At 39.9% G+C, this 223782-nt stretch overlaps 1 protein-coding gene, 1 non-coding gene and 3 pseudogenes across 7 annotated transcripts; 3 read left to right on the top strand and 2 right to left on the bottom strand.

Annotated features, from left to right (window-relative positions):
- Positions 1 to 4260: 4260 nt before the first annotated feature.
- SCML2 (Scm polycomb group protein like 2) lies at positions 4261 to 217143 on the top strand. Of its 6 annotated transcripts, XM_012522124.4 has the most exons (16): positions 4261 to 4354; positions 51342 to 51442; positions 74532 to 74579; positions 76578 to 76646; positions 86040 to 86110; positions 86944 to 87178; positions 92264 to 92352; positions 118939 to 119182; positions 159885 to 160099; positions 168078 to 168201; positions 171037 to 171240; positions 171951 to 172133; positions 208979 to 209092; positions 209713 to 209967; positions 213634 to 213785; positions 215150 to 217143. In XM_012522124.4, exons 3-16 carry the CDS (start codon positions 74558 to 74560, stop codon positions 215276 to 215278), a joined length of 2106 nt encoding a protein of 701 aa, XP_012377578.2. In that variant the 5' UTR covers positions 4261 to 4354; positions 51342 to 51442; positions 74532 to 74557; the 3' UTR covers positions 215279 to 217143. The 6 variants fall into 6 exon arrangements, with proteins under 6 accessions (XP_012377578.2, XP_058148371.1, XP_071069322.1 ...); XM_058292388.2 differs by lacking the exon at positions 51342 to 51442 and having other exon boundaries at positions 4267 to 4354; XM_023586505.2 differs by lacking the exons at positions 4261 to 4354; positions 51342 to 51442 and adding an exon at positions 52089 to 52195.
- Positions 62785 to 62887, bottom strand: LOC111762283 (U6 spliceosomal RNA). Its single transcript, XR_002795438.1, has one exon. It is a non-coding gene; the product is annotated as a U6 spliceosomal RNA (small nuclear RNA).
- Positions 149616 to 150250, top strand: LOC101428072 (leucine-rich repeat-containing protein 51-like; annotated as a pseudogene).
- LOC101428515 (large ribosomal subunit protein uL30m pseudogene) lies at positions 166714 to 167197 on the top strand (annotated as a pseudogene).
- On the bottom strand, positions 205887 to 206656 carry LOC111762277 (mitochondrial inner membrane protease ATP23 homolog pseudogene; annotated as a pseudogene).
- Positions 217144 to 223782: the final 6639 nt, after the last annotated feature.

Here is a 223782-nt window from a genome sequence, read left to right as displayed (position 1 = left end):
GTCCATGGGGGGCGGACAGGAATGTCTGCCTGCCCCGGACAGCCCCCCTCCCCCCCTCCTCCCACTGTCTCAGGGGGCCTGACATTGAAAACACATAAAAGCCGCTTCTTTCTCCCATTCCAGAGGAAGATCCTTGTCTTCTTTTTCACTTCTTCCTCTGCAAGCTTATTTTATCTCTCCCCATCCGGAAGGTTTCCTATCCTTCTGACCTTGAAGGTGCTATTTTAATGAGATCCAGAGTAAGCAAAAGATTGGGGTTGACAATGTCTGTTTCCCCCTCTTCCTCCAAGCAGCCTGACAAACAGTGGCTTCATTGTTGTCCTACACTGCCATCTACTGTCCGAAAGCAGCAGGCACCACGAGGTACTTGACGGTGTATTTCATAAGAGCAGCTCTGTTCTGGAAGGGAGCCAAGATGGCCTGTTTCCTTGCTTGGTTTGGTCTGGTAATGCTAATAAACTTCTGCAGTTCCATATAACTGAAACTTTTTAAAAAGGCGTTAATGTTCTTTAGGAGAATTATAATGAGGACTTAAAGATTTCCTTTAGCATTCTCACGGTTCCAAGTTTTGATTTTTATTTTATGTCTTCATTATTAATGGTGCCACAAGTAATGCTTATTCTCTCAGGCTTTCGCCCCATCAATATTTGGGGAGCAATCGATCGGGGGAAAAACTCTGGGACTGGACCCTTCCAGGGACTCACAGGTTTTGAGGCGGGAGCAGTGCAAAATCCAGGCCAGGGCAAGAAGGAGCTGCTGGAATGCCAAGCTTCCTCTTGGGAGATGGAAAGCACAGAGGGTCTTCTTGGTGCCACATGGGGAAAGTGGCAAAAGAGAGAGGGGGACACCTCCTGGTGTCCAAAAATTAATCAGCTCTAGGGGACACAGTTACAGGTGGCACCCAGCATCTGGACACCACAAAGCCCCTGTCACCACACCAGCTGAGGCTGTGAGCCAGGCGTTCTCAAGTTACAAAACCTGACTGTGCTTTGTGCTGGAAACAGTGAATGCATCTCTCCTTCTGCTTGGTGCGATCCACTGTCACCAGGGCACAAATTCAGGACTGCTTTTGCCCCACTTTCTCTTTTTTTTTTAAGATTTTACTTTATTTATCCCCTGCCCCTTATTGTTTGCACTTGCTGTCTGCCCTCTGTGTCTATTTGTTGTGTGCTCTGTGTCTTTTCATCTTCCCTTTAGGAGGCACCGGGAACCAAACCTGGGACCTCCTACGTGGGAGAGAGTCAATCAATTGCTTGGGCCATCTCGTTCCCCACTCTGTTGTGTCTCATTGTCTTCCCTCTTTGTGTCTCCTTGTTGCGTCACCTTGTTGTGTCAGCTTGCCGCACCTGCCCATCGCACCAGCTTACTATCTTGCTCATCTCTCTGGGAGGCACTGGAAACTGAACCCAGGACCTCCCATGTGATAGGCAGGAGCTCAATTGCTTGAGCCACATCCACTTCCCTGCCCCACTTTTTCTCACCCTCCTCTTTCATCCGTAGGTCTTAGACCTGGTTCTAAGGGAGTAAGGCAGCAAGGCTGTGCAATTTGGTGGTTACTTCTCACGTAGCTAAGACTCTGTCACTGTTTGACACTCTGTTCCTATAGGATGAGTTCATTCCCAGGAGGCTCCTCAGGTCATGCCTGAGTCAGGGCCCTTGCAGTTGCAAGTGTCAGAAACCCACCCACCTCAAATGGCTTAAGGAATAAATGGAAATATATTGGCCTGTGTTACTGGGAAATCGAGGGGTGGACTTCAGGCATGGAGGGACCCAGGGTGCCACCATATTGTCAGGGTTTTCTATTTCCAACTCTCAGCTCTGCTTCCTGCTGTTTGGCCTCATTCTCTCCCAGGATATAAGGGCTTCCTCCATGTGGTGGGAACTTGACCGCCAAAAACCTTCCGGCTCATAGCATTACAGCTTGAGATCCAAGGGGAATGAGGGAGGTTCTCACTCCCAGCGACCATACGAAGGATTCAGAGACATGCACTCTCATTGGCCTTGCTTGGGTCCTATGCCCATCCCTTGGATAAATCAGTGGCCAAGTAGATGGGGTGCTATGATGGGAGTGGGAGGGCAGAGTCAGGTTGTGATAGCCTCCTCCAGGATGGCTCCCAGGATCCTTGCCTCTTGGTATCTCTGCCTTTGAGTTATGTCCTCCCACACTGCATCAGGTTGGTCTGTGTGACCAACAGAACAAGGCATACTTGATGGTGCTGTGACTTCTGACACTAGGTCATAAAAGGCACTGCAGCTGCTTCTTGGCTCTTTTTCTTGGATTGCAGGCTCTGGGGGAAGCCAGCTGCCGTGTCTTGAGGAGAGGTCCATGTGGTGAGGAGTGAAGGCCTTGCCTCAGCAAAGAACTGAGGGCTCCTGTGTAACAGAGCTTGGAGGCAGGTTCCCCAGCCCCAGGTCCAGCCTTCAGAGGACTGCAGTCCCTGCCGACGTCTGGACCGCCACCTCAAGAGGCACCCTGAGCCAGAACATCCAGCTACGCCATGTCCAGATTCCTGATCCATAGAAACTGTGAGGTAATAAATGTTTGTGGCTTTAAGCTACTATGTTTTGAGGTAATTTGTTATGCAGCAAGAGATGACTAGTGGATGTGCCAACCTTTGTAGTCAGGGAGACCAAATGATATTACTGGAAGCCCCACCTGAGGCAGAAACATACAGGAATGGACAAGTGGCAGTTTCCCAAAGGAAAGCTAGGGTGGCAGTACCAGAAAAAGGGAGCTCTTGCTGATCCTCGAAAGGATACTGGGTAGGGCAAAATAATGCCCGTCTACTGCAGTCCCTCGCACAAGTAGGATTTCAGCTGACGGCCAGTCCCTGCCCACCATCCTGCGCCGATGGACCTGAAGCTCAGCAGTAGACTGGGCCCAGGCTCCAGTCACTATTACTACCCAACAATTTGTTATCAAATGTACTAATTTAGCCCCTGTCCTAATTTTCCCTTTTACCAAGAGATTGGGCTTTGGTGTCAGCCGTGACCTTGAGCAAGTTACTTGACCTCTCTAAGACTTAAGTTTCCTCATCTGTAAAATGGGATAGCAGTTGTACTTACTTCTTGGTGGGGGGGGGGGGCAGAGGGGGAGTAAGGATTAAATGAACATATATGCTTAGCCTAGTACATCCCACCTGAAGAATCTAATAAATGTTGACTACTTGTATTATTTATATTTGCAGTAGGCTAAATTATGCCACTCCCCCAAATACATCCAGTCCTAATCCCTGGAACCTGTGGATGCTACCTTCCACGGCAAAGACTTTGCCAGTGTGATGGAGGGTCCTGAGATGGGAAGATGAGCCTGGATTATCTGGATGGGCCCCAGATGCTCTCACACATATCCTTATAGGAGGGAGGCAGAGGGAGACTACACATACACACACAGAAGGGGAGAAGGCGATATGACCCTGGAGGCAGAGATTGGAACAATGAGGCCAGAAGCCCAGGAGTGCAGAGGCAGCCACCAGAAGCTGGAAGAGGCCAGGATTGGATTCTTCATGAGAACCTCCAGAGGGAATGGGGTCCTGCTGACACCTTGATTTCAGCCCAGGGAAACAGATTTCAGGTTTCTGGCCTCCGGAACTATAAGAGAATAAATCTGAGTTGTTTTCAGCCACTAAGTTTGTGGTAATTTATTATAGCAGCCACAGGAAACTAAGACAATGTTATTCTCTAAAAGCCACCTTCGGGAAGCAGATTAGGCCCAAAGGAGAGGGCGTCCACCTACTACATGGGAGGTTCAAGTTTCAAACCCAGGGCCTCCTGACCTGTGTGGTGAGCTGGCCCACATGCAGTGCCGTGCCACGCAGGGGTGTCCCCCACGTAGAGGAGGCCCACGCGCAAGGAGCATGCCCTGTTAGGAGAGCCGCCCAGTGCAAAAAAAGTACGACCCATCCAGGAACGGCACCACACACACAGAGAGCTGACACAGCAAGATGACGCAACAAAAAGAAACACAGATTCCTGGTGCCGCTGACAAGAATGCAAACGGACACAGAAGAACACACAGTGAATGGACACAGAGAGCAGACAACTGGGGTTGGGGAGAAGGGGAGAGAAATAAATAAATAAATAAAATCTTAAAAAAAATTAAAATAAAATAAAAGCCACCTGCAGCTGTCCAGGCCCTGGAAGTCAGTATAAAAGAAGACGTGAGCGAGAACCAGCAAGATGGCGGCGGAGTAAGGAGCTCCATGAGTCAGCTCCTGCTACAGAGCAGTTAGTAAACACCCAGAGCTCTCTGGAGCTAGCTGAAGCACCTGTTTGGGGGCTCCAGGAGGCCAGAAGAGCAGCCTGCAACATCCTTGAAGGAGTGGAAGGAGGAGACTGCCCGTCTACGAGACTTGTAAGTAGAGCGCTCCACGCCCCGGAGGCCAGGGCCCATCCCCCACTGCAGGCACAAGCTGCCTCGGGAGCTTTCCGCGGCTGGAATTGAAAGCTCCACTTCCTAAAGATGAGGGAGGAAGAGGCAGTTGGGCACCAACTTCAGCTACTGAGGAGTAAATTCAGTGGGCTAAAGTATAATCCTGAGAACAGCTAAAGTTTGAGCCTGTCCAGGTCAGAAAGAGGCCGGGAGCTGCCATCTTAACTCTGTGCCTGGCACGAGGGGAAGCAGGGCGGACTGAGGATCCCAGTGCTGGTGGGGACCGGCTTCTTTCTTCCCATCCAGGTCAGACTGCAGCTCTAGCCTAGGCCCCAGTGCCACCTCCAGCAGGAGGAAGCTGCAGGGACCTGCACCAGCCTCTCTGAGAAGTTACTGGCTAAGCTGCGGAGACCGGTGATTATCCTACTCTAGTGGCATGAGCTGCCCCAAGAGCTATTCTGTGGCTGGAATTGGAAGCTCTATTTCCCAAAAATAGGGGAGGAGGGGATGGTTGGTTGCCGATTTTGGCTACTGATTGGTAGACTTTTTGGCTGGCTAAGATATAACCCTGGGAACAGCTGGGGTGGGAACCAGCCCAAGTCAGAAAGAGGCCATCACTGTGACTCCGCCCCCAGCCTGAGGGGAAGCTGGGCTGACCAAAAGTCACGGTGACAGGAGGAACCGGTTTCTTTCACCCAGATCAACCTGCAGCCCTAGCCTAGGCTTCAGGCCCACCTCTGGCAGGGAGGAGCTGGCAGGCCCTGCACAAGCCTATACAGGTAACTGCAGGTAACTTTGGCTGGAATAGACTGAAAATCAGAAGTCTACCAGGGCAACAGCGGTCATCTTGGACCCACACAGCATAGACTGGTGCCCACATTGCAGCTCCATCCCCACCCCAGGCAGGGGAGAATGGGATGTGAAGCTTCATCAGTCTCTCTGGGCCACTACAGTCTAGGCCTACACAACTTGGATTATTCCACACAGCTGTGACTCTCTCCCTACCCCTCACAAAAGAGAAAGTTGGAAGAAGCTTCATGGGTCCCTGGCACAATGAGGGCAGTTTGAGCCTCCACAGCTTACAGCACCAAATACATGCTTGGCACCTACTGCACAAGACAGCAAGGGAGAAAGGACAGGAAGCCCTAAACTAAAGAGAAAAACTGCACCCAGAATAAATACTCTAGTAATCCAGATGCGAAGACTCCAACAAAAAATTACAAACCACACCAAGAAACAGGAAGCTATGGCCCAGTTAAAGTAACAAGATAAGCCTCCAGATGACAGAAAGGAGTTGAGACAACTAATTATAGATGTTCAAACAAATCTCCTTAATAAATTCAATGAGATGGCTAAAGAGATTAAGGATATAAAGACGACATTGGATGAGCACAAAGAATAATTTGAAAGCATACATAGAAAAACAGCAGATCCTATGGGAATGAAAGGTGCAATAAATGAAATTTAAAAAAACATTGGAATCATATAATAGCAGAAGAAAGGATTGGTGAGCTTGAAGAATTGGCCTCTGAAAGTGAACATACAGGGAAACGGACTTTGGCCCAGTGGTTAGGGCGTCCGTCTACCATATGGGAGGTCCGCGGTTCAAGCCCCGGGCCTCCTTGACCCGTGTGGAGCTGACCATGCGCAGTGCTGATGCGCGCAAGGAGTGCCGTGCCACGCAGGGGTGTCCCCCGCGTGGGGGAGCCCCATGTGCAAGGAGTGCGCCCATGAGGAAAGCCGCCCAGCGTGAAAAGAAAGAGCAGCCTGCCCAGGAATGGCGCCGCCCACACTTCCCGTGCCGCTGACGACAACAGAAGCGGACAAAGAAACAAGACGCAGCAAATAGACACCAAGAACAGACAACCAGGGGGGGGGGGAATTAAATAAATAAATAAATCTTTAAAAAAAGAAAAAAAAAAAAAGAAAGTGAACATACAGAAGAACAGATGAAGAATGGAAAAAATTGAAGAAGGTCTCAGGGAACTAAAAGACATGCAAACATATATGTGTCATGGGTTCCCAAGAACGAGAAGAGAAGGGAAAAGGGGCAGAAGGAATATTTGAAGAGATAATGGTAGAAAATTTCCCAACTCTATTGAAGGACATAGATATCCATGTCCAAGAAGCACAATGTACTCCCATCTGAAAAAATCCAAATAGACCAACTCCAAGACATATACTGATCAGAATGTCAAATGCCAAAGACAAAGAGAATTCTGAGAGCAGCAAGAAAAAAGCAAAGCATAACATATAAGGGATATCCAATAAGATTAAGGGCTGACTTCTCACCAGAAACCATGGAGGCAAGAAGACACTGGTCTGATATATTTAAGATGCTACAAGAGAAAAACTTCCAGCCAAAAATCTTATATCCAGCAAGACTGTCTTTCAAAAACGAGGGTGAAATTAGAATATTCACAGATAAACAGAAACTGAGAGAATTTCTAAGCAAGAGACCAGATTTTCAGGAAATACTAAAGGGTGTGCTAGAGCCTGAAAGAAAAGACAGGAGAGAGAGGCCTGGAAGAGAGTCTAGAAATGAAGATTATATCAATAGAAGTAACTAAAGGTGTCAAAAGAGTGGTGAAAATAAAATATGACACATACAATTCAAATAGGAATAAACCGATGATGTAAAGCACTTCTATTCAGAAAACTGCAACTCAGTGTTAAAACAAATTTTAAAAGCCCGAAATAACTGGAAGAACATTCCATGCTCATGGATTGAAAGACTAAATATCATCAAGATGTCAATTCTACTCAAATTGATATACAGATTTAATGTAATCCCAATAAAAAATTCCACCAGATTAAAGAAAAAATAGAAAACACAATCATTAAATTTATTTGGAAAGGTAAGGAGTCCTGAATAGCCAGAAACATCAAAAGAGGAAAGTGAACCCTTATCTCCAGACTTTAAATTATAATACCTACCTATACTGGTAAAAACAGCATGGTACTAGCCTGAAAACAGACACAATAGACCAATGGAACCAAATTTATGGTTCAGAAACAGACCCTCACAGGTATGGTCAAGTGATTTTTGACTAGCCTGTCAAAGTCACACAGCTCGGGCAGAACAATCCAGTCAACAAAAGGTGCTGGAAGAATTGGACATCCATAGCTGAAAGAAGGAAAGAGGATCCCTACCTCACACCTTATCCAAAAATTAACTCAAAATGGATAAAAAAAAACTAAAAAGCAAGAACCATAAAACTTCTAGAAGAAATTGTAGGAAAATATCTTCAGGACCTGGTGGTAGATGGTGGGTTCTTAAAGGAGACAGGAGAAGGACTGAATAGACTACTGATGTTTAATGTTTGTAGAAGTTTTAATTAGCTATACTCTAAAGGTATGGAAATGTATAGAGTACATGGTAACACACGGTGAGTAACAGCTTGTGTAAAAATGGGGATGTGACTGAAAATGGTAATCTAGTTACATAAATGCCAATTGACAGAATACTAGAGAATAATCTAGGAAGTGGATAGCACAGTAAACCAAGAGGTGGATGAGAATTGTGGTTGATGGTACAGATGCAAGAGTGTCCTTTGTTAGCTAGAACAAATGTGTATCACTACTGCAGGGTGTTGGGAATGTGGAGAAGCATGGGAAAAATACAGCTGGAATGACCTATGGACTGTAGTTAGTAGTAATAATATATTCTTGCATCTATGCAAAGATGTACTGTGTGTTGATACTGAGGCAGTATGGAAAATGTGAGCCAAATGTACACTATGGACATGGTAATAATCAGATGATATTCTTTTATCTGTAACAAATTACAGACCACATTGTGGTGTGTGGATGGAGGGGTGTTGTTTGGGAATTCTGCATAAGTGCATGATTGTTTTATAAGTTTACAGCTTCTGCCATAAAAAAATATATTTAAAAAAAATAGGATGGGTTGGGGGAAAAACACACCACATGTAAGATAAGGACTATGATTAGTAGTAAGATTTTGACAATATTTTCTCATAATTTGTAACAAACATCTCCCGACAATGCAAGGTGTTGGTGGAGGGTTGATGTATGGGACCCCTGTATGATGTTATGCATGTTTGCTTTGTAAGTTCACAACTTTTACTATACACTTAATTGTTTATGTATGTTCATATATAAATGATATAAAGATAATAATAGGATTGCTTAGGGGAAAAATATACTTTAGTAGTAATATTTTGACAATGCTCTTTAATTATTAGTTAAAAAGGTTTAAAAACAATGCAAGTTATTGGTGGTAGGGTGAGATGTTATGTGTTTGTTTGATGTTATATATGTTTGTTTTGTAAGTTCACAACTATTATACACTTATTGTTTATGTATGAGTGATATATTGCAATAAATTAAAAAAAGAGAAGATGTAGAAATGGGAGCGATTTAGCAATGAGACTTCCTCATGGTTCCTAACCTTTCCTACCGAACACATAGAGATAGCCTATATTTCATGGATTAAATGTAGATAATCATTTTACCTTGCAAGCTAAAGAGATAAGAACTTGGCAGAAAATTAGACTTGAACGTTCTAAAGAGGGAAGAAGAAATAGAAAAATTAAGCTTCCTTACTACTAATGGCATAAACTTCAGTGACACCTCATCTAAACAAAACACACACACACACACACCTTTAAATTGTATTAACACACTTGTTCTGGATCTCTTTTCTAACAATCCTCCTTAGAATGCTTCTTTATCACCTTGTTATCACCTTCAAATTTTGCTACACTGAGTAAATTGCTAGTGAAATATGTCGATGGAGCAAAGATTCATCAAAGCCGTCTATTCAAATCCCTCCCTCAGTCTGCCAGCTTCTATTTCAGGAATGTAATTAAAATTGACTGTAGCAGCTTGAATTCTCACTGGATACAGTGTCTGCTGGCAAATGTCTTTTGCGGATCCCATTTAAATTCTATATTAATTATAAGTTTCATCTAATTACAACTCCTACTTTGGGGTCCTTCTTTACCCTTTATGACTTGATATTCCAATGGAGCTGCAAGTGACTGGTCTGTGTGTACATTGTGCTTGCATTTTTCTGAGTACTTTGAGGCAGTTCCTCGAGTAGAAAATTAGAATTTGTGCCTGAAAAATTCCTATTGCCTGGGGGACTATTCCCAGCAAATGTTGCCCCCACTGATGGGAGTTCTTCAGCCTTAATGTCTTGGTTCTCATCAGGCCACCTTCAAAACCACCCTATCCTGGGTGCTAGGGCAAGCATGTTAGACATGCAGAGCACAAACCCCTGGGTGTTAGACAGACAAAACCCCAGATGGTACAGCCACAAAGACAACAGCTCCTGCTGCTAACTGAGATTGAATTGTGTGTGGGTAGCAGAAATAGAAATAGGTTCTACCTCTCCTCTTGTGGCTTCCCACTAACGACATAATGATGGAGCGAATGCCAAAACTTCCAGAGCTTAAAAATCCTGATTTCACAGTAACTGAGCTCCTGTAAGATTGTCAGGGCTGTGTGACACAATGACAGAGGAGGTAGTTACAAGAGGCACAAACCTAGCAGAAGCAGCAGGAGACAAAAGGAATGCAGCCCATATGCCCAAGATACAGACACCATAGGTGCTGGGTGGGCAGGTCAAGGCTCTGGTGCACAAGGGGATCTGACTGTGAAATTTTCTTAACGATCGAATTATTATATATACCAGGATTTTCAGTGTTTGGGTCTTCAGGGTCTTGACATTCTTATATCAGGGATGCTGAGGCTTTATTGCAACTTTTTAATCTGTGGCCAAATGCATGCTATTTATCTTCTGTGGCTGCCTCCAGTTTTTGGTTTTGTGTTCAGTTCGTTCTAAATGGAAAATAAAATGCCATTTAAAGATAACTGCTCAAGGTCCAAATTGCTCTTAAAGATAATTGCCTGAGGTCAGAGAGTTGGTGGGTAGCAGGGCAAGTTAGCCCTTGAAGCCAGCCAGATCCATCCACTCTGCCACCCTGCCTGCTTAAGAGGCGAAGCACAGATTTGTTCACATAAGCCATTAATCACCAGAATATTCGGAGGCAATACAAGAAGGAAGGTTGTCGGTTACAGTGATCTAAAAGCATTTTCTTAAAGGATCACTGTAGCTGCTGCCAAATCTAATAATCACAATGAAACTTCCTTAATGACTATACCCAGTAACATTGACTTTGTGGTTGAGTTGATGTGTACTTTTTTATTCTCTATAATGAAAAGATCTGTTTAACAAATTAGTTGTATAAACAAGATTATTGGGGAGAGAGGCTCTTTTCAATCCCTCTAGAAGCAATCATTTACATTCAACACAAACACTTGATGTGCAAAATATAAGCACTAAATTAGTATACTGATGGCGAAAATTTTTATCTGTTGGTTAAAGTTGGATTCCATTATTAGTCTAAAGAGACTATATATTCTTGAACACATAAAAACTTCATTTGCTTTAGATCAAAATATTCACACTCTCCTTTACACAAATATGTTTTTCTTACCTCATTAATGCAATTAGCAAGTTTGACTATTTCTAAAGTAATGAAAATCTATTCTAACCCTTTCATTTTTTGAATGAGTAAACGTGAGGCCCAAAAAGCTTAAATGAGGGAAATATACATCATCATGTGAAACTCAGGTTACTGTCATAGACCTGAGCAGTTTCATGAGTACAAAGACAGTTCAAAGTCATTGGCATTTTCCTGTTGCTGCTGCTGCTACAGTAAGCTTCCACTTCTGCCATCTATTCCTCCTATACCAGTTTAATCGGTATGGTCAATTGGTAAATGGTGTGCATTTCAGCCTTCTGTGTCTCCTGTACCACAGGGGCTAGGAAGTGAAATACTACATTCCCCATCTTTATTTCTGAATATAAATTAGGTTCTGCCACTCATAAGCTTTGGATGATAGAAGTGAGGTGGAAGCCATCTTCCTGCTGCTTTAGTATTGTTACTGGTAAGCACAATCCTGAAGATGTGGGGGTTTTATGTTCCCAAAGCCCAAGGTATAGTCAGCCTCTTGGGTATCAAGAAGCTGTTGTAACCATGGAGATTAGATTTTAGCTCTGCATCCAGTTTTTAAGTAGTAGCCCCCTGCTCTTCACTTTCTCTTCACTGCACTATGCTCTCTGGTCTCCCAGGCCAAAGGGGCTGCCAGGGTCTCCTGTCTACCCCCATCAGCTACTCTGGGCTATTCTAGGACAGCTGGAGGATCCAGGACTCCACACTCACCTTAATGCCTGCACTCCCTGCAAATGAAAGCTAGTGGGGGTCTCTAGGAGACTTAGTTTTTCTCTTGCTCTGACTTCTTCCTTGCAAAAAAAATTTTTATAAATCATTTCTGGAGAAAAAAAATCTTTCTCATAATACAAAGTTGGATACATAGTAGAGTAAAAAATTATGGAGGGAAGCAGATGTGGCTCAAGCGATTGGGCTCCCATCTACCATATGGGAGGTCCAGGGTTCGACAATTGGGGCCTCCTGGTAAAGGCAAGCTGACCTGCACGGCATGCTGGCCCGAGCAGAAGTGCTGGCCTGCTCAGGAGTGCTGGCCCATGTGGAGAGCTGGTGCAGCAAAATGATGCAACAAAAAGAGACACAGAGGAGAGACAATAAGAGACACAGCAGACCAGGGAGCTGAGGTGGTGCAAGCAATTGAACCATAAGGTCTCAGGATCAGTTCCTGGTGCCACCTAAAGAGAAGACAAGCAGACATACAGAAGAACACACAGCGAATGGGCACAGAAAGGAGACAGCGAGTACAAAAACATGAGGGGGTGAGGGGAGAAATAAATAAATAAATAAATAAATAAATAAATAAATAAATAAATAAATAAATAAATCTCTTAAAAAAATATTACGGAGGCCCCTGAAAGCAAAACCTTTGCACTTAATCTTGTAAGAAGAGAAGCAAGGAAATGTTTTTAGCATGAAGACAGAGGTGTGTTTGAAAGATAAGTCTAACAAGAATTAGAAGAGAAGGATGTGGAATCAGGTAAGTCATTTAGGAAGCTATATTGGTAGTGCATTCATTCACTCATTCAACAGATGTTTTTCAAATCATCATGACTCCCCAGGCCTTGCACCAGATGCTGCGGATACAACAGAAGCCTATGAGAAGCTTATAGGAATTAAGTGAGAAATTGCAATCCAGTGTAGTAAGTGCTAAACATGGGGTACTAAGAAGACACACAAGGACAACTAGAGAAAGTAACATTTAAGTTGACAATAGAAGGATGGGTAGGAGTCAGCCTGGTGGTCAGAAGGGCCATCCATATTCAAAGTGAAGATGAATATTCAAAGACTCAGAGGTGAGAAAGAGAGAGAGAGAAAGCGCCTCTTTGAGGAATTCAAAGAAGTTCTGTTTGTCTACAGCAGAGAGTTAGAGGATATAGAAGAGGTCAGAGAGAAGGAAGCCTTGAAGGGCTTTCCAAGCCTGTTAGAGTTCAGAGTTTCTCTTCAGAGCAACAGGAAGCAAACCACTGAAGCAGAGCAGTGGCGTGATTACATTTTCTTTCTGAAAGATCATTCTTGCTACCATATGGAAAATGGATTGGAAGGGAGGGAATTGAAGGCTGAGCGAACAGCTGGGAAAGGAGGGCAGTAGTAGATGGCAATGGAAGAGACCCAAAACACATTTCAAAGAAGCATCTTCAAGACTGCCTTTTATACCACCTTCTAAGAAATCATTTTTTTTACATCGTATAAATGGAAATGTGGGCTTTGACACACCTCTCTCACTTCTTCACATTGGAGTGATCTAACCACTGGACACTTATTAACAGGTACCACCACACACTCAATGGCAGTTGCTAAAATTAATGCCCTTATTAAAAACTTAATTAAGTTAATCAATTCCAATAGGGTAGTTTTGCAAACAAAATGCAAGCTTTTTTGTGATGGCAAATGTATACCTCATTTCTCCGACTGAAATCTTACTTTCTAAAGGACAGAGACTATGGTGTGAGATGACTCTGGAAAAGGACTTTTGTCTTTATCTGAAGAGCAACAGGAAGCCATGGAGGGATTCTAGGTAGGGAATTGACACAGATATGCATTTTGGGGCATATTTTTCAAAACTTCTTTGTTATGAAAAATCTCAACATACTCAAAAGCATAGAGAATAAGTAAAATGAACTGCCATATCATCACCCCAAAAACAACTATTAACAATTATCATACTTGATTCATTTATCCCTTTTTCTTCTCTTTTTAAAATGAAATATCTTAAGCAAATCCCAAGTGTTATGACATTTAACCCCTAAAATCTCCAGTGTATATAGCTAATGAATATGGCCACCTTTTTTCATATAATCAACAAACCATTATCACATTGAGTGAAATTAACATAATTCCTTAACATCATCTAATACCCACCCTGTATTCAAATTCCCCAATGGTCTCAAAAAATATTTTTTTTATTGTCAGTTTATTTGAATCAGGATCTAAACAAGGTCCACACATTGTGTTTGTTAGGTCTCTCAAATCTCTTGTAATCACTTTGTAACAGCCTTCCTTCCCTCTTTTTGTTTCATGTCATTGACCTGTGGAAGAAAACATCGTCAGCTGTTTTGTGGAATATTCCACCTTCTATATTAGTCTGCTTGCTTCTTCATGGTAGTGTTTAACTTGATCCTCTAACTCCTGTATTTCCTCTAAAGGCTTGATTGGATTTGGTTCAACATTTTGGAGAATAGAGTATTACATAGGCAATTCTCTGCACTTCCTATTACTTCACATCAAGAGGCAGAGGGGAGGCTGAGAAGGTATTCAGATGCTTAATGCATGTAGAAGTTTTAATTAATTTGACTGTAAAAGTGTGGAAATGGATAAAGTTGATGGTAACACATTATAGTGAGTAGAACTAATGCAGCTGGTTTATAAGTGGATTGTGGCTGAAAAGAGTAGTCTAGGGATGTAAATGTCAATTGAAAGAAAGCTGGAGAATAATCTAAGGACTGAATAACACAGTGACCCCAGAGGTGGATGACAATTGTGGTTAATAGTACAAATGCAAGAATGTCCTTCTGTGACCTAGAACAAATATATATCACTACTGCAGGGTGGTGGGAATGTGGAGAAGCATGGGAAAAATACAATTAACGTAACCTATGGACTATAGTTAACAGCAATACTGTAATATTCTTGCATCAATGCCAAAGATATACTGTGATAATAATAAGGGGGTATGGAAAAAATATGCCAAATGTATGCTATGGACCATGGTTAGTGGTAACAGTCTGATATTATCTCATAATCTGCAACAAATGTTCCACAACAATGTAGTGTGTTGGTGAAGGGGTGTTGTATGGGAATTCCACACCTGGGCATGATTGTTTTGTAAGTTCACAACCTCTCTAATATAATTTTTTAAAAAGAGGCAGAGAAGGTCTGCTAGCCCCCTTTCATAGTGAGTGATGGACTCAGGTGATGACAGCCAGATGCAGCCATTGTAAAGATTCCTGTCCTTAACAAACAGTAAGTGATGCTTTGGCACCCTGATTTTATCCCAGCATGGTTTTTCTTTCCTCTATGATGATTATTGTCTGTATCACCTATTTCATTGGGAGTGTCAAAATGGTGATTTTCTAATTCTATCATTCCTCTCATGCTTATTAGCTACAAGTCTTCTGAAAAGAACCTTTTACATCAACTAAGACTATTTGGTAATCCTAAAATAAGATTAGGCTTAACAAATTCATAATTCTCTCCCCTTAATTACCACTTTTCAGAGTAAGGTGTTGATGACCTAGTTATTTCCAATGGCAACTGGTAAGTTTGTTTTTTTGCATTCTCTTTCATATTATCAATCTGAACTTGCAGATTTTGTATACTCAATGTGTTTAAATCTATTGTCATTTAAAAATATATATTTTACTTTTTTATTCCCCCCCTTCCCCACTGCATGCACTCACTGTCTGCTCTGTGTCCATACTGATATGGGAGAGAGGCACTCAATCGCTTGCGCCACCTCAGCTCCCTGGTTTGTTGTGTCTCTCACTGTCTTTTCCTCTGTGGCTCTTTTTTGTTGTGTTAGTTTGCCGTGTGGGCCAGCTCTTCATACGGGCCAACTTGCCTTCACCAGGAGACCTGAGGAACCAAACCTGGAACCTCCCATATGGTAGACGGGAGCCCAACCACTTGAGCCACATCTGCTTCCCCTGACATTATTTTTTAATGCCTCAATTATCCCACCTGAATCCAATGGGAGCCCTTCAAAGTGGTTCCTGTTTCCTTCTGAAAGAAAAAGGGTCAGCTTTTAAATTTCATGCCCCAGACCTGGAATCAGTCATTCAAGGAGCTCTGATCCTTTTTATTCATTCTTTCCATTTCTTTTTAATGGAGAATGGCATATGAAGGCCACTCTCAGTGCGAGGAGCAGATTTGTTTCTTGTTTTTTTTAAGGAAATACCAGGGATTGAACCTGGGACCTTGTACATGCAAAGCAGGTGCTCGACCACTGTGTTACACCCATTCTGCAGATGCTTTTGAATAGATCCCTTAGACTACAGAGAGAACAGAATGTAAGAGGCCAGAGTGGATACAGGTAGTCCAGTTAGGAAGCTCTAACAGTAGCCAAATAAGATGGTGGCATGGATAAAGGAGGCGGTGATGGAGATAGGGGCAAGTGGATGGACTTAAAAGATATTAGGGAGGTGCAACTGACAAGGCTTGGTGAAGGAGTGCATATGATGGGTGACAGAGAAATGCCAAGGCTAACTCAGGGCCTTCTGGTAGATTGATAGTCACAAAGGAAAAAGAGTGTTTGAAGAGGACCAGGGAGACCAGTGTGTGGGAAGATCATAAATTCAGTTTGGAGTCTGTGGGCAAGCTGCCGACGCCTTGTTAGACGTAGGAAAACCTCTCTAACTATAAGGCCTTTGGGGTTCCACCCAAAAGATGGCGCTGAGGCATGTCCCTCAGAAATCTGCCTTCCCCACAGCAACTAGAGCGCATGAACCAATCAGCCTCACTAAATTAGCATAGCCAGTAAGCTGCTTGCACTTTGCCTCACGGTCTATAAAAGCTACTACACTTCCTCAATAAATCAGACCCGCGCCACCAGCCTGCGTCTCCAGAGCGGTTACTGTGTGTTGTCTTGCTCTGTTCGTCCTTACCTCTTCAGGAGCGGGGCCGCTGGACGGCACCGCAACAGGAGTCTGATGACTTTGAAGTACCTTTGAGTCACCCAGAAGATGTCCAGTAGAGAAATGAATATACATGCTTGGCACACAGAGGAGAGACCTGGGATAAAGATAAAAATGTGTATACAAGTTATCTATGTACACATGGCTGTTTCTGGGTTTGTCTGTTTAAGACACTGGTTCTTCAGATAGTCTAGATATTCTTTGGCTGTAATATTCTACTAGTCTGCTGCTTGTCTTTAAACTTGTAGTATATGTTTGGCAACAAATTCCCTATTCTTTTTCATGGGCCTGGTTGTCTACTTCTTCATCAGTACCACGCTGCTTTACTTACATAGCTGTTCAGTACATTTTGATATCTGAGAAAGTATTATCTCTGATTGGGATTATTAATTTATATTTCTCCTGCCATTCAACATTCCTCTTTGGTAAGAAATCTATAAGGTCCACTCCCTATTTGTTTGCATTTGTCATTCAAAATCTCAACATACATATTACGGTTCCCGGGTTTACTGATAATTTTCCTTTACATTTTAGGTTGAAAAAGGATTTTAATCTAACATCAGTCTTTCTTAATTCACACCATGCTGGTGAAATCCTGAAATATTTTCCTTAGTTAGCCAATCCTCCCCATGGGTTCTAGATTCTGGTGAATTTCCAAGAGTATTTATTTCTTTTTGATCTTGCATCTGGATGTGGGGGTCTTTCCATATTAATTTTGACTAATTTCTATCTACCCATTAAGTACCTCAACTAGACTAGGGAACTAAGTGATCTCAGACTTCTTGTATTTAATTGAATGTTATCAGATGTTAGCTTACTCTTATCTAACAGACAGGCAAACTCCTTTCCACTCTTAGAATTTAAGCAACAAAAGAGCAATGTGGAGAGTCTTTGACTTGTAAGCAACTTTTAGATTGCTTTTAGAAACAGGTTTTTCAATGTCCCAGAGCATTAAGAGTGTTAACTGTGTGAGCTAAAGCCTTATTTGTTGTGAGAAAAGGAGGGGTAGGTTGATCTCTATGACTTGCCTAATGTATTTTACAAGTGGAAAAATTAAATATGACATAAATCTGATCAAACTATGACTAGCTAAGTTTTCATCATTCATTGAAATGCTTATCCAACTATTACCAGGCTAAAGGTTTTTTAAAAGGTGGATATTTTACATGAAAATGTGGAACAGAAATTAGTTATAAAAATAACCTTTGTCAGAAAAGGTTTTTGGTTTTTTTTCCCTGTCAGAAAGGTCTTTTGGTATTTACTAAAACATATGAATCTACTCCCCAGCTCCCTCAATATTTCAAGTCTGGAGTCTCTAACACACTTACGAATTTTGAAACTTCTTAGACTTCAGTACTTTTACAAAAGGAGCTTTTTTTTTCAAAAGAGCACTCATTTACATAGTAATGACACTAGTCGAATTGCAAGTTCATTGAAAAGTCTCAGCAACCCCAAACTGACCTTGCCGGTCTTTTTACATAACTGCAAGATGCTTTTGTACATGTTTTTTCTCTCAGGACTTCATACGGCTTCAGTGACTTCTACCATCTCTCCTCAATCCTCTCCTACAAACTCCATCTCATCCATCAAGGTCCAGTTCAAATGCCACCTCCTCTAGAAGCCTAACTTTATTCTCCCAGGCAGAATTAGTCACTTTTCTCATAGTAGGCTGCCCTCACCTCTGTATATATCTGTTTACTTGCTTATCTTTCTTTCAAAATTCTGAGTTCCCCAAAAGCTTGTCTTTGTTTCCTCAGCACTGAAAAACATCCTACAGTAGTTGTGCTCATAAATTGAATGAACAAAGAAATATTAAACTTTGAGCTTTTCTTATCTTCCTCCTTTTAGTATTTCAGTCTTTATTCCTTTCCTTAATATGCTCTCATAAGTTTTTCAATAATAATAATATATTGTTTTTCATAGTACTTTTTTTTTTCTTTCATAGTACTTTGTACTTTCTTTAGTAGTTTCATTCATCTCTTTCTTTTGAGTCCTTCAACTATCCTTTGATGGGCAGGCCCTGTGGCAGGTTGGGTTATGTACCCCAGGAAAAAACAAACATGTTCTTAATCTTAATCCCATTCCTGTAGGACCTTTGTAATGAACCCATTGTAAGAACCATTTGTACACAGGATCTTTTGAAGATGTTATTTTTAGTTAAGGTTTGGCCAACTGAATCAGGATGGGTTGTAATCCTATTACTGGAGGCCTTAAAAAGAGAAAGCCACTGGGAAGAGCTGGAAGCCGGAAGTCAGCAGGAACCTGGAAGAGAAAGGAGAGGACATTGCCATGTGATTGGGAAAGCCAAGGGATCCCCAGGACTGCTAATCCTGCAGCATGCTATGGACCTGGGGAGGAAGCAAGCTTACAGCCTCCGAAACTATGAGAGAGTGAATTCCCATTGTTTAAGTCAACCCACGGTGTGGTATTTGTCTTAGCAGCCAGAAAACTAAGGCAATGCCCCATCCCACCCCCTATTTTTATCAGTGGGGAAACAGAGATCGAGACATATGAAGTGCCATAAGACTGTACATTTAGTAAGAGAATCAGAAATGGATCCTGGGCTTTCTGACAACTAGTGTAGTGCTTTTTTATCCCATGATATGACACTTTTTCCGTAATATCATCTACTCCCCAGAAGATTAGTTGAGCTAAAATATAAAAACAAACTCAAAGCAAACATCACCTTAATGCAAAACTTTGAATGCTTTCCTTTGAATAAGGTAAAAAGACAAAAATAACCATTCCCAACACATCAAATTGAACATTCTCGAATGTCTTAAATATTGCATAATTAAAAGTTTTTCAAATAGTTTAAAAAGCATAGCCTATTCTTAAACTTCTGATTTGGTATTTTCTCTAATTTCTCCTCTAAATAATAGTATTTGTTTTAATCTGGAGAAAAACCACATCTTGATTTTTTTTTACGGTATTCTAAAATATAGAAAAATTACACTGGCATGCTTCATACATTTTTGGATGAACTATGTCCCTTGTAAAATCCACATAAAAAGTTTTCTAAGTTACATGAAGAAAGAAATCAGTACCAAAATGTGTTCTTTTTTATTAGTCAATTCCTGATCTAGTGCAGGCAGATGCATGAATGTTCCCAAATTGTCCCACCTAACTGGCATTTCCAGAGTTTCTTTCCTTGTTTCTCTTTCATTCTTGAACTACAAGTTCTCCTTGGATGATCCCAGCCCCATCTAGGGCTTACCTTATAGGTGCCAGTTTACACTTCCAACATTTTTACTTCAGCTATGAACAAAGCTCTTTGCTAGAAATTCTGTCAGGCTACTTGATACCTCTCACTTTATGTCTTAGCCAAGCTTAACATGAACTCATTATGTCTTTCACTTACTGGTGTCCTCTCCCCTATCCCGCTCCCCACCCCCTCCACAAACCCTGCAGGACCTTCCTCTCTATCCCCAAGGCCCCCCCACCTTGTCCAGGTCTTTATCTTTAACCGGGGTTGTCACAAGAATGTCTTATCTGATCTTTTGGTCAGGTGCCTTTCCCTGCTCTAGTCCAGCCTTCACTCTGTTGTTAAGAGTTATCCACCTCTGTGACCGCTTCTATCCTTATCAGCAGCACCCGGAATCTATTCCGTTTCCTTTTGTTGTGTCACACGTCACACGGAGAGCAGACAACGGGGGTGGGGTGGGGGGGCTAAATTAAAAAAAAAAGAATTATCCACCTAAAAACAAATCTGACCGCTGAATTTGCTTGAAAATCTCCCCTGGGGAAGAGACAAATCTCATTCCAAATACTTTATGTAGCTACTCTGCTCTCAAGGAGGTGGAGCTTAACACCTTTCCCACTTCGAGTATGGGCTGCACTTAGTAGAGTATGGAAAGGGGGCAGGAATGAGAGAAACCTGGCAAACACTAGCTCAGCCGGGTGATTAAGTTTAGCATCACCAGTGGTAATTCATGTTGACAGCATGTACCTTTGATATGATGTGATGAGAAGGGCACTTTGCCTTCGCCTCAGTGGCCTTCCTTCCCAAAAACACATAGCCCCAGTCTAATCATGAGAAAAACATCAGAAAACCCCCCAAATGAGCAGTATTCTACAAAATAACCAGTACTCCTCAAAATGCTAGGGACATTCTTAAAAGTTTATCTCAGTGTACACTGGGCACACGTTTCTCCATGGTATATACACAGAAGTAGAACTTCTTGGCCATAGGCTACATTTATCTTCAACTTTATTAGACAATGCCAAACTGCTTCCCAAAGTGGTTGTACCAATTTATACTCCCACCAGCTGTAAATGAGAGTTCCTATGCTCTACATTATTACCAACACCTCCTATTGCCAGTGTTTTTTAAAATCACATTTAAAAATTGATGTATTATTGGCATGCTTTAAAACTTGCAAATTAAAATATTTGCCAATCTGTAGGGTTTATAGTAGTATACCACTTTGGCTTTAATTTGCATTTCCCTGATTACTGATGAATTTGAACATAGTTTCATATATTCATATTTAAAAACAAAAACAGAAGGTGACATATATGTAAATACGCCATTTACAATATCAACACAAAGTATGTAAGTACTTTTCCCCTTTTCCTGGAAATGCACAGACCTTAGGATTCTTTAACTCTATTTACCCAACTCCCTATTTATATGTAGTGTGATTATATACTTCATTTTGTCCAGCAAAGTCCTGGTTTAGGAATGTTGTCACTCCCTTTCACTCTCAAAACTGTCCCGAGTTGCATATATATAATAATATGATCACCCTTTCATTCTCAAAACTGTCCCGAATTGTACATGTATAATAATATGATCACCCTACTTATATGTCATTGTTTTGCATATTTTTTATTCTCTTTCTTCCTCTCTAAATGGACTCGTTTCGATTTACCCACCTATTTACCATTTTGTTAGTTTTCAGTCCTTCTTGCATCTTTGGTCTTGCATCTGGGATGGTTTTCCTTCTGTGTGAAATATTCCCTTTAGTATTTATTGTAGTGCAAGTCTTCAAGGGATTCATTCTCTCAGGTTTTGTCTGTCCAAGAGTGTATTTCACCTTCAATCTTAAAGAATATTTTTAGTAAGTATAGAACCTTAGGTTGGTAGTTTTATTTTACTTCAGTACTTTGAAAGTATCTGGCCGCCAGGGTCGTCTTTGCTGGTTGAAAAGTCACCTATCAGTCTCGCCATTACTCCTTTGAAAATTGTATTTTTTTGTCTCCTTCTCTGATTTCCTCTTTGTCTTTGATTTACTGGTGATGTGACTGGTTTGACTTTCATTTTATTCATTCTGCTTTGGAGTCATTGAGTATTTAAAAAAACTCTATTGAGGTGAAACTCACATAACATAAAATTAACCATTTTAAAGTGAGCAATTCAGTGGCATTTACTTTATTCACAATGTTTGTTCATCATCCCAAAATAAAGTCCCATATTGATATAGTCATTAAGCAGTTACTCCCCATTCCTCCCTCCCTGCAGCAAAAAATGCCCTGCTTACTATCTCCCTGATTTCTTGTTTTTCTCTTAAAACTTCACCTGATTCTTACAGTCTTAACAGCTTTTTGATGCATTTATGAAGTTTGTTTAAACTTTTTATCATAGTAACATATATACAACTTGTAGCAGTTTGACACCGTTTATGAATTCCAAAATAGATATTGGATTATGTTTGTAAACTGGTCTGTACCTGGGTGTGATTAGATTATGATTAGGGCTTTAACTGGGCCACATCAGTAGGACATTGAGCACCCACCCCCTTGGTGGGTGGGGACTCACAGATAAAAACTACATGGCAGAGCAGAGGAGTTGGAGTTACTTTTGTTTTGTTAAAGATTTATTTTATTTATTTCTCTCCCCTCCCCACCCCCTTGTCTGCCCTCTGTGTCTACTCCCTGTGTGTTCTTCTGCATCCGCGTGCATTATCAGGTGGTGCTGGGAAACTGGGTCTCTTTTTCTGTTGTTGTGTCATCTTGCTGCATCAGTTTTCTTTGTATACAGTGCCACCCCTGGGCGGGCTGTGCTTTTTTCAAGCGGAGTGGCTCTCCTTGCTGGGCGCACTCTTTGCGCATGGGGCGCCCCTGTATGGCACAGCACTCCTTGTGTGGGGCAGCACTGCGAATGAGCCAGCTTACCACATGGGTCAGGAGGCCCTGGGGATCAAACCCTGGACCTTCCATATGGTAGGCAGGTGCTCTATCAGTTGAGCCACGTCCACTTCCCTAGTTGGAGTTTTGATGTTAGAGAGTTTTGAGGCTGGAGTTTTGAGCTGGAGCCCAGGAAGTAAGCACACAGAGGAGCAGAGCAGCTGAGCCCAGAGAGACTTGAGCCCCAGGGAGAGAGACAGAGCATGTCGCCTGATAGTCTACAGCTGGCCTTGTGGAAAGAGGAAAAGCCTAGAGAGCCTCATGGTCTACAGCTGACCTTGTGGAGAAAACAGAGGTGCTGAGTCCAGAGAGAAATGAGTTCCAGGAAGAAAGGAACCCAGGAAGCCTGAACCCTGGCAGATGTCAGCAGCCATCTTGCTCCAACATTGGCAACAGACTTTGGTGAGGGAAGTAACTTATGTTTTATGGCCTGGTAACTGTAAGCTTCTACCCCAAATAAATACCCTTTATAAATACCAACAAATTTTTGGTATTTTGCATCAGCACCCTGTTGGCTAATACACAACTCAAAACGCTTTTATGAAGTTTTAAAGGCAATGTGTTACCAATTCTCCTGTTTCCATCAGGAGAATTTTCCAAATACTATGGCCTACTGTATCAGAAACTAGAAATCCCCTTATTTTCCAAATTTATTCATGAAAGGTAAAAAATTATCTGCTTAGTGATATCATCAATATGGTGACAAAAGACATCCCCTGGAAAAAAACCTCTTTTCAAAATCAGCTAATAAAAGGACAAACCCCACTTGCTTAGAACTCTGGAGGACAAGAAAGCCTGGAGAAGGACTCCACAAATGCTGAATCAAAGAAAAAGAAAAAGAACCTCTAATGTCAAGTAGGAAATTTACCTCCGGAAACCATCAGTCTGAACCCCTCGCCCTCACTTGGTCCCACACGGTGTGGGTCCCTCCAACTGCAGATGCAGACTCTGGAGGCACTCACAGCCGCAAGTTTGAATCCCATGCATACCCAGGAACAAGGACAAAGTCCACAGAGACCCAGGTCAGAACACAAGCCACTGACTTGTGCTGCATACTGCATACAAAAGGGTCCCCAAGGGGAAAAAGAAGAGAGGCCACAGCAGAACTGTTGGCAAGAGGTGTACACACCCAATCCAGTTTCTGTTGGCTGGACCACCTACTCAAAATTGACTTTTCTAGATTGACCCATCTGACTCCCTGGAGCAGGATACCATAATGGGGAAGAAATCAGAGGCAGAAAAGCCTCACAGGAAAAAAAGGGTGGTGGTGGTGGTGGTATTAAACTGAACTGCTGTAAGACTGGGCAGGTCCCAGAACTGAAAAGTGTTAGGAAAAAAGGGTACTTAAACAAATCATAGGAGCTGGTGAGAAAATTCTGCACAAAAACAAACAAGAGATCAAGTTTCCTGGAGAAGGAACATAGGAAAGGAAGCTTTCTCCTGGAGGGAAACAATTGCACAAAAAGTACAATCTTAAAATCTTAGATGAAGAAAAGCTGAGAACATCTGAACAGTTGAACACAGGCTACTCTAAAAGTCCAGAATAAGTGAAACCAAGCATCAAAGAAGAGCCTTAAAACAAAGTCAGGGAAACGGACTTTGGCCCAGTGGTTAGGGCGTCCTTCCACCACATAGGAGGCCCGGGGCTTGAGCCACGGGCCTCCTTGACCCGTGTGGAGCTGGCCCATGTGCAGTGCTGATGCACGCAAGGAGTGCCGTGCCACACAGGGGTGTCCCCCGCGTAGGGGAGCCCCATGCGCAAGGAGTGCACCCGTAAGGAGAGCCACCCAGCATGAAGGAGGGAGCAGCCTGCCGAGGAATGGCGCCACCCACACTTCCCATGCCGCTGACGACAAAAGAAGCGGACAAAGAAACAAGACGCAGCAAAAAGACACAGAAAACAGACAACCGGGGGAGGGGAGGGGAATTAAATAAATAAAAATAAATCTTTAAAAAAAAAAAAAAAAAAAGTCAATCAACAATAAACCCTAGAAAAAAGAGAAAAACTGACCACCAAAGTTAACTCATCAAGATAACCAGATGCCCAAACATCAGTAAAAAATTAAAAGCTATACTAAGAAACAGTTAGATATGGCTCAGTCAAGGGAACAAATGAAAACTTCAGAGGAGGCACAGAATTTGGAACAACTAATCAAAGATGTTCAAAAAATCTCTTAATTCAAGGAGGTGAACAAAAATATGAATATACAGCTAAAGGATATTAAGAAAACACTGTGGAGTGGAGGTGGCTCAAACCATTGGGCACCTCCCTCCCTCATGAGAGGTCCTGGGTTCAGTTCCCAGTGCCTCCTAAAAAGAAGATGAGCACACAACGAAAGACACAGCAGAGAATGAGCACAAACAACAAAGGGAGGGTGGAGAATAAAATAAAAATAAAATAAATCTTTAAAAAAAACATATTGTGTGGGCATAAAGAAGAATTTGAAAATATAGAATGAAACAGAAATTATGGGAATTAAGGGCATAATAAAAGAGATTAAAAATACACCAGAGGCATACAACAGCAGATCTGAACAGGCAGAACAAAGCATCAGTGAACTAGAAGACAGGACAATCAAAATCATTCAAGTCAGAAGAACAGAGAAAGGAATAGAAAAAAAATTGAGCAGTGCCTTAGGGATTTGAGTGACAGCATGAAGCACACACAAACATATGCATCAAGGCTGTCTAGGAAAGAGAGAAGGGAAAAGGGACAGAAAGAATATTTGAGGAAATAATTGCAGAAAATGTCCCAACTCTTATGAAAGGCATAAATATACATGTCAAAGAAGTACAACATACTCCAAAGAGAATAAATCCTAATGCACCCACAGCGAGATACATACTAGTCAGAATGCCAAATACTAAAGATAGAGAATTCTGAAAGCAGCAAGAGAAAAGCAATTTGTCACAAACAAGGGATCCTCAATAAGACTGAATGCTGATTTCTCATCAGAAACCACGGAGGCGAGAAAGGCAGTGGTATGATATATTTAAGTTCTGAAAGGGAAAAACTGAAAGGGAAGTTCTGAGAGGAAAAAATGAGGGAGAGTTTTAAATATTCACAGATAAACAGAAACTGAGAGTTCATCCACAAGTGACCTGCCTTACAAGAATTACTAAAGGGAGTTCAGCAGGTTGAAAGGAAAAGACAGGAGGGAGTGACTTGGAATATGTGAAGAAATGAATCTTTAGTAAGGGTTAACTTAGAGGGCAAATGTAAAACCCAGTAGTATCGTATCTTTAATATACAACTCTACTCTCTAAATCCTATAAGAGTCAGAATACAATTGAACATGAAAAAGACATATTACCTGATAATGGACATGCAAAATATACAGTGGTAAAGTGGGACAAAAACAACATAAATAGGGGACACAGAGGGATATGGAAGTAGAGAATATATATGCTATTGAAGCTATGTTGGTATCTTTTCACATTAGTAGATTATAGATGTAGGTTGTATAATATAAACCCCAGGGTAACCACAAAGGAAGTATTTTAAAAATATACAGAAACAGAAATGAGAAAGAGATTAGTAACATACATCACAAAAGATCAACTACATAGAGAAGGAGGTTGCAATAAAGGAAAAACTAAAAAAAAGAAGAGATTACATAAAAACCAAAGGACAAAATAGCTGAAATAAGTACTACCTTTACAGTAATAACACTGAATGTTAATTGATTAAACTCCCCAATCAAAATATATAGAAAGGGAAGCAGATGTGACTCGACCAGTTGGGTGCCTACCTATCTCATGGGAGGTCCCGGGTTCGGGTTCTGTTGCCTCCTAGAAGAAGACAAGCAGACACTACCCCTATAGCAATGAACTAGACACTGCCCCTGCTGCAATGAGCAGATGTCACAAGTCAGCAGATGCTGTAGCCTGCAGGCAGCAGATGTGGTTCTGGCTGCTGGGTACTTGCCTCTCATGTGGGAGGTGCCGGGTTTGGTTCTTGGTGCCTCCTGGAGGAGGCGAGCAAACAATGAGCAGACAGACAAGAGAACCATCTGGGGGAGGGGGATACGTAAATAAAGACATACAGAGGCAGAATGGATAAAAAAGCATGAGCCACCTACATACCGTTTACAAGAGACTCACCTTGGAACCAAAGACACAAATAGGTTGAAAGTGAAAGGATAGAAAAAGATATTCTATGAAAATAGTAACCAGAAAAGAGCTGGAATAGCTATATAATATTGGACAAAACAGACTTTAAGTCAAAAGCTGTTATAAAGGCAAAGAAGGGCACTATATATTAATAAAAGGGGCAATCCACCAAAAAGAAATAACAATCATGCATATTTATGCATGTATCTATGGTGCCCCAAAATACATTTGGCAAACACTGGCAAAACTGAAGGGAGAAACAGATACTTCTACAATAATAGTTAGAGACTTCAATATACCACTCTCATCAAGAGATAGAACATCTAAACAGAAGATCAGTAAGGAAACAGAGCACTTGAATAATATGATAAATGAACTATACTTAACAGAGAACATTGTACCTCCAAAGAGCAGCATATACATTTTTCTCAAGTGCATATGGATCATTCTCCAGGATAGACCACATGTTGGGTTACAAAACAAGTCTCAAGACATTTAAAAAGATTGAAATTATACAAGGCATCCTCTCTGACCGTAATAGAATGAAATGGAAATCAATAACAGGCAGAGAACTGGAAAATCCACAAATACATGGAAGTTGACACACTTTAAAAATCAGTAGAGGGAGTGGGTGTAGCTCAGTGGTTTGAGTGCCTGCTTCCCATGGTCTAGGTCCTGGGTTCAATCCCTGGTACCTTCCTAAAAACAAAACAAAACAAAAAAGTTAAAAAGATAATCAGAGGAGTAGATGTGTCTCAAGCGGATGGGCACTTGCCTCCCACATGGGATGTCCTGGGTTCAGTTCCCAGTGCCTCCTGAAAAAACAAAAACACACAACAAGCAAAACAAATTTTAAAAAATCCAACAAAAAACCAACTCAGGGGAGCTGATGTGGCTCAGTAGTTGAGCACTGGCTTCCCACATACAAGGTCCCAGGTTCAATCTCCAGTCCCCAGTACTTAAAAAAAAAAAGAGCAGGTCAAAAGGTCAAAGAAAAAATTGCAAGGTAAATCAGTAAATATCTGAGACGAATGAAAACACAACCTTATCAAAACTTAAGGGATGCAGTGAAGGTAGTGCTGAGAGGGAAATTTTTTTAAAAATTCTTTATTTTTAAAAAAAATTTTTAAATTAATAGAACACAAGTGTTACATTAAAAAACATAAAAAACCAAAAAACATAAGAGGTTCCCATATAACCCACTCCCCACATCATTTTTGTAAATTGTATTTTTTTGAAGATATATACATCACAAAAAAAATGTTACACTAAAAAAATAAGAGGTTCCTGTATACCCCCCACCCCCCACCCCCACTCCTCCCACACCAACAACCTCCCTCATCACTGCGGCACCCTCATCGCACTCAGTGAACACATTTTGGGGCACTGCTGCTCTACACAGATAAAAGTTTACCCTGCAGTTTGCACTCTCCCCCAGTACATTCAGTGGGTTATGGCAGGATATATAAGGTCCAGCATCTGACCCTGCAGTATCATTAAGGAAACTGAAAATCCTCAAAATGCCCCCACATCACATCTCTTCTACCCTCTCCCTACCCTGAGAGGGAAATTTATAATCCTAAATGCTTACATTAAAAAAGAAGAAAGACCTAAAAGCAAATACCTAACTAAAACCTGAAGGAAACAGAAAAAGAACAGCAAACCAATCCCAAGACAAGCAGAAAGAAAGAAACAACAAAGATTAGAGCAGAAATAAATGAAGTTGAGAATTAAAAAATAGAACTAACAAGACCAAAAGCTGATTCTTTGAAAAGATCAATAAAATTTACAAACCCTTAGCTAGATTGACAAAGAAAAAAGAGAAGACACGAATACATAAAATCAGAAATGAGAGGGAGAACATTATACTGACCCCACAGAAATAAAAAGGATCATAGGAGGATACTACAAACAACTGTATGCCAACAAATTAGACAACCTAGATGAAATGGACAAATTCCTAAAAATACATAAATAACCTACACTGACTACAAGAAATAGATGATCTTAACAGACCTATTACAAGTAAAGAGATTGAATCAGTCACCAAAAATCTCCCAACAAAAAAAAATCCCAGGACTGACTGGATGGCTTCACAGGTGAACTCTACTAATCATTCCAAGAGGAATGAATACCAATCTTATTCAAACACTTCCAGAAAAATGAAAAGAGAGAATACTACCTAACTCATTTTATGAAGCCAATATCACCCTAATATCAAAACCTAGATAAAGATACCATAAGAAAAATACAGACCAATATCTCTTATGAATATAGATGCAAAAATCCTCAACAAAATACTAGCAAATCAAATCCAATAGTACATTAAAGGTATTATACATCATGATTAAGTGGGTTTTATCCAAGGAATGCAAGGGTGGTTCAACATAAGAAAATTAATAATGTAATACACAACATTAACAAAACAAAGAGAAAAAAAACGTGATCATCTCAGTTTACACAGAAAAGGCACTTGACAAAATCCAGGAAATTTTCTTAATAAAACACTTAGGAAAACAGGAATAGAAGGAAAGTTCCTCAACATGATAAAGGATATTTATGAAAAACCCAGATGCGAAGCAGACGTGGCCCAATGGATAGGGCGTCCATCTACCACATAGGAGGTCCACGGTTCAAACCCCAGGCCTCCTTGACCCGTGTGCAGCTGGCCCATGCGCAGTGCTGATGCGCACAAGGAGTGCCGTGCCACATGGGAGTGTCCCCTGCGTAGGGGAGCCCCATGCGCAAGGAGTGTGCCCCGTAAGGAAAGCCACCCAGCATGAAAGAAAGTGCAGCCTGCCCAGGAATGGTGCCGCACACACGGAGAGTTGACACAAGATGATGCAGCAAAAAGAAACACAGATTCCCAGTGCCGCTGATAAGGAGAGAAGCGGTCACAGAAGAACACACAGTGAATGGACACAGAGAGCAGACAACTGGGGGGGTGGGGGGAAGGGGAGAGAAATAAATAAAAAATAAATCTTAAAAAAAAAAAAAGAAAAACCCACAGCTAATATGTGCAATGGCAAAAGCCTGGAAACTCCCCCTCTAAGAACCGGAAAAAGACAAGGATGCCCACTGTCACAACTGTTATTCAACATTGTACTGGAAGTTCTAGCCAGAGCAGTTAGGCAAGGAAAAGAAATAAAAGGCATCAAAATTGGAAAGGAAGAAGGAAAACTCTCACTATTTGCAGATGACATGATCCTATATATAGAAAGTTCTGAAAAATCTGCAACAAAGCTACCAGAGCAATCAACAACTTCAGTAAAGTGACAGGGTAAAAGATCAATACTCAAAAATCAGTAGTGTTTCTATACACTAATAATGAGCAATCTGTGGAGGAAATCAAGAAAAAAATTCCATTTACAATAGCAACTAAAAGAATCAAATATCTTGAATAAATTTAACCAAGAATGTAAAGGACTTATACATAGAAAATGACAAAACACTGATAAAAGAAATCACAGAAGACCTAAACAAATGGACCTAAACAAAGACATTGTTTTCATGGATTGAAAGACTAGAGATGTCAATTCTACCCAAAATGATTTCCAGATTGATTCAATGCAATCCCAATCAAAATTCCAACAGCCTTCTTTACAGAAATAGAAAAGCCAATTATCAAATTTATTTGGAAGGGTAAGGGGCCCAAATAGCCCAAAATATCTTGAAGAAGAATGAAGTTAGGGTACTCACACTTGACTTTAAAGCGCATTACAAAGCTACAGTGGTCAAAATCAGCATATTATTGGTACAAAGATAGACATATTGACTATGGAATCAAATTGAGAGTTCAGAAATAGACCCTCACATCTAAGGCCAATTGATTTTTGACAATGCTGCAAAGTCCACTCAATTGGGAAAGAATAATCTCCTCAACAAATGGTGCTAGGAGAATTGGATAGCCATATGAAGAATGACTCCTATCTCATACCATATACAAAAAGTTACTCAAAATTTGCCAAAGACCTTAATATAATAACAAGGACCACAAAATTCCTAGAAGAAAATATAGGGAAGCTTCTTCAGGATATTGTGTTAGGCAATGGTTTCTTAGTCTTTATACCCAAGGCACAAGAAATGAAAGAAAAAAATGGATAAAAAATTAAAATCTTTTGTGCTTCGAAGGACTTTGTCACAAAAGTGAAAAGACAACCTACTCAATGGTAGAAAATATTTGGAAACCACATATCCTATAAGGGTTTAACATCCAGAATATATAAAGAAATCCTATACCTCAACAATAAAAAGACAAACAATCCAATTGGGAAATGGACAAAAGACTTGAATTGACATTTCTCCAAAGAAGATATACAAATGGCTAAAAAACACATGAAAAGAAGTTCAACATCACTAGCTATTAGGGAAATGCAAATGAATACCACAATGAGATGTCATTTCACACTCACTAGAATGGCTACTATTAAAAAACAAACAGGGAAACGGACTTGGCCCAGTGGTTAGGGCGTCCGTCTACCACATGGGAGGTCCGCGGTTCAAACCCTGGGCCTCCTTGACCCGTGTGGAGCTGGCCCATGCGCAGTGCTGATGCACGCAAGAAGTGCCGTACCACACAGGGGTGTCCCCCGCATAGGGGAGCCCCACGTGCAAGGAGTGCGCCTGTAAGGAGAGCCGCCCATAGCGAAAGAAAGTGCAGCCTGCCCAGGAATGGCGCCGCCCACACTTCCCGTGCTGCTGATGACAACAGAAGCGGACAAAGAAACAAGACGCAGCAAATAGACACAGAGAACAGACAACCGGGGGAGGGAAGGGGAATTAAATAAATAAATAAACAAACAGAAAAATACAAATGTTGGAGAGGATGTAGAGAAATAGGAACACTCATTCATTGTTGGTGGCAATGTAAAATGGTGCAGCCGCTGCAGAAGACAGTTTGGCAGTTCCTCAGGAAGCTAAATCTAAAATTACCATATGACCTGGCAATCCCACTACTAGGTATATACCCAGAGGAATTGAAAGTAGGGACTAGAACAGATATTTGCACACTGATGTTCATAGGGGCATTGCTCACAATTGCCAAAAGATGAAAGCAGCCCAAGTGTCCATCAACTGATGAATGGATAAGCAAAATGTGGTATATACATACAATAGAATATTATTCAGCCATAAAAAGGAATCAAGTCCTGATGTATGCGACAGCATGGATGAACTTTGAGAACATTATGTTAAGTGAAATAAACCAGACACAAGAGGACATGTATTTTATGATCTCACTGATGTGAACTAATTATAATAAGCAAAGCCATAGAGTTAGAATCTAGAATAAAGGTTACCAGGGGATAGACTGGGGTTAAAGAATGGGCATTTAATGCTTAATTTTTGCTGAATTTCTATTTAGGTTGATTGTAAGGGGTTGGAAATGGATGGTGGTGATGGTAGCACATTTATTGCGAGTGTAATTAACAGCACTGAATTATATATGTGAATATGGTTAAAAGGGGAAACTTTAGGTAGTATGTTATTAGAATAAACATTAAAAGGTAAAGTATAGGACTGTATAACACAGTGAACCCTATTGTAGACAATGGACTATAGTTAATAGTACAAGAATGTTATTTCATGAATTATAACAGATGTAAGAAATTAATCCAAGGTGTTACTAATAGGGTCGTAAATGGGGGAAAAAACCACCTAATGTAAACTATGGATGATAGTTAATAGTACTATTTTAATAAATTTTCATCAATTGTAACAAAGGTAACTAATGTTTAAAAAATTAGTACAATTAGTACAATTACAGATAAGTGCTATCATTAATTGTAACAAATGTTCCACACCAGTGCAAGGTGCTGGTGGTGGGGAGGTGTTGGGAATCCTGTATATCAGACATGATTGTTCTGTAAACCCACAACTTCTCTAATAAACAAATAAAAAATAGAATGTAGGTTACCAGGAGCTAGGAGAAGAGAATGTAAAGTTAATGCTTAATTGGTACAGAATTTCTATTTAGGTTGATTGTAAAGGTTTGGAAATGGATGGTGGTGATAGTACCACAATACTCAGTATAATTAACAGCGCTGAATTATATATGCGACTGTGGTTAAAAGGGAAACTTCTTGGTTGTATATATGTTAGTAGAATAAAAAGTTAAAGATAAAATATAGGACTGTATAATAGTGAACCCTATTATAAACGATGGATCATGGTTAATAGTACAAGTATAAAAATACTCTTTAATGAATTATAACAATTTTATCACACTAATGCAAAAAGTGTTACTAACAGGGTGGTATATGGCGGGGGTGGGGTGGGGAATACACCTAATGTAAACTATGAACTATCGTTAATAGTATACTTTTAATATTCTTTCATCAATTGTAATAAAGGTACCACACTAATGCAAAGTGTCAACAATGGGGTGTTATATGGAAACACTATATATTTTTTATTTTAATAGATTTTATTTATTTATTTAAAAATACACAGATCATACAAAATATTACATTAAAAATATAAGAGGGGACACTATTTTTTACATGATTTTTCTGTAAACCTACAACCTCTCTAATGAAAAAATTTTTTTTCTTTTTTTTCTTTTTTTTTTTTTAAAGATTTATTTATTTAATTTCCCCCCCTCCCTGGTTGTCTGTTCTTAGTGTCTATTTGCTGCGTCTTGTTTCTTTGTCGGCTTCTGTTGTCGTCAGCGGCACGGCAAGGGAAGTGTGGGCTGCACTTTCTTTTCACGCTGGGCGGCTTCCTCACGGGCGCACTCCTTGTGCGGGGGACACCCCTGCGTGGCAGGGCACTCCTAGCGCGCATCAGCACTGCGCATGGCCAGCTCCACACGGGTCAAGGAGGCCCGGGGTTCGAACCGCGGACCTCCCATATGGTAGACGGACGCCCTAACCACTGGGCCAAAGTCCGTTTCCCTTTTTTCTTAATTTAGAAACATTTTTTTAAAACTTTAAAAATTGTGATTTAACATACATGCAGTAAAGTGCACAAATCTGAAGCACACAGCTTAATGAAGTTTTATCGATGTCTATACCCGTGTAACTATCACCCAGATCAAGGAATAGGACATTTCCAGCACCTCAGAAGGCCCATTCATGCTCCCAGTCAGTATTCTATCCCCCAAGGGTAACTACTATTCTAGCTGCTAAGAGTGTAGATTAGTTTTCCTGAAAGAAAATTTAAAAGAAAGAAAAAATCCAAAATATCTCTGATGACCTCCTAGTTCCTAAATGTAGTGGACTTTTCTTGGGCTCTGAATGGTGGCCAGCACTGCTTCCTTGTAATTCTAAGGCTATCCTACTTCTTGTCTAGCTTCCTTTTTCCCCCATTATCTGACCACAAATGGCCCAGTTACCAATCAATTGACGTTTAGCTCCAAGCCTACCCCCATTCCCCCTCCTGCTTTGTAATCTTGGAGCTAGACTCTGCGAACCACATTTCTCCTTTGCCTGCAGGCTCTACGCTAGGCTCTGCCAACAAGGGGCGCTGGCGAACTTTTTGGTTCCTGTTTGCCGCTTTGTTTCTTCTTCCCACTGCTGCGATTGGCTCGGCGTGCAACTGGTCCCCGCAGCCTCCTGGGCGGGGGCGGCTGAGCTCACGGTTCTGCTGAGCAGTCCCGAGTGAGTTCCTTCCACCCTGGGGCGGTGGGTGGCATATTCCAGCAGCGGCCGCGCCATCTCCTGAGAGGTCAGTCTCAGCCTTGTGAGGGGCCTCCTTGAATTTTCTAAGTTCCTTCCTTGTTCCCTGTCCCTCAGCCGTGTAAGCGTCAACAGCTCTCGAATGAGTAGCTACTTCTGTTACACCTTAGACTTCTCTTTCATCCCGTTTCGGTAGTTAACCGCTCTTTGCCCAGTTAACACTTCTTTGTATTAAAATTTTCCTGGTCAAATTACTGCGGTGGTTCCTGTTTCCTATCTGGATCCTGATTCAGATTTTGATCCTCCCCCTCTTTCTCTACATTTCTCCCTTATAAATTTCACCCCAACCCATGACTCTAAAACTTGTATCTCCACCCCCACCTTTCACTAAGATTCCAGTTCTGCTTTATCAGTTGCGACCTGGCTCTGATTTTCTTCTACCACCACTTTCTCCTGCCTTCCTTACTACTGTTAAATATACAGTGCCATCCCCTTAGTTTGCAGGCCACAAACCTAAGAAATCTTTGAAGCCTGAAGGCCAGGAAGCGGGAACTCTCAGCTATGGAATCCTATCTTTTAATTCTATCTCCTCAGTGCCTCCTTCTCCTTTCCCTTGTGACTGCCTTTTAAGTCAGGTACTCATTACAGGTATTCAGCTGTACTACTCTATACCAGGAGAAGTAAAGTTCAAATCATGTCATTCTCCTCCTCAAAAACCTATAGTGGCTCCCCATTTTCTATGGAATAACATCCAAGCATCTTTGTGTGACATTCACTGCCCTCCAGGGAACAGAATCAACCTGCTTTTATTAAACCATTCTGCCCTTTGACCTTTGCTCCAGCCAAAATGAATGACTTCCTCTTTCCTTTTTGTCTCTCAAGTTTCTTCACCTTTGTGCTTTTGCATACACACAAAAAAGTCCTTTGAAGCTCCCCCCATAAAATTTTCCCCCAAGCACTGTCTCATCTAGAAATTCCCTTTCTTCCTTTAACTCTTTAGGCACTTGACCTACATCTGTCATCTTCCAGTATTCAGTGGGACAGAATCAGTTATACCTGTTTGGCAGGGAGAAAGGACCTGGAACTAGTACCCCTTAGCTATAAGACAAAAGTCTGGGGGAGCTGGAAAGACAGTGCAGCTGGACAATGAGGGAGTTTGAGGTCTAAGAGCAAATGACCATTGGGTCACAGACAGAAACAGAGACTAGGGGATCCAGGATGAAGTAGCTGCATCGCCAATAAACTGCAATAATCCCAGGAAGGTGATGTTTGAAAGTGCATATATGTGGCATAGAGAGCAGCATCAAAAAGTACGAGCAAGGCTCCATCTACTATCAGCAGTTCTGGGAAAATTCACCAGTTCACTGAGTGATATTATATATATGTATATATAATAAAAGACTTTGTATAAAATATAATTATACATTATAAATTATGTTATATATTATCATTATAAATATTATAATGTGAAAGTTACTAGAACTAAAAATGAGAGGCAGAAGCCAAGGTGGAATCTAATGATATTCCTTATATCCAGGTTTCTGACTTCATTGCTGCACCTGAGTTCCTGTTCTAGAAATTTCCTACTGTGAAAAATGAGGGAATGGGGGCATGGCTGTTGGGAACGAAGAAGGAACTGTGGAGTCAAAGAACATAGTTCTGGTGGCCCCAAAGACCTGCACAGGCAATGATATGAGATGAGAAGGCAGGACCAGGGGAACATGAGAGAGATGCCAACCTGGAGCAATGTACACTGGTTCAAGGGAACAAGGGGATGGAAACCTACTATGGCAAAGTTGGAAGAAAAAGGGAGTTGTGGGGGGTCCTCTGGATAGCTATATGTATGAGAGAAAAAAATATATATATATATATAACTTTGGGTAGTGCACCAAAGTTGGTTTTTAGGTCAGGGAGTGGCTGAAATTAGAAACTTACTAAATATATAAAATAGGAGATGATTATATGCATAACACAGTAATTATTTACCTTACAGAAAGATTTGTTATAGGTTGTTTTTAAAACAAAGCAAAACAAGAAAGATCAAGATTCAGTGAGACATTTGAAATTTGATTCTATTCCATTGGCAAAAAAAAAAAAGGATTTTTGTATATTTATGAAAATGTTTTTCAGCAATACAGCCACAATTTTAGGTGTGTGGTTTATTAACCTTGGTTCATGACTTCTCTCATCATTGGTCCATTCATGACCCTTTCAAGCTACTATCTGTCAGTCTATCTATCCCTCCAACTATCTAATTAGATTTAAAAATAAATAAGCATCAGTGAACCCACAACTGACCATGAAAAATAGGACGTTTACAATAACGTACATCCAGTTATGTGGTTTTCAGCCATTTCATCATTCTGTCCTTCTTGACCTGAGGTAACCAGCATCCTGAATCCTGTGTTAAACATTCTCTTGCTTTCCTTTATCTCATCAATATTCAGACCTAAAAGTCCATTTTTTATTTTAGCTGTTCTAACTTTTTAAAAGGGTAACAAGGCCCCACCCCGATCAAGATGGCAGAGAAAGATGCTTCAGGGCTCCATCCCTCACAGAGAAGCTTTGAAAAACCAGCAAGGACTGGCAAAAACATCTTTCTCAAAGCTGCAAAAAAATAGTGAAAGGACTGCAGTAATAGGGTGAGTGCAAAATCAAGAAAAAGCCTACTTTAAAATGGTAGGGGCTGGGAAAGGGATTGAAAGGTGACTCTTAGGGGGTAGGGTTTTTTTTTTTTTGAGAAATGACAATGTTCTAAAGCTGATTGTGATGATGAATGCACAACTCGGTGATTATACCAAAAGCCATTGACTGTACCCTTTGGATGGAATGTATGATATGTGAATACATCTCAAAAAGCTGCTTTTTAAAAAAAGCAACTACTACCAATTTTTTTAAAAAGGTAGAATCTTTTAGGACCTGGACTGGCCCCTTCCTACACCAACTCGGCACAGAGCCAGCTCGTGCTCCAGTGCAGATCCCTGGTCCCAGTTCCCGAGGAAGCAGGGTAACCCTTGTGAACATACTAGGAGCATGTATGTCTGGCCCACTCTGTCTGGTGGTAGCCTGAGAGACTCACTGTCCTAGAACTTGTACCTAGTGTAGAAGGCGGTTCACAGAGCTCTACTGCAGAACGCTGTGAAATAAGCAAATTCTTAGAGACCAAAAGAATAATAGTTACCAGGGGGAGGGGAGGGGGAATGGGGAATAATTGCTAAATGAGTATGCGCTTTGGTTTGGGATGATCAAAATAGTCTGGAAATAGATAGTGGTGAGTTACACAGTATTATCAACATACTTTATGTTGAAGAATTGTCCACTTAAAAGGTTAAAATTGTTTTTGTTATATGTATTTTAACACAACAAAAAATTTAAAAAATTTAAAGGGTATTAAGCTATATGGAGTATTTGCAGATTTACTTTTCTCACTTAATGTATCGCTAATATTCGTCCCTCTCGGGGTGTGTTGCTATCGTTAATTCACTTTGACCAGGTGTAATATCCCATTATAGGAATATACCATATTAACTAATCCACTCTCCTGATGATGGGTATTTGGGTTGCTTTCAGGTTTTTGCTATTGTAAGCAATGCTACTATGAGCATAAGAGTGACTCTGTTTTATTTGCTGCTCATCATCAGTTAGGTTGAGTTAAGCAAGTATGTATTTTGGGATAGAAGTTATAGAGCACAAGGCAATTTAGAAAATCTCATTCTTATCCTCAAAGAATAGATCATTTTCTTCAGAAAGCCAAGACATAAAAAATAGATAAGACATAACAAAACAAACAAAATATAGAATTCTAATTATGTAACATAGAAATTGGCAAAATAGTCCATCAAAACCTAACATCGATATTTGTTATAGCACACAGAACACAGAATAAGGAGATCTTTAGCTGAGTTTCTAAGCTGTATAGCTTCTTAGATTTACATTTAATGTTATTTCATTTTACCTCAGTTTAAAAATCTAATACCAAATTTTAATACTAGAGGTGGTTTTGAGGTCACTGGTTCTTAACCTTGGCTGCCCAACAGGGAGTTTTAAAAAATATATCAATGCCCCATTCCAGATTGATAATCACCTGTAGTGTTCATTAAACATACAGATTTCTAGGCATCAGTTCTGAAGAGTCAAATTTAGTGGATCTACAGTACCCTAGGTGAGTCTTACTGTCAAGCCAGTCCAGGAGGCACTCATTAGACTAGCGCTTCTCAAACTTGAATATGCACATAAATCGCCCATCCTGTTAAAATGAAGATTGTGATTCAGTAGGTTTGGTGTCGGACATGGCATTCTGCCTTTCTAGCAAGCTCCCAGATGATGCCAAAGCTGCTGGTCCACACTTTGAATAGCAAGGATTTAGAATAATTCCGCCCAGTAGAACTTTCTTTGAGATGGAAATGTTCTGCACTGTCCGATATGGCAGCACTAGCCTCATGTAGGTATTCAGGAGTTGAAATGAGGCTGATGTGACTGAGGGACTGGATTTTTTATTTTATTTTAATTAATTTTAAATTTAAGTTCAAATAGCTACATGTGGCCAGTGGCTTCTATATTAGAGCATCCTTTAGGATAACTTGCTCAAAGTATTCTAAAATCATTCCAATTGAGTAAATTATAATGGTTTCTCAAACCTTCAATTTTGAAATCAGCATTCTCATCTAGTAAAAACTGTGAATGTACATTATTCATGGAAGGCCTCAATAGAGTCATGTAGTCTTTCTAGGAAATTTTTATTTATCGCAACTTCTGCAATTTGGCTCCTAAAGTTTGTTTCTCATTTATGAAGTTTTCCAAAGTCTTCAACATTTAAGAAAGGGAAATAGGATAATTCACATTTACTACAATATTTATTATTGAATAAAAAACACCCTAAAATAACCCTGAATGTTCAATTCAGAAATAGTAAAAACCTGTTTGGAACTGTTGGCAACTCTCTTTACCAAGGATTTAAAATACTTAAGGCTGTTCACACCAAAAAGCATTTGCAGTCATTTCCTTAGAGCTGGCCCATCATGCACTGCCAAAACATTTTATGAAAATTTGGAGCTTGCTTGTTATTTGTGGAAACTGTGCTAGCAAATGGGTAGCCGACAAGGACCTGATTGTTCATGACACTAAACCTTTAATGTGTTGTGTCGTGCTTTGGAAGTTTATAGACTTAGGGCTTGGTATATATATTTTCCTTTCCTAGCTGACACAATATAATAAAAAAAAAGGCTTGCACACTGTGAATTTACACAAAGCCGCCCACAAAACCACAACTTTCCATCTTCTTTTCTCCGATACCTTGGTTGATGGTCCTCACCACTGGAGGAAAGAGAAGCCATGTAGAATACTATGCTATTCAAAGTCTGCTGGGTCCTGGTCCTTAGATGGTGTGGTTGACTGACTCCCTCTCGCTAGATGCCTAGAGGCAAGCTGGAAATGTGTGAGGGAGAGTTTGTTGGAAATTTCCAGAAACCAGGAGCTAAACAACTCCTTTAAGAAAGGGAGGAAAATGCCCTCTAAGTAAATTCCATGTTGGCTTGTCCTATATTTAAAGTTTATAGGATTCTGCACGAAGGACTATTTTTCATTCATTTACATTAACGTGTAAAAGTCCATTTGCTCAACAAGGGAAAGCCTATAATCAATGTGTTAGCTTCATTGATAGCTCTTAACATCAAAATTGCTGGTTTATTTTTCTGCAGGCTGTATGTATCTAGCACAGGACCTGATGTGTAGTAGGCTCAGTAAATATTTCCTTGTGTCATACAAATGGGTTACAATGGTGGATGGTGGCTTTAGACAGGTATTCTTGGCCAGCCCTAAGAGGTGCTTATGGCTGGTGAGGTTGTTTTCCATTCACTTAACGTTCAGTGCACTTTCATTCATCACACTCCCAGAAAGGAGCCGAGTCAAATGAAACTAGGTTCCCCTGACTCCTCACGCTTTCTCTCTTACTTTTGTGATAGATGCTAAGTGTTCACGAACATGTACATTGGACGTATAGGTACTGCTATAAAACCTGTACAGAATTTTAAAATTTGGACTATAACTTTCTGAATTTTAGCCTTTGAAGGCCAAAGTGCCCTATGTCTTACCTTTAATTTTTCCCATCCACTTTCCTAGTCAGCCAATGTTGCTGTTGTTGTACTCTTTTTTCATCTTTCCTAAGTCTTGACAAGAGAGTTTGTGGATGCTAAAGCAGCCTTAACTTACCCTGTTATTTCAAAGATGTAGTTTCCAATGTTTTAAGATGGTAACCTTTTGCTTTTGAGTCTCCCTAATGTGTTTCTGTCACTGAAGCAGTGTTGACTCCATATTTACACCTTTTCAATTCCTCAGTTTAAAAACCATGTTTGTGCCCTTCATTCACTTCCTCTTTTGAGCATATATGGCCTTACATTAATTTGGAGGTTTGGAGGCTTTTCTTACCTTGTTTTGCCTAGATCCTTTTAGTTAATGTCAGTCTTAAATACCCCCGTGTGGTAACCCTTAATGAACTAACAGCAGGGGTTCTCAAACTTTAACCGGCATCAGAATCATCTAGAGGACCTGTCAAAACACAGATGGCTAGATCCCACCCTAGAGTTCTTGACTCAGTAGGTGTGAAGTGGTGCCCGGGAATTTGCATTTCTGACAAGTTCCCAGGTGATGACAATGCAGCTGGCCTGGGGATCACCCTTTGAGACCCACTGAACTAATGGCTCTAGGTGTTGAATAGGAACAGCCGTTAACAGAAAATGAGAGGGATGCGAACTTGGCTCAACAGGGATAGAGCGTCCTCCCGGGGTCAAACCCCGGGCCTCCTTGACCAGTGGGGAGGTGGCCCATGCGCAGCGCTGAAGGAGTGCCGTGCCACACAGGGGTGTCCCCCGCATAGGGGAGCCCCACGTGCAAGGAGTGTGCCCCATAAGGAGAGCTACCCAGAATGAAAGTGCAGCCTGCCCAGGAATGGCACCGCACACACGGAGAGCTGACACAAGATGATGCAACAAAAAGAGACACAGATTCCTGGTGCCGCTGACAAGAATGCAAGCAGACACAGAAGAACACACAGTGAATGGACACAGAGAGTAGACAACTGGTGGGGGGGAGAGAATAAATAAAAATAAATCTTTTTTAAAAAAACAACATAAACTGAGAGCTACCAGGCATTATGTGCCTCCTGAGAGAAGAACACACTACCTCCCACCTAGGAAGCAGTCCTGGAAAAAAAAAAAGTAGAACGTGGACCTTACCGGGCCTCTAAACTAATAATTTACAGGAACTTTGAGGGACACAGTGACATATTAAATCACAGGGATGCCCTTCGTAAAATCCAGACAATGGGAAACCAGGGTTCTTCAACAAATGAACTGCAAGTAAAAGAGAGAGCAATGGAGGAAGAACCTATAGATTAAAAGAAACTTCAAAGACATATTGACCAATTGCAAAGTTTAGGCCTTATCTGGATCTAATTTTTTTAAAAAGCTGTAAACATTACATAGTTTGGAGGATAACTGGGAATTTGAACAGGAATGTACATTTGACGATATTAGGAAATTATTTTAAATTATTTAGGTGGTATGATGGTTTGTTATTTTAGTACATAGGATAATGGCCTCCCAAAGATGTCCATGTTCTAATCCTCCAAACCTGAGAATACGTTACCTTACATGACAAAAGAGACTTTGCAGATGTGATTAAGTTAATGGTCTTGTATGGGTGGGTATCCCAGATTATCCAGATGGGCCCAATGTAATCACAAAGGACCTTATGAAGGAAAGAGTGGGTCAGGAGAGTCAGGGTGAGAGAAGAAGATGTAATGGCACAGGGGTCACGGAGAGATTTGAAGATGCTGTCCTGCTGGCTTTGAAGATGGAGGAAGGGGCCACAAGCCAAGGAATAGAGGCAGCTTCTAGAAGCTGGAAAAGGCAAGGAAATAGATTCTCCCCTAGAACCTCCAAAAGGAAAGCAGCCCTGTGGACTCATTTTAGACTTCTGGCCGTCAGAACTGTAAGCAAATAAACCCGTGTTGTTTTAAGCCACCAAGTGTGTGGTAAGTTGTTACAGCAGCAATAGGAAATGAAAATACTTATATTAGAAAAAGGGTGAATATTATGAAATATTTACAAAGTAAAGATAATATTGCAAATTTGTTTCAAAATAATAAGGGAGGGAAACGGACTTGGCCCAGTGGCTAGGGCGTCCGTCTACCACATGGGAGGTCTGCGGTTCAAACCCCGGGCCTCCTTGACCCGTGTGGAGCTGGCCCATGCGCAGTGCTGATGCGCGCAAGGAGTGCCGCGCCACGCAGGGGTGTCCCCGGTGTAGGGGAGCCCCATGCGCAAGGAGTGTGCCCCATAAGGAGAGCCGCCCAGCGCGAAAGAAAGTGCAGCCTGTCCAGGAATGGCGCCGCCCACACTCCCTTGCCGCTGATGACAACAGAAGCGGACAAAGAAACAAGATGCAGCAAATAGACACAGAGAACAGACAACCGGGGGAGGGGAGGAATTAAATAAATAAATCTTTAAAAAAATAATAATAATGAGAGGAGAGAATAGAAAGGGGCGTAGATGAACCAGGATTGGCCATGGTTATTGGGACTGAGTGATAGACACATAGGTGTTCATTATATACTATTCTACTTAGGTATATTTCAAAAACATATAAATACATACACACATCTAAGAAAAAAAATTACTAGTTAAGTCTAAATGCTATGACCTAAAAACACTTCCAAAGGTTGGTGAAATCCAAGCTGGGCTCACCTAGGGGTGGTAACATGGCCAGAGTGGAAATTTCATGACTGAAGCCAGAGGAGCTACTTGTCAAGCTGGGGCTGGGACAGGAGAGGACCTAAGGATCCAACTCAGGAAAGACAAGGGCATGACACAAAACCAATGGTATGAGGCCCCAGCGAAGTGGAAGATATAAGCCAACAAAGACATAGGCACAAAAGGACAGTGTAATGAACCAGTCAAGGAGCAAAGAAAATTTTATGTGCTGCAGGGCAAAAGGTGATATTTGCCATCTTTTAGGTTCTGAGTCACCTTAGTCTTCAGGGATAGGGAGGTGACCATTTCTAGCCACCATTTCACTTATTTTAGTCACATACCATTGCCTCTTATTTCCCTATTGCCTATTTTAGTTTGACTCTCCCTTTCCAATCAATTTCTCTTAGTTGTTTACTTGATGTTTTGTTTGTTTGTTGGCAAGGCAATCCACATCTATGCAGTAGATGGGACACAAATGACCTCTAAATATGGTTGTCTTCCTAACTACCACATTGGTTTACAAATCTGTATTCAAACAGAGGACCCAAAAGGGAAGAACGGTCAATAATACAGCTACATGGGACTCCCCTCTATAGAAGTATGAAGTGAAACCTGTCCTTGATTATGAATAAAGCAAAGCTTTCATGATCAGGATGACTAAACTTTAATATAATTGGAGGCCAAACTACAGCTTTAATTGAAAAGAATTCATTGTCAGACAGAGAAGGAGAAAATAATTGGAAAACAAATTAGAGTAGCTTTAATCAAAAAGAACAGACTGTGAAATTCATATGGAATGGTCTGCAACACTTAAGAATGAAGTTTACCAACAGGAATGAGTCACAGAGACATGTTAAGTGAAAGAAGCCAGACACAAAAGGAGATATACTGTATGAGTCCATTTATAAGATGTCCAAGAACAGACAAAACTAACCTGTAGTGACAGAAGGCAGAAAAGTGGTTACCTCCGTGGGGACGTGGAGGGTCTTGGCTGAGAGGAGTCATGAGGAAAGTTTCTGGGGTGCTAAAAATGTCTATACCTTGAAAGAGATGAGTACACAGTAAAAATTAACTGAACTGTACGTTTATGATGTGTGCCTTTTACTGTAGGTAGGTTAAACCCCAATTGGAGAAAAAAGATGAGGCCATGCTTGTTGAGGAGCCCGGTGGAGCTGTTGACCCAGCCGGCCACAGCCCCACTCTGGCCCTTATTCCTTTCCCCGGGACTTGAGACCCTGACTCTTCTGACTGCCTCCAGTCTCTACCTACTCCAGCCTGGGCTCTCCAGGGTGACTGCTGGGGGACCAGTGGCCTCCAGTCCTTGCTCGCCCCAATCTCAGGCTGCTCTTGCAGAGGTCAGGCTGCCATTAGCAGAGCTCTAGGAGCTGCAACAGCAGCTAGTGGGGTTACCGGGACCTGCAACTCTTTCACCAATTTCTCTTCTTTATTCAATAACCTTCAATGGCTCTGTATCATCTCCAGAAAAAAGTTCAAGTGCCTTAACGTGGCAGGCAAAAGTCCTCTCTAAATTCACCCCTTCGTATTTTTTTTCCAGCATGGTGATCCTTCCCTGGTTCAAAGACCATGCAGTGACTTTTCATTACTTTGTGCAAGTGCTGTTCCCTATGAGTGCCATGTCTGTTTGGCAAACTCTGCATTCTTCCCTTCTTGATGTTCAGCCCCCTTAAGAAGCATTAATAACTGTGGAATGTTTACCATCAACCAGACAGCACTGTAGGTGCTTTTCATGTTATCTTCTTTAACCTTCTTCACTCTAAGACTCTATCACCAAGTTAATTTTATCAACTCCCAGTATGATAGTGACTTGTTTACCTTTGATAGGCAGTGAACCCCTTAGGTGCCTTATACGCAGTGCCCAGGGTTTATATGTTCTCATAGCGCTCACAAAAATATCTGAGACCCTCCACCCCACACTCTCAACTGACTGGCCTGACATATGGAAAGAAAACCGTTTCAATAAGGGCCCCAGCAGAAACAGAGGGTATACTAGTATGTTATTTTGAAGAGATTATAATGGATTATTACTGTTTTTTAATGGATTATTTGCAGAGCCGCCGGTAGGTTTAAGGAAACTAAGGAGAGATCATGAAGGCGCCCAGGGACCAGTTACAGCTGGAAGCTGTCCGCCCTCGCCCCCGCCCTCTCAGCCATCCTGAAGCCCCAGTGAGCTGGGGCTGGGAGAGAGGAGCCTCTGCCAAGAGCTGTCAAGAGAGGACTCTGCCACTGCCAGAACTGAGGTCCTAGGCAAGAAGGGAGTGGGGAAGAAAGCCCCCTCCCTCTCTCTCTCTCTCCTCGCTTCCCCTCCTGCTGGTGTCTGCTACAGGCCAAGCCAGAAGCGGGCAAAAGAGCCGGGATGATGCAGGCACAGGGCAGGGACGGTGGTTCAAATGGTGATGAGGCAGCACAAAAACTGTAAAGGCGAAATTAACATTTTAACGAAATGTCCAAAGGGCATTATGTCAGCCAGTCAACTGCAACTCCACTCCTCTAGTTATGCAATATTATTTTACATGGCTTCATTGAAAAATGTTTGCCATGATGGAGGGTGTGGTAAGAGATCCTAGATCCTAGGTCTTAAAACAATTTATCTTATCATGTCTATCCTATCTAATTGATTTATCTATCTAATTTATTCCTCCTCTTTGGACTGGATGTAAACTCCGTGAGTATTCAAATTGTTATCCCTACCTCTGGCAGAGTGATCCACAATAGGCATACAATAAATGTTTGGGATTTAAATGAAGGACTGGGTGAACTTAATAACAGTCAAGTATAGTATATAATATTCACTGAAGTTATGACAGTTACCACAGCACTTGAAATACTGGGCTTGGCTAAAGTCAGCTTAGATCTCATACATTTTGTTGGTGAAAGACAAATACATTTTTTTTGTTTTTAATTTTTTTTTTATATAAAGTGTAGAGATCCACTAAAGTAAGACCAAATGGTCTTCTGATAGTTAGATTCGAATACATCTCATCGGTGAAGTAAGTGTGGCAGATTGTATTATCCCCCATTATAAAGGGCAGTTTGTCAGAAACAAGGATCTGAGGTTGTCTGTAAATCCAGTTACTATTTTAATTCATCCATCAGTTATTTAGCACCTACTAGATGGACTTTTTATAACTAAGTGAAAAATAGAGGGAGGCTTCACTTATCATCCTAAAACAAAATAAGCATGCATGTAAATGGAAACCTAGGTTAAACTTGCTCATCCAGGAAAGAAGATATTAATCTTTTCATTTTGAATGACTAATATTAAACTCTAAAGAAAGGTTTTAAAAAAGTAGTAATCAGACACCCTAGGATTTTGCATTGGAATAGAATAGGATGGGTAGTGTATCTTCTTTAAGGTTGTCACAGGGTTTTGGCCAAATCAGAATAGGAGCAAATCTGAGGCTTGTAAACTAAACCGTAAAAACATGGATCTTACCAGCCTTAGGTCTTGTTCTTTCAGTCCAAAGGATATCTTTATTTTCATGTTTTCTGTGCATAATTAATTGAACATCATAATAGGTATTCATTTATTCAATCATCCAACAAATATTTACCAAATTTTTCCTATATGTAAGACACTGGAAACAGTGATGTTCTGACCTATTCTCACATTATTAAAAAGCAGTCTCGGGAAGTGGACTTGGCCCAGTGGTTAGGGCATCTGCCTACCACATGGGAGGTCCGCAGTTCAAACCCCGGGCCTCCTTGACCCGTGTGGAGCTGGCCCATGCGCAGTGCTGATGCACGCAAGGAGTGCCCTGCCATGTAGGGCTTTCCCCACGTAGGGGAGCCCCACGCGCAAGGAGAGCTGCCCAGTGCAAAAGAAAGTGCAGCCTGCCCAAGAATGGAGGCACACACATGGAGAAATGACACAAGATGACACAGCAAAAAGAAACACAGATTCCCGTGCCACTGACAACAACAGAAGCGGACAAAGAAGACGCAGCAAAATAGACAGAATAGACAACTGGGGTGGGGGGGGGAAGGGGAGAGAAATAAATAAAATAAATAAATCTTTAAAAAAAAAAAGATGATACAACAAAAAGAAACACAGATTCTGTGCCGCTGATAACAACAGAAGTAGACAAAGAACACACAGCAAATAGATACAGAGAACAGACAACTGGGGCTGGGGGGGGGGGAGGGCGGGGGGGAAGGGGAGAGAAATAAATAAATCAATCTTAAAAAAAATAAAAAGCAGTCTCAAATTTATTTTGGCAAAGGGGGGAAAGCAAGGTGTTAGTAAGTACAAGAGTTATGAATGTTAATATGCATAGTATGTGATAAAAGTGTATGATTGATCACAAGTGTTTTAGTTTCCTAGGCTGCTCAAAGCAAATACCATGAAATAGGTTGGCTTAAACAATGGGGATTTGTTAGCTTCCAGTTTGAGACCAAGAAAATGTCCAAGTCAAGGCATCATCAAGGCCATGCTTTTTCCCTAAGACTGGCTGCCAGTGATCCTTGGCGCCTCTGCCACATGGTAAAGCGCATGGTGGCATCTGCTAGTCTCTCCCTTCTCTTTCAGGTTTTGCTGCTTTCAGCTTCTTGCTCCTCTCTCTCTCTTCGTATTCCTCCCATTTATAAAGGTAAAAAGATTAAGACCCATCTTGAATGAGGTGAGTCACACTTTAACTAAAGTATTCTCACCAAAAGGTTCTACTTACAGTGGGTTTATATATATCCACAGGAATTGATTAGATTTAAGAACATGTTTTTCTGGGGTATATACAGCTTCAAACCACCACTACAAGGATGAAAAGAATAGTTAGGAAAGGTTCAAAAGAGGTTCGAAAGCTAACTCTGCCATTTATTTGCTATGTAATATTCAATTTCCTCATCTGTAAAAGGGGTATAAGAATACCTGCCTCAGGATCTTAGAGACCGCCAAAGTAGATACAACCCCAGGTAGTGGTACTCCTGAAGGCTATGGAGACACCCAGGTCCCACAGTCATGACAGATAGCTCTGGAGTTTAGTGCCTTGCCCAGTGGGCCCTACTTTGGAATTTGTGCTCCTGAGTGTGATGGAGTCGAACTCAGATATGACCTTTCTACACATGCCTCTTCTGTCACTTTTACTGAACCTGTGGTTGGTGCTGGGGTTGGTGTATACGCAGGAGACTTGAATCTCTGAACTGTTCATGTGCCTGCTTGCAACACCTACTCTCCGGTTCATTGGACTTACCCAGGTCAGCTAACAGGGAGGTTAGGATGGTCAACCACCACACCAGGGAACCAAGAGTCTACAACTGCAAGCAGGAGAATCCCATCCATTAGCTATGTGGGATCTAAGCCCCCTCTCACTTTAGAGGTAGAGTGGACATTGCTATCCCAGGGTCCTCAGGATGGAAGAATAAAATATGGATTAGAGTGGACTTATTGGTATTCTACTACAGAATTATTGTGACTCTAGCAATGGAAGAAACTGAATCATTGATGTGGAGACAGTGGCCATGGGAGTTGTTGAGGGCAGGGAGAGAGAAGAGGTATGATATAGGGATATTTTCGAGACTTGGAGTTGTTCTAAATGATATTGCAGGGACAGATGCAGAACATTATGTATCCTGCCATAACCCACTGAATGGACTGGGAGATAGTGTAAACTACAATGTAAACTATAATCCATCCTGTATAGCAGTGCTCCAAAATGTATTTATCAAATGCAATGAATGTGCCACACTGATGAAAGAGGTTGTTGATGTGGGAAGAGTGGGGGGGGAGTGGGGAGTGGGGGTATATGGGAAACTCTTATATATATATATACTTTTTTATTTCTCTCCCCTTCCCCCCCCCCAGGTGTCTGCTCTCTGTGTCCATTCGCTGTGTGTTCTTATGTGACTGCTTCTATCCTTAACAGCAGCACCAGGAATCTGTGTTTTCTTTTTTTTGTTGCGGCTTCTTGCTGTGTCAGCTCTCCATGTGTGCAGCGCCATTCCTGGGCAGGCTGCACTTTCTTTTACACTGGGCAGCTCTCCTTATGGGGCGCACTCCTTGCATGTGGGGCTCCCCTACACGGGGGACACGCCTGCGTGGCAGGGCACTCCTTGCGTGCATCAGCACCGGGCATGGGCCAGCTCCACTTCCAAGTCCGCTTCCCTTACATTTTTAATGTAACATTTTGTGTGATCTATGTATCTTTAAAAAAAAATTAAAAAAAAGGAATACTTGCCTCACAGAATTGTTGTAAAAATTGGAAATTATATATCTCTCAAGAGACTAGCATGATTCTCACACATGGTAGCTGCCCAATAAATGGTAGCCATTGGAAAGTGGACTTGGCCTAATGGATAGGGCATCCGCCTACCACATGGGAGGTTCACAGTTCAAACCCCGGGCCTCCTTGACCCGTGTGGAGCTGGCCCATGCTCAGTGCTGATGCGTGCAAGGAGTGCCCTGCCACGCAGGGGTGTTCCCCGCGTAGGGGAGCCCCATGCGCAAGGAGCGTGCCCCCTAAGGAGAGCCGCCCAGCGCGAAAGAAAGTGCAGCCTGCCCAGGAATGGTGCCGCACACACAGAGAGCTGACACAACAAGATGATGCAGCAAAAAGAAACACAGATTCCCGGTGCTGCTGATAAGGAAAGAAGCGGTCACAGAAGAACACACAGCAAATGGACACAGAGAGCAGACAACTGGAGGGGTGGGGTGGGAAGGGGAGAGAAATAAAAAAAACAAACCTTTAAATGGTAGCCATTATAATCAATAATTCCTTTAACATAAATAGTCATACTTTTATAAATGCTTTGGTGAACATAGTTACTATTATAAATAGTATAATTTATAATATTAATATAAAATACTATTCTTATACAAATAATGTAGATTATGTTTTCAGAGTAAGGGCTTCAGTAATTTCATGTTAAAAACAGAAATATGGGAATTAGATGAGGCATGGGGGCCAAAGGCAATTTAGCAATATAAAAGTATTCCTATAATTTAATAAAGAGTATATACACGTAAAAAGGAGTGAAAATAACCCAGATCTTTCATATATGGAATGTAGAGATGAATTTCAAATATTTCCATTGCATTAGGATTAGAAAGACAGTGACCACTAATTAAGAATTTAAGTCTCCCGAGCCCCACTATTGCCCATACTGAGGGTTTGCTTAGATTCAGGCTCTGCTTAATTTCTTCCTGTTGAAGATATCTGTTGGGGATTGAATCATGTCCCCCACAAAAGGCCTTTTCAGGTCCCAACCTCTGGTCCTGTGGGTGTGAACCCATTTGTTTGTCAGTGGGACTTGTGTGGATGCTATTAGTGAAGGTGTGCCCAAACCAAATGAGGGTGGGCCTTAATCCGATATGGGCGACGTCCTTATAAAGCAAAGGAAATTGGACAGAGAGAGAAGCCAGGGGGAGTAGCCAGAAGCTGGAAGCCAACGGAATTCAGGAGAGAAAGTAGAAGTCGGCATGGGATGGAAAAGCCCAGGAACCACAAAGACTACCAGCGAGCCAGCCAGAAGATACCAAAGGTGGGAGGAAGCAAAAGACAAGTCAATTCCTGTAGTTAAGCCAACCCATTGTGTGGTAATTTGTTTTAGCAGCCAGGAAACTGAAATGGTTATCTACTTTTTTAAAGTGTTTGAACCTTCATCTTACACCATTTCAACATTCCCTAGGTGGTATATATTATACAAATGACATGGTCAAATCTCTTTCTATTATTTGTCTTATCCTTTGCCTAGTTTTCCTATTTTTGCCTTAAAGTCTACTCAAGTTTTGTATTAACATTTATTCATGTTTTAAATGATTCAAGAATAATCAGTGCAATTTGATTTTGCATTGCTCACCAATGTGCAGATACAACACAGTAACTTTAATTATGCTTTTGTTTACTACTGCAAAAGTTGCGTATGAAAATAACTGATTTCATCCTGTATTGTAGAAAACGCTATGTTCCGCGGGCTTTTCTTTCTGTCTTTCTTTTTTTTTACGTTTTAGCCTCTGGTTTCTGAATTATGATTTAAAAAGCACATCATGCCCTATATATAAGTTAAGGCGATCTCGGATCCAAAATCAACACCCAGCTTTAAAAATTTTTTTTTATTATTTTTTTTTAAGAGAGAAGGCCGGCCAATGGTTTACTTTTGGTTACCATAAGCCCACTGCATTATTTTCAAACAGAAGTTTTAAATCCGCTCATACCCAACCTCACAGCAAGGGATGGGATGTTTTTGTCCCGTTTTCGGTTTGCTACATTTTGTACTGAAAGCTACGTGGGCTGTTTTTCCAGCCCCTCCCCCTCGGTGCGACCTTCACCTGCGCCACCGGCTCCGCCTCGGACCAGAAGGGACCCCGAAACCGACTCTCGAGGACGCTCGCCAGCACCCTCAAGTAAGTGAGCAAATGACGGCCTGCCACCCCACCGGGGTTAATCTGCAGCTCCCGTTAGCTCCAGGCTGGGTTTAAAGGAACAGCTAAATGCAGAGAGCGGGGCTGGGAGGGGAATGCGTGGCAGAAACTGGGAGGGGGGAAGCACTGTTTCAAGGCAGACGCTGCAGCACGCGAAGGAGTGGCTTTGCCCGAGCTGCTTGTAGCAGCTGCTTTCCCCCTGCTCCTCGAACTTGCCTGAGTTCTAGGGCAGTGTCTGCTCTTCGGATGCGTGGCCAGAATGGGCGGGGGCCGGAAAGCGAAGGCGCTGGCCAAGAGGAGCGAGTCCCTGGGATGCACACTTGACGCGGACCCCAGTGTCCCTCTCGCGCAGTCTCGGGTGCAAGGGCTGCAACTAGCTTTTCGGGAGGGCGTGGAACGAGGGGAAAACTGCCAAGGGCTTTCCCGGGCTCGCGCTCTCCTACTGTCTGCGCCCCGTGGCGCCCGAGGGCGGCGGCAGCAGCGGCGCGGCGGCCGGCGGCGCGGGCGAAGGCTTCCGGCTCGCGGCGCGGCACGCGGCGGCGGTCAGAAGGTGTGCTCGCGGCGACCGCAAGGCACGCGGGCCGCCCGGGCGGGGGCGGGGCGGCAGCGGCGGTTGCGGGGCATGCGCGGCTCCGCGCGCGGCTTCTCAAACATGGCGGCGGCGGTGTGAAGCCCGGTGCCGGTTCGCGGGACGAGTGTGACAGGATTTCGCTTCTCCGGCCGACGAGACTCGAGGTGCGTGGCGACTCCGGGCTCCGTGAGGCGCGGGGAGGCGGCGTGGTGGCGTCCGGGCCCTGACCGGTGACCGTGGGCGGAGGGCGGGGAGCCCTTAGCGGCGCGTCCCGCGCGAGGAACGCCCCCTCAACCGCCCCGCGGGGTTCTCGCTGCAGCTCGGCCCCGCGCCCTTCTCGGTCACCGCCCCCCCCAGGCCGCGGCTGCCTGTCCCCACGTAGCGCTGTCCGCGGGCGCCCCTCCTGCTCAGCCCGGGCCCCTGCCGCGGGGCGCGGGCCCCTGCCGCCCGCGGCGTCCTGGAACCCGGCGGTTCTCCGCGAGCGGCGCCCTTCCCCTCAGCGCGGACAGCGCCCCGCCGCGCGGCCGCCCCACCCCCGGGGCCGCGGAGGGGAGCGGGTCGGGGCCCCCGGCGCGGCGCGGGTGGGCGGCCCGGGCCCGCGAGCTTCGCGCCCGGGGTGGGGAGCGGGAGTGACTTTGCGTGGTCCGGGCTGGGCCCCTTCCGGGGACTTCTGAGGTAAACTTTTCGGAGTTTGTGAGGGAAACGGCCGCCCGGAAGGATGCGCCCGTGACGGGGCGCGGATCCCAGTGCCAGGTGCGCGCCGAGGCCTCGCGGCGGGGTCGCCCGGGGCTGAGGGGCCGGGGACTCGCCCCGCGGGGGGGAAGTGGGAGGGGAGGGCGCGCCCCGAGGGGCTGCCGAGGGGCCCCGAGGAGCCGCGAGGCGGCGGTGGCGGCGGCGGCGGCGGCGCTGTTCTCTCGCGGGCGGCCGGGCGGCGGGCGGCCGAGGAGCATCGTTGCCCTGTGGAGGGAGAGCTCCGGAATGGCTCCTTTACCTTTCTCGCTGCCCCCCACCCGCCCCTCTGCCCGGCTCGCGGTTGCTCGTAGGCGAGGGCGAAGAGCCAGTGGGAGATCGTGGAGGCGGATCTGGCCGACTTTGCACTTCGCAGGTTAAACAGCGCTTCGGGGAGTGAGCGGCACAGCGTGCTTGTTGGTTTCTGGCGCTTTTTTCCAGTGTTTGGGCAGTCCAGGTTTCTATTTGCTAGTTGCCATTTAGGTCTGTTGAAACTTTTTAAAAGGTTGCAGAGTATCTTATCGTGTTACGCCGGGTGGGTACTCTGCGCAATGTGCCTCTCTTTGGAAGAGTTACCAAATTCTGACTTCGCCGTGGAGTGGCTTTTGGACGTGTCTAGAAAGTGAATGGGTTGGTTAGTAGGCGGTAAGCCGAGGCAGGGAAAGGAAGTAACTTGCTTCTGAGCGCAGGATTTGCAAAAATTATTGGGGATTGCAGATGTTGCTGCAAATGCTCGCAGAGCTATTCATGTTTCTGTTTTGGGGAGGAGCCTTATTATAAAAAGATAAATGCTATTTATGGAGTGCAACTTCCTGTGACAAGGTACTATAACAACAATAATTCATTGACAAATTTATTTTTCAATAACAGTGTTTGGGAATGTTCGTCAGTAATGACAATTTTGCCTTCCTTGCCATTCTTTTTCGTAATTACTCATTAAATGGGATGTTTCCAAGGAGAATGTTCTTTCAGGCTGTTGTGGTTTTGTTTACCTATTGGGAAGAATGTGAAAATAAGCTTTTGGAAAGGAGTCCAGTTGGGGTTTTGAGGAAGGAGTGAATTTATGAGCATTCACCTTGATGCCTTGTGTTTGTTTGTCATAGTTTTGCTTTGAAAACAATCTGATAGAATTTTAAATGACAACACATAGTCAAACACTATTTAAAATGGCTTTTAAATTTTTGAATAAACTTCATATATATCATGCAACCTTATAAGCTCCTTAAGTATGGTATATCTGTTTTCCCCAGAGAACTCGATTCGCTTTGGAAGTTATGTTTTGGGAAAAAAGATTAATGCTATTAACTGTATCTGTGAAGATGCTTTAAAGTGGATGATGCCATAATAAGTACAAAGAACATTGGAGTCATTCTTAAAGAGGTGGTATCGTTTTTGTTTTGTTTTCTCATGAGTCAGTTGGTCAGTCTTTTAGATTTATTGTTCAAAATCCAGTTAAGTGAACATTTATTCAGAGCCTACTTAGTGCTGGGCATAGTGCTAGTTTCTGAGTATTTAAGGCTTCCCACCAGTAGTTTATTCTTGAAAGTTTCAAGGTTATAACCGAGAAAATCAGTAGGAATGTGGAACAAGTATTCCTATTATTTAAAAGACAAACTCAGGGAGTCAGTATTTTTGTCATTTTCTAAACAAAATTCTGGGTGTAACTGAATTATTTCTGACTTGTGATGTTAACTTTGTACCTTTTTTGTAATGATTGTAGACAGTTATACATTTTTATGAGGTATTATTTTCTGGGTCAAACATAACATTGGTTAGTCTAGAGGAGAAATATGAGTTACTGGTACAAATTGAAATCAGTATGTGCTCTGGAGAGTGGCTTTTTCTTTTAGTGTTAAGCCACTTCACTTCCTATGACCCAGGTATTTTAGGCTGGAACTGGATTTTTAACTGGTATTTTAGGACACTTCTTTCCAAAATATATCAGAAATCTCTCCAATTATAAAAATAACAGATATGGGTTATGATGCTATAAGCCAGATGTGACTCTCATTTTCTTTTGGGTTTGTTCCTTTTTAGCTGCTTGCCTGTTCCTCCCAGATGCTTCCTATCACCCCTCTTCCTGCCCCTGTTCCCTTTGCTGTTGGTGTCTGTTTCCGCATCAGAGAAATGGTCAGGGTAATCCTGTGCTGCCTCACTGAGAAGTAATTGATGATGGTAAAGTGCTTTGAAAAGACTGAGTAAATACCAAGTCTTTTGAATGAGATGACGTATCCCCTTGTTCCATTTAAGTAATATCCAACTCCCGATGTTTGCACTCTTGGGGGAGAGGGGAGAGAGAGGGAGAGAAATATTTCTCTTCAGTATTTTACCGCCCCTGTCTTTGGGTTAATAGAAATTACTATTGTAGCAGTAGTTATTAGTCACCTTTAGTCCTTTTTTTTGCTTTATGCTACCCTGTCTGCCACTTTTTTTTTTTCCGTTCCTTGCTTCCATTCTCATTCCAGTTGTGAATAGAAATTTGACGTCATCTCTATTAGTTCCCCTCCCTTGGGAGTATCAATGCCTCCTCATTGTCATATTTCTGGTTTTTAGGATATACACAATCTGAACAGAGTGAACTCTGTCAGCCAGCCATGTTAGAGTCATGAGGCTATGGTGTGAAGACTGGTTTGTCATTGCCAGGAGATGTTCTGTGGTTTGGAGTGAGCAAAGTACCCCTAAGAATTTTAGAAATGTTATCATTATCTGAGAACAGCTACTTCATAATGCCTTAGAATTTGAGGTGACAGTTTTTGGTGATTTTGAAAGAGAGTTTACCCTTCCCTAGTTTGGGGACTTAATCTGTAGGATCCTTTTGTCTTGATGAAATAGATGAAAAGTCACTCTCATTTATATTAGATTAAAATTGGCATGTGTATTTTGGTGGTAAGTTCTCTAAGCACTAGCTAGCTTGGGCTTTGGCTATTCTAAAGCATAGAAATGCCTTTACTATAGTGATAACATCTCACTTAAAAAAAGATATCAGAGGTGTTGGTTCTTAAAGTGAGATAACTTGAGAAAATTTCAGAAACCATCTAAATTTTGAAAATTCATATGTTCTTTGGTTTTCATGAGTAAGGTGTTTTTGCTTATTTTTGTCTTTATGTTGTCTAATATCAGTAAAAACTTGGTCACTTTAGAAATAATAACACTGGTGATTTTTATGTTGTGATTTCTACTAAACATATGTCCCTAAGCCTTTCTCTTACTTTGATTTTGGAGGGCATGCGATTTAAAGGTTTTAAAATAAGAGATGGAGATAAAAGTGAAGGAGTTGAGGCTCCTGTAACAGTTTATGGGATGGTGCCATTCAACTTTATTTCATGGTTATCTGACCTAGGCTAGGTAAATTTCTTATTTAACCAATGAGTTTTGTTTTTTTTTTCTTTCCAAGAATAAACTTCTTGGGTCTTCCTATGAGGAAAGAGAGAGCTGGGAAACATTTGAAGATAGAGAGCATTCTACTGCCTATTACTTGTGACCTGTGTTTATGGCTGTGGTTCTACCCCTTCCTAAGTTTATAGGAGCAAATTGTTGTAAGAGCGGAAAGACAGTGCCCACCTCTTGTGGTTACGTGACATTGTAAACTTTGGAAAGGACAGATATATTGCGATTATAGAGCATGCCTTGAGGATGCTTTCTTTTCCCAGGGAAAAGCTGGTGGGATTCTCTCTGCTTGTATTCAGAATACACATTTGATTTTTTTTTTTTTTTTACCTGTTTCCCATAAGGATTAGCTGTGTTGAATGCTAGATATAAAACAGCTCTGTTTGTTTGGTATGTGCCTTGTAGCCTTGATATAGTTCTTAAAGTGTGTGTATTGACGAAGTTCTTGTTTCTTTCTTTGATATTTGGTCACTTTTCCCACCTTTCATCAGTTTTAGCTGGTTTAAGGTTTTGATTATATATTTAGTTTTTAATTAAGCAGTGAATCAAATGTTTCTTCCCTTTAGTTCTCTTGCCTCTCTAAATACAATTGGGAACATGTGCCCAACTGTTATATCTTTTTTTTTTTTTTAAGATTTTTAAAAGTGCTATTTGGAATATTTTTCAATATACTTTAAAGTAATTTGAAAAGTAATCAATATCACCTAATTTTTTATTAACTTGGTATAGTTTCATAAATCTGAATGAAGCGCATTATCTTTGGTGGTCATTAAAATAATTAAAATATACTCATTAATGAAATACATTTATATATGCTTGGATTTAGATTACTTTAGAGAGACTGATTTGAGATTTTCTATGTTGAGAAGTTGAGAGGTTGTAGAAATATTTAAATAGGTAGTTTTCTGACACCTGCCTCATGTTTGAAGTATTGTCTGGGGATGTTTAGTTTTCAGGTCACTTCAGATTGTGGTTTATTGCATGCTTTTTTGGTAGTCTCTTGTCTAGGGATTGTTGTTGTCATCGTTTCCATTATTTTTTGTAGTGCTGGTGTTAAAAACCATAAATCTAGACTGCTGTGATAATAGGAACAGGCTGAAACCTGACCCAGTTCTTTTGTCAAAATGTCGCGCCATGAGCTGCCTATAGTAAACTGACATGCCCTGCCATTAACTCTGGTCCTCTGCAAATGTCGGTGGGCAGCAGGTCTTTGGGCAATTTGCCTGTGGTTCTTTTTTAAAGCTTTAGGAATTTATAACTATAAACTGGGATTTTGGCGACCCTTGTCCTTCATTTATCTGTTTGCTGATATAACACACTTAAGTGAATACCGAGCTTTCACATAAATATTTAAGAATTCCAAGTGATTAATTATTTTAACTTGTGGGTTATCAATTAAAAATTCTTGAGAATGGCTGTTTTTCTTCAGTCTTTTGATTAATTTCTAATTTGTTGGGGGTAGATAGTTATTGCCAAACCGTAATTAAATCACTCCTCCAGAAATCTTCATTTCTTCCAGAGGGCTTGATGTGTTAAATCCTTACTACCAAAAAAATTTCTTTCTTAATATTGATCAGTCAAAATTCAGATATGAAATTTTATTTTTAAAAGTAATTACAGCATTAGAGTAGACTAAAAAGAATAATAAACCTCTTTACCTGTGCTATTTCATTAATAGTCTTTGGTGAATTTATGTGTAAATATGACTTCTACCACTTATAACATCATTTACTTTATTTTTTTCTCTCCCCTTCCTCCCCCCTCCCCAGTTGTCTGCTCTCTGTGTCCATTCGCTGTGTGTTCTTCTGTGACCGCTTCTATCCTTATCAGTAGCACTGGGGAATCTATGTTTCTTTTTGTTGTGTTAGCTCTCCATGTGTGCGGCACCATTCCTGGGCAGGCTGCACTTTTCGCGCTGGGCGGCTCTCCTTACGGGGCGCGCTCCTTGTGCATGGGGCTCCTCTACATGGGGGACACCCCTACATGGCAGGGCACTCCTTGCGCGCATCAGCACTGAGCATGGGCCAGCTCCACACGGGTCAAGGAGGCCCAGGGTTTGAACCAGGGACCTACCATGTGATAGGCGGACGCCCTGTCCATTGGGCCAAGTCTGCTTCCCACATCATTTACTTTAAAACTACCAGCAAACATTGGTGAACCACACCGCCTTGAAACTTCTTATATTGTTGATGTACTTAAAGGGATAAAGATGAATTATTTTTGCAATTAGATTCTTTTGTAAGTAGGGACTGTCTTTTCTCTTTTTTTTCTTTTTTTAGGTGAATATTGGTTTAAAGCTCATGTTTTAGTCCCAATTGTTAAGTAATTGGAATTTATAAACTGAATTCTGGTGTAGCATATATTCCTAGTTGTTCTTCCCCCTGAAAAAAAAATTACCTATAGCAGTAACCCCACATATACTGGGGCCCGTCTTCTGAGCCCTCAGATATCCTAGAAAGAAATCGAACAAGGTAAAAAAATAAAGGTCTAACAGCCCTTGGGAAGGAGGGAGATGGGTCCCTGGAGCTGTCCCAAGATCTCACACAATTTTCTCCTTGTCCCATCTAGACTTGTATGTATTAAGCAGCAGATTAGAATTGTAGGAAAGAACAGAGAAGAATGACAATGATAGACAAAAGAAAATCTCACCAAATTTTTTTTTAAAACACAATATTCTGGATCTATATGGTTTAGATACAAGTAGCCTATAGCTCAGTAGATTTTTTTTTTAAAGATTATTTTTTATTTATTTCTCTCCCCCCTCCCCCCAGTTGTCTGCTCTCTATGTCCATTCACTGTGTGTTCTTCTGTGTCACTTGCATTCTTGTCAACAGCATCGGGAATCTGTGTCTCTTTTTGTTGCATCGTCTTGCTGCGTCAGCTATCTGTGTGTGTGGCGCCACTCCTGGACAGGCTGCACTTTTGCGCCGAGCAGCTCTCCTTACAGGGTATACTCCTTGCGCATGGGGCTCCCCTACGCAGGGGACACCCGTGCATGGCATGGCACTCCCAATGCGCATCAGCACTGCGCGTGAGCCAGCGCATCACATGGGTCAGGAGGCCCTGGGTTTGAACCCTGGACCTCACCTCCCATGTGGTAGGCAGACACTCTAGCTGTTGAGCCAAATCCACTTCCCCAGTAGATTTTTATTTACTCATTCAGCAGGCATTTCGGAGGGCCCTAGTATGTGATAGTTGCTGGGTTAGTTATTCTGGAGGATACAAAGATGAAGCAGATATGATACTGCTCCTAGCAGCTTATTGTCTAACAAGGGAGATAAGATATGTACACACACACAACAGTGGCAATTTTAGCATGTTTAAGTGCTCATGAACCTAGGTTCAAATCTAGCTAGATAATCTTCAGAAGTCCTTTGAAACTCAATATACTTACCTTTCAAATAGACATTAATAGACAGTAATAGTAACTTTATTTTTTTTGCAGAAATTCTTCTTCCTTCCTTCCTTCCTTCCTCCTTCTCTCTCTCTCTCCCTCCCTCCCTTCCTTCCTTTCTTTATGTTATATTAATAGTAGCGTTAGATAAGAAAAATGTATATAAAGGCCTTTGTAGGGTACCAGGCACTTAGCAAGAGCTCAGTAAGTGACAGCTCTTATTAGTAGTAGTATTACCACTGCAAATGCCACCATCATTAGGCCCCTGGGATCATCACTTTATTTTTTTTCTACTACCCTAATGGATCCATCTGGTTCAGGGTACATGGTGCATTATAGGATACTCTCCTTACTTTTCCCTTGCATAGCATGTGTAGTGTATTGGAGCTTTGTTTTTTGGCATCTGACAAACCTAGGTTTGAATCATTTTTCTTTCACTACCAACTTTCTGGTCTTGAGGAATCAACAGACCTTAGTAACTGATATAATATCGGGCAGAGGAGGAGGGGAGTCAAAGATGACTTCTAATCAGAAAGATTGGGAATTAAAATAGGAAGCAGAGGAAGAAGCTCATTTTGGAAGGCAAAGGAGTTGGTTTTTAAAATATTTGAGCTGGTTGTGATGCTCCTGATAATTGGCTAGACTAGAAATTTTGGAGAGAGGCTGAGGCTAGCTCTGTCCATTTAGCAGTCATCTGCATAGAGCTGTTGCATCAACCATAGAATAGAAAAAGATTCTAGACTCTAGAACAGGGGTTCTTAACTATTTTTGTTCCATGGACCCCTTTGCCAGTCAGGTGAAATGCTTACTATGTAATTTATTTATTATATACATTCAAAAGTAAAGGAAATGTTAGATTTCCTTTAGAAATCAGTTAGAGGGCAGAGAAAATAAAGATAATTAGATTTTTTTCAATTCAAGCTCACAGACCCCTGAAATCTTTCCATGTCCTTGGGGTTCCGTGGACCTCTGGTTAAGAACCCCTGCTGTAGAATCTCAAGGAAGAAACAGAGACTAGAGAAGATTAATGGCTAGGACAGAAGAAAGAAGTAACACAGAACAATAATGGAGGTAGGATGACCAAGGAATAATGTATGGGTGAGTCCAAGATAGAAGAAGAGTGCCTGGAAGGAGGAGACACCTGTAGTTAAGGTGCTCCTGAAGTGTCAAGGAAAATGAGGACTGAAACTCTGAAATGGGGTTTGATGACTGGGAGGTAATTGGGTCCTTGGAAAACAGATATAGGAGAAGAGGGGAAGTAGAGGCCAGATTGCAGAAAGTAAGGTATCCTGGCAACTCTTTTTTTCCATATATGGATGTGATGTATTGATATTTTGGTGTATTGATGTTTAATACCATAACCCTGATCATCAGGGAAACATTAATCAGTCTGATAAATATACAACATATGGAGAACCTTTCTTTCTTTCTTTCTTTCTTTCTTTCTTTCTTTCTTTCTTTCTTTCTTTCTTTCTTCCTTTCTTTCTTCCTTCCTTCCTTCCTTCCTTCCTTCCTTCCTTCCTTCCTTCCTTCCTTCCTTCCTTCCTTCCTTCCTTCCTTCCTTCCTTCCTTCCTTCCTCCCTCCCTCCCTCCCTCCCTCCCTCCCTCCCTCCCTCCCTCCCTCCCTCCCTCCCTCCCTCCCTCCCTCCCTCCCTCTCCCCCGGTTGTCTGTTTTCTGTGTCTTTTTGCTTCGTCTTGTTTCTTTGTCCTCTTCTGTTGTCGTCAGCGGCACGGGAAGTGTGGGCGGCGCCATTCCTCGGCAGGCTGCTCCCTCCTTTGCGCTGGGCGGCTCTCCTTATGGGTGTACTCCTTGCGCGTGGGGCTCCCCTACGCGGGGGACACCCCTGTGTGGCACTGCACTCCCTGCGCGCATCAGCACTGCGCATGGGCCAGCTCCACACGGGTCAAGGAGGCCCGGGGCTTGAACCGCGGACCTCCCATGTGGTAGACAGACGCCCTAACCACTGGGCCAAAGTCCGTTTCCCCCTTTTTTATACTGATAAAAATTCAGATGTCTCAAGGTCAAATCCATTTATAAGCACTTTACTCTTTCAAAAAAATTGGATTTTAATATCTCCAGTGGTAAGTTCAGTGAACAAGTCTAGTAAATGAATGCTTATATTTGGACATTATTCCCTCCTGTAGTACTTCTACCTGGGAAATAATGGCAGCAAACCATACTCAGTGTGGGAATAAATTTATTTCAGCTTTACATCTGTTGATTCTTAAGCTCTCTTAGGTTGAGATTCTATGACTCCATCTATTTTATTAATACAATGTCTGACCAATGGCCTAAAATTGAAATGGGCCCTGAGAGATTTCTTGCTATTAGACTTGTTTAGTTCCTGTCCTTGTCAAAATATTTACCCTTACTTCGTGGTCTCTAATTAGAGCAGAGGTTCTTAACCTTTTTTTCTTCCATGTACCCCTTTGCTGGTCAGATGAAAACCATGGATCAGAATGTAGTGGCAGATAGTTTTATGGTACTCAACATTGGAGGTCAGAGAAAATAAAGATAATAAGTTGAAATTTTCAATTCAAGCTCATGGACCCTCTGAAATCTTTCTGCAGACCCCGTAGACCCCTGGTTAAGAATCCCTAAATTATGGGAAGTGGACTTGGCCCAGTGGTTAGGGCGTCCGTCTACCACATGGGAGGTCCACGGTTCAAACCCCGGGCCTCCTTGACCCGTGTGGAGCTGGCCCATGCGCAGTGCTGATGCGTGCAAGGAGTGCTGTGCCACGCAGGGGTGTCCCCCGCGTAGGGGAGCCCCGTGCACAAGGAGTGTGCCCATAAGGAGAGCTGCCCAGTGTGAAACAAAGTTCAGCCTGCCCAGGAATGGCACCGCACACATGGAGAGCTGACACAACAAGATGACGCAAAAAAAAGAAACACAGATTCCCGTGCCGCTGACAACAACAGAAGCGGACAAAAACAAGAACATGCAGCAAATGGACACAGAGAACAGACAACTGGGGGGGGGAGGGGAGAGAAATAAATAAAATAAATCTTAAAAAAAATCCCTGAATTAGACTCATGGTGTAGCTTCCCTTAGCTTAAAAAAAAAAAAAAAAAGAAAAGCCCCCAAAATGGAAGGGCTATGTATTCTTTGAATTATAGGCCTATTAGTTTGCTAAATAGTCCTTTAAAACTTTTTTTCTCAACAAATTTTAAGATTTTCTTCAGAATCAGTTAAGAGCAATAGGAATTTTAGGCTTAAGAATTCCACCAGCAGTCACTGTTTTCATTGTTTAATGGTTTTTTTGCGTGTCATCCTTGCACGGGGGCCTTGCTAATCTTCTTTTTTATTGTTCCAATTTTAGCATATGTGCTGCCAAACGAGCACTGTTTAATGTTTTAATGGTATTGAGAAAATGATTTAAAACAGTGAAAGACTTTTCAAAGCTTTTCTTGATCTGTAATCAGCTCTTTATTGTATAACAAAATATAAGCTGCAAAACAAATTGTTTTGTAAAGGGTCCCAGACTTTCAATGCTTGTCCATAGTCTGCTAGATACATCTGCTAGATTTAGTGTAACTGTGGTCTTGGGTAAAAGAAATCCCAATGTTAGATACTGTAAAATAGTGGTAACCTATTTTTCTTATTTTTATTTGGTTATTTTTTTTCATGCAGTGGAATTGTTCCATATATGTATCTTGTGAAATAAATTCTACTCTTCATGCTGGCAAAAGCAAAGCTTTTAATTTTTTTTTCATGTTAAAATTTTCTCTCCCATGTCAGATGGAGAATTATTTTGGGGGTCGTATTTGAGTCTTTCTTAAAGTGCTGAAGCAGGTTCAAAGTATTTTGAGAGGAAAGTTAAGCTTTTTTGCAATCTCCCTAGCAGACTACCATGTGGAAATCAAGTGCCTTTTTATTTCTATAAAAAATGTTAGACTCCTGAATTTTTCCAGAAAGATATCTCTGTGCTGTCTATATATCTGGTATGTAAAGTGTATAGATGTATTCTTAACCCTATAGTATATGTTTATTTGAGGCACTCTTGAGAGGATTCAACTCTGAATTAGCTGATGCTATCCAGCAGTTACCAACAGGTCATGGTAGTCATCTATTCCTTTAACTTCTATAATCTCTACCCTTGTATTGTAACTGAAAGATATAAGTGAGCTATATGGTAAGATATTTTAAGAGAGCAGTAGAACCTTTTCTTTATTTTTTTCAAATTACAGCCAAAGATAGTTTCCATTAAATTAGCCGGTATTCCTTTACATTCGAACAGTACAAATTCTTTCAAGGGTTCAGTCCTAGGAAAATGTTTGTCTTTCTCACTGAACTTGTATATACTTTTTATCTTCTGAGACTTATATAACCCAAGTGATTTCCTATTTGCCTTAGCTTCTAGGAAGCTCAGAGAAAAATTAATCATTCAAGTTGAGTACTAAATTTTTCTCAACTATCTAGTGCATTATTATTTGCTCTTTGTAATTAAAAAAAAATTAAAAACAACTGCCCACCCTCTTTATATTTTCATATTGGAACTGTTGATCCTTTTTTTTTAAAAATAACAAGATAAAAATTATATAGAAAATGATGAAAAGTTTTGGTGATTAAACACTTGGGTAAATATAAATCCTAGTAAGTGGATTTTCATCTACCTTGTTATTTATCACCTTTTAGATTACAAAATAAGCAATAACTTTTGTCTTGTTTTGAGTATTAATCTTGAGAATAGTGCAGTTTCCCCTTAAGGCATGAACTTTTTTTAAAATTTTTTTTATTGACTTTGTAATAATATTACATTAAAGATATATATATATATATGAGGTCCCATTCAACCCCACCCCCACCCCACCTCTCCCCCCCACCAGCAACACTCATTCCCATCATCATGACACATCCATTGCATTTGGTAAGTACATCTCTGGGCACCTCTGCACCTCATGGTCAATGGTCCACATCATGGCCCATACTCTCCCCCATTCCATCCAGTGGGCCCTGTGAGGATTCACAATGTCCGGTGATTGCCCCTGAAGCACCATCCAGGGCAGCTCCATGTCCCAAAGACGCCTCCACCTCTCATCTCTTCCTGCCTTTCCCCATACCCATCGGCCACCATGTCCACTTTTCCCAATCCAATGCCACCTTTTCTATGTGGACATTGGATTGGTTGTGTCCATTGCACCTCTATGTCAAGAGGAGGCTCAGATTCCACATGGATGCTGGATGCAATCCTCCCACTTTCAGTTGTAATCACTCTAGGCTCCATGGTGTGGTGGTTGTCCTTCAACTCCATCTTAGCTGAGTGTGGTGAGTCCAATGAATCAGATTGTAGGTGCTGGAGTCTGTTGAGGCTCAGGACCTGGCTATCACATTGTCAGTCCAAGGCATGAACTTTTAAATGGATTTTATTTATTGTTCAATTTTCATTTTAGCTAAAAACGTTGGTTTTATGAATTTATAATATGGGCAGAACTTTGAGGATTATTGGTATATAAAATTTGGAAAATATACATTCAAAAGTGGTTCAAATGCATTATATATAGGTTTACATATATGCTTTTTAAAAATTGGAAGGATATATACCAGATGGTTAACAGTATGTATTGCTTGATGATGAGGTTATAGATGATTTTTTTTGGTCTTCTTTTTACTTACCTGTGTTCTCTCTCTCTCTCTCTCTCTCTCTCTCTCTCTCTCTCTCTCATGGTGAATGTGTAAAAAAGGGGGAAAAATCTGCCAATTTTTAGGAGTTCACCAAGGCCATTTTAGTTCACAAAAGGCCAAAAGTAATTTTCAATACTTGTAAACCCTAATTGAAATAATATGTTTATGAATAATTAAGTATCTTACCCAGCATGGGGTGCCATCATTTCTTTTGGCCTTAGCAACTATATGTAAATTTTCTGATAATGCTGATTATTAGATGGCATCTGCTTTCTGTGGTAATGATGTCTGATCAGTTCAGTAAATATTTTACTCCTTAATTCAAGAATGATGTAAACTTAGAGTTTCTTTTTTTTTTTTTTAAAGATTTATTTTATTTCTCTCCCCCGCCCCCCCCCCATTGTCTGCTCTGTGTCCATTCTCTGTGTGGCTGTGTGTTCTGCGTCTGCTTGTGTTATCCAGTGGCACTGGGAAACTGCATCTCTTTTTTGTTGCGTCATCTTGCCGCGTCAGCTCTCCGTGTGTGCGGCGCAACTCCTGGGCGGGTTGTGCTTTTTTCACACTGGGCGGCTCTCTTGCAGGGCGCACTCCTTGTGTGAGGGGCATCCCTATGGAGGGGGGGCGCCCCTGCATTGCATGGCACTCCTTGTGCGCAGCAGCACTGTGCATGGGACAGCTTACCATATGGGTTAGGAGGTCCTGGGGATTGAACTCTGGACCCTCCATATGGTAGATGGACCCTCTATCAGTTGAGCCACGTCCGCTTCTTGAGTTTCTGTCTTTTTAAATGATGCTTTTTTTGGGTCTATACCTTAGAAGAAAATAACCAACTAATGTTCACTAACTTAAATGGGAACATTGTTCCATTTAAAGGCATAATTAATATTAAATGTCAATGCTGAAATTCCTTCATCTCAAGGACATATGGGATGGAATAGGGAAGAGTCTTTGAGCTCCCACTTCGAGATACTATACTAGGTACTCTACCTACACTATCTCAGTTTAATTTTCATGACTATATCATACAGTGTAGGTGGTATTAGCCTTAATTTACACATAGGAAAACCAAGAATCTGGGAGATGAGGTATAAAATGTAACAATTTAAGCATTTGAACTATTTCTACATAATTGAGATGGCATGACTAATAATCATCTCAATATAAATTGTTTAAGTCTATATAATTTGTTAAACTTTTTTTTTAACGTGAAAGACTGATATTTCATAAATTTCATAAATTCTTAATACAACTAAAATTTAGGGGGTCATTTTTTAAAAACTTAGAAAACATTTCTCTCCTCACAAGGAAAATAACTTTTGATTATTTAATACATATCATTGTAAAGAATTCAAATAATACATAAAAATATAAGGAAAATTAGATCACCTAAAATCCCACCACCCTGTGATGCAAAAATAAGGGGTCGCCAAGATAATTTTGCATTACTTTATGCAAATTTAGACACATGGGATTATGTCACCCAGGGTATATTTATAAAATACACCCCTCCCAGATGAGCACATACCATCATCTTTATCCTCCCAGATAAGCCTTATTAGCAGCCTACCATGTGTCCTATATTTTTCTCCATGTTTTTATAATCTTTTCTTATTATCTAATACAGACCTATATATACACCTATAGTAAGTTTTTAGTCACTATATAGTCACTCTCAGTGGTTCGAGTACTTTTTTTTTTCATACAAGGAATATGTGCTAGCTGTGTGAGAGTTACAGGGAAGAGTAACTAATATGTGGCCCATATTCTCAAACATTTTACAGTCTAGAAAGAGAGGTGGACATGTAAACAACTTGTTTTATATAAGACTTGCTTTGATAGTTGCTAAGTGTAGGGTGGAAATACAGCTGAGATCCCTGCAGGGGAGCTCCCAGAGGGCAGAGGCCTTGCCTTGTTGTTTCTTATGGGCATAAAACCCTAACAAGTGGTAATGTCTGTAAAAAAAGTCATGAGTTCAAATGAAACAAAAACGATTATTCTGTTGACTGATTTAAATGGATTAGCTCTTGTAGTTTGAGAATCTGGTAGAGAAGCAGTTTGTATATTTGAACATTTCTTTAGAATGGAATTTTCCATTCTCCCACCAGGGGATTTAATTGTCTTTTTTATTTAAGTGCTGGGCATTTTTGTATCAAGGAGAAGGCTGTAATATTTTGCTGTACAGTTTTGTCTGTACAGCCATAACAGTATGAAGTTTTAGATTGCTTGAAAGTAAGCTTAGGGAAGTAGACTGGGCCCAGTGGATAGGGTGTCCGCCTACCTCATGGGAGGTGCACGGTTCAAACCCCAGGCCTCCTTGACCCGTGTGGAGCTGACCCATGCACAGTGCTGATGTGCGCAAGGAGTGCGGTGCCACTTGGGTGTCCCCCGCATAGGGGAGCCCCACACTCAAGGAGCACTTTTACTGCTTTCCATTAAATGTTTAAATATGGTATCTAACACCTATTGTGCACAAATATTTGGGGAAAATTATAATAAAAACACAAAATTATTTCTCTCCTTTCCCCCCCCAACCCCCACGTTGTCTGTTCTCTGTGTCCATTTCCTGCATGTTCTTCTTTGTCCGCTTCTGTTGTTGTCAGCGGCATGGGAATCTGTTACTTTTTGCTGCGTCATCTTGTTGTGTCAGCTCTCCGTTTGTGCGGCACCATTCCTGGGCAGGCTGCACTTTCTTTCGCCCTGGGTGGCTCTCCTTATGGGGTGCACTTCTTGTGCGTGGGGCTCCCCTATGCGGGGGACACCCCTGCGTGGCAGGGCACTCCTTGCGCACATCAGCACTGCGCATGGGCCAGCTCCACACGGGTCAAGGAGGCCCGGGGTTTAAACCACGGACCTCCCATGTGGTAGACGGACACCCTAACCACTGGGCCAAGTCCACTTCCCCTAAGTCTTTATTTGGTATGACTTTGAGTCTTAGAAGAGGATATGTCTACTAGGTGGTACAGGATGACTATGATATTAAAAAGGAAAAGTTTTCAAACTCTAAAAGAGTTGATCTTACCTGATGTGGCTAATCTCAAACTAAAGGGATCTAAAATTCTTTCCTGTCTTTATTTGGGGATAACTAGAGTGTTTATTTTATTCCTTGGTCTGTGGTTCTATCTCTGAAATAAGTGATCTGGATTCCAAAGCATTGATTTTAAAGTTAAGAATACTTGTTTTGTGTTTAAGTCTAAGAAAGTTCTGTTCCTATAAAAAGAACTTGTTTTAAAGATGATTATAAAATCTAATTTTATTCATTTGAAAATGCTAGTGTTTAAAATTTAAATGCTCCAGATATTGCATTTAATTGGTTACTTAAATAAGCTGCTTATTTTTATGACCTGTTGACAGCGTTTTTACTCTTAATACTTGGTATAGTATAAGTATATGTTTATAAGAAACTGCCAGTTTTCCTAAGTAGTTGTACCAACTTTTATTCCTACCACCAGTGTATGAGCATTCCAGTTCTACCGTCTCACCTATCTCCTCACTAACACTTGGTATTGGTATTGTCAGTGTTTTTATTTTTAGTTATTTATGGAGTGGTATCTTATTGTAGTTTTAATTTGTACTTCCCTGATGGCTAATAATGTTGAATATCTGTTCACATGCTTTTTGTCCATTTGGGTATCTTTTTTGGCAAAGTGCCTGCCAATTATGCTTTTATTGTTTCTGGTTTTTTTGTTTGTTTGTTTGTTTTGAGTTGCAAGAGTTTTTTATATATTCTGGATATAGGACCGTTATCAGAAGATAGGTGTTTTGCAAATATTTTCTCCTATTCTCTGGTTTGTCTTTTTATTTTCTTAACAGTGTCATTTGAAGAGCAGTTGTTTTCAACTTTGTTGTTCAATTTATCCTTTTTTTCCTTTTATGCCTCTTGCTTTTTGTGTCATATCTAAGAAACCATTGCCTAACTCCAGGTCACTATGATTTTTTTCTATATTCTCATCTAGAAATTTTATGGTTTTAGGTTTTTTATTTAGATCTATGATCCATCTCAGTAATTTTTGTATAGGTGTCATCTTTCATGTTCTTTCAAATAGTTACGTTCTGGTACCATTTGTTGAAAAAAACTAACCTTTTTTGCATTACCTTGGTACCTCTGTTGTAAATCTGTTGACACACAAGAGGTCTTTCCTGACCCACTATTTTGGTCTATTGATCTATATGGCTATCCAATACTACTGTGTCTTGATTAAATAGTGCCTTTGGATGAACAGAAATTTTAATTAGAATGAATTCCATCTTATCAATATTTTCTTTTATACTTAGTGCTTTTTATGCTCATCTAAGAAATCTTTTACTACCCAAGATCTTGAAGATATTCTCTAGTGTTTTCCTCTATATATTTATAATTTTAGTTTTATATTTAGGTTCATGATCCATCTTGAATTATTTTAATGGTGTGAGGTAGGGCTGAAGGTTTTTGTTGTTTTTTTTTTTTTTGTTTTGAAAAATATTTTTAAATATTTAAAGTATTTAAAAAATATAGTTCTAGGATCATGTTTTTTGCAGTTTTATTTTTTAATAAATAAATCTTATTAATACCTATTAATAAAGCATATCCATCTAAAGTGTACAATCAGAGAGGTATTTGGTGTAATCACGTATTTGTGCATTCATCACTTCAGTCATTCTTAGGGCACTTTCATTATTTCAATAATAATAAATTAAAAAACTCACCTCTCAATCCCTCTATGCTTCCCCCTGCCATACATAGCTGCTATTCTTTTTTTAAAGATTTATTTATTTATTTATTTCTCTCCCCTTCTCCCCCCACCCTGGTTGTCTGTTCTCTGTGTCTGTTTGCTGTGTCTTCTTTGTCCGCTTCTGTTGTTGTCAGTGGCAAGGAAATCTGTGTTTCTTTTCGCTGCGTCATCTTGTTGTGTCATTTCTCCGTGTGGGCGGCGCCATTCTTAGGCAGGCTGCACTTTCTTTGGCCCTGGGCCGCTCTCCTTACGGGGTGCACTCCTTGTGCATGGGGCTCCCCTATGCAGGGGACACCCCTGCGTGGCATGGCACTCCTTGCGTACATCAGCACTGCGCATGGGCCAGCTCCACACGGGTCAAGGAGGCCCGGGGTTTGAACTGCAGACCTCCCATGTGGTAGACGGATGCCCTAACCACTGGGCCAAGTCCCCTGCCTCTTTTTCTTCTCTCTAGGGTATTTGTATTTTGTAGAAATAGTCTTATATATACAATATCACTCATATTCATGTTTTACATGAGGCTTTACTATCTTATACAGTAGGACAATTTTCTTTTTAAGATCTATTTTATTTATTTCTCCCTACCCGCCCTTGTTGTTTGCACTTGCTGTGTCTCTTTGTCTTCTTTGATTCTTTTTTTTAGGAGCCACCGGGAGCCGAATCCGGGACCTCCAATGTGAGATGGAGGTGCCTAATGGCTTGAGCCACCTCCAGTCTCTGCTTTGTTGTGTGTCTCATTGTTTTTCCTCCCTGTATCTCTTGTTGTGTCATCTTGTCCTGTCAGCTCGCCCTGCCTGTCACAATCAGCTTGCTGTCTTCTATAGGAGGCACTGGGAACCTCTGCTCCCCGCTTTGTTGTGTCTCTCATTATGTTCCTTCGTCTTGTGTCTCTTGTGCCATCTTGCTGCACCTGCCCGTCATGCCAGCCTGCTGTCTTCTTTAGGAGGCACCGGAATCCAAATCAGTGACCTCCCGTGTAGTAGTAGGTGGGAGCCTAGCCCCTGAGCCACATCTGCTTCCAGAGGAACATATTTTTGAAAAGACTTTTCCCACTAAATTGCCTTCGTGTCTTAGTTGAAAGTCAATTAACCATATATTTGTGGGTCTGTTTGTAGACTCTTTTTTTTTTTTTTTTTTTGCTGTTAACAGACTTGTGTAGACTATTTTTCCTCTGATCTAATTTGTCTATCCTTGTGTTAGTATCAGGAGTCTTGATTACTGCAGCTTTATACTAAATCTTGACATCAGATTATGTAAATTCTTCGGCTATGTTGTTTTTTTCCCCCAGGTATCAGGGCCAAGGATTAAACCCGGGGACCTTGTAGGTGGGAGGCCAGTGCTCAACCACTGAACTACATTGGCACCCTGAGTTGGTTTTTTTCATTTGTTTGCTTGTTGTTTGTTTTTGTCCCGAACCTGGGATCTCCCATGTGGGAAGCAGGCACAAAACTGCATGAGCCATGTCTGCTCCCTTTTATCCTTTTTCAAGATTGTTTTAGCTATTCTGACTCCTTTGCATTTCCATGTAATGTTTAGAATTTCTAAATTTTATATGCATTTCTAACTCCTTTGCATTTCCATATAAAGTTTAGAATTAGGATAGCACTTTCTACAAAAAAAGCTTACTAGGATTTTGATTGGCAGTGTATTGAATCTATAGATCAGTTTGGGGATAATTGGCATTTTAAGAATTCTGACTTTTCAACTAATGTATGTGGTACATAGATTTATTAGTTTTTCTTCAAATATTTAGTTTTAATCATCTCTATAGATGTTTCTACACCTTCCAGTATTAATAAAATCACTTAGCTAATGGGAACAGTTGATTACAGCTGAGGTTAAGGATTCATAGTTTGGAGATAGAGATTTGAGAAGATGTGGGAACTTGGGTATATCTTCTATATGTGACCCATCCTCGGTTGATTGGACTCTGAATCCTTTCTTATAGTAATGGGACTTACTTTAGTAAAACTCACAACTTTTTTCTCTCCAATTAGAGTTGATAATTCACTTCACTTCCTACCTGGAGAGCAGCACATTACTGTCTGCCTGTATTTAGCACCCTCTGGCCATAGTCCTTTATTAATAGCCTAGCAGAGGTATCAAATGACCAGTGGACTTGTTTGTTCCCATCTGAGTTTCAGAGGAGGGTTCTGGGAAGAGGTGGCTGTGCTTCGTGAGTGGTCTGTGTATAGATGAAGGGCTCTGAGAGACTAGAGAGCAGGGGTTCTTAACCAGGGGTCCACAGACCCCCAAGTGGTCTGTGGAAAGATTTCAGGGGGTCTGTGACCTTGAATTGAAAATTAAAAGAAAAAACCCCACAAAACATTATTCTTGTGGGGATATGTTGGTGTGGGTGTGATATATTTATTGAACAGTACACAGTATAGGGGTTGGTGGTTTTCACCTGACTAGCACAGGGGTCTGTGGAGCAAAAAAAGTTAAGAACCCCTACTGTTGAGGGATATGAGGGCCCAGAGGAACCTGAGTAGCTCTAGTATTTCATAATCAAGTAGAAGAGAAGGCAGGAGCCTCTTTAGCCTCTACTCATTTTGTGTTCTCAGCCTGAAATTCCTCTCCCTTTCTCACTGTGCATTGAAATTCTTCTCATCCTTAAAGGACCTGTTCAAGTGCCTGCTTCCTTTGAGAAGCCTTCTTTTATATTCTCAGAGTTAATTTGTGCTTTCTACCTTCCCACAGAGCACCACCTTTACCTAAAAGAGTGGAGGTGTTGCTTGAGTGTAAGTCTATTTAGTCAGAGATTCAGAAGTCTTTCTGGGTAGCTTTATAAACATATTCTCCATAGGCTTCCTTTAAATAAATTACCCTCGATTATACATTATCATGTTTGTATTACAGGCACACAAAGTAACGGGGGGTTAGATATTCTTTTTCTGACTAGACTGAGGTCTTGAAGGGTAAAGCTTGCCTATATATATATATTTTTTTTTAAAGATTTATTTATTTATTTAATTCCCTCCCCCCCTCCCCTGGTTGTCTGTTCTTGGTGTCTATTTGCTGCGTCTTGTTTCTTTGTCCGCTTCCGTTGTCGTCAGGGGCACGGGAAGTGTGGGCGGCGCCATTCCTGGGCAGGCTGCTCTTTCTTTTCACGCTGGGCGGCTTTCCTCATGGGCGCACTCCTTGCGCGTGGGGCTCCCCCACGCGGGGGACACCCCTGCATGCAGGGCACTCCTTGCGCGCATCAGCACTGCGCATGGCCAGCTCCACACGGGTCAAGAAGGCCCGGGGTTTGAACCGCGGACCTCCCATGTGGTAGACGGACGCCCTAACCACTGGGCCAAAGTCCGTTTCCCTGCCTATATATTTTTTATCTTTATTGTAGCGTTCATGGCAGATTGAGGACATGTAAGAAAAGTTTGAAGTAACGAATAATGGCTCAAAATACACAGGCTGTCTAACAGATCTTGTTAGAAGACTTGGCTTTTACAGGCGTTATGAGTTTCACCCACACAGTACATGATGTAGAAGTGGGCTTCTGGGACAGGCCTGTTTGAATCCCACCTCAGCTACTTACTATCTGCTCTTGTATATTTTATTCATTTAATTTTCTTATTGATAGATAATTCACATACTATAAAATTTACCCTTTTAAAGTATACAATTCAGTAATTTTTAGTATGTTCACAAGGTTGTGCATCCATAACCACTATCTAACTCATCACCCCAAAAAGAAACCCTGTACCTGTACCCATTAGCAGTCACTACCCATTCCCCTTTCTCCCAGACCCTGGCAATCACTATTCTTTCTGTCTCTATGAGTTTGCCTATACTGGATGTTTCCTATAAATGGAATCAGATGATAAGTGGTACTTTGCGATAAGTTTCTTTCACTTTATGTAATATTTTCAAGGCTCGTGCCATATTGTAGCATGTATCATTACTGCATTCCTTTTTATTGCCAAAAAATATTCCATTGTTTGAGCATACCACCTTTTGTGTATCCCTTGATCAGTTGATGGACATTTGAGTTATTTCCACTTTTTGGCTATTATAAATATTGCTGCTATGAACATTCATGTACATTTTTGTGTAACGTATGTTTTCCTTTCTGTTGGACATATATATACCCAGTAATACAACTGCTGAGTCATATGGTAACTTTGTGTTAAACTTTTTGAGGAACTACCAAACTTCTTTTATAGATATATCTTTGATTCTTGTCATTTTTTAAAAAGATTTATTTTATTTATTTATTCCCTCCCCCCTTGTTGTTTGCCCTTGCTGTGTCTGTTCATTGTATCTTCCTTTTAGGAGGCACTGGGAACTTAAACTGGGACCTCCCATGTGGGAGGGAGGTACCTAATTGCTTGAGCCACCACCATTCCCTGCTGTTCTGTTTCTCATTATGTTTTCCTCCTTGTGTATCTCATTGCATCAGCTCGCTGTGCCAGCCTGTCACATCAGCTCACTGTCTTGCTCACGTTCTTTAGGAAGCACCAGGAACCAAACCTGGGGCTTCTTGTGTGGTAGGCGGGAGCTCAATCGTTTAAGCCATGTCCGCTTTCAGATTCTTAACATTTTTAATCAAAGGAAAGAGATTAAAACCATCTGTTCATATAACTGATTGCCAAAATAACCCTATAGAAATGTGCTAAAAAGAGGCATTAATTGTTTAGTTTTTTTTTTCCTTCCAGGAAAGGATACCAGAAAGGGATACACCATGGGGCGAACAGTGAATGAAGGTAAGATGTATTTGTCTTAAAGGTGAGAACATTATTATTGAACTGGCAAGAGTGTCTCCTTGTAAACTGAAATTTTGAAATAAAGCCTTTTGAAAAAGAAAGCTATAGGAGATGTTAGGTGCTTGGAATTGAAATTTTAGTACTGAAATAGATATTAAAGATAATCTTGTCTTTTCTTCATAGTTTCATAAATAAGAAAATTGAAACTCAGGTCATACAACAATCTGTGATAAAGCCAAGAGTAGACACTAAATCTTCTAACTCTGATATGAGTACTTAAAAAATGGTTTATCCTGTTTTGCTCTAGTGAGAAGTCTTCTCACTGTCCCATATATATGCCACATTCAGTGGCACTTTGTTTTGTGTTGTATTTTTTTTCCTCCTCATAATACATTATTATTATTTTTTTAAAGAAATTTATTCTCCCCCCCACCCCCCATCATCTTCTCTCTGTGTCCATTTGATGTGTGCTCTTCTATGTCTGCTTGTATTCCCATCAGGCAGCACTGGGGATCTGTGTCTTTTTTTGTTGCATTATCTTGCTGCGTCAGCTCTGTGTGTGTGTGGCACCACTCCTGAGTGGGCTCAAGGGCAACTCTCCTTGAGCAGGGGCCACTCCTTGTACGAGAGGCACCTTTCCGCAGGGGCACCCCTGTGTGGGTTGGCACTCCTTGCGTGCAGCAGCACTGCATGTGGGCCAGCTCACCATACGAGCCAGGAGACCCCAGGTATTGAACCCTTGGACCTCCTGTATGGTAGGCAGATACTCTATCTGTTGAGCCACATCTGCTTCCCCATAATACATTCTTCACACCTCTGCCTTTGTAAGTCTTGTTCCTCTTTCAGGACCCAGTTCAAGTCCCGTGTCTCCCATGACTTTTTCTCTGGCTAAATGCTGAAAGCTGTCCTCTGCTGTTCTCTAATGTGTCAAGGTATTAGTTTAGTATAGTCTCTGTAACTAGAGTCTAAGCTTCTGTAGAGCAGGAGCCACATCTTTACCGTTTTACTTTTCCTATTAGAAATACGTACTGTAATATCTACAGATGAAATATATTTTAGATTTGGTGAGGTCACAAGGTCCAGCACTGTTTCAATGCCTTAACTTGTCACAGGGAACAGTCTCTGTGTAGACTTTTGAAACACATTCATTTCATTGTTTTCTAGCATCCATAGATGGACGCTTAGTTTTGAACTAAGAGAAAGTATCTCCTTTGTTTCTCAGTTGTGTTAATTTAAACATTATAAGGATCTGCTAATTTTTGTTTGTTTATTCATTCATCCAACAAACACTTGAGGGTGTTCTGCATGCCAAGTCCTATTTTAAACACTGAGGATACACCAGTGGACGAAACAGGCAAAATAAAATAAATAAATCCCCACCTTTTTGGAACTTACATTTGAGTGGAAGGAGATATGCAAAAAATAAAATAACTAAGCAGATTAAAAAGTATGTAGTATATTAGAAAGTGATAAGTTTTATGCAGAAAATGAGGATGTTCATTATAAAATTGAAACTGATTCCTATTAGAAAATAGTTTTAGTGTATACTTTTTCATCTTTTGAAGTCCTCTTTCATGGGAAGTGGATGTGGCTCAAGCGATTGGGCTTCTGCCTACCACATGGGAGGCTCAAGGTTCTGTTCTCAGTGCCTCCTAAAGAAGGCAAGCTGGAGCAGTGGGCAAGCACAGCAAGCTGACGAACAAGCTGAAGCAACAAAAGATACACAAAGAGGAAAGTCAGTGAGAGACACAACAAACCAGGGAGCTGAGGTGGCTCAGGTGGTTGAGTGACTCTCTTTCACATGGGAGGTCACGGGTTCGGTTCTTCCCAGTGTCTCCTAAAGTGCAGACACAGAGCACATAGCAAGTGGACACAGAGAGCAGACAGCGACTACAAACAACGAGGAGGGGAGCATGAATAAGTAAAATCTTTAAAAACAAACAAACAATTAAAAAAACTATTGCTGTGACCTTCCTGTATTGCTAATTTTTTTTTTAGATTCAATGGATGTCAAGAAGGAGAATCAAGAGAAAACTCCTAACTCAAGCACATCTTCTGTGCAAAATGGTAGGTGTTAAAGTAGTTTAATAGAGCATAATTTTATTCCTTACTCACTGTTAATATGACCTCATTGCTTTTGGTACAGTATATGTACAGCAAAATCCTGTACATATACTATTAATCTAATACAAAATCTAAGTAAAAGGAAAAGTCAAAAATTGTATTTTATTTTGAAAACTTTACTTTGTTTTTGCTTAGAGATAAATTGGCATGGGATTAAATAAAAAGATAATTTTGTATATTTCAGTGCTACATGTAGTTGTTGGCTTGCAGTGCAGAAGAAAATAATCATATTTCAGAGGACCAGTATAAAGAATTTGTTAGCTCAAATTATAGCCCATTCAGACAAAAGGGAGAGTGTTTTTCAAAAATTAAAAAAACATTGTGTTGAGATGGATTAAGTATTTTCCAATGTCATTGAAAGTTTTTTTATGAATCTTAACTGGTTTATGGAATAGTCTTAATTCTTTGGAGTATAAATGTGAAAGTTTTAGTTTCTCAGTCTTTGTTTTCAGCTTATACTTCTTTCTTCCTGGGGTGTCTGCCCCTGAATGACATCCTGGTCAGATTTTTTTCCCATTCAAGTTTTGTTCTTTTTTTTTTCCCCCTAAATTTATGCAAGAACACATGTTATTAGAGCTTCAGTTTGAACCTTGGGTCTCCTGATTGTTAGGTTAATGCTAAGAGGTCTCTGGGACCTCAAGGTCAATTTAATTTTAGAGCTGTGGATCCCAGTTTTCTCTTAACAAAACTATCCAGTAGGCGGCGGACTTGGCCCAGTGGTTAGGGCGTCCGTCTACCACATGGGAGGTCCGCGGTTCAAATCCCAGGCCTCCTTGACCCATGTGGAGCTGGTCCATGTACAGTGCTGATGCGCGCAAGGGATGCCGTGCCATGCAAGGGTATCCCCCACATAGGGGAGCCCCACCCGCAAGGAGTGCTTCCCGTAAGGAGAGCTGCCCAGCACGAAACAAAGTGCAGCCTGCCCAGGAATGGTGCCGCACACATATAGAGCTGACACAACAAGATGACGCAACAAAAAGAAACACAGATTCCCTTGCCGTTGACAACAACAGAAGCAGACAAAGAAGACGCAGTGAATGGACACAGAGAACAGACAACCAGGGTGGGAGGGGAAGGGGAGAGAAATAAATAAATAAATCTTTAAAAAAAGCCCAACTATCCAGTATTCATAAATTCAGACACAACTATGACATTTAGTTTTACAATAAAATAGGCCATTTATTGAGTGATTTATAAGCATGCTACTTTATTTAATTCTCAAAATATCTAGTACCATATGTATTACTTTCCCCATTCTTTAGATGAATGAACTGAGACTGAAAAAGTGGAATGACTTGCTCAGGATCACATAGTTAGTAAGAAGCAGAGCCAGACTGGAAGTAAAAGTTCTGACTCCATATGCTAATGTGGCTCAGTGGTTGAGTGTTGGCATCTCAAAAAGAAAGAAGTTCTGACTTCAAAGCCCATATTTTTAACACTCTGCTGCAAACCTTTCAGCACTGTGTAGTGCTGGCTTCATATCATCCTGTATTTTTAAATTTTATTTATTTAATTAACTAAATTTTAAAAAGATTTATTTATTTATCTAGCCCCCCCCACTTGCTTGTTGTCTGCTCTCTGTGTCCATCCACTGTGCGTTCTTCTGTGTCTGCTTGTCTCCCTTTGTTGGGACATCTTGCTGCACCAGCTCTCCATGGGCGTGGGCTATCAGCGCTCCACGAGGCATGGGCTGTCAGCTCTCTCTGGACGTGGGCCAGCCTGCCTTTACAAGGAGGCCCTGGGATGTGAACCCAGGGCCTCCTATATGGTAGATGGGAGCCCAATCAGTTGAGCCACATCTGCTTCCCTATATATATATTTTTTTTTGATAGAAGGTACCAGAGATTGAACCCAGGACCTTGTACCTGGGAAGCAGGTGCTCAACCACTGAGCTACATCTGTTCCCCAATGAGACTTGTTTTTTTTTTGTTTTGTTTTGTTTTTTAGGAGGTACCAGGTTAGCAAGCACTCAAACCACTGACCTACATCTGTTCCTTTTTTTTTTTTTTTAAGGACTTTATTTTCATTATTTTTATTTTTTATTTTTAGGAGGTACTGGGGATTAAACCCGGGACCTTGCACGTGGGAAGCACATGCTCAACCACTGAGCTACACCTGGTCCCTAAATTATGTATTTTTAAAATGGAATAATCTCTGAAATTTATTAAGTTAAAAGCAAATTGCAGAACATTATATATGCTGTATATATATATAAAATATGTATTCGTGCACACATAAATGCATACACAGATATGTAACAGTGATATGCTAAAGGTGACTCCCATTGGCTTGGGAGAGCCAATTGTGCACATTTCTTCCCAACTCTATGGTTGGTGACATCACCATGGTACTTTGCAAACAGCCATGGTGATAGTATCTCTACCACAGAAATCTGCAAGCACTACAAGTCAAGCTTTTTGTTTGTTTGTATTTCCCAGAAAGCTAATTATTAAACATTTATCAGCACTCCAGAGTATGTATATATGTATATGTGCATGTATATAATATCATTTAAAGCATACATAAGAGGCAGGTAATGCAGATTCCCCCAGGAAGGGGGAACAGTTAAACCCAGTGTTTCTATAATAAGAAAATTAAAGAAGAGTATAGAAAAATCTCATGATTACTGAGAATTAAACTTCATATGCTTTAATAATATCTTGAGTACTGTCAAGTCTTTCCCTCAGTGTCTGTCAGTCTGGCTGATATAGTAAATTGAAGTGGTCAAGACAGGCAAAGTATACAGCATGAAACAATTATTTTATTCTATTTTTTTCATTTTTTAAAATTTATTGAAGTGTATCACTCATACATAAACAATAAGTGTACAATAGTAGTTGTGAACTTATAAAAAAATATATATCATACAACTCTCACACCTCACCCTGCCACCAACAGTACCTTGCATTGTTGTTAAACCTTTTTAACTAATGTATAAAGAGCATTGTCAAAATATTACTACTAACCAAAGTATTTTCCCCCAGTGCCCCCTATTATTATTATTATCTTTATATCATTTATATATGAACATATATAAACAATAAGTATAAAGTAAATATTATGAACTTACAAAGCAAACATGCATGACATCATACAGGGGTTCCATACATCAACCTTCCACCAATATCTTGCATTGTCGTGAGATGTTTGTTACAAATTACTAAAGAATATTGTCAAAATCTTACTACTAATTATAGTCCTTATATTTAGTGTATTCCCCCAACCCACCCTTATTATTATTTTTTAAAGATTTATTTTATTTATTTTTCTACCCTTCCCCCCTGTTGTCTGATCTCTGTGTCCATGTGCTGTGTATTCTTCTGCGTCTGCTTGGATTAGCCAGTGGCACTGGGAAACTGTGTCTCTTTTTTGTTGCGTCATCTTGTTGCATCAGCTCTTCATGTATGTGGTGCCACTCCTGGGCGGGCTGCGCTTTTATCACATGGGGCAGCTTTCCTTGCGGGGCGCATTCCTTGCGTGTGGGGCACCCTTACGCGGAGGCACTCCTGCATGGTACAGCATTCCTTGTGTGCAGCAGCACTGCGTGTTGGCCAGCTTACCACACGGATCAGGAGGCCCTGGGGAGTGAACCCTGGACCCTCCATATGGTAGATGGACGCTCTATCAGTTGAGCCATGTCCACTTCCCTATTATTTCTTAAATATATTTTTATGACAAAAGTTGTAAACTTATAAAACAATCACGTACATATGTCAAATTCCCAAACAATACCCCTCTACCAATATACCACACTATGGTGGAACATTTGTTGCAACTAATATGATATCATCTGACTGTAGCCATGTCCATAGTGTGCACTTAGCACGCATTTTCCTTACTGCCCCATTATCAACACAGTACATCTTTGGCATAGATGCAAGAATATTATATTATTACTGCTAACCATAGTCCATAGGTCACTCCAGTTTTATTTTTCCCATGCTTCTTCACATTCTTACCACCCTGCAGTAGTGATGTACATTTGTTCTAGCTAACAAAGGACACTCTTGCATCTGTACCATCAACCACAATTCTCATCCACCTCTTGGTTTACTGTGCTATTCTCTTTCTAGAATATTCTCTGGCATTCTGTTAATTGGCATTTACATACCTAGACTACCATTTTCAGCCACATCTCCATTTATAAACTAGCTGTTACTATGTGTTACCATCCACTCTATACATTTTCACACTTTTACAGTAAAGCTAGTTAAAACTTCAACATGCATTAAACATCAGTAGTCCATCTGAGTCCTCTTATCCCCTTTAATGATCCACCACCTACCACCAGGGCATGAAGATATTTTCCTACAGTTTCTTCTAGAAGCTTTATGGTTATTACTTTTATTTTTAGGTTTTTGATCCATTTTGAATTAATTTTTGGATAAAGTGTGACATAGGGTTCCTCTTTCTTTCTTTTGGCTATGAATATACAGTTTTTTCAGCACCATTTGTTGAATGGACTGTTCTGCCCGAGCTGTGTGGGTTTAACAGGCTAGTCAAAAATCACTTGATTTTGTGAGGGTCTGTTTCTGAACTGTCAGTTTAGTTCCATTGGTCTATGTGTCTGTCTCTATGCCAGTACCATGCTGTTTTTACCACTATAGCTAGGTAATATAATTTAAAGTCTAGAAAGGAGAGTTCACTTTTCCTTTTTAAGATGTTTCTGGCTATTCAGGACCACTTACCCTTCCAAATAAATTTGATAATCATGTTTTCAATTTTAAAAAATGCTGGTGGACTTTTTACTGGGTTTGCATTGAATCTGTATATCAATTTGAGTAGAATTGACATCGTAATGATATTAAGTCTTCCAATCCATGAGTATGGAATGTTCTTCCAATAATTTAGGCCTTTTTGAATTTCTTTTAACAATGAGTTACAATTTTCTGAATGCAAGTGCTTTACATCGTTGGTTAAGTTTATTCCTGACTATTTGAATTTATCTGTTATATTTTATTTTCACCACTCTTTTGACACTTTTATTTATATAATCTTCATTTCTAGAATCTCTTCTAGGCCTCTCTCTCCTTACTTTTCTTTTCAGGCTCCTCTAGCACACCCTTCAGAATTTCCTGAAAATCTGGTCTCTCGATTAGAAATTCTCTCAGTTTCTGTTTATCTGTGAATATTCTAATCTCATCCTCATTTTTGAAAGACAGTTTTGTTGGATATAAGATTCTTGACTGGAAGCTTTTCTCTTGTATCTTAAATATATCACACCACTGTCTTCTTGCATTCATGGTTTCTGGTGAAAAATCACTTAATCTTATTGGGTATTCCTTATATGTTATGCATTGCTTTTCTCTTGCTATTCTCAGAATTCTGTCTTTGCATTTGACATTCTGATTAGCATGTGTCTTGGAGATGGTCTATTCAGATTTTTTCATATGGGAGTACGTTGTGCTTCTTGAACATGGATATTTATGTCCTTCAAGAGGGTTGGGACATTTTCTACCATTTTTTCTTCAGATAGTCCTTCTGCCTCATTTCCCTTCTCTTCTCCTTCTGGGACACCCATGACACGTATGTTTGCATGTTTTTTGCTGTCATTTAGTTCCCTGAAACCTTGCTGAATTTTTTCCGTTTTTTTCTTCATCTTTTCTTTTGTATGTTCACTTTCAGAGGCCATTTCTTTGAGCTCACCAATTCTTTCTTCTGCCTCTTCAAATCTGCTATTATATGATTCCAATGTTTTTTAATTCCATTTATTGTACCGTTCATTCTCATAAGATCTGCTATTTTTCTACATATGCTTTCAAACTCTTTTGTGCTCATCCAATGTCTTCTTAATATCCTTAATCTCTTTAGCCATCTCATTGAATTTATTAAGGAGATTTGTTTGGATATCTATGATTAGTTTTCTCAATTCCTATATGTCATATGGAGGCTTACCTTGTTACTTTAACTGGGCTGTATCTTCCTGTTTCTTGGTATGGATTGTAATTTTTGGTTGGTGTCTTGACACCTGGCTTACTAGAGTATTTATTCGTGGTGTAGTTTTTCTCTTTAGTTTCGGGCTTCCTGCCATTTTCCCCTTGCTGGTTGTGTAGTAGGAACCAAGGATACAGTTGGTGCTATAAGCTGTGGAGGCTCAAGCTGCCCTCTTTACTCTAGGAACCCATGAAGCTTCTCCCAGCTTTTTCCTTTGTTAGGGCTAGGGACAGAATCACAGCTGTGTGGAATAATCCAAGTTGTACAGGCCTAGACTCTAGTTGCCCAGAGAGACTGATGAGGCTTCATGTCCCTTTCTCCCCTGTTTGGCAGGGATGGAGCTGCAGATGTGGGCAGCAGTCTGTCCAGTGTGGATCCAAGATGACCACGGTTGCCCCGATAGACTTCCGATTATTCAGTCTGTGCTAGCCAAATGTACCTGTAGTTACCTGGATAGGCTGGTGCAGGTCCTGCCAGCCTCCTCCCTGCCAGAAGTGGGGCTGGGGCTGCTGGCTGATCTGGGTGAAAGACACTGGTTCCTATTGTCACTGTGATTTTCGGTTAGCCTGGCTTCCCTTCAGGCTAAGGGCAGAGTCAAAATGGCAGCCACCTGCCTCTTTCCTACCTGGACAACTTCAAACTTTAGCTGTTCTTAGGGTTATACTTTAGCCAGCTGAGTGTACTAATCAGGAGCTGAAATTGGGGGCCAACCATCTCCTCCTCCCCTATTTTGGGGAAATGGAGCTTCAAATTCCAGCCACAGAATATCATCTGGGGTGGCCTGCGCTGCCAAAGTAGGATAATCATCGGCCTCCACAGCTTGCTGGTAATTTCCCGGAGAGGCTGGCACAGGTCCCTGCAGCTTCGTCCCTCCTGGAGGTGGCTCTGGGGCCTAGTCTAGAGCTGCAATCTGATCTGGATGGAAAGAAGCTGGTCCCCACCAGCGCTGTGATATTCAGTCCGCCCCACTTCTCGTGCCAGGCGCAGTTAAGATGGTGGCCACCGCCCTCTTTCTGGCTTTGACAGGTTCAAACTTTAGCTGTTCTCAGGATTATACTTGAGCCCGCCGAATTTACTCATCAGTAGCTGAAGTTGGTGCCCAACCTTCTCTTCCTTCCCCATTTTTGGGAAGTGGAGCTTTCAATTCCAGCTGCGAAAGGCAGCTTGTGCCTCCAGTAGGGGATGGGCACTGGCCTCCGGGGCATGGAGCGCTCTGCTTATGAGTCTTCTCTGCAGATGGGCAGTCTCCTTCCATTCCTTCAAGGATGTTGCAGGCTGCTCTTCTGGTCTCCTGGAGCTCCCAAACAGGTGCTTCAGCTAGCTTCAGAGAGCTCTGGGTATGTACTAACTGCCTTGTAGCAGGAACTGACTCTAGGAGCTCCTTACTCTGCCGCCATCTTGCTGGTTCTCCTCAAACATTTATTTTTAGAAATTGGTGATCTTATTCCTGGGAAACATCTGAAATGATTCAGAGTTGGATAAGGAGGTCTTTAGAGTGAAAAAATCCATTTTTAAAAATTTTGCACTTTACATCGTTCCAGTATATATATATAGCCACTGGTATCTTTGGGCTGGAAACCTTTTTAAAAGAGAATGTGAAGGAGATGCCTATTTCTGTTAAGGAGATTCCAACCCCCTCTCCCACCTTCTAATTTTATTTTTTATTTATTTTATTTATTTATTTATCCCCCTTCCCCTCCCCCCGCTGTTATTTGCTCCCTGTGTCCATTCACCTTCTAATTTTATTTTATTTATTTATTTTTTTTAATAAAGATTTATTTATTTTATTTAATTTCCCCCCCTCCCCTGGTTGTCTGTTCTTGGTGTCTGTTTGCTGCGTCTTGTTTCTTTGTCCGCTTCTGTTGTCGTCAGCGGCACCCGCTTCTGTTGTCGTCAGCGGCACGGGAAGTGTGGGCGGCGCCATTCCTGGGCAGGCTGCTCTTTCTTTTCACGCTGGGCGGCTTTCCTCACGGGCGCACTCCTTGCGCGTGGGGCTCCCCCACACGGGGGACACCCTTGCGTGGCACGGCACTCCTTGCGCGCATCAGCACTGCGCATGGCCAGCTCCACACGGGTCAAGGAGGCCCGGGGTTTGAACCGCGGACCTCCCATATGGTAGACGGACGCCCTAACCACTGGGCCAAAGTCCGTTTCCCATCACCTTCTAATTTTATAGATTCTAAATATAGTCAAGCTTGGGTGATTGAACTTTTCCAAACTAAGGAACCTCACTTTAATCCCATTCTGGGGAAAAAGGAAGTTAATCAGAAAGCTCTCATAACACATCATTGAACTTTAAACTAATACATTGTTTCATTATTAATAATACCTTGAATAGTATGAACAATATATAATGTTGACATAAATTAAAATAAATATTGTTATTTTGAAAATACACTTGAAAAAAGCATGTCATCAGTAAGCATGAGACTCAGCTTTTGTGTTTCAGGATGCCTGGCTTTACCTTTGACAAACGTCTTTCTGGAATGTGACTTTTAGAGAATTAGCAATTACTTCCTTAGAACCGTTAACCATTTTAAAATTAATCTTTGGTAGATTCCCACATTCTGTAGAATTAGTTGTGAGGTCTTGAAAGGCATCAGTGGTATTATATTTTATATTGTACTATGCTACTGAAATACTACAGACACTAACAATTATTAGTGTCTTTTTCTGGAAGGTAGAACTTATATACATTAACTGTTTTTCTTTGTCTTGTTCTTTTTAAAGAACAGGTTTGGGTGGGAGTCTCAGCTCTCAACCCTGCCTTTTACCACTATATGACCCTCTTGAGAATTTACCATTGGTCTTCATTTTAAGCATCATGTATTTTTAAAAATGGGTAGAGAGAGAAAGGACAGCAAGAGAGAAAACATAGATCATTCAAATATTTTGGATCAGTGACTTCATCGATGACTTCTTTACTACTTTATTCTGCCACCATCTTTTTGACACCCTGGATGGAGATCTAGTACTAGATCGAGAAACTAGCCTGGTTTTCAATTTTTTTCTTTCTGTAAGACATTGCAGAGGTAAAATTCTCTTAGACCACACACCTAAACACCTTTAATTCTCCATGAAAAAAAAAAAGAAACACCTTTGCATTAATGGGATGAAATGATGAAAACACATTTCTTGAGTGGATTTGTATCAGAGACAGATGAGTAGAATTTGCTATAACTCTAGTTGGTCCTAGAGTCCACATTTTTAGAATCACTGTGCTGCCATCCTCATTACATTGAGAGGATCTGCATTGTAATTGATATCAGAGCCACTATTACTAGGAAGTTGTCTTATTTTGAGTATTTTTTAAGAGGTATGGAAATAAACTCCTTTTATTCCTGAAAGTTAGTGTATTTATTGTGTATGTTAAAAACTATTTTGTATATGTGTTTTTTCCAGATGATTTCCAGTGGGACAGTTACTTGAAAGAGACTGGATCTTTAAGTGCGCCTTCAGAGTATTTCAGACAGGTATGCCAAAATTTTCTGTATATTGTGTATATTAATATGAACTGTTTACTTGTTGAAGGGTGTTTGTGTGATTAAGTTTGGATGGTGTGACTAGATGGTGGGATTGTGGTAGTGCTACTTAGGAGCCAGATGATCTTTTTGCATTCATTTATTAAGAATTATATATATGCCAAGTATACTAAGAGTACTACGTCCTTTTAACTACCCATGGAGGGAAAGACAGACATGTAAATAAGTAATTATGAGAACTGTGATAATTCTATATTGGGAAGGCTCACAGAAGAGGTGCTGACTGCGATGGTTGGAATAAGGGAAGGATATTCTAGGCAGAGAGAACGTCTGGAGCAAAGGCACATGGGTGTGAAAGAGTCTGAGTGTTGAGGGTTTGGTATGGGGTGGCTGGAACACAGAGTAGTAGGTAGAAGTGATAGTTTGAGGATGAGGTTAAAGGTGTGGGGCTTGTAAACCTTGCCAAGGAATTGGCTTTATCCTTAGGCAGTGATGAACTGCTGACTGGCTTATTTCAAGGGGATTGGGCTAATCAGACATTCTTATTTTTAAAAGCTACTCAGTGTACATTTTAGAGGCTGTATTTGGGTTGCTTGGAAGTAAGGATAGGAGATAGATTAGCAATGGAGGTGTGTTTTTATGCTGCATGTCAAGCCAAGAAGAGAATTTGAAGATCTTTTCCTTGACCCTTATAACCCCTACCTTACTCACCATCTGCTGTGACTGTTACTTAGAACATTGCTCCGGTATCCTGGTAACATATTTGACCATTTGCTTTTCCTATAGTTTGATACATTTTAACAATTTTATTTTTATATCTATAGTCTAAGGTTCCACCAGCTAATGACTTCAAAGTTGGTATGAAATTGGAAGCCCATGACCCTCGCAATATTACATCAGTGTGTATTGCTACGGTTGTTGGGATTACTGGTGCCAGGTTACGATTAAGACTGGACGGTAGCGACAATAGAAATGATTTTTGGAGGCTTGTCGACTCCCCAGACATACAGCCTGTTGGGACATGTGAAAAGGAAGGGGACTTACTTCAACCACCCCTGGGTAAGGATTAACAGTTTTTAAAAGAACATGTTCTTACTATTGTAATACTCAGTAGAAATAATTTTAAGTGGTCTTTTAAAAATCTTCTCTCAGGCATTCTTGCAAATAGATGATAGAGTGGTTACTGTGGAGAATGTATGATGAAAGGGAAACCCAGTTGCATATACTTGTACATTTAGCATATCTGTACTGAAGGTTCCCCACTCCAGGACAAGACTCATGCTAAGTCTTCAAACTTGAAATATCAAAAGCCATTCTACTAGATTAATAGTCAGATTTAGAAACCCTTATGGGAAAGAATTTTATAGCATTTGAATCCAGTCGCATCTTCTCTCAATGTTGTCCACTGAACCACTCAGCATTTTTGGCATGGTGGCGAGCACGGGAAAGGGTTATGACTGCATATCATGGAAAGAAACCATAATGAGACAGTTTGGAGTCAGCACCTTTAGGTCTTTGAAAGGGAGGAGGAGGATGAACTTTCAGCAAAGGTTTTTAAAAGTAGGTACAAAGAATGAAGCTCTCAATTTTGGCCAAGTTTGTAAAAGGTAAAAAGTGTGTCATTCTAATTTGGGGCAAATTTTTTCTTTTTAATACTTAGATATACCATGACATTCTGTAGAAATGATTTCATTTATTTTAGCACTATTTTGCATTCTGAGAGAATGGTTGGTATTGGTGGTTTTTTATTTGGTTCCTGTTTACAGTGCTGAAAATGAAAATTCTTCATTGTTAAACTCAATGAGAAAATAGATTTTTTCTTTTCCTTTTAGTGAAAAATCCACTGAAAACCAAAATTTTAAGATATTTGTAATAACTACTCTTTTAGCAATGTCTTTTATAACCTTATTTTAGAAACATATATACAACTCAGAATTTCCCATTTTAACCATAGTATTAGTCTGCCAAAGGGCTGTCCATGCAAAGTACCAGAAAAACGTGTTGGCTTTTATAAAGGGGATTTATTTGGGGGTATAAGCTTACAGTCTCAATGCCATGAAAAAGTCCAGCTCAGGGCACCATAAGAGATGCTTTCTCACCAGAGTCAGCTGTCACATGTTGAAGCAAGATGGCAGGTGATCTCTGTCTAGTCTCTCCTTCCCCCCTGGGCTTCCTCTGTCAGGCCCAGCTAACTCTGCTTTCTTCCTGATTTCAACTGTAAGCTGGCATAGGGCTTATCTCTTAGGGCTCCCTATATCAGTCTCAGCTGTTCTGCTCTCTTTCCAAATTCAGCTATAAGCTATCAGGCAAATGGCTCCTCTCTCTCTGGGGCCTCAGCTATTTGAGCCTTCTCCTTTTTGTCACATGGCAGGATCAAAAATGACAGAGCTCTCTCTTCCCCGTGTCTGTGTATATCAGGCCCTGCAAGGAGGCAGGGACTCAACCTGAGTTAAGTTGTAGTCCAATCAAAAGCCCAAAGCAATCTTATCAAATAATCTAATCAAAGGTCCCTCAGCTGAATTTAATGCAGTCAAAGGGTATCACACCCAGAGGAATAAATTAGTTTACAAACATAATCTTTCTCTTTTGGGGATTCATAGAATAATCTCAAACTGCCACAATCTCTTTTTTTTTCCTTTCATTCTTAAGCTTTAGATTGCATAAATATTACATAAAAAATATGGGGGCTCCCATATACCCCACCCTCTCCCCCTCCCACACATTCCCCCATTAACAGTGTCATTCATTAGCGTGGTACATTTATTACAGTTGATGAACACATATTGAAGCATTGCTTCGAAGCATGGTCTGTAGTTTACATTATGGTTTACACTGCACTGCACAATTTTATAGGTTTTGACAAAACGATTTCAGTGTCCCAAAAATGCCCCATGTTACACCTATTCTTCCCTCTTCCCTCAGAACCTCCGGTAACCACTGTCTTTATATCAGTTTTACAAGTTTTTCTATTACTAGAATAATAGTAAGTCTACTTTTGTCCATAGTTGCATTCCCACCTTATGTTTGTTCGTTCTTCAGTCTTGAGTACTTAGCGATGGTGCCGCCCACTCTACTTCTAATTGAGGGGGATTAGATCCCATGGGGCAGATGGATGGAACTGTTTTGCTTGCAGTTGTAGATGCTCTTGTTTTTTGGGGGATGGGTACAACCACTTTCAATTGTACAATTCAGCAGTGATATCTTTTTATACTGCTTTTGCTCTGTTAATTATACCTAATTTGATTTAAAATATTTAAAAAATAGGCTGTTGTGTATTCCAAGAAGATAGCTTTAGGGGTAAGGGGTTATGTGTGTCTTCTGCTTTTTTACCTTCTTTTCTTTCTTCATATCATTTGTTTTTTGTTGTTTGTTTTTATAATATTTATTAAATCATATGGAATTCTGTAAGAGATATAAGTGTAAACTTGGAGCTTGCTTCCCGATTTTATATCTCTATTTGGAATCTGATATTTTTGCATTTTGTTTAAAGGAAAAGCAGCTGTTGTGATTGTCAGCATTTCAGGTACATAGCCATATTTGTGGTCATTCTTTTTTCAAAATACTTTTATTTATTAAAAATATGAAATAGCAATTTATGCTGATTAGTATGTATAGCAGTTTGATATTGTTTATGAATTCCAAAAATAGATATTGGATTATGTTTGTAAACTGGTCTGTCCCTCCAGTCATATTAGAGTATATGAGATTCAGAGGTTTTGATTTTACTTGATTAAATAACGATTAAGGCTTTGATCGGGCCATGTCAGTAGGATGTTGAGTGGGTAAGTGAGGACTCACAGAGAAAACTACATGGCAGAGAAGAGAGTTGGAGTTTTGGCTGGAGCCTGGGAAGTAAACACAGGAGAAGAACACAGAGAAATAGAGATGGTTCCTTAGATATGGCAGAAGCCCCTGGGAGAAAGACAGAGCCTGTCACCTGACAGTCGATATCTGGCCTTGTGGAGAGTGGCAAAGCCTAGAGAACCTCATAGTCTACAGCTGACCTTGGGAGAAAACAGAGGAGCTGAGCCCAGAGAGAAATGAACCTGGGAAGAGGAACCCAGGAAGCCTGAACCCTGGCAGACGTTGGCAGGCATCTTGCTCTAACACGTGACAGTAGACTTTGGTGAGGGAAGTAACTTATGCTTTATGGCCTGGTAACTGTATGCTTCTACCCCAAATAAATACCCTTTATGAGAACCAACCGATTTCTGGTATTTCACATCAGCGCCCCATTGGCTGACTAATACAGTATCTATTTTGGCAGTGCATATAACAAAATACACAGTTGTTGTCAATTTGCTCATTAGGTGCTTTTGAATAATTTTATTTTTAGTATTCCTTTTTAAAATGGTTCCTTAAACTTCAAAGGTTATTATTTAGAAGACTTTTAAAAGGTCTAAAATATAAACAAAAGTACACAAATCATAAATGTATATAGCGTATACATGAACGTGCCTGTATAACCACTATCAAATCAGGAAATAGAACATTATTAGCACCCCACAGGACCCCTTTCTTCTGACCCCCTATCATAATTTTTCCTCCTTCCCAAAGGGGGAAGTGCATTTAGACTTCCTGACATCATAGATTAGTTTTGTCTCTTTGAACTTTTTGTATGCATTTTAATCTGTTTTTGGCCTTTTAATCCATGTTTGACTTCAGGCAATTCTAGAATTAAGAAAAATGTTCCATTAAGAGAAATCATGCTACATAATTACATAGGATAAGATGAGGGGTTAAGAAAAAGGCATTAAGACCAGAGAATAATTCTTATACAATATTCTAACCACAGTGTGGAAAAATCCATGCTGTGAACGAATATTAATTAGGCACCAATAAGGATAATTTATTATAAGGGACTATGTAACATTACCACTCCATCCCTCCTCCCCCTGATTTTTTCCTAGCAACAATTATTTCCCTATTCAGATTAGGAGGGTTTTGGTACATGTTTAATATGCGATGACTTTGCTTTAACTATTTTTCATGTTTTGTCCTGTTGATGAACCCGTTGCCAATGATTCACATGCCTCTCCCCCTCAGTGTGTCCCTCTGGGTCATGTCAAGTTCTCTCCAATTCTGGTATCAGGGCAGACAGGTGTTGCATGAAACAAATTGCCCCCAGAAAACAACACAACTACCAGATCCCTGCCCCCTGTTGCATGTTCCAGATGCTATGATACCATCACTTGTGATATCTCTAGAAAAGACACCTGTTGGGTCTATTTTGAACAGGATTTGGTAAAAATTCTGAAAGAACATCATGTTTAATATGTGTAAAGATTGATGAAATAAGAACTGTCTTGTTTCCTAACATTTTATGAAATTTCGAACATATAGAAAAGATGAAAAAGGTGAATTTTACAGTGAATACCCACAGCCCCACCACCTAGATCATATAGTAAAATGATATATTTTAAATATATATACTAAAATGATATATTTAACTATATTTGCTTTGTCACTTACCTACCCATCTGTCATCTGTCTACCCCTCCATTGATCTTCCATCTTATATTTTGATGTGTTTCAGAGTAATTTATTGACATCAGTACACTTCCCTTAAGTATTTCAGCATGTGTATCATTAACTAGAGTTCAGTGTTCATTTCTAGTTTTTTTTCTTTTGAGGTAAAATTGACATAAAGTGAAAAGCACCATCGTAAGTATATATTCACTGAGTTTTGACAGAAAACTGTCTTTTTCTACAAGGAAGGAAGCCAGAAGCTCTGAGGTAAAAGAGGACCTAAAAGTCTTTGCAGCCTTTGACCTGCTTGCATGATTGTTGATGGTGGAATGGAACCTCTTCTGTACTTTGGCCTAGATCACTCCAAGTATTATGACCCATTCCCAACATATATGTACTTGTTGGCGAGCCCTACCCAGTGGCTTCTGTAAAATGAGAGTTTCTACACCCACTGTGGCTTTATTGCCAAATAGCACAGCTGGGGTAGTAGCACTGAGAGAAGGAGTTCTTATAGATAATAAATATTATCTACTTATTAAATATCTAAGAACTCTGTTTTTAGATAATAAGTCATCTGGAGAAGAATGGTGAATGAAACCTATTTTTTTATACCAAATTTGCTGTCCTATCAATGGGAGGTTTTTTTCATGATATCTGACTTATTTTATAAAACAGGGTACCAGATGAATGTGTCATCTTGGCCAATGTTCCTCTTACGAACACTAAATGGATCTGAAATGGCACCTGCAACGTTGTTTAAGAAGGTAAGAAAGATGTTATAAAAAGCTTTCATCATCTGGGCTATGGTTTTATTGTTTTAGTGGGAATGCTTACATGCTTTTGTCTTCTCTGACATGGAAAGGCAAAATATGCTTTTAAAATTATTGGATTGGCAAGTCTTTTTTTTTAAACAATTATAATCACCTACTAGTCAAAATGAATTGGTACCCTCTTTCTTGACTTTAAATATTAAAGTGCTGTTCTACTGAAAGCAAATGTTTCCTGCTATTTTTGTATAACTTTGTAAGTGAAGCTTCCTCTCACTTTGTAATAATCCCTTTGTATGTGATGTGGGAGAAAATGATGATGGGCCCAAAAGCCATTTGAAAATTATTTGGAATGATTTGATATCAGTAGTAAAAGAATGTTAAAAACAGTCATCCGAAAGAATTAAGGAAATCCTTGCTATGTAAATAAGGAAAAAATTTTCAAAAAATAATGTATTGAGAAATAGTTTGAGAAAATGTTGACGAGAGTACATTATATTGAGAAAAATGAATAAAAGCCAAGTTTTAGTTAAATTATGGGTTAGAGTGTTTTTCTCACCTTCTCTTCCCGATTGTTTTATTTTGTTCATTTAAAAAACAATTTATTGAAGTATATCATTCATAAATGAACTTATTTAAACAAGTGTACAATAAAAGTTTTGAACTTATAAAACAAACATGCATAACATCATCCAGGGTTCCCATACAGCACCCCACCACAAACACCTTGCATTGTTGTGAAAACATTTGTAACAAATTATGAAAGAACGTCATCAAACTATCTGCTAGCTATAGTCTATTCCTTACATTTGATGTATTTCCCCCAACCCACCCTATTATTACTTTTTTGTTCATAAACCATGCAGTTTATCTAAAGTGTACAATTAGTGACATTTGGTATAATCACCAGGTTGTGCATTCATCACTTCAGTCAATATTAGAGCATTTTCATTACTCAAAAAAAAAAAAAGCAACAAAAAACAAACCACTATCATACCCATATGTTAATGCTACCAATTACAGATTTTTTGATGTATTTTCACCATTTCTATTCATTTCCAAAGATTTACAAACAACTTTTTACTAATTCTGCACAGATTAAACCTCAGGTTTCCATACTCTAACCACATTCTTTTCTCTGGTGACTTAATATATTCTAGCTATTAACTCCATGAGTTTGCTCATTATATTTAGTTCATAGTAGTGAGGCCATACAATATTTGTCCTTTTGTGCCTGGCTTGTTTCACTCAACAATGTCCTCCAGGTTCATCCACATTGTCATATGCTTCATGACTTTATTTCTTCCTACAGCTGCATAATATTCCATTGTGTGTGTATACCACTGTTTATTCATCAGTTGATGGACACCTGAGTTGTTTCCATCTTTCGGCAATTGTGAATAATGCCACTATGAACATTGGTGTACAGATGTCTTCATGTCATTGCTCTCAGTTCTTCTGGATATATATCTAATAGCGGTATTGCCAGGTCCCATGGTAGATATATATCTCACTTCCTTAGGAACTGCCAGACTTCCACAGTGGCTGTACTATTATACGTTCCCACTAGCAGTGAAAACATGTTCCTATCTCTCCACATCCTCTCCAACACTTGTTTTCTGTTTTGTTAATAGTGGTCATTCTAGTATGTGTGAAATGGTATCTCATTGTAGCTTTGATTTGCATTTCCCTAATAGCCAGTGATGCTGAGCATGTTTTCATGTGTTTTTTCATTTTTATTTCTTCTTTAGAAAAATGCAACAGATTTTTGCACGTTTTAAAATCAAGTTATTTGGTTTTTCATTTGTAGGATCTCTTTATGTATCCTGGATATTAGGCCCTTGTCGGATATGTGATTTCCAGATATTTTCTCCCATTGAATAGGCTGACTTTTTGCCCTCTTCATAAAGTCGTTTGAGGTGCAGAAGTGTTTAATTTTGAGGAGGACCCATTTATCTATTTTTTTCTTTTGTTGCTCATGCTTTGAGTGTAAGGTTTAAGAGACCCCTGCCTACTACAAGGTCTTATAGATGGTTCCCTATATTATATTTTCTAGCAGTTTTATGTCCTGGCTTTTATGTTTAGTTCTTTGATTCATTTGGGGTTGATTCTCGTATAGGGAGTGAGATAGGGGCCCTCTTTCATTCTTTTGGTTATGGATATGCAACCCTCCCAGCACCATTTGTTGGAGAGACTGTTCTGTCACAGAGAAGTAGACTTCGTAGTCTTATCGAAAATCAGTTGACCAAGTGGTAAGGGTCTATTTCTGAACTCTCAATTCTTTTCCATTAATCAGTGTGTCTGTCTTTATGCCAGTATCATGCTGTTTTGACCACTTCAAGGTCAGGAAGTGAGTCCTCCAACTTTGCTCTTCTTTTTAAGGATATTTTTGGCTAATTGGGATCCCTTTCCCTTTGAAATAAATTTGGTAATTGACTTTTCTATTTCTATAAAGTAGGATGTTGGAATTTTGATTGGTATTACATTGAATCTATAAATCAGTTTGGGTAGAATCAACATCTTCATGATATTTTGTCTTTTAATCCATGATCACAGAATGTCCTTCCATTTGTTTAAGTCTCTTTGATTTCTTCTTTTTTTTTTTAAAGATTTGTTTTATTTATTTCTCTCCCCTTCTCCCCCTCCCACCCCCATTGTCTGCTCTCTTATGTCCATTCGCTGTGTATGCTTTGGTGTCCGCTTGCATTCTCAGCGGCACTAGGAATCTGTGTCTCTTTTGGTTGTGTCATCTTGCTGCGTCAGCTCTCCATTTGTGCAGCGCCATTCCTGGGCTGGCTGCGCTTTTTTTGCAAGGGGCGGCTCTCCTTGTGGGGTGCACTCCTTGCGTGTGGGGCTCCCCTATGCAGGGGACACCCCTGCGTGGCACAGCACTCCTTACACGCAGCAGCAGCACTGTGCGGGGACCAGCTCACCGCATGGGCCAGGAGGCCCTGCCTTTGAACCCTGGACCTCCTACATGGTAGATGGATGCTCTTATCGAGCCACGTCCGCTTCCCTCTTTGATTTCTTTTAGCAGCGTTTTGCAGTTTTCTCAATACAGATTCTTTGAATTCCTGGGTATTTTAATTCCTATATATTTGAGTGTTTTTTATTGCTATTGAAAATAGAATTTTTTCCCTGATTTCCTCCTCAGCTTCCTCATTACTAGTGTATAGAAACACTAGTTGCATATTGATCTTGTATCCTGCTACTTTGCTGAACTCATTTATTAGCTCAGGTAGCTTTGTTGTAGATATTTGGGGATTTTCTAAATGCAGGATCATATCCACAGACAGTGAGTTTTGCTTCTTTTTCTATTTGGATGCCTTTAATTTATTGATTTTTTTCTTGTGTAATTGCTCCAGCTAGAATGTCTAGCACAATGTTGAATAATAGTGGTGATGGTGGGCATCCTTGTCTTGTTGCTGATTTTAGAGGGAAAGGTTTCAGTCTCTCCCCATTGAATACAATGTCGGCTGTGGGATTTTCATATATGCCCTATATTAAGTTGAGGAACTTTCCTTCTATACCTATCTTTTGAAGCATTTTTATCAAGAAAGGATGCTGGGTTTTGTCAAAGGCCTTTTCTGCATCAATTGAGATAATCATGTGTCTTTTTCCCCTTTGACTTTTTTAATGTGGTTTATTACATTAATTGATTTTCTTATGTTGAACCACCCTCATATACCAGGAATAAAACCTACTTGATCGTGATGTCTAATTGTTTTTATATGCTGTTTAATTCGATTTGCAAGTTGTTTGTTGAGAATTTTTGCTTTTATGTTCATTAGAGAGATTGGTCTGTAATTTCCTTGTTGTATCTTTTTTTTTTTTTTTAAGATTTTTTTAAAAATTAATTTTTAAATTTATCCCTCTCTCCCCCAGATGGTTCTCTCATCTTTCTGTTCATTGTTTGCTCACTTTCTCTGGTGGCACTGGAAACTGAACCTGGGACCTCCCACGTGGGAGATGAGGCCCAACGGCTGAGCCACATCTGCTCTCCTTTGTTGTATCTTTATCTAGCTTTGGTAGAAGGTTGTAATGGCTTCATAAAATGTGTTGGGGGAGTGGATGTGGCTCAAGTGGTTGAGTGCCTGCTTCCCACATGGGAAGTCCCAGGTTTGGTTCCTAGTGTCACCTAAAAAACAACAACAAACAACAAGCAAAGCAAACAAAAACCAACTCACGGGAATCAGTGTGGCACAGTAGTTGAGTGTTGGTTTCCCTCATATGAGGTACTGCAATCACCGGCTCCTGGTACCTCAAAAAAAAATGTGTTGGGTAATTTTCCCTTCTTTTCAATTTTTTGGAAGAGTTTAAACAGGATTGGTATTCTTCTCAAAATGTTTGGTAGAATTCACCTGTGAAATCTTCTTTCTGATTGTTTTTTAATTACTAAAATTTGATCACAACTATTCATATTGGGAATGGTAAAAATTGCTTGTACTTAAAAAAAAAAAACTGGAGAAAATGAAAGACCTAAGAATGTGAAACATCAATTAATATGACTCCTGCATTGAAAAGGAAATAAATTCTCTTAAGTAAGTGCAGTTTTGAATAGCATGAATGCTGAAAATGGACTTGCCGTACTGCAGAGGATCATAGGCAAGTACAAGTCCTTTAGCCAATGTGTAAAACCCGTGTGAAATAAGCTGTTTAGCAGTAGTCATTATTAAACACTTATTGGCTTGGGCTGTGGCTTTAGAAAAGCCATTGGATCTATTTTACTTTTCATATTGTTTTGTCACCTAGTCACGTGCCACATGTCATACACATTCACTCCTTCATGCCATTCTTCTTTCCACATTTAAATTTTGTCTGTATTCTTCCAGACCTTTTTTCTGTGCATTACGAACATATATGGACTTTTGTTTTTTTAACCATAAATGGGAATGTATTATATATATTGTTCTGTGATTTACTTTCTCCCCTGAAATGTATTTTGGAAACCTTTTCTTCTCGTCTCGTCTCGTCTCATCTTGTCTCGTCTCGTCTCGTCTCTTCCCTTTTCTTTTTCATTTTCATTTTCATTTCATTTTTTTTAAAGATTTATTTAAATCCCCCCGCCCCAGTTGTCTAGTCTCTGTGTCCATTTGCTGCGTGTTCTTTCTTTTTGTCCGCTTCTGTTGTCAGCGACACAGGAATCTGTGTTTCTTTTTGTTGCGTCATCTTGTGTCAGCTCTCTCTGTGTGCGGCGCCATTCTTGGGCAGGCCGCACTTTCTTTCACGCTGGGTGGCTCTCCTTATGGGGCGCACTCCTTGCGTGGGGGGGCTCCCCTGCGTGGCAGGACACTCCTTGTGCGCGTCAGAACTGCGCATGGGCCAGCTCCACACGCACGGGTCAAGGAGGCCGGGGTTTGAACTGTGGACCTCCCATATGGTTGGCAGGCGCCCTATCCACTGGGCCAAGTCTGCTTCCCTCATTTCATTTTATATATATTTCAGATTGTATTGTGCTTTTATATTGTATGGATTACCAGAATTTGATTTAACCTCTCCCTAAGGATGCGTGTTTAGGTTGTCACCACATTCTTATACACATCAGTTCTACAGTGAACATTCTTATATGGAGCTTAGTGTATAATTGTGAAGTTTTCTGTTGACTACATTCGTAGAGTAGAATTGCTGGGTCAAAGGGATTCCTTCCTCAAAAAGTTAAATTCCTTCCTCAAAAAGTTGTTCCCAGCTATACAACCCCATTAGTGTATAGACATGTTCATAACCTCACATTTTCACTAGCATTGAATATTTATCAATTTTAAAATCTTGTATGTCTTTTTTGAGATAGGGGTATGGTATCTTGGATAACCTGTGAAATTGAACTTTCTAAATGTGTTTAATGGCTTTTCTCCCCTGTGAATTGCTTGATTACATCCTTTGCCTCTTTTGCTACTTGATTTATTCTCTTCTTCATAAATTGTGGGTGCTCATTTCAGCCAAAATAGAAAGTTGGCCAAGAGCCATCTTTTTTTAAAAATTCAGGCATCATTTATCTTTTTCTTTTTTTCTTCATTAGAGTAGTTGTGTGTTTGCAGAACAATCATGTATAAAATACAGGAATCCCATATACTTCCCTATTATTAACACATTGCATTGGTATGGAACATTTGTTACAGTTGATAAAAGCATGTTTTCGTAATCATATTATTAACTATAGTCCATGGTTTAACTTAGGGTTCCCTATTGGTATAGTAGTTCCATGGATTTTTTCAATTTTATTGTGTTACCATATATGTGGCCTACCATTTTCTCTTTTAACCACATTCAGATATTTCAGTGCTGTTAATTACATACAATATGTGCTACCATTACCACCATTCACTGCTAAAACATTTCCATCATTACAAAGAGGAACCCTGTATATTTTAGGCCTTAATTTCCCTTTCTCTATCCCAACCCCATCCCCTGGGAACGTATATTTAGATTCTGACTCTGAATTTGCTTATTCTAATTATTTAATATCAATGAGATCATAAAATATTTGTCCTTTTATGTCTGGCTTATTTTACTCAAGATGGTGTCTTCATGGTTCATCCATGTTGTCACATATATCAGAACGTCATTTCTTTTTACAGCTGACTAATATTCCATTGTATGTATACCACATTTTGCTTATCTATTCAATGGTTGATGGATTCTTAGGTTGCATCCATCTTTTAGCAATTGTGATTAATGCTGCTATTGAGTTCCTGGCTTCTGTTCTTTTGGGTATATACCTCGCAGTGGGATTACCAGGTCTAATGGTAATCCTAGACTTAACTTTCTGAGGAACCACCCAAATGTTCTCCACAGTGGCTGTAATTTGTAATTGGGTTGTTTGTCTTTTTGATGATGAGTTGAAGGATTTCTTTAGATATTCTGGATATTTAATCTTTAAAAGGAAATTTCCAAATACTTTTCCCCATTGTGTAGGTTGTCATTTTACTTTCATGATAAAGTCCTTTGAAGTGCAAAAAATTTTTATTTCAGTGAGGTCCTATTTATTTTTTTCTTTTGTTGTTTGTGCTTTGGTTGTAAAATCTAAGAAACTATTGCCTAACACAAGGTTCTGAAGACACTTCCCTATGTTTTCTTCTAGTAGTTTGGGAATTCTGGCTCTTATGTCTTTTATCCATTTTGAGTTGGTTTTTCTATAACGTGTGAGGGAGGGGTCCTTTTTTTTTTTTTTGCAAATGGAGATCCAGTTTTCCCAGCACCATTTGTTGAAGAGACTATTCTTTCCCAGTTGAGTGATCTTTGCCCCCTTGTCAAAAATCAGTTGGCAAAAAGAAGATAATAAAAACAAAACAAAAAAACCAAAAATCAATTGGCTAAAATTGTGAAGGTTGATTTCTGACCTTTCAGTGTAATTCCATTGGACAATATGTCTGTCCTTGTGCCGGTACCATTCTGTTTTGATTGCCGTGGCTTTATAATAAGTTTGAAGATCGGGAAGTGTGAGTTTCCCAATGTTATTCTTCTTTTTCAAGATGGCTTTCACTCTTCAGGGTCCCTTACCCTTCCAGATAAAATTGATTATTTGCTTTTCCATTTCTTTTTCTTTTTAATTTTAAAGAAGCTTTAGATTACATTAATGTTACATAAAAAATATTGGGAGTCCCATATTCCCCCCCATCCCCCTACACACTTTCCCACATTAACAACATCTTTCATTAGTGTGGTACATTTGTTACAATTGATGAACACATATTGAAGCATTACTACTAACCATGGACTGTAGTTTACATTATAGTTTATACTTTGCCCCACACAATTTTATAGGTTTTGACAAAATGTATAATGGCTTGTATCAGTCATTGCAGTGTCATGCAGGACAATTCCAATTGCTTTTCCATTTCTGCAAAGGTTGTCGGAATTTTTATTTGGATTGCATTGAATCTATACATCGCTTTGGGTAGGATTGCCATCTTAGCAATATATACTCTTCTGATGCACGAACATGGAATGTCCTTTCATTTATTTAGGTCTTTGATTTCTTTAACAATGTTTTGTGGTTTTCTGCATATGAAAATCCTTTCCATCCTTGCTAGATTTATTCCTAGGTATTTGTTCTTAGTTGCTATTGTAAATGAAATTTTTGTTGTGATTTTATTTCCTTTTGTTTGTTCATTGCTTGTGTATAGAAACAATACTGATTTTGGGGTGTTGATCTTGTGCCCCACCACTTTGCTGCATTCATATATTAGCTCTAGGAACTTTGTCATGGATTTTTCAGGATTTTCTGTGTATAGGATCATGTCACATGCAAATAGGGAAAGTTTTGCTTCTTCCTTTCCAATTTGGATGCCTTTTCTTTCTTTCTTTCTTTCTGCTTAATTGCTCTGTCAAGAACTCCCTATACAGTGTTGAATAATAGTGGTGACAGTGGGTGTCTTGTCTTTTTCTGATCTTAGAGGGAAAGCTTTCAGTCTTTCACCATTAAGTATGATGTTAGCTGTGGGTTTTTTATATATGCCCTTTATCATGTTGAGGAAGTTTCATTGTGTTTATAGTATTCTAAATGTTTTTTATCAAGAAGGGGTGCTGGATTTTGTAAAATGCCTTTTTTGGGGACATAAGTTGAGATGATCATATGGTTATTTTCTATCATTGTGTTAGTATGGTATATTACATTAATTGATTTTCTTATGTTGAACCATCATTTTGCATACCAGGGATAAATCCCACGTGATCATGTTGTATAATTCTTTCAGTGTGCTGTTATATTCAGTTTGCTAGTATTTTGTTGAGGATTTTTGCATCTATATTCGTAAGAGATATTGGTCTGTAATTTTGTTTTCTTGTGATGCCTTTATCCAGCTTTGGTATGATGGTGATCTTCAAATTTTTGAAGAATTTGAAAAGAATTAGAATTAAGTCGTCTTGGAATGTTGGTAAAAATTTCCCTGTGAAGCCATCTGGTCCTGGGATTTTCTTTGTTGGAAGCTTTTTGATGACTCGTTGTATCTCTTTACTAATAATTGATTTGTTGAAATCAATTTCTTCTTGAGTCAGTATAGGTAGTTTGTGTGTTTCTAAGAATTTGTCCATTTCATCTAAGTTATCTAATATATTGGCATATAGTTAGTTATTCATAGTATCCTCTTGTAGTCCTTTTTAAAATTTTTATTTTTTAATTGCCTTTTTTAAAAAAAAGATACATAGATCACAAAAAATGTTACATTAAAACATATCAGAGGTTCCCATATACCCACACCCCACATCCCCTACTCCTTCCACATCAACAACCTCTTTCATCATTGTGGCACATTAATTGCTTTTGGTGAATACATTTTGGACCACTGCTGCACTGCATGGATTATAGTTTACATTATAGTTTATACTTTCCCCCAGTCCATTCGGTGGGTTATGGCAGGGTGTATATTGTCCAGTATCTGACCCCGCAGTATAATTTAGGACAACTCCAAGTCCAAAAATGCCTCCACATCACATCTCTTCTTCCCTCTCCCTGCCCTCAGCAGCTACTGTGGCCACTGTCTCCATATCAGTGATACAATTTCTTCCATTGCTAGAATCACAATAGTTCTGTAGTAGAATACCAGTAAGTCCACTCTAATCCATATTTTATTCCTCCATCCTGTGAACCCTGGGATTGTGATGTCCACTCTAAATCGAGAGGAAGCTTAGATCCCACATGGCTGATGGATGTGATTCTCCTGCTTGGGAGTTGTAGGCACTCTCGGTTCCCTTGTGTGGTGGTTGACCATCTTCACCTCCCTGTTAGCTGACCTAGGTAAAGTTCAACAAACTGGAGAATAGGAGTTGCAACTCTGCTGAGACTGAGGGCCCAGCTGGCACATGGTCAGTCCAGAGATTCAAGTCTGTGATACTACTATTCATAATATCCTCTTATAGTCCTTTTTATTTCAGCAGGGTCAGTAGTAATGCCTTTCTTATCATTTCAGTTTTGTTATTTGTGTCTTCTCTTTTTTTTCTTTGTTTATCTAGCTAAATGTTTTTGCCAGTGTTATTGATATATTCAAAGAACCAACTTGGTTTTGTTGATTCAGTTGTTTTTTTGTTTTCTATTTCATTTATCTCTGCTCTTTATTTCCTTCCTTCTGTTTGCTTTGGGTTTAGTTTGCTCGTCTTTTTCTAGTTCTTCCAGTTTTGAGGTTAGGTCTCTGATTTGAAGTATTTCTAACGTTTTTAATGTAAGGATTTACAGCTATAAAATTCCCTCTCAGCACTGTCTTCACTGCACCCCGTAAGTTTTGGTATGTTGTATTTTCATTTTCTTTTGCCTGAACAGATTTTCCTAATTTCCCTTATGATTTCTTTTTATTCCATTGGCTGTTTAAGTGTACGCTGTTTAATTTCCACATTTGTGAATTTTCCATTTCTCCCATTGTTACTGGCTTCATTCTGTTTTGGTCAGAGAGGATACATTGTTTGATTTCAATATTTTTTTATTTATTGCATCTTGTCTTGTGACACAACATATGGTCTATCCTGGTGAATGATCCCTGTGCTCTTGAAAAGATTGTTGTTAGGAAAAATGTTTTATATATGTCTGTTAGGTTTAGTTAGAGTTTCATTCAAGTCTTGTTTTTCCTTATTGATTTTTTGACTAGATGTTTTATATCCATTATTAAATGTGGCGTGTTAAAGTCTCTTACTATTAATGTAGAACCATCAGTTTATCTCTTCAAGTTTGTCAGTATTTGTGTTACGTATTTTGGGACTCTGCTTTTAGGTATGTACATGTTTATAATTGTTACATCTTCTTGTTGAATTGATCCCTTTATCAGATTATAATGACCTTCTTTGTCCCTCATAACTAATTTTTTTTTTTACTTGAAGCCTATTTTATCTATTAGTACAACTACCCCATCTCTCTTTTGGCTGCTATTTGCATGGTAGGTTTTGTTTTTTTTTTTTTTTTTTTTTTTACCATTTTGCTGAATATTTGTTGGTTCTTTGTGTGCTAACACTGTTGTAGGCTCTTTGTTTTAAAAGCAGTTTCATTGAGATAAATTCACATACCGTGCAGTTTATCCAAAGTATATGGTCAGTGACTTTTAGTATAATCACAGGTTGTGCATTCATCACCACAAATAATTATAGAACAATTTCCTTACTCCAAAAGGAAAGACTCCACACCCCTTAGCAGTCACCTCTCAGTTCCTCTATCTTTCCCCAACCCTGCATAACCACTAATTTAATTACATCTCTATAAATCGATCTATATTTACATTTTATATAAATGGAATCATACCATATGTAGTATTTTATGGTTGATTTCTTTCACTTAGCATAATGGGTTTTTTTTGGCCTGATATTAACCTCTTATTAACATATATGTTCAGTTTCAAAGAAAAATGGTTTATATATGCAGTATTACTCATATTCATATTTCACATGAGGTTTTTCTATGCTGTACAGTCCCATGACACATTTTTTAGCTTTCCTTCCAGTAATATACATGACCTTAGACTTTTCCCTTTTTATCACTGTTATACCCATGTAATAGTACTGCTAGTTACAAACATTATGGTGTGCTTTCACCTTTTCTTTTCATTTCAAAAGATTAACAAACAACATTTTTACAAATTCTGCACAGGTTAACTCTCAGCTTTCCATTCTCTAATCTCATTCTATTTTCCATTGACCTATATTCTAGTTATTAACTCCATGAGTTTACACAATATATTTGGTTCATAGTAGTGCAGTCATACAGTATTTGACCTTTTGTGTCTGGCTTGCTTCATTCAACATAATGTCCTCCAGGTTTATCCATATTGTTGTATGCTTTATGACTTCATTTCTTCTTCCAGCTGCATAATATTCCATTGAATGTATATATCACAATTTGTTTATCTCTTCATTGGTTGATGGACACCTGGGTTTTTCCATCGTTTGGCAATTGTGAATAATGCCACTATGAACATCCATGTGCAGATGTCTGTTCATGTTACTGCTCTGCTCTCAGTTCTTCTGGGTATATACATAGTAATGGTATTACTGAGCCATGTGGCAAGTCTATGTTTACTTTCTTTAGGAACTGCCAAAGAGTCCTCCACATGCACAGTATTTTTTTCTCCAGCTTTTCCCTTTCTAACTACTTGTGTCTTTGAATTTAAGATGAGGCTCTTGAGACTCATGCTTTTTTATCTATTATGCTAATCTCTGCCTTTTGACTGGAGAGTTTAATCCATTTACATTAAAGTCACCACTGATAATGCAAGATTTTCTTTTACCATTTCACTTTTAACCTTTGTAAATCTTTTTTATATATATATATATATTTTTTTAAAGATTTATTTATTTATTTAATTCCCCCCCCCTCCCCTGGTTGTCTGTTCTTGGTGTCTATTTGCTGCGTCTTGTTTCTTTGTCCGCTTCTGTTGTCGTCAGGGAAGTGTGGGCGGCGCCATTCCTGGGCAGGCTGCTCTTTCTTTTTCACGCTGGGCGGCTTTCCTCACGGGCGCACTCCTTGCGCGTGGGGCTCCCCCACGCGGGGGACACCCTTGCGTGGCACGGCACTCCTTGCGCGCATCAGCGCTGCGCATGGCCAGCTCCACACGGGTCAAGGAGGCCTGGGGTTTGAACCGCGGACCTCCCATATGGTAGACGGACGCCCTAACCACTGGGCCAAAGTCTGTTTCCCCCTTTGTAAATCTTAACCTTTTTTGTTTCTCAGTTCTTCCATTAATAACTATTTGTTTGTTTATTTGATTTTTTGGGTTGTACTATATTGAATGCCTTTTCTTTTCTATTGATATATTTTTCATATATTTTCCTTGTGGTTACCATGGGATTAAAATTTAACATCCTAAATATATAACAGTCATATTTGGTTTGATAACAACTTGACATCCATAGCATACACATACACTTACATACCGAACAATACAATACAATTATGCTGGCATTTATCATTTCCCTACATGGGTACCTTTCCTGGAAGTCTTTATTTCTTTATGTCGCTTTGAACCCTTGTCTAGTGTCCTTTCCTTGCAGTCTGAAAAACTCCATTAAACATTGCTTGTAGGGCAGGTCTAGTGGTGATGAAATCCCTCAGCTTTTATTTATCTAGGAATGTCTTAATCTCTCCCTCATTTCAGATATAAAATTCTTGGTTGGCAGTTTTCTTTCAGAACTTTTAAGTATTTAATCACACTGCCTTCTTACCTCCATGGTTTCTGATGAGAAATTGGCAGTCATTCTAATTGGGACTTCCTTGTACATGTTGCTTTTCTCTTGCAGCTTTCAGAACTCTCTCCTTGTCCTTTGATAGTGTGATTAATATATGCCACCGTGTGTTTTTCTTCATATTTATCCTGTTTGGTGTTCTCTGGGCTTCTTGGATGTATATATTCATGTCTTTTGTGAAGTTTGGGAAATTTTCTGTCATTACTTCTTTGAATAATCCCTTTTGCCCCTTGCTTCCCCCCTCCTCTCCTCTCCTCTCCTCTCCCCCACTTCCTCCCCTTTGGGGACTCCCATAATGCATATATTGGTATGCTTGATAGTGTCCCAGAGGTGTCTTAGGCTGTTTTCACTTTTTAAGTTTTTTTCTTTATGCTTCTCAGCCTGATTCATTTCAATTGTCTTGTCTTTGAGGTCATGGATTTTTTCTTCAGCTCCAATCTGCTGTTGAAACCCTACTGGGCATTTTTTTTTTGAGGTACCGGGGACCAGGGATTGAACCCAGGACCTCGCATGTGGGAAGCTGGCGCTCAACCACTGAGCCACATCGGCTCCTCTGAGTTGGTTTTTTTGTTTGTTTTGCTTGTTGTTTATGCTTTTTTAGGAGGCACAGGGGACCAAACCTGGGACCTCCCATGTGGGAAGCAGATGCCCAACCCCTTGAGCCACATCTCCTCCCCCTACTTGGCATTTTTCATTTCAGTTATTATGGTCTTCAATGGCAGTAGTTCAGTTTGCTTCCTTTTAAAAATCTCTATCTCCTTACTAATATTTTCATATTGCTCATTCATTATTTTCCTAATATCCTTTAGTTCTTTCTCTGTTTTTTCCTTCATTTCCTTGAGTACTTTTAAGATCATTTTTTCAAAGTCTTTGTTTGGTATGTCAACATTAAGATGAATTTTTTAAACTTTATTTTGTACATTTAATTGAAAATATAAGCAACTTAAGAAAAAAATACAGTTGAATAAAAACATTTATCAATTAAATGTACTGGATACATATAAAATTTTTTTTGTTGAATGATATAATGTGTTACACAATGTATTTGGTTCATAATAGCACAATCATATAGTATTTGTCCTTTTGTGTCTAGCTTGCTTTGCTCAACATAGCGTCCTCCAGGTTCATCCATGTTGTCATATGCTTTACGACTTCATATCTTCTTACAGCTGCATAATATTCCACCATGTGATTTCACCAGTTTGTTTATTCATTGGTTGGTGGACACCTGGATTGTTTCCAACTTTTGGCAATTGTGAATAATGCCACTATGAACATAGGTGTGCAGATGTCTATTCATGTCACTGCTCTCAGTTCTTTTGGGTATATACCCAGTAGTGGTATTGCAGGGTCACATGGCAAATCTATATTCAACTTCCTTAGCAACTGCCAAAAAGTCCTCCACAGTAGCTGTACCATTTTGCATTCCCACCAGTAGTGAATAAGTGTTCCTATCTCTTCATATCCTCTCCAACACTTGTAGTTCTCTGTCTTTGTAATAGTGGCCATTCTGGATAGTAGTTTTGATTTGCATTTCCCTAATCATTAGTGATGTTGAGCATTTTTTCATGTGTGTGTGTGTGTTTTTTTTCCATTTGTATTTCTTCTTTGGACAAATATCTATTCAAGTCTTTTGCCCATTTTTTAGTTGGGTCATTTGTCTTTTTATTGTTGAGTTGTAACATCTCTTTATATATCCTGGATATTGAGCCCTTACTGGACATGTGATTTCCAAATATATTCTCCCATTGACAAAGTTCTGTGAGGTGCGAAAGTGTTTAATTTTGAGGAGGTCCCATTTATCTATCTATTCTTTCGTTGCATATGCTTTGGGTGTAAGGTCCAAGAAACCACTGCCTACTACAATGTCTTGAAGATGTTTTCCTACATTTTCTTCTAGTAGTTTTATGGTCCTGGCTTTTATATTTAGGTCTTTGATCAATTTTGAGTTAATTGTTGTATAGGGAGTGAGATAGGGGTCCTCTTTCATTCTTTTGGTTATGGATGTCCAGTTCTCCCAACACCATTTGTTGAAGAGACTGTTTTGACCTGTCAACATGGACTTTGTAGGTTTGTTAAAAACCAGTTGACTGTATAAATGAGGGTTTATTTTTGGGTTCTCAATTCTATTCCACTGACTGATGTGTCTATCTTTATGCCAGTACCATGTTTTTTTGTTTTTTTTTATCCCCTGCCTTGTGACTTTTTTTTTTTTTTAAAGATTTATTTATTTATTTAATTTCCCCCCCTCCCCTGGTTGTCTGTTCTTGGTGTCTATTTGTTGTGTCTTGTTTCTTTGTCCGCTTCTGTTGTCGTCAGCGGCACGGGAAGTGTGGGCGGCACCATTCCTGGGCAGGCTGCTCTTTCTTTTCACGCTGGGCGGCTTTCCTCACAGGCGCACTCCTTGCGCGTGGGGCTCCCCCACGCGGGGGACACCCTTGCGTGGCACGGCACTCCTTGCGCGCATCAGCACTGCGCATGGCCAGCTCCACACGGGTCAAGGAGGCCCGGGGTTTGAACCGCGGGCCTCCCATATGGTAGACGGACGCCCTAACCACTGGGCCAAAGTCCGTTTCCCCTTGTGACTTTTTGTGTGCTGTCTGCTCTCTGTGTCTATTTCACTGTACGTTCTTCTGTGTCTGTATTTATTTATTGTTTCCCCTCCTCCCTTGCGGCTTGCTTGCTGTCTGCTCTCTGTGTTCATTTGATGCCGGCTCTTCTGTGTTCTGGCTTGTCTGCCTTCTTTTTTATTGCATCACTTTTGCTGAGTCAGCTCTCCGCGGCACTTGCGGGCCAGATGTCTGCAGGCCAGGCGGCGCTCCATGAGCCTGCCTTTACAAGGAGGCCCCAGGACGCGAACTGAGGGCCGCCCATATGGTAGATGGGAGCTCATCTGATTGAGCCACAGCTGCTTTCCACCATGCTGTTTTGACTGCTGTGGCTATGTAATATGTTTCAAGGTCAGGCAGTGAAATTCCTCCCATGTTGCTCTTCTTTCTCAGAATGCTTTTGGCTATTCGGGTGCACTTTCCCTTCCAAATTTGGTAATTGCCTTTTCTAACTCTATAAAGTAGGCTGTTGGACTTTTGATCAGTATTGCGTTGAGTCTATAAATCAGTTTGGGTAGGATTGACATCTTCATGATATTTAGTCTTCTAGTCCATGAGCATGGAATGTCTTTCCATTTGTTTAGGTCTTCATTGATTTCTTTTAACATTATTTTGTAGTTTTCTGCATATTGGTCTTGTACTTCTTTGGTTTAAATTAATTCCTAAGTACTTGAGTCTTTTTGTGGCTATTGTAAATGGAATTTCCCCCTGATTTCCTCCTCAGATGTTCAGTACCAATCAAATTACACATTTTAATATTTTAAAATGTTAACTCTGGGATTTATTCCTTGAGATGACTGTTTCTTGATTTTGTAACCAACTGGTGATAAGACAGAGATTTTCTTGAGTTTTAACTCTCCTATCAGGAAGGTCTGCCCAAGGCAAATGCAGTGTGCATGGCCCTCCCTTCCTTTTCTGGGTCTTTGTCTTGTCCTGAATTTGTGCTTGCTAGTTATTTTAGAGTTCTCCTCTTTACCAGAGTTTGAATGCCCCCTCTATTTCCCAGGAGACAGAATTACCTCTTCTGGGTGTTTAGAGCAGACAAGCCTTTGTCCCAAACTATCTGCCTCTGTAGTTTCTTACACTCCTTTTGTTGTCCCAAGCTGCTTTTACCTAGAGGGAAATTCTGCGAGGGGGAGCATGCCAGAGAGGAGTTTCCCAAGCCAGTTTTTCCCAGCTGAAACAGGGCCAGGACCCAGGAAGACAGTGCAGACTGGCTTCAAAGTGCCCTGGGGAGGGGGTCAGCAAGGGTGTCAGGAGCTTCTTCCCTGGCTCCCCAAAGCCGAACTTTCTTTACCTGCCCAGCAGCCCTTCAACTAACTGTCCCCTACACTCCTCTGGAAGTCTAGCATCTTTTAAGTCTCCACCACCAACTTTGTCTAGGTGGCTTGAAACAAGCCTACCCTCAGAGCTGGGCCCTAATCACCAATCAAAAGGTGTGTTCACTGGTCAGCCATGACTGTCGCTGGTCTTGGGGAAGAGGATTTTTATGTTCTTTTCTGTAACTAGTGAGCTAGCCAGGGGCTGGACCCCATGGTGGCCTGCTGTGAGAATGGAGGATCTGCATCAGTAACCGCCATTTTGAAAGAGCAGTTTACTTAGTTTTATGGTAATTTTCCAGGCTCCTCCTCCCATTCTTCCCTGGATGCTGTATAGTGTTCTCTTGTCCCCTGGAGTTTCAAAATAGTTGTTTCAGATAGTTCAGCTTACTGCATTTAAGCCACACTTACCTCCTTGCTATTCCTTGACTATTTCAAACTTGCTCCTGCTGTCTGGCACATAGTAGGCACTGAGTACATATTTGAAGATGAATAAATGAAGATTCTTAATGAGGTCAGAGAAGTTGTTGACTAAAAGTAAAGAAGGAGAAGTTAAGGATAGGAGTTTGTGGTCAGAGTTAGACCCTGGAAATACAGTAGTAAATAGAGCAGTCAAAAAAAAATCCTGGAAGCAGATGTGGCTCAAGTGATAGAGCTTCTGCCTACCATATGGGAGGACGTGGGCTCAATACCTGGGGCCTCCTGGTGAAAAAGAAGAAGAGAAAGCATGCCCACGTGGCAAGCCAGTGCCTGTGCGTGTGCCTGCATGGTGAGCCCATGCCCTGCACAAGTGAGTTATGCAGCAAGATGATGACGCATCAAAAGAGAGACATGGGGACAGTCAAGGTAAAGCACAGCAGAAACCAGGAACAGGCGGTGCAATTGACATGGAACCTCTCTCCCCATCAGAGGTCTCCAGGATCGAATCCTGGTGAATCTAGAGGAGAGAAAATAAGAAGAAAAGACAACACAGAGTAAAAAACAGCAGGGCGAGAGGAGGAGAAGGGGGAAAATAAATAAATCTTTAAAAGAAAAAAATCCTGCCTTCTAGTTGGAGAAATGGATAATAAGCCATGCTAAATAAATAAAATATATCCTATACTTGGTAATTGTAAATGCTAAGGAGAAAATAAACCCAAGAGGGAGGTGGTGTTTTTTTTTTTTTAAAAAATAGAATGGCCAGAAGGACCTCAGAGAGATGATGCCATTTGAGTGAAGCACTCTCAGGAGGAAGTTTTGGAAAGGGTGAACCATGAGCCTATAAGGATAAGAATATTCCGGGCAGAGGAACAATGCACATAATACAGAAACTGGTTTCGGGGTTGGTAGGATATAGAAAGAAATGGCCTTTAAGGAGGACCATATTGCAGATAAACAACGAGGGAGGTTAAAGGAGTATTTTTTTTTTCACACAGTTAAAGAAAAGGTAATGATTCCTTGCGTATTTCAGCTGTTGTTTTTTTCATATTTTATCATTATTTTCAGGAAGTCATTAAAGAACTGATGATCATGGGATTGTTCATAGAAGGCAAACCTTTATAAACATATTTAAAAGCATCTTTATATTATTACCTTTCATGGACAGCAGAGGGAACCATTTTGCCAATTATCTAAATCTAGATAGAGGTAGCTTGTTTTGAGATAAAGCGCTTTCCTTTACTATGTTTGGAAGAAAGAGCAGTTCCTTTGATTGTTAAATAAAAATCAGTTTTCTTCCAGAGCTCAGTTTGTATTTATTTGTATGGCTATATTAATGTAAGGAAATCAATAGAATAGTCATTAAATTTGGACTAAATTATAAATAATATGAAAATCTTCAGAAAATATATTGCATTTTGATCATTTTCTGTCTTTTTTTCCTCAGCTGATAGTACTGATTAGGTTATACATTTGAATCATGAAATTAGTTTTGTTTCTCTGTTCATTTCTGTCTTTTAATTCTGCTAGCAGAAAATGTATATTGCCATTTGAACTTGGTTTGCTTTGCTATAGAAAGTCTATGACTGTGTAAGGTCCTGGGATCGCTATGTATGCCTTGAATGTTTTCTGCATTCTGTTGAGTGTCCAGCACAAATTTGTCAACTGCCTTAGTTATCTTTTGTTAAAACCCACCCCCCTTTTTCTTCTCATATGTAGTAACAGATAATTGACCTTCATCCCCTTCATGAAGTAGCAGTATGCAACTCTGCTTCTTTCTTACTGGTTATTTATCAATACTTTGATCATTGATCAAGCTAATTTTTTCCTTGTTGATCTTCAGGGTAGTTTTTAAGATTCAAATTAAGAATATGTAATTAAAAGGACTTTTATAACTAATAAAGAGTTTTCAGGTTCAGCAGCAGGAAGTAGATGAGTGAATGACTTGTAATAAAGTATTTTTTAGTGCCATGAAAGAAGGCTGTACAGGCCTGGCAGGGGCACAGAGGACTCAGGAGTGAGTAGAAAATCCTTCAGAGAGGTGTTGATTATGCCCCATCAGCAGACATTTATTGATGCCTTCAATGTGTCGTACTGCACTGGTACAAAGACTGACAGGGAGCAAGGCATACCACATCTCTGTCCTCCTGGCACTCACAGTTTACTGGGGAAGGCAGGCATTGAACACTTAATTCAATAATTGTAAAGGTGTAAAATGTAACAGTGGAAAAGCACAAGATGATGAGATGGATTTTAAGGACATTTAAAAGGGGAACCAATCTACAAGATGTTTTTAAATTATGTTTTGGTGAAAGAATTAATTATGTCAGAGCTTATTTTCTGTTCTTCAGGTGATTCCTCGGTTCATTTATTTTTTATATTTTTAAAATTTATTCCCCCCCCCCCCCCCCCGCAGCTTGCTTGCTGTCTGTACTCTGTGTCCATTCGCTGCGCTTTCTTCTGTGTTTGCTTGTCTCTCTTTGTTGGTCATCTTGCTGCATCAGCTCTCTGAGGCACACAGCTTGCCTTCATAAGGAGGTCCTGGGACACGAACCCAGGGCCTCCCATATGGTAGATGGGAGCCCAATCAGTTGAGCCACAGCTGCTTCCCTCCTTGGTTCATTTTTTTTTTTTTTTAATTAAGAAAGAATGTGTTCTAGTTTAGCTACATGAGGGCATACAATGGGGCTATTAAAAATGATGCAGGGGAGTGGATGTGGCTCAAGTGGTTGAGTACCTGCTTCTCACATGGGAGATCCCAAGTTTGATCCCTGATGCCTCCTAAAATCAAAAAAGCAAAACAACAAGCAAACAAATGAAAAAACCAACTCCCCTGATGTGACTCAGTTGTTGAACGCTGGCTTCCCACATAGGAGGTTCCAGGTTCAATCTCCGACCCTGATACATCCAAAAAACAATAAAAATGCTTATTGGTTTTTCAAAATAAATTTTATTGATACATAATAATACATAAATCCATCCAAAGTGTACAATCAGTAGTATTTGGTATAATCACATAGTTGTGTATTCATCACTTGAATCATTTTAGAGCATTTTCCTTATTCCAGTAATAAGAAACAGCCACCAACCTACCAAATAAAACTCATTATTTCTCATTCTATGTGTTCCCTTCTGTACAAAGTTGCTATTCTGTTTCCTTCTCTCTAGTATATTTGTATTTATTGTATTTTACATGAGGTTTCACTATGTTATACAGTCTCATGTTATATTTTTTAGCTTTCCTTCTAGTAATATACATGTCCTTAGGCTTTCTCTTTCAACCACTGTTGTACCCATATAATAGCTCTCCGAGTCAAAAATACCATGTGTTCTCAACATTTCCATTCATTTACAAAGATTTACAAAAAACCTTTTAACCACTTCTGTACAGATTAACCCTCAGCTTTCCATTCTCTACTCTCATTCTATTTTCTGGTGACATATACCCTAATTATTAATACCATGAGTTTACATAATATATTTAGTTCATAATAGTGCAAATCTTATAGTATATGCCCATTTGTGACTTGCTTCACTCAACATACTGTCCTCCAGGTTCATCCATATTGTGATATGCTTCATGACTTCATTTCTTCTTATTGTTGTATAATATTCCATCGCGTTTATACAATCACATGCTCATTATTTTTTTTAAAGATTTATTTATTTATTTCTCTCCCCTTTCTCCCCGCCCCAGTTGTCTGTTCTCTGTGTCTATTTGCTGCGTCTTCTTCTTTGTCTGTTTCTGTTGTTGTCAGTGGCACGGGAATCTGTGTCTCTTTTTATTGCGTCATTTTGTTGTGTCAGCTCTCCGTATGTGCGGCGCCATTCTTAGGCCGCACTATCTTTCGCGCTGGGCGGCTCTCCTTACAGGGCACACTCCTTGCGTATGGGACTCCCCTATGTGGGGGACACCCCTGCGTGGCAGGGCACTCCTTGAGTGCATCAGCACTGTGCGTGGGCCAGCTCCACACGGGTCAGGGAGGCCCGGGGTTTGAACCGCAGACCTCCCATGTGGTAGACGGACGCCCTAACCACTGGGCCAAGTCTGTCACCCTCATGTATTTTTAAAACAACATAACGGGCAGTCCCATGTTTGGTTCCTGGTGCCTCTTAGCTCCAACACGCCACAAGGAGCCATGAGCGAAGTGGCTTATGTGGTTGGGCACTTCCCTCCCACAAGGGAGGTCCCGGGTTCAGTTTCCGGTGCTTCCTGAGGAAGACGAGCAGACAGACAAGGTAGCCATAGGGATGGGGGTGAATAAAAATTTAAAAAACAAAACATATAGTCTGTTGCTTAGTGAAAAATAAGAGATATGAGACTGGAAAGAAATATTTTGCATATAACACTGCATACAAATATTGCAATCATTTTAGCAGTAAAATATTGGGGCATTTTTTTCTTGTGATTTATAGTGTTCTGCTTTTCCAAATTTTCTACGAGTTTACTTACCCTGTCACCCCGAGCTGGCTTCCTTGTCCTTTTGCTCGTTGTTTTTTGTTCAGTGTCTGCTTGTTTTTTGCTTGATGTCCGTTTGTTTTTTGTTTTCTTTAGGAAATACATTTCCTAAATATATCCAAATACATTTCCGGGAACTGAACCTGGGGCCTCCCATGTGGAAGGCAGGCACTGAACTACTTGAGCCATATCCATTCCCCTCAGTTTACTTTTTGACTAACAATGCTTGAGAAGTGTCTTTGTGGTTGACTTCGGTACTTTTCAATTTATTGGCAATAAGAATACTGTTTGCTATATTAATAATAATGTAATATGGATAAACTGTCCCTAATTATAATCTGAATTTCCTGAGATTAAAAATTGATTTTCGGGGAAGCAGATGTGGCTCAAGCGATTGGGCTTCCGTCTGCCATATGGGAGGACCTGGGTTTGATCCCTGGGGCCTCCTAGTAAAGGTGTGCCCACATGGCAAATGATGCAGCAAGATGATGATGCAATAAAAGAGAGAAAAAGGGGAGAGTCAAGGTGAGACGCAGCAGAAACCAGTAACTGAGGTAGTGCAAGTAACAGGGAACCTCTCTCCCACATCGGAGGTCGCTGGAATCAAATCCTGGTGAAGGCTAGAGGAGAAAACGAGAAGAGAACACAAAAGAAACAGATATAGAAGATCACACAGCGAATGGACGCAGACAGCAAAACAGCAAGGGGTGGGGAGGGGGAGAAAAAAATAGATTTTTGTGCAGTTACAAGGGCCTCTAAGGAAGACTCATTCCTTGGGCTACATTTCTTCCTCAGACTTTGCATGCTGCTTTGATAGTTTGCTGACTGAAAAAATATACTACATAAATTTCAGCAATTTGGCAATCAGTTTCTATAGGAGAATCACTTTTATTAATAGACTATTTTTTAATATATTTTTATTAGAGAAATTGTGAACTTAACAATCATGTACATGGGTGGAATTCCATATAATATCCCTCCACCAACACACTACATTGTTATGGAACATTTGTTGCAGATTATGAGATATCATCAGACTATTACCACTAACCATGGTTTATAGTGTACCTTTAGTATATTTTTTCCATACTCCCTATTATTAACACAGTATATCTTTCGCATTAATGCAAGAATATTACGATATTGCTGTTAACTACAGTCCATAGGTTACAGTAATTGTTTTTTTTCCCATGCTTCTCCACATTCTTACCAGCTTACACATTTGTTGTACATTTGTTCTAGTTCATAGAAGGACATTCTTATATTTGTACTATTAGCCACAATTCTCATCCACCTCTGGGTTCACTGTGTTATTCAGTTCCTAGATTATTCTCTAGCTTTCTTTCAGTGGCTCATTTATTTTTTAATAAGTGCTTGCTTTTAGGTACTGTGCTGGAAATAACAATACGAATAGGATGTAGTACTTGCTTTTGAGAATCTCTTAGTTTGATGGAGGAGCAAATAGATTTCCACAGTGGTTTCACAAATGAAGGTGAAAGCAACTCTAAATGGGTCTAGGATTAGGCGGGGGTTGGTCAGGGAAACCTTTAGAGAGCCCAGGAGAGCTGTGCTTTGAAGAAAATTAGTTTGAGTTGACCAGGCAGGTGATGGGGTAGGGTGTTCCAAGGAGTTGGCTCTGAGATAGACTGCCTATGTTTAAATTGCAGCTCTGATTCTTCTTAGGCAACTGTGTCTTAGTTTTCTCATCTGTAAAGTGGGGATAATAATAGTACAGGCCTGTTAGAGTTGTGAGAATTAAATGAATGTATGTACAACAATGCCTGGCAAATAAAAACAATTCAAGGTTAACTTTTTTTTTGGGGGGGGGGGTGTCAGATGATCCTTTATTGAAATATTTTCCTTTAGAGTTCTTAACTTATTGGGCATTCCACCACACCACCGTTGTTGTCCTCTGTGATGTCATGAGGTTGGCAGCTATCATTGTAGGCCACAGATGGGGCAGATTCCCAGTATCTCTTTAGTGGTTCCAGAGCACTCTCTGGCTAAAGATCAGGGCTGCATCTGTCAGGCAGCATTGACAAAGCTGAAGGTTAACTATTAATGTTGTTATTCTGGAGATCTAGAGGATAGAATTGATAGGTTGCGGTTTTTGATTGAATGTGAGCAGTAAGTAAAAAGGGCAGTGGTTCTCAACTTGGATACACATTAGAATTACTTGGGGAATTAAAATATGCTTATGCTGGGACCCTGCCATTTCAATCAGTATCTCTGATCAGAGTAGCCCAGGTGATTATAATGTACAGTAGGGTTGAGAACCATTGGCCTAGAACTATTTCCAGGCTTCTGGCTTGGGTGAGTGGGTTGCTGAATTAGATATAATAAATGACCCCAGACTCTATGACTTTGATGTTCTTGTATTTGCATTTTATACTTTGAATTTCTTTTCAGATACTATCTGCTACTGTACCTTCTCTTTGCACATATCATCTTTTTGTTTTTAATTTTATTTTTTAAATTCGTTTTTAAAAAATATTACATTAAAAAAATATGAGGTCCCCATTCACCCCCACCTGGTGAGTACATCTCTGGGCATCGCTGCATCTCATGGTCAATAGTCCACATCATAGCCCATACTCTCCCATGTTCCATCCAGTGGGCCATGGGAGGATCTACAATGTCCAGTAATTGTCCCTGCAGCACCACCCAAGACAGCTCCAAGTCCCGAAAACGCCTCCATAGCTCATCTCTTCCTCCCATTCCCCGCACCCAGCAGCCACCGTGGCCACTTTTTCCACACCAATGCCACATTTTCTTGATTACTAACCACAATAGTTCATGAATAGAATATCAGTAAGTCCACTCTAATCCTTACTGTATTCCTCCTTCCTGTGGACCTTGGATTGGTTGTGTCCATTCCACATCTATGTCAAGAGGGGGGTTAGATTCCACATGGATACTGGATGCAATCCTCCTGCTTTCAGTTGTAGGCACTCTTGGCTCCATGATGTGGTGGTTGACATTCTTCAACTCCATGTTAGCTGAGTGAGGTAAGTCCAATAAACCAGAGTATAGGAGCTGAAGTCTGTTGAGGCTCAAGGCCTGGCTATCATATTGTCAGTCCAGAGATTCAGATCCCCTAGATATATCTTAAACCCCAGCACCAACTACAATTCCAGTAAAGTAACAGGAAAGGCTTTTGAAAAGAGATCACATCTGAGTCCAGCTCCATCACGCAGAAGCACCAACTCCAAAGAAGGGCCAACTGACATGGCAGTGAACTCCATCTGCCATGACCATAAAACCTGTGGGTCTCTTTAGCCCTCAGAAGAACCAGTACCTGGGGTTGAATCTACTTTATCTGTCTCTGAGACTCTGCTCAGGTGTGCATAAGAACAATCCTTCTGACAACCTCCAGATTCTTTTTTAGAGACTCACAGCCTTATAAACTCATTAGTCCTTTCCATTTCCCCCTTTAATTTAGGTCAAACAGCGTTTTTAACTCCTGTTATTATATGTAGACAGGGATATTCTGCTGGTCCGCGTTGAACCTTTTATTCAAGGTCATTTTCTAGTTATGTCATCAGCTGGTACTTGGTAGTGATCCCTCGGTGCCAGGGAGGCTCATCCCCGGGTGTCATGTCCCACGCTGGGGGGAAGGCAGTACATTTACATGCTGAGTTTGGCTTCAAGACTGGCCACATTTGAGTAGCATGGAGGCTGTCAGGAGGGAGCTCTTAGGCACAGTGCTGCTCTAGGCCTTGTTCTTATTTCAGGTGTATAGGCTCACAAGCATAGTCATTAGTATCAGGGGCTCACTGTTGGTCCCTCATTCCTTCCTGGTCCTTGCCGTTGCACCCGGGGGACTGCCGCTGCTCCCCTAGGGACCACAACAGAGCCCCCCCGGCCAGGAACCCAGCATCCCCCCAGCTGTTGTTTTTGATTGTTTCCACTATGGGTATATCCAAACATTTCCATGCACCCCGGACACATGCTCTGTATAACTCCCTGTCAACCATATGTCCCCTGTCAATAACATCCCATACCAGTATTCCTCCCCTGCCATTGTTGAACCACTCTGTGATCCAAAACTTCCTGTAAAGTGAAGCCCAATATAATGCCAGGTTCCCTTAATAGTAAAATGGAATATAGCGATGAGTTTAAAGGTTAGATATAGAATACATATTGATTTGGAAAAATTCTACATCTTTTCTTCATATCACCTTTTTAACACACCCTATAATTTATGTATTGATTAGGTTTGCCTGACACCCTCTTCTAAAATTTATTGTTAATTGTTCCCTCCCAACATTTTAACCACCACTCCTAGAAGGTGAATACCACTAGAGCCAGGGATCTTGATATTTTTATTCAGTGAGTCTTGAATTCCTGGCACATAGTAGATAACATATATTTCTTGAATGAATGAATGAATGAATGAGTGTCAGGCTGGGTTTGTTTCCTTTCAGGTTCTTGGTTCTGCTCCAGAACAAAAGTGATGTATTGGAGAGCAGAGTTTAGAGACATCCTTGGGAACTGTTTTTCTTTGTTAACTGATCATTGAACATGGAGCATTGGTTTTGGTCACTAAATGTTAGAGAATGCAATTTAGGAACTGGATCTTAATACATCTAAACAGTGAAAACTTTTTTTAATGTTTTAATAGGAACCACCAAAACCAGCCTTAAATAATTTTAAAGTGGGAATGAAACTTGAAGCAATAGACAGAAAGAACCCTTATCTGATCTGCCCTGCAACTATTGGAAATGTTAAAGGAGATGAAGTTCATATCACATTTGATGGCTGGAGTGGAGCTTTTGATTACTGGTGCAAGTATGATTCTCGAGATATTTTCCCCGTTGGGTGGTGTCACCTGACAGGAGATGTATTGCAGCCACCAGGAAATAATGGTAAGACCATAAATAAGTACATGTTCTATTCTTTTATTGAAGTTAGAGTTAACTGCTGTTGATGACATTGTGGTTAGCAGTGGCAATATTAGGACTTCATGCCCAACTGGAGCAGCAGGTTGAACAGTGAGAGCACTGCCCGGTCTAGAAAACTGGAGGAAAAGGAAGGCAGTGATTAGAATTTTTGAGAGCTACCCTAGTATCATGTTCTGAGATGCCAGACCACACTGGGGAGAGATTATCAGCAAGCTAAAAGTCAAATTGAACCATTACTGTCTTGTGGCTATAAGCATTTTGTTGAACTTAGCTGCCTTTATAGTTGGTATTCAGTTAGAAATTATACATGGTATTCATTATTTGTATCTCAAATATATATTTTTAAAAGTTCAGCATCACATATTTTTGTATGATTTGGGACCTGCTTTCAAGGTAAATCAATACTTTGATAGTCTTAAGTAAAACTCATGTGTCAGTAAAAATATTTGACTCTGTAGAAGCCATTGTACGTTATTTTAGTCATGGTGGTACCTTTTTTCATTTTTTTTTAATTAGAAAAGTTATAGGTTACAGAAAAATCATGCATAAAATACAGAATTCCAGTATACCACCTTATTATTAACACCTTGCATTAATGTGGTATATTTGTTACAATTAATGAAAGAACATTTTAATAGTTGTACTATTAACTATAGTCCATTATTTATAATAGGATTTACTGTAGAGTTGTTTTTTAAAATATTTATTTTAGTAAAATATATGCAACCTAAAATTTCCCCCTTTTAACTCCATTCACAAATTAATTCAGTGCTCTTATTTTAGTCATGGTGGTATTTATCAGTGTGTAATACTGTGCTTTCTAAGTTGAATACTATAATTGTCTAGATTTTTTTTTATATGCACACTTTCAGGGAAAAGTCAGAATATTGAAGTTCTTCTGGGACTCTTAGGGCGTAAACATGTCTTCCCTGTGAATTCCTAAGGCTAGGAATGCATGCTAATGCCAGAGAGGACCCTGTGCTTTAGCCTTAGACTGTTTTTCAGGTTCATTGGTAGGAGGGCTAAGCTTTTAAAAAAATTTATTTTTTATTTTAACAAAATCAGTTTTATTGATACATATTAGTAAAGCATACAGTTCATCCCAAGTGTACAATCAGTGGTATTTGGTATAATCACATAGTTGTGCATTCATAACCTCAGTCATCATTAGAGCATTTTCATTATTTCAATAAATAATAATAATAAAAACAAGAAAATTCTTCAACCCTTGATATCTCTATGCGTCCCCTGCTCTACATAGCTGCTATTTCTGGCTCTTCTTGCACAATTATTTATTAAGCAGTTTTATTGAGATATAATTCATATACCATACGATCTATCCAAAATGTGTAATCATTGCATTATCCTGCGGCACTGGGAAACTGTGTCTCTTTTTTGTTGTGTCATCTTGCTCTCCGTGTGTGCAGCACCACTTCTGGGTGGTCTCTGCTTTTTTCACGCAGGGCAGCTCTCCTTGCAGGGCACACTCCTTGTGCGTGGGGGACCCCTACGCTGGGATGTCCCTGCATTGCACTGCACTCCTTGTGCATGGCAGCAGCACTGCACATGGGCCAGCTTACCACACGGGTCAGGAGGCCCTGGGGATTGAACCCTGGACCCTCCATATGGTAGTTGGATGCTTTATCAGTTGCGCCATGTCCGCTTCCCATCAATGACTTAGTATAATCACAATGTTGTGCATTCATCACCACAAAAAATTTAGAATAATTTCATTACTCCAAAAAGAAAACTCCATACCCTTTAGCAGTCCTTCCCCTGCCCTATATAACCACTAACCTAACTTCATCTTTATAAATTGATTTATGTTTATATTTTATCTAAACGGAATCATACAATATATAGTACTTTGTGTCTGGTTTCTTTCACTTAGCACAATGGTTTCTTTTTTTTGTCTGATATTAACATCTTGTAGTGTTAACATAGCATTCAATTTCAAAGAAAAAGTCTTACATATGCTGTTTTGCACATATTCATATTTACCATGTAGTTTTACTATGCTATACAATCCCATGTTATATTTTTTAGCTTTCCTTTTAGTAATATACATAACCTTAGACTTTCCCTTTAAACCCCTTTCATACCCACATAATAGTACTTCTAGTTACGGACATTGCATTGGGCTTTCACCTTTTTTATTCATTTTAAAAACTAACACACATCCTTTTTACCAATCTGTTCGAGTTAACCCTTAGCTTTCCATTCTCTAATCTCATTCTATTTTGTCTCATCTATTTTGACACATATTCACGTTATTAACTCCATGAGATTACACAGTATATTCAGCTCATAGTAGTGCAATCATACAGTATTTGTCCTTTTGTGTCTTGCTTGCTTCAGTCAACATAATGTCCTTCAGGTTCATCCATGTTGTCATATGCTTTGCAACTTCTTTTCTTACAGCTGCATAATATTCCATCCACAATTTGTTGATCCATTCATCAGTTGATGGACACCTGGGTTTTTTCCATCTTTTGGCAATTGTGAATAATGCCACTAGGAACATCGGTGTGCAGATGTAGATGTCTGTGTCACTGCTCTCAGTTCTTCTGGGTATATACGTAGTAGTGGCATTGCCAGGTCACATGGCAAGTCTATATTCAGCTTCCTTAGTAACTGCCAAAAAGTCCCCCATAGTGGCTGTACCATTCTGCATTGTCAACAACAATGAATAAGTGTTCCTGTCTCTCCACATCCTCCCCAACACTTGTAGGTCTTTGTCTTTTTAATAGTGGCCATTCTAATCGTTGTGAAATGCTATCTCATTGTAGTTTTGATTTGTATTTCCCTAATTGCTAGTCATGTTGAACATTTTTTCATGTGTTTTTTTGCCATTGGTATTTCTTCTTTGGACAAATGTCTATTTAAGTCTTTTGCCCATGTTTTAATAAGGTTTTTTCTCTTTTTATTGTTGAGTTGTAGTGTCTCCCTATTTATCATGGATATTAAACTGTTATCGGATAGGTGATTTCCAAATATTTTCTTCCATTGAGTTAGCTGCCTTTTCACCCTTTTGACAAAGTCCTGTGAGGTGCAAAAGTGTTTAATTTTGAGGAGGTCCCATTTATCTATTTTCCTTTTGTTGCTCATACTTTGGCTATAAAGTCCAAGAAATTACCACCTACCACAAGGTGTTTAAGATGTTTCCCTACATTTTCTTCTAGTATTTCTATGGTCCTGGCTTTTACATTTAGGTCTGTGATCCATTTTGAGTTGATTCTTTATATATTTATATTTTTATATATATATATATTTTAAAAGATACTTGATTACATAAAGATAAAGATTACATAATGTTACATAAATGTTAAATGAAAAATATGGGGGATTCCCATATGCCCCATTCCCTAACCCTCCCACATTAGCAACATTGTTCATTAGTGTGGTAAATTTGTTAGAATGATGAACACATTTTGGAGCATTGCCACTAACTGTGGATTGTAGTTTACATTCTCTCCCACACATTTTTATAAGTTATGACAATATATAATGGCTTGTATCTGTCATTGCAATGTCATTCATGAGTTGATTATTGTATAGGAGTGAGATAGGGGTCATCTTCCATTCTTTTGGTTATGAATATCCACTTCTCCCAGCACCATTAGTTGAAGAGACTGTTTTGTCCCATTAACATGGCTTTGGTAGGTTTGTCGAAAACCAATTGGCCGTAGAGGGGAGGGTTTATTTCTGGATTCTCAATTCTATTCCACTGATCGATATTTCTATGCCAGTACCATACAATGTTGAATAACAGTGGCTGTGGGTTTTTCGTATATACCTTTTATCATATTGAAGAATTTTCCTTCTCTTCCTATCTTTTGAAGTGTTTTTTATCAAGAAAAGACGCTGGATTTTGTTGAATGCCTTTTTTGCATTGATTGAGATGATCATGTGGTTTTATCCCCTTCAGTTTGTTAATGTGGTGTATTCTGTTAATTGATTTTCTCATTTTGAGCCAGCCTTGCACACCAGGAATAAATCCCACTTGGTCTTTTGATGTGCTTTTGGATTCTATTTGTAAGTATTTTGTTGAGAATTTTTGCTTCTATGTTCCTTAGAGAGATTGGTCTGTAATCTTCTTGTTTTGCAGTATCTTTATCTGACTTTGGTATTAGAGGGATATTGGCTTCATAAAATGTGTTTGATAATTTTCTCTCCTCTTCAATTTTTTTTTTGAAGTGTTTAAACAAGATTGGTATTAAGTCTTTTCGAAATGCTTGGTAGAATTCACCTGTGAAACCATCCAGGACATTTTTCATGATTGATTCAATCTCTTTAAGTGTGATGGGTTTGTTAAGTTCTTGTATTTCTTGTAGCATCAGTGTAGGTTGTTTGTGCATTTCTCAGAATTTGTCCATTTCATCTAGGTTGCCTAGTTCGTTAGCATACAGTTTCTCATAATATTCTCTTATGATCCTTTTTATTTCTGTCTAAACTTCACCTCTTTCATTTCTGCTTTTATTTATTTGCATCTTGTCCTTTTTATTCTTTGTTAGTCTAGCTAGGGGTTCATCAATTTAATTGATCTTCTCAAAGAACCAGCTTTTGGTTTTCTTGATATTCTCTATTGTTTGTTTGTTTCCACTTTCTTTATTTTTGCTCTGATCTTTAGTATTTCTTTCCTTCTGCTTGCTTCAGGAGTGGTTTGCTGTTTTTTTTAGTTTCTCCAGTTGTTCAGTTAGATCTTTGATTTTAGCTCTTCTTTTTTAATATAGGCATTTAGGGCTATAACCATCCATCTCAGGACTACCTTCTCAGTATCCCATAAGTTTTGATAAGTTGTGTTGTCATTTTCATTCATCTCAATACATTTACTAATTTCACTTAACAATTTCTTCTTTGACCCACTGAAGTTATTTAGGAGTGTGTTGTTCAGACTCCACATATTTGCAAATTTACCTCTTTTCTATCTATTGTTGATTTCCAGTTTCATTCCATTATGATATGAGAAGGTGCTATGTATAATTTCAATCTTTTTATATTTATTGAGACTTGCATTGTGACCTAACTTGTGTTCTATCCTGGAGAAAGATCTCTGAGCACTTGAGAAGAATGTATAACCTGCTGAGTTTGAGTGCAACGCTCTGTGTATGGCTGCTAGGTCTAACTCATTTATCATATTGTTCAATTTCTGTTTCCTTGCTGATCTTCTGATCTATCTAATGTTGTGAGTGGTGTGTTGAAGTCTCCTACTGTTATTGTAGAGATGTCTTTTACTCCCTTAGTTTTGCCAGAGTTTGCCTCTTTTGGGGATCCTGATTAGGTGCATAAATATTTATGACTTATTCCTTCCTGGTGGATTGTCCCTTTTTGAAAATATATAATGGCCTTTGGTATCTCTTCTAACTTTTTTCATTTAAAGTCTGTTTTGGCGGCGGACTTGGCCCAGTGGTTATGGCGTCCGTCTACCACATGGGAGGTCCGCGGTTCAAACCCTGGGCCTCCTTGACCCGTGCGGAGCTGACCCATGCGCAGTGCTGATGTGCACAAGGAGTGCCCTGCCACGCAGGGGTGTCCCTCGCATAGGGGAACCCCACGCCCAAGGAGTGTGCCCCATAAGGAGAGCCGCCCAGCGCAAAAGTGCAGCCTGCCCAGGAATGGTGCCGCACACATGGAGAGATGACACAACAAGATGAGACAACAAAAAGAAACAGATTCCCGTGCCACGGACAAAGAAGACGCAGCAAATGGACACAGAGAGTAGGCAACCGGCATGGGGGGGAAGGGGAGAGAAATAAATAAATAAATAAATCTTTAAAAAAATAAAGTCTGTTTTGTCTGGTATTAGTATAGCTACTCCTGCTCTTTTTTGGTTAGTTTGCATGGAGTATCTTTTTCCAACCTTTCACTTTTATCTGGTTTGTATCTCTAGGTTTAAGGTATCTTGCAGGTAGTATGGATGGCTTATTTTTTAAAAAATCTGTTCTGTCAGCCTATATCTTTCGATTGAGGAGTTAATCCATTCACATTCAATGATACTACTGTAAATACATTGTTTACTTCCACCCTTTTATTCTTTGGTTTTCATATATCATATCTTATTTTCATCTGTCTTCTTACTCTTTTAGTTATCCTTTCTGCTGCTCTTTTTCCTATACTCTCCTCCAAGCCCCTCTGTCCTTTTTCTTTCAGGCTCTAAGGCTTCCTTTAATATTTCCTACGAAGTCGGATTCTTTTTTATAAACTCTCTTAGTTTCTGTTTGTTTGTGAATATATTAAACTCACCTTCATATTTAAAGGACCATTTTCCTGGATGAAGAATTCTCAGCTGGCAGTTTTTCTCTTTCTATATCCTAATTGTATCTTATCACTTTCTTCTTGCTTCCATGGTTTCTGATGAGAAATCTGCACTAAGTCTTACTGGATCTCCCTTGTATGTGATGGTTTCATTTTCCCTTGCTGCTCTCAGAGTTTTTTCTTGATTTTGATGTTTGACATTCTGAGTAGTATGTGTCTCAGAGTAGGTCTATTCACATTTATTCTGATTGTGGTACACTGTGCTTATTGGACATGTAGGGTCATTTCTTTCATTTGAGTTGGGTGATTTTTAGTTATTATTTCCTCATATACTCTTTCTGCCCCTTTTCCCTTCTCTTCTCCTTCTGGAACACCCATGACAAGATTGTTGTTGCATTTTGTATTATTATTCAACTCCCTGGCCCCTACTCAGTTTTTTCCATTGTTATCTCTCTCTCTTCTTTCCTCTCTTCAATTTCAGTTGTTCGGTCTTCTGTATCACTTATTTTTTCTTCTATCATTTCGAGTCTGCCTCTAATGTGTTTTCAGTCTTACCTATCATGTCTTTGATTCCCATGAACTCTGTTATTTTTCTGTTTAGGTTTTTAAATTCTTTGTGTTCGCTCAATGTCTTCTTTTTATTTATTTATTTACTCCGCCCCTCCTACCCTCCTTCCACCCTACTGGTTTTTTTTGGCTGTCTTTGTTGTCTTCTCTTCTCATTTTCTGTCCTCTAGGATTCACCAGGATACGATCCTGGAGACTCCTGATGTGGAGAGAGGTTCCCTGTCAGTTATGCCACCTCAGTTCCCGGTTTCTGCTGCGTTTCACCTTGACTCTCCCCTTGTCTCTCTTTGTTACATCATCATCTTGCTGCGTGACTCACTTGCGCAGGCACTGGATCACTGTGTGGGCACTTGCACTCACCACACAGGTACTCATGTGGGCACTGGCTCACCATGTAGGCACTCACACAGGCACTGGCTTGCCACGTGGGCATGCTTTCTCTTCTTCTTTTTCACCAGGAGGCCCCAGGGATCAAACCCAGGTCCTCCCATATGGGCGGAAGCTCTATCACTTGAGCCACATCCACTTCCCTCAATGTCTTCTTGATGTCCTTTATCTCTTTAGCCATATTATATTCAAATCATTAATTTGATTTTGGGATTTTGTGTGCATCTCATTGAGTGTTTATCTCAAATCCTGTGTCTCTTCTGGGGCTTTGATATATTTCTTTCCTTGGTCCATATTTTCTGTTTTCTTAATGTGGCTTTTAATTTTTGCTGATATCTAAGAATCTGATTAGAATGCTGAGTTTACTCAGATGCTCAATTTCTCTTTCGTGTGGATTTAGTGGTGGGAGACTGTGTTACTGCTGTTCTTTGATTCTTGTCTCAAATGTGTTCTACATCTTTAGGATTGCCCCTTTTAGTTGCTCAAAACTGGGCCCTGGACCCAGTAATGGTTTGCAGACCATCTTCCTAGGGCCTTGGGGAGGGAGACTGTAAAGGCTGGAAAAAGCCTCTCTTATTTACTTTTTTTTTTTTTTAAAGATTATTTATTTACTCCCCGCCCCCTTGCAGCTTGTTTGGCTGTCGGTTCTCTGTGTCCATTCGCTGAGTGTTTTCCTGTGTCTGCTTGTCTCCCTTTGTTGCATCATCTTGCTGTGTCAGCTCTCCGTGGTGCTTGGGCCAGCTTGCCTTCACAAGGAGGCCCTGGGACGCAAACCCAGGGCCTCCTATATGGTAGACGGGAGCCCAACTGATTGAGCCATAGCTGCTTCCCTCTTATTTGCTTTTTTAAAAAAAATTTATTTATTGAAGTATATCACTCATACATGAACATACATAAATAATAAGTGTATAATAATAGTTGTGAACCTACAAAACAAACATATATAACATCATACAGGACTCTGTAACTCACCCTACCACCAATAACTTGCATTGTTGTTAAACCTTTTTAGCTAATATTGCTACTAATCAAAGTATTTTCCCCCAACCAACCCTATTATTATCTTTATATCATTTATATATGAAAATCCATAAACAATTAAGTGTATAGTAAAAGTTGTGAACTTACAAAGCAAACATGCATAACATCATACAGGGGTCCCATACATCAACCCTCCACCAATACCTTGTGTTGTCGTGAGATATTTGTTAGAAATTATGGAAGAATATTGTCAAAATTTTACTACTAATCATAGTCCTTATCATATATTTGGTGTGTTTTTCCCCAACCCACCCTATTTTTAAATATATTTTTAAAATATAATTTTTATGACAGAAGTTGTAAACTTATAAAACAATCATGTACATATGTAGAATTCCCAAACACCACCCCTCCATCAACACACCACAATGTGGTGGAATATTTCCTACAGACAAGATAATATCATCTGATTGTTCCCATGTCCATAGTGTACATTTGGCACACATTTTCCATACTGCCTCATTACCAACACAGTACATCTTTCGCACAGATGTGGTTATTACTACTAACCACAGTCCATAGGTTACTCCAGCTGTATTTTTCCCATGCTCCTCCACGTTCCCAGCAACCTGCAGTAGTGATATACATTTGCTCTAGCTCACAAAGGACACTCTTGCATTTGTACCATCAACCCCAATTCTCATCCATCTCTTGGTTTACTGTGCTATTCAGTTCCTAGATTATTCTCTAGCATTCTGTCAATTGGGATTTATATAACTAGACCACCATTTTCTGCCACATCCCCATTTATAAACTAGCTGTTACTCACTATGTGTTACCATTCACTCTATACATTTCCACATTTTTGCAGTAAAGCTAATTAAAACTTCTACATACATTAAACATCATTAGTCCATCTCAGTCCTCCTTTTATCTCCTTTAAGAATCTGCCACCTACCAACAGGTCTTGAAGATTTTTTCCTACAGTTTCTTCTAGAAGTTTTATGTTCTTGCTTTTATTTTTAGGTTTTTGATCCATTTTGAGTTAATTTTTGGATAAGGTGTGAGATAGGGGTCCTCTTTCCTTCTTTCAGCTATGAATATCCAATTCTTTTAGCACCATTTGTTGAGTGGATTGTTCTGCCCAAGCTGTGTGAGTTTGACAGGCTAGTCAAAAATCACTTGACTGTACATGTGAGGATCTGTTTCGGAACCATAAATTTGGTTCCATTGGTCTATTGTGTCTGTTCTTAGGCCAGTGTCATGCTATTTTTAACCACTGTAGCTAGGTAATAAGATTTAAAATCTGGAGATGAGAGTTCGCTTTTCCTTTTTATGATGTTTCTGGCTACTCAGAACCCCTTACCCTGCCAAATAAATTTGATGATTGTGTTTTTAATTTTTTCTTTAGTGCTGGTGGAATTTTTATCTGGATTGCTTTGAATCTATGTATCAATTTGAGTAGAATTGACATCTTAATGATATTTAGTCTTCCATTCCATGAGCATGGAATGTTCTTCCAGTTATTTAGGCCTTTTTTGATTTAACACTGAGTTGCAATTTCCTGAATACAAAGTGCTTTACATTGTTGGTTAAGTTTATGCCTGACTATGTGCGTTTTATCTGTCATATTTTATTTTCACCGCTTTTGACACTTTAAGTTACTTTTATTGATATAATCTTCATTTCTAGACTCTCTTCCAGGCCTCTCTCTCCTGTCTTTTCAGGCTTTAGCACACCCTTTAGTATTTCCTGAAAATCTGGTCTCTTGCTTAGAAATTCTCTCAGTTTCTGTTTATCTGTGAATATTCTAATTTCATCCTCATTTTTGAAAGACAGTCTTGCTGGATATAAGATTCTTGGCTGGAAGTTTTTCTCTTGTAGTATCTTAAATATATCAAACCAGTGTCATCTTGCCTCCATGGTTTCTGGTGAAAAATCAGCCCTTAATCTTATTGGATATCCCTTTTATATGTTATGCATTGCTTTTCTCTTGCTGTTCTCAGAATTCTCTGTCTTTGCCATTTGACATTCTGATGAGATTGTGTCTCAGAGTTGGTCTATTCAGATTTTTTCAGATGGGAGTACGTTGTGCTTCTTTGACATGGATATCTATGTCCTTCAATAAGTGAGAAATTTTCTACCATTATTTCTTCAAATATTCCTTCTGCCCCTTTTCACTTCTCTTCTCCTTCTGGGACCCCCATGACACATATGTTTGCACATCTTTCGCTGTCATTATTTCCCTGAGACCTTGTTCAATATTTTTCCATTCTTTTCTTCATTTGTTCTTTTATATGTTCACTTTCAGAGGCCATTTCTTTAAGCTCACCAATCCTTTCTTCTCCCGTCTCAAATCTGCTATTATATGATTCCTGTGTATTTTTAATTTCATTTATTGCACCTTTCATTCCCATAAGATCTGTTTTTCTATGTATGCTTTCAAATTCTTCTTTGTGCTCATCCAGTGTCTTCTTAATATCCTTAATCTCTTTTGCCATCTCATTGAATTTATTAAGGAGCTTTGTTTGAACATCTATGATTATTTTAGGGTTTCCTGCCCTTTCTCCCTTGGTGTCTTGTGCAGTAGGAGCCAAGCATGTAGTTGGTGCTGTAAGCTGTGGAGACTCAAACTGCCCTCATTGTGCCAGGGTACAATGAAGCTTCTTCCAACTTTCTCCTTTGCCAGGGTTAGGAACAGAGTCACACCTGTGTGGAATAGTCCAAGTCATGAAGGCCTAGACTGTAGTTGCCCAGAGAGACTGATGAAGCTTTACACCCCTTTCTCCACTTCCTGGGTCAGGGATGGCGCTGCAGACGTGGACAGCAGTCTATGCAGTGTGGGTCCAAGATGACCGCATTGCCCTGGTAGACTTCTGATTTTCAGTCTATTCCAGTCAAAGTTATCTGCAATTACCTGTATAGGCTGGTGCAGGACCTGCCAGCCTCCTTTCAGCCAGAGGTGGGCCTGAAGCCTGGGCTAGGGCTGCAGGCCAATCTGGGTGAAAGAAACTGGTTCCTCCCGTCACTGAGATTTTTGGTCAGCCTGGCTTCCCCTCAGGCTGGGAGTGGTGTCAAAATGGCAGCTACCAGCCTCTTTCTGACTTGGGCTGATTCACACCCCAGCTATTCCCAGGGTTATATCTTAGCCAGCCAAGTCTACCAATCAGTAGCCGGAATTGGTGGCCAACCATCTCCTCCTCCCCTGTTTTTGGGAAATGGAGCTTCCAATTCCAGCCACAGAACAGCTCCTGGGGCAGCTCATGCCACCAGAGTAGGATAATCACCAGTCTCCGTGGCTTGGCTGGTAATTTTCCGGAGAGGCTGATGTAGGTCCCTGCAGCTTCCTTTCTGCTGGAGGTGGCACTTGGGCCTAGTCTAGAGCTGCATTCTGATCTGGATGGAAGGAAGCTGGTCCCCACCAGCACTGGGATTCTCAGTCTGCCCTGCTTCCCCTCGTGCCAGTCATGGAATTAAGATGGCAGCTCCCGACCTCTTTCTGGCTTGGACAGGCTCAAACTTTAGCTGTTCTCAGGATTATACTGTTGCCTGCTGAATTTACTCATCAGTAGCTGAAATTGGTGCCCAGCTACCTCTTTTTCCCCTGTTTTTGGGAAGTGGTGCTTTCAATTCCAGCTGCGGAACAGCTCCTGAGGCGGCCTGTGCCTCCAGTGGAGGATGGGCACTGGCCTCCTGTGCATGGAGCCTCTACTTATAAGTCTTCTCTGCACATGGGCAGTCTTCTCCTTCCATTCCTTCAAGGATTCTGCAGGATGCTCTTCTGGCCTCTTGCAGACCCCAAACAGGTGCTTCAGCTAGCTCCAGAGAGCTCTGGGTGTTTACTAACTGCTCTGTAGCAGGAGCTGACTCATGGAGCTCCTTACTCCGCCACCATCTTACTGGTTCTTCCCTCTTATTTACTTTTAATTTCTTCACGTGCACTTTCTTGTTCTGCCAGCGGATGGCGAACTTTGGCAGTCCTCTCAGTTCAGTGCCTGTTCAGAGTGTGTTTGCTGCAACTCGGACTGGATCAGGTTAATAGAGGTTCTTGCCTTGTGTCCAAGAGCCTTGTATTTCAAACTTTCTCAGAGACAGTTCTGCAATCTTTATTGGCAGCCCCCTCCCTTTTCCCTGTAGGAAATAATTCCACTCCTCTTTGTATCCTCAATAGTCAGTCTTGGTCTATAGAGAAGGAGATTGAGAGGGTTGGATCTCTTAGTCCCTTGTCAGTTCCCAAGGCAAACAATGACATGGCCCCATCTAACCCGAAAGGGCTAGTGGGACACAGCAGACCAAATTTGTATGTCAAAAGCTGTCACCTTAGGCTGTGTCCCTCTATCTCCCTTTCCTGGATAGGTGGATCCCTGGGGCCCCCTTTTTCTGTAGCTGCCAGCACCAAGACCTGAGAATTCAAAAGTGTCTATAATGTACGGGAGGTTGCCTGCAGTAGCAGCTGCCACTTTTAACTCAGTTTTGCTGCTGCAATTCTCTTCTTTTGTCTCTCTCTCTTCTGGGTGGTGTCCAGCCTTCACCTGGTGTCCTAAACCCTAGAAGTTTTTTTTCCAGCTGTTTTTGCCTGTCCTCTAGCTATTTTTCTCAGAGAAAAGAGTCCCATGACTTTCTATTCCACCATCTTCCCTGAAGTGAGGGTTAAGCTTTTAAGGTGGGCACTAGCCAACACAGAGCCAATTTCCAAAGACTGTAAAGGTATTCTTTGCATTTGTTTGTTTTTGTTACTTCCTGCCATTTAAGGAAATCTGTCATATCACTACCTGGATACAAACTTAAGGAACAGACACCTCAGGTAGTAAATTCCAGAGTTTAACAGTAAAATATTCAAATGTACAGTGTGCAACTAAAGAATACAAGGCAGACAAAGAACAGTAAATCATGACCCATCCAAAGGAAGATGATAAAACATCAGAAACCGTCAACAAAGAATACCAGAGTTTGGACATGCAAGACAAAGTCTTTTTTTTTTTTTTTTTTTTTTAAAGACTTATTTATTTATTTATTTAAAGCGCCGCCCCCCCCCCCCCCAGTTGTCTGCTCTCTGTGTCTATTTGCTGCATCTTGTTTCTTTGTCCGCTTCGTTGTCATCAGCGGCACAGGAAGTGTGGGCGGCACCATTCCTGGGCAGGCTGCAATTTCTTTCGCTCCCGGCAGCTCTCCTTACGGGTGCACTCCTTGCGCGTGGGGCTCCCCTACGCGGGGGCCACCCCTGCGTGGCAGGGCACTCCTTGCACACATCAGCACTGCGCATGGGCCAGCTCCACACGGGTCAAGGAGGCCCGGGGTTTGAACCGCGGACCTCCCATGTGGTAGACGGACGCCCTAACTACTGGGCCAAGTCCGTTTCCCACAAAGTCTTGTTTTTATCTTGTCTTAATTTTAATTTTTTAAATCAGATAAGTTATAGGTTTTCAGAAAAAAAAAAACACATTAAAATACCACTGTTCCCATATACTGGCCCCCAGTTGTTGACACTATGGTGGTGGTACTTTTGTTACAAATGATGAGAAAGAATATTAAAATTGTAATATTAACTGTAATACATTGTTTATATTAGGTGTTTTTTTTATCATGTAGTACCTTATTATCAATACCTTGCGTTAGTGTGCTATATTTGTATAATAAATGGAAGAACATTTTTTTGTCTTTACTTTTTTGTCATTAAAATGTCATTAAAAAAATATGAGGTCCCCATATACCCCCTCCCCCCCTCCCCCCACTCCTCCCCCCATAACAACAACCTCCTCAATCATCATGAGACATTCATTGGAAATTTTAGATGATATTTATATTACTAGAATAAAAATTTGAAGCTAAAGCAGAAGGCTGTATAACACAGTGAATATTACTGTGAATGATGGACTATAATTCATAATAAGGTATAAAAATGTTCTTTCATGTCTCATGACATCGTTTACAGTAATATTTACTGTGTTATATAGCCTTCTGCTTTAGCTTTAAATTTTTATTCTAGTAATATAAATATGTAAAATTTCCCCCTTTAAACCACATTCACATACATAATTCAGTGCTGTTAATTACATTTAAAATAATGTGCTACCATCACAACCATCCATTTCAAAAACTTTGCATTCAACTTGATTAGAAATATCGTGCCAATTTATGCATTAACTCCCCGTTCTCTACTCTCAACCCAGCCCCTGGTAGCCTATATTCTAGATTCTAACTCTGAGTTTGCTCTTTCTAATTTCATACCAGTGGGATCATACAATATTTGTCCTTTTGTGTCTGGCTTATTTCACTAAGCCTGGTATTTTCATCCATGTTGTCTCATGTAGCAGGACCTCATTCCTTTTTATTCTTCCTCTGTGTAACTCTCAAGCTGTGCAGGACTGAGTAAGGATGAGGGATCTGGACTGGTGGGTCTGGGATTCAAATTTCCTACCTAATCTTAGAGAGTCTTTTTTTCTTCTTTAATTCTGCATTTGTGTTGTCCTTCTGCAGTCTGTTGTCCTCCAGAGCTCTAACCAAGTGAAATTTGTCCTTTTATTCGTTGATTCTGAGGGAAGACTTGCAGGGGATGTCTTATGTCACCATGTTGATGACATCACCTCCAGACATGAATATCCTGAAACAGCTAAAGGAAAATACCAACAAAGAAGTGAAGGGAATCAGAAAACCTATATGTGAATAAAATGGAAATTTCAGGAAAAAGGTAGTCATTATAAAGAGGAAGCAAACAGAAATACTGGAGTTGAAGTCCACAATAGGTGAAATAAAAATTTCCCTGGAGGGTTTCAACAGCAGATTGGAGCTACAGAAGAAAGAATCAGTGAACTTGAAGATAAGACAATTGAAATTATTCAGGGCTGAGGAGCAGAAAGAAAAAGATGCATGATTTGAGTAAGGGAAGGACTTTACCAGGCAGAATGGAGATAAAGGTAGCGTGGACACATCACAAAGGAGTAAAATTGCAGTGTTTGTATCCTAAAAAGTGATGAGTTCATTTTGGGATATTGTGAGTTTGGAGTGTGTGGCTGAGAATTTGTTTGTCCCCAGTACCTGTTTTCCCTTTATTTCTTAGTAATATAATTTGGGGGAAACGGACTTGGCCCAGTGGTTAGGGCGTCTGTCTACCACATGGGAGGTCCGCGGTTCAAACCCCGGGCCTCCTTGACCCGTGTGGAGCTGGCCCATGCGCAGTGCTGATGCGCGCAAGGAGTGCCGCGCCACGCAGGGGTGTCCCCCGCGTAGGGGAGCCCCACGCGCAAGGAGTGCACCCCATAAGGAGAGCTGCCCAGCGCGAAAGAAAGTGCAGCCTGCCCAGGAATGGTGCCGCCCACACTTCCCATGCCGCTGACGAGAACAGAAGCGGACAAAGAAACAAGACACAGTAAATAGACACAGAGAACAGATAACTGGGGGAGGGGGGGGGAATTAATTAAATAAATAAATCTTTAAAAAAAAAAAAAAAGGTAATACAATTTGGCTGCCCAGAGTAAAGACCTAGCAGTTAGGTATGTCCATGTGAGTATATCCTGGCTAATGGGTAAAAAGCACAGATGGTATGTCCTTAAAGAGAGGTGAACATGCCCTTATTTCTTCCTTCTTCCATTCTGCAGCTAAAGATGTAGTTTTTTTGGCTGGAACTCCATTTGGACCATAATGTCAATTGAATTTCAGTTTGGGCATGTTCTTGATCTTGTTCTGTATTCTCGAGGGTGTGGACCCATTGTAAATAAGATATCTCCAAGCTGTTACTTCAATTTTAAGGTGTGACCCAACTAATCAGGTTGGGCTTTAGTCTGGATTGCTGGAGTCCTTTATAAGCAGAGCGTAAATTGGATGGAGAGAGAAGCCTGGGTGAACAACCAGGAGAGAAAGGAAAAGACATTGACATGTGATGAAAAAGCCAAGGAACCCTAAAGATTGGCAGCCAGCCAGAAGAAACCAACCACAGGAGGAGCAAGTTCTCTAGCCTCTGAAACCATGAGCCAATAAATTCCTATTGTTAAGCCAATCCCCTGCATGGTTTTTGTTTTAGTTGCAGGAAACTAAAACAGACCATGAGACAGGGACCATGCCTAGGCACAGTGGAGTGGAAAGCAGGAAGGTGAAGGAGCTAGAGTCCCTGAGAACTTCGTGGAGCAGAACTTTCATACCAGTGTGTATTATCTACTTCCAGACTTTCATTTGAGAGAAATAAACTTCTGTTTTTTAAAAGCCACTGTTATTTTAGGTTATTCTAAAATTTTTTAGCTGAACCTAATCCTAACTGATTGAGGGTACCTTTTATACATCCAGATTGACATGTTCATTTGATAACTTCATATGCAGGTCTGTGGAGGCTAAGAAAGATAGGTTTTGGTTGGCAAAGCAGATTCGAGAGTCATAACATTCATACAAATATTCTTTTTTTTTTTTAAAGATTTATTTTATTTATTTATTTCTCTCCCCTTCCTCCCCACCCCAGTTGTTGCTCTCTGTGTCTATTTGCTATGTCTTCTTTGTCCGCTTCTGTTGTTGTCAGTGGCATGGGAATCTGTGTTTCTTTTTGTTGCGTCATCTTGATGTGTCAGCTGTCCGTGTGTGCAGTGCTATTCCTGGGAAGGCTGCACTTCGTTTCGCGCTGGGCGGCTCTCCTTACGGGGCTCACTCCTTGCGCGTGGGGCTCCCCTCTGTGGGGGACACCCCTGCGTGGCACGGCACTCCTTGCATGCATCAGCACTGCGCATGAGCCAGCTCCACACGGGTCAAGGAGGCCTGGGGTTTGAACTGCGGTCCTCCCATGTGGTAGACGGACGCCCTAACCACTGGGCCAAGTCCACCGCCCATACAAATATTTTTTGTACCAGGTGGAATCATAGGTGCTGGATGGGTGAGAGCTTACACATCTTGTTAATACATTAGCAAGTGGTAGAAGTTTTAGGTGTGATATTTTAATTGTGCACGTGTAACAGGTAGAGGGAGAAGAGGACCTACATATAGAACCTTGGGGATCAACGTTTAAGACAGTTAATTCTCACACTTGGGTCACTTGGGGAACTTGTTAAAAGTCTCTAGACCTCACATCCAGGGATTCTGAATCATGTATGGAGTGGTGGCTCAGATGTTTGCAATGGACATGGTTTGAGGCTTGAATTTTGATAAACACAAAAATAAGTGATGGTGAGAAGATAGAAGTCAATCTAGGACACTGAGAAAAATATATATATGAATGTAGAAGAATCACTAGGTTGGTTTTCCCAACAATATGAGAGGAAAAATTTTAAGGAGTAAACATTCAATATTATTAAATGTGGCCTAAAATTCAAGCAAATAGATCTCATTAGTGGTCTTAGTAAAATAGTGGTTACTGAACGTCTTTGAAAACCAGATTTTGAGAGTCAAGGGCTGAATAAGAGATGCAAAGCCTTAAAAAACAATGTGGCTTCCCAATATTTTCTGAGATCTGCCTTCTCTGTCCCTTACCCCACTAGAAACAATACCTTGCTTTTCATTCATTTATCTTCCACCTTTTATAATTGTCTTACATCTTTCCTTTACATTAATTGAGAACTACATTGGATGGTGTTTAATTTTTTTTGCTTCAACCATCAAGCGTAATTTAGAAAACTCAAGAGCAGAATAAAAGTTCATTGTGTTTACCCATATTTTTGCCCTTTCAGTTCTTTCTTCCTGTTGTTGGAAGATTCCTCTTTTATCATTTCCTTTCTGTGTAGAGAACTTCCTTGAGCCATTCTTTTAGGCTAGGTCTTTTGACCACAAATTTTCTTAAGTTTTCCTTCGTCTGAGAGTGCCCTTATTTCCCCTTTAGTCCTGAAAGGTAGTTATCGGATATAGAATTCTAGATTGATAGTTCTTTTCTTTCAGCCATTGAAAAGTGATATGTGACTTCTTTCTGGCTTCCATGGCTTCTGATGAAAAATTTGATATCATTCAAATTCTTTTTCTCCTATGCGTTCTAGATGCCTGTCGATCTGTTTTTTCTTGTACTTCTTTCAGTGTTTGCTTTATGCTTTATCTATTTTGTGCCTACATTATCAGGTGTGTACACCTTTTTAGTTGTTTTAACTTCCTGGTCAAGGGTTTCTGCAGTAACCTTTTTTATAGGTTTTGTTTTGTTTTGTTTTTTAACTTAAAGTCTCCTTTATCTGATATTAATGTAGCTGTACCACCTTTGTTTGGTGTTCTCATGTTCTTTCTCTCTCTAATGCTCAACCTTTCTCTATTGTTTAAAAAAATTTTTTTGTGATAAAATAGATTAAAACTTGCTGTTTTAACCATTTTAAGTATATAATTCAATGGCATTAATTACATATCTTATATTGTGCTACCATTACCACCATTCATTTCCAAAACTTTTTCATCACCATGTATAGAAACTCTGTACCCATTAAGAAATAACCTGTCTTTACCCCTTCTTCCCAATTACTGGTAACCTCTAATATACTTTTTATCTCTGTGAATTTGTCTTTTCTAAATATTTCATGTAACTGGGATCATGTAATATTTGTCCTTTTGTATCTGTTTTTTTACTTAACATAATGTTTTAAAGGTTCATCCTTGTAGCATATATCAGAACATTCTTTTTATAACTGATAATATTCCATTGTATGGATATACCACATTTTGTTTATCCATTCATCTGTTGATGGATGCTTGGGTTGTTTCCTCCCTTTGGTTATTATGTATAATGCTGCTATGTGCAAGTACTTGTTTGGGTCCCTGTTTTTCAGTTCTTTGGGATATATACCTAAGAGTGGAATTGATGGGTCATGTGATAGCTCTGTGTTTAACTTTTTGAGGAACCACTGAACTGTTTTCCATGGTGGCCGCACTCTTTTACATTCCCACCAGCATTGTACAAGGGTTCTTATTTCTCTAAATCTTTTTTTTTAAAATAACCATTCTAAAAGATATAAAGTGGAATTCCCAGAAATCCCTGGAAGAACCTTGGAATTGTGGGAAAGGCGTGGTTATAAACTGTTATTTGGCATTCACCCAAAGACATTGCATATGCAATTCATATAGCTTTTTTCAAGCGTTATTAATTATGGGTAGAATAATAATGGTTAGTACTGCACTTACACATGTTGAATATACTCTTTTTGAATACAGAAAATGTGCACTTTAGCCAATATATCATTCATTTAGATGGCAATTGTAAAATAAAGGCACCATTTCTTAGATTTAATGTGATATATTCTTGAAAGCACAATACTATTCTAATTATTTTTTATAATTTAAAAAATACAAGTTTTCCCATAATAGTAAAAGTAATGAATGCTCAAAGCAAAAATTTGAGAAAAGCATGCACAGATAACTGTGGTGAATATTTTGATCTGTATTTGGGCTTCTACTACTTTTTTTCTTATACATGTACCTTTAAAACTGAAACAAATACATGGTCAATCAATGGAGAAATGTTAGATAAGTTATCATGTAGTTATCCTTTAGAGTAATAGAGAATTTAGAAGACTGAGAATTTTCTATTTACTAATAAAGTTCTCTAAAAGGTGTTAAGTAAAAAAAGCAAGCCCTCCAAAATACATACAATATAATACCATTATGTCAAACAAAATAAATATATAATTTTAACTTTTTAAAATAAAGTATCTGCACATATGATTTGTACTTTAAAGTAAAATGATTTTAGTTTTAAGGGGGATTATCCTGCTTATTCTCTTTTCTTGTCTACTTTTTCATAACATTATGACTGTGTTCCCTTATAAATTATATCCCTACAAATTTTTATTTCTGCATGTATTCCATCTTAAGATTATACCATAATTAATATAACCAAAGCTCTTATTTTGTTAGACATTTTGAGTGCCCAGATTTATGTTATTAAAATAGGTGATATGATGAATACCTCTATGCATATATCTTTTTGTACTTCTCTGATTATTTCCATAGAATAAATTTCCTGGGTTAGAGGGTACGTTTTTAAGTTAGCAAATGGTATTTAAGAAAGGTTTACCCATTTACACTACACTCAGAGGTGTGCGAAGGTGTTTTTACCCCCACCCTGGCCAGCCTTGAGGATTATCTTTCTGTTACTTTTTGCTAACTTAAAAAAATCTTAAAAATTTTTCATTTCTTAGATTAGTAGTGAGGTTGAATCTTTTACTTTCCATGTATTTTGCCATTCCAGTATAAATGACCTGGTAGTCACCTTTTTGTCTTAGGGTATTCTTTTCCTTATTGATTTGTTTGAGTGCCTCATTTATTGTGGATGTTAACCCTTTGTCATAAAAATAAAACTTTTTCTCAGTCATTTGCTTTTTCATGTTACTTATGGTCATTTTTTAACTCACAGAAATATTAGGTTTATTTCCTTGTAATTTATGGGCCTTATGTTTAAATAATTTCAAAAGGCACAAATAATAAGTTTATAGATCTAATGAATTTTAAAAAATGGTTTTCATTAGTTTTCAATATTTCTTCAAGACACTGGAAATGTTTTTCAAATCTTCATGTAGTTATATTTCCTTTTTTTTTTTTTAGTGTATGGCTCTTAAAACTTTTTCAAATAATGTCTAAAGAAAATTCAGTTGCCTAGTTTCTTAAGGAAATGTGAGGTATCCTTGAGTGCTACCTGATTTGCCCTGACATTAAAAAGTTGCTGTTTAAACTTTATTAATTTTTTTTCAAAATTAGTAATAAAGTTTAATTTATGTTAAAATATTTTCTAACAGTTATTTTTTATTTTACTGTATAACACAACCAGAAACAATGAAGTTCTTATTAGGCTTCTCATTGGTAGAAAAACCCACTGAGAAATATACCTTGCATAGAAAATGTTTGCTTCAACAAGCCATGGGACTTTTTTCTTCTTATTTATTTAGGTTTTCCTTTCTTGACTCTGGCCATAACCCTACAGTCTTTTAAAGCCCTTTGCTTCTGGTTGGTGCTTTCACAGCTTATCAGATTTACTCATGAGACCCACACAGAATGCTTGGCGAGAAAAAGGAAAAAAAGTATGCTGCTGTATCCTTGGCACTTTAGAGAAGAAGGCTGAGTCAAGCAAAGTAAAATGAGTCCTGTTGCAGGTTTTCTTCTTGTGTAATTTATTTGATCTTGCTCTTTTCTCTTAGAAACGTAAGCTATGGTTTCTTCTCATATTGCCTTTTCTGTGTCTCCTACATATATAATTATAGGAGTTTATATCCAGTCATTTCATTAAAGTCCAAATATTTAATAATATGTGAAGGAGCAAGATAGGATATCAAGCAGTATAGAATTAGAACTGGGCCTACCATTATTTTAAAGGCTATGTGTGATTTCTTAATAAAATCTTCTTTCCCTTGTCTTTATTTGGGAAACTTGTAAGCAAATAGGTCATTATTTTGTTTCTGTAAGTTTATTTATGAACATGATAAATGTGGTTTTTAGTCTTTTGAGAAATTCAAAAGCAGAGAATTCTTCTAAAAATTTTGCCCCCAATATTAACTTTTCCTGATTTTGTGGGATACTCACAGTTTCTTTGATAAATTAGTACATTTTAAAACATTCTGCTGTGCTTTAAAAGTACTTTGAATATACTTTTTTGTCTTTAACTGTTCTGTAATTTGTTTTTTTACTTAACATTATATCTTGGTTATATTTATTTATTTAAATTTATTTGTTTCTCTCCCCTTCCCCACCCCAGTTGTCTGTCTCTGTATCCATTTGCTATGTGTTCTTCTTTTGTCTGCTTCTGTTGTTATCAGCGGCATGGGAATCTGTGTCTTTTTGTTGCGTCATCTTGCTTCGTCAGCTCTCCGTGTGTGCGGCGCCATTCTTGGGCAGGCTGCACTTTCTTTCGCGCTGGGCGGCTCTCCTTACCGGGTGCACTCCTTGTGCGTGGGGCTCCCCTACGCGGGGGACACCCCTGCGTGGCAGGGCACTCCTTGTGTGCATCAGCACTGCGCATGGGCCAGCTCCACACAGGTCAAGGAGGCCCGGGGTTTGAACCGTGGACCTCCCATGTGGTAGACGGACGCCCTAACCACTGGCCCAAGTCCGCTTCCCCTTGGTTATATTTAGATGTCAGTAAATGGCTACCCTTTTTTGTGGGGGGAAAAAAAAAGGCTATGCGAGATTCCATTATGTGGAAGGAATACAAGTCATTTAAATCATCCTCTACCTATTTTCAGTTGGATTGTGTCTGATTTGTGTTTTTGTTTTTGTTTTTGTTTTGTTTTGTTTTTTTGAGGCACCAGGGTCAGGAATGAACCTAGGACCTCGTATGTGGAAAGCTGCACTCAACTACTAAGCCATATGAGCTCCTCTGAGTTGGTTTGCTCACCTGTTTTGCTTGCAGTCTGTTTGTTTGTTTTTTTTTTTTTTTTTCAGAAGGCACTGGGAACCAAACCTGGTACCTCCCATGTGGGAGGCAGGTGCTCAGCAGCTTGAGCCACATCCGCTCCTGTTTCTGATAGTTTTGATGCAGTAAACAATGATGCATTGTACAATTTAGTCCATTTTTCTTTGTGAACTTAGTGAAAGTAAGTCTGTATGATAGATTCCTAGAAGTGGAATTGCTGGGTTATGGTATATAAAAAGTCTGTGAAGTGAACTATATATAATTAAATTTCAAACATAGAGGATTACTAAATCATTAGTTTTATTTAGCTTTAGCTTCAGATTTATACATCGTTGATTGTAAATTAATGACCCATACTGGTGAAGTATCATCCCTTAGTTTGATTCTTTAAGCAGTTGTGACTATACAGACCAGGAAGGAGCACAGTAAACTTCCAGATGCTTGAATATAGAGTTGCAGGATCCCAAGGGTATAAAGGAATGCCTCTGGTCCTAAGGGAACTGTGGAGGAGGGGAAAACTTAGAATCAGGAAGGTGTGGCCAAGCGTTCCTATCCTGCAGCACTGTAGGCTATCAGTGACTGTCTTAATTCTTTACTAATAAAAACCCTTCAGTTTATTGGGTTCCCTTTCCCCCATTTCCCATGGAAATGCTTTAATTATGCAGCAGAACTCAGTAATAACTTGGCATTTCCTATTCAACTTTGTAAAACATTTCTGATAATGAAAATTTGATAGACTTGACATATTTTCTTTGCTAATTCACACATAAATTATATGAATAGGAACTTTCCTCCTGAGATTAAAGTTTTAAAAACACACCCAAATAGATTCTAAATGTAATTACTTATCTTGTGTACTGTTAACTTCTTTGAATGCTGGCTTATTTTATGTTGCCTATACATGAGTATGTATGGTTTAGTTTTTTTCTTTATTGAAATTTTAAGGGAGCAGTTTTTATCTAATTTTTTACTGTTTTTGAAAGATGCAGTTGATGTATCTTCAATTTATACAGTAATCTTTAAAAAAAAATTTTAAATCCCCCTCTTACGTAATGTTTTCCTTCTTAACTGTTTGAAGTGTCTTGAGAAATATTTCAAAGCTTCCATCAAGCAAACAAGAAATCTCTCTACTCCCCACCCCGTTTTCTCCCTCTCTCTCTTTTTAGCAGAACTAGAAATTACAGCTGCTTTTGCTGTTTGTTCAGACATATGCTGAGGAGTATGTGGTTTCTGTAACTTGTGCTTTGCTTCTCCTTAAAGTTTTAAAATTAAGATTTTGTATTTTTTAGGGCATATATATATAATTTTTTTTAACTATTAGGTTTTTTTGTGTATGTATGTGTTTTTGGTGGTTTCTTTTTTATTAGAGTAGTTTTAGGTTTCAGAAAAATCAGGCAGAAAGTACAGAGTTCCCTTATAACCCCTTCCACACATACAGTTTTCCCTATTATTTACATTTTGACTAGTATGATACCTTTGTTATAATTGATGAAGCAATATTATTATAATTATACCATTAACTACAGTCCATAGTTTACATTAGAGTTCACTCTTTGTGTTGTACAATTCTGTGGAGTTTTTTTTTTTTATCCTGATAACATATACAGCCTAAAAGTTTCCCTTTTTTTAATCATTATTTTTTCCTATTTTTTGTAAATCTGTTTATATTCAGGGGGGAAAAACCCACATAAAGCAGAACTTTTCCTTTCTCTGTGTTACAGGGGATCAGAAATAACAGATAAATATAAATAAGGCTTTAGAAAGTTCAAGGTGTGCCAGTCTCACCAGAAGCCTTCTGAATAAACAAGTGTTTCTTTAGACTTGTGCCCTTAAGTCATTTATCAGGAAATACAGTGATGTTCTTATTAGTCTGTTCAGTACTCTTTTTATTTGGTATAAATGAAATTTAGAAATGCTGTCAACCCAAATGATTCACTCATAAGCCATGACGTTTAAAAGAGCTGATAATTTTCTTTTTCATGTGAACAGCTTGAAACATATGTTTTGTTTTTGCAAACAAGATGGTTATTATGCAAAGAAGTATCTTGAAAAAATACTTGAAAAAACAAATGTCTTTTCCTTTTTAAGTGTTTCAGCTAAATAATGCAATAATTGCAAGCAGAGCCTGAGATTTTTCTTTCTTCATTCTTTTTCTATCATATATTTTAACAAGTTCTCTTGAGACTATTAAAATGTCTTGGTTTTTAGGACATGTGTTCCAACGGCGATAACTTTGTCTATATACGTAAAGGGTTGGCAGTTAGATTTTGCATGTCTTCTCATTTCTTTCCAGATTCTCTGACCCAGGGTAGCCTTTGGTCCTTCTTTGAATGCAGGGGCAAAGGAAGTTTGAGCAGGTGACTGATGATCACTGTCTATACAGCCCTCAGTCAATATGCGAATTACTTTAGCAGTCCCCTTCCCCCATCCCCCCCCCTTTAAACCAACAAATGCAAATTGCTTCATCCCCATTTGCTAGGAATTCAGGCTTGCTCAGGCAACATGGGCTTTGTTGTAGACTTGCTTTCTCTAGAAAGGCAGTTTTATTCCTGGTAAGGAACAAGGCTATCAATTGGAACCTAAATCACCTTAATGGTAAATATAGCAACAACTTGTTTCTCTGGAATATTTATAAAGGTAGGAATTAGCCCAAAAGTTTCTTTGTATTGTAGTTGAAGTGTGGTTAAAGAAATTCATTGTCTGCTTTGTTAGCTTTTGTATACGAAGTATCCCAGTAATTTCTGTACTCTCAAAAAATCTTCTATTTTGGAATAAATATTTCATATTGAAATTATTGGCACTATTATTTGAATAGTCACTTCTCAAAATTGTTTTATGGTACAGCAGAAAAGTCAGTCTTTGGCTATTTCCACCATAAAAGTGGTTTTTAGAAAGGAACAATTCTATTGTAAGTCAAATTTGATTATTTAAATCACCAGTTTGTAATGAAAAATGTTGCCAGTTTTTTCCTATAGTGTTTAGGAATATAGCATTAAATAATTTTCATTACTATTAGGTGAGAATTATGGAAAGCATTTTCATGATATGGAAATGTGATGGTATTTTAATAATTATTGTATCAGTACATTTAATATGTTATTGTGGACATTATAGCAGTGACTGGTACGGTTTTTTAACAGTAGCATAATGGAAATCATTGTATAGAAACCGTTTAATTTAAAAAGATACCTATAGTAAAAATGACTTCTAAAGCTTGGAATTTTTTAGATGATTTAGGAATTAACCTAAAACAATTAATGTTGCTTCTTGTGAACTTTCTTCTGAAAATATTTAAAGTTCTGGCGATTGTCATCTTAAATAATGTCACTGTGACCAAAATCTTGGTTTCTTTTGAAGTGAGCAAATGTGAGTAGCATTTGTGAAATAAAAGTCTTTATGGAATGTACTACCCATGAGGCTGAAGGAGTAGTTCAGAAAGCACGTAAGTGGGCAAGTAGAAAACAAATACGTTTCGCTTTCTTTTTTCTTTTTTTTTTTTTAAATTAAATTAAATTTAATTTTTTAATTGTTTTTTTTTTGAAGATACATAGATCACAAAAAAATGTTACATTAAAAAATTTAAGAAGTTCCCATAAACCCACCCCTACCCCCCACTCCTCCTACATCAGCAACTTCTTTTATCATTGTGGCACATGCATTGCATTTGGTGAATACATTTTGGAGCACTGACAGTGCCTTTTAAACTCTCCGGTGTCATTTTATTTTTTGATAAGGAAGTTCTTTTTTGTTTTGTCCTTTTTTTTTTTTAAGATTCTTTTTTTTAAAATTTTTAAAAATTAAAGTTAATAGATCACAAGGAATGTTATATTAAAAATCATAAAAAAACAAGAAACATAAGAGGTTCCCATATAACCCACTCCCCACCCCCCACCACATCATTTTTGTAAATTGTGTTTTTTTGAAGATATATTCATCACACAAAAAACGTTACACTAAAAAATATAAGAGGTTCCTTTATACTCCCCCACACCTCCCCACCCCACTCATCCCACACCAACAACCACCCTCATCATTGCGGCAAACTCTTAAATACCTTCTGAATTCTAATAATGAGTTTTAGTTTGTTCCTGCATTTTCTATGATTTTTTTGAGACTGAATACTTATGAGATATAATTTATATAACAGGCTAGGGAAACTGTGTAAATTTCACTGAATTAGATTTATTGGATTTTCTTATTTTAATTTACCATATATGCAAAAAAAAAAGGGCACTGTCATTTAAATATGGAAATAGAGAAATTACTTTAACGGGACTTTTATGTTGTGAAAGTTAGAGAGCTATCTTTTAACCTTGCCATTGTGTTTGGGAAATTTTTTCCAGTAACATTTTTACAACTTTCCAGTAACCTTAAGATAGATATTCTTTGCAGGATATAATGCTTAATAAGGTGTATGAAGAGCTTCTCCCTACTTTAATGTGTTTATCTTAGATCCCAAAGCAGGACTTTGAAACCTGGGGTGGGGATGGGGGGTATGAATCAAAGCTACAACTTCTTTTGGCATATTTGATTTTGGCTTAGTTGTCCAGACATCGTTTTGTTTTTTTTTTAAAGATTTATTTATTTCTCTCCCCTTCCCCCACGCGGTTGTTGCTCTCTGTGTCCATTCACTGTGTGTTCTTCTGTGTCCGCTTGCATTCTTGTCATGTAGCACTGGGAAACTGTGTCGCTTTTTTGTTGTGTTGTTGTTGTTGTTGCGTCATCTTACTGCATCAGCTCTCTGTGTGTGTGGCTCCACTCCTGGGCAGGCTGTACTTTTTTCACATGGGGTGGCTCTCCTTGCGGGGCACACTCCTTGTGCATGGGGAACCCCTATGCAGGGGACACCCCTGCATGTCATGACACTCCTTGTACACGGCAGCACTGCATGTGAGCCAACTCACCACACGGGTCAGAAGGCCCTGGGTATCAAAACCTGGACCCTCCATATGGTAGGCGGACGTTCTGTCAGTTGAGCCACAACTGCTTCCCCAGACATCATTTTAAAAAGCTGCTGGAAAAGACATAGCAGCACTTCCCAAACGGGGATGCTGTGTTAGCCCCCAAGACCAAGCCATTTTAAACAAGATCTTTACTTTTCTGAGTGAATGATTTCTTTCCTTTTACGTGTAAGTTATTTTATGTTTAAGGCGTTTTTAATATTGGAAAACTGTGATTCTTGGTGTTGAGAGGGAAATTACATGGGTCATCAAGGAGACTCAGGAAGGGCGATGGAGAGAACTAACAGCAGGGCTGGGATTGCTCACTCTGTTGGACTCTGACCATGTCATCCATCTCTGCTTGTTAAATAATCAGGGAACCGGGACTAGCCTGGAGGTTGGAATAGGGAACTTGGTACAAGGTTCAACAGAGGTTAAAATACAGAAACCCAGGTCCCATTTCCATAAAAACCTGGGACAGCTACCACTAAAAATTGGAGAACTTGTTTTCCTTTGTAACTTCTCCAGTGTTTGCATCCTTTTTCCGTGTAATGGTTAGTTTAAAAAAAATTTTTAACTGAAAAAGGAGAGGGACAAAAGGGGCTTTTATACTTGATTCTGGCATAGTAGAAAAGTGAGAGGTAAAGTGAAAAGCAGTGTCTTAGAGAAGTCCTTAAGTGATGATATAAGAGTGATAAGCAGAGACCTATGGGACAGAGAGAATGTACTTGCTAGCATGAATGGACATAGCCACCATGTGTCCCTGACAGTCAATTACGTGGGAAATAGAGACATGGGTAATAGAGAAACTTTTACTATTGTGTTTATGCTGAGTCAGCTTCTTTGAGCCGATTTCTACCTGTCGTACTGAGGTGATCTACTGTTTTGTTTTTTTTTTAAAGATTTATTTATTATTTATTTAATTCCCCCCCCTCCCCCCTCCCCTGTTGTCTGTTCTCTCTGTCTATTTGCTGTGTCTTGTTTCTGTCCGCTTCTGTTGTCGTCAGCGGCACGGGAAGTGTGGGCAGCGCCATTCCTGGGCAGGCTGTACTTCCTTTCACGCTGGGCGGCTCTCCTTACGGGGCGCACTCCTTGTGCGTGGGGCTCCCCTACGCGGGGGACACCCCTGCGTGGCAGGGCACTCCTTGTGCACATCAGCACTGCGCATGGGTCAGCTCCGCACGGGTCAAGGAGGCCCGGGATTTGACCCGTGGACCTCCCATGTGGCAGACGGACGCCCTAACCGCTGGGCCAAGTCCGTTTCCCTTTAACTCTGAAATTGCTGGAGATTGAGCATACTTGTGTTGAATAATTTTTTTTTAGAGACATCTAAATATTTAGAATGACTGGTTCTATTGTTATTTTTTAAAATTATTTAAGAAAATAAGGGTGAGTAAGAAGAGAAAAATCTAAAAATTGCTCATATTCTTACCATTTGGAGATAATTACCACTCATATTTTGGTGTATAAGCCTTAGGATATTTTAATTTTAAAAAAATGAGAGAAGTTAAACTAATTGCCAGTAGTCATTGAAACCAACTAAGGACATCTTCAGACGTATATGTAGTATTCTGTTCTATATACACAGCATTGTATTGATGAGATCCCATCTACTTAGTTATTCTTACTCTGTTCTAGTAATCAGTAGACTTAAAATGTGTTCTGTTTTGTAACTTTGAATTAGAGAAACTCCATAACAAAATATAAGGAGTAAAGAAAGACACACAGAAGGTATTCCTCTATTATTTGGTGCAATTTTCTTTCCTTAAAGGTATATTCAGCCAAGAGAATTGAAGAACAACCTAAAGTACCTAAATATTGGGTTAATAGGAGCATATTAATATTTGTTTTCAGTGCTTGTTTGTTTTTTTCTTTGTGGTTTACATTAAGCGCCTTCAAATGACCCTGAAAAAAAAAATCAACCAAATTATTTAATTCTGTATTTTGTTTGAAAATGTATTTGTTTAAAAATATTTTGATTAAAATATCCTCTTGTGGCAGTTTGAGATTATTTATGAATCCCAAAAAGAAAAAGATTGTGTTTGTAAACTAATCTATTCCTCTGGGTGTGATACACTTTGCATTAAATTCAGCTGAAATGTATTTGATTAGATTACCTGTTAAGAGCAGGCTTTTTGATTTGACTGCTTCAGTAAGGCAGGACTCAGGTTGAGTCACCACCCTCTTGCTGGGTCTGATACAAATGGACACTCACACAAGACACAGAGGAGAGAGCTTTGTCATTTTTAATCCTTCCATGTGACAGAAAGGAGAAGGCTCAAAGAGCTTAAGCACCAGTGAGAGAGGGACCACTTGCCCGATAGCTTCCAGCTGACCTTGGGAAGAGAGCAAAGACTGACATAGGAAGCTCTGAGAGACTAGCCCTATGCCAGTCTGCAGCTGAAATCGGAAAAAGCTGGGCCCACAGAGCCTCAAGAGGAAAAGGAAGCCCAGAGGAGAAGGCTGAAACCCGGCAGAAGTTGACTACCCACCATCTTGCTTCAACATGTGGCAGCTGACTTTAGTGAAAAAGTACTGCTAATGGTACCTTGAGTAGGACTTTTCACAGCCTTGCGACTGTAAGCTTTTACCTCAAATAAATAACCTTTATAAAAACCAAGAGATTTCTGGTACTTTGCATCGGCACCCCTTTGGCGGACCTCTCTTTTCATTTTTTCCTCACTAATTAGAAATAGTAAAGCAAAGAGTGTAGGCCTTTGGATATGATAATCCTGAATTTGAATCCCATTTCTACCACTTCTAGACTAGATGTATAATACTGTATTGGGTTGTTAACTTAGCTTGCAGAGTGAGTCTCTCTTTCTTCGTATGTAAAATGGGAGGTAATAATACTTTACAAAGTTGTAAAGACAGATTAATATATGCAGGGGGTGGAGGGACACTGAGGCTAGAGAGGAAGCAGCTGTGGGGAGTATTTCCCTTTTAACAGAACAATCCCTGAACCCAAAGGAATGAATCCCTAATGGTAGAATTTCAGGCATCAGTGACAGGCTGCACTCAGATACTCAGGGCCCATGCTTGCATATGACAAATGATAGCCTGAGATATGAACAAACAGGACTATATAAAGACTTCACTGCAGTAGCCCTCCCTGGACTGCTCTTTCAGAAGCATCCATGTCATCCAAGATCTGACAAGTGAGGAGCCGAGGACAGGGATATGACCGCTGAGGCACTCAAAATTGGGGAATTCATTGACTCTATGGCTGAACAACAGTGTTCTCAATGACCTGAGAGCCAGGTGGTCTCACAACTACAGGAGTACCCAGAGAACTTGGCCTGGGTTGACCTGACTCACATTGACCCTGTCCTGGCAATTTACTTTAACCTGAGTGTCTTTTCTCTCCATGGCATCAGCATTCAGTGCCTGGGGGAGGTGGATAAGCTGGCTGTCCTCCTTTGGTTCTGAAGCCTGACACTCAGCAGGAATCCCATGGAGGAATACAAGGGGTATAGGCAATATGTGCTGCACACTCTGCCCCATATCCTCACATTTGATTTCATTAGGGTCACCAGAACAAACTGCACCACAGCTGAAGTCTGGAAACACATGAACATCAAGCCCAAGAAGACCCAGATCAAACAGAATATACTCTGAGGTTCCCAAGATGCCAGCATTTCTATAGGTCTGAGAATGGTCAACTTGATTTGGTAATGAATAATTTGAGCTGTTCAGAATAAAATAATATTATATGCAGAGTCCCTAGCACATTCAAGATACACAAATTTCCCTTCCTTTTTTAATGGCGTATATTCTAGAAGTGTAAATTTTTACATTGGTTGATTAGAATTTGAAGCATTTTTTTAATAAGAAAACTATAAAATGTTGTGATCACACCATTGTAGTCTATTTAATAAATAAACTAACTGAATTGTTTCTATGAGAATATAAGATAAGAGATAAAACTCAATTAAACATTCATTTAACAAACATTTATTGGATGCCCATTATTGGCAGGCCTTAGACCATGTGTTGGAGATATAATAGGGAGACTTATATGGTACCTTCCATTAGAGAACTCACTGTGGTAGGGCACATAGATTTGTAAGTAAAGATAACATGCTGTAAGTTCTATGCCAATAGAGAAATCAGTACCTGTGATGTCTGGGCATCAAAGGTGTCCTGTGTTTTATTATGCCAGGGTAGCTTAGTGCTAGAATTTTAGAGCTGATAAATGAGCAGAATTTCAAAGAATGTATGGTAGTTTAACAGTTGACAAGGAAAGAAGGGCTTTACCTGGGGAGGGGGGTGGGAATCAGCCTCTGCAAAAGCAGAAACTGTGAGAAAGTTTGGGGATCTGAAGCACATGGTTATGACTGAAACAATGATATTTGGGGGAGAGAAAAATGAGGCTATGAATATATGCAGAGGGCAGATCGTATTAGAGGACCTTGGAGTGAGGATTTTAGTATATGGGTAATGTGGCATCACTGAAGTTTTTTTTTTTTTTTTAAGATTTTTTATTATTTCTCCCCACTCCCTCATTGTTTGCACTTGCTGTGTCTGTGCGTTATGTGCTTGTCTTCCTTTTTTTAAAAGGAGGCACTGGGAACCAAACTCAGGATTTCCCATGTGGGAGAGAAGCATCTGATTGCTTGAGCCACCTCCACTTCCTGCTTTGTTTATCTCTTATTGTATTTTCCTCCTTGTTTCTCTTGTTACATCATCTTGTTGCATTAGCTTGCCTTCTTTAAGAGGCACCAGGTTCTGAACCTGGGACCTCCCATCTGGTAGGCGGGAGCTCAGTTGCTTGAGTCACATCTGCTTCCCCACTGAAGATTTTTAAGTGAAAAAGTGACAAACAATTTGTGTTGTAGAAAGATCATGCTTACGGTCTATAGAGTATGGAGTGGAAAGGGCAGCCGGGGATACCAGTGAAGAAGCTAATGTAGCTTATGTGAGAGGTTATGAAGTACTGAACCGTAGGCATGAAGAAAAGAGTACATTTGGGGAATACTTAGGAGGTAGACTTGACTAGACATATGGAGTGAGAGAGAATACAAGGTTGACTTCAAGATTTCTGACTTCACATCATTGGGCAAAGAAAAGTAATGCCATTCATCAAGAAAGAACACATAAAAGCACAATGAATTCTGTTTTTGGATATGTTGAGTTTGAGATGCTTATTTAGATATCTAATAGGCTAGAGAAATACAGTTCTGGATCTTGAGAGAGGCCTGTGCTAGAGAGAGAAATTGAGAGACGGAGTGCGTGCGCATACACACATACAAGCTCATGCATGTACAATTGGGAATCATTATATGTAGGCAGTAGCCAAAATCATGGGACTAAATTAGAGCACTCAAAACTGAGGTGGTGGTGTTGGGAGAAGGTGGCCAATCTTCTGTCACAAGAAAAGTGGCCAGGGGGCAGGAGAGAACCAGGAGGGAGTGGCTATGTGAGATCCAAGAAAAGAGTTTTAAAATGGAGAAGGCATTATCAGAAGTATGTAGTGCTGGATGTCAAATAAGATTAGGAAGAGGCGCCCATTGTCAATGACTGTTAGGTAGTTAGTGACCTTAGTGTTCAAAGGGTCCCTAAAAAGAGATGTCTGTGGAAGTGTAAATTGCAGAGGGTTAAAAAGTGAGAAATTGGTAATAATCATGACCATGGGATAGACTTTCAAGAAGTTTAATCATAAAAAGACTGGAATAAAGGCATTAGCCAAAGACAGTATAGATAAATAGGAATTCCTTCTTTGGGAAACTTTTTTCTTTCATTTACTACTGGGCATTGACAATAAGTTTTCCCCAATTTCCAGTCCACTGATAGAAGAGGACAAGGAGTGCCCTCAGGGCCTGGAAAGGGAGGGTAAGAATAGAAATAAAGATGGTGATGGGGCGATGCTGCTGCTGCTAAGAGCTAACATTTATTGAGTGTGTGCCAAGTGTCACATGCAGAAGTTACATAATTTGTATAATATCACATAGGAATTATGTGGTGAATCTAGATTTGAACCTAATTAATCTTGAACCCATGTTCTTGCATTACATAGTGAAAAGCAAGGGAAGGAATATGGGTAAAGAACAGTTGGCACCAGAGCCCCATGTCTGTCTAATCTCCATCCTGTCTCTTCTTAGGAACTTCTTAGTCCTCAGCTGGCTTCTGTTGCCCAAATGCCAGCTGTGAAAACTGCCAGGAACAAGCTTCCCTGTTTCCCTTTCTACTAGTAATTACCCTTGTGGATTCCTTCAAGTGTTTGTTCAACCTATTTGAGGTTTTCTTTTATTGCTGAAAATGAGGAAATAAACATGCATTCAAAAGATTCCCACTATGCTCATGGAAAGGTCGTCACTCTTATGTGACAGTAACAGTTCTTGTGGGGAAGCGGACTTGGCCCAATGGATAGGGCGTCCGCCTACCACATGGGAGGTCCGCAGTTCAAACCCTGGGCCTCCTTGTCCCGTGTGGAGCTGGCCCATGCGCAATGCTGATGTGCACAAGGAGTGCCGTGCCATACAGGGGTGTCCCCCACGCAGGGGTGTCCCCCGCATAGGGGAGCCCCACACGCAAGGAGTGCGCCCCATAAGGAGAGCCGCCCAGTGTGAAAGTGCAGCCTGCCCAGGACTGGCACTGCACACATGGAGAGCTGACACAACAAGATGATGCAACAAAAAGAAACACAGATTCCCAGTGCCGCTCATAAGGATAGAAACAGTCTCAGAAGAACACACAGTGAATGGATACAGAGAGCAGACAACTGGGGAGGGGGGGAAAGGGGAGAGAAATAAAAATATAAATCTTTAAAAAAAAAAAAACAAAAACCAGTCCTTGTGTATTCAAAAGGCTGGTTTCAGTGGAAAAACAGACTTTGGCTACAATGAACTTTTTTTTTCTCTTGGAGGTACAGGGGTGGGTGATTGAACCCTGGACCTCGTATTTGGGAAGCTGGTGCTCAGCCCCTGAGCCACATGAAAAACCAGCTGCCCTGAGTTGGTTTTTTTGTTTGTTTGCTTGTTGTTTGTTTTTCGTTTGTTTCTTTTTAGGAGGCATCCGGAACCAAACCTAGGACCTCCCATGTGGGAAGCAGGCGCTCAACTACTTGAGCCACATCTGCTCCCCTGTAATGAACTTTTAATTCCCAAAGCAAGGTTAGGCTTCTGGGATGGGATGGATAGTTCCTCTGATAAAGGTCAGTTTCAGAGGAGAGAGAAGAAAGGGAGAAATGTCTGGAGACACCAGTCAAGGAAGCCAGTTCTTTGTCATGGGATGGCAGCATGGGTGAATGAAAGATGCTCAGGGGATTTACACCTGACTCTACCTCCCCTTTACTGTTACTACTGCCCATGAGTGATCCATTTGTGGCAATCTGGGCTCTACTGGACAGAGGGTAAAGTTCCAAGCAGAGGCATTGCAGGACAGCTGAGTTTCTGGGAATACCAGGCTTGAGTTTGGATTGTTTAGGTATAACCATCCCTTGCTACATCTTGATGTTTTTCTAAATTGAGGTTTAGGATCTTTGTTTTTATAGTTACCAGTTTGAAATATCCTTACTATAAATGATAGTTTTATTGCACATACAGTTTTAAGATTAAGGAAAGATGGCATGGAAAGAATTTCTTAACCTGAAAGAGTCCAAAGCCAAATATACACAAATGACAAATTTTATTTTTAATTCAATTTTCATTTCTTTAAACCTGTATTAGTCAAGGTTTTCTAGGGAAACAGAATCAACAGGAGATATCTGTAAATAGAATGAGATTTTATAAAATTCTCTTGTGTGATCATGGGGATGCACAAGTTCAGATTCCGCAGACAGGTTGCAGACCAGGGGCTCTGAGGAAAGTGTGATGAAAGTCCTTGATGAGTTCCCAGGGAACGTTGGCTATTCAAAGATGAGCTGGGAAATTCTCTCTGAATGCTGATCACTTCCCCTTTTAAGGCATTCAACTGTTTGGATAAAATGTCACTCATTGCTGATGGCAGTCTCCCTGGTTGATTGTAGATATAATCAACCATCTATTCAGTAAACTCGCTGATGACTAAAGTCCATAAATGTCCTTGTATCAGTTAGCCCAGTGCTTGCTTGACCAAGCAATTGAGTATAATTACCTGGCCCAGTTGACCCATTAGCCTAACCATCACAGTCCACCCCTTGTCAACTTGGCAACCATACACATTACCTTAAACCATACTTAGTCTCTTAGTAAAAACAATAACAGACATGCACATATATATTGCCACCTGACAATATTCAGCTGTCCTGTGTACAACTGGAAATGTATTAATTCCCTACAGAATAGGGTGCAAGTCCTTAGATAATATTCACTCTAAAACTTGACATCCTTAAATACTATGACATGAAACTAATACAACTTGTCATATGATAAGGGAAAAGGTTGGGGAAGAAAACAAAGATATTTGTTTTATGTACATATACATTCATACTCATAACAAAACAAGGAATAAAGATTTGTGACCATTACAGCCCTTGTTTCTGTAACTAGTCACATGGTTGAAGTTCATATTTATTACTACTCTCTTCCACTACCCATGTATTCCTGTTACCCTTAGCAAGTGCCTCAGCTAGCCGTGGTTCTTCACCTGGTGAGATGACCCAAACTTTCATTCCTGAAGATACTGGGCCATTGTTAGTCCTCTTGGATTGGATTGTTGCAATTTTCCATTGACTTTAATCACAGGGCATGGCAGTACTAAGAGACGCTGTAGAGGATTTCCTGTATCCCAGGCAAACTCTTCTTTAACCCCATTATGTAGATGCAGTCCTATTTTCCCTTGATAGTCAGGATCAAACACCCCAGCCAGGCTAGTAATTTCCTTCTTTGCCTGTTGATTCAGAGGTAAGAGGGACCCAAAGTGGCCAGATAGCAGTCTTAACTTCCAGTTCAATGCAAACATTGTTGTGTTCCCTGGTGGCAGCACTCCTCCTTTTGGAACTAAGACCTGTAGACCAGCAGAGTTTAAGCTTGCAGGAACAGGAAGCAAAAATTTTCCTAATAGATTGCTAGGGGTAATAGTGAGTGGTGCCACTCCCATTTCCACCCCTTGATTCCTGGACCCATGAATCCTGGCTATGGGAGGAACAGTACCATAGAGTAGATGCTGATTTAGAGCATACACAACCTCCTGGAGAACACTGCACCAGCCCTGCAAGGTATTGCCATCTAGTTGGCACTGTAATTGAGTCTTCAAAAGGCCATTCCATCGTTCTATCAATCCAGCTGCTTCAGCATGATGGGGAACATAGTAAGACCAATGAATTCCATGGACATATGCCCATTCCCACAAATCATTTGCTGTGAAATGGATACCTTGTTCAGAGGCAATGCAGTATGGAATGCCATGGCAGTGGATAAGACATTCGGTAAGTCCACGGATGGTAGTTTTGGAAGAAGCATGTGTGCAGGGAATTCAAACCCATATCCAGTGTATGTGTCTTTGCCAGTTAAAACAAATTGCTCCTCCTTCCATGATGGAAGTGGTCCAATGTAATCAACCTACCACCAGGTAACAGGCTGATCACCTCAGGGAATGGTGCCATATCAGGAGCTGAGTGTGGGTCCCTGCTGGTGGCAGATTGGGGACTCAGCAGTGGCTGTAGCCAAGTCAGCTTTAGTGAGGGGAGCTCCATGTTGCTGAGCCCATGTATAGCCTCCATCCCTACCTCCATGGCCATTTTGTTCATGAGTCCATTGGGCAATGACAGGAGTGACTGGGGAAAGAGGCTGAACGTTAGCCTCCTATTCACTTGATTATTAAAATCTTCCTCTGCTGAAGTCACCTTCTGGTGAGCATTCATGTGGAACAAAAATATGTTCATGTTTTTTGCCCACTTAGAAAGATCTATCCACGTATCTTTTCCCCAGACCGATTTGTCACCAATTTCCCAATCATGTTCCTTCCAAGTTCATGACCATCCAGTCAGACCATTGGCAATTGCCCATAAATCAATGTATAAATGTACTGCTGGCCATTTCTTCTTCCAAGCAAAATGAACAACCAGGTTGACTGTTCAGAGTTCTGCCCACCTGGAAGATTTGCCTTCCCCACTGTCCTTCAGGGACGACCCAGAAAGGGGCTACAGTGCTGCCACTGTCCACTTTGGGGTGGTACCTGCATATCATGCAGAACCGTCTATAAACCAAACCTGAGTTTTCTCTTCCTCCATCAACTGATTGTAAGGGCAAAGCTGCAGCTGGGAAAGAGAAGGTAACATGGCAGGAGTGGTGACCATGGGCATTTGGGCTATTTCCTTAGGTAACTTACTTGTGTCTTCAGGACCCGCTCGAGCCCTGTCTCATATATACCACTTCTACTTTATTATGGAGTGCTGCTACTTGGAAATAAGTATTAAATAAGGTTTAATCCCCAGGCTTAAAAAGTTTCACCATTATGTTTTTGTCTGTACTTGTGTTTTCTCCTTATAAGAATCCCTCCACATCTGGTTATAAAAACAACCACCCAACTTCAGCTCCTACACTTTGATTTATTGGACTTACCCCACTCAGCTAACATGGAGTTGAAGAAAGTCAACCACCACACCATGGAGCTAGAGTGTCTACAACTGAAAGCAGGAGGAGTGCATCCAGTATCCATGTGGAATCTAAGCCCCCACTTGACATAGATGTGCAATGGACACAACCAATCCAATGTCCACAGAGAAAATGTGGAATGGGTGTGGGAAGGGTAGCCATGGTGGCTGCTGGCTGCGGGGAATGGGAGGAAGAGATGAGATGTGGAGGCGTTTTCGGGACGTGGAGTTGTCCTGGGTGGTGCTTCACGGACAATTACGGGACATTGTAGATCCCCCCAGGGCCCACTGGATGGAACGTGGGAGAGTGTGGGCTATGATGTGGACCATTGACTACGGGGTGCAGTGATGCTAAGAGATGTACTTACTGGGTGCAATGGAAGTGTCACGATGATGGGAGAGAGTGTTGCTGTGGGGGGAGTGGGGGGTAGGGGCGGTGGGGTTGATTGGGACCTCATATTTTTTGAATGTAATTTTTAAAAATAAATAATTAAAAACAAAACAAACAAACAAACAAAAAAACCCAACCACCCAGGGCTCCCTCTTCCAGAGAACACCTTTTGACTGTTTAGTGAAACATCACATCAGAATTCATGACATTGTCATCCTTCAGGCCTATTTTTCTTTTTCATTTTTTTTTTTAACATGTACACTTTTACTCAGGGGAGTGAATTAGACCTTTTTGTATAATGGAAAAGGCTTGTACTTAGAGACAAAACATGCTTAACTAAATGAGTGGTGATGATTAAGTTACCTAACTTCACAGAGCCTGAGTTTCCTTATGTAATAACCTTATAGGACATTTGGGAGCATTATACAAAATCTGGGTATTGAAGTGCCTGACATGTATTGGGCAGCCAATAAATATTGGTATCTCCTTTCTTTCTTCAGTTCTCTTTGTTCCAGGCTTCTGGGCCTCCTCTTGATGTTTCTTGCCATCTGATTGTCTCCCAAGGTTTATTAATTTCTTTTTCATTTCTACAATTCAGCAACTTTTGATCTTCTGGATATTTTTCCTACCTGAACTTTGTTCTTTTGGGAGTTAAGCTATTTTATTTGTTTATGTAAAAATTTGATCAAAGATGATGACCATATCCTCCTTTATATTTCACATACCTTTTTCAAAAAGGTTTTACTTATGTTGTGACCACTATGAACATAAGGTTATTGTGCTACGTGTAATTTTTAAAAAAGATTTATTTTTATTTATTTCTCCCCTCTCCCTCATTCCCCCTGTTGTCTGCTCTCTGTGTCCATTCACTGTGTGTTCTTCTGTGTCTGCTTGTATTTTCATTAGTCTTCTCCGGGAACCGATCCTGGGACCTTCCGGAGTGGGAGAGAGGCAATTATTTTTTTGTACCACCTCAACTCCCTGTTCTGCTATGTCTTCTTATTTTCTCTCCTCTGTGTCTTTTGTTTTGTCATCTTGCTGTGCCAGCTCTCCATTTTGGCCAGCACTCCTGTGCGGGGCAGCTTTCCCATGCTGGGCAGCATTCCCACGCAGGATGGCTCTCCTGCATGGAGCAGCATTCCCGCATGGGCTGGCACTCCACGTGGGCCAGCTTGCCCACACCAGGAGGTCCTAGGCATTGAACCCTGGACCTCCTATATCGTAGATGGGAGCCCAATTGGTTCAGCCACATCTGTTTCCCTACATGTAATTTTAACCTTAAAATTTCAACTCCATTTTATATTTGAAGTAGTTTAGTTAATACTAAATACTAAATAATAAACTTTTAGCATAATGTGTGTGTATTATATGATTGCTTTTTGGAGGAGATAAATACATGTCATTTATAATATATGTTGTCTAAGTTTAGAATTGAGTCTTTTTGAGAATCTTGCTTTCTAATGAACTTTTAAACATTTTTATACATATTTTTCTCATTCATATATAGCATACATTAAGGAGTTTGCATTGTAATAGAATATTATATTTTAGTGAAATATTTGAAGCTATAATTTAGATTTTCAAGTCTTTATTTGAATATATGCCCAAATTCTTAGATCATATATTGATTTTTATTATATTTGCCCTGTTCTACAGTTACTCTTTTATTTATTGCAACTTATTTGTTTTAAATATGCCAGAAATTTTCACTATGCCAAGTTTGAAAGTTCTTCCTTTTTCTTCGGTTTTTTAAAGATTTATTTTATTTATTTATCTCTCCTCCCCCCCCTCATTGTTTGCGTTTCCTGTGTCTGTTCATATTCTTTGTTGACCAGGAACTGAATCTGGGACCTCTCATGTTGGAGGGAGGTGCCTAATTGCTTAAGCCACCTCCATTCCGTGCTTTGTTGTGTCTTTCATTATGTTTTTCCTCTTGTGTCTCTTGTTGTATCATCTTGTCATGTCAGCTCACTGTGCCTGCCCATTGCACCAGCTCACTGTCGTCTTTAGGAGGCACTGGGAACTGAACCATGGACCTCCCATGTAATAGGTGGGAGTCCAATTGCTTGAGCACTTGTTCTTCTTTTTGTTCTTCTTCATACTTGTTCTTCTTTTAAAAGTTTCTTTATTTTTCCCAGAGTATTAGATTTTCTTGATAATATGAAATCTTGAAATACTTAGAACTTGGTTGTAAATGGTATCTTTATTTTATGTGGTTCTCAATGAATAATCTGTATAAATATTTTTAAAGACTAAATTAAACAAACTTCTTTTGAATCATAAGAAGACAGTACCTTAATTATGGCATTCACTTTAATTTTACTTTTGTGTTGTGTTTTTTTCCTCAGTTTCCACTACAAAGAGTGTTGCAAAAACATCATCTTCTTCCAAAGGGACCCGGCGTTCAATGCAGTCTCCACAGAAAACTGCTCCATTATCGTCAACACGGTCAATCAGGAAATCAGGTCGGATTAAACCACCTGTACTTACTTCAGTTCCCAAGAAAGGCAGTTCTCTTAAAAGTCCCACAGCAAAGAAAAAAGGCCTAAACTCAGGAAAAAAGGTTAGTGGTACTCTCTAATTTGTATTGTAGTTCTGTTATTATTTGTAAGATGTAGTTTAAGAAATTACTAAGCGTAGGATGAGACCCTTTAGGAACGTGCTAAGAGTTTATGAGGTTCTTTAAGGCCATTGAATGGCTTATAGACATTGAGATTGGTATTTATTTTCTTGGGTAAACTTAATACTTTAGTAATGTTCATCTTCTTCAAAACTTCATTGAAAGTACTACATAGGTGTATTAATTTTCAGGCTAGTTTATTTAAAACTCATTATACTTCAAAAATCTACATGGGAAGCGGACTTGGCCCAATGGATAGGGCGTCTGCCTACCACATGGGAGGTCTGTGGTTCAAACCCCGGGCTTCCTTGACTCCTGTGGAGCTGACCCATGTGCAGTGCTGATGCGCGCAAGGAGTGCCCTGCCACACAGGTGTCCCCCACTTAGGGGAGCCCCATGTGCAAGGAGCGTGTCCCATAAGGAGAGCCGCCCAGCGCGAAAGAAAGCACAGCCTGCCCAAGAATGGCTCCGCACACACGGAGAGCTGACACAACAAAATGATGCAACAAAAAGAAACTCAGATTCCCGGTGGCACTGATAAGGATAGAAGCGGTCACAGAAGAACACAGAGCAAATGGGCACAGAGAGCAGACTACTGGGGAGGGGGAGCGGGAGCAGGGGGGGAGGGAAAGAAAAAAAAAAGTTCGTTGAATCTCAAATGTGGACTTAAAAGAAAAATCAGTGTGAAGTGAATTTTACTCTACATAAATTATATCTCAGTAAACCAGAAGGGAAAGAAGTCAGTATGATAAATTTGGTTAATATTGAAATCAAATCCTTCCTAACTGACCACCCCCCAGAAGACAACTCTAAAACCTGGAAATAATATAAGCAGCAGCTACCTGAAGACACTGGAAAGTGAACAGAAGTAGCTGGATCATGGTGAGGAGTACACACAAAGAAAAAAGGTGTTATATAAAGTGAGTGTCCATGTTTATGGCTTTTAACTTTGGATCAGGTACACTTTGTATAGCATACAAGGTAGCAGGGGCTGTTGGTAGGAAAACCATAATCTATTTCCCCTGGTGAAACTAGCAACTAGAAGCCGGGAAAATGGTGGTTGCTATAGAGAATAGGCAGATCTCTGAAGGGAAAGAGCCAGAGAGAGGATCCCCAAACTCTACCAACAGTTCTGATAGACTCCTGATCCAAACAGGTGTGGAACACACACACAGTTTAGCTTACCTAATTTGGTGAATACATTCTGGAGCACTGCTGCACCACATGGATAATAGTTTACATTGTAGTTTACACTCTCCCCCAGTACATTCAGTTGGTTATGGCAGGATACATAATATCCAGCATCTATCCCTGCAATATCATTTAGGACAACTCCAATTGACAATGACATCCTTAGACTGCCCTTTCCAGCCACATTCCCATTTATAGATGAGCTGTTACTCACTATAATGTGTTACCATCAACTTTATTCATTTCCACACTTTTACAGTGACGTTAATTAAAACTTCTACATGCATTAATGACCAGTAGTTCATCTCAGTCCCCCCTATCTCCTATAAGAATCCACCACCTAACATCAGGTCTTGAAGATGTTTCCCTACTTTTTATCTTAGAAGCTTTATGGTTCTTGCTTTTATATTTAGGTCTTTGATCCATTTTGAGTTTATTTTTGTATAATGTGTGAGATAGGGTCCTCTTTCTTCCTTTTGGCTATGGATATCCAGTTCTCCCAGCACCATTTGTTGAATAGACTGTTCTGCCCCCACTGGGTGATTTTGACAGGCTTGTCAAAAATCACTTGACCATAGATGTGAGGGTCTGTTTTTGAACCATCAGTTTGGTTCCATTAGTCTGTGTGCCTGTCTTTATGCCAGTACCAAGCTGTTTTTACTTTTTACCTCTGTGACTAAATAATATGATTTAAAGTCTTGAAGTGAGAATTGTCCAACTTCAGTTTTCCTTTTTAAGATGTTTCTGGCTATTTGGGACAACTTACCCTTCCAAATAAATTTGAATATTGTGTTTTTCATTTGTTTAAAAATTCTGGTGAAATTTTTACTGGGATTGCATTGAATCTGTATATTTTTTTGAGTAGCCTTGGGGTCTTTATGATATTTAGTCTTCCAGGCCATGAGCATGGAATGTTATTCCAATTATTTAGGTCTCTTTTGATTTATTTTAACAACGCATTGTAGTTTTCTGAATACAAGTGTTTTACATCCTTGATCAAGTTTATTCCTAAATATTTTATTCTTTTAGTAGCTATTGTAAATGGAATTGTAATGGAATTTTTTTCCTGACTCCCTCCTCAGATAGGGCATTACTAGTGTCTTTTAAAGTCTATTTCATCTGATACAGGTATAGCTACTCCACCTTTTTTGGGGGGTGGGGGATTCTGCATGCATGGAATATCTTTTTCCAGCCTTTCACTTTCAATCTATTGGTATCCTTGGGTCTAAGGAGAGTCTCTTGCAAACAGCATATCGGTGACTCATATTTTCTTATCCATTCTGCCAGTCTCTGTCTTTTGATAGGGGAGTTTACTCCATTAACATTGAATGTTTTTACTCTAAAGGCAGTTATTATTTCACCCATTTTGACCTTTGGATTTTATCTGTCATATTTTATTTTCACTACTCTTTTGAAACTTTTAGTTACTTTTACTGATATAATCTTCATTTTTAGACTCTCTTCCAAGCCTCTCTCCTCTGACTTTCCTTTTCAGACTGTAGCACACCCTTTAGTATTTCCTGCAAGACTAGTCTCTTTGTTATAAACTTTCTCAGTTTCTGTTTATCATGAATATTCTAAACTTGCCCTTATTTTTGAAAAACAATCTTGCTGGATAAAGATTCTTGGCTGGAAGTTTATCTCTTGCAGTATCTTATATATACCACTGTCTTCTTGCCTTCTTGGTTATTGATGAGAAATTGGCACTTAATCTTATTGGGTATCCCTTAAATGTTATACATTGCTTTCTTCTTGCTGCTCTCAGAATTCTCTTTGTCATTTGTCATTTTGATTAGTATGTGTCTCAGAGTTGGTCTACTTGGATTTATTTAGATGGGAGTACATTGTGCTTCTTGCACTCAGGTATCTATGTCCTTCGCTAGGGTTGGTAAATTTTCTACCATTATTTCTTCAAATATTCCTTCTGCCCTTTTCCCCTTCCCTTTTCCTTCTGGGACACCCATGGCTTGTATGTTTGCATGTTACTTGCTGTCATTTAGTTCCCTGAGACCCTGTTCAATTTTTTCCCTTCTTGTCTTCATCTCTTCTTCTATTTTTTTTTATCCCCACCCCTTGATGTTGTTTGCATTTGCTGTCTGCTCTCTGTGTCCATTCGCTGTGTGTTCTTTCTGTGTCTGCTTGTCTTTTCTTCTTGTCTTTGTATTTAGGAGGCACCAGGAACTGATCCTGGGACCTCCAGTATGGGAGAGAGGCACTCAGTTGCTTGAGCCACCTCAGCTCACTGGTCTGCTGCATCTCTTACTGTCTTTTCTCTGCATCTCCCTTGTTGTTGTGTCATCTTGCTGCTTGGTCCAGCTCCCCTTCACCAAGAAGTCCCAGGAATTGAACCCAGGGCCTCCCACATGGTAGATGGGAGGCCAATTGCTTGAGCCATGTCTGCTTCCCTCATCTGTTCTTTTGTATGTTCACTTTTGGATGCTATGTCTTCAAGCTCACCAATCCTTTCTTCTACCTCCTTAAATCTGCTCTTATATGATTCTAGTGTATTTTTAATTTCATTTATTGCACCTTTCATTCCCATAAGGTCTCCTATTTTTCTTTGTATGCTTTCTGATTCTTCTTTGTGTTCAATCACTGTCTTCTTACTCTCCTTTTCCTCTTTAGCCATTTCATTGAATTTGTTAAGGAGATTTGTTTGAACATCTTTGCTTAGTCATCTCAGCTCCTTTATGTTATCTGGAGGCTTATTTTATTCCTTTAACTGATCCATATCTTCCTGTTTCTTGGTGTGGTTTGTAATTTTTTGTTGGTGTCTTGGCATTTGGCTTGCTAGATTTACTTATTATGGGTGCAGTTTCTCTCTTTGGGGATTTCTTGTTCTTTCTGGTTGTGCAGTAGGAACTAAGGATGTAGATTGTGCTGTAAGCTGTGGAGGCTCAAACTGCTCTCATTGCCCCAGGGACTGATGAAGCTTCTTCCATCTTTCTCCTTTGCCAGGGGTGGGGACAGAGCCACAGTCTTGTGTAATAATCCAAGTCATGCAGGCCTACACTGTGGTTGCCCAGAGAGACTGATAAAGCACGGGGGTGGGGATGGAATTGCAGGTGTAGACAGCAGTCCATGCCATGTGGGTCCAAAATGACCACAGTTGCCCCAGTAGACTTCCAACTATTCGGTCTGTGCCAGCTGAATGTACCTGCAGTTACCTGGAGAAGGTGGTGCAGGTCCTGCCAGCTTCCTCCCTGCCAGAGGTAGGGCTGAAGCCCAGGCTAGGGCAACAGTCCAGTCTAGGTGGAAAGAAGCCAATCCCCTACTGTCACTTTGATTTTCAGTCAGCCTGGTTTCCCTCTTGCCAGGCGTGTAGTCAAAATGGCAGCTACCGGCCTCTTTCTGACTTGGACAGGTTCAAACTTTAGCTCTTCTTAGGATTATACTTTAGCCAGCCAAATTTATTAATCAGTAGCTGAAGTTGATGGCCAACCATCTCTTCCTCCCCTGTTTTAGGAAATGGAGCTTCTAACTCCACCCACAGAATAATAGCTCCTGCGTTGGTTTGTGCCACTAGAATAGGATGATCACCAAGCCTCCGCGACGTGGCCTGTATTTTCCCAGAGAGGCTGGCACAGGTCCTGCCAGCTTTCTCCCTGCCAGAGGTAGGGCTGGAGCTTAGGCATGAGCTGTAATGTGATCTGGATGGAAATAAGCCATTCTCTACCAGCACTGTGATTTTCAGTCTGTACTCTTCCCCTCATGCCAGGGATGGAGTTAAGATGGTGGCTATCAACCTTTTTCTAACTTGGACAGGTTCAAACTCTTGCTGTTGTTAGGATTATACTTTAGCCTGCTGAATTTACTGATCAGTAGCTGAAGTTGGTGGCCAATTGTCTCTTCCTTCTCCATTTTTGGGAAGTGGAACTAGTAATTCCAGCCATGGAATAGCTCCCGAGGCAGCTTGTGCCACCAGTGGAAGATGGGCAGTCTCCTCCTTCCATTTTTTTCTGGGGTCTTGCAAGATGCTCTTGTCTCCTGGAGCTCCCAAACAGGTGCTTTAGATAGCTCTGGATGATTACTAACTGCTTTGTAGAACAAGCTGACTCTGGGAGTGCCTTACTCTGCCACCATCTTGCTGCTTGTCTACTTTATATGCATATGTACATACATACATATATACATAACGCCATCTCGCTGCTTGTCTACTTTATATGCATGCATGCATGCATACATACATACACACGTGTATATATATATGAAGTATAGGAATGGAGAAACAGGAACAAAGCCCAGAGGAGACAAATAGAAAACAAGTAATAAAATGGTAGCTTCAGACCCCAACATATCACTAATTACATTAAGTCCCAGGTTCAGTCCCCAGTGCCTCCTAAAAGTAAACAGAAACAACAAACAACCAAACAAATGAAAAAACCACTCAGGGAAGCCCATGCAACTCAGTAGTTGATTGCTGGCTTCCCACATACGAGGTCCAGGTTAATGGATGAAAGATTTGAAAGCAAGGACTCAAACAGATATTTGCACAGCAATGTATATGACATTATTCACAGTTTCCAAAAGGTGGAAGCAACCCAAGTGTCCATCAGCCAATGAATGCATAAATAAAATGTGGTATATACATACAATGGAATATTATTCAACAGTAAATAGTAATGAAGTTTTGATATATATGACAACATGGATGACCCTTGAAAATATCATCTTGAGTGAAATAAGCCAGACAGAAAGGGACAAATATTAGATGATCTCACTGATATTGAAATGCTTAGAATTAACAAACTCATAGAGTCAGAATCTAGAATATAGGACACTGGGCACTGGGGTGGTGGTGGGGAATGGGAGGTTAATAAATTGTATTAATTTCTATTTGGGTTGATAGTTAAGTTTTTGCTAATGGATGGTGGTGATGGTAGCACAACACTGTTCATGTAATTAACAGCACTGAATTATACATGTGAATGTGGTTAAAAGAAATTTTAGGTTGTGTATATGTTACTAGAATAAAAATTTTTTAGGAACCCATAGGACTATACAACACAATGAACCCTGTGATGGACTATAGTTAGTAATACAGTTATTGGGGGGTGGGGTGGGTAGTTAATAAACCAGACTTTTCAATGAAAAGTTTGAGATGATCAAAATAAATTTTATAAAAGACCCAGATGAAGTTCAGGCTGAGGAGGGTCAACTGAACAACTTTTAGCTTCTTGTCTCTGTCAGATGTAAGGTGTTATTTAGTGAAAATACAGTAGACTAGGAATTAGGAGATTTGAGTTCCAGACCATATTCTTGATAGTTGAATGTCCTTGAAAGGGGAAACCGGTCCACTTCCAAGACATATTTGATTCATGGGTTTATTTTTTACTCTCACATCCTCAAGAGAATCACCAAACTGAATGGCAGGATTTTTATGCCCTGTGGTTCAGAGGCCCCCGGGCAATCTACAGACTGTGATGAAAGGGGTGAAACCTGTCATTTGTACAGATTGGATTTGTCACAAATTTACCAGGTCAAGAATTCCAGATAAAGTGTTTCAACCTTCACCTGCAAATCATGAAAAATATGGGGACCCACAACATCCTCATTAACTGCATATTGTTATCAGAATAAAAAGTACAAAAGGACGTGTTGGTATTGAGAAAAAGATATAATAAAGATTCTTGGATTAGAAAAGGCACATGCTCTTCAAATTCACAAGAATATCCCTTCAGTGAATGCAAAACTAAAAGTTATTAGACAGTTGGTAAGAATTCAGCCACTGAAATTGCGACAGGACTTATAACTGAGAAGGACATGTCTGACACATGCCTCAAGAGTACTGGGGAATTGGTAGTGCGGTAGCACCTAAAATCTGTGGAAGAGGAAGCAATTAAGTCCTAATGGCAGAGCAGGTTCAGAATTTTTTAAAAAAATCAAATTGTTTTTTATTTAAAGATGGTGAGAAGTATTTTCATTAAAATATTTTAAATAGTCATTTTCACTCACTAAAGATGGTATCATTCTACCTTACTTATAGACTTGGGAGGTTTTAGTGCTATTATTTGGTTTAATTTTCTCCCCCTCACATTTTCTAAATAAGCGTACTTTGTTTCATTTGCATTGTTAATGCAGACATACTACCTTGGCATGTCTCAAGTCACAGTATTTAGATTTCAGATTTTTAAAATACAGAAAGTACAAGATTTTATCAACACAATAATTATAATTTGATATGTGAAAGTAACATGATTTACTAGGATACTGTGAACCCAAATGAAAGTACAAAAAAGTAATTTCATCAAAAGTCTTGTATGTAATATGGAGAAATATAGGCTAGATAAAGTGAAGACTTAGATGAGTGACAACTCTCTAAAAACAAGCCCTGTCCTCTGCCTTCTTTCTTTCATTGGTTGTATTGCTCTGGATTAGAGATACACAGACTTTTATTTTGCAATGTGTGAAAAACTTGTCTTATAGGGGACCTGTTTTACAGAATGAACTATTTTGGTTAAGAGTGTGTGATTGGTTGGAGCAGGGGTTAAGCCTGGAATCGCAACCTCTAGACTCTACCTTCTCCAACCTGGACAGCTCCCAGACCTCTCTGAAGAGCACAGTACGGGAAGTACTGCAGGGCATGACACACGGTAGTTTTCAACCCTTAGAACTCCTGATAACTGATAATTTTATGAACCAACAATGCCAATAATTTCTGACTTCCTTGTCTAGAAATTTTTTAAGGGTAGTAATATATACTTATGTGCTTTTTTTTTTTTTTTAACAGGAAAAACCTATTCCTGTTATGTGTTCTACATCTACAGCTTCTCTGAAATCACTGACCAGAGGCCATGGCATTCCATATAATATGGATGCTATTCCTGGCAAATCTAAAATAGTGATGTCTACAGGTAAAGTATTTTTAAAAGAGTATTAAATTACTAATCTTTTATTCTGTGTTATTTTCAGTGTGTTTGAGGCCCTGGAAATAAAATAGAGGAAAGAAAGAAGATAATAGTAAACACTTTTTATTAACATTTCCACACTAAATTTTTTTGAAATTCTGATTGTTCAGATTGATATTAAGGTAAAAACTGTGTTTAAGTACATTAATCATTTGAAAATTCAATACCCTTAATGTTAAGATTTATAAAATTTACATAATTGACAAATCTATTTTTGTTTTCCCTTTATCTTATTTCACAATTTGTCTTTTTGTATTTTGTGTTTTGTAAACTACCACAAACCCTTTTTTTAATGACTTTTAAAAGTATCTTCTATTGATAGGTCCTTGTCTGTCAAGGGGCATGGTGACTTTAAATTATTCTCTGCTTTGCAGGGTATGTAATGACACGGACCCAGACAAATAAATCCTTTTTATTCATGTCCTGCACATTTCCTTATTCTTTTTCTGTTTTTTATAAAAGCATGTTCTATTGATTCCTCTCCTAGATCCTAATTATCTCCTTTATACATTTTTTGCTCTCTGATTTTTTTTCCTAAGGAGAAATTGTAATTAAATTTTATTAGCATAAAAATCACTCAAGGGGAACGGATATAGCTCAAGTGGTTGAGTGCCTGCTTGCCATGTACAGGGTTCCAGGTTCAATCCCCAGTACCTCCTAAAAATGAACAAAAGAAAAACCGACTCTCTTTGGGGAGTAGAGCAGATATAGCTCAAGAGTTGAGCACCTGCTTCCTACGCACAAGGTCCTAGGTTCAATACCTGGTACCTTCTTAAAAAAAAAATCAGTAAAAAAAATTATTGATACATACCTCGTTTTATCAGTTTATTATGTCTGATTTTTAATCCATGAGCAGGAGAGACTTAGCTAAATGATGTAATTCATGGAAGATAAAACATTGAAATCCTTATTTAGCTTCACTTGTGTTCAGTATAACTTCATCTATGACATTAGCACCATAGGTTGAGTTGTTTTTTTTAAAAAAGATTTGTTTATTTTATTTCTCTCCCCTTCCCCCTCCCACCCCAGTTGTCTGTTCTCTGTGTCTATTTGCTGTGTGTTCTTTGCCGCTTCTGTTGTTGTCAGCAGCACAGGAATCTGTGTTTCTTTTTGTTGCGTCATCTTGTTGTGTCAGCTCTTCGTGTGTGCAGCACCCTTCCCGGGCAGGCTGCACTTTCTTTCACGCTGGGCTGTCCTTACAGGGCACACTCCTTGCACGTGGGGCTCCCCTATGCAGGGACACCCTTGTGTGGCATGGCACTCCTTGCGCGTATCAGCACTGCGCGTGGGCCAGCTCCACACAGGTCAAGGAAGCCCGGGGTTTGAATCGCAGACCTCCCATGTGGTAGACGGACGCCCTAACTACTGGGCCAAGTCTGCTTCCCATAGGTTGAGTTTTTAATGACTTTTCCATTTCTGTAACAGAGTCTGTCCTTCCTTTGGCTATTCCTGTAAAGTTGAATTATCACATATTTCAACACAGCAAATGTGACATTAATGGGATTTTTTTCACTAAATATGGACTGTATATATGAAGATTTTGCAATATAAATTAAGTAATGGATAAAAATGTCCGTGTTGATTTGGAGGGGCAATATGTTTTATGTTCAGTAATGTATTGTCATGCTGTTGCATTGTATGTTGATTTGCATGTGTTGATTCTCAATGAAGAAGAATTATTGAATCTTGACATTTGCTTGATTATAGATGAGTTGCTTCTGTATCATGCTTTAATTATATTGAGGGAAAAGTTTATTTTAATTTTAAAATTTCTTCAGTGAAACTCAGCACATATAGAAGGAACATTTTTTTTAATAGATTTTGTAAATTTCTTTTTTTTTTAAAGATTTATTTCTCTCCCCTTCTCTCCCCCCGACCCCCCCACCACCCCAGTTGTCTTTTTTCTGTATCTGTTTGCTGCATGTTCTTTGTCCGCTTCTGTTGTCATCGGCACGGAAATCTATGTTTCCTTTTTTGTGTCATCTTGCTGTGTCAGCCCTCCGTGTGTGTGGCGCCATTCCTGGGCAGGCTGAATTTTCTTTCACGCTGGGTGGCTCTCCTTACGGGGCGCACTCCTTGCGCTTGGGGCTCCCCTGTGCTGGGACACCCCTGCGTGGCACGGCACTCTTTGCGCACATCAGCACTGCACATGGGCCAGCTGCACACGGGTCAAGGAGGCCCGGGAATTGAACTGCGGACCTCCCATGTGGTAGACGGATGCCCTAACCACTGGGCCAAGTCCGCTTCCCAAAAGGAACATTTTTATTTGCTTAAAATTAATGAAATACGTTTGTCTCTGTTGTTAGAACTAACTGTGACATTTATCTTGTTATTTTAAGATGACTTTAGAAAATACAATTATTTTGTATTTTCATATGCAGTATTGGTGATTTAAAGTAAATTCAGTTCAAAAAGGAATGTCCAAACATGATCAATTTTGAAAAAAAATTCTCATAAAGATGAAAATACTGATCTACCTTTATGCCATTTTATATAATGTGGGAATGTATGAAGAATTGTTCTGTGATGCTACTAAAACTATAGTTTTTAGTATAACCAGGTTGAGCAAAATTCTAGAAAAATTGAATAAGTATTTTGATTATTTCTTTATATGTTTTATATCTTTACACATATTTTAGGTAACAGAAATGATCATCGATAGTAATTATATTTGGGATTTCTTTGAAGTGGCTAGTGGGGAATAATAATTGATTACATATTGTTTTTATAAAATTCCTTTTCCCCAATCTCATTATTTGTATTCACCCTTTTCCTCCAAAGTCTGTGTCTATGTAAACAAACATGGAAACCCTGGCCCTCACCTGGATCAGAAGAAAATCCAGCAGCTGCCAGACCACTTTGGCCCAGGCCCTGTGAATGTAGTCCTCCGGCGGACCGTGCAGGCCTGTGTAGATTGTGCCCTTCAAACCAAGACTGTTTTTGGATTCCTTAAACCAGATCATCGTGGAGGAGAAGTGATAACTGGTACACTCATCTATCTAATCCTTTATTCAGCTTCTTTTCCAAATTTGATTTTAGGTTTCTAGAAGGCAAGGATTTTACAATATATAGACTCTCCTTTATATAATATTTATATCCTATTAACTATAATTGGCTAATATTTATATTGCTATAATAGTCATATATTTATAATTTTTAACACATTATAATATATAGACTTTTAAGCCTGGTTTGGAAAGTTTATCTGTACTTTAAAAATAGACAAATAATGTCAGTAATTCTATAAATTGAGGTTAAAGGGAAAAGATACTTCCTTTTACATGCTGTATTAAGCTCACTATGATAAGCCCTTGGTTGATAATACTTTTTAATTTTTATAGAAAACAGACTGATCTATAAGAAGCTCTAAAAATATGACTCAAGAAGTTATTAAGAGGATACAGCTGACTTCCATAGTTGTGTGATCAGATATCACAACAGTTGTACCCATGGAATGTTTGAAATAAGAGTTGTTTACTTTACAAACGTTTAAAAATGAGAGTGCATTTACTGATAGAGGCTATTGTATCTGAATGAAAGGAACTTTTATAAGTTAAGATTATTCCTTTATGAATTACAAAAACCATAAATTAAATTTATAATCCACTTTGTAAATTGAGGGCTTTTTTGTTAGTGTTGTATTTTTCATCTTTCTCTGAGGTGAGTTTGACATCATCTTTTTTGTCCCATGGTAGCCTGCTTTGATGGGGAAAATCATTCCGTCCAGCTCCCCCCAGTGAATAGTGCATCATTTGCTCTTCGCTTTCTTGAGACCTTCTGCCACAGCCTGCAGTGTGATAACCTTTTGAGTAGCCAGCCTTTTAGTTCTTACAAGGGTAATACTCCTAGCCCTGCAGAGCATGATAAAAATGTATCAGGTGAGAGAAACTGTATAAACTTTATACTATGCTTCTATTTCATATTAAATTTTATGGTTAACATGAGAATCTTATATAATTTAGTGTGTCCTCCTCAATGTAAACATTTTAAGCACAGTAACTTAGATACATATAATATAGAGGGTCTTTGTTCATTCAAAATGGAAAAGTAATTTCTTACTGTGTTCATAATGAATTTAAGAATTGAAATCAATAGGTATTTAGTTTCTTTGTGACTAGATAACAGAATTATATATTTTCTATTAAATTAAAGTCTGGCTTTAAAAGTATTGACTTTAATCCTAGAAGTTTAACAAAGCATTTTAAACTTAAATTTATCTTTAAAGACAAATATTTATCTTTAAAGATAAATATTTTTGTTGGAGTCATCAAGAGTGGTGACAAATGAGTGATCTGCTCAAATTAACATTTGAGCTATGGTTGCCTTTCTTCCACAGGAATCCCAAACTGATAAGAGAGTAGGTGTAGGGTAGTCCTGCAGAGCCAAAGGTGGGTTTCGGGCTTCTGGTCCCTGAGGCAAAAAAGCTCTTTGGGGTTTTTTTTGGTTAAGTGTTTTTTTCTTTGGGAGAGTTTTATCCCAGTTTCATCTGATTCATGAAGACTAACCATTTTCTGCTAATCATACCAGTATTATATGTAGGTTTTGGTTTTTTTTTAAGATTTAAAAAAAAATTTCTCTCCCCTTCCTCCCCCCCCCCCCCCCCCCCCCCCAAGTAGTCTGCTCTCTGTCCATTCACTGTGTGTTCTTCTGTGTCCACTTGTATTCTTGTCAGCAGCACCGGGAAATCTGTGTCTCTTTTTGTTGTGTTGTCTTGCTGCATCAGTTCAGTGTGTGCGACGCCACTCCTGGACAGGCTGCACTTTATTTCACGTGGGGCAGCTCTCCTTGAGGGGCGCACTCCTTATACGTGGGGCTCCCCTATGTGGGGTACACCCCTGTGTGGCATGGCCCTCCTTGCGCACGTCAGTACTGCACGTGGGCCAGCTCACCACACAGGCCAGGAGGCCCTGTGTTTGAACCCTGGACCTCCCATGTGGTAGGTGAATGCTCTATTCATTGAGCCAAGTCCACTTCTCTCTGTAGGTCTTTTAAGAGTAACTGAGGTCCTCCTCAAGTTTCACAGCTCCATGTTTTCCCGGCTAGGTACTACCGATTCTGGGAGTATAGAGTACCATCACAGACAATCTGTTCAGGTCCAAGGATTCTAATTCTCATTCCACTCAAGTGTGAAGCTTAGGCATCATCTTCAGTTACTCCTCTTTCCTTGGTCTTCTCTATCACCCACGCCTTTCTCCTTAATTCCTGTCTCCTATACTTCAGTGAGATCTCTCATATCCACACCTTCCTCTTCATTCCTTTATCACTACCCTGCTTCAGAACCTTATTACCCTCTTCTCTAGTTTAGAAGAACAGTCTTTTACCTGGAATCGTCTTTCCAGTTTCTCCTCTTTAGTGTAGTTGCCCAATGAGTCTCTGAAATAAAGGTCTGATACTGTGATATCTTTTCTCAAGCACATGTAGAGAGGCAATAGAAAGGAAAGAGCACAGGTGTCAAGAGTTTGTCAGACCTGGGTTCCAGTGCTGGCCTTGTAATCTATATGTTGAAAGGACATAAAGTTTGGGAGACCTAAATTTTAATCCATGTCCTGCTGTTAACTAGCTCTGTGCCCATGGACAAAGTACTGAACCTCTTTGAGTCCCAATTTCCTTATATGTAAAGTAGGGCTATTAAATATTTCTTGAGTTGTGGGATTGTGAGAAAGTATATGTAAACTTCCAGCCGCCACTGTGCCTGGCATGAAATAGGAGCAATAAAAGGGTGCTGCCAGAAGTAGGGGGAGGAGGAAGAGTAAAAGTTCTTGTTCTTATAGGATATCATCCTTTTTTCTTCTTCAGAAAAACTAGGAAGGTGACCAAAAATGGTAGAAAAATGATGACTAGAAAAGGAATTGGCCATCCGTGGTGTATATGTGTGCATGCACACACACATGCATGTATCTGATAGGTTTTCTGTTCCTGAGAGTAATTTGAAAAAGTATGGTTTCGAGAGGTTGAGAGTACAGTTTCTTGACTCCTTACATAAAGCATTAAGAATCCCAGTGATTTTCATAGCTCTGTTATTTTAAAGACTTTAAAGAAAATGCTACTTTTCTTTTTAAGATTGCTCACAGGATATTTGAAATTTCAATTTAATCAGATAAATGGAATAGGTAACAATTTGAAAAAAATACACCAGGTAGTCATAAATGATATTATTTTAAAATATTTTCAGCTTCTGTCAGTTTTCATTGAAAATACTTTTGAACTTAAACTTTTACATTAGTTTCTCCTAAGTCAGCTTGCAGTTTAAAAAGTTGCATATAAAAGTTATGAAATTGATTGCTCCTAATTAAAATTTGAATTCCAGGATCCCATTTATCTTATGTTTTCTGAATAAGTAACTAAAAAATATTTTAGATAGGAGACTTTGATTCTAACAAATCCAGGGTTTGCATATTTCAGCAGTATCATTTTTTAAGATGTTTTACTTAAGCATAATATACATAAAAGGGCATGCAGCTAGACTTATTTTTCACAAAGTAAACACACCTGTGAAACCAATCACCCAGATAAAGAAGTAGACATTACCCCAGAAGCACCCTGTGTTTCAAAGCCCCTTTCATTCACTACCCTCCCCAAGGGTAACTACTGTCCTGAATTCTAGTAGCATATATTAATTTTGCCTGTTTTTGAACTTTATAAAAATGCAGTTACAGCAGGTACTGTTTTGTTTCTAGCTTTATTTGCTCATCGTCATGTTTATGTGGTTCATCTCTATTATTGCATTTAGTTAGATCATTCGTTCTCATTGCTGTATAATAGTCCATTGTTAAATATGCTACTATGGTAGTTTATCTACTTGGGTACTTTCCAATTTGGAGCCCTTATGAATAGTGACATTTTAAACGTTCTAATACATGGTGGTGGGTTTTTGGGTTTTTTTTTGATGAAATGTGTATTCTTGCTTTTTTTCTGTCTATCTAGGACTGGAATTGCTAGGCCATAGAAAATGCTTAGATTCAGTTTTAGTAGAGTCTTCCAAAACCGTTTTTCTGTTATAGCCCTTGTCTGCTGGTGCCAATAGGTTTTTCTCTCATTTATTAGTTATATGGTTTTTCTTTTACTTTTTTTTTTTTTTAAGATTTATTTATTTATTTAAATCCCCCCCTCCCCCTGGTTGTCTGTTCTCTGTGTCTATTTGCTGTGTCTTGTTTCTTTGTCCGCTTCTGTTGTCGTCAGCGGCATGGGAAGTGTGGGCGGCGCCATTCCTTGGCAGGCTGCACTTTCTTTCACGCTGGGCAGCTCTCCTTATGGGTGCACTCCTTGCACATGGGGCTCCCCTAAGCGGGGGACACCCCTGCGTGGCAGGGCACTCCTTGCGCACATCAGCACTGCGCATGGGCCAGCTCCACACGGGTCAAGGAGGCCCGGGGTTTGAACCGCGGACCTCCCATGTGGTAGACGGGTGCCCTAACCACTGGGCCAAGTCTGTTTCCCTCCTTTTTTTGTATGTTAGGCATTGTGTATAAAAGATCTGTGGAGGCTCCAGATGATATCTTTTTTTTTTTTTCGTTAATCCAATAAAGATTGTTTATTTAGGAAATGGGGGAAAGAACAGAGCTTGCTGAGAAATGGGAGCAAAGATGGAAATACACACCAAGATTTGGTATGGGCCCCTCTAGGCCTCTTTTTAAAAAATTTCTTTTTATTATTGGGAAAAAATTTAAAAACTACATAAAAGTAGAGAACAAAGGGTAATTCCTATTCATCCATCACTCAGCTTTTACAATTATTACCATATTAAATTTTTGTCTTGTTAACATATATGCAACCTAAAATTTCTACCTTTAACCACACTCAGCTATATAATGCCATGGTATTAATTACATTCTCAATGTTGTGCTACCATCACCATCATCCCTTACCGCAATTTTTCCATCCAGATCATATCTCCAACTTTCGAGAGTTTCCTCTTTTCTCTTTTAAGAAATAAGAGTGAAGGGCTCATTCCAAGTCAAAGATTGAGCTATGTTGGGACTTGAATAGTAGTTTTAGTAAGAGTCAGTCTACCTCTGGTTAGTCGTTGTTTCTCAAATATTGCCCTCCCAGGCTTTTTTAAAAAAATACATTATTTTTTTCTTTATTGACCTCCCCCCACCACAGATCCCTCGTCTGTCTGCTCATTGTTTGCTCATCTTCTCTAGGAGGCATCAGGAACCGAACCCAGGACCTCCCATATGAGAGGCAAGCACCCAGTGGCCTGAGTCACATCTGCTGTCCACAGGCTGTTGTATCTGCTGGCTTGTGGCATCTGCTTGTTGCGGTGGGGGCAACATCTAGCTCATTATGGGGCGACATCTGCTTGTCTTCTTTTAGGAGGCATCGGGACCCGAACCCGGTACCTCCCATGTGGTAGTGGGTGCTCAACTGGTTAAGGCACATCTGCTTCCCCGCTCCCAGGCTTTTGATTGAGAGACTAGCAGGTCTCTAGTTCCTCCTTCCTGAAAGCATGTAGGGCATTTCCCTTCCATCTTTCAGAGGTTTAGTTTCCTGCAGCATCAAATTTGGCACCAGTGGTGGGGGAAGACAACTGTGTGTTTGAACTAGACCCCTTCCCCCAGTGGGCCTTTCTTTGTTAAGCACCTTGCAACTATGGGCGATTTTATTGGGCCTTTTAAAAGCTTTCAGCCTCACTCTCCAGCTTCTTGTATAGCCCCAGAACTCAACAAATGTCCAGCAAGGGAAAACCAGCTGTGAGTTGGTGTTTTCAATTTATCACTCCAACTCAGGTTGGAGGTTCTAAATCATTTTTATTTTCTTTATGCTTTCTGCAGAGAACTCTGCCTTGATCAAATCCGATTTTCATCCCAGGGCCAAAAATCAGCAAAGGTCCACAGGGGAAAAAAATTGCAGAAATCTTTATCTTAGCCTAGAATGATTCTTCCCTCTCTGGAATTTTATTTCATTAGTTCCTGTGAATTCCATACATCCATGATGCCTTTTTTTTTCCTTTAAGTTTGTTTGTTTGTTTATTTCTCTCCCCTTCCCCCTCCCCCCCATTGTCTGCTCTTTTGTGTCCATTCACTGTGTGTTCTTCTGTGTCCACTTGCATTCTCATCAGGCTGCACGGGCACAGGAATCTGTGTCTCTTTTTGTTGCATCATCTTGCTGCGTCAGCTCTCCGTGTGTGCAGTGCCACTCCTAGGCAGGCTGCACTTTTTGCATGGGGCAGCTCTCCTTGCAGGGCACAGTCTTTGCATATGGGGCACCCTTATACGGGGGACACCACTGCATGGCAACACTGCACATGGACCAGCTCACCACATGGGCCAAGAGGCCCTGGGTTCGATCCCTGGACCTCCTATATGGTAGGTGAATGCTCTATTAGTTGAGCCACATCTCCTTCCCCATGATGCCTTTTTAATAATAACTTTATTGCACTATAATTCACATAAATTTCATCCTATTAATGTGTACAGTTCATTGTTTTTGTTTATTCACACTTTTGTGCAATCATTACCATCTTAATTCCATAACATTTTTTATCACCCCAAAAGAAATCCCTTCCTTATTAGTAGTAATTCCTCAATCGCTCTTCCAACCCATGGCTACCACTTATCTTTTTTCAATCTCTGTGAAATTATTTCTCTGGACATTTCATATTATTGGAATCATACAGTATGTGACCTTTTGTGTCTGGCTTCTTTCACTTAGCATAATGTTTTCAAGAGTCCATGTTGTAGCATGTATCAGTACTTCATTCCTTTTTAGGAATGAATAATCTTTTATTGTATGGATGTACCTAAGTATTTTATTTATTCATCAGTTGATGGACTTTTGGATTATTTCCACTTTTGGGCAATTATGAATAATGCTACCATGAACATTTGTGCACAAGTTTTTGCATGGACAAATGTTGTCAGTTCTTTTGGGTATAAACCTAGGAGCAAAATTGTTGGGTCATAGGGTAACTCTATACTTAACTCTCTAAGGAACTGCCAGACTGTTTCAAAAATGCCTGTGCCATTTTATGTTCCCACCAGCAATGCAAAAGGGTTCTAATTTCTCCACATCCCTACCAATACTTGTTGTCAGTCTTTTTTTTTTTATTATTATTATAGCCAGCCTAATAGGAGTGAAATGGTATCTCATCAAGGTTTTTTTTTTTTAAGATTTATTTTTGTTTATTATATTTCTTACACCCATTTATTGTTTGTGCTTGCTGTCTGTTCTCTGTGTCTGGTTGTTTTGTGCTTTTTTTTTTTTTTTTAAAGGAGGTACTAGGAACTGGGACCTCCCATGTGAAAGGGAGGCTCTCAATGACTTGAGCCACCTCTGCTCCCACTTGTTGCATCTCCTTGTTGAGTCTCTTTGTTGTGTCATCTTGCCACGCCAGCCCATCAGCTCGCAGTCTTGCTTGTCTTCTTTAGAAGGCACCAGGAAGTGAACCCGGGACCTCCCATGTGGTAGGCAGGTGCCCAACTGCTTGAGCCATATCCACTGCCCTCATCAAGATTTTGATTTGCATTTCCCTAATGGTTGGTGATGGTTTTTTTTTCTTTTGTTATATTTATTCATTTTTTAAAAAGATATTACATTAAAAAAGTATGAGGTCCCCATTCGCCCCCACTACTCCCCCCCCAGCAACACTCTCCCCCATGTCATCATGTCACATCCACTGTGTCTGGTGAGTACATCTCCGGGCATCGCTGCACCCCATGTCCCGTGTTCCACACCATAGCCCACACTTTCCCACGTTCCATCCAGTGGGCCATGGGAGGACATACAACATCCGGCAGTTGTCCCTGGGGCACCACCCAGGACAACTCCAAGTCCCAAGAATGCCTCCACATCTCTTCTCTTCCTCCCCTTCCCCGCACCCAGCAGCCACCATGGCCATTTTTTCCACATCAATGCCACATTTTCTCAATTATTAACCACAATAGTTCATGAATAGAATATCATTAAGTCCACTCTGATCCTTACTGTATTCCTCCTTCCTGTGGACCTTGGCTTGGTTGTGTCCTTTCCACATCTATGTCAAGAGGGAGTTTAGATTCCACATGGATATTGGATGCAGTCCTCCTGCTTTCAGTTGTAGGCACTCTAGGCTCCATGGTGTGGTGGTTGACATTCTTCAACTCAATGTTAGCTGAGTGGAGTAAGTCCAATAAATCAGAGTATAGGAGCTGAAGTCTGTTGAGGTCAGGGCCTGGCTATCATATTGTCAGTCCAGAGATTCAAATCCCCTAGATATATCTTAAGCCCCAGCACCAACTACAATTCCAGTAAAGTAGCATGAAAGGCTTGTGAAAAGAGATCCTGTCTGAGTCCAGCTCCATCACGCAGAAACACCAGCTCCAAAGAAGGGCCAACTGACATGGCAGTGAACCCCATCTGCCATGACCATAGAACCTGTGGGTCTCTTTAGCCCTGAAAAGGACCAATATCTGGGGTTGTATCTACTTTATCTGTCTCTGAGACTCTGCTCAGGTGTGCATAAGGGCAATCCTTCTGACAACCTCCAGACTCTTTTTTAGAGACTCCTAGCCATATAAACTCATTTGTCCTTTCCATTTCCCCCTTACTTTAGGTCAAACAGCATTTTTAACTCCTGTTATTATATGTAGACAGGGATATTCTGCTGGTCCGCGTTGAACCTTTTATTCAAGGTCATTTTCTAGTTACATCATCAGCTGGTACTTGGTAGTGATCCCTCGGTGCCAGGGAGGCTCATCCCCGGGTGTCATGTCCCACGCTGGAGGGAAGGCATTGCATTTACATGCTGAGTTTGGCTTCGAGACTGGCCACATTTGAGTAACATGGAGGCTGTCAGGCGGGAACTCTTAGGCACAGTGCTGCTCTAGGCCTTGTTCTTATTTCAGGTGTATAGGCTCACAAGCATAGTCATTAGTATCAGGGGCTCACTGTTGGACCCTCATTCCTTCCTGGTCCTTACCATTGCACCTGGGGGACTGCCGCTGCTCCCCTAGGGACCACGACAGAGCCTCCCCCCCCCCCGGCCAGTAACCCAGTACCCCCCCAGCTTTTGTTTTTAATTGTTTCCACTATGAGTATATCCAAACATTTCCATGCACCCCGGACACATGCCCTGTATAACTCCCTGTCAACCATATGTCCCCTGTCAATAACATCCCATACCAGTATTCCTCCCCTGCCATTGTTGAACCACTCTGTGATCCAAAACTTCCTGTAAAGTGAAGCCCAATATAATGCCAGGTTCCCTTAATAGTAAAATGGAATATAGCGATGAGTTTAAAGGTTAGATATAGAATACATATTGATTTGGAAAAATTCTACATTCTATCTTTTTCTTTTCTTTTTTCCTAATTATTGAGCATCTTTTCATGTGCTTATTAACCATATGTATATCTTTGGAGAAATGTCTATTCAAATCCTTTGCCCATGTAAAAAATGTATTTTTTTTTTCCTTTGCCCAGTTTTAGTTGGGTTCTTTGTCCTTTCTGTTAATCTATAAGAGTTCTTTATGCATTTTTGATACAAGTCTCTTATCAGATATATGCTTTGCATATACTTTCTCCTACTCTTTGGGTTTGTTTGTTTGTTTTTTCCGTTGTTTTTTTTTTTAAGTGGGACCCTTGGGCCTCAGCCATGGAGTTACTAAGTCCTCCAATGCCCACCCCCCATGGCTCCCTAGTCTGTTTGCTCATTATCTGTTTCTTTAGGAGGCACTGGAACTAAACCTGGGACTTCCCATGTGAGAGGTGGGCACTCAACTGCTTGAGCCACATTTGCTCCCTGCTTGTTTGGTTCTTTTTTGTTTGGCTTGTTGTTTTGCTCGTTGTCTGCTCATTGTTTGTTTGTCTTCTTTAGGAGACACCAGGAATGAACCTAGTACCTCCCATGTGGGAGGTGGGTGCTCAACTGCCTGAGCCACATCTGCTCCCCTCATTTTACTGTCTTTTTAAAAAAAAATTTTTTGTTTAAGTATGTGATTCATACATGAACATGCATAAACAATAAGTGTATAGTGAAGGTTGTGAACTTACAGAATAAATGTGCATAACATCTTACAGGGGTCCCATACATCACCCTTCCATCAACACCTTGCATTGTTGTGAAACATCTGTTACAGATTATGAAAAATCATCGTCAAAATATTACTAATAACTATAATCCCTATCTTCATTTGGTGTATTTTTCCCCAAACCCATCCAATTTTTTAAAATATATTTTTATTACAAAGGTTGTGAACTTACAAAACAATCATGCACATGTGTAGAATTCCCATACAACACCCTTCACCAACACACCACACCATGGTGGAATATTTGTTACAGATTATGAGATAATATCATCAGACCATAACTACCAACCATGGTCCATAAAGTACATTTGGCACACTTTTTCCATACTGTCCATTGTCAGCATAGTACATCTTTGGCATTGATGCAAGAATATTACAGTATTGCTATTAACCACAGTCCATAAGTCACAACAGTTGTAGTTTTCCCATACTTCTTCACATTCCCACCACCCGGCAATAGTGATGTACATCCACTCTAGCTCACAGAAGGGCACTTTTGCATCTGTACCATCAGCCACAATTCTCATCCACTTCTGGCTTCAGCTCTAGATTATTCTCTAGCTTTCCTTCAGTTGACATTTACTTTCCCAGACTATCCTTTTCAGCCACAATCCCATTTATAAACCAGCTGTTACTCAGTATAATGTGTTACCATCAACTCTATTTCCACACTTTTATGGTCACGTTAATTAAAACTTCTAAATACATTAAGCATCAGAAGTTCTTCTCAACCCTCCTCTTATCTCCTAGATAACCTATACTCTAGGTTTTAACTCCATGCATTTATTCTTCGTATTTATTCATGAGACCACGCCGTATTTGTCCTTTTGTGTCTGGCTTACTTCATTTAGTATAATGTCTTCAAGATTCATCTGTGTTCTCATATGTGGCCCAATTTAATTTCTTCTTACTGTAGCATAATATTCCATCATACGTATATACCACATTTTGTTTATCCATTCACTGGTTGATGGATACTTGGGTTGTTTCCATCTTTTGGAAATTATAAATAATGCTGCTGTGAACATCAGTGTGCAGCTGTCTGTTCATGTCATAGGTTTTAGTTTGTCTGGATATATATCCCTAGTAGAGGAATTGCTGGATCATATGGCAGTTCTATATTTAGCTTCCTGAGGAACTGCCAAACTTCCACAGAGGCTGCACCATTTTAAATGCAATAAAAATAGCAAGTATTTTATTGAGGATTTTTGCAGTTGTATTCATTAGAGAAATGGGTTTGTAATTTTTTTTTCATAATGTCTTAATCTTGTTTTGTATTCTGGCTTCATAGAAATGAGTTTGGTTGCTTTCCTTCTTGTTTGGTTTTTTTAGAAGAGCTCGAGTAAGATTGGTATTAAATTTTCTTTGAATGCTTAGTAGAACTCACTTGTGAAACCATCTAGTCTTAGGCTTTTCAGTTTGGGGAGCTGTTTGCTGACTTTCAATTTCTTGTGATTGCCTTGTTGAGGTCTCCTATTTCTTTTAGGGTCAATGTAAGTGGTTTGTACGTTCCTTGGAATTTTTCCATTTCATCTACATTATCTAGTTTTTCACATAAAGTTGTTCATAGTATGATCTTTCTTATTTCTGTGGGGTCAGTAGTAATGTTCCCATTTTCATTTTTTATTTCATTTATTTGCATCTTTTTCTTAGTCTAGCTAAGGGTTTGTAGATTTTGTTAATCTTTTCAAAGAACCGACTTTTGGTTTTGTTAATTCTATTGTGTTTTTTTTTTGTTCTCAATTGTATTTATTTCTGCTCTGATCTTTGTTATTTCATTCCTTCTCCTTCCTTTGGGATTAGCTTGCTGTTCTTTTTCTAGTTCCTCCAGCTGTGTAGTTAGGTCATTGATTTTAGCACTTTCTTCTTTTTTAATCTAAGCATTGAGAGCTGTAAATTTCCCTGTCAGCATTGCCTTTGCTGCAACCCATAGGTTCTGATATATTGTGTTCTCATTGTCATTCATCTCGAGGTATTTATTGATTTCTCTTGAAATTTCTTCTTTGACCCACTGATTATTTAAGAGAGTGTTGTTTAATCTCCATATATAGGTGAATTTTCCCTTTTTCTGCCTTTTGTTGATTTACAGCTTTATTCCATTATGATCAGAGAAAATACATTGAATAATTTTGATCTTGCTGGATTTACTGAGATCGGCTGTGTGACCCAACATAGGTTCTGTCCTAGAGAAAGATCCATGAGTACTTGAAAAGAATATATATACTGCTGTTTTGGGGTTCAGTATTCTGTATATGGCTATTAGGTTTAGTCCATTTATCATCTTATTCCAGCTCTCTGTTTCTTTATTGATCCACTGCCCAAATGTTCTCTCCAATGCTGAGAGTGGTGTATTAAAGTCTCCAACTGTTATTGTAGAGATGTCTATTTCTCCTCTCAGTTTTACCAGTGTTTGCCTCATGTATCTTGGGGCATCCTGGTTAGATACATATACAGTTATGACTGTTATTTCTTCCTTGTGAATCATCCCTTTTATTAATATGTAATGTCCTGCCTTGACTCTAATAACAGTTTTGCTTTTAAAGTCTGTTTCATCCAATATAAGTATAGCTACCTCAGCTTTATTTTTGGTTACTGCCTGCGTGCAATATCTTTTTCCAACCTTTCACTTTCAATCTGTTTGTATCTTTGGGTCTAAGGTCAGTCTCTTGCAGACAGCTTATAGATGGCTCATACTTTCTTATCCATTTTGCCAGTCTGTATCTTTTGATTGGGAAGTTTAATCCATTAACTTTGAATGTTATTACTGTAAATGCTGTTCCTAGTTCATCCATTTTGACCTTTGGATTATATCTGTCATTTTATTTTCACCACTCTTTTGACACTTTTAGTTACTGTTACTTTTAGGGGTGGGGGTGGATCCGTAGGCATCCAACAGTCCAGTCTATGCAGGCCAAAAGTGCCTGCCATTGTCAAGAGAGGCTGAAGAAACACAAGACCCTCCTATCCTACTGGGTGGTGGGGGTGAATCCACAGGTATCCAACAGTCCAGTCTGTGCAGGCTGAAAGTGCCTGCAATTTCCTGGAAAACCTGTAGAAACACCAGCCACCTCCTTTCCTTTTGGAGGGTGGAGGTGGATCCACAAGTACCGACCAGTCCAGGCTGTGTTGGCAAAAGCACCTGCAGTTAGCCAGAGAGGCTGGGCAAGCACAGTCCATCTCTTGTTCTCTTATGGGCGGAGGTGGAGTCACAGGTGCCCAATGGTTGGGTTTGTGCAGGCCAAAAGTGCCTGCAGTTTCCCTAAGAGGCTGAGGGAACACCAGCCCCTTCTTATCCTCTGGGACAGCAGAGATGGAGAGGGACTTGAAAGCACACAACAAACCTGTTTGTGTGGGCTGAAAACGTCTGCAGTTGCCCGGAAACCCAGCTCCACTCCTATCCTACTAGGATGCGGGGGTGCAGCCCCAAGTGTCCAACTATTCAGTCTGTGCTGGCCAAAAGCACCTTCAGTTGCCTGGAGAGCCTGATGCAGGTCCCCCCAGCTTCCTCCCTGCTGGAGGTGGGGCTGGAACCTAGGCTAGGGGTGCAGTTCGATCTTGGGGGAAAGAAGCCAGTCCCTAACTTCATTGTGATTTTCAGTCAGCCCGGCTTCCCCTCATGTCAGGGGTGGAGTAAAAAATGGTGTCTAACGGTCTCTTTCTGACTTAGGTTCAAACCCTAGTGGTTCCTAAGATTATACTCTAGCCGGCTGAGTCCACCAATCAGTAGCTGAAGTCGGTGGACAACTGTCTATTCCTCCCCCATTTATGGGAAATGGAGCTTCTGACTCCAGCCATGGAATAGCTCCTGAAGCAGCTTGGGCCGCTAGAATAGGAGGGGCACTGACCTCTGTGTCATGGCTTCCAGTTTTCTAGAGCGGTGGTGCAGGTCCCCCCATCCTCTTCCCTGCCAGAGATGGGGCTGGGGTTTAGGCTAGAGGCTGCAATCCGATCTGTGTGGAAAGAAGCTAGTTCCTACCAGCACTGTGATTTTCAGTCAGTCCGAACCTCTTTCTGGCTTGGACAGGTTTAAACATTAGCTGTTCTTAGGATTATACTTTAGCCTGCCAGATTTGCTAATCAGTAGCTGAAGTCAGTGCCGCACTGTGTCTCTTCCTCCCCCATTTTTGGGGAATGGAGTTTCCAACTCCAGCCACAGAATAGCTCCCGGGGTGGCTTGTACCGCGGGCCCCGGCCTCCACTGCATGGAGGGCTCTACTCAAGAATCTTCTCTGCAGATGAGCAGTCTCTTCCTTTCATACTTTCGAGGATGTTGCAGGATACTCTTCTGGTCTCCTGGGGCCCCCAAACAGGTGCTTTAGACAGCTCTGGGTGATTACTCACTGCCCTGTAGGGTTAGCTGACTCTTGGAGTTCCTTACTCTGCCACCATCTTGGCTTAACCCCATTTTACTTTTTCAATGGTGTCCTTTGAAGCACAAAAGTTTTTTTAATTTTGATGAAGTCAGTATATCTATGTTTTTCTTTAGTTGCTTAGTTGATGGCATATCTAAGAAACAATTACCAAATCCAAGGTCACAAATATTTACTCTTAAGCTTTCTTCTAAGATTATATAGTTTTAGGTTCCATGATACATTTGGAGTTAATTTTTCTATGTGATATGAATATTGGTTCCAATAAATTCTTTTTGTAAATTTTTTTTAAGTTAGAGAAGTCTTATGTTCACAGAAAATTATGTAAAAATTATAGCATTCACATACCACCCCACTTTTGCATTAGTGTGGTACATTTGTTGCAGTTGTTGAAAGAATATTATAAATGTACTATTAGCCATAGTCTTCAGTTTACATTAGGTTGTATTTTTCCCCATATTTCCCTTCTATTAACACCTTGCATTAGTGTGGTATATTTGTTATAATTCATGAAAGAATATTTTTATAATTATACTATTAACTATAGTGCATTTTTTACAAGAACATTCACTGTGTTGTACAGTCCTATGTTTTCTCTTTTAATTTTTAATCTTGTAACATATATAGTACCTAAAGTTTCCCCCTTTTAACCTCATTCACATATATAATTCAGTGCTGTTGGTTACATTCACAATGTTGTACTATCATCACCACCATCCATTTCCAGAACTTTATAATCAACGCACATAGAAATTCTGTACAAATTATGCATAACTCCCTATTCCTTACCCCCACCCCAGCTCCTCATAACCTATATTCTAGATCTGACTTTGAGTTTGCTTATTCTAATTATTTCATATCAGTGAGATCATACAGTGTTTATCCTTTTGTGTCTGGCTTATTTCATTCAATTTTATGTTTTCAAGATTCATCTGTGTTATTGCATGAACCAAAACTTCATTCCTTTTAATGCTGAATAATATTTCATTATATGACTATACCACTTTCAGTTTATTCTTTCATTGGTTGATGGACACTTGGGTTTCTTCCATCTTTTGGCAATTGTGAATAATGCTGCTATGAACGTTCATGTGCAATTTATCTGTTCGAGTCCCTGCTTTCAATTCTTTGTTGTATATACCTAGCAGCGGAATTGCCTTTTCTGCATCATTTGAGATGATAATGTGGATATTTTCCTTCATTTTGTTAATATAGTATATTTTATATATGTATATATATATGTATGTATGTATGTATTAGACGTTTTATTTTTTTTATTTTTAATTTATTCTCCCCCCCCCCCCCCCCCCCCCAGTTGTCTGCTCTCTGTGTCCATTTGCTGTGTGTTCTTCTGTGGCCTCTTCTGTCCTTATCAGCGGCACCGGAAACCTGTGTTTCTTTTTGTTGTGTCATATTGCTGTGTCAGCTCTCCGTGTGTATGGCACCATTCTTGGGTAGGCTGCACTTTCTTTCGCGCTGGGTGGCTCTCCTTATGGAGCGCACTCCTTGCGCGTGGGGCTCCCCTACGCAGGGGATATCCCTGTGTGACACGGCACTCCTTGAGCGCATCAGCACTGTGCATGGGCCAGCTGCACATGGGTCAAGGAGGCCCGGGGTTTGAACCGCGGAACTCCCATATCCATTGGGCCAAGTCTGCTTCCCAGTATATTAATTGATTTTTTATGTTGAGCTACTCTTGCATACCTGAGATAAAACTCACTTGATTGTATAATGCTTTTATTATGCCGTTGAATTGAATTTTCAAATCTTTGTTGAGGATTTTTGCTTATATATATCTATAAGAGAAATTGGTCTGTAATTTTTTTTTCTTTAGTATCTTTATCTGGCTTTCATATTAGGGTGATGTTGGCCTCATAGAATGAGTTAGTGAGTGTTCCCTCATGAATTTTTTTGGTCTGGCGCCTTAGACCACTTGGCCATTCTGACACCTTCATGAATTTTTTGGGAAGAGTTTGAGCAGAATTGGAGTTAAGTCTTCTTAGAATGTTTGGTGGTGGTCCTTTTTTAATGTAAGCATTTCAGGCTATAAATTTCCCTTACAGCACTCCCTTTGCTGAATCCCACTTGATAGATGTTCCCCTTTTCATTTCCTCTTAAGATACGTACTGATTTCCCTTGTAATTTCTTCTTTGACCGACTGATTTCAATCTTTTTACGTTTATGGAGACTTGTTTTGTGACCCAACATATGTTATGTCTTGGAGAACAATCCATGTTACAAAGAATGTATATCCTGCTATTTTGGCATATGGGTGTTCTGTATGTGTCTGTTAGGTATAGTTCATTTATCACATTATTCAAGTTCTCTGTTTCTTTATAGATCTTCTATCTAGATGCCTAGATGCTCTGTTGATGAGAGTAATATATTGAAATACACAGCAATTATTGTAGAGGTATCTATTATTTCTTCTTTCAGTTTTGCCAGTGTTTGCCTCATGTATTTTGGGACACCTTTATTTAGATTTCATAAATATTTATGATTGTTATTTCTTCTTGGTGCATTGCCTCTTTTATTAATATATTGTGTCCTTCTTTGTCTCTTATAACAGGTTTTGACTAAAGTCTATTTTGTCCAATATCATTATCATTATGACTACTCTTTTTGAGTTACTATTTGCATGGAATTTCTTTTTCCATCCTTTCATCTTCAACCCATTTTTTATCTTTTAGCCTAAGGTGAGTCTCTTGTAAGCAAGATATAGTTGGATCATGCTTTTTTATCCATTCTGCCAATTTGTGTCTTTTGATTGGGAAGTTTAATCCACTAGCATTCAGGTATTTTACTTTAAAGGCAGTGTTTACATCAGCCATTTTGTCCTTTGGTTTATATATGTCATAATTTTTTTTTTTTTTTACCTCTCTTTTCCTTTCTTGCAACCTCCTTTTCTGTTTAATTGATCTTTTGTGGTATAGCTGACTGATCCCTTTCTCCTTTCTGTTTCCATCTATGTTTTAAATACTTTCTTTTTGGTTGCCCTGGGGTTTATATTACACAATCTACATCTGTAACCTTCATTTAAAAGATAACTTAGCTTCAAGAGCATACATTGTCTCTGTTCCCATATCCCTCTGTTTGCTCTCTTTTTGTTGTTTTTGTCCTCCTTTACCTCTTTATATTTTGTCTGGCTGTTACCAGGAAATAAGCCCTTTTTCTTGTTCAATTGTATTCTTTTTTTTTCTTTTAAGATTTATTTTTTATTTATTTCTCTCACCTCCCCCTCCCCCCCCACCAGTTGTCTGCACTCTGTGTCCATTTGCTGTGTGTTCTTCTGTGACCACTTCTATCCCTATCAGCAGCAACGGGAATCTGTGTTTCTTTTTTGTTGCATCATCTTGTTGCATCAGCTCTCCGTGTGGGCGGCTCCATTCTTGGACTGGCTGCACTTTCTTTCGCGCTGGGCAGCTCTCCTTATGTGGCGCACTCCTTGTGTGGCACACTCCTTGCACGTGGGGCTCCCTTACACGGAGGACACCCCTGCATGGCACAGCACTCCTTGCGTGTATCAGCATTGCATGTGGGCCGGCTCACCACATGGGTCAGGAGGCTCTGGGTTTGAAGCCTGGACCTCCCACATGGTATGTGGATTCTCTATCATTTGAGCCAAATCTGCTTCCCGGCTCGTTCAGTCTAGTCAGGTGTTTTTTTTTTCTTCTTCTTCTCGTCTGTTCCTTTTCTGTTTGTTTTTTCCTTAGGAGGCTTCAGAAACTGAACCCGGTACCTCCAATGTGGAAGGTAGGCACTCAACTGCTTGATCCACATCCACTCCCTCTTTCAGTACTTTTTTTAAATTTTTTTTTTTTTATTTATTTCTCTCCCCTTCCCCCCTCCCACCCCGTTTGTCTGTTCTCTGTGTCTATTTGCTGCGTCTTCTTTGTCCACTTCTGTTGTCAGCGGCACGGGAATCTGTGTTTCTTTTTGTTGAGTCATCTTGTTGTGTCAGCTCTCTGTGTGTGCGGCACCATTCCTGGGCAGGCTGCACTTTCTTTCGCGCTCGGCGGCTCTCCTTATAGGACACACTCCTTGCATGTGGGGCTCCCCTACGCAGGGGACACCCCTGCGTGGCAGGGCACTCCTTGCGCGCATCAGCACTGCGCATGGGCCAGCTCCACACGGGTCAAGGAGGCCCGGGGTTTGAACTGTGGACCTCCCATGTGGTAGACAGATGTCCTAACCACTGGGCCAAGTCCGCCACCCAATACTTTTAATATATAATACCACTGCCTTCTTGCCTCCATGGTTTCTGATGAGAAATTGGCCTTCAGTCTTATTAAGAGTCTCTTATATGTGAGGAATCACTTCTCTCTTTCTGCTTTCAAAATTCTCTCTTTATCTTTGATGTTAGACGTTCTCATTAGTGCGTGTCTCAGAGAAGGCCTATTAGGATTTATTCTGCTTGGAGCATGTTGTACTTCTTGGTCATGTATATTTATGTCTTTCATAAGAGTTGGGAAATGTTTGGCCATTTTTTCTTCAAGTATTTTTTCTGCCCCTTTTCCCTTCCCTTCTCCTTCTGGGACATCCATGATGCTTATGTTTGTTTGCTTCATGCTGTCACTCACATCCTTGAAACACTGCTGAATTTTTTTCTATTCTTTTCTCTATCCTTCTGACTATATGATTTCTCTTGCCTTTCTTCTAGTTCACTGATTCTTCCTTCTGTCTGTTAAAATCTGCTCTTGTATGCCTCTAGTATATTTTTACTCTCCATTATTATGCCTTTCATCTCCATAATTTTTGTTATGTTCCCTTGTAAGCTTTAAAATTCTTCCTTATGTTCACACATTGTCTTCTTAATATCTTTTAGCTCTGTATCCATATTTTCCTTCATTCCTTGAGTTGATTTAAGAGCTTTGGTTGAACTTATTTGTCTCCTCTGAAGTTTTATTTTGTTCCCTTGACTGAGCCATATCTTCCTGTTTCTTAGTGTAGTTTATAGTTTTTTGCTGGTGTCTGAGCATCTGATTATCTTGATGAATTAACTCTGAAGGTTAATTTCTCCCCCTTTCCTAGGGTTTATTTTTGATGCTTTATGTTAAGGCTCTTTGACATTGGATCCAACTTATTCTGGACCTTTCAGAAAGGTGGTGGGGAGTGGATGTGGCTCAAGCAGTTGAGTGCCTGCTTCCCACATGGGAGGTCCTGGGTCAGTCCCCAGTGCCTCCTAGGAAAAAGAACAAAAAAAAAGGAAAAATGAAAAAAACAACTAGGGGAGCTGATGTGGTTCAGTGGTTGAATGCCAGCTTCCCATATATATGGTCCTGGGGTTCGTCCCCAGCCCTAGTCCCTTCAAAAAAAAAGGAGAAGAAAGGTGGGTTCATCCAGAAAGGTCTGTTTTGCATTTGGATGGTCCAGTGAACACAGACTGATTAAGTTTCCCTACCTCCTACCAACAGTTCTGCCATGATCTCAACCCCCCCCCCCCTCCCCGGAGCCCTTTTGTATACAGCACTCCCCAACCACTTGTGTTCTACCCTGGGTTTCCATGGACTTGGGTCGCTGTGCCTGCATATGCATGGAGTTCTAATTTGCTACTGTGAGCAGCTCTATAATCTGTATCTATGACAGTATGGTCCTAGCCATGCTGCCCTGTGACTCCCAGGCTGTGCAGACCTGAGTTATGGGTAAGGCCCAGGTTGGCCAGTCCAGGACAGAAATCTCCTACCTGATTTGGAGATTATTTGTCTTTTTCTTCAATTCAGCATTTGTGGAGTCCTTCTCCAGTCTCTGTCATCCTCTAGAGTTCCAAGCAAGTGGGATTTGTCCTTTTATTAATTGATTCTGGGGGAGACTTTTCCCAAGGTTGTTTTATTGATGACCGTACTCCCAGTATATTCTTTTTCATTTTATTTACCCCCCCCCTTGTTATTTGTGCTTGCTGTCTGCCCTCTGTGTCTGTTCGTTATGTGCTCTCTGTCTGCTCGTCTTCTTTCTAGGAGGCATCAGGAACCAAACCTGGGACCTCCCATGTGGGAGGGACATGCCCAGTGGCTTGAGCCACCTCCTCTCCCTGCTTGTGTCTCTCCTTGTGTTTCCTCGTTGTGTCATCTTTTTGCATCGGTTCACCGGACCAGCCCGTTGTGTCAGCTTGCTGTCTTGCTCATCTTTAGGAAGCACAGGGAACTGAACGCAGGACCTCCCATGTGGTAGGCAGGTGCCCAAGTATTTGAGCCACATCGCTTTCCCCAATATATTCTTTTGTATATGGGTATCCTTTTGTCCCAGCACCTTTTGTTGAAAGGACTGTTATTTCCCAACTGAAATGTCTTGGCACTTTTGTCAAAAATCAGTTGATTATAAATGTATGGATGTATTTCTGAACTTTCAGTTCAGATCTATTCCATTGATCTATATGTCTGTCTTCTTTCATGGAAGTACTATACACTACCTCAATTACTTTAACTTTTGTAATAAGTTTTCAAATTGTTTGAAGTTCTTCCATCTTCTTTTTAAGATTGTTTTGGTTATTCTGGATCCCTTGTGTTTCCATATGCATTTTAGAATGAGCATGTCAGTTTCTATAAAAGAGCTGCTGGAATTTGATAGGGATTGCATTAACTCTGTAGATCATTTTGGGAAGTGTTGCCATTTTAACAATATTAAGTCTTCTACCCATGAATATGGGATGTCTTTACATAAATAAATAAATTAAATTAATTGAATACATTTAGGTCTTTATTTTATGATGTTTTATAGTTTTTGGAAAAAAACATTTTGCACTCCTTTTGTTACATTTATACCTAAGCATTTTATTATTCTTGATGCTGCTATAAATTGAATTGTTTTCTTAATTTCATTTTTGGGTTGTACATTGCCCATGTATAGAAATATAGTTGATTTTTTTTCTTTTTTTTTCTCCTTTTTGTATAGTTGATTTTTGTACATTGAGCTTTTATTTTTCTTGCCTAATTGTCCTAGCTGGAACCTGCAGTATAATGTTGAATAAAAGTGATGAGAGTAAATATCCTGGTCTTGTTCCTAATCTGTAGGGAAAGCTTTCATTCTTTCATCATTAAATGTGATGCCACTGTGGATTTTTGTACTTACTCTTTATCATGTTGAGAAAGTTCCCTTCTATCCCTAATTTGTTGAGTGTTTTTATCATGAAAGGGTTATAGCTTTTATCTAATGCAGGGGTTCTTAACCTTTTTTGTTCCACAGTTCCCTTTGTAAGTCAGGTGAAAACCACAGACCACTTACTAAGTCCACACTATACTGTGCATTATTATATCACACGTCCTTACAAGAATATTGTTTTTTAAAATGTTCAGTTCAAGTTCACGGACCCCCTATAATCTTTCCACAGACCCCTTGGGGGGTCCATGGACCCCTGGTTAAGAACCCCTGGTCTAATCCATTTTATACAGGTATCTATTTCATCTAGCTTTTCTGATGTATTAGCATGAAGGTATTTATGGTATTCCCTTATAAAGTCTCTTTATTTTTCTAAGGGCAGTAATGATGGTCCCACTTTTATTTATTTTTTTGTCTTAATTTTTTTAATATTACATTAAAAAAATATGAGGTCCCCATATACCCCCCATCCCCCTCACCCCACTCCTCCCCCCATAACAACAATCTCCTCCATCATCATGAGACATTCATTGCATTTGGTGAATACATCTCTGAGCACCGCTGCACCTCATGGTCAGTGGTCCACGTCATAGCCCACACTCTACCACATTCCACCCAGTGGGCCATGGGATGACATACAGTGTTCAGTAACTGTCCCTACAGCATCACCCAGGACAACTCCAAGTCCCGAAAACGCCTCCCCATCTCATCTCTTCCTCTCATTCCCTACCCCCAGCAGCCACCATGGCCACTTTCTCCAAACCAATGCCATATTTTCTTCAATTACTAATCACAATAGTTCATGAATATGTTATCGGTAAGTCCACTCTAATCCATACTCTATTCCTCCATCCTGTGGACCTTGGAATGGTTGTGTCTACTCCACATCTGTACCAAGAGGGGGCTTAGATTCCACATGGATGCTGGATGCAATCCTCCTGCTTTCAGTTGTAGGCACTCTTGGCTGCATGGTGTGGTGGTTGACCTTCTTCAACTCCATGTTAGCTGAGTGGGATAAGTCCAGTAAACCAGAGGATAGGAGCTGAAGTCTGTTGAGGCTCAGGGCCTGGCTATCACATGGTCAGTTCAGAGATTCAGGTCCCCTGGGTATATATTAAACCCCAGTACCAACTACAGATCCGGTAAAAGTAACAGGAGAGGCTTGTGAACAAAGATCACATCTAAGTCCAGCTCCGTCACACAGAAACACAAACTCCAAAGTAGGGCCAGCTGAGATGGCACTGAACTCCATCTGCCATGACCATAGAACCTGTGGGTCTCTGTAGCCCTCACAAGAACCAAGGGTTGTATCTACTTTATCTGTCTCTGGGACTCTGCTGAGGTATGCATAAGGGCAACCCCTCTGATAATCTCCCAGCTCTTTTTGGAGACTCATAGCCATATAAACTTATTTGTCCTTTCCATTTCCCCCTTGATTCAGGTCAAAAAGCATTTTTAACTCCTGGTATTATATGTAGATTGAGATATTCTGCTGGTCTGAGTTGACCCTTTTATTCAAGGTCATTTTCTAGTTACGTCATCAGCTGGTACTTGGTAGTAATCCCTCGGTGCCAGGGAGGCTCATCGCCAGAAGTCATGTCCCACGCTGGGGGGAAGGCAATGCATTTACATGCTGAGTTTGGCTTTGAGACTGGCCACATTTGAGCAACATGGAGGCTCTCAGGAGGGAACTCTTAGGCACCCTACAGCTCTAGGCCTTGTTCTTATTTCAAGGGCTCATTGTCGGACCTTCCTTCTTTTTTGATCTTTGCCGTTGCTCTTGGGGGATTGTTGCTGTTCCTTTAGGGGCTAAGATAGAGCTCCCCTGGCTAGGAACTTAGCACTCCCCCAGTTGTTGTTTCTAATTGTATCCGCTGTAAAAATATCCAAACATTTTTATGTACCCTGGATATATGCCCCGTAGAACTCCCTGCCAACCATGTTTCCCGTCAATAACATCCCAGACCAGTATTCCTCCCCTGCCATTGCTGAACCTCTCTGTTATCGAAAACTTCCTGAAAAGTAAAGCCCAATATATTGCCAGGTTCCATTAATAGTAAAATGGAATATAGTGATGAGTTTAAAGGCTAGACATAGAATACATATTAATTTGAAAAAATTAAGGTAAAAATAAATCGGGGTATCAAAAAATTTAAAAATGCAAAAGCTTTGTTTTTGATGTTTTGCCTTCCATCACTGCAGTAAGTGTTGCCCTCTATGCAAATTGGCAATGCAACTACTTATGTCTTTTCCTCAGTGTTTATGTCCTCTCCTTTTCTTTTTTCTAATTATTAAGCTTATCTTCACAAGAGTTTTAGATCACAGTAGTTCATATATACAATATACAGTACTCCCACATATCTAACATAAAACCTGTTCCCCTCCACAGCAATAATTTTTTTACATATTCATACTATATTTACTGAAACTGATGTGCAGATATTGAGACAATAGCTTTCAAACAAGGTAACATTTGTGTTTACATTGTGGTTTGTATTTTAGACTATACGATTTTCTAAATTTTTAGTTATCTTATGTTTTACATTATGATTTACATTTTAGCCTATCAGCCCCTATATATTTTTGGTGTAATTTTACATGTCTTATACCCATCCTTGCATTCTCTTGTGGAACACTTATATTGCCCACACAGTTACATTGGTTCCATCTATTCAATATGTCTTTCCCCCTCCCCTTAGGGCCCACAGTGACAGTCAATCTTCATTGCTTGAAGGGCCATGTTCAGAGATACTTGCAACAGTGTTGAGGGCTTGACATGCTCAACTGCCCTAATGCCCTGGGAGCCAGCATTTCTCTTGAGAGATACAATTCCCTCTATTTGAGGGCATCAGTCCTCCCCAGGATGTGGGTATACCTTCACTCTCATTATATGGGTCTCTATCCAATGATATAACCCACTTTGGCAAAATGAGCATTCACGTATTCCCTAGGAGCCTGTTCTGTGTCAGATTATCCCCTTTAAGCATCTTAAACAGGTAACCTTCCTTATTACATTTTTGAAAAAGTTTTCTCAGCATTATACTCTCAACCAAATACCTGACAATCTCCTATGTTCGTATATTGCCCCACCCTCCCCCAATTTCTTGGACAATATTACCCATCCATCCCTAGCCCCCCTCAAGCCCGTAAAGACCCACCCAAAGGTAACCCTGTGCCCCTATTTTATCCCTTCCTTGTACAAATACCTCCAGCTTATCATATATTTCACCATGTAGGTGTCAGCTTACATCCTTCCTCTACCCCCCAATTTCCGGTAAGCCTATCATCCAATCTCTAGCTCTCTGAGGCAGCTTGGTTAACTTATTTCATATCATTGAGATCATGTAGTATTTGTCCTTCAATGCCTGGATTGCTTCACTCAGCATAAGGTTCTCAAGATTTATCCATGTTATCACGTGTGTTTGTGATGTATTTGTTCTTAAAGCTGAATAGTATTCCATTGTTTGTATATACCACATTTTATTTATCCATTCATCTGTTGATGGGCATTTGGGTTGATTCCAACTTTTGGCAATAGTGAGCAATGCTGCTATGAACATTGGTGTGCATATATCGGTTTGTGTCCTTGTTTTCAGTTCTACTGGGTATATACCCAGCGGTGGAATTGCTGGGTCATATGGCAAATCTACTATGGCTAGTTTTTTGAGAAACCGCCAAACTGTCCTCCAGAATGACTGGATCCTTCTGCATTCCCACCAGCAGTGGATGAGTGTTCCCATTCCTCCACATCGTCTCCCCAATTGTAGTCTTCTGTTTTTTTCATAGCTTCCAATCTTATGGGAGTAAGATAGGATCTCATTGTAGTTTTGATTTGCATTTCTCTGATAGCTAGAGCTTTGGAGCATTTTTTCATGTACTTTTTAGCCATTTGTATTTCTTTGGAGAAGTGTCTGTTTAAATCTTTTTACCATTTTTTAAATGGGTTTATCTTTTTATTTTCAAGATATAGGAGTTCTTTATATATGCAGGTTATAAGTTTCCTATCAGATATATGGTTACCAAATATTTTCTCCCATTGAGGTGCAGAAGGCTTTAATTTTGAGGAAGTCCCATTTATCTGTTCTTTTGCTGCTCATGCTTTTGGTGTGAAGTTCACGAAGCCATTTCCTATTACAAGGTCTTGTATATGCTTCCCTACAGTGCTTTCCAAAGTCTTTATGGTCTTGGCTCTTATAGTTAGGTCTGTGATCCATCTTGAGTTGATTTTTGTATAAGGTGTGAGATGGTAATCCTCTTTCATTCTTTTACATGTGGATACCCAGCTCTCCAGGCACTATTTGTTGAATAGGCCATTCTCTCCCAGTTGAGAGGGTTTGGTGGCTTTATCAAATATTATATGAATGATATGAGGATCTATATCAGAACTCTCAATTCGGTTCCATTGGTCTGTGTGTCTCTCCTTGTGCCAATACCATGCTGTTTTCACTACTGTAGCTTTGTAGTGTGTTTTGAAGTCAGGTAGTGTGATTCCTCCAATTTCGTTTTTCTTTTTCAATATGTCTTTGGCTATTCGGGGCCTCTTTCCTTTCCAAATAAATTTCATAGCTAGTTTTTCTAGTTCCTTAAAGAATGCTGTGTTGATTTTTATTGGGATTGCATTGAATGTGTAGATCAGTTTTGGAAGGACAGACATCTTAATAATATTTAGTCTTCCTATCCACAAACAGGGAATATTCTTCCATTTATTTAGGTCTTCTTTGATTTCCTTGAACAGTGTTGTGTAGTTCTCTGTGTATAAGTTTTTTACATCTTTAGTTAAATTTATTCCTAGGTATTTGATTTTTTTATTGACTGTTGTAAATGGTATTTGTTTCTTGATTTCCTCCTGAGCTTGCTTATTATTGGTGTACAGAAATGCTACTGATTTTTGCGCATTGATCTTATAACCTGCGACTTTACTAAACTCATTTATGAGTTCTAGAAGCTTTGTTGTAGACCTCTCAGGGTTTTCTATGTATAAGATCATGTCATCTGCAAATAATGAAATTTTGACTTCTTTCTTCCCAATTTGAATGCCTTTTATATCTGGTTCTTGCTTCAGTGCTCGAGCAAGTACTTCTAAGACAATGTTAAATAGAAGAGGTGAGAGTGTGCATCCTTGTCTTGTTCCTGATCTTAGGGGGAAGGATTTTAGGATTTCACCATTGTAAATGATGTAGGATGTGGGTTTTTCATACATACTCTTTATCATGTTCAGAAAATTTCCTTGTATTCTGATGTTTTACAGTGTTTTTATCAAGAAAGGGTGCCGTATTTTATCAAATGCTTTTTCTTCATCTGTAGATATAATCATGTGATTTTTTTCCTTCAGTCTGTTTATATGGTGTATTACATTGATTGATTGTCTTATGTTGAACCATCCTTGCATACCCGGAATGAATCCCACTTGGTCATGGTGTATAATTCGCTTAATGTGTTGTTGAATACGGTTAGCAAGTATTTTGTTGAGGATTTTTGTGTCTACGTTCATTAGAGAAATTGGTCTGTAATTTTCCTTTCTTGTGGTGTCTTTGTTTGGCTTTGGTACTAGGGTAATGTTGGCATCATAGAATGAGTTAGGTAATGTTCCTTCTGTTTCGATTTTTTGGAAGAGTTTCAGCAGGATTGGTGTTAGTTCTTTCCGGACTGTTTTGTAGAATTCACCTGTGAAATCGTATGGCCCTGGGCTCTTCTTAGTTGGGAGGTTTTTAATGACTGATTCTATCTCCTGTGATTGGTTTGTTGAGATCATCAATTCCTTCTTTCATCAATATAGGCTGCTTATGTGTTTCTAGGAATTTGTCCATTTCCTCTGAATTGTCATTTTTGTTGGAATATAGTTTTTCAAAGTATTCTCTTATGATAGTCTATTTCTGTGGGGTCAGCAGTGATATCTCCTTTCTCATTTCTTATTTTGTGTATTTGCATCTTCTCTCTTTTTTCTTTTTTAGTCTAGCTAAGGGTTTGTCAATTTTATTAATCTTCTCAAAGAACCAGCTCTTCGTTTTGTTTATCTTTTCAAGTGCTTTCTTATTTTCTATTTCATTTAGTTCTGCTCTTATCTTTGTTCTTTCTTTCTTTCTTCTTCCTGTGGGGTTACTTTGTTGTTTTTTTACTAATTCCTCCAAATGTACAGTTAGTTCTTCAGTTTTTGCTCTTCTTTTTTGATGTATGAATTTATGGCTATAAATTTCCCTCTCAGTACTGGTTTTGCTACATCCCATAAGTTTTGGTATGTTTTGTTATCATTTTCATTAGTTTCAAGGTAGTTATTAATTTCTTTTGAGATTTTCTCTTTGACCCACTGTTTTCTAAGAGTGTGCTGTTTAATTTCCAAATCTTGGTGTGAAATCTCGGCCTCTGACCCTTGCAGATTTCCAGCTTCACTCCACTGTGTTCAGAGATATTATTTTGTATGATTTCGATCTTTCTGAATTCATTGAGCCTTTCTTTGTGACCTAGCATATGGTCTACCTTGGAGAATGATCCATGTGCACTTGAGAAAAATGTATATCCTGCTGTATTCGGGTGTAATGATCCGTATATGTCTATTAGATCCAGCTCCTCTAATATACAGTTCAAAGTGTTTGTTTCTTTATTGATTCTCTTTTGAGATGTTCTGTCCAAAGTTCATAGTGGTGTATTAAAGTCTCCCACTATAATTGTAGAGGCATCTATTCTTTCACTTAGTTTTTCCAGTGTTTGCCTCAAGTATTTGGAGGTGCCCTTGTTAGGAGCATAAATACTTATGATTGTTCGTTCTTCTTGAAAGATTGTTCCTTTCACTAATATGTAGTATCCTTCTTTGTCTCTCACAATTGTTTCGCATTTAAAGTCTATTTTGTCTGATATTAATATAGCTACTCCTGCCTTTTTTTGGTTATTGTTTGCTTGGAAGATTGTTTTCCAGCCATTCACTTTCAACCTCCATGAATCCCTGGGTCTAAGATGTGTTTCTTGTAGACAGCATATAGATGGGTCATATTTCCTTATCCAGTCTCCCAGTCTGAATCTTTTGACAGGTGAGTTTAATCTGTTGACATTCAGTGTTACTACTTTCAAGGAATTATTTATGTTAGCCATATTTTGTTTGGACTTGTGTTTGTCTTATTTTGTTTGTTTTTTTCCTTTTTGTCTCTTTTGTTGCTCTTACACTCTCCTCCAACTCTACCTCTCCTGTTTTTTTCTTTCTTCCTGAAGAACTCCCTTTAGTATTTCTTGAAGGGCAGGGTTCTTGTTGGCATACTCTTTCAATTTCTGTTTATCTGTGAATATTTTGAACTCTCCATCATTTTTGAATGCTAGTTTAGCTGTGTAGAGTATTCTTGGTTGGAAATTTTTTCCTTTTAATACCTTGACTATATCATACCACTGCCTTCTTGCCTGCATGGTTTCGGATGAGAAATCAGCACTTAATCTTATGGAGCTTCCCTTGTATGTGATGGTTTTCTTTTCTCTTGCTGCTTTTAGAATTTTCTCTTTGTCTTGAGCATTGGATAATTTGACAAGTATATGTCTTGGGTTGGGCCTGTTGGGATTTATGGTGTTTGGGGTGTGTTGTGCTTCCTGGACATGTACATCCATCTCTCTCAGTAGATTTGGTAAGTTTTCAGCCATTATTTCCTGCAACACCCTTCTTTCCCCTTTCCCTTCTCTTCTCCTTCTGGGATGCCTATAATATGTATGTTTGTGTGTTTTGCATTGTCATTCAGGTCCCTAAGTCCCAGCTGGATTTTTTCTATCTTTTTATTGATCAGTTCTGCTCTCTGTTTGATTTCAGATGTACTGTCTTCCACATCGCTGATTCTCTCCTCTGTCTCTTCTAATCTGCTGCTATTTGCTGAGAGTGTATTTTTGATTTCTTGAACTGTGGTGTTCATCTCCATCATATCTGTTATCTTTTTGGGTATGTCTGCAATTTCCTCTCCAAGTGTTTTCTTCATATTGTTAATCTCTTCCTTCATTAAGTTGTTCTCTAATATATGTTTTGAGATCTTTAATTACTTGTCCAATGTTCTGCTCCCCTTCCTGGTTTTTAGTTTGTTCATTGGATTCAGCCATGTTTTCCTGATTATTGGTTTGGTTTGTAGTTTTTTGTTGCTGTCCGGTCATCATTTTATCTTGACAGGTGTAATCCTTTCCTTAGCTTCTTTGTCTAGTCTTTGGGATTAATTAGTTGTTGTTCGTGCATAAGTGTTACGTCTTCTCTTTGTCATTTTGTTCTTCTTACTCTAATTTCTTGTTGCTGAATAAGTTCACTTTGAAGGAAAATATTAGGGCCACAGAAAGCAAAATGAGTAAGAAAAGAAAATGTGTAAATTAGTATTGGTAATAAATGTTAACAGAGCAATAATGTGAGATCTGGGAGAATGGGTATTAGACTCATGTAAGTTGTGTAGGGTTATAGCAGTAAGTAGAGTACCTATAATGAGACAGCCAACTGAATTTGGGGAGGAATATAGTATGAATTAAAAAGCCAGTGTTTTCATGAGAGAGGGAAAGAGAAAAGAAAGACAATAATATCAAGAGTGGATAAAAGACAGAAAACAGAACAAAGGTATCAGAAATAAAAAGTTAAGACAATTCGGAGCCAAAGAAAGGGAGGTGGAATGTAAGAAAAACAGTAGATGATGGATGATGGCTTGATGTGGGAGAAAGGGGATAGTGTAGGTGGCCAAAGTCAATTCACACAGAAAAGAGGAAATGGAGGATGAGGAAACTCAGCAAGTGTGATGCGCTCCCTGTAGCACCTATTATATAAAGAAAAGAAAAGAAAAGAAAAGAAGAAGAAAAAGAGAGAAAAGGAAAAAAAAAGAGAAGAGAAAAAGGGGGTGGGCAAAGAAAAGGGGTGGTGTAAACAAGCAAGAAAAAGAAAAGGAGATAAAAAACTAAAGAAATACAGAATTACCTTGCGGGATAAAACAGGAGAAAGGACCAGGAGACAATGCAATATTAGCAACCAAGAGAAGAAGAAAAAAAGAAAAAAAAAAAACACAAATCCCGAGGCTAGGGTAATCAAGGACCTCAGATGGACCTCAGGGCGTGGTGGATTCAGGGATGGGAAGTCTGTGACACTGCAGACTCAAGGTGTGTGAGTCTCTGTAGCGTGGGCCACCAGGGTTTAGGGGACTCAAACCTGGGAACCACGCATCCAGTTAACAGGGGTCCTGGGAGCACTGCAGCACAACATATCCTTCAGGGATCCCTGCAGCTGGGTGCCAGCCCAAGGGGGAGGGGTCCTGCCCGCACCCTCTGACCTCCGTGTCAGAAACCCAAAATTCCACCTCTCACAAGAATCTCTTCTGTCAATGTCTCACCAAATCGACATCAGATACCTCCTGCCCTGCAAGCCCCCAAAACAGCCCACTCAGAGTATGGGAACACCCCACACAACAAAGGTCCCAGGGATCACCGCAGCCTGGCCCCCAGCCCTAGGGGGAGGGGCTCCAGCCAGAACATGTGACCTCCGTTATCAGAAACCCAAAATTCCACCTCTCGCAAGAATCTCCTCCGTCACTGTCTCACCAAATAGACTTCCAGACCTACCTCCTACCCTGCAAGTCCCCCGAAACAGCCTGCTCCCACTTTTATTTTTGATTTCACAATTTGAGTCTTCTATCTTACTTTCTTGGTAAATCTAGCTAAAGATTTGTAAATTTCATTGACCTTTTCAAAGAACCAAATTTTTATTTGGTTGATTTGTTTCTATTCTCTATTTCATTCGTTTCTGTTCTAATTTTTATTATTTCTGCCTTTTGCTTGCTTTCAATTTAGTTTGCTTTTTTCTCTGCTATCTTAAAGTGGATGGTTTGGATTATTGACTCGAGAACTTTCTTCTTTGCTAATATAGGCATTTACAGGTATAAATGTCACTTGGCACTGCCTTTGCTTCATCCATAAGTTTTGTTATATTTTGGTTTTTGTTTTTATTCATCTCAAAATATTTTCTGTTTACCCCTGTGATTTTCTTCTTTGCACCATTGGTTTTTTAGGACTTTGTTGTTTAATTTCCAAGATATTTGTGAATTTTCCAGATTTCCTTCTGTTATTGATTCCTAATTCTTTCCAGTATATTTGGAAAACATGCTTTGTATGATTTCAATTCTTAAAGGATTTATTGAAAGTTGTTTTATTGCCTAATATATGGTCTGTCTTTTAGAATATTACATGTGCCCTTAAGGAGAATTTTTTTTATTAAAGTTTATTTTATCTGATAGGAGTATAGCCATTGAAGCTCTCTTAGGAACTGTTTGTATGATATACTTTTTACTTCAATATATTTGTATCTTTGGATATATTGTGTGTCTCTGGTAGGAAGTGTGTATGTGGATCATGGTTTTTATACATTATGCCAATCTCTGCTTTCTGATTGTGATAATGTAGTATTTATATCTGACATTTTGCTATTTGTTTTCTGCATGTCTCAAATCTTCTTTCCCTCCATTACTGCCCTCTTTTATATTAAGTAGATATTTTCTAGTATACCATTTTAATTCCCTTTTACTATATATTTCAAGTTACTTTCTTAGTAGTTGCCCTGGGGATTACAGTTAATTTCTTAACTTGAAAGAGTCTGGTTTGGATTAATACCAATTTAATTTTTTTAATTGTACATTTATCACTTCGGTCATTTTTAGAGCATTTTCATTGTTTCAATAATAATAATAAAAAACAAATCTCCTCTCAATCTCTGTATACTTCCCCTGCTGTACATAACTGCTCTTCTGTTTCCTTCTTTTTAGTATATTTGTATTTGTATTTTGTAAAAACAGTCTTAAAAATGCCATATCACCCATATTCATATTTTACATTAGGTTTCACTATGTTGTACAGTCCCTTGTTACATTTTTTAGCTTTTCTTTTAGTAATATACATGGCCTTAGACTTACACTTTCATCTACTGTCATACCCATTTAATAGCTCTGCTAGTTAAAACCACTATGGTGTGCTTTCACCATTTCTATTCATTTCCAGAGATTTACAAACAACCTTTTTACCAATTCTTCACAGACTAGCCCTCAGCTAATACCAACTTAATTTTAATGTCCTGTCAAAACTCTTTTCCTTTCCTCCTTTGTGCTAGTGTCATATAAACTAGATCTTTATTCTTTATAAGGCCAACAACACAATTTTATAATTATTGCTTTATGTAGTCTTTTATGTCAGTGAAGAGGTACAAACAACAATATTTTTATACTGTGTTTTTAATTTATATATTTACCTCTACCATTAGTCCTTATTTATTCATGTGCATTTGAGTAGTGCTGGAGTGTTCTTTTATTTCAATCTAAAGAACTCCCTCTAGTATTTCTTATAAGGCATCTCTGCTAGTGAAGAATTCTCTCAATTTTTGTTTATCTGTGAATTTCTTATTTTCTCCTTCATTTTTGAAGGTCAGTTTTGCTGGATATAGAATTCTTTTTTGGGTCACAAAAATTTTATGGCTTGTTGGAGAGCTGCAAAGATGCCTCCTGGCAAGAGTGAGGGATCAGGCTGAAGCCTAGGTGCTAGGAGAATGCAGAAGGTCTCTCAATTTGGGGAGTCTTCTGGGCCCTGGAGGCACCTAGTCATGCTTGATGGTGAGTCTTTTGAAGAGATCCATCTCTTGATGAATTTCACCTCCTCATCTAGGAAATGGCCCTCCAGGAAATCAGAGAGATGAGGATCTTTGTTGGCAGAACCCAGATCTGAAAGGGTTCAGGATCTTCTCCAGGTCCATGGTGGCTTCCACAGCATCCAGTGTTTTATTCTACTTATCTTAGGTTAGTTTCTGCAAGTCCTTAGAAGAGGGCATGACTGCCACATTGGTTTTGCATCTTCATGAGATGTTCTACACCCTTGCACTTCCTCCTTTCAGGGCCACGTTGTCAGGGTCAAAGTAGAAGTTCATTAAGAGGTAGGTGTAGGATGCTTGCAGATTAGGTTGATCAGATGGTTGACAGAGGCCTCCATTTTGGCAGAATAAGATGGATCTGGGAGCTCATAGTAGGTGAACAATGAGGAGCTAACAACAAAAAAACAACAGTGTTAGCTGGTCCTGGAAGCAGTGGATGGCAGAGAAGATGGTCCTGGGAGTTGCAAGTGGAAAGGAAGCTAGGTGGTGGTCTAAGACTGAAGAGGAGGGGCATAGCCCCCCAGTCTGTTCCATCCAAACACTGTTAAAGCAAGAGACAGATCTGTGCAACCACTGGGTGTGCTATGTCTGGTCATAGAATTCTTGGTTGACATTTTTGTTGTTGTTTTAGCACTGCGAATATATCTAACTTTCTTCTGGCCTGGCCTCCTTGGTTTCTGATAAGAAGTCAGCTGTTAATGTTACTGAAAATCCCTTATATATAAAGATTTGCTTTTGTCTTGCTGCTTTCAAGATTCTTTCTCTTTTGCTAGTTTGCTTATGTCTTTCCTAGGTGTTGATTTCTTTGAATTTATCTTGCTTGGAGATTGTTGAGCTTTTTGAATGTGTAAATATTTTTTTAAATCAAATTTGGGAAGCTTCTGCCATTATTTCTTCAAGTATTCTTTCTGTCCTTTCTTTCTGGGAGTCTCCCATTATGTGCATTTTGCTCTACTTGCTGATGTCATACAGGTCTTTGAAGATCTGTTCATTTTTCTTCATTCTTTTTTCTTTCCATTCTTCAGACTAAATAATCTCAATTGACCTTTCTTTACATTTACTGATTCTTCCTTCTGCCAGTTCAAATCTTCATTTGAGCCCCTCCAGTGAATTTTTCATGACAGTTATTATATTTTTAACTCCTGAATATCAACTCATTTACTTTTTAAATAATTTTTGTCTCTGATATTGATATTCTCTATTTTGCGAGATATTCTCTGCTTCTTTAGTTCTCTAGACATGATTTCTTTTAGTTCTTAGAACATTTTATATTAACTGTTTTAAAGTCTTTGTCTAGTAATTCCAGTGTCTGGGCTTTCTTAGGGATAGTTTCTAAAGACCAATTTTTTTCTTCCTATGTTTATACCATACTTTCCCATTTCTTTGCATGCTTTGTTTTTAATATACCTTTTTTTTTAAATAAAAAAATGTAATTTATTTTACTTTATTTACCAAATTGTTAACTATTAAGATACAACTTTTACCTTGGAGTTTAGGCAGTTTCATTTTTTCCACAGATACTGTTCTGATCATATACTAGAACCAGCATCTTCTTTGTATTATCTTTATTTAATTGATGATTTACATTTTATAAGTCTGTCCATTTGAGAAATATAATTTCTTCATGATCATTAAGGCTCTGTAATATAAAATGGCATTGTCTTCATATATATGAATAATACCAATCACGGTTTTGAAATTCTCTATGAGCGTATCTTGCGTCAGTTTTGTTATGTGGGATCCTTCCATAAGGTTCATAGTCATTGAAACAAGATTCAAAAACTTCATCAACAGCCCTTTCAGCTACTTTTTGCTGATATTCCTAACAGCAAGGATAGAATGGATGGCTCTGTCTCGCACACAAGTCTGATGGTGTCGTTTTAATCCAAAATGTAACCTGAGGATTTCATTTACAAGTGAGCAGTCTCCGCTGAGGTTAGCTGCTCGAATTTCTGAGCACGCCAAATATCTGACATTGGTGAACCAGTCCACATGAGCACGACAATGACCAAATGCATGAATGAGCTCGTGGGTGACCACTCTGTTCATATGGGCCTGATTACTGATATTCTGGGATAAAACAAATATACCCGAGTGCTTCATAGCATCAAGTAGGAGCTTGACATATGGATTTGTCTCCAGCGTCCTCTGGAGCATAAGCTGGCACTTCTGGTGGTTGGTGAGACTGGAGAAGAACCCTTGCTGGGGCTTCCCCTGGGCCACTTGCTCGGGGTGGACCTGGTACGCGACGTGTTGTTCCTGCAGCTGCTCCCCCACCGCGGGGTCCCTCCCGCGCTCTTCCGGAGCTGCCACCATGCCGCCCGCTGACCACTCCACTGCGTCCTCCCACCTCAGGCTGTCCTGGGTGACACCAAGAAAGGTTGCCTTCCTCCTGAGAGCCCGGTCGCCCGGTCCGCACTCCGCTGCTTCTCTTAATATACATTTAATAATATACTGTGGCAGTTCTGGAAATAATATTCCCTCCCTCTTCCTTAAAAAACCCTGTTTAGTGACTTTCCTGGCCTAATTCTGTAAGTCTGTATTCTTTATCATATGTGGCCACTGAAGTCTCTGCTCTTTGGTTAGATTAGTGGTCAGCTAACAATTGGACCAAGGTGTGTCCCAGTCTGTGCCAAAGGGCTCTCTGTATATGTGTGTGTGTATGTGTGTGTTAGGGCATGCCTTCAATACACCAGCAAACAGTTTGCAACTCTGCTTTGTACAGAGCCACAGCTTCGGCCAGAGGTGAAATATTAGGGCCTTCTCAGGTCTTACCTACACATAGCCCCATACATCTAGATAGCTTTCTAAATTCCCAAAAATATATCAGTACTTTTTAAAACCCCTTAATGGGGATCTCATTCCCAGATTTTCCTTTTACATTTTTTGGTCAGCCTCTTGTTAGCTGCAACTGGTAATGCTGCCTCCAACAGGTACAACATTAAACAATTGCTGCTCATTGTTTTTGACAAATGCTTTGGAGATAGGCCTTTTCACAGAGAGTAAGCTCTAAGTCAGCTCAAATAAAGACAATAAAGAATGGACCTTTTCAGTGAGCTGCAAGACAGGTCAAATAGTGATAATTTTCTGGGGATAATAAGACTTTTGGAGAGTTCTAAACTCATTGTGCCCCTCCGGTGGCTGCTAGGCTGCTGGTTTTCACAGCTATCATAATTATGAAACTTGTTTTTCAAGGCTAGTAAGAAACTTTGGAGAGGGGCGTGATATTAGAGTTAATTAAAATGCCATAAAGCTCATTGTTCTTATTGAGATTCATACATTGTTCTTGAATAGTCATTGGATTGTTGCAAGCCTTTAATGTCTCAAGTTTTGAAATTGTTTATTTTGACAGGTTTGTGTGTTTTTTTGCCATTGTTTTCATTGTTTTTTATGGAGGAACAGATTTTCAGAGATCTTTACTCCATTATTTTATCACCAAAGGGACATTTTCCTGCCTCAGCTTACTATATACTACCCAGAAGCAGAAGTCAGACAATTTTTAAATGTATATTTTATTTTATACCGGCCTCAGATAGTAGACCATACACCAGCTTCATAAACCTCAGAAAGAAAAGATTAGTATATTATAAGGAAAAGATAAGAACTTTATTAATCTCCTAAGATTCTAAGATAAATACATATCTATAGGAAACTATACTTAAATACTAGAATTTTCTATATCATTAAGTGAGCTATGAAAAAGCCAATTATTTCTTCTTTAAGTCTTTATTAATTGTAGAAATATTTGTCATGCACTGAAATATGATTTGCCTGTTGGTTTTGCAGTCTATGATTAAAAATAAAACTCAAGTGGCAAGAGTTCTTCTGAACCCATTGGAAATCAATCAGTAATTAGATTTCTAAGAGTTGCTTATCAGATGGCTTTTGATAGGCATGCCTGGGCCCCAGCCAAAATTTTTTTGAACTGGGTGAAGTTTGACATTGCTACTTTCTTATTGCAAGCTTTCTTCCCTCTTGAGGTCTATTAACAGACTTAAGATTTCTCTTATATCTTATTTGCCCTTTTAACTGGAGGTTAAGGCAAGATTTCAATTGGTACTTAGAGTATAATTGATAACTCTAGGTCTCTCATATAAAGAAAGTAAAAGTATAATTATATAGGTATCTCACATAAAGATACATAGAGCTATCAATTATACTTTCAGGTTCATGTCTTAAAGAGTGGTTCTTTAGATAAAAATGCATTTGGTTGAATAAGCAGTGAGTTGTTATAAAGGTAGCCCTAGGCCAAGATGGTTACCTACAGAATAGGGTGTCCATTGTATCATATCTTCTTAACTTCTCTTAACTTTCAACTTCTCTTGCTCATGGGAGCAGTTTTCCCATGCCTTTTTAGACACATTATAATGGGTTGCTTCACTGCCTCCTGAGGTATTTAGAGAGATGTGATGACCCCAGAATAAATGAAGCCTGGACATATTCCTTCTGGAAATGCTTCTAATTCTTGAATATGATGTTACCAAAATATGTAATAGGATTAAAGACATGTTATTCATAGCAATCAAATAATTGACAAATTGTTAATGTAAATTGTTAATAGGTGTTTTATGCTGATGACATGAAAATACTTGAGTGCATTGATTAGTTATAACAGACACCTTTATTTTTTTAAAATAGCAAAAGAAGACATATCAGGAAAGAAAAGCACCAAACGATCTCCTCAGCAACCTCTACCTTATGTTGCTCCTCTCTCTCCTAAGTTCCCCAAAACAAAAGTACATGCCTCTAAAGGTAAATAGCATTTATATGTCCCAATGATTGGGAGGAAATGTCCCTCTACCACCACCTTCATATGCTCTTGGGGCAGTGATACTGGGGGGAAGAGGGATGCATTTGCCCAAATCATTTTGGCACTTAGGCCACTTTGGTAGATTTGTTGAGCACTTTATTCCCTTCAGAAGTACACAGCTGTCATTTCTCCTCGGACATAAAAAAAATGAGTATAACATTTTCCCTTCAGCTTTGCATTGCTAAAAGCTGACAGAAGAATAAAAAAGCCTATCACCTCTATCCAGTGAAAGTTAAATTGCCGAAGTAAGTAGTAAGCAAAGGTTAGAAATCAACTCGATGATCATAATATAATGAGTAGTTGGAAAGAACTGAATTCTTAAATATGAATGCTTTAGTGAGGTATTCACAGTCTTGGTGGCAAGACTCATAATAGGCAATTACCATGAGAAATACAGTGACATCTTAGAATCAGTTTGGACTTCATGACAGTGTCCATTAGTATAAATGCCAAGGAAAGGGTGATGTGTATTTCATTTTAAAGGTTTTAGCAGATTTTGGTTCAGTATAGTGTGAGTTAAGTGAACCATTGTATTTGAGCTGTAAGTCTTTTTTTCCTGTAGAAGAACTATTGTCTCCTGAGGAAAATGGCATGCCCAAAGAGGAAAATCTTCCTGAAGAATCCAAGAACTTGCTACTAAGTTCAGCAAAACCTTTGAATCCTGCCTGTAGAAATCTTGTAAACCCTCATACCTCAAACTCCAGGAATTCTTCTCAGCCTGTGCCAGGCACCTCAAGTTCACCACTAGTTGGGAACAAATCATCTACCAAGAGTAGTCTCCATGAAGTTAAGCTCCAGATGCCAAGGAAAAGTGAAGGTATATCAAAAGCAGTGATTCTCAACCATTGTGATTGTCTTTACCTTTAAGGTTTCTGTACCCAACAGCATCCCCTCAGAATGGATCACATTGGGGAAAGTACCAAAATTGGGGAGGCAGAGTTCTCCTGTAATTACACCAAGTGATTACAGATGTTCTGATGCTCATGACATCTGCAGATCTATCTCTTTTTAAATCTGTCTTTGGGGATCTGGATCACTGATCACATCTCTGATAGAGACTTCTCAGAGTAGTGGTTTTTGGTCAGTTGTAATTTATCATTTTCATGGATACTGCTGTCTGGACTCAGAAAGCTCCTGTGACTTTGAGGCATGGAAAGATACATTCCCTTTCTTTCTTTCTTTCTTTCCGGTGTACTCTCTTTGTTGTCTCTCTTGAGACCTTTCCTGGCCTCGGCCTGCCTATGGCTCTGGTTCTAGGTCCTGGTATCTTGTTGCTGCAGCCACCACCATTTCCCCCTTCTCCACATACCCATTCCCTTAGACCCACTGGGAAGACCCGACGTTTGTAAACAGGGCAGCATCTGGTTGCCATTTGGCAGGAGCCAGAACAATCTTTCTTATGCAAAGATGACTATTACCCTATGCCCTTCTTAGGATTAGGGGCGTGGTGAAGGGGATGTGGGTGTTTTGTCCTTTTTCTCCATATGGGCATCGAGGCACGGTTGAAGGGTGAAGGAAGTGGAACCAGGTGACCCCCTTGCCTTTCATCATGGATATTATCTATGGGCAACCACACTGTACACATACTGTGACATGTTTAATGTTATCACTCTCCCTTCCCCACCCCATGGAACTTTCCTCTGCTTCTAAAGTGACATTGTTAGCAGAGATTCTAAAGATAGATATTTATTCCATAAAGGAGTAATATACCTCAAATTTTAAATATTTTCACCAAATACAAGCTTCTGATAACAGGTCTTTTCAGTTAAAGGCTCTAAAAGGTTACTTCTGTTGCTGAATAGCTCACTTCAGATCTATGCCTAATACTACCAGGTCAAAGTAGCCTGTATTTAGGCTTCAGAACGTTCTCTTCTGGTCTTCTTAGGAGTAAAATGACTATTAGTAATAACATTGCTCACAAGTAATTTACTTAATAATAATAGCAATCATCATCACTATGTCCATTATGTACCAGAAACATAGTATTTTTTATGGTCTCACACGTTACATCTTTATAACAATTCCTTGAGATGTAGGTGCTGGTAAACATTTTCAGGTGAGAAACCTGAGAAGTCATTTGGCCAAGGTCCACTAGCTAGTAGGTGGCTGGGCCAGTCCTTGAATTCAGGTAGTCTGGCTCCAGAGCCATACCCTTTACTGCTGTGCTGCCTGAATCCTCAAGGAGTAGGTAAGCATTTCACTTGGAAACTGTCTGGAGGTATCATTACTATTGTTTTCTTTGTGATGTTGGAACTGTGGCTTAAAGCTGAGTCCGTGATAGTTGGTGATGTTCACACCTCTTCTCCCAAAACCTCTTGCTCTCTCCCATAATCTGAATGAAAAAAATGTTGACCTTTATTGTAGGAAAGAAATCCGGTAACATCATTGGGGGTAAGATCAAATCACTTTTATTTTACTTATTTTAGAAATATTTGTTGACATCCCAGTGTATATAATACAAAACCATTCAGGAGAAAAGCATGAGTGGACTATGATGACTTTTCACGTGATGAATTTGTTTCTTGTAGTTAGTTGAATAACATTAATATAATCTTTGCAAACTTCTCTGATTGTTTTGAAGATATGGGCCCAATTAAACTATCTTTCCATAATATAGCAAAAATAGAAGATCTTATAGTTGCTTTTTAAAATATAAAATTATAGCTTTATACCAGAAATCCTATCTTTACAAAGTAATTTCTCTGTAGTAACCAGTAAAACAAGATACATATATTCAAGGCATAACTATACCTTGATAGAAACCAGAAATTCTACAAAAATATAAGTTAATTTAGAGGTATGATTAGTCTTGCCAATAATTTTTAAATATTAAATAGAATCTGTGTTCTTAGAGGAGATGGCTTTTCTGTCTAAATCATCACAATGCCTTAGGTACCAACTTCATTTTTATTTGGGTTGATACCCAAGCAAAATTTCTTAATAGATACGATAGACCACTTTGATCTCTGACAAATGGAGGGAAGGTTATATTTTAGTATTTTTTATTTTGCAACAAGGATGTGATGTAGAAAAGAAATAAAATTTAGAGCTACATAGAAAAAATTAAGCATTATCAAGTTGTTGTTGTTTTTTGCTTTTTGTGTTTTTTTTCAATATTTATTTATTTACCCCCCCCCCCCGTGACTTGTTCCTTTTCTTTTGCTGTCTCTTCTCTGTGTCCATTCGCTGTGCATTTTTTTTTCCTTTCTGTATCTGCTTGTCTCCCTTTTGTTGAGTCATCTTTCTGCGCCAGCAGAGCCGTCAGCTCTCCATGGCGCACGGGCCAGCCTTTGCCTTCACAAGGAGGCCCTGGGATGTGAACCCAGAGCCCCCCAAGTGGTAGACGGGATCCCAACTGATTGAGCCACAGCCGCCTCCTGTGTTGTTGTTTTTTTAATCTTCTGTTTTTCTCTACCCTTCCCCTGGGTAAATACTCAAAATGCTCCTGAAATCGCCAGAGATCAGATGATAGGGAAAAAGGGTAAATCTTTGGCTAACTCACACAAAAATGGACCAAATTTGTGTTAACGGTCCTTGGTTAGAGAAACAAATCTTCCTAGCTAATTACAAAAACCCACTTCCATTTTCATACACTAACTTTAGGGACTTGAATGTTCTCCTTCAGGACACAGAAATTTCAGCACAAATTAGTGAATGGCACAGCTAAAACTTTCTAAGGTGTGAACACTTAAATTGTTTGTCTCTGTTATTTCTTTTTTAAACATATTAGTTCACCAATTGTAAACTTTCAACCAAAATATCTATTACTATACAATTAAACTTTGAGAGAAGTATTAAGTATAATGTTAAAGTTACTTATGACACTAGCTAAGCAGAAAATAATCTTGTTTTCTCCAAAATTATGATACAGGAATTTAAAGAGTAAAGTGATGCTAAAAATATCCATATTCAATACATGGTAGATATTCATAAAAGAACTAATTAGGTTCTTAAAGATAATGGGGTAGTTGAAAATTATTGATTAAAGTAAACAAATATAAGCAATTATAAAACTGTAAATTGAGGAAATTCTCTTGTGTTTGGTTATGAGAATAAACCTAATCTAGGCAGAGAGAATGAGATGGAGAGAAGTTCATTGAAGTACTTGAAGTAAGAGTATTAGGTTAAGTTACACGAACCTAATATAACCCAAGTAACAGACCTTTTGCTGTATTTGCCTGTGGCCCAACAGGTCTTGGATTGCTCAGTTTGTTTTTTACGATCTTTGAGGCTTTAAGATCACTTTTGAGGCTAGTTGTTTTGTTTTGGGGGAGGTCAGATGGGAAGCTCTTGGGTAGCCTCTTTCAGGTCATCTTTATAAAGGCTTTCTGTAGTTTTTACCCTTGGAGTTTTGGGTCCTCGCTGGGGTTACTTAACTGAAGTTTCCGAGAATGAGACCGTTACTCTTTACCTAACATCTCTTCTTTCAGGATCATGATCAGGTCAAGTATGATTTGTTTTTTTCCCCTCCCCCCCGTTGAAGCTACAATTTACACAGCTGCACCTGTCCCCAGTGCCCTGAGACAAGGCTTCTCTAAGGACCCTTCAAGCTGGTCTGTGGATGAAGTGATACAGTTTATGAAACACACAGATCCTCAAACATCAGCCTCCGTTGCTGACCTCTTCAGGCAACATGTAATGTAGCTTTTTGTGGGGGTTTTCCTGCTGTAATGCCTTTGAATGACCTCTCTGCAGGCCCTTCAGTTGGATACTGATGAGTGTGGATGGTGGGGGAATTTAGCAACTGATTTTTCCATCTGTTGAAAAGGTTATTTCTCCTAAAGTTAGATCCTGAAATGGTGGGTCTGTTCTTTAAATGGGTACCCAAGTGCCTAATGTACTAAATGTCCTCAGGGCTCTCAAGATGATTCATCATTCCCACCCTCAGGTGTTCCTCCCCTTTGTGGTGACAGATACAAGGACACACACCCCACTCCCCCACTCGGTGCTTCTTGGTCTGCCCCACTACCATTAGCCAGGAGGGGGTGACCACAGGCTCTAACAGTGAGTCCTCCTTGTTATAGTACCCACTGAATCCACTAATTCATTCCATTTGGCTCAGTTCTGTTAACCTTACATGGTTACTGATGATTCGTGGTGCTGATGCCTCCATGTCGTCACCAGTCCATTTTACCAAGTAACTTTTTGAGCTCAAATTGTGTAAGTTCTAATTTCTTAGTTTTTCTTAGTAGAAAAAGTATAGGAGGTTTGTATAAAGACAAAGGTAAAAACTTTAAGTGATTTCAGATCTTTACAGTCAGCAATGTAAGACTGTGTAATTTTATTTTTAAACCAGAACCCATGAATACCAAATAATATGCTTTAGTGACATAAACTGGTTAATTTTTTTTTTAAGATAATAAGAAATTTTAAAAGAATGCCTTGTGACTAATAAGTATTATTTTATAATGTTTTCTAACAAATCAAATTTAGAGACCAAATATATACCCTTTTCAATATGGTAAGAAAAACAGTTTTAGCATTTGATTAGCTTCAGACAACTCACTGACTGTTTTCAACCTAAGGACAGCACTGTATGGCAGCACTATTTACAGTTTGCATTGATGTTGATATACTCATATTCCCAGACCTTCTAAGAAAGCTTTATTAATTTCTGAAATTCATTTCTATCATTCATAGTTTTTTACTCCTTTTGCCATAGATATGTACTATTTTATTTAAGGCACAGTATTTAAAATCATATAATTTGATACTAAGGAAATTTTCCAAAGATACTAGGTTAAATTTCCTTTTTCTTAAAATTTGAAGTGAATTTACAAACTATCAAATGATGCTTCACTGTACAAATTATTATTTTATTATTATTAGAGAAGTGGGTTTACAAATTATATATTTAATAGTTTTTATAATATGCATATTCAGAGAATATACATTGAAATGTTACAGCTGCTCTAGTTTTACATGCTCTTATGTATAAAGAAATAACTTTTGGCAATATGAAAGCACTATTAATTATTATAATTTCCTTATTTCTGTAGGAAATTGATGGGAAGGCTCTCCTACTACTGAAGAGCGATATGATGATGAGATATATGGGCCTTAAGTTGGGGCCAGCATTAAAGCTATGTCACTACATTGAAAAACTTAAAGAAGGAAAATACAATTAAAAAAAAAATGTTTGCATCGGTTTAGATTGGACATAATTCTCAGGTGTACTAATAACTTTTAAATTTAAAAGTATTTTTCTGCCCTTAGCAGTTTTTGTTTTGTAGAAAGTTACTCTAGAAATGTTGCATCCAGAATTGCAGAACTATGTTAAAATCTAGTCTTCTGCTTTAAAAACTATTTAATGTGTTAGAGTTAACATATTCAAACTAGCAATTCATAGTTAGCATTGTATATTTTTAATTGTAGAGTTTACAAGAACTATGTTAAAATCTAGTCTTCTGCTTTAAAAACTATTTAATGTGTTAGAGTTAACATATTCAAACTAGCAATTCATACAGTTAGCATTGTATATTTTTAATTGTAGAGTTTATAAGAACTATGTTAAAATCTAGTCTTCTGCTTTAAAAACTATATAATGTGTTAGAGTTAACATATTCAAACTAGCAGTTCATACAGTTAGCATTGTATATTTTTAATTGTAGAGTTTACAAGTATACTTGATGCAAGAAATAGAGAAAAATCTCTGATTCTGGTTTAGCATTATATGTAAAACCAAAACAAACAGCTAAATCCCAAAGGGGAAAGTATCAGGGATTGAAAACCTGTATAATTAAATCCATGAGAATTTGTTCATAGAACAGAATTTAAAGATATAACTCCAGATATCATCTTTCTCTCAAATATTTTATCTGTCCGGTACTGCAATGTTCTGTTCATGTTCTACCAGTTTTCAGAAAGGGAAAATAGCCATATAAATTATTTTCCTTTCTGTTGTTATTTCTCTATACATTGTGTTTGGTCATAGTTAAGGAAAAAACAAGATTATAAGCTTTCATTAAGTGTTCTTATCAGTTTTTTGATAAATTATAGGATAGATAAAGCGGTCATTTTATGCAGGAGATATTTAAACTATACAAAGGTGTTTTGGATGGAGTCAGGTTAAATTTTTTCAATGAAATACGTATTACTTTTCAACTTTCCGTATCTTGGCTATGAATGGACATTTAGTTAGGCGTTCATTACTCACATCTCTGTGTTAAAATACCTATGTCCAAATTTTTTAAAGATATATATTTTATTGTATGTGTTTATTCCTCTTATGGATATTATACCATATTTATATTTTATTCTATACCTGTAGGTATACACACAAGTAAATCTCTTCTTTTTGAATTTAAAATGGCACTTTGCACTGCCACAGAGGTATTGATGAACTATGTATATAGTTAGATGTTTTTATTCTCTTAAAAAAAATATGTGCATCATTTACTATCATTAGTACCTCTCAGCTTACTCTTCAGGGGATAAGAAACAATCGATAGATTGGTTTCCACACAGGGAGGTTCTCTGTCCTATGCAATGTTTCTAGGTAATATGCTTAGTTCTGAGCCATTTATTCTGCTAAATTTTGGAAATTCATTAGATCTGACTTGTCATTTTGGGCTTTATTTTCAAAGTTAGACCTTGCAAGGGGAAACGGTGCTATATGTTTATTGTTATTACTTTGTATAATGTTTGGTGTAATGTTTATAAGCTATGAGAACCAGTGCTAATAGTATTAGCCATTTGTTGTAAATGCCAATAAAATGTACACCAGGGACAAGAATGTACATTTTCTTTTTAGAACACCAGATATACTTTATGTACAAATGCAACTCTTTACTAGGAATATATGGTTTAAAAGGTGGTTTCCTTTATGTTATTCCTTATGTTTTATAAGATTCTAACTTAAACTTGTTTTTTTTTTCTCAAATTGTGTGAAGATGCTGTTTCCAGTTGAACATTCCTCAGGTGTTTGTATAAATAATATGTTTTGCAATTTTCAGATTTTAAATTTTAATAAAGTTAAATAACTGCAACACCACCGAAGCCTCATATTTGATTGGGGGGACGAGGGAGGGTTCTGATAGGAGTTTTGTTTGGATATGTTGCATTTGAGGTAATTTTGAGAACTTTCAAAAGTGGTCCTTTCAATATATATCTGGATCTCAGAGGATGAAAACAGTAAGAGTTCTAAGTTTAGGAGTCATTCGCATACAAGTGGAAATTGAATCTGAGTCCATGGATGAGATGGTTTTTGAAGAAAGTCGAGCAGGGAGTGGAAAGTAGTTCTAGGACTGATCCCTGAGGAACTCCACATTTAATGTCAGATACAGAGGAGGATGAGTCTGCAGTGGAACCAGAGAAGGCACTCTGGGTGCCTCCTTGCCTTGAAGCACTCTATGGGATGTTAATTTCAGGCCTTGTGATCATATGCTCCTCTCTCCCCAAGCTGAGCAGCACAGCCTACTGCTTTCTAGAGCCTCATGATTCCCAGGAAATGCTGAGCCCCATCCCCACCCGGAAGCGGATGCTCATTGCCTTGAAGCCTATACACCAATGGCTTAACATTTAATTACAGAATAACCCTCCCTTCCTGGGAACACCCAATTCAAAGCAGAACCCTGCTTCCTTGAACACTTCCGCAAGTCACCCAACCAACCTATAAGCTCTTTCTTACTCCCTCTTAAAGACCCCACGTTACCCATGATTTGTGTTCTCTACAATGAATAAACCCACCTTATTCAACTAATGTGTTCTTGATGGTCTTTGGCTGGAGGTGACATCCTCACCCACTCACCCTTGCTTCCAGAAGCTTCTCACACCTACTGCAAATACTGCAGTAACTATTCAATTTTGAAGCAGCTACCCGGAATTAGGCCAGACCCAACTTAAGGGCAATCCTCTGCCTTTCAGGTACCAGTCACAAGTTCAGGGGGTCCAGACCATCTGCAATTCTGACCACCTGGCTACAAATTCAGGGGTCCCCACCCCCTCAGGTTTGAATGCTAAAATGGTTCAAAGAAGTCACTGAAAGCATTATACTTCGGATTATAATTTTATTCTAATAAAAGGATACAAATAAGCCTAAAGAAGAGGTAAGTATAGAAAGGGATCTGGGAGGGTCTTTTTTATTTTTGTTTTTATTTTTATTAATAAGGTACATAGATCCCAAAAAATGTTGCATTAAAAAATATAATGGGAAGTGGATTTGGCTCAACGGATAGAGCGTCCACCTACCACATGGGAGGTCCAGGGTTCAAACCCAGGGCCTCCTGACCCATGTGGTGAGCTGGCCCACGTGCAGTGCTAATGCCTGTAAGGAGTGCCATGCCACACAGGGGTGTCCCTCACGTAGGGGAGCCCCACGCACAAGGAGTGCGCCCTGTAAGGACAGCTGCCCAGCATGAAAGAAAGTACAGACTGCCCAAGAATGGAGCCGCACACATGAAGAGCTAACACAACAAGATGACGAAACAAAAAACACAGATTTCTGGTGCCGCTGATAAGGATAAAAGCGGTCACAGAAGAACACACAGCGAGTGGACACAAAGCAGACAACTGGGGTGGGGGGAGAAAAATATTTTTAAAAAAGAGATTCCCGGTGCCACTGACAAGAATACAGGCGGACACAGAAGAACACACAGCAAATGGACACAGCAGACAACGGGGGGCAGGGGGTGTGGGGAAAGAGGAGAGAAAAAAAAATATTAGAGGTTCCCACATACCCTATACCCCACCCCACCCCCACTCCTCCCACATCAACAACCTCTTTCATCATTGTGACATATGCATTGCATTTGGTGAATACAGTTTGGAGCACTGCTGCACTGCATGGATTATAGTTTACATTGTAGTTTACACTCTCCCCCAGTACATTCACTGGGTTATGGCAGGATATATAATGTCCAGCATCCGTCCCTGCAATATCACTTAGGACAACTCCCAAGTCCCGAAAACGCCCCCACATCTCAACTCTTCTTCCCTCTGCCTGCTGTCAGCAACTACTGTGGCCACTTTCTCCAGATCGATGCTACAGTTTCTTCCATTACTAGTCACAATAGTTCTATAGTAGAACACCAGTACATTCACTCTAATCCATATTTTATTCCTCCATCCTGTGGACCCTGGGTTGATGATGTCCCCTCCACTTCATTATCGAGAAGGGGCTTAGATCCCACATGGTTGATGGATGTGATTCTTCTGCTTGGGGTTGCAGGCACTCACGGTTCCCAGGTGTGGTGGTTGACCATCTTCACCTCCCTGTTAGCTGACCTGTGCAAGTCTAATAGACTGAAGAGTAGAAGTTGTAACTGCTGAAACTCAGGGCCCAGCTGGCACATGGCCAGTCCAGAGATTGAAGTCCCCTGAGTATACACCAACCCCAGCGCCAACCACAGGTTCAGTAAAAGTGACAGAAGAGGGAAGCGGAGTTGGCCCAATGGATAGGGCATCTGCCTACCACATGGGAGGTCCGTGGTTCAAATCCCATGCCTCCTTGACCCGTGTGCAGCTGGCCCATGTGCAGCGCTGATGTGCACAAGGAGTGCTGTGCCACGCAGGGGTGTCCACCGTGTAGGGGAGCCCCACGTGCAGGGAGTGCGCCCCATGAGGAGAGCCGCCCAGCGCAAAAGAAAGTGCAGCCTGCCCAGTAATGGCACCGCAAACATGGAGAGCTGACACAACGAGATGATGCAACAAAAAGAAATACAGATTCCTGGTGCCACTGATAAGGATAGAAGTGGTCAGAGAAGAACACACAGTGAATGGACACAGCAAACAACTGGGGGGGGGGGCCGGAAGGGGAGAGAAGTAAATAAAAAATAAATCTTAAAAAAAAAAGTGACAGAAGAGGCATATGTAGAAAGGTCACATCTGAGTCCAGCTCCATCACACTCAGGAACACAAATTCCAAAGTCGGTCCCACTGACAAGCCACTGAACTCCAGAGCCATCTGCCATGACTGTAGAACCTGTGTGTCTCCGTAGCCCTCAAGAGCACCAGTACCTGGGGTTGTATCTACTTTGGCTGTCTCTGGGATCCTGCTGAGGTGTGCGTAAGCACCACCCTTCTGATGCCCTCCTGACTTTTTTTTTATAAAGTTTTTTTAAAAATTTATTTATTTCTCTCCTCCCACCCTCAGTTGTCTGCTCTCTCTGTCCATTCGCTGTGTGTTCTTCTGTGATCGCTTCTATCCTTATCAACGGCACCAGGAATCTGTTTCTTTTTGTTGTGTCATCTTGCTGCATCAGCTCTCCGTGTGTGCGGTGCCACTCCTGGGCAGGCTGCACTTTCTTTCGCGCTGGGCAGCTCTCCTTACGGGGCGCACTCCTTGCGCGTGGGGCTCCCCTACGCGGGGACACCCCTGCGTGGCAGGGCACTCCTCGCGCGCATCAGCACTGCTCATGGGCCAGCTCCACACAGGTCAAGGAGGCCGGGTGGGGCGGGGAGGGAGAGAAATATAAATAAAAAATAAATCTTTAAAAAAAAAAAAGAGGGCAGTTTGACTGCTTCAACAAAGAGACCCCAAATCCCAGGAGTTTAAAAAAATAGAAATGTATTTCTCTTTTGTTCTCCTGTTGGCAGTTGGAAGATAGCTCCACCTGTATCAGGGATCCACGTTCCTCCCACATTGTTCTGCTTTCCTCAATGTGTGGCTTCTATCTTGTGGTCCCATATGGTTACTGTGACTCATGCCATCTCCTCCACATCCACGTTCAGCCACTTCTAGCCTTTGGGGATCGTTTTGTTTTTTGTTTTTTCAGAAGGTATTGGGGATTGAACCCCGTACACAGGAAACAGATGCTCAACTACTGACCTACAACCGCTCCCCGGGATCTTTTAACTAGATGGCCACACGCCCAGTCAAAAGGCTCGTAATATTAGAAAATGAGAAGTGATTTTGTGGAAAACTAGCGTTTCAGTCTCTCACATATAGCCATATAAAATAGATAGTTGACGTATAATGACAAGATGAAAACACTAAGGTAGAAAATGTGACAAGGACAGGTTTACCAGTAGGTTTGAAGCATGGGAGGCTGTGGGTGATGTGAAAAGTGATAGCTGGAGAGGTTAGGAAGTTAAGTCACAAGACATTTATGATTTGTAGTTTCTTCAATGATAATGTAAAGAGAAGTAAATATTAGAAAGTGTGGCAGCGGACTTGGCCCAGTGGTTAGGGCGTCCGTCTACCACATGGGAGGTCCGCGGTTCAAACCCCGGGCCTCCATGACCCGTGTGCAGCTGGCCCATGCGCACAAGATGGCACAATGTAAAAGAAACACAGATTCCCGTGCCGCTGATGACAAGCGGACAAAGACGACGCAGCAAATAGACACAGAAAAACAGACAACCGGCGGGGGGGGGGGGGGGGGGTGTGGAGGGGAGAGAAATAAACCTTTAAAAAAAAAAAAAGAATATATTTTTTAAAATATTAGAAAGTGTTTTAAATTATTTTTGGTTCCTCAACTGTTTCTTTGAAAGCCTCACCAGGTTAAGGTGGACATAACTTTGGGTTACAAAATTAGAATGAGAAGAGCAGAGAGATGGAATTTTGTGGATCATTGATATCCCAGGAATGACTCCTAGCGAAGGTGCAAGTGGAACAGAGACAGAACAGAGGCGGTTCAGAATCACACTATCACAACTTGCCCCCAGCTCCACTGCTACGACCCTGTCCAAGTCATATCAGCTGTGGCCTGGACCACGGCAGCACCAGCAAACCAGTCTCCCTGCTTCCATTCTGCCTAACTGCTGCCCGGTCCCCACACAGGAGCCCGAGTGACACAGGGAAATATAAATAAGATCACATCACTAATAGGCCTTCCTGTGGCTTCACTTTGTACTGGAAATAAAACCCCAAATCTCTCCCCATGATCAGGCCCATCTCTTTCTCCCTCACTCTGATCCACACCCGTGCTTGATCCGGTCCCTCCCCATCTCCTTCCTCACCATCCCCATGCTTGACGTGGTCCCAAGCTCGTCTCCCTGCTCAAGCCACACCGGCCATCTTTTTGATCCTCCCCTAGGCCAGGCCTCTTCCTGCCTCTGGACCTTGCATTTGCTGTTCCCTTTGTCTGGAAGCGTGTGCCTCCAGACTTGTGGCAGGCTCCTTTGTATCGTTTCCATATCAGCTCCAGCGTCACCTCTGCAGAGTGGCCTCCTCCCCACCCCACCATCATTCCCCACATCATCCCGTTTTAATATCAGCACAGCAGTTAATGCCATCTGAAAGAGTTGTGTGTGTTTGTTTGCGTAGTTGCCGTGCCTCCCTTTTTCAGAATATAAGCTCAGCGAGGTCAGCGACGTGGTCTGCTGCACAACTGCCCTGTCCCAACCCCTGGAATTGTGCCTGGCACTGACGAGGTGCTGACAGACAGGAAGGAAGACAAGCCCGGCGCGGCGCGTAGGGGGGGCTTTTAGAGGGCCAGCAGAGGGGAGGGGGCTGAGCAGGAAGCAGGAGGGCTGGCATGGGTGGGCCCCACGGTGATGACCCCAGGCTCAGTGAACGGGACGTGGAGTACGGGGGGCTTGAGCCGCTCACTATAGAGAGGTGGAAATCGAGAGAACCCTCAGAGCAGACAGGGTCCCGCTGAAGTTCGCCTCTTTGCGTTGGGATAAGTCATGGAGCTTGATGGGGTAGTAACCGAGCAGCAGCGGGGCGGCCCGGCCCCTGGAAGCTGGGATGGAGATTCACCTTGGGTGAAGAGGAAATCCAGAGGCGCCTGTGTTCATGTCCAGGTATGTTAGTTGTAGAAGGAGGGGTGATGTGAAGTAGACATAGATGTTCTAGAATGTTCTTTGCACCCTTTGGAGACTCTCCAGTGCCCATTGTGGTGAACCCTGATGCAGGGTATATTAGTCAGGGTTCTCTAGGGAATAGAATTGACAGGAGATAAAGGTAAATAATATGACATTTTATAAAACTCTCTCACATGACCGTGGGAATGCACAAATCCAAATTCCGCAGGCAGGGTGCAAACCAGGGGCTCCAATGAAAGTCCTTAATGAGTTCCCAGGAAATGTGAGCTGTCCGAAGTAGAGCTGGAAAATTATCTAGGAATGCTGAAATCACTTCCCCTTTTAAGGCATTCAACTGATTGGATAAAACCTCACTCATTGCTGACAGCAATCTCCCTGGTTGATTGTAGATGTAATCAGCCATCTATGCAATCAACTCACTGATGATTAAAGGCCATAAATGTCCTTGTATTATAATTAGCCCAGTGCTTACTTGGCCAAACAACTGGGCACAAACACCTGGCCCAGTTGACACATTAGTCTAGCCATCACACAAGGTGTCTGTGCAGGCCGTGCTGGTGGGATGGGGCCAGGCCATTGCCAGTGGACAAATCTTCAGGGTAGGCTCCTCCTTGCTTTATCCTGGCCACAAAGAGCACCTTTCTTAGCTTTTCCCTTGTCTCTCTTTTTGCAGCCACTTCTTCTGTCCAACAGCATCAGATCATTTTCAGGATATCTGACACAGAGGTTTGTAAGAGAAAGATGTACCCAAGATCCTCTGTGTGACTTTGGTTATCTTGCTTAAGCTCTCCATCTGTTTTGTTGCTAGTAAAACAAGGGTTGTACATTTCCCCTAGGGTTGTGAGAATTGAAGGAGATGGAAAATACAAAGCACCTGGCACAGAGGATGAGCCAAACTGACCGTTTCTTTTCTTTTCTTTTT

Source organism: Dasypus novemcinctus, chromosome X, assembly GCF_030445035.2.
Source record: "Dasypus novemcinctus isolate mDasNov1 chromosome X, mDasNov1.1.hap2, whole genome shotgun sequence".
NCBI classification, from domain to species: Eukaryota; Metazoa; Chordata; class Mammalia; order Cingulata; family Dasypodidae; genus Dasypus; species Dasypus novemcinctus.
Note: the sequence above shows the minus strand (reverse complement) of the source record. Positions and strands in the feature narration are given on the sequence as shown.

Bases quoted from the DNA above. Each gene is read 5' to 3' on its own strand.
- SCML2 (XM_012522124.4), top strand. From the start codon at position 74,558: ATGGGGCGAACAGTGAATGAAG. The intron at 87,179-92,263 runs GTAAGGATTAAC...TTTATAAAACAG, and splicing joins CTTACTTCAACCACCCCTGG to GGTACCAGATGAATGTGTCA. The intron at 168,202-171,036 runs GTAAAGTATTTT...TTTCCTCCAAAG, and splicing joins TAAAATAGTGATGTCTACAG to TCTGTGTCTATGTAAACAAA.